A 280,437-nucleotide genomic window follows, 5' to 3' on the forward strand; every position below is an offset into this window, starting at 1 on the left:
CATAGAGGCACTGGCACTCGCTTTTTTGCAGCACCTTCTTCAGACCGCCACATCATAACTTCATCATCATCCATATTGTGAATAAATCTCAGATGCTTAACAAGGTTTGTGGTGTTGCCACAATTGCTCACAGTCCTCCCACACATCATATACAGCCCTGCTGCTGCACTGTTCACTGGCTTATGCATTTGTAGAGTATTAGTTTGCATATGACTATGACAGGCAAATGAGGAATTTGTTCCAATCAACCAAGTATCATTTAGATTAAATCCTGCTGTATAGTGTTGTACAAACAACACTATACTGCAACATTTTGGGTTGGTAGTATAGATATTTCAGTATTGATCTGCACGCTGCCACCTTGAATCTGGAGTTTACAATGGGAAGCAAACAAGAATGCCATTGTCAGGGGCCGAGCAGGTATGCTAAGCAGACACAGGTAGTTAGTTTTTTTGGAAAAGGGTTTTTTTCTTTATTTAGAAAAAAGCCAAAAATAATCTAACCAATAATTCTGGTCCCAGAATTAGTGCACCTAATTCTTAGTTAGTTAGTTAGTTAGTTAGTTAGTTAGTGCACCTAACAGAAAAACTAGCTGTTAGGCTAGCAGTCTCAACAAGAATTGGGACACCCTACCCGCGAATACACAAAATGTGTATTATAAGTATTTTTACGTTTTGTGTATATTCGTGGCTGGTTGTCCCAATTCTTGTTGGGATGGAGGGGTAGGGGCAAGTGTAGGGCTATACAGTGAAAAGTTCCCAGAATGCCTTGCGAATCACCGGCAAGATAGCTGCAAAAGCGACTCGACAGACCAACAAATGTAGAATTTTCTCCATTAATTAGGATTTAAAAATTACGATAATAATTGTAATATCCTAGTTTAATATCGTTTCAATGTATGATGACAAATTTTTCACAACAACCTTAAAAAAAATCGCTACTGTTACACCTACCAATGTCTCTGTAGCTAGCATGCTAACGTTACATTGGTAATGCTGAATTATGCACGATAATCCCGTTTTTTCACATAATTAGATAACAAGATACATGATGCACTTAATTTAAATAGCGTATAGCAGCGAGGTGTCTGAACTTAACTGCTCGTGTAATAACAATGCATCCTGGCAGGGTTGCATTCAGACCACTGCTCGTAGCCTCGAGCTGTGTGCTTTTGATTTATACGTGAAATAATACCGCACATCCAAGCTTTTCAATTTCTATTGGATGAATGCCAAATGTCATTGTGCTATACCATTATTGCCATAGTATGGAGGGAAAGCAGGAAAACATGTCCTGAGCATTTACCTGGTAATTTGATTCACCTGTATTAGCATAGATGTTATTAGGACATTATAGGTTTGTCACTTTAGTAACAAACAATAGCATTGGTTTATTTAAGATCTCAACTAAGTTATTACAATGACATCCCCAGCAAAACTTTTTGTTGCGTCTATTTACAGCGACGACTACTGATCACGTAACAGTTTCTCGCAACAACTCTTGATGACGTAACTGCTTCTTGAAGGGCTGTCCCAATTCGTAGGGGAAGATTTCAATCACTACGGCTTTTAAGTCCATTTCAAGGCGCAAGATAACCCTAAAAAACAAGGGGTAAGGGTAGGGAGAAGGGGTGACGTGGGATTGAGTCTTAGGGGAAACCTATATTGTTGCTGATCAGGTCATTTAAACACAAACAGGGATAGAATCAGCCGAACAAATGTTTAAACAAACTACAATAACCACAAAACTTGCCAGAATAATGCTGCCTAATATTAATTAAGTAAACAATTAAAAAAGATTATTATAATAAAAATTATAATTTACAAAGTTATTAAAAATGTAACAACCAAAAGGCAAGTAATAAAACAATGTCCTTCCCCATGAATATGAGGAACATGGTGCAATCCAATCATCAATCAATACTATTTCAGACTGTCTGCTGCTGCTGGAACCCCTTTTGTTGGCCAGCCAGACAAACTCAGAAACTGGTAACTCAAAGAAAACTTAATTGATGTCATGAAAAATGTATAGCTTAATGAAACAAATACAGCAAAATTGACCAAAAAATGTAATATGTGCACTCTAAATATACCTATTGTCAAAATTTGCTAATAAAGCTTGAGTATGTTGTATGAAACCAAAATCTATGTGTCTAGTTAATTATCTATTTATCCGTGTATGTTGATTTTGAGTTTGTGCTAAAAGAAAACAGACGACAAAAATGTTAACACCATGTTCCTGAGGTTCAGTGTGTGGCTACTGGTGCGGCCATCACAGCCATTTTTGGCAGAAAATCTGTGTAATGCCTTGGTTTTTGATGGCAATTCCAAAGCTCAAAGAATCTAATGTTGCAGCAGGTGAATTAACCTGCTGAGTCAATTGAAAATCCTGTGCATCAATGTACATAATTGGTACCTTGTGTGTATCAGTAAGCAGGTTTGACACAGTGTCAGCATCCAAGGTCAGCTCTTCTGGAAAGATGTGCACAGTCACCAAGGCCAAGCTTGTTTCTGCATGTGTTAAAAACAAAACATGCAACATACAGGTGTGGAGAATTTAAAGTTATTCAAATGCACTTTTGATGGAGCTGTTGTGTAACAAAGGTAAAGAGTAATTTATCACACATTGCTTTGCTTTAGACTAATGAATAAAGCAATGTTATTACTTTTTCTACAGAATGTATAAAGGGAAAAACAGGTCAGTATCATGAGTGAGGTCGGTGAGGATTGATATACATAAATAACAATATAAGCTATGACGTGAAATGTTTTTCGTCAAGTTATGTCATGACGTGAAATATTTGAGATGTTACCAATGTAATTAATAACATTATAATGTAAAATGTTTTATAAAACTGTTTGCATTGTGTGAAATGTTTCTTGTTATAACAAAAAAGTAATGCAATATTGTTATAACAAGACAAGTTGATGATGGTTTGTATGAAGCAAAAATGTTTAAAAGATCATATGTGAAAAGCCTTTAATATAAAAGTTTAATTTTGTAATGTGATACTAATATACTTTGCATAGTAGTGTGATGTACTATGAGTAATTGATTATTTTAAAATGTAAACACTGGTAATATGCTGTTGGTCCACCTAGACCTGCTCTGGAAAAGTTGCTAAAATGGAGTTTGCCCTCATGTTGAACAATATGGAGGTGCTATGTGTGTGTGTGTGTGTGTGTGTGTCTGTGTCTGTGTCTGTGTGTGTGTGTGTGTGTGTGTGTGTGTGTGTTCGTTCTCAGGACCGGTTCTGCATTCATCAATCTCGTCAACGCAGAGCAGTTAGCAGGTGTGTGGTGGGCTGGTCATGTTTGTTCACATGGGTTCACAATGATAAATGAAAAAAGTCACTGTGAAAAGAAAGTAAGACTATGCGAGTATTCATTTTCCCATTGCTCGCCACAGCACCATGTTCTGCATGTTTAAGATAAGCTTATTTGCACAGAGAACAAAGGCATTTGACTGATATTTAATGATCATAAAAAATAAATGTTTGGTCAGTCACAGCTCCTAGAAACCCTCCTCTGTGATGTTCCATCTCTTTAAAACAATTGTGTTTGCCAAAGGTGAAGTCCCTCACTGCCTTTGACATTAATACAAGAGCCAGTCTCACCCTTAAGTCACATTCGACACAGTAATGCTTGTGACACCTTACTTTGTTGACGTATGGATTAACCGATACTATAGCATGTAACGAGATTAAACCAGCTCAAAACAGAGGTTGACATTGGAAAGTGATAAATGCCCCGATCAGGACTGAGCATACTCCATTGAATAGTTTAATCTGCAGGATAAACTACATCCATTCCCTCATTCACACGTTACATGAAAAAATTATACATACAGTGCCTTGCATAAGTATTCACCCCCCTTGGACTTTTTCCCATTATGTACTGTTACTAACTGGAATTCAAATAGACTTAAATAAACTTTTTCCCGTTTGATCAACAAAACATGCATAGTACTTTGGAGGTGCAAAATAAATTGTATTGTGACACAAACAATAATGACAACAAAAAAGTTGACATCTGTTGGGTGCATAAGTATTCACCCCCCTGTGTCAATACTTGGTAGAACCCCCTTTCGCTGCAATTACAGCTGCAAGTCTTTTGGGGTATGTCTCTACCAGCTTTGCACATCTAGAGATGGAAAGGTTTGTCCATTCTTCTTGGCAAAAAAGATGAAGCTCAGTCAGATTGGATGGAGACCGTCTGTGAACCGCAATCTTCAAGTCTTGCCATAGATTCTCTATTGGATTGAGGTCTGGGCTTTGACTGGGCCATTTTAAGACATTAACATTCTTTAATCCAAACCATTCCTTTGTAGCTCTGGCTGTATGTTTAGGGTCATTGTCCTGCTGGAAGATGAACCTCCGCCCCAGTCTCAAGTCTTTTGCAGACTGCATCAGATTTTCTTCAAGGATTTCCCTGTATTTGGCTCCATCCATCTTTCCCTCTATTCTGACCAGTTTCCCTGTACCTGCTGAAGAGAAGCATCCCCACAGCATGATGCTACCACCACCATATTTCACTGTTGGGATGGTGTGCTCAGGGTGATGGGCAGTGTTGGGTTTTCGCCACACATAGCGTTTTGCATTGAGGCCAAAAAGTTCAATTTTGGTCTCATCTGACCAGAGCACCTTCTTCCACATGTTTGCTGTGTCTCCCACATGGCTTCTGGCAAACTCCAAACGGGATTTTTTATGGATCCCTTTCAACAATGGCTTTCTTCTTGCCACTCTTCCATAAAGGCCAGATTTGTGGAGTAGACGACTAATAGTTGTCCTGTGGACAGATTCTCCCACCTCAGCTGTGGATCTCTGCAACTCCTCCAGAGTAACCATGGGCCTCCTGGTTGCTTCTCTGATTAATTTTCTCCTTGTCCGACTCTTCAGTTTGGGTGGACGGCCTCCTCTTGGTAGGTTTGCGGTTGTGCCATATTCTTTCCATTTTCTTATGATGGATTTTATGGTGCTCAGAGAGATGTTCAAAGCTCTGGATATTTTTTTATAACCTAACCCTGCTTCATATTTCTCCACAACTTTATCCCTGACCTGTTTGGTGAGCTCCTTGGTCTTCATGATGCTGTTTGTTCAGTAATGATCTCCAACAAACTCTGAGTCCGTCACAGAACAGGTGTATTTATACTGAGATTAAATTGCAGACAGGTGGACCCTATTTACTAATTATGTGACTTGCAAATGTGACTTGTGAATGCAATTGGTCGCACCAGATCTTTGTTAGGGGTTTCACAGTAAAGGGGGTGAATACATATGCACTCAACACTTTTCAGATTTTTATTTGTAAATAATTGTGAAATCCATGTAATATTTCCCCCCACTTCCAAATGATGCACTATTTTGTGTTGGTCCATTACATAAACTCACGATGAAATAAATTTTAATCTGTGGTTATACCATGACAAAATGTAGAAAAGTCCAAAGGGGGTGAATACTTATGCAAGGCACTGTATATTATCAATCTGGCTGCATTTTCCTGATGTTGAGATTTAAAGTCTAATGCTAATATTTCTGCTGCTAACTTCTTAATATATTGTGTTGAATTGAAAAGCCTGAGCAGTATCGTTGAAGGAACATTCCACTTATTTTACACATCAGAGTTCCATGCTTGTCATAGGGACTAATACTCCCTGTAAGCCTGTAAGTAAACTCTTCTATGTCCTTGGATACACCTTCGTTTTCATTTCAGCAGGTCGGTCTAAGCTACCTTACAAACAAGGGTGGGGAATTTACATTTAAAGTATGACATTTACCAAGTAGGTAGAATTAAACAAAAGGTGTTTTTATGGGAACTGAAGGATCCAGTCTTTTTGGCATTTGACTCATATTATGGACATGTGTCTTTAAATTTGTCACTTGTGGCGGGAAATAGCTCAAGTAGCCATTGGTGAAATATTATTGAAGTGAAACAGAAACAGAATGTCTTTCAAGACCTAAAAATCATTATATGATATATGATATTTTGTCTTGCTAGTTGAACATCTTTGTGTACTTGCCAACCTTTTTCTGCCACTAGTGGCACTTTTGTCCAAGTTGGTCATACACAGGCTGCACTAGTGAGACTGATAGGCACTAGTAGCAGAGAAATCCCAAATGTCTTTCAGACAAGTGGAACACTGGACCTAATTGTGATGCTCAGATTCTTACTAGCAAACTAACATTACTAGTAAGGACTGTGTGCAAACTAGTTTAACAGAAGTGTCTCTAATTGCAGAAAAGGGTTGATGAGTAAGCATAGTTGTTCAACTTGTGGTACAAAATGCTGAACTAGTGCAACTCTCACTAGTGCTGACAGAAAACTGAAATAGTAAAGGAAAATGCCATCTGATATCAAGTATATGTATGATAGTGATAGTGCTGAATCCTGTAACAAATGATCTTATTACAGAAATTTAAGCTCTGTAAAGCTCTTAATTGTAACAGACACTAATTTGAATGTGTGTGTGTGTGTGTGTGTGTGTGTGTGTGTGTGTGTGTGTTGTGGTAAAAAACAACTTGGCCTGCCCTGCCAGGACTTTCCAGCTTGCAATAACAGCGTACATTCACTTCTCAAGCCTCACTTTGTGTTACAGTGGATGAAACCTAACACTAGGTGCACTATGGTCATTTCCACATTCCCACCTCTTACATTGCACCACATACAAATAAACTGGGTTGCACACCAGGCCACACACACTGCATATCCTAGTCCTGCAATATCTGCTTTCAACATTTGCGATACTGTTGCATGAACTCGACAGAATACATGAGGTCTAGCCTGCTACTTTGAGCCATATATGTTTATGAACACACTGCATATTTGCTTTTATCTATAGTATATGCTCACAAACAGTGTATGAACAAGGTTACAGAGATATGCCGGGCCCTCCCTCTGCTCACACCTGTTCATCTCATTGTGACCGCTCCCCAACCTGCCCCTACTCAAAACCAGTCTTTGTGCAGACTCACAGAAGCTCCATCTGTGACCTCTAAAGGTCTTCACATTGTAACTGCGCAACTTTTTACAGCAGCTCAGGTAGATCCAAAGTTACGTTCATCTGGGATAGGAAATGGGGTGTCAAGGATGATATCGGTGTGGACAGTTTTCCTACCATACATGTGCTGTGTTTGTGTCTGTGTCCACTGTGCATTAGTGTCGCTACCCTATAAAAGGCATGAACATGTGTCACTGTCCATTCTTTAGTCCACACAAAAGCTTTATATTTATCAATGTATCACTACACAGTTAACTGTGCCAAACGTTGGGTGAGCATTCTCATAGAAGCACAGCACTCATGTTAAGTGATGTTATTACCTATCGCTAGGTCCTGCAGAAGCCATCAGGCCATGATGTGATAAATCTGCTGGGCCCCACACCATTCTCCTATAGTATCATTTTTGTGCCTGAGCGCTCGCTCGAGTTGCACTTGGCACAGCGTACTTATAACTGTACCACAAAACCAGCCAATCAAAGACTGGGAGGAAGCAATTCTGATTGGCTGTTTTACATCCAATCAGGCTGCTTCTACAAGAAGCAAGCAAGTTATTTTGAAAATAAATAAAGAAGGATTTTCAAAGAACATGAGAGAAAACGATAACAGAAACAGATTTAGTAGCTGAAGAGCATTCAACCGTCTCTACTACATATATTTGGTTTAGTATATTATAGGGCTGTTCTATAAAAAAATTAAAAAAACACCCCGCTGCCAGAGACCACTCAAAGGAAACTTTAACAGAGGTCAGGCTAGTCAAAGGTGCAGCTACTCTACTGTAGTCCCTGATAAAGCAGCTGTAAAAATTGGTGAAGCCAAAAAAAACTCTAACTGTTGGCTAAGGCCTAAACTTTTGCAGGGTCTGGGCTAAGCTGTCCCTCTCCCACTATGTACCCCAAAAAACTGACTGACGACAGGTGAAACTCACACTCTTCTGCTTTTACTTACAATCTATTCTCCAATATTCTTTGCAACACCAGTCTTACATGCTGTACATGTTCTTCAAGTGAACGAGAAAAGTTTTGAATGGGGGGGGATGATCGATGTCAGCCTAACCCTACTTGCTACATAAGAAAATCCTTCTTTATTGATCAGTGGTTTTCAAAATCCATCGCTTGCTTCTTGTGGAAGCAGCCTGGCAGAGTTGAGAGCGCACATAAGATGAGAGCAGAGAGATGAGGTGAGCGTGCACCTGGGTGTCTGCCAGCATACCGAGAAGAGATTGAGCGAGCATGTAGGCAGAGTTAAGCGCGCTCAGGACAAATTTTTGTTTGCTCAGATTCATATTTACTGTTCAAAATATATAATATTTGCTTGCGAGAGTCCCAATGCGCACAAGCTAATGTGGCACAAAAATAACGTCAAATTCTCCAGGATCATTCTACAGTGACAGCTTAGATAGATAGATAGATAGATAGATAGATAGATAGATAGATAGATAGATAGATAGATAGATAGAAAACATAGGTAGGTATAGCTAGGTAAAACATGGTAACAAAAAACTTAATAATACAGACTAAACATAAGTAGGTATTTTTTTTAATTTGATAAAAACTTAGATTTTAGGAGTTGGTGGGGTGTATATTGAGGCGAGCAAACAATGCACCATAGCAGGCATTCCACACCAATGGACACCAAAGAAACTGAAGAAATGAATATTAATTTATTTCTCCCACACTGGAACAAAATGTTGACTTTTAAATATATAGTAACCTTCCTGTGAAAAATAGGTTACCATGAACAGGCACGGAAGCTGCCTTTACACTGACTCTGTCCAAACATCTAACCTCTGCCATTTTATTTAAATAACTGAAAACAGAGTGTGAATATTTCACACTGTATAATGTCCTCAAAAATTCAGTGTCTATACTTCTAAAAGTCTGCCACCACTAAAAATAAATATATTTCCAAAACAGACTCTGTATGATAAAACAAGACACAAACAGAGAGATCACAGCAGGAGAATAAAGAGAAATAAAATGATTCCAAAGAAAGCAGGTTTTGTTGGAAACTATGCAATGATCTCACCTTTCTTACTTGATAAAATAAGACTCAGTAAGAAGACTTAAATGATGGAGAAAATGACTCAATAATGTCAAGGACCAACCAGTTGTCTGGTAATATTGGGGTCATAAATCCCCCTCATTGCCTCCCTGCTGATTCAGAGATATGAATTTTTTGTAGTTACAAAATAATGTGTCTCACTGGTTTGTGGAGTGGCAGTTGGATTCACTTACCAGTCATGAACCAATAAGGAGAAACCCAATCCCTTATTATCCATATTAGGTATTATTCTAACAGCGCTTGAGCATAAGAAGCCTCACTTAATCCTATGGCGTTACAAATGGCATTATTGGAGTGTGCATAGTTACATTAGGCTTCATCTCTCAGAGGAATATAGGTTTCAACGGTGCATAATCAAATGTAACAATAGCTTTGGCCAAAATATGCAAATACCCTCTGTTTGTAGTTTGTTATCTAAAGTATGCATAATACACCAAACTTTGTCCTACAATATGTCCTATGGGTATGATATTGGAGGAGGTGTTAGGTGAGGGTGTTGATGAGGATTATGACTACAGAAAAATAAACCGCGCTTGGACACAGGTATAAAACCAGGGTCATCTCTCTGTCCTGAGAAGAGTTATCGTACAAGCCCTGTCTACAGGCCTTGGCTTTACTTTGGTTGGGGAGCTGATTTTAAGGTCAGGATTGAACAAATATTGAATATTTTGATGTTCCATTCAGCTTGAGGGGCAGCATAACATGGCACATCTGGTTTTCAGACAGTTTAAGTAAAAAATACAAACGCAGAAAAATCAATATCCTATTTCCATTGAGAACTTGGCCACAAAGAAGAAAAGTTCACGACTAAGGGATATCACAGTTAGGGCAATTTCAGTTTGCTACAGTAAAATTTTATCAAACAAATAAAGCGCACTATAAACCAATGGGATGTTTATTTATATTGAGATGGAAAGCCATTTCCCATTCCGATCCCATCAATATTGTAGTCAGTGTGTTTTCTTTTCAGGCCAGGCCCGCAAGTGCAGGGACAAGTTCAAGAGAGGACAGTTACGTTTTTTTTCTCACCAGTGTGATTGTGTGAAAATTTGGATGCAACAAATTAAATTGAAACAAATCAATTTTGGGGAGAATTTAGTAAAATAGCTCCTTTTTATGGCAAAAAGGTAAGCTCTTGTAAAGGATGCTATTACACAGGAGCAGAGCTAAAACAGAAACACCAGGCCTTGAGCTAGCGGAATAGTCAACGTTCAATTTTTACACACAGATCCATTTTCTCATTTACACCAGCTCTTCCTGAATATTGTGAAAAGATTGCATTCAAGAGTAGAAAAAAAGAGCGGTGTGCCTAACAGGCCCACTGGACCCAGCGATTACCAGGTTCTGAACAGCAACCAGGGTGCCCAAAGTCCCTCATCTGATCTGAGCGTTGTACACACGAGACCAGCCGCTTGCTAATAGAGACATTTACACCTTAGTAAAAGTTGGCAGGTGTTACCCCGCCGTTGTCGAGAGCAGACGCATGCCGGGCATCATTAGGCTCCGTGCCAAGCCTGTTTTGGCTGCCAGCCTCACTCACTCATTCTGGTAGAGGCTGTGTGTGTATGTGTGTATCTGCGGAGCACTGAAGAAAAGTGTCCTCTGTTGTAGTGGCATGCTAAGAAGGGTCGCTGTGGTTTCACTGCTTTCCATGCAACATGTATCTGGGTGTAGGACAGACCCACGTGCAGATTGCTCAACAGCTTGTACGGAGTGTCGATCTGTTCATTCCATAAGAGCAGTGGGTAAGAGGCAATGGCATCCACAGGATTACATTTTCAACAAATGATGAGTAAAACATTCAATGACATATAATTCTGTATTTCACATTTAATAAACACAACTGCTCATCTGCATCTGTTCTTATTGTATACAACTAATTTGGATGAGCAAGTACTTTTATTGTGAGACATACTTGTATCCAATTGTGGTAGTGGGGTGTGACCAGCGTCATCTGCAGGAGTAAGAGTTCGGGGAACGTTGCCAGGGAGGGAGTCTGATTGTGCACAGGTGTTCTGTGTCGGGCTAATCACTCTCTCTCCTTTATCAGCAGTGGCGTGCTGGGGCCTGGGCCGATCACTGAGACACTGTCCTGAAGACGGCCGGAGGACGGCAGAGAAAGGAACAGTGTGTGTGCGTCTGTCTGTCTGTAAAGACAAAATAAACAGCAGAATTGTAACTCAAGAGTCCTGTGGTTGACTGACGTGAAGACCCACGGTTAACAGGTGAAACTGTCACACCAATGAATTTAGATATGTTCAAACCAAACATGACTGTACTATATATCATTTGTTTTTAGTCTCGCAGCTAGACCATGATTGATGATTTTAATGTGTATGTAGCTCAAATCTCTCTGGGAAGTAATGGGAAAGATTGAGTGTTAAACTTCTCTATATCATGATTTATGTTTTTATAGTTATGTTAAAGAAACAAAAAAATCTCTCCTTCAAGTAAAGGGAAAGATTGAGCTTGTGAGTCAGTGCATTTCTCTCACGCATGATCATGACCTAACTTTATTCACTGGGAAAGATGCCTTGGTCTCCAGTGTCAACTTAATACCAGAATCCAACTCTACCTCCTCATTATGACATTTGTGCAGCAAATTAAAATTAACTTAAAGCAAATGAATAGTAAATAGAAACTACTGCAGCAGATGCATTCAGTTAAGAACCATGAGAAATAATATTTGCATTTACATTATAATTTTGTACAAACCAATGTAGAAAACTGATTGTTAACCGTGACTCCTGTCTTTATCCTCAACAGGCCCCAGTACAGTGCAACGATGATCAGCTGATCAGCAGTAAGACCAACAATTAATTATTAAGTTCTGCAGCCAGGCATCTCTTGCCGTTAACTGCATTTCAACACACGCACATACGCGTATACCCTGCACGTACTCTGAGTAATGAAGTGCTGCAGTCCCTCTCCTCCATTTACATATAGAATACATTACTGACATGTTTATATTATGGATCCCATAGTTCAGTGAGACTCAATAAATCCTCCGTCCACATAGCCAAGGCCTCTCAGATGGGAAGGGGGACAAGAAAGGGAACTAAAACATGAAGGCAGGAAGAGAAATGACAGAGAAGGAGAAACAGACATGTCTCCTCCACTCAAAGAGTGGGATGTAAATTGTCTGAAAATGGAAAAGCAATCAATAATGATATTCACAGTAATAATTTAGAAGCAGGGGTTACACAGATTTAGCTAGGCAATCAGAAATCCATCTGCAGAGGTGTTAATATTGAAGAAATGCTGATGGTACAGAAAGAAACACACACCAACATCTGAATAAATAATGAAAACCAGAAGGCCATAACACAACCTTATTCTATGTAGAATATTACTTATTAAAACCCTCAGTACTTTTAACTTTATAGATGGCTGCTGTCAGCTGTTTCCTGATCTGTCTTCCTGTAGATTACCGTCTGAGATGAAGGTAACATATTTACTCCTTTAAGATCATTGCAGCCCCCACACCTCTTCACAAATGGCCTGATATAAATCAACTGTCACAGTAGATTGTGATAAATTATGCAGACTGGTGAGGAATGAAGCAAAAGGCGGTAGCTCATTTAAAAATTTGATCTCTGACCTTGAGATTCTATGAAACCTTTTAAAAGATTTATATTTTAGAGTGTGAGCAAACACTGCATTGGGATTTTGCTATGTTATTAGCAGTGTGTGAAGCATTGTTTTATAGGTGATGTGTTTGCACGCACAGATTCAGCGCTGTGGTTGATGCATCTGTGGTTTGTCTCTGTCAACAGTTTGGTGCAAAGTCATTGGAATTCACAGGAGAGCAGTGGCTGCAACAAATTATTATTTATCTCCTTGGTGAATACCTGATTGTTGCTTACATCACAAAGGACACTGTAAACAGGTTAGGCATTCAGAGATGAAGTGTAACAATATATCATCGTTACTTGCTGTAAAATTAGATGATGAATTCAAGGAAACTGAGAAAGTGGAGGAAATTTAACCGGGTATTAATCTTGTTTGATCTAGGGAATACCGCACAGTAGCTTGCAGAGAGATGACTTCTGCAGGGCTATGAAATTGACAGTGCTCCTCAGCAGATGCAGACTCAGGCTATCTGAAGAGCAGGAGCTTAAACATATAAAGAGCATCTGATAGATTCAGTGGGCCCCCATCAGCAGAGAACAACTGCTGGTAGAACTGCCGCCCCATCGAGGCTCGGCCTTACCCGTAGCGTCCCGGGTTTGATTCCGACCCGCTGCCCTGTGTTGCATGTCTTCCCCCACTCTCTGTCTGCCCCCCTTCACAGCTTGATCTCTGTCCTCTCGAAATAAAAATAATAAAAAGCCCCAAAAATGTAAAAATAAATAAATAAATAGCCAACATCCCAAATTGAGAAGAGGATCATTCAGAACACTTATGCATGTCTTTGACATTGATTTGATTTAAATGTTTATGTTTAAATTTCTCAAACACATCTGTAGGAGAAACATGAAACTATGAACAATTTGAAGAGAAGGAATTAAAAAGTATCGGTCTAATCAAAGATGAACCCAAATCTACTCAAGATTTTAATATAAGACAAAAGCAATTTCAATGTGTAACTTTGCAGCTCCATTGATGAAAAAAGCCTGAGATCCCTGTAGAAATCAGACATAGGGACCAAAACCAAAGCCAAACCATTCCACTATTATTTTGCAGACAGCAGCACTGAAAAAACTGAAATGTGAAATTTTTATCACTGTATATTAAGATGACTTTTCAAGCATCAGAACAGAGCAGCCTCAATGTCACCAATAGGGCCTCGGTTTCAAAACTCTGCATGTTTCTGTGTTTTGATCAGGCTATAATATCATATGCAGCAGGGATGACTGCTCCTGTTTCTGCTCAGCTCTCCTCTCCTCCTCTCCTCCTTTCCTGTCTCTGTCTCTGTCTCTGTCCTATCGAAATAAAGGAACACAGAGGAAGAGGTTTTAATGAGAGCAACACAGAGCGCCGGTTACATTGATAAGTAAATACTACAGCTTTAAATGCTTCTCGCACTCAATTGGCTCCCTGCTATTGTTGCCGGGCGTATGCCTCAATGATCACTAAATTTTCACTGTCACACTTCAATAACCCTAATTGTCCAAAATAAATGAGCTAATTTCTGAAGTTCCATTTTCATATGCAGGAGATAAGGCAACTTTGCTGATTGATTGGATTTCTTTGTGTGCATGTGGGTACGAGCGTGTGTGTGTGCGTGTCCACGTGCACGCGTGTGTGAAACTGCAGCTCTCATAATTCGACTGAAGGCCTCTGTTTATTATGCCTCTGTTATTCACTGCAAGCTTTTCTCTGACCCCTGCTGATATTCATCCGGCTTCCTCTCCCCATAGAAAGAAAGAGAGGGGGAAAGGGAAAGTTATACAGGGAGAGAAAAAGCGAAAGTGCATGAGACAGAGTTTGTTTATGTGGTTGTGTTCCTGTGTGGTTGTGTGAGAGTGTGTATGTGTGTCTGTGCTGTCCCTATGGACTTGCTACTTGGATCTAGATTGAACATTTGCATTTTTTCATTTGAGCTGTTATTTGCAGCATTGCGTGCAGCACAAACCCCTAAGGGCCCGCCAAGTAATTCAGTAAAAAGGCAGGTAAGACATAAATTAATCATAAGACGTGTGAGAATTATTGCATCCAACTCTCAAGCACACACACACAACACACACATGCATGGTATAGATACACACATATGAATACATAAATGTTTACATTTTTGCATACATAAGAACAGACACAAAACTGCACAAACAAACACACACACACGCACACACACACACACACACACACACACACACACACACACACACATCATTGAGACTCAAATTGAATCTGAAAGGAGACCAAGGTCGAGAGAGGAAGTTTTCAACTCCATCAAGCCAAATTACTGAGCTGGATGGAGAGGAGTAACTTTTAATGGACCAATGTTTTAATACAAAAACTTTTTCAGACTGAAACATGACTTACATGTTAATTTACTCATTCGCTTTCCAATAATGTTTATTAGAAAGTGACAATGAAAACAGTAACTCTGTTTTTTCTTTAACTGCAAGTCAAATGAGAGGTGGTAGAGAAAGTGTTTGACCACCTTTGTTAAAAAAACAAAACAATCAAATAATCCATAAAGTATTAAAAGGAAACAAAAACTTCAGCAGCATATAGAAAAATGTATTGGATCAACCCTTCCATCTTGTTAAGTTTGAACGAATCATTCACAAATAACATTCTAAGGTGCTTTGTCACATAGGTGAATAATAAAATTATACGATTTTAAGATTCTCACAAGTAATAATAATAATAATAATAATAATAATAAACAAATTAGACCATTGTCATTACTATACTCTTCAACCAGCATCTATGCTGAATTTGACACCAACGGCTACAAGACAGCATTAGCAACATGATGGATACAACATGCCAACATGCACATAAAGTACAGCTGATGCTGATGGGAATGTCTTAAGTGTTGCAGTTACAGTATTTGGCCATAAACTAATGAACCAAATCAAAAATGGGTTTGTACACTCTGGTGCAGTTTCTCACACAACTTACTTATTCCTAATATTTTACTTGTCAGAGCATGCCAAAAGCGTAGGATTGTTTGGCCATGGCAGAGGCATGCACTCTAATGAGTGCAACCAGTTTCTAGGTAAAAGCGCCTTGGTATTTATATTATATATTTACAAAAAAAAGTAGGAAAACACACTTAGGGCCCCATCCTACACCCAAAGTAAAGCTCCACCAAACTGACATAGTTGTCATTTTCTTGTCCAGTGCCCATGCTGCACATGCATTGTGCCCTCCATGACCATGGGTATAATGGTCTTAAAATGAGATGTGGTCAGACACACTGAATTGACAAACACCTGGTCCGAAGTCAGTGGTGCAGAATTTTACTGTTATTCTAAAGGTATTGTAGCGATCAGTGTGCCGGATTTGGACCATTTGCAGATGTCCTAAATTCCCTTGCGACAATAAGCTTACCAATTTTAAACAGAGCACTAAATGTTAACCTCATGCTGACACTACAAGAGACAAACATAGGACCACAATAATTCATCAGGATTTATAGTCTGTGAACTGTAGAATGTGAGCACATGGAGAAAGACAAATGTGTGCCATGTAATTTTCATAGAGATTTAAAGTAGGAATACAATACTTGTCAATTCACTTCCAGTGTGCATCACTTAGTATTTACAGTAAGCAGACAACATTGCCACACATTTCGTCTTAGTTGTTGTGTACCCTCAGTGTTCTGCAGCAGAGCATGCTGAGATCTCATTTCACCTCTAACATCTGTTTTATTTGATGACACACCATTCTGACCCAAAAGCAATGGCTTTGAATCATCTTCTCTGTCTCTCTATTCTGTAGCCGTTGCTGCCTTGTCCCTTATAATTCAGCCCAAAGGTGAGCTTTATTATTTCACATCTTTTACCATTTACAGCACAAATGCAGAGTAAAAAAATCCCCTGTAGTCCCTGCACCCTCTTCTCCTGCCATAGTTATCAGTGGCTTTGTTCCAGAATTCTGCAGTCTAAGGCAGATTGCCCCATCAATACACTATCAAAGAAGGTAGGCAAGATAAGAATTCTACTGCTATCTGTGTGCTGTGAATAAGCTGTCTAGAGGTCTCCACAGTCAACACACATACACAAATACATATTTTTTGTATCTGCACACACACCAAATAAGCTGTCTCGAGACTCTGTAGTGTAATCCAGTACATGTACAGACACACAGCGTTATCAGTAAGAGAGGAGGGATTCACTACAGCAAGGAAGATATTACTACATCTAGTGTATCTCACCTTCGGGATAGTGTTACTCCTATGATTAAACTCTGGCCAAAAGAAAAGTTGGCTTCAAGTAAGACAGGACAAACCAAGGCCCCTCCCAGTAAGAAAACTTTAAACTACACTGCACAAAACCACGTTCTAACTCATCAGCAGTCCAACAAAATCCACTGATTAACTTTATTATGTTAAAGTCATCCACATAGTCCATCATCCATAACTTGAAGGGACAGGTCGGCAGCCTATCACAGGCAAACATTCACACCTATGGTCAATTTAAAGTCTCCAATGACCCTAACCCCAATCTGTATGTCTTTGGACTGTGGGAGGAAGCCAGAGAACCTGGAAAAATCCTTGGAGGACCTTTAAACTCCCCACAGAAAGACCTTTGTGCTGTGGAGCATTACTGCAACAACACGTTCCTGTAGATTCATGCTGTACTACATCAGGAGAATACGTCCCCTTCTCCCTCAGAAGGCGGTCATCTCACACCTAGACTATTGTAACTCCCTCCTGGCAGGTCTACCTGCTAGTGCCATCCGACCTCTGCAGCTCATCCAGAATGCAGCAGCTCGACTGGTTTTTAACCTAAATTCACTCACACTACTCCGCTCCTCCGCTCCCTTCACTGGTTACCGGTGGCTGCCCGCATCCGTTTCAAAACATTAGTACTTGCGTACCGTGCTGCGAACGGACGGGTCCAGTCTACATCCAGGACATGGTCAAACGTTACACCCCAGCCCGTTCACTCCGCTCTGCTTCTGCCAATCGGCTTGTTGCTCCCTCACTGCGAGCTAAACACTCATCTAAATCACGACTGTTTGCTGTCCTGGCTCCTAAATGGTGGAATGAGCTCCCCATGGACATCCGGACAGCAGAAAGTTTACACATCTTCCGCCGCAAACTAAAAACACACCTCTTCCGACTATACCTTGAATAAAAATTTAAACTAACAATTTAGTAGCACTTAAATGGCACTTACTTATAGCACTTTGTAGTTTTGCTTTTTTGAAGAAATTGTACTTTCTTGATTCTTGTTGTTCTGGGTTTGTACCCTCATGGTTGAATGCACTTATTGTAAGTTGCTTTGGATAAAAGCGTCAGCTAAATGAAATATAATGTAATGTAATGGAGCAAAATGATTATTGTCAACTGAATTGAAATGACAACCTGACTAAATCGAACTGATCATTTAACTTATCAAATTAACAATATATGCGCGTCTCAAATGAGTTACATTGTCTCCACCTCCCACGATGAATATGCACTCATCCTAGTATGAGACAAATATTTGTTTACGTTTTTCCCTTTTCTAAGTTTTTTTCTGTGTATGTAAAAGGTGCAAAGTTTCAAAGCCCAAAGTCTGTGATTAAGAGAGCTTCTCTCTCATACAAAAAGCACTGCTCCTGAAGCTACTGACACACTTTGTCAGTAGTTCAGCAGATACTTCCATATAATGCATGCCTTGTAGCTAGTCTGACATGTCCCCTAACTATAAGGCAGGTAAAATAAGAGTGAAGGCCATAATTTCGTACACGGGCTGGAAGTTGTTGACCAAGGCAGGTTGCTTGTTCTTCAGCTAATGCTGATCAATCCTGTGAATTAAAGGTAGAGGATTGTTCACTTCCAACTTCAGTGTGGATTCCACTTCCCTCACCCAAATAACCTTCATGGGTTCAAGACAAACTCACCATTTTTAGGTCATTTTCTTTAATTATTCTGGACCAGTGCCCAGATGTTGGGAACATCTTTTATTGTAGCTTTGTCATCAGTGTGTCGTGTTTCTTAGCATCATAGGACTGTGAAGGTTACAAGAGGGTGAGCACAATGGGCACTTTCCCATTAGAGCCACAGATCAGAAAGAGAGCGAAAGCGCAGTCGGACGGATGCAGTTAAAGATTGATTTAAGTCAGCTGGGTGGAGTGTCAAATGTGTGAGAGAGAGACTGAAAAAGAAACAGGGACGAAGAGAGAGGGAGAGAGAAATAAAGAGGCTTATCTTTGGCTGCGACCTGAAACAGCTGTTTCTCTGCAGTGCGTTGAAGATGGATCCTCGCTCATTTCCTCTCCATCCTGCCACTCTATTTATGTTGCCAGTTTACTCTCTTCAGAGGGACAGAGACCTACCTCTTTTCCTGGAGAGAGAAAGAAAATCAATTTGACTTTCTGATCAATCACTGTGGTGAAGAATACTGTTCTGTACAAGAATGCAGTCACGGTTTGCTTTTATTTTGCAAAGGCCCTAACAGAAATAGGAGGTGCTTTGGGTGTGTTTTCAGATGATATAGCTTAACCTTGATGAAACTTTAGCAGCTCAGACCCTGTTAAAAAACTGAAGATTTGACATTGAGCTAAAGTTCTTTCCTGAGTCCCATTTTATCTTTGGAGGTTCTGGCCTGTCTTCAGCAGCTGAAAACTCCCCCCTGCTCACCACAGCTGTCTCCCTGAAACGCATTGGAGGAGAGGAGAGGTTGGTTTTCATGGTCCCTTTATTGAGATATTAACAAAAAGAAAAAAATACCTTCCATTATTTAATTTTCAACCCTCAAACACAAAACAAAAACTAACTAAAACAGAAAAACGTTAAAAATCTAAAACAAAAAGTCTCTCATTAGAAATTAATAATTAGTTCTCCATCTTTGCCCAGAGAACAAAGCATGCTCCCAACAGCCCATATGTCACTGAAAGTCTGTATCTTGTCCATCATTTTATAGTAGGCATACTTGACTCTCAGGCGGGCATTCAGCAGTCCCACCATCACTGGCACAGGCTCCACACAGCCAGTGTTTTTAAGCTGGTTCCTGCGTGTCAGCCATATGGCCAACTTGGCGGAACCGGAGACAAAGTTAAGCAAATTAAGTCTTTTTTTTTTTTCGCTGAATATTTTGGGACCAAACATAAACAAAACAAAGGAAAATCCTCACCAAGTCTGGACCAAAGAACTCAGTCCACCTCGACTCTTTCATCCCTGCCAAAGAGCAGCATCTTAGTGCAGATGTGATAGTTTGCTCTTTTCTTCACAACCTGGAGTTTGTCCAGCTGAGTTGCAAAAGAAATCAGCTGCCCTCCTCATTCCTGCTACTCCGCCGCCGCTGGGGTGATAGACAGGGAAGGGAAACTGTATTCAGAGCCCTCACTCCATTGGTCATGCTGGTTTTCTGCAAAAGCTCTTAAGGTTGGTGGCAGGGTGGCACAGACTTCCTCTACAACTCTGTTGATGAGCCTGATAGAGTTGACGTTGCTCCTCTTTCCCAGGTCCTCCATAGGTGTTGCTGTGAACTATATCAGGTGACCAAGTTTGGTAAAGTCAGCCTCTCTGAGCTCACTGGGGGTCAGACTGCAGGTTTCTTGATTTTCTTGATGAAGTTGTTAAAAAAGAAAGGCTCTTCAAACAACCACAAGCCAGGAGTCTTTTCTGTATTACATGCAGCTTTGAATATCTGCCATGCCTAAGTACCAAGCTGTTAAATGGTGTCAGCCCAGTGAGATCCAGAAAATCTGGCTGCACTAGGAACAGTTGTTTGTCATACTCCAATCGGCTGGCTCTCCTCAGCAGCATACGAGCTGTGGTGAACCAGCTTGGACCACAGTGGTATATCAGTTTTTGTGCAGTTCACAGTTTAAAAGACGCCATTTTAGCCAGATTGTCAATTATTCCCTGGCCTTCTTTAGCCACAGGTAGGTAGAGGACTGCGGCCCGAACCCTGTTCTTTCCAGACCAGAAAAAGTCCATGATTGCCGTCTGAATATCTTCCATCAGTCCTCTTGGTGGTGTCAGAGCAGTTAGTCTGTGCCACAGACTCAAGGTGACCAAATTATTGGCAACCAAAACTCTTCCCCTATATGACAACTGGAGTAGCAACCATTTCCATCCAGACAACTCATCGCACACTTGTTCCTTCACTCCCTCCCAGCTTTTTGTTTGATACTTCAGTGCCTAAACTCAACCCCTCCTTCCCCCACTCAAGACCTCCAAGCAGACTGGCTACTGCCTGATCTCTCTGCTGACCCACCAACAATGCCTCACTTTTACCCCAGTTCACCTGTGCAGAAGAAGCCTTTTAATCAAGAGAAAGTGTACTGGGAATCGGACAGCCTTGTCTTATCCCTCGCTGTACAGGGATTGGTTGACTCAGCCCCGCCCCATCTTCACCATACACTGTGCACCCCATACAGTAAGCTAGCCCAATCTGTGAAACCATCATCAAAACCAAAAGCTCTAAGTGTAGCAAACAAATAGGAATGATCCACCATGTCAAGTGCCTTCTCTTGGTCTAAAGATAGAATACCAAAGTTGTAAGAGTAAAAGTACTCCGTTACAGTACTTAAGTAGTTTTTGGGAGGATCTATCCTTTCCTTGAGTATTTATATTCATCAGGACTTCCACTTTTACTCCACTACATTTGAAACAAAAAATATATACACCTCGTCACTCGTTACAGATTAAAATCTGAATTTAAATCCAATACTATTTAACCCTCAGCATCTAGGGTTCAAAATTTGTAAAATTATACAGTATATATATATTTTTGTTATATTTTTTCAGTGAAACTGAAATAAAGCCTGGAGAGAACAATTTTTTATAGTTTTGTTTGTGTGTAGACCTACTATGATAAGCACTTTGCATTTTTAATTGTAGTACTTTTACTTTTACTTTTGATACTTAAGTACATTTCAACACCAGATACTTTTGATACTTAAGTACATTTAATATGAGCTACTTTAAGACTTTGACTCAAGTGATTTTCTTACGGGTGACTTTAACTTTTACCGGAGTCACCGGAGTCAGTAAGATATCTGTACTTTTACTCAAGTATGGCTTTCAAGTACTTTATACACCATTGCAAAGTTGATATTATAACATTTGGACATATCAATGACATCTTGGATTAGAAATATTGTGGGCAGCGCGTGTGAGAATAACGAGGCTTGCACAGAGAACGTTCTTTCAACACTTAACTTGTGTCCCATACACCGCACAACAGCAAGCTGGCTTATTTATTAAACACTACATGAACGCTTCTCATATGAAAAGTGACTGGACCCCGTCACAGAAATTACATCCCACAGTCACAGTAGCTACACAAGTGAACTTAAATAAACAGAAAATTACAACCCAACGAACACAAATACACTAAACCCATATGAATGTTGTGCAATAATGCATTAAACGTGATACCATAAAATGGTGTGCCTTTCGGCATTCAATAAATTTGGTTATCAAAATAAAATATTAAATATTAATATTTTATTATTAATATTAAATAATAACTTTAATTGATTAAAGTTACCTCGGGGCACCACCCTTCAAAGGAAGGGAAAAGATAGCCAATTTATTGATTAAGTCTCATAAATGTACTAACTAAAAATTAGGAACTCTGATTAACAATTAAATTAATAACTATAACCAAAATCAGATAGTTAGCTAAGTTGAAGGATATGGAGTTCTTGACAGTGTAGAGGTTGGCAAAATTCACTTATGCAACATTAATAAAAAAACATTTATTATGAATATAATAAAGTATAAAAACACAAATTACTAACGGTGTACTTATTAAACAAAGATAGGTATGTGAGTATGCATGTGTGTGTGTCTGTGTGAGTCAGCGTGCTTTCAAAATGGCGGCTGGCCAAAGAGATAACACCCTCCCCCCCCCTATTGGAATGTTTACGACATGTAGAGATAATTAGGTGAAGATTTATGCGTGTGTCTGTGTGTGTGTTTGTGCCAAGTTAGAGAAATAGTGTAGAGTGAAATGCACAGAAAGACTGTGAAGGGCATAACAAACTAACATTACTTTCGAATAACTTATAACCAAAATATCACAACACAAATCAAACTTATAAACATCACACAGAATCGAATAAACAGTCTTGCTTAGCCTAGTATAATTATTAAGCCCAGTTGTGTTACCCGTCCGTGGAAAGGGGAAAAAGGAAGTTGCTGTGCAGTTCGAAGTTCTGTGAAGTCTTCTGGCTGGTTGTGTGGCTCCTGCCTTAGTGATTCTGTTGAGCTGTGTAGCTCAGTTGCTGGTTGAAGTTCTCCTGCAGGACATCGCGTTGCTGCTAGGAGGTTGGTAGAGCTTGCGAGGAGGTTTCCTTGGTGAGATGAGCTGGAAGCTGCACCTTTGAGCTCCTCTCGAAGAGTTGGATGGAAAGAGGCTGGAAAGCCTTCTCCCCTCGGAAGGATAGAAGAAAGGGGGAACAGGCCTTATATTGGCCTGGTGACCTCACAGGTCATGGGGCCCAAAGTGACCAATAGAAGTTGAAACCTGTGTCCCTGGGGCGTTTTCACACCTCTGTGTGACATTCTGGAGGGTCTTGTTTTCTCCAGACAAAGGGACATGCGGCTTCAGGCTTTTGACTGCACATGGAGGCCGAACTGTGGTTTCACAAAAACCCTGTCCCAACATGAACAAAGTCTGAACATCAAACAAGTATCTGTCAAAATGGCTAAACATCGGCAAAACACATAACAGTCCCATGAGCCTTTGCAACCTGCTGTCCAATCAGAGCGACCAGCTCACAGATTGCTACATAGCTCCCACCTGAGGCATCAGACGTCCCCGGCGACCCCATCACTCAACACAAAGTCCCTCAAATGTCCCGGCTGCCAGAGCAGGCCGCCTGGGGCTCACAGGGGGTACACTCTGTGGGGAGTCACACTGAATGGTGCAAGGGATGCTGCTGTCACCGCCCTCCTCAACAGCAGACGGGGCGAGGGGGCGGTATGGTGAGAGTCTGTCCTGGTGCAGCACTGTGGCGGGGTCTCTCTTAAAACTCCTCAAAAAGTTGTGAAAACACATGTGTAGTCGGAAAAAAGTGTGGTGTTTTCAATTTATTTACAGCCGGCTCCCAAGGTGCTTGTGGACATATTTACAATAATATAAAACAAAATAGTTTTAAATCAAAAATGACAGGAAAAGTTCTTCCCTAACTCTCCCTTGAGCTGTGATGTTACCTCCTCTGTAACCAGACTCAGACTCAGAGAGCTTGCAAGGGCTTGAAGCTGCCCTTTTATACCTTCAGCCCCACCCACAGGGCTTAATTACCAATTCAAACAATATAATGGGCAAAACCAGTGCATGGAAACAAAAATAACAGGTTACAATGACTTCTTTATGTCACAAAATATCTCCTCTTTAAACAAATCAAATGACTCAATAGGTATCAACTATAAAGAGTACAACTCGAACTAATTATCATTGAAAAAAAAACACAACAGGAAACTATTTAAACCATGTGATGGAAATTCATCTTGAGATTTGAAATAATGAAATTCTCAGACTGGAGTTGCCTTTGAGTCTTTATAATAGTAAGCTCTGCAGAGGTTACACAACAAGCACGGGTGCTCAAAATGGAACTGGCCGCAAGTTCACAAAAGCCAGAACTTATACAAAGAGGCGTTTCAGAAAACATAATATGAAAAAAGACATGAAAGACATGAGATCATCTGTGTCTGTCCGTCCGCTGTAGCAGTTGGAAGAAAAACATCATCAAATAAGGGCATGCACCCTGTTGATCAAGGTCATAGCAGTGAGACACCACCAAATAAGGGTTCCATCCTGTCAGGTAGACAGTATCACAGCAGTGAGACACCTGGTCAGGGGGATTTCCAATACCTTAGACACTGGTCAGTGCAATTTTCCACGACACTTTGATCATCAATAAAAATATGATCACTAACGAAAAATAATCAAGAAACATCATAATCAACATCATAATCATTGAAGAATATCGATGAGTCTTCAACCCTGGTACTTTGCGTACGTACAGGGTCACATCCACCATGGAGAGGTTCTAGAACATCGATGCATGGCAGGGAGGTGCAATAGGTAGCCGCTGCTGTTTTTGTGGAAAGAAAAAAGTTCTTTTCCTGTAATTGAGCAAGCATTTAAAATGAAAATGGAAGGAAATCAGGTCAAACAACATCATCATCTCATTAACCATTATCAAAATTTAACATACTGTATTGATTGGCATAAGTAACTCATATTAAAATGTAATAAAACGTTAAATGTCAACATACAGTATATCTAAGGTTGAAAAGATCCAGTAAAAACTTTTTAAATTCTTGCTTGGAAGTAAAATTGATTCAGTATGTACAAACTTGATAAAGTAACTCACATCAACCTTAAAAATTCACAGAGATTCAAATTAAAGCATCATAAAATATGAAGTTGAAAGGATAATTGCAGTAGCTGTTTTTGTCTAGTGAAATCACTAAGAAACACATAAGCAAGCTGGGGGGAGAAAATAACATAAAAAACCTAAAATTGAGTATCGTCATCAGAACCATCTGTGCTGTCAGTGTCCAGGTAGGGAGGGATGGGGAATAAGTTACGGATCAAGGGGACCTGAATCACTTCTCTTGTGTCTAGTCAAATTTGCATGTGCTGGATGGTTCTGAGAGGACACTGTAGGAAAAGACAGTTCGTTAGATCATCAGAGACTTTTACAGGAGTGCATCTAGAAAGAATAATGTGCAAAACAATAATAGAAGAGATCACGAGTAACACGTATAGCAAGCCTCTCAGGCCACACAACCCTGGATGTCGAAATGGATGCCATGGCCTGTCCATGGTCTCAGTTGTCAGGCAGATTTCTTCTGTGTTGTGGCAGAACGTTCGTGTGGTTAATCATACAACACTCTCGGTGCTTCTCAACCTGTGGAAGTATCAGTGTGTGTGCTTTGAGTTGAAGGCGTCAGCTGGTCAGATGGAGCTGGTACTCATTTGCAGTGGTTGGCGTGGATCCAGGTGGCTCTTTCAGCAACTTTCACTGCTGTGTGGGTTGTGAGCAGTACCTGGTAGGGCCCTTGCCACCTGTTTCCTGATGTCTGAAAGAGAAGAAGTCAGGTTAGAGCAATAGGACAACATATCATGATCACACAAGTCTGTTGATGGAAGCGGAGAAGACGGAGGATCCACACCAATGTGGGGTTCGTTTTCTCATCCTCATGTACATCAGCACCAAAGGCAGGACTTTTGTCGATGCAAGACCTGTGCCTTCACAGCACTTTGCAAGTTTAGTTTTGAGTGTGCCGTTCTCTCGTTCCACAGTTCCACCACTGGCTGGATGATATGCACAGTGTGTTTGCACGTCCATAGTTAGATGAGAACCGAGTTGTTTGACAGCTTCGTTTACGAAGTGTCTGCCATTGTCACTGGAAATTCTGCTAGGAATTCCCCATCGTGGAATAATGTCTCTTAACAATGCAAAATGGCAGACAGAAGATCTGTGATGAGACCGTGGTGTGCTATCTTTTTACCAGAAGATGTGAGGAAGTTTCTGTGTTGCCAAAGGGCGCCAAAATCATGAATTACACCGAACGCATATCTGGAGTCAGTGTAGACTGTGAGTGTTTTACCAGTAGCCAATTTGCATGGTTCCGTGAGTGCGATGAACTCTGCTGCCTGTGCTGAGAGGTGATGAGGAAGAGAACTCGAGAGGAGAACTTCGTTATCTGAACAAACAGAAAAACCAACACAGTTAGTACCAGAGACAGGGTCACGTGAGGCGGACCCATCGACATACAGAATCAAGTCAGAGTTAGAAAGAGGTTCGTCAGAGAGGTCAGGTCGTGGGGAACACTGGACATGAAGTTCAGCCACACAGTTGTGTTCTTCCCCGTCATCCGGAAGCGGAAGAAGTGTGGCTGGGTTCAAAGTTGAACAGCGTTTCACTGTGATGTTGGGCATGTCAAGAAGAACAGTGTGATACCTCAACCAGCGAGCAGCAGAGAGATGTGAGGTCTTCTGTTCTGTAAGAATGAGAGACACAGCATGAAACAAGGAGTGTCAAGTCAGAGTAACCTACTATGTCTCGTGAGGCAAGGACAGCTTTTTTTCACAGGCGGCCACTGCACGCAAACAATGTGGAAGGCCAGCTGCCACCGGATCAAGTTTGGCGGAGAAGTAGGCGACAGGGCGATATTTGTCACCATGAGACTGAAGGAGGACAGAAGTCATGCAGCGGTCTCTCTCATCCACAGCCTGAACAAAAGGTTTGTCAGGGTTAGGGAGAGCAAGAGTGGGAGATTGCTGCAGCGTCTTCTTCAGTGTGACAAATGCCTTGTCTGCCTCTGGAGTCCAAACCATACGTTCGTGAGGAGTGAGTGATTTGCAATGGTACAGAGCACCTAAAGGGGCTTCAAGAAGAGCAAAGTCAGGAATGAACGTTCTACGATGAATGACATGAGTTGTTTCTTCGTCAAGGGTTTAGGCATGTTAACAATAGCTTCTACTCTCTTATCAGACAGGGATTTGCCATCTTTGGTGACGACATGACCCAGAAATGTGACAGTTTGTTGAACAAACTAGTTTGCTGAGGCTGACATTATGGCCCTCACGAACCAGATGTCTCAGCAAAGCGATCGTATCTGTTTCACATTGCTCCTGTGTGGGACTGGCAACTAGTAGATCATCAACATACTGCAAGAGAACTGAACCCAGAGTGAGGATGAGGGGTTCAAGACTGTTCCTGAGAGCCTGATTGTATAATGATGGAGATTCACAGTAGCCTTGACATAGGCGTGTGAACGTGTAGGCCTTGTTTTCAAAATTAAAAGCTAACCAGTACTGGCTGTCCCTGTGGACAGGAACACTAACAAAAAAGCATTGGATAAGTCTACAACCGAAAACCACGCTGCATTAGACGGAATTTGGGAAAGCAGCGTGTATGGGTTGGGAACAATATGCGATCGAACAATTACAGCATCATTCACAGCCTTCAGATCCTGCACAAACCGCCACTCAGTAGGTTGACCTTTGTCTCTGATCTTCTTAACTGGGAACAGTGGAGTGCGGACCGATGAATCAGGGCAGGGGACAATTACACCAGCCTGCAAAAAGGATTAAAAAACAGGACGTATCCCCTCCACTGCTTTCTGTCTGAGTGGATATTGTTCTTTACATGGCCTATAATCAGATTTTGGAGTGATTTTGACTGGATCACAGTTTCTGATGAGGCCCACATGATATTTGTCCTTTGCCCACAGTGTTTCAGGCAGATCTGAAAGTAAAGGAGAAAACATCAGAGGGGCTGGACAACATTGCATAAGAATGAAGGTGATTTTCAGTCACAACAAATGAGCGTGTGGCTGGAGAACAGAAGGTTGGAGACATTTTTAGATCAAATGCACTCAGACTGGGTGAATACATTACATCAGGCGTGGTTGTGGGTTGCCAATCAATGGCAGCCTGGCATGATCTGACAAATGGGCCTAAGTCTTGCCACTGGTCATCATGGGACTTGGAGAGCGAGATGTGAGGGCTGGAATTCGAGACGCGAAACAGTGCCATCTGCTGGTCAGTGAGTGAGACAGCAGCTGAACTTCTGGAACCAGACCAAAAAATATTGGACACTTTCAGAGAATCATCAGGAAAAGGCAAAAACAGAGATTCATAAACGTGATCTGCTGTGTCTGTCACATGTGAAGTGCAGTGCAATGAATCAATGTGCATAAAATCTGAAAAAGGAGTGATAAGAGAGTGTGACTTGGAGAGCAGATCAGTGGAGGCATTTATAGGAAGTTGCCACTGATATACAAGCAGCTCCTCATGTGTGGTCTGTGACATTGTGAAGAAGAATTGTGCGTAACTGTAACTCCATCAGGGGAGGATACTAAATTGAGGCCTAACACCATCATCAAATCTCTTTCTAATAGATTAATTGGGCAACAGGGAGACAGCAGAAAATCATGTTCAAACCTTATGGGATGTTTGTCAAACTGAGTGGCGCATTTGAGAGGTTTTGTGAAATTTTCTTTTACATTGGCACCGCTGGCACCTTGAGAGAATATAAAGCGACCACTCATCTCAGGAGATGTGGGCAAATCTGACATCCTAACCACAGAATAACCTGCACCAGAGTCGACCATGAAATTAAGTTTGTGACCGTTAACACACAGTTCGAGTTGAGGCATTTTCTTAAAAGCATCACTATTGTACTTAACATAAGAACCACAAAGTTGTGTTTGCTCTGGTGTGTGTGTGTGTGTGTGTGTTTGTGCGGTTAGTTTAGCAAGTGATTTCTTCATTGCTTTAGCTTCTGTGTGTGTGTGGTTAGAATTGCAAGCATTTTCTTCATTGCAGTGGCATGTATGTATCTGTGTTTCACTTCCCTTTCTCTGATCCTCGGCGGGTAGATTGGTCGTCTCCCCCCGTCTGCCCCCTCCTCACTTTCTGCATTTCAGTCGGCAGTGAAAGTTCTTGTCTCCCCGTCCTCTCGCTGCTGGGGGCAGTCCCTTGCCCAGTGTACAGAGAAGCCTCGCCCACGGCCACGTCCGCGCCCCTCTCTTCCTGGTACAGTGAAGTTGGCTCTGCTATCAGCGTTATCTTGTCTGCATGGCCTTGACAGGGCAGACACAGCCTGCATCATGGTTAGCTGTGCTTTCTGGAGTTGTTGTTTCTTTTTCTGCTGAGTTTTGTCTTTGGTTTCTTTGTGTTGACGTTCAGCATGTTCAGAATGACATCTGACCTCTGTCAAGCGAGCATCCTCAAGCCCAATGCAGGTGTGGCCTGCGTCTGCCCGTAGTGGGGGGAGCAGATCATTCAGGAAGGCCTGTTTCAAATGTGTTTCATAAGCCCCTGGCTCATTGCCAAGGGTGTCAGGTATGGGGATGCCTCTGTGTTGATTAAACAGGACGGTCAGACGTGTGAGGAAATCTCCTACGGTTTCGCCTGGTTGTTGTTTGCACCCCGTTATTTTGGACATGTCAATTTTATTGGGGAAGGCGGTCCTCAGGGCATTGAGGAGTGTGTTGAGAGCGTTGACGTATGCTGCATTAACCGCATCATCCCAGTCAGGTGAAGTCAGACGGAGGTCTCCCCCACCGTGCGGACATATCTTTGCAAAGTCAGTGGGGCCTAAAGATGAGGAAGAGGTGGCGTCATCATTCAGTCCTCCCGCTGCCCCGTCTCCATAGACTGGGAGAGTGGTGGGTGGAGTCTGAGATGGGCCTGATCGTTGATTGGTGGAGTCTGGTCTCTGCACATCATATGGAGGAGGGTTTTTTCGTAGGTGAGGAGGAAGGCAGGCATCGAGGAGAGGACTGCCACACCCTGTATTGGAGAATACAGAGATCTATATGATTTCTTTTCAACTTTCTCAGTTTCCTTCTTATCAACCTTAGCCATCTGTTTAAATGTTTGTTTTCTGTCCCTACACTCTGCCTCTTTTTCCCACATTTCAAGACACTTTCTTATTATCTTCTGTCTTTCCACATTGCGACCTTGATTTATTTATTTATTTTTTCTCTTTTTTTTTTTGTTGCTTTTTAATTCTTCCTCTTTCTCGAGGAGTTTCTCTCTTAAAAGTTTAATTTTTTCGACAATGAATGACCCGTTATGAGGAAAAGCAAAGTCTCTGGACCATATCGGAAGAAAATGTCACACTTTCCTGTCCTCACTCTTGCAACCATAAAGCCCACCATTTGGACTTTCTGGGTTCTGAAGTCCCTGACTTCCCTTGTTACCCATCCTTATCAATTAAGTGTATGAAATCGTGCACACCTACAATTTCCCTTGAACACTCAATTTAAGACGTGGACGTCTCCACGAATCCTTGTTTCTTTCTCTGGCAAAACAGGAAAAATGCCTTCCACGAATCCTTGTTTCTTTCTCCGGCAAAACAGGAAAAATGCCTTCAACTAGGATGATTGCCACAAGGACGAGTCAGATTAACATAATTAATCCACAATAATCCAGAGAGAATGACTAATACACCCGTTCCAAATAAAACCCTTTAAATGTATTATTTCTTATGTTTGATTTTGTATTTGAGAAATCATCTAAACAGTCATGAAAATCAGAATTTCAACATCTCACCAGATATAAGCTGACCAAAGAGAGGTCTTTGGATCCCTGTGAAGAAGGTCCGGAACCCCAGTTATTTCGGCCCTCTCTTCTCTTAACTGTTGGAGGTAGAGGCAAAAGATTTTCTCTCCTGGTTGATCAGTCACCGAAGACTTCTCGGGTCCAGACGATCTTTCAAGGGATCCTGTTCGTGACGCCAAGTTTGTGATGGAAATTCATCTTGAGATTTGAAATAATGAAATTCTCAGACTTCCGAGCCTTCTCCCCTCGGAAGGATTGTAGAAAGAGATAGAAGAAAGGGGGAACAGGCCTTATATTGGCCTGGTGACCTCACAGGTCATGGGGCCCAAAGTGACCAATAGAAGTTGAAACCTGTGTCCCTGGGGCGTTTTCACACCTCTGTGTGACATTCTGGAGGGTCTTGTTTTCTCCAGACAAAGGGACATGCGGCTTCAGGCTTTTGACTGCACATGGAGGCCGAACTGTGGTTTCACAAAAACCCTGTCCCAACATGAACAAAGTCTGAACATCAAACAAGTATCTGTCAAAATGGCTAAACATCGGCAAAACACATAACAGTCCCATGAGCCTTTGCAACCTGCTGTCCAATCAGAGCGACCAGCTCACAGATTGCTACATAGCTCCCACCTGAGGCATCAGACGTCCCCGGCGACCCCATCACTCAACACAAAGTCCCTCAAATGTCCCGGCTGCCAGAGCAGGCCGCCTGGGGCTCACAGGGGGTACACTCTGTGGGGAGTCACACTGAATGGTGCAAGGGATGCTGCTGTCACCGCCCTCCTCAACAGCAGACGGGGCGAGGGGGCGGTATGGTGAGAGTCTGTCCTGGTGCAGCACTGTGGCGGGGTCTCTCTTAAAACTCCTCAAAAAGTTGTGAAAACACATGTGTAGTCGGAAAAAAGTGTGGTGTTTTCAATTTATTTACAGCCGGCTCCCAAGGTGCTTGTGGACATATTTACAATAATATAAAACAAAATAGTTTTAAATCAAAAATGACAGGAAAAGTTCTTCCCTAACTCTCCCTTGAGCTGTGATGTTACCTCCTCTGTAACCAGACTCAGACTCAGAGAGCTTGCAAGGGCTTGAAGCTGCCCTTTTATACCTTCAGCCCCACCCACAGGGCTTAATTACCAATTCAAACAATATAATGGGCAAAACCAGTGCATGGAAACAAAAATAACAGGTTACAATGACTTCTTTATGTCACAAAATATCTCCTCTTTAAACAAATCAAATGACTCAATAGGTATCAACTATAAAGAGTACAACTCGAACTAATTATCATTGAAAAAAAAACACAACAGGAAACTATTTAAACCATGTGATGGAAATTCATCTTGAGATTTGAAATAATGAAATTCTCAGACTGGAGTTGCCTTTGAGTCTTTATAATAGTAAGCTCTGCAGAGGTTACACAACAAGCACGGGTGCTCAAAATGGAACTGGCCGCAAGTTCACAAAAGCCAGAACTTATACAAAGAGGCGTTTCAGAAAACATAATATGAAAAAAGACATGAAAGACATGAGATCATCTGTGTCTGTCCGTCCGCTGTAGCAGTTGGAAGAAAAACATCACCAAATAAGGGCATGCACCCTTTTTATCAAGGTCATAGCAGTGACACACCGCCAAATAAGGGTTCCATCCTGTCAGGTAGACAGTATCACAGCAGTGAGACACCTGGTCAGGGGGATTTCCAATACCTTAGACACTGGTCAGTGCAATTTTCCACTACAACCGACAGGAAGTTATGCCCCTGTTTAATCCCTCGAACTTCCTACACTGACAGCGAGACGAACGAGCAGCGTCCCCAAACCGCTGGTAAGTCAGTGTGTGTGTGTGCATGTGTGTGTGTACGTGTGGGTGTGTGTGTGTGGACCGCTGATGGTGAGTGACGGAGCAGCTCCGTAACAAGCACCATCATGCAACCCCAACCTAGCATACTCACCCAGTTAACCACCTCAGAAAGTCGGTCATCAACCTCTCCGGGCCCTTGCCAGTGGCTGCGAAGCTTAGGGGAGATCCCATTTTTGTGGACATTTTTCTGCTCAACCCAATCGGTCGAGGCAGATGGCCGCCCACACTGATTCTGGTTCTGCCAGAGGTTTCTCCCATTAAAGAGGGAGTTTTTTTCTCTCCACAGTCGCCAAAGTGCTTGCTCAATGTGGTAACTGTTGTTTTTTTTCCTACAAACTTAAGGTCTCGACCTTATTATGTTATGATTTGGCACTTAAATTAGACTTGACAGAATATCTTATTAAAATCGATTCTTCATTTTTGCCATGGACTTTTGTGTGAAGCACTTTTTAACCTCGTTTAGATAAGTGCTATCCAAATAAAGTTATTATTATTAATACACCCACACTCTGCATCGTCTGTCATAGGTCCTCTTCTGCCACACTCCGTTATGGGCCTGGGCTTGGCGAGTGTTGTGGCGGACCACCTGCAAACGTTCTCTCAGTCTTCGAAAGTAGTCCATCTCTTTGCCGCCGGCGATCTGAGGATGTTGTTCCCTCGTCCGGGGGCTTGCCACCTCCGGTTCATCACCCCATCATGGAGCTCAAAGTTCCCCCATTGAGAGTGGAAGGCTTTCACATCGGGCCCCAGCGCCGACACCTCTGGATACCTGGGACACTGCCCTGCCTCCAGCCAGCCTCTCACTAGTGCGAAGGTCTGTCTCCTGCTGCTGCCTCAGTTGTTCGATGGTCAAGGGGAGCCACCCCTCCTCTTTGCTGGTGGTCTGGACAGCCGCCACCTGGCGGGCCACTTGGCCTCCACGGTTCAGGGCAGGTACAGCTAGAATTTGGTGTAGGGCCAGGACCACAGCCAGCAACTCATGACAGGTGACACAGTAGTTCCTCTCTGTGTCACCCGACTGAAGTAGGCTACGGCAAGCTCCCTGTCGCCTCCCTCCTAGGAAAGGACAGCCCCGATCCCCACTTTACTAGCATCCGTGTCCACAATGAACGGCTTTTGGGCATCAGGGTAGGCCAAGACTTAGGCTTCAGTGAGGGTTGCCTTGACTCGTCCGAAGGGTGCAGCACAGGCAACATCCCAGTCGAATGGCTGTCCCTTTTCCGTCAGGCGGTGAAGTGGGCTGGCGATGGTGGCAAAGTCTTGGTACACAACACAAACATTGCTGGTGCATTGCAGATGCCAAATGGCATGACGCAGAACTGCCACAGCCCCTGTCCGATGGTGAAAGCAGTCTTTGGTCTTGAGTCGGGAGCCAACTCCACGTGCCAGTAGCCACTTCGCAGGTCAAGGGAACTGAACCAGCTGGATCCCGAGATGGAATCAAGGGCATCGTCAATGCGAGGAAGTGGATAAGAGTCCTCCTTTGTGACAGCATTCAATCGGCGGTAATCCACACAGAAACGCCAGCTGCCGTCCTTCTTCCTCAAGGAAGCTTAAGGCAAGCCATCTGCTTTCTTTGTGCCACAGATCTCTCCAGATTGAAGAAGCATGAGCTTGACCCATCCATATCCTTCAGCTGAAGGAAGCGAGACCTCACCAGAGCTCCCTTCAATCTCTCCTGCAGAAAGGAGCTCAGATCCACTACAGAAGTTGACCTGCACAGGGATCTGGGTTTCTATGTATCCCCTCTTCATGCTCTTAATGATATATACTTGTTTTAACCTCTGCCTTTATCCTAGCACTTGAATGTGAGGTAAACTGCTGGCCAAAAACACAAATTTGTGCCTGACCATTTGGTCCCACCTGGTCTTCAAAGAACAAAATTCAGATTTTTTATGGTTAAAAAACCAGTGGGACCTGATCCTCTCACCTGGCGAAATTATCAATTTTATTGTGACAAAATGATGATCTGTGAAACCAACTGGGCTAATTTTGCTGTGCAATAGTCTGTAACTGCTATTTATTTACAAAGCAGAGCACAGAAGTCAACCCTTCACAACATCAGTTGAGGATAAGATGGTTGCATTTGCAGTTTCCTTGAATACGATGGCTACCCCTGCACTGAAATTGGTGCAGTGGCTAAGGGAACATGAACCCTTCCACTATAAGCTCTAGTCAGAGACTAGAGCTCTTTTGTGGTGACTGTGGCTGAGGGGTAGAGCGGTGGTCCTCCAACCAGAAGGATGCCACTTCGATCCCCAGTCTTCCCGTTCTGAAGTGTCCTTGGGCAAGATGCTGAATCCCGAATTGCCTCTCATAGAACAAAAAAGTCCTGCTAATAAATGCACTGTATGAATGTGTGTGTGAAGGGGTGAATGGCAAACTGTACTGTAAAGCACTTTGAGAAGACTAGAAAAGTACAATATAAATAGAAACCATTTACCATTTTACCATTTTGTGACTGTCTCTTCCATCATTAATATTTAGTGAATCTATTGTGAGGTTCCGCATAGAGAGGTCAGAAAAGAGATACAGACAAATGGAAACCAGCACAGAACAGTAAAAGGAAAGGAAAGTCAAAACCAACCAGTCTTTCAGTATGCCAACGGATTTGATGAATTTGATTAATCTCTAAAAAATAGAGGTCTGAGTTCTTGATGGTAACTTCACCAATAGATGCTGTATCTGACTCAGAGTCAAACTTCATGTCCTCTCCATCACATGACACCTGACTACTGACACACCATGTTTTTCAGTAGTGGCTGACTGTGTGTGAACTCAACTGCAGGCTGAAAGGAGCTCAGTGTCAGTGCAGCCACTGAAGCCTGCTGCTGATTGTCCTTGTTATGATTGATGGTGAACTAGCAGGCGAGGCACCAGCGGAGGACGTAGACGCGGCATCAGTGAAGGACGCTGACATTAGCGGAGGACACAGACGCGGCACCAGCAGCGGACACAGATGCAGCATCAGTCGAGAACACAGACACGGCACTAGCGGAGGACGCAGACGCGGGATCAGTGAAGGACGCAGACATTAGCGGAGGACACAGACACGGCACAAGCAGGAGACACAGATGAGCAGATGACCTAGCAAGACAGGAGATGCTCTCGCCGCCAGCCTGTGTGGACACACGAAGTATGTGTCCCACATCTCCACAGTCAAAACATATAATTTGTCCTAAACTCGCATACACCATATATGAGCCGTCACCGTGCTTCACTCTGAAGGACGGTGACGAGTCCAGGAACAAAAACACCTGACGCCTGAGAGAATCGACGTGTTTCAGTTTGGGATCTTTGCAGCATTGAATCCGCTCGCGTATTTTCCAAACCTCTAGAGCTTGTTCTCTATGACTGCGGAACCCCAGACACAGTGATCCATGTGGAGGGCACTGACAGCTGTGACACCTGCACTAACAAGCGCCTGATAAACACTCCACTCTCTATCAGCTGATGAACATGAGGCTCATCTGTCAGGAACACAGCCACCGCCTTGTTCATTCGTGACACATAAAATAGATTATCATGTTATACCTGTTCACCGACAGACAACAGAATCTCCTTCACTGTGACGGAACTATCCGGCAGGACTATCCTCACCCCCTGCCGGAGAGACGGAGGTGGCGTCTCAGAGGACGCCATTCCTCCTGAAAAAACCCCGGACAAAACCACTACACCAACACTCGTTTGAAAAAAACTAAAAAAGTCTTACCTTATCAGATGAGAAAACAAATATCAGAATATAGAGACAGAAAACCAGTACAAACTCCAAGCCACTCACGTCCACCACCACCACTCACAATCAGAGAGCACCTCCACCTGTACCAGAGGATTAATTAGCACAGCTGAGGGCTGTTAGCTGATTGATCCTCTGGTTTAAAAGGCAGAAGCAGAGCTGTCAGAAGAGAGACACATGGGAAAGACAAAGACACATGGGAGAAACCAGGAGGGAGAAACATAGACAGAGCTGAGCAGAGATGGGAAACCTGAAAAGGTTATGTGTTGGACAATTTAAGTTAGAGTTTTGACTTTATGTTTTTATGCAAACATAAACTTAAATGCTAACATAAATCCAACACATTCTGCTGGCATATAGCTTAACAGCTCAGCACGGCTCTGTCCCTCATGAGTTCCGAGTGTCTCTTGTGTGTCCGTGTTCTTTCTGCGTGTCTCTCCGAGGCAACTATATTGTTGATATCAGGCCCACTGAGGTTGTGTCATCTGCAAAGTTGATTCGATTTTTAGAGCGTGAGAGCAATGGTCCGGTAATCATTTAGGCATGTGACAGCTAAGGTCTTGGGCAGAGGGATGATGGTAGCAGTTTTCAGACAGATGGGAACTTTGGCTAGCTATAGTGACTGGTTAAAGATGCCAGTGAAAACTGCAGCAAGCTGGTTAGCACATGCCTTCAATACTCTGCATGTGCACTTGGCCTATGAGGCACTGCAGGCCTGTTTTGAGGTGACTGACTGGGATACACTCTGCGAGCCGCATGGACAGGATATTGATGGGTTTACAGAGAGCATCACAGATTATATAAACTTCTGTGTGGACTGCACTGTCCGAACAAGGAGTGTCTGCTGTTACCCAAATAACAAGCCATGGGTAACAAAAGACATCAAAGCCATCCTTAATGAGAAGAAGAGGACTTTCAGAGGTGACAACAGGGAGGAGTTGAGGACTATGCAGAAGGACCTGAAAATCAAGATCAAGGAGGCAAAGGACAGCTACAGGAGGAAGCTGGAGGGGAAACTCCAGCAGACCAACATGAGGGAGGTCTGGTGTGGAATGAAGACCATCACTTTCTTCAGACCAGCTAGCGGCAGGGGAGCTGAGGGCAGCTTGAACATGGCCAATGAATTTAATCTATTATTTAACAGATTTGATACAGCGGCCCCTAACCCCCCTAACTCTTCTGTGGTCTGTTTCAAAACACCACTCCTCCCCCCTCCCCCTGACTGTCCCTCAAACTGCTGTGAGGGTCCCCCTCCTCCTTACACCTCCTCTGGCTCACCAGCTGACTTCTTTCTGACGACTCCAACCCTCCTCCTCCCCAGCCTGCATCCTCTAAAGTGTTCTTCACACCTCACCATGTTAGAAGACAGCTGAGGAAGCTCCACTCAGGCAAGGCCCCTATGGTGTCAGTCCCAAGGTGCTCAAAGCCTGTGCCCCGTCAGCTCTGTGGAGTGCTTCCCCGTGTCTTCAACATGAGCCTGAGTCTTCAGAGGGTCCCTGTGCTGTGATAAGACGTCCTGCCTCATTCCTGTGCCGAAGACGTCGCGTTACAGTGGTTGAAAGGACTACAGACCGGTGGTGCTGACGTCCCACATCATGAAGACCCTGGAGAGACTCTTCCTGGAGCAGCTCATGCCTATGGTCAGCCCACACTTGGATTCCCTCCAGTTCGCCTACCAACACCGGCTAGGAGTTGAGGACACCTTCATCTACCTGCTGAATCGAGTCTACTCCAACCTGGACAAGTCGGCTAGCACTCTGATGGTCACGTTTTTGGACTTCTCCGGTGCTTTCAACACCATCAGGCCAGCTCTACTGGGTGAGAAACTCACAGCAATGCAGGTGGATGCCCCTGTGATGTCATAGATTGTGAACTACCTGATTGGCAGACCACAGTATGTGCGCTTGCAGCTGTGTGTCTGACAGAGTGGTCAGCAACACCGGGGCCCCACAGGGGACGGTCCTCTCTCCCTTCCTCTTCACCCTCTACACCATGGACTTCAGCTACCAGACAGAGTCCTGCCATCTCCAGAAGTTTTCTGATGACTCTGCAATAGTTGGATGTATCAGCAAGGGTGAGGATACTGAATACAGGGCTGTGGTGGGTAACTTTGTCACATGGTGCGAGCAGAACCACCTGTAGCTCAACGCGGCAAAGACAAAGGAGCTGTTTCTGGATCTGAAGAGGGTCAGGACACTGATGACCCCTGTTTCCATCCAGGGGGTTAGCATGGACATTGTGGAGGAGTATAAATACCTGGGAGTGTTTATAGACCGTAAGCTGGACTGGGCTAAGAACACTGATGCCCTCTACAAGAAGGGCTGAGGTCCTTTAACATCTGCCGGACTATGCTGAGGATGTTTTATGAGACTGTGGTGGCCAGTGCTCTCCTGTTTGCTGTTGTGTGCTGGGGCAGCAGACTGAGGGTTGCAGACGCCAATAGACTCAACATACTGTTCAGTGCAAGACTAAGACGACCAAAATGCACCACAGAGTGCCACAGGAAGTCATTCCTGCCTGTGGCCATCCAACTATACAACTCCTACCTTTGAGTGTCAGACACTCTGAGTTAACAGACTGGACTCATTACAATGTCAGCAATATCTGATATATCCATACTTGCACTAAATACTCAATGAACAGAACACACATATTGAATAAATTTCATATTTTATTTTTTTAATTTTTAATTTTTAAAATCTTTATAAGCTTATATTTCTACTCTTGCATGGAGCTATTGTAACAAACACAATTTCCCCCTGGGATCAATAAATTATTTCTGGAGCTGTCCTCAAAACGGGCGAAGAATAGGTTGAGCTGGTCTGGGAAGGAGGTGTCCATTAAGGGGGGGTTGCTGTGGCTCTGCTGGTAGTCAGTGATTGTTCTAATCGCTTGCCACATATTGCAATGGCTGTTGTCCTTAAAGTTATTACTGTCTTCATAAAGCACCCCCCCACTGGCTAACTTGAGATGACAACAAGAAAAACTCAGCTACATATTACCCCACAAAACCCTCAAGTTTGTTGTTTTTGTTTACACTGATTGTTGTACAAGTAAAAAAAACAATAGTTTATATTGTTGTGTACTTCCCAAAATTTCAAACAATTTTTTCATAACCTACAATATACAAAGGAGAGAGGTGAAAGAAAGGAGGAAAAGAAAATTACTTGAAGAGAGGTAAATACAAAGGCTGAGAAATGAGAGAAAGTGTAGGAAAAATTCAGCCTGCAGGAATATTAAAAAACAGAGGAGGTTTGGAGGAGAACATAGAAGAGGAGAGTTAAAAGGACATGATGATGGAGGAGAGACAGGGCAGAGCGTCATTTGACTGGTCGTCTATGGAGGTTGATGACCAGCCCCTGTCAGTCAAGCTCACACAGAGAGAGCAGGGCCCTGCCATCTGCTCCAAAGTTAATGGGAAGGAGACAAGGTGGGGAGGTGAGATGTGTTGACACAGGCCAGAAAGGGTGGATAGAGAGGAGACGGTGAGGATGGAGGTCTGTGTGAGAAAATTAGGAGAATGGAGGTGAATGGAGGAAAGCAGGTTGGAGAGCAAGGACAGAGGGGATCATTTAATGAGATGGAGGGGTAAGAAGATGGCTGATGGAGGTGGGGAAGAGTTGATGATAGACTAAATGAAGGTTAAATCAAATGTATACCATCTGTTGTGTAGCATTTACACAACCCTGTCTTCTACAAAACACATTTATAAATCTTTACTTTACTTTGCTAAATGTTTTAACATCTAGATGTTCAGCAATTTGGATGTTATTGGGGTGCTTACACAGAACCCGAGTTCCCCGCGCTTGTAGTCATCCACTGATGATATAATGTTTGAATGATGAGGACGTTCATTTGGTGTAATCGAACTGGTGTTGAGAGTACTGCACCTGAACTTGGTGATGCTGCTAGTAATACCATAATGATATTACTGTGGCAACGAAATAAATGAACTGAACCATTTCTCCCATTTTTCACTCATTAAAGGTTTGGTCTATAAATAATCAAATAAGCGCAGGTTACAGGATATGAAATTACATTGAAATTACAGCAAATTAAGTGTTTCCAGGCTGAGCTTCACACTACCTACCTGCTAATAAAGAACTAGGTCAGAGTTTAGCCAAAGTCACAACCAGGCAAAGGCCCCAGGTTAGAATTCAGGTCTTGGTGCTTTCCTCCCAGCCATCACACACACTCCACCCCCTGTTGTTGGACATGAGCAATACTGGGAGCCACCCCCCCTCAAGTTCACCTCCTGACTGGACAACAGATGGACTGTAGTGGAGCCCAGAAAAAAACACCTCCTGCTCATGTGTGTGTTTGTGTGTGTACTCCTAGCTGGTTGGCTGGTTGTGTGTGTTAGGTCATCATGGCTGCAGATGCAGGTGTAATCCCTCGTGTCTCTTATAGACACAGTTATCAGTCATTTTGCAAACATGGTGGGTCCAATTTGCCTTTGTTGGTGAACATCCTGTTCAGGGTCAGTTTAGCAGTTAAGTCAATCAAACTGATCTCCACACCTGAAACTCTTTTATAAAGGCAATGTTTTGATTATACAAGCAGCTTTATTAGCACAGGCTTTTTGAATAGATACATTTTACCTAATTTCTGTATCAATTTTAGTACAAGTATAATAGAGTAGGGATAAAATTTGTAAAACAAACAAAAAACATGGTGGTTCACATCAATGTGCCCAAATAAAGACCTATAGTAGTGAAGTGATGTTTGCAAATGATCCAATTCTTTTGAACGGCTCTTTGGTAAGAACAAAAGGAACCAAGTCATAGGCCACATGAGCCGTTCCTTTCATATTTTCTGTCACTGATCCAAATCCTACCCTATCATATTATTGTCTTTCAAACATAAACCTGGTAACCCACGCCCCCCAGAAAAAGAATAAGAATAATGAGATGGTGCTAGGAAAGTAACTGAGCCATTAGATTTGGATTCCTTAAAAGAGCTGAAATTCCTGGCTGGCTAGAAGTACTGCGAAGTGAGATTAAGTATGAAATACTTAATTGTTACCACTTCCAAAACCACAGCTACATTGTGAATAAGATACATTGTGTTAATTACTGCGCGTTAAAATGGTTGTTAGGTGTTTACAGTCTTTACATGAAGCTGGGCTAATTACCTCATGGCTCCTGCTCCATGCTTAACACATAAACACAAGATTGATATTTTCTTCCAACTAAATCTGCATGTGACCAAAATAAGATACGTCATTAAAAACGTAGAGCATATTTAAGGTTAAATACAGATGACAGCCATTGACAGTGTCAGACAGATATGTCACTACTTCTCAGTGAAGACATGTGCCTCTTGGAGTCAGAGCAGCCCGCTATCAATCAATCACTGTCAGTAAGTTCATACAATCCTGCTGTGTTGCTGCTAAAAAAGAGAATAGTTGAGGTTTGAAGCCCTTGTAATGACAGCACACAGCCTTCCACAGTTTAATATTCACAGTCATGACTCAGAAGCTGAAGACATATGTTGTGGCAACAATTCAGACATTCAAACGAACTGCAAACATTTAGCATCTTGTCAAAAAGAGAAGCACTGTATTCTATATGGTGCTACTGTTCCCAAGCTGCTCTGAGGCCCTGCTTTATATAAAGTGTATGTATATGCACAAACATACACACATTTAAGCAGTAGCACTTGTGCATTTGCTCACACAGATAAATACAAACACTCCCACACACACTGGTTTCCAACGATCGTGCGTCTATCAACACTGAGTGACATCTGGCAAGGGTGCCACCTTGTGAAGACTGTTCACTGTGTGTGTGTGTGTGTGTGTGTGTGTGTGTGTGTGTGTGTGTTTCTGTGTGGGCACGTGTGTGTGTGTGTGTGTGAGGGATGGTAAGTGGGTGGGTGTGTGCTGGGTTAAGTTTGCCAACATCTGGAGTCTAGACTGAATAACTATGAGTTAGTTGGCATTAGCCCATCTCCCAGTCACCCACTCTGTTGACTTAGGTGTTGCTGTACATTGCAGCACCTAAACAGGAAAATAACCTCAGCCTTTGGAGTGCATGTGTGCACGCTTTTGTGTGTGTGTGCTATCTTAATTTAAGCCACAAATCATTGACATCAGAACTAATATTGTACCAACTTCCACTGTAATTCCAAATATTGCCGATCGTCCTGCCTGTCCCCTTCTCCTTAGTCATTTACAGCTGTGTCTCACATGTGTTCTTCTTCCAGCCCTCTTGATATCCTACCCACCTTACTCCTAAAAGAAGTAATTAGTGCTATTGGCTCTAGCTTACTCGAAGGTATGCTCTCTTTATTCTGGCTGTGTCAGTGTGTGTGTGGCAGATCAAGGGTTTGTGTCTGTCCTCGTCCTGTTAGATCCTAATGCAGCATTCGACACTATCGATCATCAAACTTTATTACAGAGACTAGAACAGTTAATTGGCATTAAAGGAACCGCCCCCTAACCCCAGTTGGAATCCTATTTATCAGATCGATTTCAATTTGTACAAATTAATGATGAGTCATCTGTGCGCACCGAAGTTAACCAGGGTGTTCCTCAGGGTTTTGTGCTCGGCCCATTTTTAATCACATTATATATGCTTCCACTTGGAAACATTATCAGGACACACTCTGTAAATTTCCAGTGCTATTCAGATAAAACAGAGGTTATAATACTTGGCCCTAAACACCATAGAGATACATTATCTCATGATATAGCTGCGCTAGATGACATTGCCCTTGCTTCCAGTGAAACAGTCAGGAATTTAGGAGTTAACTTTGTTCCCGATTTGTCTTTTAATTCTGACTTAAAACAAATTTTTAGGACCGCCTTCTTCCACTTACTCAAAAATCAGACATGTCAATCAATCAATCAATCAAATTTTATTTGTATAGCCCATATTCACAAATCACAATTTGTCTCATAGGGCTTTAACAGGGTGCGACATCCTCTGCCCTTAACCCTCAACAAGAGTAAGGAAAAACTACTAAAAACCCTTTTAACAGGGTAAAAAGAACGTAGAAACCTCAGAGAGAGCCACATGTGAGGGATCCCTCTCCCAGGACGGACAGAAGTGCAATAGATGTCAAGTGTAAAGGAGAACATCATCAAGATAAAGGTTTTAGCAGCATTGATAAGGGTAAACATTTTGAAGCATAACTGAAGGTCAATGAATGGATGGAGTATTGTCAGTAATGGTCGAGTATCTGAGGAGAAATATTATATATCAAGCAGCCTTGTTGTAATCATAGTCCACGTTCAGCTGCCACCTCGATCGTGGTCCACCACCATTATCAGATACCAACACGATACAGGATCCACCATTACGATCACGATCTCTGATACGCGATACACCATCATAATCCACGATGTGGCCGCAGCCGCGGCCCTGTGATAGCGATTGAGAAGAGGAAGGAGAAGCTGGAAAGAGAAGCTCCGAGTGTCATGTGTCCCCCGACCTTCTAGACCTATAGCAGCATAACTAAGAGCAGGTCCAAGACAAGCCTGGACCGGCTCTAACTATAAGCTTTGTCGTAAAGGAAGGTTTTAAGCCTACTCTTAAACGTACAGATGGTGTCTGCCTCCCGACCTGAAAGTGGGAGATGATTCCACAGGAGAGAGGAGCTTGATAGCTGAAAGCTCTGGCTCCTACTCTACTTTTAGAGACTTTAGGGACGACAAGTAAGCCTGAATTCTGGGAGCGCAGCACTCTAGTGGGTTGATAAGGTACTATCAGCTCTTTGATGTATAATGGTGCCATATTATTAAGGGCCTTGAAGGTGAGGAGGAGAATTTTAAATTCTATTCTAGATTTAACCGGAAGCCAGTGTAGTGAAGCTAATACTGGAGAAATGTGGTCTCTTTTCCTGGTTCTTGTCAGGACACGTACTGCAGCATTTTGGACAAGCTACAGAGTCTGTAAGGGCTTACTGCGGGAGCCTGATAATAAGGAATTACAATAATCAAGTCTGGATGTAACAAAGGCGTGGACTAGTTTTTCTGCATCTTTTTGAGAAAGGACATGTCTGATTTATGAGATATTATGCAAGTGGAAGAAGGCGGTCCTAGAAATTTGTTTTAAGTGAGAATTAAAGGACAAATCAGGATCGAAGATCACTCCCAAGTTCCTGACTGTTTCATTGGAAGCAAGGGCAATGTCGTCTGGCGCAGGTGTTTAGGGCCAAGTATTAGAACCTCTGTTTTATCTGAGTTTAATAAGAGAAAATTGCGGGTCATCCAGGTTTTTATGTCCTTGAGACATGCTTGGAAGTTAGTTAATTGATTACATTGTTCAGGTTTTATTGACAAGTATAACTGTGGGTATCATCCGCATAGCAATGGAAATTGTGTGTTCTGATAATGTTTCCTAGTGGAAGCATATATAATGAGAATAAAATTGGGCCGAGCACAGAGCCCTGTGGAACACCGTGGTTAACTTTGGTGCGCGCAGATGACTCATCATTAATTTGCACGAATTGAAATCAATCTAAAAATATGATTTAAACCAGTTTAGGGCGGTTCCTTTAATGCTAATTAACTGTTCTAGTCTCTGTAATAAAATTTGATCGTCAATAGTGTCAAATGCTGCACTAAGATCTAACAGCACGAGGACAGACACAAATCCCTGATCTGAAGCTATTAGAAGGTTATTAGTGACTTTTGCCAAGGCTGTCTCCGTGCTGTGATTGGCTCTAAACCCTGACTGAAAGTCTTCATATACATTACTTTCCTGGAGAAACTCACACAGCTGATTGGCTACAACTTTTTCAAGGATTTTAGACAGGAAGGGGAGGTTAGATATCGGTCTGTAATTGGCTAAAACCTCCAGGTCAAGGGTGTTTTTTTTGAGAAGGGGTTTGATTACAGCTAGTTTAAAGGACTGTGGTACATATCCTGATGATAATGAGAGATTTATTGTGTTCAGTAACGTACTATCAATTAGGGGCAGCATTTCTGTAAGTAATTTTGTAGGAATGGGATCTAAGATACAAGTTGTTGGTTTAGAACATGAGATTATTTTGGTCAGCTGATCAAGGGTGATCAGAGAGAAGCTGTTTAAATAATTGGTAAGATTCTCAGCAGTTTCTGAGATTTCTGTTCTTGATAGGGTATTAATGCCAATTGAGGGCAGGAGATGGTTGATTTTATTTCTAATAGTTAGAATTTTATCATTAAAGAAATTCATAAAGATATTGCTATTTAGGGATAAATAGCAATATGCAGCCTGGCTGCAGTGCTGAAGAGAAACCTGGGGTTGTTTTTATTTTCTTCTATTAAGCCCTATGAGACAAATTGTGATTTGTGAATATGGGCTATACAAATAAAATTTGATTGATTGGTTGATTTATTATTGGCTCTAGCCTTCTTGAAATGATTAATTGCTCTCCTTCTCTTGGCTGTGTCCCTGATTATTTTAAGAAAGCTAGGATTCAACCTTTACTTAAACAGCCAAATCATGATCAATCACTCCCACAGATAGGCCCACTTCAAAAGCCCTGTTCATATCCAACATCCTTGAAAAATGTGGTACTAACCCAAGTTCGATGACAACTCCAAGGACAAAGTAACGAAACCGCTGTCCTTAAGATTACAAATTATTCATTGATGTGTGCTGATGCTTTTGATTGCTACATCTTAACAGAATGCCTTACTGCCATTAAAGGGATAGTTCACCCACAAATTTAAATTCACTCATTATCTACTCACCACTATGCCAATGGAGGGGTGATTGAAGTGTTTGAGTCCACAAAACACTTTTGGAGTTTCAGCAGCCAAATCCAATACAACTGAAGTTCAGTCAGGAACACTTTGTCATGATTTACCCATTTATTGCACAATAGGAATACAGTTATGCTTGGTGCGGATGGCTCCATTCTTTGGATGTTCCCTGGATTAGCCAAGCAGCATGCTAAGATAAAACAGGGAACATGTGCAGAACCCCCCAATGGGCGTAGCAGGCAAGGTACATTTGTTCAAGATGAATATCGTTTACCACGACCATGTATGAACTCAGTGCTAAAAGGTGGAGGCTGGGGTGGTAGAGGCAAGTTGCCGGCAGCAGGGCATTAGTGGCAGTGTAGCTGAGCAGGGATCAGTGAGGATGAGGTCGTATTTAAACTTATCAGTAGCTGACAGCTTCAAAAATCACAATTTGTCTCAAAGGGCTTAACAAGGTGCAACATCCTCTGTCCTTAACCCTCAACAATCAGGAGAGACGATTCAACGTTTTAACAACATTGACATTCACTATACTCTCATGTATTTCAGGTTGGTAATCTGTCAAAAAAACAAAGGAACTTGATGCTGTGTGTCGGACATTAGCATGGTGCTCACTGAGAGTAGCCGAAATGGCCGTGTGCCCTTGTGCCCTCGTGCAAACATGCTAGAGCTAGAAAGTTATCTTGAGCCACTTATACCCATTATTTTTCATATTTATATGAAAACTGCTGCTTTGTGATATTTTTAACTGCACGGGAGGATTCTGTGATGTCACGTCGTCTGACTCGGACAGGGAGTTTAAGTTGGAGAGGGACACACCTCAGCTGAGCTGAGGGGAATCTATCAGGAGGAAATCATCCAACAGATGAACAACAGCTGGAACTCTCAGGAACAGAGCATCTCTGACAGTTGGTTAAAATGCTCGGGCTGCTCCTACGCCCAAAGTCAGGCGACCCACAAAATAAACTTTGATTCCCACCTGATGCCGAACAGAATGCACTGCGAAAGATGTATGAGATGATTATGAAAGCATCGGTTATGTCTGCTTTAGAAAGCCAAGCTCCTTGACCTGCTTTATTGATTTAATGCTTTATTCATGTATTTGCATTATCGGCCGAGGCGTAATTAGAGAGAGTGACTCTGGTGGAATGAGACTATTTGCGCTTGCGAAGGGACCAGAGAGGTGGTTTGAGAGCCTCCAGCGATCATCGCAAGTAATTCGGTGTCTAATTCGGACCAATTCAGGTGTGTATTGAATTGCACTATACTGTGCAGCTTTGCTGGAAAAGTCTTTGTGATACTGATACTGTATCTCAGATTTAGATCGCCGATTAATGCCAGATAGCGTCAAGTTCTTTCGGAATAGACGGAGCAGATTGTGTCACGGTAAATGCTGAAGCCATAAGGAACTGGCCGATCGACAAGTCTCTGTTTAGATGCGGATGCTTTATCACACTCGGGGGACACAGAATGAGGCTGATTGGTTAATGGCTTTGCCTTGTAATATTTCCAATCTGAGCCGTGTGGAAATATGAGAAGACTGTAGAGTGTGTGGCCCACATACAGCCGGAGATAGGCCGGCTGAGTGAACCTCTGACTGGCTGGTTGCACCGAGGAGGCAACACTGATGTTCGCTGGGCACGAAGCAGAGGCAGCAGCATTTTCGAGGGTTTTTAGACAAGTGTCAATGTTCTGCATGGTGAGAATCAGGGACAACAGGGTGGTTGTCAGGAAATTATCTGCCATGTCCAAGTCATGGTTCTGTGCTGCAAAATGGTGGATTGCTTCCATTGATTTGGAGGCGAGATTTTGCCCCAAGTGAGGGAGTCTTGTTTACAAGTGACAGGAAATTGGAGCGTGAGATTGACAGCTAGATTGGTGTGGCGTCAGCAGGCGTGGGACTGGAATGGATTGGTAAAGAGTGAGCTGAGCCAGAGAATTAAGCCTATATTTAACAGTCAATCTATGTTCTAACCCTGTGACTGAAAGAATGAGGTTGTGAACAGGTTTGTTGTGTAAAGTGGCTGGACTCACAGAAAGGTGATCAGACACGTAGGGAGCTAGGAGTAGAGCCACTTCTCCCTCGTGTTGAAAGGAGGCAGTTGAGGGGTTCTATGTATGTGATCAGGATGCCTCATGGATGCCTTTTCCAGGCAACTTCAACTGGCAAGAGACCACGGGGTAGACCCAAACACGCTAGACAAACTTTATATCTCAAGTGACCTGGGAATGCCTCTGGGACCCCCCAGGAGGGGCTGGTGGGGAGGAAGAAGTCTGGACAACCTGGTCTGACCTGCTGCCACTGTGACCTAAATTCAAATAAGTGGCAGATATTGGATGGAGGATAATGTTAAAAAATGGCACTACCTGACAACCTGACCTGTTACCTTTACTGTTTAAAACTGTCTGTTTTATAAAACCAATGTGCTACTCTCTATTTCCATTGGCACAATTTGCACTTGACAGAGAGCAAAGGCACTGCGGTGGAGGAGGGCAGTGAGGGAGGTGATGTGCCAGCAGGCAGCAGGTGATGTGTTTGCCTCCTGAATGCCTCCACATGCTCTGTGTCCATGGATTTATGGCTGTGCCCTGTTGGCCCAGATCCCCCACCAGCTTGGGGTCAGAGGGCACTGTGGTGCCCTGTACAGCCAGCCAGCTGGTCCTGCTCAGCCCTGCCACCAACCAGCTACACACACACAGGCATGTACTCAGACACGTACAGTCTCAAGTACACACTCCTAGCCAGAAGACCAGTACAGAAGCAGGACAACCATATCAGCCATTCATGCATCTTTTAGCCCGTTTGAAAATGCAGAACATTGGGCAAGAACAACCTGTTTTCATCCTCCAGACATAATGCTATGAAGACCGGGCCTCACAGTCACTGCATTATTAAAAGGTTATATTTCATTTCACATTAAGCACTGAAGTGCTACTTCCCCTTGCCTATTACAGTGAAGTGTGTCAAAGGGGATGTGTAAAGGTTTTTATTATCAATCAATCAATCAATCAAATTTTATTTGTATAGCCCATATTCACAAATCACAATTTTCTCATAGGGCTTTAACAAGGTGTGATATCCTCTGCCCTTAACCCTCAACAAGGGTAAGGAAAACTACAAAAAATTATAATGTAAAGAGTAAAATTTCAGATGTACAGGGTTATGTAAATAAAAGTTATTATTATTTTCTGCATAGACAGGTGCCTGACAGGGCCAAAACACCAAGAGTGCGGCCACACTCTCCTGTGCAGATGCCAACAACACTGACACACCCTTATATGCTGATTTACCTCCAGGCTGACACAACACAAGTTCAACTAAAATTAACTCTTTCCTCAAATACACTGAATGGTGTTCAACTTTGGTGGAAGGTGAAAGCTATTATTTTACTGTAGAGAACAAAAGGCAAAATATGTGGGTTTATTTTGTGTGTGATTTGAATCAGTCTACTCTCTGTTCTTATCAGAAAAAAATCTAACAAGGGCAGAAAATATAGAAATTAACCTAAAATGTTTATTGTGATTGATGCCCTATTTTGGTCACTTTTGTCTTCCTGTGCAAGTTGTTTGCTCCTGATATTCAGACTGAGACCACCTCTTTAGTGGACTGTCACACTGTCACATTTACATTTAAATAAATTGTTTTTTTCTTTGTAAAACTTAAATACTGACTGTTAGATTTCAACCTCCAAATGTGATTAACAATTGACAGGACAAGGAACCCATACATTATAGATAAAACAGTAAGCATTAATGGGGAATAGAATAGGAAAAGAAGTAACAGTCCAGCTGATCCATTGGATGCTCCTGTTGAAATGTGTGCATTCTATCAGCCTATTGTGTGTTTTGCCTTTTTGGTCTCACAATACCTTTGCAATATTAACAAGAAATTCTCAGAGGTAAAAACATCAAAAATACGTGAATACTCCAAGGGGGCTTCAAAACTATTCAGTATGAAGGCCTAGTTTCTCAGTAAATGCATTTGTCTTAAACATAACATTGCATCAGCAAAAGAAAGAAGTGGTGAGCCTCATTTTCTAACTGACTGACAGTACTAGAGTTACACTACCGTTCAAAGGTTTGGGGTCACCCAGACAATTTCGATTTTTCCATGAAAACTCACACTTTTATTTATCAAATGAGTTGCAAAATGAATAGAAAATATAGTCAAGACATTGACAAGGTTAGAAATAATGATTTTTATTTGAAATATTAATTTTGTTCTTCAAACTTTGCTTTCGTCAAAGAATGCTCCATTTGCAGCAATTACAGCATTGCAGACCTTTGGCATTCTAGCTGTTAATTTGTTGAGGTAATCTGTAGAAATGTCACCCCACGCTTCCTGAAGCCCCTCCCACAAGTTGGATTGGCTTGATGGGCACTTCTTGCGTACCATACAGTCAAGCTGCTCCCACAACAGCTCAATGGGGTTGAGATCTGGTGACTGCGCTGGCCACTCCATTACAGACAGCATACCAGCTGCCTGCTTCTTCCCTAAATAGTTCTTGCATAATTTGGAGGTGTGCTTTGGGTTATTGTCCTGTTGTAGGAGGAAATTGGCTCCAATCAAGCTCTGTCCACAGGGTATGGCATGGCGTTGCAAAATGGAGTGATAGCCTTCCTTATTTAAAATCCCTTTTACCTTGTACAAATCTCCCACTTTACCAGCACCAAAGCAGCCCCAGACCATCACATTACCTCCACCATGCTTGACAGATGGTGTCAGGCACTCTTCCAGCATCTTTTCACCTGTTCTGCGTCTCACAAATGTTCTTCTGTGTGATCCAAACACCTCAAACTTTGATTCGTCTGTCCATAACACTTTTTTCCAATCTTCCTCTGTCCAATGTCTGTGTTCTTTTGCCCATATCAATCTTTTCTTTTTATTGGCCAGTCTCAGATATGGCTTTTTCTTTGCCACTCTGCCTAGAAGGCCAGCATCCCGGAGTCGCCTCTTCACTGTAGACGTTGACACTGGCGTTTTGCGGGTACCATTTAAAGAAGCTGCCAGTTGAGGACCTGTGAGGCGTCTATTTCTCAAACTAGAGACTCTAATATACTTGTCTTCTTGCTGAGTTGTGCACCGGGGCCTCCCACTTCTCTTTCTACTCTGGTTAGAGCCCGTTTGTGCTGTTCTCTGAACGGAGTAGTACACACCGTTGTAGGAAATTTTCAGTTTCTTCGCAATTTCTCGCATGGAATAGCCTTCATTTCTCAGAACAAGAATAGACTGGCGAGTTTCACATGAAAGTTCTCTTTTTCTGGCCATTTTGAGAGTATAATCGAACCCACAAATGTGATGCTCCAGATACTCAACTAGCTCAAAGGAAGGCCAGTTTTATAGCTTCTCTCACCAGCAAAACAGTTTTCAGCTGTGCTAACATAATTGCACAAGGGTTTTCAAGGGTTTTCTAATCATCCATTAGTCTTCTAAGGCGATTAGCAAACACAATGTACCATTAGAACACTGGAGTGATAGTTGCTGGAAATGGGCCTCTATACACCTATGTAGATATTTCATTAAAAACCAGACGTTTCCACCTAGAATAGTCATTTACCACATTAACAATGTATAGAGTGTATTTCTGATTAATTTAATGTTATCTTCATTGAAAAAAACAGTGCTTTTCTTTGAAAAATAAGGAAATTTATAAGTGACCCCAAACTTTTGAACGGTAGTGTACATTTCTACTTGTTTTTGTATGAGACAAGCAAATGCTTCATGTTCACTTATTTAAAACACGACTGGCAAATTCAGTAAGTTCTGTTTTAAGGTGTAGCAGAAAAGCTCAGTTTTCTCTGAAGTCACACATATTAAGACATGAACAATCAATACTAGTACTTTGAATAAAGTGGTACGCAGAGAAAATAGACGAGACCTCGACTTTCATGGAAGAGCAGCATGGCTCACGCAGGCAGTGTGGCTCCTCTCACCTGATAACAGCCGAAATGTCAAACTTTTTTATGTCTGACAATGTGTGACGACCCCCTCCACCCTCACCTGGACACTAGGTGTCCCTGTTCTTCTTTTCCCCTGAGTTAATCAGAGCACACCTGGGCCAGGTGTGCTCTGCCCTTTAAAAAGCCTGGCCCTATTCGTGTCTGGCTCTTGCGCTCTATGTGGGACGAGGTTGGCTCTCCCTGACTCCCGACTGCAGCATCCTTTTCTGTTTTGTTCATGGACACACGTTGTGTTGTTGATTATAATGTATTTTGTTCAATAAATATCTGTAAACGCAACAGTCCACTCTGTCATCTCCCTCCTTGTCACAATCTTTGAGCCGGGTTTTGACAAATCGGTGCTCGTCCGTTGCACGCATTGTCTTCCGCGTTTATGAATGGCTTGATTGGCGGAGACAGCGATTTTTGTGAAAGAGACTGGTGATCAGGTAATGTGTGACGTCACATGCCAAGTCAGCTGTGCGCCTCGTGTTTTTGTGAATGAGTGGCGTAGTTCGGTTGTGTGGGAGATGTTCCGTTAAGTGAAATGACGCTGTTATGAGTTGACTTGTTTCTGTAAAGCGTGTGTGCCGTAGTTTATTGAGGGTGAGTCTCTGTGTTGCTGTGCTGGGTGTTTCCTGGTGGCATTTAGCCTGAGTGAGCCTGTATACGGTCGTAAGTTGCTGCTGTTCTGTCCCGGTTAGGCTGAAGGGCGGACTCCCTTTGGATTTGTGTAATTTAATCGTTCTGGAGCAATTAAAAAATACTGTACCCTCTCAGATAGCTATGTATTTAAATGAGCGGAAAGTAAAGACCGCGACTGAGACCACTGCTCTGGCCGATGAGTACGTGCTGACGCACCGCGGGTACAGTGAGTACAGGGCTCCATATGATGCTGGCTTCCGGGGGGACAAGCGCAACTTCCGCACGGCGGGTAAACGCTGGCAGGAGGGAGGCAGCCCGCGTCCTTATAAACCAGAGGTCCCTGTGCTCTCAGCTGCAGTTTGATCCGAATAAAGTGTGTAATTATTGTAAAGGAAGGGGACATTGAAAAGCCGAATGTCCTATTAAATCAGGGGTTAAAGGTGGATCTGGTCGGGGACATGTGAGGCCCGTTGCACTGACTGCTCCTGTCAGAACACTAAGTCCTGGGTTTTTACAATGTGTTAACTCTCACTGTGCTATTCCTTGCTGTGTTGATGCTCCATGTGAACAGGTGAAGCCTGCACTAGAGCATACCCGAGAGAAATCATATTTTTCTACTTTTGTATCTGATGGTCAAGTGTCTTTAGTGGGCAGTAGTGTAAAGGTGCCAGTGAAAATCCTGAGAGATACTGGGGCTTTTGATTCATATATTCTGAGCTCTGTGCTGCCTTTTTATCAGCACACTGACACATTGCGACGTGGCAAAGCAGCAGGGCCAGATGACATCCCATCAGAGGCTCTACAAGCGGATCTCGACACCTCAACCACCATGCTCCACCAGCTAATAAAGACCATATGGATTGAAGAAGGAAACATACCAACAGACTGGAAGGACGGGCTCATTTCTGTCATACCAAAGAAAGGAAACCTCAGGGATTGCAACAGCTACCGAGGGATCATGTTGCTATCAACACCAGGCAAAGTGTTCAGCCGCATCATCTTGGAGAGACTGCGTAAGGGGGTTGATGATGAACTGAGAGAAAACCAAGCTGGTTTCAGGAATGAAAGATCATGCAGCGACCAAATTGCTAGCCTCAGGATCATTATTGAGCAGTCCATAGAATGGCAAACACCTGTTTATGTCAATTTCATAGACTTTGAAAAGGCATTTGACGGTGTAGACCGTGAAATGCTATGGAAACTCATGGCACACTATGGAATCCCCCCAAAGTATATCAACATCATTAAGAACATGTACTGGGACATGCAATGCAACGTACTCTTCCAGGGATGCGCACAAGAAAAATTCAAAGTGCTCACCGGCGTGAAACAGAGCTGCCTGCTTTCCCCTTTCCTCTTCCTTCTGTGCATTGACTGGATCATGGTACAATCAACCCTCAATAAAAGGACGGGCATCCAGTGGAGTCTGACAGAACATCTGGAGGACCTCGACTTTGCGGATGACATTGCACTACTCTCCCATAGCCACCAACAGATGCAGGATAAATCCAAACTGCTAGGAAAAACTGCAGCTGGACTTGGATTCAAAATAAATGGACCAAAAACCAAAGTAATGCGGATAAACACCAAGAACATGGACCCAATAACCATCAGGGACCAGACGCTGGAAGATCTTGACAAATTCACCTACCTGGGAAGTGTGATAGCTGTTGATGGTGGGACAGAGGAGGACGTGAAGACAAGAATTGGGAAAGCAAGAACAACATTCAACATCTTAAACAAAATTTGGAAAAGTAAAAAAATCTCCCTCAAGACGAAGCTTCAAATCTTCAACTCCAACGTTAAAACCGTGCTGCTCAATGCTCCGAAACCTGGAGAACCACCACTAACATCACGAACAAACTGCAAACCTTCATAAACCACTGCCTAAGACGCATCCTTGGAGTCTTCTGGCCAAACACAATTAGCAACATCAACCTGTGGGAATGCACAAAACAAGAAACAGTAGATATACATCTATTAAGGAGAAAATGGAGCTGGATTGGACACACACTACGAAGAAACACAACAGCAATAACATGGAACCCACAAGGCAAACGGGGTAGAGGACGACCCAAAAACACCTGGAGAAGGAGCACAGAGCAGGAATTCAAGAAGAAGGGGCTGACGTGGAAACAGCTGGAGAGGATGGCTCAAGACAGACGAGGGTGGAAACAATTCATCAATGGCCTATGTTCCAAAAGGCCATTGACTGACACTGGAGATTAAATTCTGATGCAGGGAATGGGTTTGACTGTGTTGCCTGTTCCAGTGCATAAGTTAGAACTGGACTATGGCTTGGTACAGATGTCATCGCCTAATTTGCATAATTGTAATGGACGCTGTAGGAGAGAGGAATAACGTTGTGGGAGAAACAAAAAGTGAGTAAAAAACACCCTAAATATGTTTAGAACTACAAATGAGCTTTCTTCTGTTGATTCAATTTATTTTTTATTTTTTTGCCATTGAAATAGGCCATCACTTCTCAAAATAACTTCATGAGTTTAATGTTTTGTCTAGACCCACATTACATAAATACATTTTTTGTCCTGTATTGTTAAATGTTAAAAGTTTAATCAAAAGACTGTTATGTGGGGTGGAATTGCTAGCTCTACGTCCAACCTTCCTCCTTTATCTGGGCTTTGGACCGGCAAAGTGACCCAAAAGAGACACTCTGGCAGAGTTACTTAGGTTTTTTTTTGTTTGGTTTTCTTAAGTTTGGTTTAGTTTCTAACCTTATGCTCCACTTAGGAGCCTACAACAAGTCATAGTAAGACATGACATTTTTTTGCCGTAACATTTTTTTGTATAGACGGTTTTAACTTGACAACATTAACAATCTAAATGGACCAAAAAGAGACAATAGAAAAAACTGTCAATGGCAATGTGAGAAAATGATGGTAACTAGTCTGGCCCTAATTCAGGTTCGTTGTTGAGTTTTTTTCAGACCCCCCTCCACACACACATGCTGTGCTGGTACACAGAAAGAATACTGAGGGAGCTGACTTAAATGAGTAAGCAGCTGATGTGCCAAAAAGCTGCAAAACATTATCAGGCAGCTTGTGCTCATAGCAAGCCTCACTAGACAGCTTCAGACCATATCGGACATACAGGATGGAGTTAAGGGTCTGCAAGGACATCCGATTTCTAAGTTTGCTTTTTACCACACTCATCTGGCTGAATAATCTCTCGACTTCAGCATTCGAGTGTGACAAGGACAATACAGACACAGCAGCCATGTACTGCAATGCTTCGATGTTGTCCGGCAAGCAAAATTATTCAACCCCCATTGCACATTAGGTTTATTGGCAAAATATACAATTTCTCAGCTGTTTGCAATAAACAAATTACACAAGAACTGTTTAAGTAGTTCAATGAAACTAATATTACAAGGGGTTTTATCCAAATTCAACACAAAATGCTACTTTTAATGACTACTGCAGTCTCAAAATTATTCAACCCCTTCATGACAAGCATCTTCAGTACTTAGTAGAGCACCCTTTTGCTGTTATGACCTGCTGCAAACGTGATGCATAGCCAGACACCAGCTTCTGACAGCGTTCCTGATGAATCTTAGCCCATTCCTCATGGGCAATGGCCTCCAGTTCAGTAATATTCTTGGGTGTGCGTTTGGCAACCGCCTTCTTCAATGTTTTGTTTCATTGCTCCACAGAACAGAATTCCAAAACTTTGGTGGCTTATTTATATAGTTTCCAGCATATTGGAGCCGACCTTTCTTGTGCTTTTGGGTCAGTAGTGGTGTACGTCTTGGAGTCCAGGCATGGAACCCTTCAGTGTTTAGTATGCGCCTTACTGTGCAAACTGAAACCTCAGTGCCTGCTGCCACCAAGTCTTGCTGCAGGTGTTTTGCAGTCACTCCAGGGTTTTTGACCACTTGCCTCCTCAGGAATCTGGTGGCAGCCACTGATAGCTTCCTCTTTCTGCCACGTCCAGGTAGTGTAGCCACTGTTCCTTCAACTTTGAACTTGCGAACTATGCTTCCAACTGTATCTCTAGGGACATTCAGTGCTTTTGCTATCTTTGTCATGGTTTGGTATTTTCCAGTGTTTAGTTTCCACCGTTTCCAAAGTGTTTTCAGTTTATTTAGTATCTCCTCGTGTTTCATGTTTTCACACTCCGTGTTCTGTTTCCTGTTTTATTTTGTAGTCTCTGTTGCTTGTGTGTTTTCTTTCTTCACTTCCTGTCTGTGATTGTCTGCACCAGTCCACCTGTGTCCAATTGCCTCTGCCTTCCCTGTGTGTGTATATAAGTCTCTGTGCTCCCCTTTGTCATCATTATGTCCTGTCCTGATCTCCTGTGTTTCTGTATCCCGTGTTTCCTGAGCTCCCGTCCTCCTCTCCTGTGTTTTCTCCCGTGTGCTTTTGTTTCTTCAGTTTTACCTTTTGAGATTCCTGCGTTTGTTATTTTTCTGTTAAAGACTTTTCATTAAAAAGACTCTTTAGTTTAAACTCTTCGTCTGGGTCCAACTGCCTCACCATCCCTGACAGAACGATCTGACCAAAGATATGGACCCAGCAGAGATTAGTTTTTTTTACGAACAAGTTTATTATTTGGATTGTCTGGTTGACAAGCTGGGTTCACCGGGCACCCAGCACCAAGCAGAGAGCCTGGAGGAGATCTCTGGTGTTGAGGCATGGCTGAGAGACCGCTCTTGGGTGAGCCATTTCGTCCCGTACCTCGTGGAGGTAAGGGACAGACTAAAATAATTCCTCAACCCTCCAGCCCCATCCACAAACCCGTATGTGGGAAGCCGCCTGGCGTTTGGAGGACCCCGCAGCTTTATGGAGAAAGTTTCTGCTGGGGGTGGCAGACGTCGGAGAGGGGGCGCTCACAGCAGGAACCCCTCACCTCTTACAGCCTGCTCACAGGCACCAGCCTCCAGCCCCATCCACTAACCTGTACCCGGGAAGCCGCATGGCTTTTGGTGGACCCCGCAGCTTTATGGAGAAAGTTTCTGCTTGGGGTGGCAGACGTTGGAGAGGGGGCGCTCACAGCAGGAACCCCTCACCTCCACTCTTGGCTGGGCCGCAGCCTCCTCCCGTCCTGGCTGGGCCGCAGCCACCTCCAGTCCTGGCTGGGCCGCAGCCTCCTCCCGTCCTGGCTGGGTCGCAGCCTCCTCCAGTCCTGGCTGGGCCGCAGCCACCTCCAGTCCTGGCTGGGTTGCAGTCTCCTCCTGTCCAGCGCCGGAGGGTTCCGGCGTCGGGGGTCCCGGCACTGATTCCTCCCATTCCTGTGCCGCGCCGGAGGGTCCCGGCTGACGTCACTCCTGTTCCGGCATCGGGGGTCCTCGCAGTGCCTACTCCAGTCCCTGTTGCGCGCCGGAGGGTCCCGGCTGACGTCACTCCTGTTCCGGCATCGGGGGTCCTCGCAGTGCCTACTCCAGTCCCTGTTGCGCGCCGGAGGGTCCCGGCTGACGTCACTCCAGTTCCGGCATCGGGGGTCCTCGCAGCGTCTACTCCAGTCCCTGTTCCGCGCCGGAGGGTCCCGGCTGACGTCACTCCAGTTCCGGCGTCGGGGGTCCTCGCCGCGTCTACTCCAGTCCCTGTTCCGCGCCGGAGGATCCCGGCTGACGTCACTCCAGTTCCGGCGTCGGGGGTCCTCGCAGCGCCTACTCCAGTTCCTGTTCCGCGCCGGAGGGTCCCGGCAGACGCCACTCCAGTTCCGGCGTCGGGGGTCCCGGCACGGATTACTCCAGTTCCTGTTCCACGCCGGCAGATGCCACTCGTGTTTCAGCGGATGTCACACCGGTTCCGGCATCAGGGGTCCCGGCAGACGTCACACCTGTTACGGCACATGTGTCAAACTCAAGGCTCGCGGGCCACATCCGGCCCGTGAATGAATTATCTTTGGCCAGCATGATAAAATCTATTTACTATTTGAGCTGGCCCGCCGGTATATCGCACGCACCACGATAATACTACAAATCCCACAATGCACTGCCCGTGTGTCGGCACGTCAATCGCGGGCCCGCGAACGCGCGCCTCACAGTCTGTATTACATACCACTTGTGTCAACTTTCAACTAACCCTCTCCCCAAAAAATGGCTAAACGAAAGGTGGAATTTGAAAACAGGAGTTTTCAAGACAGGTGGGAGGCACAGTATATGTTCGCGGATGTAAAGGGCAAAGCTGTGTGTCTTCTGTGCGGAGACCCCCGATGCCGTAACAGTTACGGCATCGGGGGTCCCGGCAGATGCCACTCCAGTTCCGGCGTCTGGGGTCCCGGCAGACATCACACCTGTTCCGGCGTCTGGGGTCCCGTCAGCGGCTACTCCGGTTCCTGCCCCACGTCCGGGGCTGAGGTCTACGCCCCTTCTTGTTTTTGGACAGCTGCAGAGGCAGCTATCACCGCCTGAGTCCCAGTGCCTCGTCCGTGACCGGCCTCCGCGCCGCCCGCCCGAGACTCGGTTCTCTGCCCCTGACCGGCCTCCGCGCCGGCTTGATGGGCGGAGACGGTGATTTTTGTGAAAGAGACCGGTGATCAGGTAATGTGTGACTTCACACGCCAAGTCAGCTGTACGCCTCGTGTTTTTGTCCACTCATGTCATCTCCCTCCCTGTCACAATCTTTGAGCCGGGTTGTGACACAATGGCTTATGTGTTTGTTAGCATAATATTAGCATCTTAAGCCTGGCCTACTAATCAGTGGCTGTATATATCCGCTTCACAATATGACATGTTCTGTTCAAAGTGCTGTTATCATTAAGCCAGTTACTACCTCCCATATTGTTATTGCTGATAGACATTTTAAATTATTTCCAGGCACTCTGCCTCAAGCTTTTGAAAAATCCTGTAGATAGATTAACAAAATGCAGGATTCTGAACCAAAGGCCCAGTTGTTCTAATGAGACAAGGGCCTAAATACACGTAAAAAAATGGTTTTAGAGATTTATGAGGCTGAAGTGGCTATTCAGAGGATAAATGTAACTTTTCAAAGCCAGAAAGAGGAGAAATTGCGCTTTGGCTTGATACGTGGGGGAACAGGATACATTTGAGTGTACTGGATAACAACCAGTCAAAGCAATAAAAACACAGTGAGAAAGAGTTTGAAGTCTCTTTTTTTTATATAGAGCAGGTTGTGTTGTTGCATCACTGGTCTTTGTCAGCGCTCATTAAGTACTATTCTTTCAACTCTCAGAGCAAGCCTTAACATCCTCTCCAGATGAATTGAGCTGCACTTAAGAAGAGAGAGGATGGAAATTAAGCTCCTACACAATGCGTGGGCAGCACTGCCAAGCACATTACAAAGTGGAAAGTGTTGTATTTCAAACCATATAATGTTTCTCTCTTCTGTGATACAATGCGGTCCAAAGCAAGAGGAGAAAGCGGAGAAAGAAAGGAAAGGGAGATAGAGAAAATAAAAGCAGAGCGCAGGCTGTATAGCTGGCCAGATAATTGACCCTCAGAAAGCAAGCCATCACTTTTCCTCTTCCTCTCATCGGCTGAGTGCCGTGTTGTTGCTGATGTTATTGTGCCCATTGTAAGACACAAAGCAGTGAGGAATGTTTGGCTGGCTCTCTGGGAAACGCCACTTCAGGCCCCACAGCTGTCACAGCCCGGGGACTTGAATTCTGCCACAGAGAGTTCAATGGTGAGGAGCTGGCAGAGGGAGATATGCTTTTTACTTAAGGATGGCAAGCTGTGTGAGAACTTGATGTGAAACCAAAACTTGCTGCTCTGATATTCACTTGCTCTCACAATCTTGCAGCTTCTCTTGCTTTTCTCCATCGCTATCATTCCTTCCCATCGCTCTTTAAAACTAAATCTCCTAAAACTTTTTTCTCTTTTATTCTCTGTCTTTCTTATAGTTCTCCTTTTCCTTCTTCTCTGCGTCTCTCTCCATTGGGTCTAAGCTTGAATAAACAATTGTCTCTCTGTGGTGAGTGCTTTCCATTCCGCTTCCTAAAGGAATGCTGCTTCCCATCCTCCTTCTCACCATGGTTACTGGGAATCTACTGGGAGTCACATGTTACAATGAGGTCAGTGTGGGCGTTCTCTTCAGACAAATAAACCTTGATCAGTGTGTGTTTCAATTCTGTTTTTGATGTAATCTATTTATCAATTTTTCTATGCAAGCAAATTATGAAAAGAAAAAAATACATCTGCAGAGTTAATTTGTTATTTTATTGGCAGAAGTGCCTAGAGACAAGTCAATTAAATTAAATCTTTATTTATTATATTAAATATATATATATTTGATATATATTTATATATTTATTATATTATATATATATAGAGAAAATATACATGCTATCTACTCTCTATCTCACAGCTATCTACTGACTATTCATTTAAAGAAGAATTTATGGATAAGAGACTCCGAAAAGTCTGACTTTCATTCTGTGCAGGTAATTTAGGTTTAAAAAAATTGCAAATAGAATATTTTTTTGGTTGAGATTTTGGAGAACCTCAGGTTTCTCTTTACTCCACATGACTATTCAAATATCAGTTTTTGTCCAATGTCTGATGCCACAGTGCCAGCTGCAACCCAGCCTGCTGTGTTGTTCAAGTAAAATTGTTCTTTTCTTTAAGCCTTGAAATCAAATAACTTAAAAATGTTGACTCGTTCATTGTGTTGAAATAATTCACATTTTCAACCTTGACTCCAGGCCACATGTGTTTTGGTCGCAGTTTGTTTTGCAAAGCTTTTTGACCTGTCAACTTGTTAAGGTATTGACCAAACCCTCACATTCCTCCGCACTGGTCTCATTTCATAACACAATAATGCATCAAGCAGACAATGTACTGGCACCCAGAAGGCCTTGGAGGACTATGACGTCCGATGTCAGGCATTGTACCTCATACTGTTCGTGTCAAGGAGTAATAGAATTATAATAAGGCTCAGGGAACTCACATCGTTGTGAGCAGTAGCGCAGTAATATTATCGAAGGCAGTGATAGAAGAAGTATTTATTAAGGATTGTCATCAAAATGCAATTATTATTATTATGTAAAATCTGTATTTTTCAACTGTACTTGGTTGCCCAGGACATGTGGCATTAAATGCAAACAACAAATATAATACAATAACACTGGCACCTGGTAGGAACTGATTTATTAATTTTATTAATTTCATGAAGATTAATACTAACTGAGCATCAGCTACTCTTCTTTGGGTCCACACAAAACATAAAAAATAACAATACTGCTTCAGAAAGAAAACATTCTTCAAGACAACATTTAACTTAAATATTTCTACCCTAAAATGTCGGTATATAGTGTTTCCTTAAAAGCTTTATCTTGTAACATCACAAGTGAAGTAGGAACAATTTTGCATCAAGCTGCTTATTTCTATATTCATCTATTATTGTTTTTATTTCCATGAGGGAAAGGGAGTAGCTGATATGTAATGTTAAGAAGCTTTTTAAGAAGCTAATTAAATGTCTGCATTAAAAAATCGTATACAAACTGTTGATGAAAGTATTTGTTATGGAAGGAGATATATGAGTAATGGATGCCGTGAAACAAGATGATGCAGTGCAGTTTCTACTAAACAAACATTTTAATCTATTTTACTGCATCATATGTTTAAAATTGATTACATGATTTGTGTGTAAAATACGTACAATATCTAAAATGTAATGGTGTAGCAGCAGAAAGTACCATTAAACTGGAATACATAAGTAAAGTAAATGGTCTGTATTTATATAGTGCTTTTCTAGTCCTGATGATCACGCAAAGCGCTTTAAAGGACAAGTAGCAGCTGGAGTAAAGGTACTTTTTAAATGTTACATCCCGAAAGGGAAACTGATTTCATTACCATATATGTTTTAAAAAATATATTTATGGTACTGAGGCAAAGAGAAATAAACAAATAAAATCACTGAGGTAGACGCAGAGGAGCGACACACACACACAAAATAAAACACCCCCCCTCACACAAACATTCCCATTTTTCTCGAACAAAAAGGCAAATCTAATTTTGTGCACTTCCATCTATGCTTTCTCTCTCCTCCCCTCCCACCCCAGCTCAGGCTTTGCCATTATAGCTATTTGCATCTGACTGAGAGGCCATTAGAATAACAATTAGCCTGACCCACCTGAGAGGGAAGGCCTTTGTCAGCTGTACACAAGCCACCAGCCTGAAGGTGCGCGCACGCACGCACGCACACACACACACACACACACACACATACACACTCGGGCAAAGAGAGAGTAATACATACATGTAATTCCATTAGCCAAATATTTCTCCACAATATCTCCACAATTATAAATCACAAAAAGGGTTTCTTGGTTTAAAATTTTTTCCCCAAATGGCCTTGATTGTTTGTGTGTAAATTGTTGTTGTTTTTTTCATCTTGTGTGTATTGCATAAAAAGCTCCAAGCGTGACACCTTTTGTAAGTGCTGCAGTTATGGAAAGGACTCAACAGAATGTGCGAAAATGTAGCATGACTTTACTTTGTATGCATTTTCCTTTCTTTTTTTTTTTTAAGGAAATTACTGAACTAACAGAACTTCATACTGGCAGTATGCACTTCTGGCAAATGGGATGAAAAATGGGTATCAAATGCTTTTAGCAGATACATGCTAATGTGCCCAATTTCCAGGCTCATTATGGTGTTAATGTACAAATCTCTGGCCTGGGTGGTGATTATTCACACTAAAGGCAAAAATAATCACTAATAATTAGATGTGTTTAGCTATCACAGAGACAGGAGCCCACAGTGGGCTAAAACCCTTCATCACAGTGAATCATCAAGTCAAATCCAAAAAAGCATTTATTGCAGCATTTGTTTACCAGGTGCTGTCACATATCTGCTGCCAAAATAATTGAAGTGTGTTATTATTGAAATCAAATATCAATCCACCAGCAGGTGAATCTCATGTGTTTTCTGATTAAGTGTGTATTAAATACAGCGAGAGGAGCATGAACACCTTATTGCTATATATGTTATTATCATTAATAACACTCTTATTGTTTTCATTATAAATAGTCAGAGCTGAAACCTGATGGTGTTCCCCCCAGCGTTCCTGGTCTCTCTCTCCCCCTCTCCTCCCCCCATCTATCTCTCTCTCTTCTCTCCACTCTTTTCCACCCATCTCTCCTCTCATCCCCATTTTTCTCTGCTCACCCCAACCGGTCGAGGCAGATGTCCGCCCACAGTGAGTTTGTTTCTGCTCGAGGTTTCTTCCAGTTAATGAGGGAGTTTTTCTCTCCACAGTCGCCAGAGTGCTGCTCATTGTGGGAACTGTTGGGTTTTTCTATAAACATTTTTAAGGTTTTGACCTTTTATGTAAAGTGCCTTGAGATAATGTATATTATGATTTGGCGCTATACAAATACAATTTTAATACATTGAATTGAATATGTCATAAGTAATTGAAAAAAAAATAATTGTGAGCTTCTTCTCACTTCTTCTTCTCACCTTCTTTTTCTATTTTTTCTAAGCAAGACTCAGACTCCAGTTTATGTGGACTATTCAGAAACATACTTCTGTAGCATAGCAAATGACACACAATACAATCAAACCCAACATATGTCCTGATGGACCTTCTGTAAAGGGACCAAACTGTCCATACAGTGGGCCTAGCTGCTTTCAGACATGCACTGAACTCCAGAGATCCTCCACATTTTCTACGGAGGAGGTGTATGTGTGAATGCATTCTTTCTCTGACTGGCCCTCTAATATAAAGTCTACAGAAAGTCTGCAGAATCCGATGTGAGAACACAGCATGGGATCCACCGCTGGAAAAAAAATCCACATATTAAAGACACCAACAAAAACGTCAAGAGAGTTTGTGGTGATAAGAGCCGATGCTGGAGTCGATGTGCTGTAAAAAAAAATCACACTGTGATTTCCGCTGCGGAATTAATACGTTACTTCCTGCCTCTGCCTACTGTAACACCCCTCACCTGAATCATGTGGAGAATTTGTTGCTATTGTGAAAGCATCTGAACAGAGAACCCCCTGGTGTGTTGTGCATATGTGAACACGAGAAAGTCCGGACCCAATTCTGCAGAGATCCACCGCATGACTTGTCTGAAAATGGCTTTTGTGCCAATGTGACGTTAGCTAAGAAACAAGTTAAATGATCTGTTTGCCTTTGCTTTGTGTTTTGGTTTCAGAAGCTTTGCCTGAAAATATTGGGTATGCTACAGTTGGCCTAACAAGCAGAACTTTTTTCCCTTTTAAGAAACAAACAATAGACAAATGCCAGGCTCATAAATTAATGTCCAAAAAGTACTCATGTTCATTGTTTTTAGTGTTGGGGACTGCTCAGTGAAGTATTGCAACACAATTGATGCGATAAATGTTTATTTTTGAATCATTTGTTCAGACAGTTGGTACAAGGTGGTCTCCAGGTTGTTTCTTTGCTGGGTGACATCCAGTAATCAAACTTAAATCTCTGTGACGTGTGCAGCTCCTGGCAGCAGCAAATATAACTCAGAGTTAACTATGCCCAATGAAAGCCTGGTCTTGCTTAAAATGAACAGAATCATTTATTGAAATAAACAGTTTTGTAGTTGGGAATTGTTAAATGATAGAGGCTTGTCTGTGTCTGTAAGATGTCACCCTGGTACACAAAAGCAGGACACACTCCATCCAGCACAGTGTTTAATTCTCACACACGTCATGACTTACGTGGCTTCAGGAGAGGACTGCAAACCAGAACACTTCCACTGTCTGGAAGCACCAATCCCTGCATAAGAAGACTGTGTGTGCGTGTGTGTGTGTGTGTGTGTGTGTGTGTGTGTGTGTGTGTATGCCTCTCAGTATCTATCCATCCATGAATCTTCATATGTTTTTGTGTGTTCAGATTCTTGTCCCTATGCTGGCTTGCTGGCATGTGAGTGTGTGTCTGCATGCATACAACCATGAATTATTTTGTGCACCATATTGTGTGTGCATGTGTGTGGATTTAGTGTGTGCATGTACAAACATTTGTATCCTTTATAGTGTATACATGCATGCATGTGTGTAGAACAACGGTGTGGGTGAATGTGTGTGCGTGTGTGTGTGGGTGTGTGTGTGTGTTGCTGGAGGCAGGTTGAATATTGTCTCCCCCCTGAGGGCCTCTCTCTCCCTGCAGCATGTGGGAACCATGGTGTGTTGCCAGGATACAAGCCCTTCGTCTGTACTGACAAGAAGACATGAAGAGCAAAGATTAATTATTTACAAGCAGACCCCTGTACACCACGTCTGGCTTGGCACTTCTCCTGCATTAAATGTCACTATCTATGAAGCCATCCATTTTATTGTGTATTCTATTCAAGCACCGTGGAATATCATTTGTCTCAGCATATGTACTTTTTCATATGGCATTCCTAAATCTTGGGCCAGCAATATAAAATGTTGTATATAATATCAGCATCTTTACAAAGACGCATCTGTACAAAAGCCTATTTTACAAAACAGTCGTTAAAGAGATATGAATGATCCCTCACACTATTTTCAGTGTGTTTCCAAGCTGCTATCACCAGTGTCCTCTAGGCAGCCCCCCACCCCCAACCCCGCTTCATATAATATTTATGCCGTCTATACAGCGGCTGTACAGATCCGCTTTCTGAGCGCAGCAGATATTTACAAAACATATTAAAATGATTAATTTACCATCAAATTCATCTTAAGCCCTGACTCTGCCTGCCCTCAGACTCTGTCTCACTAAATGATGCGACATCCAGATTCACTGGGGGGTGATTGAGTGAGTTGTGAGTTTATCGCTCTGATGGTTTTTTATTGATGCGGATGAATGTAAAAAACATGCAGACTAACACACACCATACTGTATTAAAAACACCAGCAATGTCTGGCACACATGACCAGACACACAGGGTTATCACAGTAATATTAAGTAATTTACTGTAGTGCAAATCCAGTTATTTGCTCCCTCGTTCTGACTGTGACAAAGCTGGAAGTGAAGGCATCCATGCTGCTTCAACCAAGGCTGGTCCTTTGTTCTACTACCACCTCTTTGTTGTGCTGCTGACTGTCTGTCTGCCTCTGTCTGTCTGTCTGTCACTGGCAAGGGTTTATTTGCATTCCCCCAACACATCCATATTCATGATGGAAGCAGGTCACCCTAGATGTGTGTGTGTGTGTGTGTGTGTGTGTGTGCGCGCGCGTGCAGGATTTAATTGGGCTGTGGTCAGAGGGGATCCCCCACACTGAGTCCCAGGTGGAGAGGGAGGGGGGATCCCACTGTTCTGCGCATTATACATTTTCTATTGTTTCTTTCCCCATCCTCCTGTACACATTAGTGCTCCTGCGGCGATGGTACAAGACGTCTTTTCATCAGGGTAGATTTGGTCTGATCCAGCGCTGATTCTGCTCATATCTAACGAATTGATTTAAAGGATTTAACAGGCTGGGAAATATATATCTGGCTGTGCTTTTCAAAAGGAAGGGAAAAAAACAGTACATCACAAATTTCAAATGCGTACAATTTCTGTTGGATGTTGCTCTTAAGACATCAGATAATGTGATTACTTTGTTCAGGATTCATGCAATTCAATGGAATTGTTTCCCTTGTTTGAGAAACTGAAATAATGAATGGAAATAGTATCCTTATATTGACAGATTTTATATTTACTGCATAGAAATATTTATAATATTGTCACCTTTTAAATTACATTAATTTGGGAGTGAAAGATGTGGGATGATATTAACAAAGCTACCTCTCCCCACAGTAAGTATTTTGCTTGCTGCAAGGGCTTTTATGATCATCAGAAATGTATTGCATTGTTGCTGTTGAAGGACAGAGGACTGGGGGGGGGGGGGAAGAATAATGCCCATAGATATAAAGAACATACCACATGCTGAGCCCACCTCTACCCTTTATGTTTTCCCTGTCATATTCTGTGACTTCTTTACATGATGGAGCTATTGTATCCCTTTAACCCTATGTATGTCACATGTCAGGAAATACAATAACCACTGCTGCCTCTTTCACCCTAAAGTGGAAATGAGCATTAACACCAGGCTGGGACTGTATTGCAGAACAATGTTTATTGCTGAGGTCAGTGGCTCAGGATAAGGCTGCTTCAATGTGCATTATCAATGAACTATGTGTTGTAGGACATGCCAGTTTCAAATGAAGGAAGGTGTGTGCTGTATTTATATTTATTTTCTTTCAGGATGAGGAATTTAAGAATCATTTATCAAATATCAAATAAAAGTAATTCTGTATTGACTATGGATGGGATCTGTGTGAAAATGATCAGGAGGTCAGGAGAACAAATGTGGTGGATTATGTACTTGCTGAGGAAACAGAAAAAACAAAAGCCAAAATTTATTAGGCTGTTCAGGAGGGTCTATTGTCCCCCTCTCCCTTCTCTTAGTCAAAATACATATGTAATCATATTAAATACACACATACAGTCACTTTCAACTCCATGTGTGTGTGTGTAATAGAGAATGCTTGGCAAGCAAAATCACGCAGCATTTTTACTTCCAGCTTTAATTTGTTTTATTAAATATAAATTATTTTTCTGAGTCAAGGGAGGGCCCTTGATAAAACTGGAGAAGACCTTACTTAGACCTTACTTTAAAAAATTGATTAAAAAAAGTAAACCATAAGTTTCACTGCCCTCACTGCCCAAATAATTCCCCTACACTGCCATAGTATGAGTTAACATTTCCCAAGAGGGAGTGCTTGCCTCATCATAAACTTCTGCGACCTCAGATATTCTCTGATTAAACAGTCAAACTAAAAGACAAAATGGAAAATTACACCAAAATGTATCTCCCCTCACTCCTGCCAAATGCCCAAGCTGTGCATATTATTAGACAGACTCGAGGTAATTTCACATGAAATGCTCACAGTCGGTCTTAAATCAATTAGCATCTTTGTTTGATGGCAGACAGAAGAGAAGCGTCTATGAGAACTGATTATTGAAATGGAATTTTATATTGCTTTTTAAAAACCAATTAACTCCTGAGAGCTTAGTGGCTTTTCAACAAATGGCACCTTGTTAAAATATTGTTGAGAAACATTGTTGGGCGTGATAATTGGCATCAATTTAGAGCAGCCCTGGCAGACTCTTAGGAGAGAATCTCAAACAATCACACACTCAGTGACAGAAACCTAAGTTGGCATTTCTCTGGCCTTTTCCCTTCATCGCACATTTTCACTCGCCACCATTTCTCAATCCCTATATCTGCTCCAGCACTGCAAACGCTTACATTTAACAGGAATCTAAAAGAATACTTTAAGTCTATTCATTTGAGATACAGGGCAGGGGACATTAGTATTGTCCGGTCCGTTTTGACATTGAATTTAAATTAGCAATTTGAATCAGCCTGCTATTTCATGCATTTCTTAACAAGTTGGGAAGATAATCACATTGTCTGTATAGAGTACTGCAAATGTCAGCATTCTTTTCCTTTTGATCAGATATCTTGATATTATCTATTGTCCTGAGTCAGAATTTGTCACCTCAGCAGTGATCTATTGAAACTGCCTGTTTGAAAAAAGATTGAATCCAATATTGTGAATGTAATACTTAAGCAGATTTAGCTGTTTTGGTGTGGTCAGTGTGTTTTGTGACAAAAAATCAAAAAATCAATATGTTCTTTTGCTTTTATACCACCGACCTTCTGATGAGAGGACAACTACGCTCTACACCAGGGCCGTGCAGAGACCTTTAGAGGGGCAGGTGCTCAAATTTCAAAAGGGGCAAATGGAAAAAGGCTCATATGCCGACCTAACTTGTGCTGTTGGAAATATTACTGTTGCTACTGTTGAAATAATATTTTGTCATATTACAAATCTAATCCTGTTCTGAATTCATAATTTATTCTATTTTTGATGATAATTAAATAAATAAAAAACAAGTATTGATAATTGGGAGGATGAGAATATCACAGTTCAAATCCATTCACCATAAGACTTATAATTTGTTATGAAACACACACACACACACACACACACACACACACACACACACACACACACACAGTGCAGCACCTAAGCCCTCCACAAACCTGGGAAAATCCCTGTAACGTTCTTTAAACCGGTGGACAGAAGTACAAAACACAGGCAGCAGCAGCAGTGGTTGGCAGATGTCGCCTAACGTTACTTGTACAGGCTGCGCAGTGAATACAGCGATAAAAACCACAACCATGCATGTTCATTGTTCACTGCGTTCATGTAGAAATACACCAAATAATGTAATGTGCACTCTGCTGCAAACCCCGCATTTACCCGCAGGACAAAGTTTTTCGTCCCGCTGTCTCAGACTGTGTCTGTGCGTGGTCGCAGCTGCGGAAGACAGGAAGAGGGCACTTCAGGATGAGCTCAGGTGAAAACTCATCATGTGACTGACGGCAGCCAGGTCATTTTAGTTATAGCTAATTTATTATTAATTGTTAAATGTTCTACATCAAGGGCCATGGGCATGATTTAAAAAAAAGGAAAATATGCTTCTGACAAAAGGGTACATTTGGGCATCAAGGGCAAAGGGGCAGGTGCACAGAATCCCCCCCCCCGCACGTGCATTCTCTACACATGCTGAGCCACACTTGACCATGTTCATGTAGGAAATTTTTTCTCACCTGTCCATTTGTTAGTTAGTTGGTTTATTGTTTATGAGGAAGATCAATGAAAAACCACAGTACGGATTACCATGAACCTTAGTGAAAGGATGTGGTATGGGTCAGAAAGGAAATCATTCCATTTTCATGTGGATCCAGATCAGGGGGGGGGATCTCGGAATTTATTTGCACTTTTTCAAACTTTGCGTTCCCATTTCTTAAACTGTAACAGTAAACCATTTTATGGGTCAAAAAATGAAAACTGTTTAACCACCAAGTGCTTCTGCACTGCGGTTGGCCTCTCTACATGTTACACAATATAACCATACGTTAGCTAAAATAATGGTTAATTTTGTTCATACTGGTCTTGAATAGTCCTTCTCTTTCCTCCAGGGTTCTGCAGGGTCTTAAGTCTAAACTTTAATCATCGGAATTTTGGGATATATAATAAGTCTTAAATATGTTAAAATAGTACGTTCTAGGTCTTAAATATGTTTAGATCGGTCTCTCAATTATTTAAATGTTCATCTAAAATGTAAAAACTGTATTGTAGTTCTTTCTCAAAGATACAGGTATCCACACCTTGTAATAAAACTACAATCATGAGAAATAGGAAACTGAACTCCCGGTCTCAGTACACTCTTCTTGTCTGGCGCGAAGACTATGGATATCTGCTGTATATGCCTGTGGTTTAACAGATAATGTTGTGTTGTGAGGATTATTCTTTACTAAGCTATACTTCCTCTTATTTTCAATTATGGGTTAGTGTAAATATTTTGATATTCCTTCATATCTTTCGTACTACAGAAAACCTGTCACTTGATTTGAAAGTAAGGCTAAGTCCACACAAATATATTTTCATTATATAACAAAGCTATCTTCATCTAGACAAGCTATTAGCTAGTACTGTAAAATAAATAATCTGTGCCTACCAATATGCCTGAGAATGCATGTTACATGAACATTAACATAAACTGAGCATGTGCTTGCCCACTTGCATTGTTGCAGGTCGCTTGAATAATAGCTCACCTTCTGTGCATATAGAAAGTTGTAGCATTATAAACGAGGAATTTAACTGTGCAGCAGCTGCTAGCAAAGACAACAAGGTCAGCAACTCTTGTAATTTGTTATCTGTGTTGCATTCACTTTTAGGTTGATGCCATTTTTTTTTCTTACAGGAAAATGTCACATGATTTTGAATATAGGACAAGATTTTGAATATCCCTTGTAAGTTTGAAGGTCTTCTGCACAATTTAGGTTACCAACTACCAGTAGATGTTAGCAGGTGTTAGCGGCCACCAGCGGATGTTAGGGACATAGCGTCAGGTGTGTACCTTAGAGTCATCAAGTGTTTTGGCCTTGTAATCAACGATACGGGCAGAACTTGAGGGTACACTGAGGCTAAAGGTAAATCTGAATGGCTACTGGCTTGTATAGCAGTACTATAAAAGCCATGTGGCCCGCTCAGTAGATCAGACACCATTACCTCTATCATTGCATGAAAAGAAGATTTTTTGTCAGTTAATGCCCCTCTAAATTTCTGTGGAAGTTCAGGTTAACGACTGTTCACAGGAATCTGCAGGCAGCACAGAAACCTGCCAGGAACTGCCGGGAATTGACGTGGGGTTCCAGTTTCTGGCAGTTTTACAAGCCTGAGAATGTTGGTAGGTGACCCCCCTGCTCCTAAGCCTAGGGGAGGCTTTCACATGTAAATGACAATGCTGTGAGCTTTACAAATGCAAATCAGGATAGTTTCACTATATCTCCAACTTGCAGATTTCTCCTGGGTGTATCCCAACGCTATCTGAGAGCAATGTTGGCTAGGTATTACTTTCGCCATCGACTCTAAAACTGTTCCGCCAGTGGTGTTGAACATGACGCCAGCTCTTCTTGCCATACACGTCTTCTCTGACAAACTCCGCAGGAGGAGGCAAGGCCTTGTCAGGAGATGATTAGGGGTGAGAGGCTCAAGGCTGTGGGGATCACTGAGGTTATTAATGGTTAGTGGTCGACTGTTGACTATTGCCATAGCTTCATAGAGGAAGGCCCGCAGCGTAGCATCATTTAGCCTACCAGAGGAAAGAGCAAGCGTGGACCTTAGGATGCCTCTCACTGTCCTAATCTGTCTCTCCCAAACCCCGCCGACATGGCTCGAATAGGGTGCATTAATGCTAAAGTCGCATTGCATCTCTGTAAGATATGCAGCCAGCCAATCTGCATTGACTTCCTTTAGAGCTTCTTTAAGTTCGTTTTTTGGCTCGAACAAATTGCTTCCTTGGTTTGATATGATCTGACGAACAGTGCCATGAACAGCAATGAAGCATCGAAGGCCATTGATGAGGGCGTCGGTGGACATGTCGTCAAGCATCTCAATATGAATGGCATGGGAGCTAAGACAAGTAAAGAGTAAGCCATACCTCTTGCTTTCCTTTCTTCCTTGCTTTGTGAGGAAAGGGCCAAAGCAGTCCATTCCACAGAAGGTAAAGGGGGGGGGGGGGGGGGGGGGGTGGTTCTACATGTTCAGGGGGTAGATCAACCATCCTTTGCTCTTCTGTTGGTTTCTGAAGCCGTCTACAGGTGACACATTGACTAATGTATGAAGCTACTGCTCGGTTGATGCCTGGAATCCAGTAGCCGTTGGACCTGATTTCATTAATATTGAGACCTTTGCATTGATGTTTCATCCGTCCGTGGTGATAAGCTATAATCATCTTTGTGATGTGATGATCTTTGGGGATGATTGCAGGGTGCCAAGAAAGGTATCAAGTGAGTGTAATGGATTGTGAGATGGTAAGGGGATTCCTTTGCTTAGCAGTTTCAACTCCTCTTGATACACATCTTTCTGCAGTTCCTTGATTATGCATTGTTCTGCATGTTCACGTTCTGCTGCATTGGTGAGACTGTTTGATCCGTTTTTGCTGATGCATCTTAGTATGCGTGCAAAAGCTTGAGTAACCAGTGACCAGGATGAAAACTTAGACAGGCGATCAACAAGGCTTACTCGGTCTCTAGTTCTTGTGTTTAGTGCATAAACACTTCTGAACTCTGGATCTCCAATCATTAACACTGGAATTTCATCTGCTGACAGCTTCATTTCCATGTTCCATAAGAACTTGGGTCCAGTTAGCCACGTGGATGACAGAAGTTCACTGGGAGTCAAGTACCTGGAAGTGTGGTCAGCAGGATTCTCATTTGTTGGAACGCATCTCCATTGCTGAGGGGATGAGCTGACATGAATCTTCTGAATGCGATTAGCCACAAAGGTGTGGAATCGTCTTGCTTCGTTGTTGATATATCTTAAAACCACCTTTGAGTCGGTCCAGAAGAATTCCTCAGTGTCAGTAGATCCAAATTCTTCCTTGAGCATGTTGCTTATCTTCACAGAAACAACTGCAGCTGTCAGTTCCAATCTTGGAACAGTTGTGACCTTTGATGGTGAGACGCGTGATTTCCCTACAACTAAGGAACAATGAACATCTCCATCTTTGTTTTGAAGCCTCAAGTATTAGCACTGACCATAACCCTTCAAGCTAGCATCGGAGAAATGATGCAACTCTGTCTTTGTGACCTTTACAAATCCAGCAGGTAAGTAGGTGTGGGATATGGTGACATCATCTAGTTGAGCTAGATCACTTCTCCACTGTTCCCATTTCGGACGAAGCTCATCTGGAAGAGGATCGTCCCAACCCAAAGTCTTTCAGGAAGCAAAACATAAGAGTTCTACAAAGGCAAAACATATGCTCCATAAAGTTGCTCCTCACTTGTATCCTACCAACTGTAGTTGCCAAATCAAAGTTCCCCAGACGCCGAGCTAAGTTTGTGCCACGTACGATGCCGCTTGGTGTGTGTGTCCCCTCCTTTGTTCTCTCTCTCTCTCCCACACCTGAGCTCCAGCTTTAATCAGAGGGCTGAGGCATTTGCACCTGTCTGAGTAGTGCATTCTGGGAGATGTAGTTTTCCCGGCAGCCATCTTGTGACGTGGTAGCCACTCCCGGAGAGGAACATACTGCCCCTCTACCACACGTCCTCTCGTGATGCCACACATCCCTCCCCCCGGGCCTGACGTCCTCGGTAGGGTGAATGAGGACCAAAAGGCATCACGGCGGGATAGTGCGTCAGCGTTTCCATGACTACGACCGGGCCTGTGAATGACAGAGAAGTTAAAAGGTTGGAGCCCTAAAACCACCTGGTTACCCTACTGTTTTTGGCCATCCACTGTAATGGAGCATGATCCGTTACTAGAGTGAACCTCCTCCCCAACAGATAGTATCTGAGTGTTTCTAGGGCCCACTTTATCGCTAAACCTTCTTTCTCAACCGTGGCATAGTTCCTCTCTCTTGGCAGCAACTCAAATAAAGAACTGGATGTTCCTCACCCTCATGGATCTGGGACAGAGGACAGCACCCAGCCCCACCTCAGAGGCATCTGCCTGGACCACAAACTCCTTACTGAAGTTGGGGGCCATGAGGACTGGAACATAAGGCCCTCTTGAGATTGCCAAATGCTTCTTCTGCTTCCGGGTTCCACTTCACCATCCTCGAGTGCTTCTTTGTGGTCAGTTCTGTGAGTGGAGCAGCTATCCCAGCAAACTCAGGAATGAATCGTCTGTAATAATTTGCAAGGCCTAAAAATGATCTCACCTGCTTCTTTGTCAACGGTTTTGGCCACTTCTGGATGGCAGCAGGTTTCGCCTCCTGCGGCTTGACAAGGCCTCGGCCAATGGTATACCCCAGGTAGTTTGTCTCACTGTAGGCCAGCTTGCATTTTTTTGGGGTTCGCCGTCAAGCCTGCTTCTCTTATGGACTCCAGGACCTTCTCCACCCGAGGTAAGTGACTATCCCAACCAGGACTCTGGATCACCACATCATCTAAATACGCAGAAGCATATTCTTTATGAGGTTTCAGTACCTGATCCATTAAGCGTTGGAAGCTCGCAGGTGCTCCGGCCAAACCGAAAGGCAACATCCGGTACTGCCAGAGACCTCCCGGAGTGGCGAAGGCTGTCTTTTCCTTTGACTTGGCTGCCAACGGAACCTGCCAATAGCCTTTTGTAAGATCAAGAGTAGTTATGAACCGGGCATTACCCAGGCTTTCAATGAGCTCGTCAACACAAGGCATGGGGTAGGCATCAAATTCAGACACAGCATTCAGCTTTCTAAAGTCATTACAGAAACGTACTGTGTTATCAGGCTTGGCCACAAGGACGATAGGGCTTGACCACGCACTCTTTGACTCTTCAATCACATTCAATTCCAACATCTTGCTTACCTCTTCCTCAATCACTTTTCTGCGGTCCTCTGGTACCCAATACGGCCTTTGGTTTACTGTTTTTCCTGCCTGGGTGCGTACTTCATGCTCCACCAGCATGTGTGTGCAGCCCGGGATGTCTAGCAGTCCCCTGGGTTTGTGGGAATACAGAAGGTCAAAGGGCGAAAACCCAGTGGAGGACTGTGGGACTTCCCTAACCGCAAACAGGAGGTAGGGGATGAGCTGATCCCAGTTTCTTCCATCTTGGCCGACTGCCTTCCTTAGCATGGCTTTAAGAGTTTTGTTGAACCTCTCCACTAATCCATCAGTCTGTGGATGGTATACAGAGGTTCGGACCTGTTTCACTCGCAGCAGGGCACACCACTGCCTCATGACCCGGGAAATAAAGGGACTCCCTTGGTCAGTCAGTATTTTTTTGGTAAACCTACCCTAGTGCTCAAGAGGAATAGCTCATTTGTTATTTGTCTAGCATTAGCCTTTCTAAGGGGAATGGCTTCTGGGTACCTGGTTGTGTAGTCCACCAGGACAAGGATGTACTGATGGCCTCGAGCACTCTTGGGTAGTGGACCCACAATATCCAGCCCCACCTTTTCAAAAGGAGTTTCTATAATGGGTAAGGGAATGAGAGGACTCTTGTACCTTGGTTTTGGAGCGGTGACCTGGAACTCTGGGCAACTGCGACAGAAATTTTCTACCTCCCTGTGAATACCTGGCCAAAAGAACCTCTGTAATATTCTCTCTTTGGTTTTCTCCACCCCCAAGTGAGCCCCTAGTATGTGCGTATGAGCTAACTGCATAACCGTGGGACGGTGAGGTTTTGGCACAAGAAGTTGCTCCACTACTTTATCTTGATACTTAATGACCTGATACAAGAGACCATGCTTGACTGCAAAGTGAGGGAATGAAAGAGTTAGCCTAGGTCCCACCAGGGTTCCCTCTACAACCTGGACATTTTTTAGAGCATTATTTAGGGTAGGGTCCTGTATTTGGGCCGTTCCAAACTGACCTTTCAGTGGTGGTTTCGCTTCAACGTCCACGGCCTCATCGTCACTTGGCCCGGGGTGCAGTTCTGAGTCGGCCGTTTCTTCCGGTTCTGAATCCCCACCACTGGAGTCTGCTGCAAAAACTTGAGCTACAACAGAGGGGGAATCGCATGGCTTGGAAGTGTTGACCCATGACTTATTAACTTTTGTGACTGGAGACTTACATTTTCGTGGTTCTCGCTTACGCCTCTTTTCTGCCTCTTTCCAAGTGAACACGACCGGGACGTGTTCACTTTGAGCAAGAGGTGATGCTTCCAGCACGGACTCCTGGACTAGTGTTCGGGCACTTCCCGAATCGAGCAGGGCTTCTACATCACATTGATTTACTGTTACGGGGCAGGTCGGTCTGCAGTCCACACTTTCCCCAAGGAGAGCAGCGAAGTTGGCTTGCAGACTGCTGGGGGACGCAGCTGTGGGCATTGGCTCGTCCGGCTTGTCACACTGCCACGAGATATGGCCTATTTGGCCACAGCGGAAGCACTGACGAGGTTCTGGGTTTGAGGATCCCTGTTGCTGTTGAAAAGGGTTAAGCACTCTTCTCTGTGAGCTAGCAGGGGGGGCTACTCTGTTGAGCAACTCCAGGGCGAATTCCACTACGCCGAATAGGAGCCAGAGCTGTTGGTTCTTTCCGGGTGAGACGAAGCATATCCATGGATGCCTGATACTGTTCTACGGCTTCTACTAACTGCATGGTTGTTGTTAGCTTCTGCTGGCTGATAACCTTTTTAGCCTCAAACGGCAGGGCTCTTAGATATCGGTCCATGAGAAGGATCTCTACAATGGCTGCTGGGCTGTTTTTTCCAGGGTCCAGCCATCTGTTTGTTACTCGCGTCAACTCATGCATTTGTGAACGTGGGGTTGCCCCTGTTTGAAATGTCCACTCTTGGAACCGTTGAGCCAAACTAAACTACACTCGATTCAACATCCCGAAAGGCTTTAAGAGCCTCACCTGAAAGAAAAGGAGCCACCAGCCCTACCCATTGTGTCTTCGCCCAACCCTCTCGAGCGGCTGTGGCCTCGAAGGCATGGAGGTAAGCTTCTACATCATCCGTCACTCCCAAGTTAGAAATGAAATGGCTTGCCCGGGGTGAGGAGCTGGTTTGTCGAAGCTCCTGCTCTTTGAGTTGATTCGTCCTTACTTGTTGTTGCAGCAAAGCCGTATTCATTTCCTGTTGAGCTCTCTGGCCCTCCACTAGCATCTGCAACAATTGCTCCATTTTGCTTTGGGGATCAGCTGCGTGAAGTCCTGAAAAAAGTTCCACCAAGTCGTCGATCCCTTCACTTCTGCTCATTCGCACCTACGCCCAGTGCCCACATTCTCCACCATATGTGGTATCATGAGAGGTTTTACCAATAAGCAGGGTGTAGGGCAGTGCGTCACAACAGGACAGAGCAGGCAAAAGTGCTTTCAAAACGAAGAATCCGGTTTATTCACCAACACAAAGTCTTTCAGGAAGCAAAACATAAGAGTTCTTCAAAGGCAAAACATATGCTCCATAAAGTTGCTCCTCACTTGTATCCTACCAGCTGTAGTTGCCAAATCAAAGTTCCCCAGACGCCGAGCTAAGTTTGTGCCACGTATGATGCCGCCTGCTTGGTGTGTGTGTCCCCTCCTTTGTTCTCTCTCTCTCCCACACCTGAGCTCCAGCTTTAATCAGAGGGCTGAGGCATTTGCACCTGTCTGAGTAGTGCATTCTGGGAGATGTAGTTTTCCCAGCAGCCATCTTGTGGCGTGGTAGACACTCCCGGAGAGGAACATAACGCCCCTCTACCACACGTCCTCTCGTGATGCCACAGTAGAGGTCTGCATTCTCCTTAGCAAGATGCTTCAATCCATAGTTTGCACATCCAGGGGACGAGGCCGCACCAAACAGATGCACCTTCATCCGGAACTCGATAGGTGGTCAGTTTAATTCTCCTAGCTTCCACCAGAGAAAGCACCGATAGTTGCATACAGCCTCATCCACATGAAATTGATGGAACATTTTCTCAATGTCACACATCAGTGCAACAGGGTGCCGTCGAAAGCGGATGAGAACTTCACTCAAAAGACTGTAAATACTCAGGTAAGTATTGTGATAGGCACAATTCTCAAAGAAATTAGAATATAGCATAAAAAAGAAGAAGAATTAAATGTCCGTAATTATTATGAGTCCATGTGAATATTAGTTATTTTCCTTTGCTTTAGATGAGCAGGTAAGTATGAAATGTTCACTGGTTCAGTCTAAAAGGCTGACGATGTGGAGCTCACCTTATTTCCAGCACTGCAGACTGTGTGTAATTGGGGGGGGGGGGTTACAGTACTGCTTCAATGTCAGTGAATGTGCACCGAATCCATGAGACCAGTACCAGGATTGTCGAAGTGGATCACATGCTGACATGCGGGGACTTGTGTTGCTGTGGATAGCACGTGGCGATGTAGCAGCAGGCAGGCAGCAATGAAGACCCTCCGTCATGGCCCATCATAGAGGCAGCAAGTCGTCAGATCGGTGAGGGCTAAGCTCTTACTGTAGAAAACCCCAGCCGGACAATGGTGAAGCTTACTGATTTTTCCAAAGGGTTTTATTGATGTTCAACTGTTAGCCTTATTTTTGAACATAAATTCTCCTTCACTGGAACAGATAAAACACAAATAAGCTCTTACGAGTATAAACATAAATAAATGACATTTAACTTTACATTCTTACATTAATGAAAAGCATTTTCTTTATATATATCCGTCAAAAGGCAAATGAAAGGCTGAAAACTAGCATTAGTATGACACAACAGCATAGCAAGCTAGCCATTTTCTTTAAGACATCATGACAACTTAAAGCATAACAAGCACACAATACCTTGTTCCTGTTCCAGCTAGGTGCTTAAATGTTCTTAAAGTGATCCTTATTATTGCAGAGGAATATGTCATAAACACCCTTTCCTTCAGTACACAACGTGTTCTCCGACATCTTTACATGTGAAATCAAGTTACCTTCAGACGAGACGGTTTCCCAGGGAATGCTTCAAAATAAGAGACCCAAACAATGAAAAGCACTTACAAAATAAAAGTTTACAAGAAGTGGTTATTTTAGGGAACTAGCAAAATAAAAGTTTGAAGGAAATAGTCATCTTAATAAGACAACTTTATAAGAGTTATTTACACGTATGGATTTGTCTCGGGACTCTGAGAGGGTCATCTCCAGCCTTGTTTTGGTGCATTTAAACTCCTCAACAAGACTTGTGAAAGGCAGCTCGAGGATGCCGTGTCCATACAGGCCGATGTTGATCAGACATCTTGGGACTCCTAACCAATTTCTCACATAGGAGTTGATCATTCTCTCCATGTTCTCAACTTTTGTGAGGGGAACGTCGATGACTGTAAGTGGCCACATCAGTTGGGGTAACAGGGCGAACTGTAAGCACCGGAGCTTTAGTTTGCCAGGAAGCCTGGACTGGTCAATGTTGCTGCTGAGGTCCTACCTCAGTTGCTGGACCTGCTCGCAGTCTTTGAGGATTGTATCATAGCACCATCCACGGCATTGTATAGGTTTCTCAGACATCATTGGAATGGATTCTCTATGAATGTAGAACCTATGATCTGATTTTGATGGATTAATCCTCATTCAGGCCCATGTGAGGTTTTCTTGAAGTTTCCCTAGCAACCGGTAAAATCTGGTGTTGTGAAGCAGAAATGCAGATCTTCGAATAGGCTTAATCAAATTTCTGATGGGCTCTGGTACTTTGAACGAGTCGAAAGCAGCCCAAAGAACACAATGTGGTACTGGCCCAAATGCATTAGAGAGTTCAAGGAAGATGACACGTAGATCTCTCTTGTCACTCTTGGCTGATTGGATTGGGTGCCAGATCATCATCTTAACATCGAGAGAACCCTTGAATTTCAGCTTTTTGGACCGATGTACACAGCAGCTTGTTCTTTACCAGATAGCTTGTCAGCCTCTGAGCTATGATGCTAAAGAAGATCTTGCCTTTTACATTGAGGAGACTGATGGGTCGAAATTGGCTGATGTTTGAGGATTCCTCCTCTTTTGGTATCAGTTGGTACCAGCTCTGCGCCAAGCTTTGGTTATTGTTTGCTTCACCCATGCCACTCTCATTAATTTCCACAAGAAGTGTAGAACATCAGGAGCATTTTCTATGTACCCTATACGGGACACCGTTCGGGCCTGGGGCTGATGATGCTCTTTCCCACCTCACTGTGTTTTCCACTTCTTTCCATTTTGAAAGGCTCACATACATTTGGTGTTCTGACTGCTCAATGGGTGGGATATCAGATGTACTGTAGTTCTCCACATTGTGACATGTAGTGTAGTTTGGATAGGGTCTAGACAAGTTGATGGTTTGGATGAGGAGGTGAGTGAAGTCAGCTCAGAAAGATCTATTGAAAAAAAAGTCTAAATATAGATCTGGCTGGTTCTAAGGCTACTGAACTGGACAGTGTCTCTCTCGCTTTTCGTGGGAAGGAAGTGGTGAATTTTGTTCCTGATGGTTACAATTTCATTTGTAAAGAACCTAGGGTTGTTCTTATTTTCTTCTATTAATGATGAATAATAGGATGTTCTGGCATTTTGGGGGGATTTCTTGTAAGTTATTTTCTTTCCAGGCTAGGGGGAAATCATCTCAATTAATTGAATGCCAGTTCCTTTCCAATTTCTGTGATGTCTGTTTTAAAGCATGTTGTACAGCAGTGGCCAAAAGTTTTGAGAATGACACAAATATACATTTTCACAAAGTCTGCTGCCTCAGTTTTTATGATGGCAATTTGCACATACTCCAGAATGTTATGAAGAGTGATCAGATGAATTGCAATTAATTGCAAAGTCCCTTTTTGCCATGAAAATGAACTTAATCCCCAAAAAAACATTTCCACTGCATTTCAGCCCTGCCACAAAAGGACCAGCTGACATGTCAGTGATTATTTTGTTAACACAGGTGAGAGTGTTGACGAGGACAAGGCTGGAGATCACTCTGTCATGCTGATTGAGTCAGAATAGCAGACTGGAAGCTTTAAAAGGAGGGTGGTGCTTGAAATCATTGTTCTTCCTCTGTTAACCATGGTTACCTGCAAGGAAACACGTGCAGTCATCATTGCTTTGCACAAAAAGGGCTTCACAGGCAAGGATATTGCTGCTAGTAAGATTGCACCTAAATCTACCATTTACCGGATCATTACGAACTTCAAGGAGAGAGGTTCAATTGTTGTGAAGAACGCTTCAGGGCGCCCAAGAAAGTCCAGCAAGCGCCAGGACGTCTCCTAAAGTTGATTCAGCTGCGGGATCGGGGCACCGCCAGTGCAGAGCTTTCTCAGGAATGGCAGCAGGCAGGTGTGAGTGCATCTGCACGCACAGTGAAGGCGAAGACTTTTGGAGGATGGCCTGGTGTCAAGAAGGGCAGCAAAGAAGCCACTTCTCTCCAGGAAAAACATCAGGGACAGACTGATATTCTGCAAAAGGTACAGGGATTGGACTGCTGAGGACTGGGGTAAAGTCATTTTCTCTGATGAATCCCCTTTCCGATTGTTTGGGGCATCCGGAAAAAAGCTTGTCTGGAGAAGAAACAAAACATTGAAATTTTGGGTCCATGGCCAGGAAACTCCCCAGACCTTAATCCCATTGAGAATTTGTGGTCAATCCTCAAGAGGCGGGTGGACAAACAAAAACCCACAAATTCTGACAAACTCCAAGCATTGATTATGCAAGAATGGGCTGCCATCAGTCAGGATGTGGCCCAGAAGTTAATTGACAGCATGCCAGGGCGAATTGCAGAGGTCTTGAAAAAGAAGGGTCAACACTGCAAATATTGACTCTTTGCATAAACTTAATGTAATTGTCAATAAAAGCCTTTGACACTTATGAAATGCTTGTAATTATACTTCAGTATACCATAGTAACATCTGACAAAAAGATCTAAAAACACTGAAGCAGCAAACTTTGTGAAAACCAATACTTGTGTCATTCTCAAAACTTTTGGCCACAGCTGTAGTGTTCTTGTGCAGTGTGTCGTAACTCTGACTAAACACCAAGGTAAACCAGAGCTAATGAAGAGTTGTAGTAAGCTTGACCATTTACTTGTAGACTTCTTTATTAACATGCTGCTGAAAAATGTAAATAAACAATACAAAATATTCAGCGTCTGTTACATATTACATTGTACATAATTGTAAATATACATTGCTGCTTTGCAACTAGCTTGCTTAGCTGGTACACATTGGAAAATAAACAGTTTTTAAGTAACTTATCAAACACAATTTTAACAAAATATTTACATATATATTATCTTTAGCATGTCTAACAAAAAAATTATAAACTTACAGTATTTCCTCTATGATGCTTCGGATTGGATGCAAGTGGATTATTTCTCATAGCACGTACCACATGTATGTCTGTTTTTTACTGCAGAACCAGGAAGCCCTAAACAGGAAGTTGCTAAAAAACGGAAATGGACAAATAATATTACTTTTTACAAACAAGTCTTCTAAACTGTAAACTAATTATCCTGTATCACTTGCATCCAAAAATAGGCACCAACAAATTATTTAAAGAAAAATGAATGCCTTAAGGGCAACACACTCCCCGCCTGACCTATGTGAGGTCACTTATAACTTGCTGGAGTCCAGAACGTTAGTCTTTAGATCAGTCTTTAAGTAGAAGTAGAACAATTTCTACAATTGGTCTAAGAAATGTTTTCACATTGCCTTGATCAGTTTTCTTCACCTCGACCTTTCATACATGTCCATCCTTTCAAGAATTAAACCATGGAGCTAACCTCCTCTGATACTACCTTCTGTTTCAGAGGGGCAGGACTTTCAAGGGTTGTTTGCAGTTAGGCCCCTGTACTAATTACTTTAATGTGCATGAACTTGCATGTGAATTCACACATGCATAAAACACATACAACTAAATTAGTACTGTACATCGAATGCATCTGACACTGCATGAAAAGAAGTATTTGTGTCAGATACTGTCGCTGCAAATTTCGGTGGAATTTCAGGTTAACGGCTGTTCACAGGAATCTGCAGGCAGCACAGAAAATTGCCAGTAACTGCCGGGAATTGACGCGGGGTTCCAGTTTCTGGCAGTTTTACAAGCCTGAGAATGTTGGGAGTTGACCCCCCTGCTCCTAAGCCTAGGGGAGGCTTTCACATGTAAATGACAATGCTGTGAGCTTTACAAATGCAAATCAGGATAGTTTCACTCAGTGGTGCAGAGGTAACACCTTTTTCTAAAAGGTACTAACTAAGGTACCAACTAAAATATCTGGCGTAACTACACCAGGCTTAAAATAAATATAAAATCTGAAATTGTAGCTTATATAGATTTCCCTTATGAATTACATTGTATACCATGAGCAAAGGTTAATGCTATAAAAAAAATTAGAAACAGTGCAATTTATTTCAACATTTGCCTGTCAAGCTCATCCAAGATAATATGTTGGAATGGAGAGACTGGCACCTCTTTCTGCTGAAAAGTCTTTCTGCTGACACCAAAACACTGTGCTTCACATAAATCAGTTGTGTCATCGCGTGTCAAAGTTCCAACCATTTGTCCTCCCAAAATACTGGCAAACTCAGCACCATATTCACATGTCCATGGCATACTAAGCAGTTGACTCTGCTGAAATTGCCTCATAATTTGAACTTCAATTATCCTATTGTTGTTATTAAACTTTCCCAGTATTCCATTAAAACACAACACTTTTATCCAAAGTGACTTACAATAAGTGCATTCAACTATGAGGGTACAAACACAGAACAGCAAGAATCATGTAAGTACATTAACTTAACACCAGAAAAAATAAGCTGGTCCTCAGTCACATACTCATCCCATATAAATGTAAAGTACAATTTAAAAACTGTTATAACCGCTGCTTCAAAAGTGAAAAGGTAATTTGTGAAGTTTTACTCTGAAAACGTCACACTCAGCTACATGCCACAAATCAGTCGTTAACGTCAACGCGGTAGAGGGCTGGTCCAATCCAGCCTCCTGAATGAAGTGTCTGCAGACAAGAAACTAGCGGCTCGTGTTTTGCGTGGTTCGATGAGTGACTCTGTTTTCGGTGTAAAAAACTTGCTGAAGTCGACACGACACTGTTTCCCTGGAGGAGAGGATGAGTGCGTTGGAAAGTAAAGCCGCGGGCCCAGTGTGGACGAGTCGAGGCGGAGAAGACGGGCGCACAATCCCAAAATTACGGTAAGAGCTACAGAGAGAAGCCATTGCTCACTGATAAGCTAACTCTTAGCTCTGAATAGCGTGTTAACAACTGTGGGATTAGCGAGAAAGTTGCTAAAAGAAGAAGAGAGCATCGAGTGCTTGAGCAGAACGAGTGCATGTTTAAATGTGTACGAACTGCTTCAACTCAAGAGTTTGTTCTCGTTAAGTTTTTTATATAAACGTGACTTTTTGTCCGGTTGTATTTAATAGGAAACAGCCCGTCTCTTCACACCTCTGAGGCAAATGGCCGGCGCCACGAACCGGAGCGAGGGAAAGATGAGAGAAGAGACGCGCTGTGCTGTATAAAATACATTGTATACGTTTACTTTATCTGATCCATTTCATCATTGTGTTTTCACAGCCTGAGCCCCCCCACACACACAACGAGGCAGTCACTGCACATTTGGCCGAGACTCTCGCTGCAAGTCCGGATTTGCAGTGTGGAAAATGACGCCATTGTATCTAAGTAACTGTTTAGTAATTGTGTTTTTTTACTGTGGATCTTCCAACGGTGATGTAGCGAGGATATTTCCGTTTATTAATAATATACTCATGTTACTCATGTTGTTTTCCAGCTGCCTGTACTATGATTTACTAAGACGTACTATGAGCCAGTATGAAGGAACTTCCCATACATCCAACCGGACCTTGCAGCTCTTGCAGCAGCATTGAGAAGTTCAGGAGTCGACAGAGAAGAAAGAGGGTAAGATTAGATTCATTAGATCATTTTTCAGTTACATGTATAGGTGTATGTTGTCATTGAACTGTGCTAATTGTCATTGAACTGTGCTAATTGTACTGATTGTGTTTACAGCTGATTGAAGCGGGACAGATGACATGGATCCATCCTTCCACAGCCAGGAGCTCACCGACCTGTGTGCCACACTTTAAAGAAGACCAGAAGCTACACTGAATCTCACAGCTACACACCACAGACGTCTACACACTGGAGCAGATTCAGACAGAGTCCCACAAAGAAGTTATGACCCAGAGGCGGAAAAGAGACATTTCAAGCTTCACCTGATTAGTTTTTCACTGGCTAGGCCAGTTGTGTTTTTACATTATTTGTGCTGTATGTAAATAAAGCTTTGACTCAACATATACCTGGTTAATGTTTTTTTCCCTCTACAATATGTTCAACATATAACATCAAGCATCACATGAATGAATGTATAGTCTTCAGTAACTGCAGTGCTTTTGGTAAAGGCTTACTATTAATTAATAATAAATATATAATATATATTAATATATAAATTATTAGTAATAATAACTATATATTCATTATTAATATTATGTGGGAGGGGTTTACCCACGTGTGTATTATAATGACCCAGGGTGACCAATAGCAACAGATCTACCAGCCAATCACAAGTGACTTTTCGTTTCAAAGGTCTGTGGTTTCATCCAATGGTGAAATGAGATAAGTTCTAACAAGCGATTTCGCTGCGATTCATATGCTAATTAGATCACACCTTCGCTCCGCGACTCCACGGCAGCACGCCCCCTTCCCCAGCCCCCACCACTGCGAAAGCGGGGGTATGTTTCTGCCACTTTGTGTCAGTTTGTGTCACGGACGAACGTGGAATTAGCATCCTGTAAACGGGCACTAACTGCCAGGAATTAGGCGAGTCTGCAGGCGTTTGCAGTGACGAAAATTCGTCTTTTCGTCTAGTGTGCAGTATCTGCATATGCTGAATTATACCCACAGAACAGTATGTGTACATATATTTTCTAAGATACTAAGATACTATATATCCTGAAAGTCTTTTTTCTGGTATTAAATTCCCACTCTTTCAAATCTGTTATATATTTTCTTTCTTTGCTATAATATTTGCTCAGCTCTCCCTTCTCTCATTGCTTCTTTGTCTCTTGTCTCAACAGCCCAGCTCTGCTCTGTTGACATATTTTGGTGATATTTCATTTGACTGCGCTCAAACATTCAACTTTATTAGTCCACTCTCAGTTTTCACTTCCTCTAACACCTCTGGCTGAAGTACTTGCTGAAGAAGACTCTGTAAATAATTAGAGGGAATGGTGACATTAAGACACAATCATGGATGTATTTGAGGTGTTATTTAGTCTGGTTTTAACATTAATCAGCTACTATGCCCCGAAATGGATTAAGCTTTTGTCAGTTTTTACAATATAAGATGTTTTCTATTTAAATTCACACTTAGATGTAAGGTAAGTTTGGATGGAAGAGGATTGTATTGTCTCATGAATCACTGATGACTCTTTGTCTCTCATCTTTCAGAGTAAAAAAAACAATATTCCTTTGTGCTATAAGCACTGTGTAAAGAACCCAAATGTTTTTTAGTTTTTAGTTTTTTTCTGGTGGCTGAACCTACAGAGACAAAAGAGATGAATAAAAGATGAAAAAGCAGTAGCGCAAAGAAGATACAAACTTTGAACAGACAAAAAGTTTGCATTTAAGAGTCTTGCATTAAACAAACAGGAAAAAATCCTGTTATTTATTCTAAGAAATGGGCGTCTCTTTTCATCACAGCTTTGATCAGAGTGACACAAACAGATCCAGAGAGAGAAAAGCAGGAAAAAACAGAACTGGTCTCATTCCTGATTGACAGCTTTAATTAACAAAAAAGAGAGAGCTCTGTGCACTTCCTCTCACAGCCTCTGGGGGCTGAGCTGTGATAACTCCGAGATGCCAGGAAACAATACCAGATTTCTGAAATGAATTATCTATTCTCCTCACAGTTGCATTGGAGTATGTTTGTTTTGTATTTTTTAATGAGAATATTCAATTTGCCGAGATTCACACAGAACTGGAATTCTGTGTGCGGTGCTACATAAGTTCTTCCCTTATTCCCTATTCCCTAATTAGTGAGATACCATATGTTTCAATTGGTAAGAGGTTCACATTTATACCGCGTTGTTTGAATATGAAATTTTCACCTTTATCCTAATTATAATTTCTTTTTTCTATTTTTTATTTTATTTGTGGGATAAAAGAGGGAATTAATTGTCAATTTGTTTTTAACATACCAAATGTGTATTGGAAACATTTTCTCTCTGATTTCTTCTATTTGGTTTTACATTAGGCCGATTTAAAGATGCGCTTTATACTGATGTCTACTCACCAATAACAATATATATAATCATAATATTTTTCTATTTTTCATGTTCATACCTACATTAGGATACGACACATAGGAGCATGCCAAACCTTCACTGTCATGGTAACACAGTTAGGCAAAGTGTTGGAATGGTCACAGTTTGCTTTGGTTAATGCATAAAAACTGGATTGAGAAAAAGACTGTGGTCTGTGTTGAGTTAAGTACTTTCTTAAGGTTAGAAGACCTTTGTCGTCATGGTTACAAAAATGAACATGTGGTTAAGGTTGACGAAAAAACAGCTGTCTCCTGTGTGAAAGTCCTGGGTTTTGTCAAACCATCTGTCTATCCCAAGCTCATTTTAACATGGATTTTATCCCTCTATACTGTCAGTCACCTGAATTCCCCTTATGCTCATGGTAATAATTTGGGCACTAAGTAATTTAATGACAATTGACTCCATATTAGTGTTCGTACTTATAATGCAGAGTCCCTCAATCTAAATCATTATGTTCATGGCAGGATGGTAGGTAGGAGTCAATGATTATGGTGAATTCGAGCAGAAATTAGCATTAGCAAGACACTGACATCAGCATTGTCTCAAGCAGTTGGTTGAAGTGGGCTTCAATTAGCTATTTTCCATTCAGTGAATTTACCAATGGCCCCAAAATAAGACTGAAACTGGGGATGCACACACACAGCATAAAAACATGCATTCACAACCAGAAAAGTGCTCACATGCCGTTACATTTAAAATATATTTCAGTCCAGATTGCAGAATACATGTCCTAGTAGTTTTTATGGTATTCCATTACAGCGCTCAGTGTGAGAAACATATTTTGAATTGTTTGGATTACTTCAACATTGTCTGATATTATTATTGCATATAAAACTGTGAATGAATGTGTTATTCACACAATACTATAACCTAGAGCAGACATCCTGATAGTGATGTTTAGTCTGCCAGGAATGTTGAAGGTCCAATCCCCCCTTACCTTTTATGTTCAACAGCATTCTGTAACAGTGAAAACCAGTAATCGGCATGACAATAAAACCATGTGAATTGACACCAGTTTCATTGAACATTTTGTTTTTGATTCTAAGAATATAAGTTTACTCTGATTATCACCAATTTAAAATGTAAGTGTAATAGTGAGCCCCATGACAGTAAGAAAATAGTTACTCATATTTAGTTTTGTCATTATTTAAATTTTTTTTCATATTCCAAATACATGTATTATCCACTACTCTGTATTCAAGCTTACCTGATGCAGCCCCACCATCATTTAAAACCACACTTTGCCATTAGATAGAGGGCAGCAAGCAGAGCCATATCATAGTAGAATGTATCTCAGGTAAAATACAAGTGCCTCAATAGTGTGCTTAAGTATAGTGCTTGGATAATTGTTTGTCACTCCTTTGCACCATTGTTTGATTTGATTTTCAGTCTTTGATTTTCTATATAAAACAGTATAAAGTATTAAAATAGATGATCATTGCAACTGTTTTGCAATAATGCATTAAACGTGATACCATTAAATGGTGTGCCTTTTGGCATTCAATAAATTTGGTTATCAAAATAAAATATTGAATATTAATATAAAACATATTAATATTAAATAATAACTTTAATTGATTAAAGTTACCTCGGGGCACCACCCTTCAAAGGAAGGGAAAAGATAGCCAATTTATTGATTAAGTCTCATAAAAGTACTAACTACAAATTTGGAACAATTACATTAATAACTATAACCAAAATTACCATATAGATAGTTAGCTAAGTTGAAGGATATAGAGTTCTTGACAGTGGTTGGTAAAATTCACACTTAACATTAATGAAAAAACATTTGTGAAAGAAAAACATTTATTATGAAGATAATAAAGTATAAAAACACAAATTACTAAAGGTGTACTTACTATATAAAGATGTATATGTGAGTATGTGTGTGTGTCTGTGTGTCTGTGTGAGTGAGTGTGGTTTCAAAATGGCGGCTGGCCACTCCAAAGATAACGACCCCCCCCCCACCCCCCTTTGGAATGTTTACGACATGTAGCGGGGGTGTATGTGTGTGTGTGTGTGTGTGTGTGTGTGTGTGTGTGTGTGTGTGTGTGTGTGTGTGCGTGTGTGTGTGTGTTGGTGCCAAATTAGAGAAAGTTACTAGATGCATGCAAAGAAAGACTATGAAGAGCATAACATAACTATCATTAACTTTCAAATAACTTATAACCAAAATATCACAGCAACACAAATCAAACTTATAAACATCACACGGAATCGAATAAACAGTCTTTGCTTAGCCTAGTATAATTATTAAGCCCAGTTGTGTTACCCGTCCATGGAAAGGGAAAAAAAGGTTGCTGTGCTGTTAGAAGTCCAGTGAAGTCGTCTTGCTGGTTTGTGGCTCCCGTTTTTGTGGTTCTGCTGTGCGATGCAGCTCTTATGCTGAGGTCCATAGGCTTTAACAGTCTGCTCCAGTCAGGCCTGCTTGAAGGTTGGTAGAGCTTGGGTTTGGAGGAGGTTTCCCTCGCTCGGTGAGTGGAAAGCTGCACCTCTCCTCCATTGAAGTTGAGCAGACAGAGGTGGGCTCCTCTCGGAGAGTTGAGTTGAGTTGAAAGAGTCGAGAAAGTGAGCTGGACAGCCGCACTTCTCCTCTCGGAGGGTTGCGTGGAAAGAGGAAGAAGGGGGGAGAACTGGGCCCAGAGTGACCAATAGTGGTTGAAACTTGCGTCCCCGGTCGGTTTTCACACCTCTGTGTGACGTTGACGCGCCCTGGGAGACTAAGTTCTGGAGGCTCTGGTTTGTCTCCAGAACAAAGAACATGTGCTCTAGGCTTCTGACTACACATGTAGGCCGAACTGTAGTTCACAAATACCAGGTCCCAACACAACTAATTATATTCGACTGTTATACATATCGATTGCATCAAATAAAACTTTTTATACATTTCCAACAACAATCTTGATGCATTTTGTTTGATTTTATTCATAATTTGCCTGATATCCCTAAATATGGAAATGTCTAAATATGAGCTCCACAACCTCTGACACTACCGATTGTAGCAACAAGAAAAAAGAGGAAAAACTAATAATATTCATAATTATTTCTATTACATTAACACTGTCACAGGTGTGACTGTAACAGTGGTTCGATGTAATGCAGTGAAAGTTCAAAGAAAAAGTTTTGCCACAGGCAGCAGAAAGTCCTGTCAAACAATGTTGAGGAGACGTATTGCTTTGAACAAAATTAAACTGAACAAACATCCGAAGCCTTTCCAAAATAAATTACATTTGATTAAAAAAAAAAAAGTGGTCCATTCCAAATGGTATGTAGGAGACACATCTGTTCCTGAAAGTCAGTTGAGGTGAATAGAGAATAAAGACTGAACTTCCAAAGGAAACATGGAGCTGTCGACATTCTTGTTTCACAACTTCCCCCGGGCCTTGCTGTGTTCTAGGGACTTGCTTTTGCACTTATTGCACTGAAGTTAAACTAATAACAGTACAATAAGACTTTATAACAAGACATGCACACTCAGATGATCAATGACGGCTGATGGATACCAGATATTATTTTGTGAAGAAGAGTGAATCAAAGGCAATGTCCGGAAAACATGGCTGCACTCTCAGCTATAGCTGAGCTCAGATTCAGCCTTCGGGTCATGTCTTCTGTACAGCCCAGAGAAAGTCACCCTCATGGCTGTGAGCACCTTCCACATCAAGGAGGAGGGTGAAAAGGCAAAGTGCTTCTAGGTAGAATAAAGAAGAAGAGAGAAGGCTAGAAAAAGGTATTTGCTCAACTATTGTGTTTACTTTTGTACTTATCACATATTATGTGGTTTTGTCTGAAGCAATATATTCAGGATAAGGTTTTAAGGAGTTGGGGTGGATAGGCTGGGGGCTGAAGCTGCAAAAAACTAATAGTTACAATCGCTGATGTAAATGTTTATTACTGACCTTGAAAAACAGTAGTTTGACAAAAATGATGTGAAACTATCACATGTTAAAGGGATAACACTTCACCTACCCCTCCATTGAGTGGTGAGAAGATAATGAGGGGATTTTTATTTTGGATTGAACTATCCCTTTTACTAAGGGTTTGCTTACCAGCTTTTTTTTTAACCTCATGTCACACTCTTCCTGAGTGGATAACATTTACTCAGTTGCCATTTTCTTTTCTATATTTAGTATAACCTCACAGCTCATCAATATAATTTATTTTCCACATTTGCACAAAATGAAATTTTTCATGCAGATTTATTTTACAGGTATACAAAGGTTACAACAAACTTTGCAATTATTTGTCTGCTCTAATCTACTTATTTTAAAAGTTGGAAATGAAATCTTTTTGAATCAAACAGTAACTTGCTGCAGAAGTTCAACCTCTCCCACAAGAATAGATGCCATGTAAACATCCCCCCATCTTTCCCAAGTTGTAACAGCCCTGAAAAGGTTGTGCGGGAAGTCATGGTGAATTCTGATTGACTGTGACATCTATGTGATTTAAATGGAAGACCTGTGTACCTCTGAAGTTTACCAACATCAAATATAAAGCAAAACAAAACCTCATTGTTCCAGCGAGACCGCTTCACTTTAAATATTTCAAAAACCTTCCCCCTTTTTCCTCTTGCCGACAATCAGGAAACAATCTTTCCTTGTCTCTCCCCGGCATCTTCAGGGACTCTGGGTACACAGTGTGTGGGAAGACGTCTGAATTCAAGATGACTGCTCCACATCCGATGGCGGATGGGTGTAGCTGGTGGAGGGCATATTAATTGGTGATGTGGCTGGCTTCTCCTGCGGAGGGAGAATAGGAATATGAGTGGCTCCCACTGGCTCAGCGCGTCACATAACCAGTGACCTAGAAAAGGAACACTTATCACTCCCTGGAGCGGACAGCAGAGGAGCCTCACTGCTAACGAGTGCACGGAGCTGACGTCTGTTGCTGAGAAGAGACAACAGGGGCATTGTGGGTATGCAGGACAAGCAGAACTGAGTCTAACAAACTAAGGAGGAAGATATGCAGTGAGTGACTGTGGACTGCTATTTATAGCATTTGATGAATGGTTCATAATAAACCAGAATGTGAGTTAATATAAGAATGTTTGATTGTTTAATTGTTTAAATTCTATTCTATTTATAATTATTTTATATAATTTCTTCATTCATTCAGTCTGGTTTGTCATCAGTTCTGCTCATAACTCTGTTGTCATTTCCGATCCAGCCACTCCCCCACCTACTTCTGGTTAAATCACCTCACTTCTCCATTTAAGTGGACTAGTATAGCTCCACTATACTAGTCCACTTCCTTTGTTCTCTGCCAAATTATCTTTGTGCCATGTGCCTTTAGCTTCCCAGCGCTGTATTCTTAAGTCCTGTTATATTGATCCTGTTTTTTAGACCCAGTCTGTTAAACCTACCTTTCGTTGAAGTTTGCCATCCTGGATTTCTGTATCCTTTTGTCAAGTTAAGACTTTTGAACTTTCAGCTGCATCCTGAGTTGTGCATTTAGGTTCTGTTGTGCCTATCTTGATCTGTGACATCCTGCATATCCTCTATCAATTGGTGCTGCAGCCAAACCATAGTGTTGCTGAGCTGGAGCCACCCAGCAAACCAGACAGTCAAACAGCTTAGATAGTAGATGATTTTGATTAAGCATGTCTGTCATGTTAGAAATCAAGTAACACTGCATTTACAGACAGTAATAAAGTCATAAAGTACTCAGTTGGTCAAGATGCTGCAAACTGCTAAACACATCCTGTGGTGTAAGAGTGCTTTCCAACCTAAGTCACAGGATAAATTTGGTGTTTCATGAAATAGTCATGGAAGAACAAAAAAGATGAATGTTACACAAAATCAGAATTAATAGTTATTACTTTTATACCTCAGCAAAGGAACATTTTACATTTTCAAGCACATAAATAGGTCACTTCTAGACTTTGCTTTCAAAAAGCCAAAAAGGTTGAGAACCACTGGATTCTATTTCTTTAGGATGAAAATAATATATTATATTTTATAATATTCAAAACAACATGGCTTATTGCATATGAAAAAGAAATGCATAATGCCTATTATTATACGTTATTATCTAAGTGATAATGACATATTTGGGTTTAAATGTATTTCATAGGATAAAATGTTACTATATTGTGTCCTCTTTTTCTTTTAAAAGAAACCCTCTCCCCATCCTTTCATTTGTCTCCCCCACTGACGTGCATCACAGCCTTCACATTAATCACCCGTCTGTCGCTCCATTCTCTCCTCCTCCTGCTCTCAATTTATTCACATTCCTGTCTTTCCTCTTCCTTTAACGTGAATCAAGCCTAATTAGGCGCTCTCAAGATCTGATTTTCATAAAAGGCTCGGGGGAAGTGAGGGGTTTGGTTATGACAATTATTTTTCATATATGGAACAGGGACAATGTATAAATGGTTATGAGTATTCAGCGCCTTAAAGGAAATCCCCGAAAGATGCTGCTTTGATTGTGATATTACAAAGAAACGCTGCCATTTGTAAATATGTCGGTCAATGTTGAGGCTCGGCAGATAACAGAAATAACCATGTTATTTCAGTGTATCACTTGGAAAACTGATCATTAGATTTGATAAGAAAATAAGTGAAATACTGTGTTCTGCAAAATATAAAAAAAATTATATAAAAAACTATCCAAACATGCAAAATATCTGTATTACACCACAGCAGAGGTATAGGGACGTTTTTCCATGATGAACTGATTGACTGAGTCCACATTTAGCTCTCTTCAGTATTGGTCTTCTACGGTAGCCTTCCTTTGCTCCAATTAATGGAAACCATGGTTTCAAATACAGCACTAACAAAGACCGTAGAAATAGACAGCAAATGTACAATTTTAAGATATTCGTTTGAAACTGTGCCCAACATAAAATCAACCAAACTGTGTTATCATCAGCACATATTTAACTTATATTCTCCGAAAAACATATGAAACATATGTTCTGGACACCCACACAAGCACACACATTTTCCAGCTTTCTAGTATTGAATAAATTCATTTTTTACATTATTTAGAGTGTATGTGCCGATCATCCAATTACAGCCTCAGGGTGGATGTAGGGGGGTGAGAAAACATTGGTTTAGGTGGAGAATATCCGATGATGTCCCCTGTTATATTAACCACACACACACACATAAATTCATGTACAATGATAATCTGCTATACTGCATGCGCTCTATTGTTTACAGCCCCCTGGACGGGGTCTCCAGATGGTGGGGTGCCTATTACTGAGGCCCCTACTGTGAGGGCCCCGGTGTGTGTGTGTGTGTGTGTGTGTGTGTGTGTGTGTGTGTGTGTGTGTGTGTGTGTGTGTGTGTGTGTGTGGTTGCATGTGTTTATCTGTGAATTGTGTAGATGCACAAACACAAATTTTTGTATGAATTTCTCTATATTTGGGGGGGGGGGGTAAAGGTGAGCCAGAGGCAAAGGTGAGCCAGAGGCAACATACAGGGAGACACCAGTGTGGCATTCCTTCAAAGACCTGATCAGAGCCACTTCTCTGACAAAGGGGAGAGCAGTGTGTGTTTCTCCGGGGGATTAGCTCGGCCTCGTCCATTAGGCCTCAGCCAAACTCCCCTAAGGAGACGATGGTTGGCTCTATAGCATGAAACGCATACAGCACTCACACTGCTGTATGCTGGGCCCAGCTCATGAATATCATTACATAGTAACCTGGGGATAAAGCTCAACATCACACAACATGTTTTACAGTGCAGTCAGGACGAGCTCCAGAGTGTTTGGAAGCTCACTAAAAGTCTTTATTTTTAAAGACTTATGTCGTTTTGGGTTGAGAGAAATGTTTAAAGTCTCTGCTGTAACATTGTGATGAGGATTTATTTCTGACAACAGCTTTCTTTCAGCAGGGAACTTTTCACTGTTTGGTGTTTGTTAAAATTAAAGGAAAAATGAAGAGAAGAGAAGAGAAGCTTTTTAAATCAAGACGCATTTATGTTTTTCATCTCTATCTGTTCTAAGCGACAGCTTCCAACCACTTCTGACCTTTGTCCCCTGGAGCCCACTGCTCAACATTACAACACATTGATAAGCAGAGGAAGAACCAAGCATCAATACTGCGTTTACTGAGGTTACGAGCAATCAAATTGCATCTAACAGCATTATGGCAACTTGGATTAAAAAGATAATAATAATTATATTAAAGGAATGGTGTGGAATTAATGCAAATAATAAATTAAATGATATAATAATAAAATGGCTTTTGTCGCCATTTAAGGGGTAATTAGCACAGGTTGATACTGACTCCATTATAAAGGTTGCAAATTGAAATGACTGTACACTTTTTGAGTATTTCAAAAGTAAATGGTTATGCATTGTTTGGGGATGAAACAATCTGTTGATTTGTGGGATAGACTGTTACTTTATAGATAGATAGTTAATGCCAAATGATTTTATTCTCAAATTAATACCTTTTGGATTTTAAATTATTGGTTGGACAAGACAAGCAATTTGAATATGTCATCTTGTATTCTAAGAGATTGTGATGAGCATTTTGGACTTTTTTGGGACATTTGACGGACAAAACTAATATTTTAATTGTATTTAATTACAGTATGATGGATTATATTTTATAAAATAATTTTTTTTTTAAATTTAAATCTTTATTACTGTATTTTTTCTGATATTTTTCTAAAACTAACTTACTTAATTTGTCTCTTCTTCATTTTGTGGTGCAGTAATCGCCCAGGAAAGAAAAAAAAGATATTCATGTATGAAGAACATACGTGATAGAACACCTTGAGACATCTCATCGTCCCTGTTATGAATTGTCAGTTCTTGTACTTATATTTTGTGTGTAATCTTTGCACCTCCGATTAAATAAATTGCCTCATTTGGTTAATAAAGTTACATTTACAAACTTCCACATTGTTGATCGTTGACACACCCTGACAAAAATGAATTCCAATTTTTATAAATAAGTTAGTTTTAACTTAAAAAATCTGGCATATATTTGAAAACTATCACAGTGCTCTTTGGATTTAATAGAACACTGTGTGCAAATTACACAGTCACAGAGAACAGATAGAGACAGAGATAGACACTATCTGTGGAAAATTCATGGCATTTCCTGCCATCATGGTGACAATCTGAACTGTAGATACAATTCATTACCTGCAGGATAGCTGACAGTACGTGCTGTATGCCACAGAGGCACGCTGACATTTCAATATAATGGTGCCAATAATGCATTCATCTGTTCACCATTTATGGACCAGCAGTCAGTACTGATGTGATAGTCAGGAGTGACATGATATGCACCTCAAGCTGCTGCTGCATCTTTGATGGGAAAGGTTTGACTTTTAGCATTTGGATAAACAGAGGATTGACAAAAGTAAAGAGAGACAAAATCGGTTTAATATTCTTCAGAATTTTACTTTAATGGCAGAAAATCTGTTTTAAAATATTGTAATATTCATACAGCCTTAAAATTCTCTAAGGACAATTCAGACATTTATATTATATTATATTGTGTATTGTATTGTATATAATTGTCATCATCAATCCATTATCATCAAAATTCTTTGCACAGCATTCCCTCGTGTGCCCCTTTTCAGCCAGTGATGAATTATTTAATCATAGTATGGATGTACAAGCTCTAAGTGCTTTGCGGTTGCAGAGCCACATTGCCTAGGGGCGGAGAAAGGGACTTGGTGAGACGGGTGGCCAGGTATTTAACAAAAGAGCAAGCAAGCAAGGCAAAAAAAGGCAGTACTTGCCAAAGGTCATAGCCACCCACCAGGTCTTCAGTGATATTTCAAATTTGTAGGTGAAAAACACCTGCTTTACTGCACTCAGCTCTCTGTGTACGCACACCACCTTGAGGCCTGCCGCGGTAATCCCAACGGCATTAGTATGTGGTGAGAATGATGAACGGGAAAGGATGTGGTAGAACGTGTAAGAGAAATCATAAAGAAAAAAGAGAGAAATTAGAGGAGAAACAAATGAAAAGGACAGAAAGCAAAAAAGTAAAAAACAAGAAAAAGACAAAACTGTAGATATAAAATACAAATCAGAAAAAAGGACAGAGAGAAATGGAAAGACAAAATAAGACAGGAAAGGACAGCAGATGGAGGTAGGGAGATAAAGGAAAGTGGAGAGATGGGGTAGAAAGAGGAGAAATAAGACTTCATTACAGCAATGTGTCTCCTGCTAAAGCTAGAAATCAGATAGGCTCTGATTGTTTTTTTTCTTAGATACACTGTAATCTCAATGATCTCTAAATACTGCTGTAATTGGATTCTTCTGGGATGATCAGCAAAAAAACCTTTGCTCCTTACAAGAGAAGGAAAGATAACTGAAAGATAGATAAAGCTTTTTATTTTTTTTAAAAAGTATAATCAAAAATTACATTATCTTGTAATAATTAGGCTTTTAAATATTACACAGAAATATAACCTCACATATTTTGATGCTAAATTGTAGAATATGAAAATGTTCATTCTATCATTAGAGTTGGTCTTGTTGTATCTTCCCTCACAGATAAGTTTGACATTTTGGCAAATGTGCTTACATGCTTTCTTGCCAAGAGCAAGATAAGAAGACGGATACCTCTCTCATACACAGTAGTAAGAGATAGTCTGTGAACTCTTTGGAATGACCTGGTTTTCTCCATTAATTGAAGATTTAATATGATCTGATCTTCTTCACTGTCACAGACAAACAGAATGTGTTTAAGCTAATAACACACAAACAATTATTATTTTTCATGTATTTATTTAACACAGCCATTGGACATTCACAGTGCCGGTGGAAAAAGTCAGAGAACCCTTGCATTTAATAATTGGTCAAACCTCCCTTGGCAGCAAAAAACCTTAAAACCAGTAGCTGCAGATCAGGAGGATTTTGAACTGTTCTTACTTTAGTTCTGTTTGAGCTCAGCCACATGATTTGGACATCTGGCCTGAACATCTCTCTTGAGCTCATTCCACAGCATCTCTATTAGGGCCAATCCAAAAGGCAGATTTTCTGACTGGTCAGACTGCACCCACTAACATTCAGCTCTTGACAAAATGTCTTCTTTGTCTTCTTTGACCAATTACAATTGTCTTGATTGGAGCTGAGACCAGGATGCACTAGTAATGACTAGGAGGAGACGTGGTTGAGTCGAGCATTGTCATTAAATAGATTTTTTATAAACAGTAAAAGACGCAAAGGTGGGCCTGGTTCGGGCACTCAGCTGTGGGATATAGAATGTGCAGAGCTGGCTCAGCAGGAGCAGGAACAGCTGCATTGAGTTTTCTCGTGCTCTACTTTAAATGCAGTCCCGGTTGGGACACACACACACACAAATGCACGTATGTCAACCATGTGATTGTATGATAGTGTGTACGTTTTTGCCTTTTTTTCACAGAAAAATAACGAAAGGGGAGGACAATCCCGTCTGAAATAGGGGTTTATACCAGTCTGTGGTTTATACCCACAATGCACACATTGAGTCAGACTAAGACTGTCCAAATTTTGGACAATGGTCTTTTTTGGACTCTTTTCCCATCTAATATTTGCAGTAAAATGTATCTGGATCTATATTTTAATCAATTTCTGTGTTTGTAGAAGGACTTCAACAATTTTCTCATGATCTTTTCCTGTGTCTGTCCAGGATATCAGTTCTATACAATAAGCCTTTTAACAAGGCCAAATCTTTGATATAACTGATTAAGAGTACCAAGACACACAACATTTGATTAAAAAAATGTTGTATTTCAGAGGCATGAAGCTGGTGAAGTGAATACAATGTCCTGTCAAGAGAAATATTTTTATATGAGGTGAGGTCCAGGAAATGAAACTGTTTAAAATCCTGGAATTGAGAACAAAGGCATCATCGACAAAATAATTTTTAGGACTCCTTTGTTTCAAGGGATGTAATTATAAAGTAGTCTGTTCAAATTCAATCATAATTATATACAGGAACTGGCCCAATTAGTGATCCCATTTATTCCATCTGTTTGAATGCCACCTTTGTTATTGAAAGAGAATATTACTCTTGTGTGTGTTGGCTTCATAGAATATTTGTTGTAATTTCATAATAAATTATAAATGACGGTATGTCATTTATTTGAAGAGATGCTGCTTAAAGAAAGGAATAGATTTTTCTCTGCGTTGGTGATAAGTAATCAGAGGTCAGTCTGTTTGATATGAAATGTGCCGTACACAAATAGACATACAGAACAAACATCTGCCATAACTTTTTTTCTTGATGACAAGATATTGTGGTTTGAACATTTGACATGTAACCCTGAAGCAATTACTGTCATAGAAGGTGTGCCAAATTGGTGTAAAAATGTTTAAGCTGTCTGTAAATTAATTTTTCCTTTGAAATGGCATTAAAACTCCCCTGAAAAATGAATTGCTAATTGCCATATAAACTCTTAAAGGGATGGTGAACAGACTATAAACCGTGCTGAGCAAAACAATATGGCTGTTACAGGTTCATTTGAATTTTTTTTCAAAATGTCTCTCTGTCTGTCTTTCTATCCCAGCAAACAGGGTCATTAGGGTGTTTTTTCTGCTAATTTGACCTTTAGTTGAAACTGGCACATCACTGGCCTCTAGCAAGCAGAGTAACCTGTTAGCAGTGTAGTGCCACCACTTTCCATTTAGATACAATACATCATTACTTCTTTTTCTAGAAACTCAGCTAAATTTGTGTTGCAATAAGTGTAGTATGTCAGATCCCTATTTTCTTGCCACAGAAACTAAGATAAGACTGTTCTCCCATAAAAACACAATTATACAGTATATGTTGTTTGTGCAAGCAGCTTGTTACAAGATCTGGCAGCCGTGTGAAACAGTGTGTCAATTTGGAGCAAATGTTCCAAGTGACAAAATGGGTGGATAGATGGCTTGGAAAAACACTGTACTTCAAAAAGAGAGATCACAGTCAACTTTTCTGCATTCAACCAACAGTCAAATTGTTTATTTTAATGATCACAGCAATTACTCTATAACCTTAACCTCAAATGATTGATCGTGTAATGGTGGGACCTTGCTACAACAGCTCCATCCTCCCATTGCAACTACCTGGCTCTAAATGCGCAATATGGGAGCATTCATATTCAGGATATTTTAGCTTCTTTTCTGGATAGTAGGAGGAAGTGTAGACATGTCATCCATCATCCATCTTTATATACAGTATATTGTTTGTCTCTGGTTTTACTTAACAAACCAATGCAATGCAATGCAAAGGTCATTTTATGTGATAAAATGCTATAGCAGCTAGAGTAACTGTCTTAGAATAATGCAAGTCTGAATATCAGGAGAAAAAAATATATAATATATTATTTCCACTTTGCACAATAACGTCTGGTTGCCAACATATTGATTTGACAGTTTTTGTCACCCAATCCTACTTTTCCTCCAAATATTTCTTATAAACTACTATATTGCTTTCTTGCTTTTGTCCTAAATTTTTTCTTTTATTTCTGTTTCTTTCTCCCCTCTCTGTCCTTTCATTTTCTTCCTCCTTGGCTCCATTTATTCCTCTTTCACCGTTGCTTTGGCTCCCCTCTGCTGCTTCACAGCCCTCTTTCCCCTCTGATCTCTCTTCCTTTCTTTTGATTGATCACCATTTCAATAACAGTGGCCAAGGTTATTTGGCAGCCACCACAGAGCACATTTGTTTGTCCCCCTCTGCAACTGAAGAAGATACTCCGCTATTCTAATGGACTCCAGAAGAGAGAGTCCTTAAACTGGTTTAAAAAGAAGGCCAGCAGATCCCTCTTCCTCTCTTCCCTCTCTCCTTCTCAGCCTTTGTGGGCGCTGACAAAGGACTCCCTCTGTGTTTGCCATGGGACCAGATGTACCCAGGCAGTTCACAAGATACTAGTGCATGGAAGCCCTTTTCTTCCTCATGCTATAGGACATTAAAGCTGGACTTAGCATATTGGCAGCTCTAAATTAAATTGAGAGGTGACTGGAAACTTCTTATCCTCAGTAAGCATAAATCATGTAAGGTGTCACTAAACTTCACTTCACTAGCTTCTGTTTTCCAACAATAAAACTGAAAGGAGGGCCGATGCTAATGCTTGAGTCCAAATTAAAAGGCAAAATAGCACGACTCAAATTTGTCCCATTATGAATCACTTTCTTTTTACACAGATTTTAATACAACTCAGTATTAGAGGCTTGACTTCTGCTACCAGCTCACATTGCAGCCCTGTACCCTCTGCTTCATGCACACAATAGGAGACAATCCAGAGATGGACTGAAGTCAAGCAGGGGTCAGCGGTGTCCTTGTGAATGTCATCCCTGATGCGTTGGCTCTCTGGCCAATAGGGAAGCAGAAAATGTTGGTGGGTCTTTGTGCAGCACTGAGACGCTGCTGTGGAATGAAATTTCTAATTTCTTAACGGCACTGAATCAATCTACAGTTGTTATGCTAATTTTGTTTGTGTTTTTAATGTTCCTTTGGCATGCAGACTATATCATTTGAGTAGATCAAATGACAGTACAAATTCAACATCTATGAGGGGCCATTTTGGGTTCAGCATCTTGCCTAAGGACACTTTGGCATTGGCCGGGACTCAAACCACCAAACTTCTGCTAGTTTTGTTGATAAATACATATGCTCTATCTGATATCTCTAAAAAAAATTATTCTCTGATTCTTTTTTAATGTGATCTCTTATCATTTTGACCAGCTGAGTTTGGTGCTCTCTTAAGCATACCAGGTGCTGGCAATCTGAAGTGTACCAAGTGGAATCACGAGAAGAAGGGAGGGAAGAAACAGCATATTATTAAGTTGTTTATTGTTGTCCTTCCGTCCTTGATAAGATTAACTGTAGCCTGAATATGGTGCAGGAATAACATTGTTGACAGCTTTTATTCCTTGTTTTCTCACCCTTTACTTACTATCAGATTAGATGGGTGGTTTTGACCTATGTGGACTCTTTATCTTTTTGAATGCTTTTTATATCAGACATTAATAAATCTTGGTTGATCTAATCGTCAAGAAAAAATCTGATTGAAAAGTAAGATATCAACATATTGAAATAAAATGAAAAACTAGGGGTCAGATCTCATCTTTAGATAGAATCAAACTTATAAGAGTGTTTTCACACCTAATCCATTTTGTTTGGTTTAAACAAACTCTGAATTTGCCCAGTTTGTGCGGGTTGATTTGGGTTAGTGAGAAAACTAGTGAGTAATCTAATCTCGACCAACCAGACTGAGGCAGCTCAAAAAGAAGATCTCTTTTGTGAAAGCAAATGTATGAAAAAGGGTATTGTTGTGAGAGCTGATATTGGATGTGACTACCAATAAATCCATCTACTGCTCATGAACTGTTCAGAAAGTAATCTTATAATCAATCTGAATAAGCAATTTCTATGTTCATCTTTTGGTAACCATGGTAACATGTGTGTACGCACATGAGTGGAGGACTATACCCTTAAACCACCATTAAAACTGTGGTCTGTGTAATATACTTTGTTATCCCTCAGTCTATTGAGTAGTGATCCCACTGTAATAACCCCAGAATATTGGTGTAAAGGTTGTCCCTGATTCTGAGTTTGTAGGTTAAAAACCTAAGTCAGTGGAACAACAGTGCAACAGTGTTATCCATTCATGTGATGAGATTACATACAAAGTCAATGCAAAGACTGATTTGAACTCAATTCATGTGACGCATTTTCGCAAAAGCCAATCAGCGCTGAGAATTAAAGATTAAGATTTTATACTCACTGGACTCAGGTCCTGGCACCGACCATGCTAACACAAACAAATAAACAATGTTTTTGTTCGAAGACTCTTTTTTTGGTACCAAACTGATCGTGTGGGTACTTAAACAACTTTAACTGTTTTGGACATGTGTCCTTATCCCCTAAATCAAAAAAGTAATATTGAGCCCTCTCTGCTTCAGCTTGGTGGCTGGCTCCCTTTCTTTCTTTTCATTTGTCTCTCTAGTCTTCCCTCTCACTCTCTAATCTTTCAGAGTATCTATATGTTCTTCTCTTTCTCCCCTAAATTTTAAAAATAAACAAATAGCATATGTTATTAACAAGGAACGTGTTTGAATAAAGATGTGATGTTTAAAATGAAGTCCACTGACATAATGTATGTGCTGCCACACTAACAATTTTTGCATTAACTATCTGTCAACTTTTTCATCTGGTTCTTCCTGCTCAATCTCTCTCCCCTATCCATCTTCCTCTTTCCCTCTTTGCACTGACAATAACACATAAATATAATGTACGGAAATACAAAACAACATATTATGTGATAATAAATGAAGCCAACACACAGAGCATTTATAACATAAATATATGTAAGAAGTGATTGGGAAGAATCCACATTAGCTGACAGTTTATCATTACACTGCTTAGTATTGTAAAAATGATTGTGATGTCCACTGCAAAGAATGTAGGGACAGCAGTAGCTAACATGTCTTTATAACAATGTGGTCTTGACTACCGGTCCACTTTCTTACCTGGTTCATGCTCTCTTTCTCTCTGTCCATCCTGCTCTCTCTTTCCATTCTCCTCTCTACCTCTTTTCTCTGACAATAACACATAAACATATTGCATGGAAATAGAAAAAAATATATACCGGTAGTTGGGGAGAAGCCAAAGTGTTTAGTAACATAAAATCATTGATAAGTCCATTGTAATGACTGTAGGTAAAACAATGGCTAACAGGGATTTATAACTGTGTGGTCTTGACTATATGTTCACTTTGTCACCTGGCTATGCTCTCTTTCTCTGTCCATTCTGCTCTTTCTCCATCTCTGTCTCTCTATCATCCTCTGTCCCTCTTTGTACTGTCAACCAGATGGGAAACATAACAACCAAAGAATTTACAGTATGATACGAGGTATGAAGATGTGAATCTATGTGAATCTTCTGCATTCTAATTAAGTATTGGGTTGCTGTGCTCAATGCAGCAGGTAACATCATTTTGACCTTACTCTTTCACCTGAACCTGGCTGTATTCTTGAAATAAATATTCGGATATCCATCTATGGAAAAACAGACATTTCTTTAGGGTCGTATAAATAAGTTTGTTTTTTCCCAAAGGCTTTTTACCACAGCTAACCTCTTTTATGCCGCAGCAAGTCCATTGCGTTTGGTGTAAACGCAGCATTAGAGGCAGATTAAAGGGATAGTCCACCCAAAAATGAAATTTCACTCATTATCTACTCACCACTATGCCGATGGAGGGGTGGCTACAGTGTTTGAGTCAACAAAACACTTTTGGAGTTTCAGGGGTAAACTTTGTAGCAGCTGAGTCCGATACAATTGAAGTAACTGGCGACTGAAGCGACCAAGACTTCAGATGTAATAAAACTGAAAAACATAACATGCCTCCATACTGCTCGTGTGGTGTCTTCCAAGTATCCACAAGCCCAGACATTCATATTTAAATTGAAACGGCATTATTTAGACCATGTTGTAAGCCTATATGTCCATTGATATCTTCTTACGAGGGGCATTCATGGACGTGGAAACGTCCGCTAGCTTAGCCACTTCCGGAAGTGACTTTTAGACTTAAAACAGGGTGTAAATTACCTCATTTCCAGTCGAATATGAATGTCGGGGCTTGCGAACACTTTGATTACACCACACCACGAGCAGTATGGAGGCATGTTATGTTTTTTCGGACTCGGCTGTTACAAAGTGTACCTCTGAGACTCCATAAATGTTTTGTGAACTCAAACACTTCACCCACCTCTCCATCAGCATCGTGGGGAGTAGATAGTGAGTTTCATTTTTGTGTGAACTATCCCTTTAAGTGTAGTTCTTATTTTGACCAAATTATGGAGCTGCCTCTCAATATTTTATTTTATCAATTGATAGAGAATTACAGTATTATGACATTGTTAGAGTTTGGAATATGGGAGGTGGCAAATACTGTTCTCATATCTGAAAATTATACAACATTACAGCACTGTAGTTTCACAAGGTATGCATTCATGAAGGGGACCTCATTGCTAGATACTGAAACCCAAATTGCCCCTCACATAGAAGCACTGAATGTGTGAATGGCAATAACCTGTACTGTAAAATGCGTGGTCATCAAGACTAGAGAAGTGCAATATAAATACAGACCATTTACCATTGCTCCAAGGACTATCTGCTGGATCTCCTGTCTTTTCGCCATCCTTTCTTCTTATGCATCCAACAACAACAACAACATCATTAAACTGCAAGCAAACTGACATCTCACCCCAACTCTTCCCCCTCACTCCTGTTTTACATCATTAAGTGGCAGCGTCAGGCTCAAAGGTAGTCGGGCAAAGTCTTTGAGAGAAAGGGCGCGCCTAGCAAGCGGGCATTTTGATGAGCTTGACACTCCCTCAACCAAAACATGCATCATTAGTAGTTCAGTCGAAACACCTATCTGCACAAACTTCATGTCTTTCTCCTTCCTATCTCTCTCACGCACGCACGCACGCGCACACGCACACACACACACACAGTTTCTTTCTTTCTCTGTCTCTCCCTCCATCTCCCATTTCCTTCTCAAGACCCCCTCCTGTTTTTTAGCACTAATTAGCTGGGTTCTCCCTCCTCTGTGCTTCCCCAGTCACATCTCAAAGGGAGATGGATATGATTTTTCTTTAACCTAAAGGCCAAGTTAATCAGCTGAATTAATGACTTTATTACCCGATAGGCTCCAGGCCATGCAAAACATTTCTCTCTAATGCCCAACGCTCCTCTCTGTATCTCTCCCACTCCTTCTTTTTACCCCCTGCAAGAATTTTAAATTTAAAAAAATGCAATGAGACAAGAGAATGAGAGGGGCAGAGTCCAGGCGTTGGGTGGCAGGAAGATACAATGGGAAATATAATAATTGCATAGATATGGAGTTACAGGTGCGACTACTTTAACAACTAGCCTCAAGTAATTTATTTATTAACAATATTTGCAGGGGTGTTTCCTGAAATTGACAAAAGTGTAATTTATCAAATAGTCGTTATTTGAATAATGGTGTAGTCTCTGTATCTGGATGTAAAAGAGGACATGTGGTTCCTATACAGTTTCAATCACAAACAACCTTTGTCACACACACACACACACACACACACACACACACACACACACACACACACACACACACACACACACACACACACACACACACACACACACACAGCAAACACAAAACAGCTTTTTTGTCTGGCTAAAACACAATAATTAGATGATACATTGGTGTCAGTCAGTAGATTTATTACCACAGTTGAAAAACACCACTGATAAGGAGATGCGCCATTAGTCTTCTTATTTACTTGACAAACTCTAACTTAGCCCAAGGCCTGTACATCGGATTAGGTTCATCTGCTGACAACAAAATAATGAGTTGGCTCTACAAGAAGGAGACCAGCCTTGGGAACTCGCTTCTTATTTCTGTGACCAGACAAGCTCAGCTACACCTGCCTTCTGTGTGTAGAGATGAGCTTTTGGTTTGGATTAATATCTGGGGAGAAGAATGTAAGCAGCCTAATACTTAAAGAAAAGAAAGAAATGCATGCAAATACAAACAAACTGTTTCTGTATGGTTTGGCCAATGTATTACATCCCCTTATGATCCCACTTGTATCTCTGATTATTTCTCAGTTCAACGTCAAGGCAGAAAAAAAAGAATTCATCTTAAGCAGGGCAGTAGCTACAACCAAGGAAACCGGGGTCGGGATGTATTTACATTACAGGGTTACAGATTTCTAAATTATTATAGTGTAATAAGGCTTGGATTCTGTAGCCATTCTAGCCAGCCATTCGCTAATTATCACTAAACACAATTTAAACTGAAGCTGATGAGAATGTGATTCATGTTGCAGGTGTTTGGTCATAAAACCTAAGATTCATCATCTGGACACATTGATTGTCTGCACAAAATTTATTGACATTGCATACAGTAGTTGTTTCAGTCTGGACCAAGGTTGTTATTTCAGTGATCAACATAACCACTAGTCATCCACTAACCAGAGGGTTGGTGTTTTTTTTATCCCAGGCACCTCCTGTCTGTATTCAGAAGTGTCCTTGGGCAAGATACTGAACCCCCAATTGCCGCTGATGGCTATCAGTGTAGGATAGAAAAAAGCGCTATAGGAGTGTATGTGTGAATGAGTGAATGTGACTTGTAATGTAAAGTGCTTTGTGTGGTCATTAAGACTGAAAAGTTCTATACAAATATAGCCCAGCTACTATTTACCATTGAAACACATCACCAGAGTGGCACAGTTTTCTTTAATTCATGATCTTCAGCTACTGTTGATTAGAATTCAGTTCCCATCATTGTGGAGTCTTTTAATAATAATTAAAGGAAGCTTTAAGTTGTCAATTAAACAAGCAACACCTTATTTAAGTGTCTGTGAATTTCTAATAATTTCCTAGAAACATCCTGGAAAGAACCGTAATATGTAATAATATGTAATAGTAGTCAGGGGTGACAGGGCAGGCAATTAAGTTGTGTTAGGTTTATTAGCACTTATTGTTTTTGGGACAAAGGTCTTGTGATTGAAAACCCCTGAACATAGTGCAGATAAAAAAGTATTTTCATTTACAGTGATGCTTTAAATCCTGCTGGTGGCGAGTGCAGGTTATATATACACTGCATATGCTTTTGAAAACTAATGGAAAACACGTATAAAATAATTGTATGTCTCATATACAAAACTGGGCCCATAAAACTTGCATTTTGCATGCTATTGTTTGCAATTTTCCTTACAGGGCTTAACAAGGTGTCCTTAACCCTCAAATAGAGTGAGGAAAAACTACCAATTTCTATATATTTTTTTACTTATTCCTAAATGCAAAAGCTGAAGTTTAGTTGTTGCTAGTTGTGAAAACAGTGTGAATACCAAACCAGCATTCTAAAGGACCATTCTAAAGTGTGGAGCAAGGACATCAGTCAATTAAGAAGATTACAAGAATCATCTTGAACCCTCCCTCTCCAGCAAACACTTGGTAATTTTGCAAAACGTCACTGTTCCCTCAGATATTTAATATTTTTCCAATGAATAAAGATATTTTTTCATAACATCCATTTTTTGGCAATGAATTCTCACAAATAAAATTTGACTGTTAGGCACAATCAAAAAACGTGCCAAAGTAATGTGCTAAAGATGGCTCTGAGCTACAATATACTCCTCCCAATCAACACCATTACAACTGATGATACAGTTATTGACAATACTTGTGAAGTGTGGGTGCCTTGCCTATGGATGAAGAAGACTCATTAGCAGCATATACCACCTTGGAAGAGGAAGATGATTATATGTGTGAAAAAAAGTGTATGCACAATAATTAAAACGGAATTGGTATGTTACTATCTATATCCAGTTTATTACTATTACTAATTAACAAAGTACAGGCTACAAAGCCATTTACAGCATACTGTGTAACCTTTACTTATACATAATCAATTCATTGCTTTGTTTAAATTAAAGGGGACATAGCATGCCCATTTTACCACAAGTTGATATGGTTCCTTGGGGTCTTAATGAAATGTCTGTAACATACTTTGGTCAAAATACCACAAGGATCATATAAAACAGCACCCTTTTTACCCTGTATAAAACAGCCCTCCACAGAGTGACCTGTTTTGAGTGCCTGTGCCTTTAAATGCTAATGAGCCAGCTCCCCCCTCCCCCCTCCCCCCCTCTCCCCCCATGATTTTAAACTATATAAATTACATATTTTATATGATATAAATTATCAAATATGCATCCCATACTTTGTATTCCCCTTCTGTTGTCCTGGAGTTTTTATTTTCCCAATCACATAATTAAATGTCCCCCTCTGCCCATCCACTACAAGCACACAAGCAGACAGACAGAGAGAGAAAGAGAGGGGTGGGGGGGCTATGAAGACCATCATTTACCCCCGAACCCCGACATTCAACGGGTACAACAACAAGCGGAGAAAGCAGAATCGCGGGCTGACCTTATATATACAGTCTATGGGGCTGACCAGCGGAGAAATGCTCGTCCCGTGTGAACAGCCAGGCGGCTGCGCGCTTGGGAACGGCGCTGCGCTGCCTCGCAGCGGCGCTTCCGCGTCCGGTGTAAACCCGGCGTAACTACTGTAACCCGGCGTACAGTAGTGCTGAACACTGCGGAAGTCTTCCACACTGCTGGCTGTGTGGAAGACTTGGGGTGGGCCAAGACCATGTAGGGAGACTTCCAGTGCCTTGTTACGACACAAAACCCAGGAAGCTCAATCGAGTCACTCAAGCATGATGTTTCTGACTTAGAGGAACCATAACAAAACGCGCGAGTGTTTTTTTCCCAGAGTTTTGGGGTTGGTAGACATGCCAGATACCCACATTAACGTGTAGAAGCACTAACAAAGTGGAATTTGCATGCTATGTCCCCTTTAAGAATGTAATTTTAGTCTATACTTAACACCTGCCTTAATACCAAGGGTGATATACACACAGCACCATAAGAACAAGAAACAAGAAAGTCTCACCTGAATGCAAACACTGCATGTCAGCTGCATGGGTGGAGACGCAAGGTGTGAGTGGTGCTTTTACACTCAGTTTTACCATAAACCAGCATCCTCTCTTCTCTCTTCCTGTTTTATATAGTAAATCCCTTCCCACAGGGCCTATTAATCAATTACACCTGAGCACTGCTGTTTAATAAGGGCTGAAAACATACCTGAGTTCCCAGCATCAAACACTTCCTTTGCTCTACATTTTTCCTGTGGTATACAGTTATGAGTGGAGCGAAGGTGTGCATGTGTCTGCGTGTGTGACATTCAGAAAAAAGAGAGGAATTATTCATTAGCTCTCTATTTCGCTCTTTCAGCCTCCCTCCTGATCCTCACGTTCAACAACTCTGGGGCAAATGCAGAATTGCAAATTACCTCCCGGAAAAATCTAATTAATTGGCCATCCTCACAGGCAGCTAAGTTTGGGCTGATATGTCAACCATTCCCCCAGAACTCCAGCACTTCAATCAGAGCAAAACTTTTTGAACTGACTTCTTCTAACACAATAACTCACTCAGCTAGGCAACTGTCACTTCGCCTTCTCTGCAATTTCAAAATCAGTCAGTGTCAAATCAGCACCTATCAACACTGGCCTGTGGGATTTCAGAATAGTAGGCTCACTGTGGTTTCTACTCACTTTCAAAAGTGAAAAAATATCCATGGGATTCTGCAGAATAAGTACAATATCCTAGTTCTCCCTACAGTGGTGGGTTTCTTCACGTTTATTCCTTATTTACACTGTACATCACGATTGATTAAATACACACCTAGTGATTTGATCACGCTTCATCAAACATTGAGAGCTGGAGTGGACCAATGAAGTGACCAAAGACACGTTGTCCAGTCTGTATGTAGAAAAGCTTGAGAGCTGTAAGCGTATGGGAATACTGTGTTGTAACAAGTCAGTTAGGACAGAACAGAGAGCAGTTGCTGGTATCCAGTGCCAACATTAGTCTTAGATCGCCATCTAGTGTATAATTAATGTATTGCAGATGTATATGTCAGTATAGGAAGACAAACAAACCCAAAAAATAAAAGCATCTCCTTTCCTTTCAATTAGAGTTACAGTTAAAAGGTTGGTTTCATGTCCACCATTTCAGTATTAACTGTAGCTTAATTTAAACAATATGGTTTGACTGCTCCTCAGATTACATACCTCATATTAGGTGCCTGTATTTTCAACTATAAATTATTGAAAAAATCTAAGGTTGGATGTCTTAAGTCAAAATAAAAATACAAAATAGAGGCATTTTATACAGTGAAGAAAAGACAACATCATTATGTATTTTTTTAAGTCAGACTCTATACTTAACGACACACAGAGTATTGCAACATATTCAATAACTTTTATATATGAAGTATAAATATAAATACAGTTTTTGTTTCACTTTTAAGCTTTTTCCAACTGTATAATCCTAATGATTGCTGCAGACTATTCTGATGAGTATCTTTGAGCATCATTAATATAATCATGACCACTTAATTATGGTGATGACAATGATAATTGATAAAAACTGTGATGTAATAAACCTTTTGCTTCATCTTCTACCTTACTTTGTACATGGCATTTAGATTACTGTGCAAGACTTTAAGGTATGCTATTGATTTCATGGCAGTGTTTTGAGTTTTGCTTTTTGAAAGGTAAAAATTGAGACAAAATAATTCATATATAATAATCACTGGATTTTCTAGAATTATTTCGATCAAGTTCTAAAATTGAAAGACTCTTGAAAGAAATCCTGTAAATATTCATGATAGCAAAAAAGAATAGATGTCACCAACTCGAAAATGTCTTTTAAGTACACAGTAATATATATATATATATATATTTTTTTAAATTGCATTTATTTTCAAAAATAGATATATGAATACATACAATTCAGTGCATAAAAGTCAGCAAAATAAAGGCCAAAGCACCAGAGTAGAGATAACAGTCACAAACATCTCTGTAAATGTCTTTATCACTGAGTACAACTTCATTTAATTTAGTCTTTTCATGGATGCAGATGTTTTAATGCAATGTGCATAAACAGGTTTGTCTCTATGAAACAGAAACCTGTTGTGTTGTCATGAAGTTAGAAAGTTTTGTCTGGGGCCAATGTACTACACAAACTGGTAGTTTTTTTAAAACCATCTTTCAGTAGTTTAGAGTACAGAACGATATTTACATGCAAACATGAGCCACACTGCACAAACATTCTCTGGATACACAAACACCCGAACTCGTACTGCCAGCCGCACATGGTCGCCACGGCAACTAACTATTTCCTGACAGAACGGAGACCTGCACAGAAAGTGACAAGAGACAAGAAATATGAGGTAGTACAAAGATTGTTTTATTAAATAATAACAAATAAATAGATAGCATTAAATATAAGTACAGGCGATTCTTTTGCCTAGATCACCAGCTTAAAGGCTGTGTTCATGGACCCTTCCAGGTTGATTCACAGACAATATACTTACACATGATAAAGACGATGGTGTCACTTTTGAGACAGATTTCAGTCTATGATGTTACTCGTGTGTAATTTGTCAGCAGCCAAGACACGAGTGAGCATTGAATTCTGGTTGAATTTGCAAAAGAAAGTGGACATGTGTGCATGCATTTATGTACTGTTGCTTTATGTCTCTATTAACACAAACTCTCTTAAAGGGCATTCTAATTTAATAGATTTGGTCAATACATTAGTAAATATAATTATTGTTGTCTATTAAAGGCTTTTTACAGTTTTAACATATTATGCATTCAGTTAAAAGGGTGTGTGTTTACATTTTCTAGGGCAGCCGGGCCTTCATTTGTGCGTACGCATGGTCTGAGGAAGTTCTAAATTTGATTGTCCTATGCGAACAAATTTAGGTAAAAATATATTGATGAATACCAGATTTGTGCGTCAAACGTTTAAGCACAGATGTGTGTGTACGCAGTGCTTGTGAATGAGGCCCATTATTCCTCTCTCGTGCCATCTACAGCAGATTCAAAGGCTGGTTTCAGACAAAGTCACTGCACTTTGACAGTCATACTATTAAAACTGTTCAGTGCATGTTTTGAGGAACTTTAGAGTTGTGTCTGCTCTTGCAATCATCCGACTAGAATACCACAAAATGCACAAACTTGAAGTTGCAATGAATATATTTTGGGATTTTATTTACAGAACACTGCCGAGGTACTTAAAGTACACTCAAACAGACCACATGGCTGCCAACATGAAGTTTAATCCCTTTAACTGGTCAAAGCATTTTCCATGCACATACACACTGCTATCTATAGTATATTCAGAAATGTATCTTACCTGAGACAAGTAGCAAAGGCTCTACGAGCACTGCGGTGCAGGAAGTGTATGGGGAAGCCTTTGAAGGTGTGTCCATCTGGCACTGCCCTCCTCACTGCATCCTGGAACTCCTCATTGCCACAAGACACACCAGTGCAGCGCTCCAGCTCATAGGCTGATAAAGCAGAGGAGAGCAGGTAGGACAGGTGATCATCCCACACTGTTGCCAGCTCCAGGTCCTAAGGGAGGGAGCACCACAGAGCGCATCGTCAGCTTATTGCATTGCATGTCAGGATAAATCTCCTAACATGTAACTAAACAGTGGATCTTTAACATACAATATACAACTTAAGCCTCTCTTGGTCTATCAAATCAATAACAAAAGACCCGGGGCCTGTAGCCTGTACTACGAAGCAAGTTCAACATACCCAGGATATCTTTCCGATATCCGGGTGAACTTAATCTAACAATGGCAGTCAGGCTAAGCGGTCACACAAAGCTGGTTATTAACTCGTTAAGTAAACCCATGTTTGCGTCATCAAGATCTTACCGCGTGCACATGAAAGGGGCAGGGTTTACAGCGTATGAACAATCACAGACATGGACAAGGAGTACAAACACATTATCCAGATTAAAAGAAACACAGTAACAGCTGCTAAATGCAGGAAGGACAGCTGGTAAAACATCTTAATGTGAAAGAATGTGTAGGTTACGGAGCCATTTGAGAAAAAAATATATTATGCGATCACGACATAATAACGAGATATGAATCTGTTCTTTACTAACAAGACCTGTGGAACTGAATTTAAGAAGCCTCTTGGATAAGAGATGAAATGTTTAACTTAATCACATGATGTAGCCTCTATAACAAGCTTTTGTTTGACACACACTGTCTGCACTGTCTCTGAAGACACACTGTGGTGGAAACATTTAAAATTACTAGTCAATAAAACATATGGAACTACTTTAAGGAGAGTGTGCACCGCACAACAGTGTAGTGTCATTTTGGTGAGGGCTGACTGTTCAAGTCTCCAAGAGAGGGGAGGGAGGGATGGGGGCTGTCACAAGGTAAATCTGTAAACTATCTATCCCCCATTCCAAGTAAATATTTATTTCATAGGATAAACCTACTTAAAAGAAGGATAAAAGTATACAACTATTGTGATGGCCCTGCCTGACTGTTGGTGTGGTGGACAGTTTCTGTGTTTTCGTATGTGTCCTTGAAGGTAACAGAGGAGCGCAGTGGTGACAGCCAGCCTATTCAGAACACCTTGGCAGAGCGCTCCAATAGGATAAAAGCCCAGCCGGCTTTGCGCTCGCTCTGTCTCAATTGGACTTATCCTGGCCAGCGTTTGCACGCTTTGCTTTTGTTTGACTTCTGTTATGCTTTAGCTCCACTGCACCTTACACTTCACTATGCTCCCACACTCACATCCACATTACTGATGTACATACTCCACATTTATCGTTACTTATTGGTTGTTTAATTTATAATAAATACTTTAAACTACCGTCATCCATTGTGTCCATCTCCGTATTTGTCATGACCTGGGAGCTGGGGCATGACACTATGTTTGGTTATCCTGCCACTAACACACCCACTACATAAATATAAGTAACTTCAACAAGTAGAGAAACGTAGATCAATGCAGACAGTCTGTGGTACTGTGAGCACATTTCTCCTACGTGTCAGGTTGGTTATGTTCAGCTCCAGCAGCTGACAAAGGTTTATCATTCCCTCCGATGAGAATCTATATCTTTCATAAAGATACTCATTGTCTTTGAAGACCCTTGTCCTCCTCAGAGACCCTCTAACAAGCCGCGCACGAGGCTCCATGGGATCCTTTTTTTTATTGCTCCACGGGATCCTACGGTGATGTCATGTTTCAAATGAATTGATTGGTTAGGGGGCAGAGATTTTATACTGGTTAATCTCTTACCTCCAACTTAACCAGCTCCAGAGCAGGTTAGCAGTTCAGCATAAGTTACCATGGTGATTTACCCCTATAAGAAGTTAACAAGCTTCGTAGGACTGAAAACCCTAAACTAAACCTGAAGTTACCCGAATAAATAAATCCTGCTTTATAGTACAGGCCCAAGGTGAGTTAGAAATCATCTTATAGTGTTGCCATCCAGCAGCATGTTTTACCTTCCTGTGCTCCGAAACCAGGTAGCGCATCTCAAACTCCAACTGGTTGCTAGATGAAGCAGGATCCAGAGATGAGGCACAGAGCGAAGGCTGAAGGGGCAGAGAGGTGACTGAGCCTGGGTCACAGACAGACTTCAGAGCATCTTCACTCATCGCCTTCCAACAAGATTGATTCTAAAGGGAAAAAAGGAGGGAAAAGGAAGCGATGGATTAGATCTATGGAGAGTTTGATGCTGCATGAATTAAGATTTTCATTACAAATTAATTTCAACAAACACTACACAATACCAACAAACAAATCAAAAGTGCAGTATTGTGGTGTAAAAGACCATGATATACATGTAAAAATTATGTAATCTGAGAGATGGATCACAGTAAATGTAAGGGACACCACGCTCCTACCTGGAAGTCAAAGACACAAAGCTCTACAGCATCAGATGGCTGGCAGTTGGCCAGGAAGTTCTGGTGGTTGAAGACACAACCCACAGTGCGGTAGGGGGATGAGGGTTTGGGCTGGGGGGCCAGAGGTGGAGCTTCTGGGTCAATGGCCTGATGGAGGTATCTGACCACACATACTTAGTCCAATTACAAACCCACAAAATTATTGGAAAAAATAAAATAGCACACTATGCACAATTTCAAATGTATTTCTTCAGAGTTATGCTGTATAAATATAAATATAAAATAAAATAAAACTGTACTGTAAAGCGCTTTGAGTGGTCACCAAGAATAAAAAAGCGCTATATAAATACACACCATTTACCATTTAAATAGTTAAATAAAAATAGAACTATGAAGAAAACATACTACTATAACTTGCCATACTCATCTGACAGACCGATTTGAAATCAGGTCTTAAATTCCAGGGTTAAAGCTAAAACACAACATCTGATTAACAAAATCCCAGAAGTGGATAAGAACTAAAAGTTTTTCTTTGACCCAAAGCCTGGCCAACAATTTCAGAGATATCCTGCTGACAAAGACACAAACTGTGTAAAGAGGCAAACTGAAGCAAAAACAAAAACAAGTTATTTTTTAGGCCACATCTGATTTAGCACAGGAAAGTAGTATATCTCGCAAAATCTATTTATGAAATATGGCTTTTCTCCTCCTTCAATTTTATAAGTATCCATCACACAAAATCTATAATACACTGCATTTCAGCTTGCGTCCAACATGCTTTTAGAGCGCCACATTCCACGTGACTTAAGTTATTTACAATAATAATAACAACAACAACAACAACAACAACAACAACAACAACAACAAGAGACCTGTGTGCTGTCAGGCTCTCCCAGAATGTAATGCTCCCATCAGTACCGCGGGTCAGGACCCAGGTGTGTGGCACTCCCTTTGCTTTGGTGCCTACACACACATACGCATCCAAACCAAAGCCCAGCAGGAGGCTGCACAGCAGGGTGGCGTGGTCTTCACAATCCCCCTGAGGAGCACAAACAGCAATGGGTTCAGCTCCTCTCCAGAGATGGAAATGTGGAAACCAAATTGCAGATAATTGTATGATTACCATATTAACTTTAACAAGAGAGTGAAACTGTCCTTGACCTTCATTTATTACATTTTAGCCTTGAGAGTTGCACTTTGAGAGTAACACCATTTTGTTGTCTTTCATTTTCGATTCTGCAGCTCTGAAGCTGCAAAGTTGCAACAGATTCTTTTAATCCTGCTGAAACCTCTTAAAGCTATTGGCCTGCTCCATTCACTCTGGAACAATGAGTTCCTGTTGAAAGTTCTGAAGGCTTGTACAAGTTTAGATTATTTTGTTATGCATCTCACCTTATTATCAAAATATTACAAGTTTTTATCTTATCTTTATCTATTTGGTTTTATCTTGAAAAGATAAAGATTTTTATTCTGAGTTATTATGATTATTATCTTGAAGTATTTTTGACAACTTTTCTTCTAAAACAATACAACATTTTCTCAAACTTTACAACTTTTCTGAGAAATATTATGACTTGCAACTTATTACAACTTTACCTATCACAACATGTTTTTCTAAAATAGTAAAAAGTTATTCTACAATGTAATTATTCTTTATATTATCACCTTGTTCTAAAGATATTACAGCTTTGTTCTGAAAATACTTTACTAATATTGAACTTTAGGTGTAGTCTCAGTTCCAGGCCAAATTCCTTATTTACACTGTGACAAGTTGACAACACAAAGTTGAATTACTGCATATTCTAACATTTAACAAATTTTAACAGATTCAATGGTTCCTTCACTGTTGCTTGTCTAATTCATCATGTCACTACAACAATCCGTCTAAACAGAATTACTATATCCTGTTCTCACTGCTCTATTTGCCTTTCACAGAAGTGTTGAACACACAAGAAAAGTCTGCAGGAGAGGAAATAAGCTCTGTAGATATCAAATTGTCTATAACATTAAGCAATTGCATTTGACTTTTCTGGTATAGAGGCCTGGGTTGAGCAAGGGGTTGCTGCTGCTGCTGCTGCTGCTATGTGCTGGCTCAAGCTACGGGCAAGTCAGAATGATAAATGCTCCCCAGAAGTGCTAATATGGATGGCAGAATCAGAACAGGTTGGGGAGTGATGAGGCTAAATTAATTTCCCCTGGAATGAAACTCATAAATCAGAGCTGACAAGGGCCACTTTGTGAGACTTGTGTTTTGTCTGTCTTGCCAGCCGCTAACAGAAAAGACGCAGGAAACGTTTATCCCATGGTGGTCTGGGAAATTCCGCGCTATCAAGTCAAGAGATGAAAATGCATCAGTCAAAGAAATAAGTTCAGCTATAGCACATCTTAAATCAAATAAGGCCCCAGGACCAGACGGGTTCCCTTCGGAATGGTACAAAGTAATGGGGGGTTCGTTGGTCCCTGTGTGGCAGTCTACCTTTAACTGGGTCCTTAAGGAGTACACTATACCCCCCTCCTGGAGGGAGGCGGTAATCTAAAGTAGGTAAAGGATAAATCTGAATGCAGTAACTTTAGACCGGTTAGCGTGTTGAACCAAGATTATAAGATCTTTACCCATATACTAGCCCAAAGAATTGAGGGATTGTTGCCACAAATTATTAGCCTTGATCAGACAGGTTTTCTTCAAGAACGACAAACCCAAGAAAATATCAGAAACTTTTGGAACAATATGGATCCTTCTCTGGATATAAGCTGAATGTTTTAAAAACACAAATCCTCAGTTTTAAGTACAATCCCTCAATAAATGTGAAGGAAAAGTATAATTTGAAGTGGGATGCTGAATCCATGGGATATTTGGGGGTAAATATTCCAGTATACTTGACAAAACTGTTCTCGCTTAACTACCTCCCCATGAACAAAAAGATTGGGGAAGACATAAGGAGGTGGGACCTAATACCATTTCTTAATTTCGGATCTCATATTGAATCGGTCAAAATGGTTATTTTGCCAAGATTGTTGTATCTCTTCCAGTGACTTCCTCTAGATCTATCTGACCAAAAATTTCAGGAGTGGGATAAACGTATCTCGAGGTACATTTGGCAGGGACATAAACCAAGAATCAAATACCAGAGTTTACAATTGGCTGGGTGGGGTTGCACTCCCGTGCTTAACAGATTACTATATTGCTGCATCATTGAATCCTTTCTGGCAGGAGATTCATGGGGTTTTGCAAAAAGTTTTTCAGAATGACAGAAAAAAGGAAAGTTTATACTCAAACTTACATTAAGACTATTAAAAAGAGGCCAAATGGAGGGTTTGGATGACTGCCTGGCACTCACTCAAAGACACCACATCACAGACAAGATAGTTAATTACAATAAGCAATAATAATACAGCCGACACTTTCTGAAACATCGCAACTGAATGGTCAAAAACGTCTAAGACAAGTTTAAGACACCAGCTGGTGCAACTTGGACACATCATCAGTGATGAACCCAGGGTCATAGGGTGTTTCGGGTCTTTGATCATCATACACCCTCACCTGGGCGACCCAGCCGGGGGTGATCAATCGCCGGCTGCGCCATGGTTAGCCCCTCTTGATCCACAGCCAATTTGAAGCTTTTTCTGCAGCTTCCGTGATGTTCTTGGTGGCTCTTCTGTCCTGCAACCCTCGGATTCCCAGGAGACTAAGTGTCCAGACACTGGCCCGCGAAGCCCCTGCAGCCCACCTCGATGGGCTCACAGCGGGCCTTCTACCCTTGGCTTCTGCACTCCTCAGACAGTTCGAGATATTTCCAATATATCAAAAGCTCCGTCCAGGTGATCTTATGGACAGCTGTATGTTCCCGGTTCATCCAAACTCCCTGTTTGCGCATTGCCACGGTCCTGCTGCAGTGCTCCTCCTCTGCACGGATCTCCCCCTGGATCAGCCGATGTTTCTCTCTCCCCTTGGCTTTGTCTTACCAAGGTCTACTAAGGCAGCCAAGCCTGGCTCGTCCTGCTGCCACCTTGCCCACCACGATGTGGTGTCTCAGCCTTGCTTCAGCCTGTTAGACTGCCTCCTGCGCCCTCCACTTTCTCCCAGTTCTGACTGAGATACCTGCCGAGGAGACTCTGTTGTCAGCTGAGTCTCTCTAGAGGAGTATCTCTCTGACTTTGTAGACCTTGGATTCCTCAGTTATGCTGGTGAAAGGATGCTGCAACTTTTTGGTGTGCCAGTAAAGGGCAATGCTGTTTCGGCTCTTTGGCAGGCCAAGCCACCTACCCAGGCACTTGCTGATGATAAGTTCCAATCCCTCAACAATAGTCACTGGGGCTTTGTATATCAGCAGCGGCCGGAGTCTCTGCAAGATACCATGCTGATAGATCCATAGAGCCAGGTTTTCAGTTCTATACAGGCTGACTGGACTGCAACTGTGTCTCTCAGGGAGGAGTCAAAGATCTTGCAGAGGCTCTTCACAGGCTTCTCAGAAGCTGATGGAATCTGGACACCTCCTAAAGAGAAGCGCTACTTATTACATACTCTTCCCTTTCTCAGAACCAAGGTTCTGGATTTGGCTGGCTTGAAGCTCATCCTAGCCCAAGTAATGACCTTCTCCAGTCCTTGGAGGAACCATCGGCATCCTGGCACTGATGTTGTTGTGAACGTCAAGTCATCCATGATAGCTCTAATTGGGGGTTGAAGGATGTCCAACCTAGACAGCGGTCCTTTACATCCACTTCTGATGACTTCATCAGCATGTTCATTGCCAAGGCAAACAGGGATACTGATATGGTACAACCAGTGATTATGCCTTTCTCAAGACCAGTGGTCACCAACCTTTTTGAGCCCAAGATCACTTTTTAATTCTAAACATAAGCTGAGATCTACCACTCTGATATCTTCCAAAAAACCCACACATATTTATTATTTTTGCAATTTCTGTTAAAGGCTCAATGTACGAGCATAAATATACCCAAAGAGAGGCAGTAATATAGTAATATCAATTCAGATATACAAAATGTATTCAATGCACAATATTCACATTAATATAAATTCATATTTACAACTTCTGTTCAATGCTAAATATTTAGCTTCTCAGTTCAACAATATGTTCGGCAGAGGAGCTGCTACTGCAGTACAATGTTTTTACATAGGCTTTGCCTTGAATATGGCCATAAATATGACTATTTCCTTGTATAAAATTAGTCCTGTGTACTCAAATAAACAATTATAACAGCTGAACGCAGCCAGTGAGTCCAGAGCGGGGATCAACATCCTATGGACACTGTTGAGATCGATATGTCGATCGCAATCGACGGGTTGGCGACCACTCCTCTCGACGATGCCATTACGATGTGGTTGTCCCAGAGGTAACTGTTAATAATAGTCCAGTATGAGATTTGTGATCCTCTCTGGGACATGATGTTTGGTCAGGGCTGTTGCCACCGGCTTATGTGGAATGGATCCTTAGGCAATGGCGAGATCTGACCAAACAACGGCTAGGTCTCCTCTGTTCTCTCTTGCCACGCAGATCAGCTGAGTGACCACTCCTGTGTGTTCTATACAGCCTGGCATGCCTGGGACTCCTCCCTTCTGCACTGCAGTGTCACTATAGGAGATCCCCAGAAGGTACTCTGTCAGGCGGTTTGCAAGTATCTTGAAAAATACCTTGCCTTCCACACTGAGCAGGGAGATGGTGTGGAATTGAGTGACGTTGCTTGCGTTCTCCTCCTTTGGTATTAAGACTCCTTCTACATGTCTCCAATGCTTGGCTATTTTTCCCTTACGCCATACTGTCCTGATGAGTCACCACAGTCTCTCCAGGAATCTTGGACAGTGTTTATATACCTTAAATGGTACTCCACTTGTCCCTGGAGTTGAGCTGATCCGCGCTGATCTGATTGTATTCCTGACTTCTGCCAGAGTGGGCTACTTGGTGTTGTACGGGATACAGGGTTCAGGTGGTGGTGGGGGGGGGGGAGGGGGTAAAGTGTTTGAGTACACAAAACACTTTTGAAGTTAAAACAGAAAAGCCATAACATGCCTCCATACTGCTCGTGTGGGGTCATCCAAGTGTCCTGAAGCCCCGACATTCATATTCGACTCGAAACCAGGTAATTTACACAAGTTTTAAGTCTAAAGTCCACCAGAAGTGGCTAAGCTAGTGGATGTTGGCATTTCCGACGGTCCCTGAATGCACCTCGTCAGAAGATATCAGCAGACATTTACACTAAAAACATGGTAAATGACGCCGTTTCGAGTCGAATATGAATATCAGGGCTTCTGGACAAGAGCAGTATGGAGGCATGTTATTTTTTTTCTGTTGTTTTATTACGTCTCAAGAAGGACTAACCATTGACTTCAATTGTATTGGATTCTGCTCTAACAAAGTTTACCCCCTGAGTTTTGTGGACTCTCTCCCTAATGCAAATGCACAACATTTCTGTTACCTTCCAATTACTTTCATATATGAGATTCATGTTTATTGTGTAAATAAACTAGTAAAATGAACTTGACTGTGGATTTATTACATTCAGGGACTTAGCCAGTTGAGTGATATTCTATATATTATTTATATACTGTATATACACTACCGTTCAAAAGTTTGGGGTCACTTAGAAATTTCCTTATTTTTCAAAGAAAAGCACTGTTTTTTTCAATGAAGATAACATTAAATTAATCAGAAATACACTCTATACATTGTTAATGTGGTAAATGACTATTCTAGGTGGAAACGTCTGGTTTTTAATGAAATATCTACATAGGTGTATAGAGGCCCATTTCCAGCAACTATCACTCCAGTGTTCTAATGGTACATTGTGTTTGCTAATCGCCTTAGAAGACTAATGGATGATTAGAAAACCCTTGAAAACCCTTGTGCAATTATGTTAGCACAGCTGAAAACTGTTTTGCTGGTGAGAGAAGCTATAAAACTGGCCTTCCTTTGAGCTAGTTGAGTATCTGGAGCATCACATTTGTGGCTTCGATTATACTCTCAAAATGGCCAGAAAAAGAGAACTTTCATGTGACACTCGCCAGTCTAATCTTGTTCTTAGAAATGAAGGCTATTCCATGCAAGGAATTGCGAAGAAACTGAAAATTTCCTACAACGGTGTGTACTACTCCCTTCAGAGAACAGCACAAACGGGCTCTAACCAGAGTAGAAAGAGAAGTGGGAGGCCCCGGTGCACAACTCAGCAAGAAGACAAGTATATTAGAGTCTCTAGTTTGAGAAAGAGACGCCTCACAGGTCCTCAACTGGCAGCTTCTTTAAATGGTACCCGCAAAACGCCAGTGTCAACGTCTACAGTGAAGAGGCGACTCCGGGATGCTGGCCTTCTAGGCAGAGTGGCAAAGAAAAAGCCATATCTGAGACTGGCCAATAAAAAGAAAAGATTGATATGGGCAAAAGAACACAGACATTGGACAGAGGAAGATTGGAAAAAAAGTGTTATGGACAGACGAATCAAAGTTTGAGGTGTTTGGATCACACAGAAGAACATTTGTGAGACGCAGAACAGGTGAAAAGATGCTGGAAGAGTGCCTGACGCCATCTGTCAAGCATGGTGGAGGTAATGTGATGGTCTGGGGCTGCTTTGGTGCTGGTAAAGTGGGAGATTTGTACAAGGTAAAAGGGATTTTAAATAAGGAAGGCTATCACTCCATTTTGCAACGCCATGCCATACCCTGTGGACAGCGCTTGATTGGAGCCAATTTCCTCCTACAACAGGACAATGACCCAAAGCACACATCCAAATTATGCAAGAACTATTTAGGGAAGAAGCAGGCAGCTGGTATGCTGTCTGTAATGGAGTGGCCAGCGCAGTCACCAGATCTCAACCCCATTGAGCTGTTGTGGGAGCAGCTTGACCGTATGGTATGCAAGAAGTGCCCATCAAGCCAATCCAACTTGTGGGAGGTGCTTCAGGAAGCGTGGGGTGAAATTTCTACAGATTACCTCAACAAATTAACAGCTAGAATGCCAAAGGTCTGCAATGCTGTAATTGCTGCAAATGGAGCATTCTTTGACGAAAGCAAAGTTTGAAGAACAAAATTAATATTTCAAATAAAAATCATTATTTCTAACCTTGTCAATGTCTTGACTATATTTTCTATTCATTTTGCAACTCATTTGATAAATAAAAGTGTGAGTTTTCATGGAAAACACGAACTTGTCTGGGTGACCCCAAACTTTTGAACGGTAGTGTATATTCTTAAGATTTATTTCTAGAACTAATGGAACATGTTCCTCCTTACCTTCCCTCTGCATAGGAAAGCCATTAATGTGCACCATTGCTCCTGCCCGCCCCCTCCCACCACAGGAGCCTTCTCGTGGGCCAGCAGGCTGACGAAACGGGCTGCCTGTCGAGGACTCTCCAGCAGCCGGCCCACCCGGAGGACACGCACATAGGAACACACTGGCTGGTTGACGCCATTTTCATCCTGCATAATTCACAGACACAAAACCAGAGGTCATGGGACAGCATGGAGCCAAATATAAATGTGAGGGGTTCCAGATTTAATAATCCCTAAACTGGTTAGTTTTGCCCCAAACCTGTAGCATACACCTGTGTATCAGTTGAAAACTGCAACTAAAATTTTGTTGTGTTTTAGAAACTCCCTCATAAGTGTGGACATACATAACATGTACATGTCCTAAAACTTTAGCAATTATGTAATATGCAGAAGAATTTTAAATTATTAATTTGAGCCGAACATGTGACTGAGACGAACCTGCGCAAATATCTTGACCATTTTGGATTGGTGCGACGGTCGTATCTCAAGGAACTCCCTCCACCACTGTTTGGCATAAACCAGGAAGAGTCTCTCCTTCTCTGCTGTCCTCTTTCTTTCCAGGGATTGCTGAAGGAGAAAAACACAGTGACATGATGCATTAAATATAGAGCTTTGATGTTTCTTTTACTATTCAGTCTTTATATCCAATCTCAGCAATATTGATCACAAAAGGCATTCAGTTGTATTCATTCGCTTTGAGTGGCTGATGAGTTTTTCCTGTAACTGCTAAAACCTGATGAATAAACAGTCACAGATATAGAGAGACTCCAGTGTGCTGACCTGTGTGCTGATGATATCAGTGCTCAGAGTCTCTGTGAGAGGAGGGTAGAGCTCCAGACTGACTGTCAGAACACCAGCTGGGACTTTAGATTCACTGCCTGGTGAGAGAGAGACACGCAGACACGCACACGCGCACACGCACACACGCACACGCACACACGCACACAAAAATCGTATATAGCAAGCATATCAACTTATTATCTAGCAGCTAATACAAAGTATTTACAGCAGTGGTTCCCAGCCTGGGGGATAGCACCCCTCCATGGGGTCACAAGAAGTGAAAGATAAAGTCTTTCCTCCTCTAATTTTAAATGATTGAATAATTGATTTTTTCTGATTCTAGCTGCTTATAAAATACTGCAGAATATTGCATCTTCTGGCCTCTAACATTATTCAATGAAGGAGTTTAGAGGGCAAAACAGCAGCTTTTGTTTGAACTACTGACAGACATAGAGTATGCAGCATGTGAGGAGTGGTTGAAAGCAGACACTGCTGTATTTGAAGGGGGCATCAGCCAGATAGGTTGGAGACAAATGTTTTACAACTCAACAAGTTAAAACCGACAGAATCAGGTACATATAGGCACATATAAGTCTTTGTAGGCACAGCATATAAACAATAGATCATAAAATATGAAATGTATACTGTATTTCAGGATGGTTTCTCAATGGACACAAGAGATGTGTGAAAAAGATTTGTAAAAAGAATTATCGAAATAAATATTTGAGCTGGCTTAACTATTCTCTAAGCCATCAACTTCTCTATTAGACTCTATCCCAACTAGACGTTTTAAGGAAGTTTTTAATCTCTTATCAACAGTTCTATATTAAATCAGACTAATATATCTATATCAACCGGCTATGTACCGCAGGCTTTTAAGGTAGCAGTACTTAAAACCTCTTCATAAAATGCCTGAGATTCTGTTACAGAGACTAGATCAACATGTAGGAATTAAAGGAACCGCATTAGGCTGTTTTAAGTCGTAGTTATCGGATAGATTCCTTAGACTCCTCAGTGTACACAAACGTTGAGTGATGATTTGAAATAACCTGCATCAGATGATGCAAGCTGTTCCCTTGGAAGATGACTTTAGAATCTTTTCATTTTTTAAACCAATATTGCAAAACAGTACATCAACAGCCGGTTGCTTTTTATTACAGTGATTTTATAGGTGCATGATACCAGTGTGTAAAGAGCTACATTCAGATACACAATCATTAGCAGTAAAATATGTGAAATTAAATGGTCTCCCTGAAGAGGAAAGGGTTTTCTTTGTTATCACTTCACATTTAGGTTAAGTCCATTTAGGTTTTTGGTTTATTGTATAAGAAATGAAGTGCTACACCAAGAACAGGACCCATTTTGAGGGAGGAGACAGACTTTTTTTTGTTTCAAATAAAATGTTAAATGTAGGAGTTTTAATTTCGATTAAATGTTATTTTACTATTGCTATTGTATTTTTTATGTCTTATTTGTCCATGTGTGCTGGACACTTCATTATTCTTAGCTCTTAGCTATAGATATGATGCCCTAGAAAAATGAATAAATTTTTGCATATATGTTCACTGCAGAAGAAGAATTTTTCCTCACCAACTCCCATCAGCTCTACAGCAAAGCAGGTCTTTCGACTGGGTGCGCCGAGGACTATCCTCCAGTCCAGGAAGTAGGATGAGACCAGCGTTGTCTCACTGGAGGTGTCTGTTTTGATCAGCACCAAGTGAACCGGATCACTCACTGACAGCAAGGCAGTTGCATCTGCCATTTTATTGCTTTCTCCTGCAGCATCAAAAGCAATGATATGCATAAGTGGGTTTAAAGCAGTAGTCTGTGACATTTTCAAAATATTTCATGTCAAATAAATGTGGGAAAAGTTAAAAACACAGTCCAGATAATATTTGAAGCAACATGATGCAACAGTGGGCAAACATGAACCTGAATGACGAGTACCTATTCCATCTCTATGAATCTCGAAGAGTAAGCCCTCCTCGAGGTTGGGTTCACAGGCACAGGGCACTGGCTTTGAGTGAAACCTCTGGTTGCGGAAGTGCACGTAGAGTGTGAATGTCGAACACACTTGACCTGGTAAAGGCTCAGGCTCCTGGAGGTGCTCCAGAAAGGCCTTACCACCAAGTACTTGCAGATACAGGTAACGCCTTGATGGATCGATATTGGCTTAGAGAAAGAAAAGAATGTCATCCCTCAGTGTCCACGTTAACAATGATATTTTGTAACTAACACACTCAAAACTGTAGGGAGCAGTGCTCAGCTGTACAAGATGTCTTAATAATCGTACATACAGGGAACAAGAATTACTTTGAAAGCGGCAGGAACATTATGTTAAATGTTACAACACAGCTGATTAATTTCTATGCAGTAAAAGCTATAATCAAAGATAGATTTCCAACGGAGAAACCATTGGATCAAAGAAAAAGTTAAACTTATTGTAATAAGTTAAACAGCAAAACCCAACATTTAAAAAAAAAAGGTCAATAGATAAATACTGCATATCATATGAGATAGATACAGTTGACACTACTTAGTCATAATTTACTTTAGTATCCCGGTTTTTCTCTCTGTTTAAACATTTATAAAATCTGTGTTAGCCATGGCCTTTTTGATGTTTGGCTAATTATTCCTCTCATTTATATTTTGCATGATGATTTTTTTGTCACAAAATCCCTGATTGGATATTCTGAATTTCTACCGTCATAATGTACAGTATTGTTAGTAGGGTTGCAAAATTCCAGGAATATTCAAAGTTGGAAACTTTCCATGGGAATTAACGGAAATATACGGGAATTAACAGGAATAAACTGTATATATTGGGGTAATTTATACTAACTGTATTTACCTTGTCATATACAGACATACATATAAACATTTTGTTTTGTCATAAGCAGACATGCATGCAAACATTTCTAATACAAATTTTTTTAATTAAATTTTTTCCTTAATCCATTTGTGAGTAGAACTTTAATGGATTCTTTCATTGAACAACAAAAAACATGAATGTTGAATAAAATAAATGTATTCCCTATGACCCCCCCCCCAAAAAAGTCCCATTCTAAATGTAAAATGAAAGCATTTAGTCAAGCGTTTTGCTGCGATGTGCTGTGATGGAGGAATGCACAGTGCAGGGTTGAAATTCAACTGAATTTGCATTAAATCGGGTTGTTTTAACCAAGATCATGCTGCAAGATCTAGAATTGCTGATGTTAGCCACTTGCCAGCTAGACAATTTTGTTCCTGTGGACTATAAATACAGTCACCTGTCTGCGTTGTCAATCAATAATGGATACAGCATGCTTTCTCGAACAAGAGGACTTCGGACTTTCATTTGACGCATTTGATCATGTCGGGTTGAGAGAAAAATAAAACACAAATCCTGTCAATTTGGTTTACAATAGCTAGCTACATCCTTTGCAAAGAAACACAGCGTGTGCTGCATTCCATACATCTTTAAAATAGAGTTTTGAATGATGTTTTTATTGCTCAGCCTTTAATTTGCAGTAATTACTTGTATTTTCGATAAGTCGCCCAACTCGCGCTTTTTTGATGGACCCCAACAGCCGCGAGTAATCGAGGTGATGGTGTACCTTTGTGTGGACATACATACATCCTACTCTCACTGCTGTAAAAAGTTAGCCTACTGTATACAAATAAACTTGGTATTAAAATGAAAATGGCTTCAGTGTAACAAGTAATCAATATGCTAGGTAATGACAAAGACGTTAAAAAAAAAACAAAGTCATAGGTTTACCTTTCTGGGAGTCAATGTTCCCAACTAGCTGCATCCAGGGTCCAGCTGAGCTAGGCTTGCCTAGTCTTGTTTTCAACTACATTTAAGTTCCCTGTTATAGGCTAACTTTAGCAAAAAAAGTGTCAAGATTTCCCAAATTCCCGAGCTTAACTTCCCATGGAAAGTTTCCGGAAATTTTACGGAAATTTTCCACCCCTTTGCAACCATAATTGTTGTTGTATTGATGTGCACCAATATTGGAACTTTTAATTTAGCTTTAAAATAGGATGTCATTTGTTCTGTTCTTTAAGCTCTGAAAAGGGCATGTAAGTACATTAGGAAACAAATCATTCCTCCTTACTCCATTTTTAATGCCAAGAGGGACATTCATAACTATTTTTGCAAATTTGAACCTGTGTCACAAATCATAACCCACATGAAACCAACTACATGTAGCCTTGATATCATTCCCACCAAAGAGGTTATCAACACAGTTGGTTCCAGTATTTTAATGATTCTTAATAGATCCCTAACAGAGGGAATCTTCCCTTCCAGTTGTAAACATGCTGTGGTCCAACCTCTAAGAAACCTAACCTTGTTCCCTCTGTTCTTAACAATTTTAGGCCGATCTCTAAACTTCCATTTTTATCAAAAGTTTTAGAAAAAGTGGTTACAACCCAACTTCGATGTTTTATGTGTCATAATAACATCTTTGAGAAATTTAGATCAGGATTTAGAGGATTACACAGTACAGAAACTGTCCTCCTCCAAGTAACCAATGACCTTCTTTTAGCAGCTGACAGAGGAGAGAGCACAATTCTAATCCTCCTAGACCTAAGTGCAGCCTTTGACACTGTAGATCAGGCCATTTTCATTGACCATCTTAAAACCTGGCTTAGCATCAAGGATACTGCACTTAGTTGGTTTGATTCTTACCTTTTAGAAAGAACCTGCCCGGTTCCCATAGGTAATTACACATCCTCTATAATGAATGTTACCTGTGGTGTACAACAAGGTTCAATTTGAGGCCCAATTTTATTTTCTATTTATATGCTTCCTCTTGGCCAAATCATCCAATGCCACAAGTCTCCTTCCACTGCTATGCAGATGACACACAGATTTACCTTCCGCTGAGACCTGATGACCCTGAAAGCCCAGCTGCTTTTTTAGACTGTCTTAATGATATCAACAGTTGGATGGCACTAAACTATTCGCAACTCAACAACTCAAAGTCAGAAATAATATTATTCAATCGCCCTAACCCCATCACTCAGATTGAATGCAGCCTTGGTACCTGGTCAATCAATATAAAGCCCGTTGGCAGAAACCTAGGAGTTCTGTTTGACTAATCATTCACTTTCGATCCACAAATTAAAAAAGTAGTCAGAACGCAGCAGCCCAGCTTCTCACTGGTCTTAAAAGGCAACATCACATCAGCCCGACCCTTGCTTCTCTTCATTGGAATCTGTCCATTTTAGAATTGATTTAAAGATTTTACTGATCACTTTTGAAGCATGCCAGGGTCTGGCCCCAAGCTACATCACAGAATTACTGACCCCTTATGTGCCTGCACGCAGCCTTAGATCCTCAGGTGGAGCCCTGTTCGCTGTTCCAAAGTCGAGGTTGAAAACCAAAGGTGACCGTGCTTTTGCCATCAGGGCCCCTCGGCTTTGGAACGGCCTACCTGAGGAGATAAGGCTTGCAGAGTCAGTGACTTCTTTTAAATCACTTCTTAAAACCCACTTTTATAGACTTGCTTTCATGTGATACTGTGATATTATAATTTTCTTTTCACCTTTTATTTTACTTGTTCACTTATTTTAATCTATATTACGTGTTCAAGTCTTAATTTACTCTTCTTGCTTTGTTGTCAAAGCACTTTGTTAACTGTTTTTAAAAAAGTGCTATATAAAAAACGTTTATTATTATTATAAGTGCCAAAAGCTCAGCTCCAAGAATAAAGTCTTCGCTGCATAACCATCTAACTCTTTACAAGTATTTTTGCTTGTTTGCTGTTGGTTTACTTGCGTTTGGTAAATTATGTTTTTTACATTTCTTCAGCTGAGTGATTTCTTTGTCAACAAAGTCAGGAGCACGCTTGGGAGGAGATCCTTTTTTTGCATCCATGAGTGCCTCCTATTAAAAAGCAGACAGAACAACAGTTAGTGCAGAACAGTAAGCATGTGATCAAAGTAAAAATTCAAAAATATAAGCAAATATTAGTTTTTGACATACATCTGGAAAATAATTATATTTCTCTCACTAATCATCAAGTATTCAAAGCTGCTGGCAAACGGTCATTCTACCTGGTTAAAGTGTAGGTCCTTCATTACATCATCTATGATACCCCTGTTCTGCAGAGCACTTAAAAAATCGGCCTCAGACAGAGATTGATGTGATCGCCCTTGATCATCCCTCACATTTTCAGCCAGCACCTCTCGGATCTTCCCCCGTATACCACTCTGATAACCCAAAAAAACAAACAAAATACACAGAATTAACACCTCTTTCTCATTAACGCTGCCTAAACAAAGGTCACAAGGAGACATTTCATTGTACCTATACAGGCTTTATAATCATCACCTGCTATAATGACATCTGATTAAGATGGACTTCTGACCCTCACCATTCAAAGTTAATCATGTAGCTTTGGCTTTCCACATCTTTGCCCCCCACTTGTGTGTTTTGTTCCTAATGCTCATCCATCTTCACTGTGTTGGAGAGAGTGATTGGGAAAAATGTAGCATTGCTCTTATATCTCGAAAATCTGCATGAGTTGCCCATCAACAATATTTTGAAACACAATTTTAGATAACTGCATAAATAGGTCTGTATCAATGAGTTCAAACCATCAGGTAAATACTTAAACCTGAAGTTGTGTGATAATATCATCCTATCAATGGTATCATCATCATTTCAATCTACCTACTAATTCTACAAATGTATTTCTGTCTGTCTGTATGTGGAGCACATATCTTGCAAAATGTGCAACTTATCAGCTTCACACTTGTTATGTGTATTGTAACTGGTCCAGAGAAGTGCAGTGCCAAGTTTGGTGCGATTTGGACACATGATATGCGCTTTCCAAACAGGCAGGTTTAGAACAGGCAATGCACTAGTTTTTGTACAAATTCATTAAAAGACAATTTTGTTAAAACAAACACAAATAGCTGCTCAATAATGAGCCAATTACTGGGGGAAATCTAACTGGATAAGTTGAATATTGCTTTGTAATTCACATACAGGACAATAATAGGGCACTCTATTGCATCTTATTTAACATAGGTGATAGTCTGATCTCTGACACTATGTCAGAGGACAGTCTGTGTAGGCCAAACACACCGATCATTTAAAAGTCATCAGTAGGACACAGAAAGTATAGTTAAGCATAAACTGGTGGTACTTTGCTGCTGTGGTGAAAACAACAAAGGTTATACTAACATATATCCATGATGAATATACCCCGGCTTGTTTTAGTAGTTCTACCTCACTGTGTGCACATTGGACAATGAGTAAACAGACATTTATGTTTAATATAACTAACATGAGTGGAAATAACAGCTAACGTTGCTCACCTTGAGCAGATGGTTGTGAATGATTTGCTTCAGCTCGGAAACTTTCTCTGGAGGCAGAGACATCACTGCTAACGGCGAACTCTGGCAAGCTTTACAGTCCAATGGCTACCGACGTTAGCAGAAGGGAGCTATCAGGAACAACAAACAAACGTGTTTGTCCTTTTTGATCTCGATCTGATATTTGTATACACATTTGTTGTCTGTATCTAGGCCAAGCCCTCGTCTGACCGTCAGTTTAAACTGTGGCGGAAAAGCTAATGTGAATATGGCGGTCCCGATGCCTGACTACAGTCTGCGATTAAGTTAAATTCATGAACAAACCTGGCCTAGAACACAATAATATACACTATAAGGAATATCACAATAGTGATATGAGTGTTCATTTTTGCTTTATATATTTTATAAGAATGATTTGCCCTTTTTATTCAGGGGTTGTCTTAGCCACCTACGTGTCGTCTGCGACAACCAATACAGGACCCTATTGTAGTACAATTTGTAGTTTGTATCAATAGGCCTATAAGATCAATGTACCTGTTTCAGTATTTATCTGAAATCAACCTAATACTATTAATTATTTTCTACTCTTTCTTAAATTAAAACATACGGTTTATATGGTTATAATTTCTGTAGTATTCAAGAAAAATAAATCTTGTTTCTTTTAGTGGACTACACAACTACAACAGGTACTTCCTCCTCCAAAAACACCACTGCAGACAAAAGAAAATAAAATTACTGAAGTGGTCAATATGAGCAAGGCCTCTTCTTGAAATATTGAATCAATTCCTGGAATCCACAGTGAGAGACCTTCAGTCTGACTGCATTGATTTAGCTCATGGCCAGAATGCAATTATGGAGGGATGGGGACTGGGGTGAGCTGTGGGTGGACACTGGAGCTGCTTTACTGACACAGAATTCAAGGAAAAATACACACAGACAAGCAGACTTTGGTTTAAAAAAAAGATTAATGTTTTATTTTAATCTGCATTTCATGTTTTCTTTTCTCAACACAACATCTGTCATGTTCTAATTGCAGCTCAGCAATGTACAAATCTCCCCTGAAATTGTTAAAGGAAAACAAGAATGAATGGAATGTTATGGTCAAACTGATCTTTTCTGGGCTAAATGAACACTGAGTCAAAGTCATGTCCAAACAGTGCCAATGTCCAAACCAGCCAATCACCAACAAATTGCTACATCTCAGGAGTCAGCACATGCTAATGTCACATTTGGTGTGCAATCAACTCCAATACAATTTATTATATCACACCTCTGGCTACTGCAAAACAGTTAATGTAATGTTGAAACAACAGCTCACATAATCCATTTTCTGTACTGATCATGCTAAAGAAACCTTGGAGCACACACTTCGCCAACTTCAAGGCACATTAAAAGCTATCTCAAACAAGCAAACAAATAGGTGAAGACATGTTTGCCATCACTCTCACCTAACTTAGAATTCAATCCAAGATGCTCTGCTCCAACTCCTAAATAACACTATTATAGCTTTACATTGGTCCCAGTCAATTGAAAACTTGGCTAGATCATGGGTTCAAATTAAAAAGTCACATGCAATGCAAAGGTGCTGTGACCAATATCATTTTGCAATGCAGGTGTCAGTTATGTCAAAGATCCAATAGAAAACACATTACACGTAAAGGGAGTACAAATAAACAGCTTGCTTGGCTGGTATTTTAATAAAACTGGACAGCTTTGCTTTGGTTTCCGAAAGTGAGATAACCTGAACAAACATGAACCCATCCAGTGGGTGAATACACACATTAAGCTGTGAGGGACTAGATAGTCACAATGACCCATGTGACAACCAAAACTGAAGGGGAAACATGTGCTTGTTTACAGAAAATGAAAGGTGAACATTCTAGCAGAGTCTGAAACATATTGCGATTCGCTGCTAAATGTAAATGGAAGAACAAGTGGTTGTCTGGTGAACCTTTAAAATGCATGCATGAAATGTGATTCTCTTAAGAAAAAAAAACTCCCATGGCTAATGTCAAAGGGAAAGGATCATCCAACATATCTAATGGTAGGATAAGACAGTCAACAGAACTCAGTTTGAAATGCAAAATGTTAAAACATGTCCACCATGATCAAGCACACATCTGACTATAGCAAATAAAAATGCAAAAATAATCTGTCAGAATATTTTTTTTGTCTTTACTGCACCTCAAGTAGGTTTCTTCAAAGCAATTTGCTATGATACAGTACATTCATCAACAGTGACAAAGAGGAAAGGAAAATAAATCATCGTGCTGGCAACGAGATCCTGAGATGTTACTACTTTTGTTTAGATGTTACATGAAAAATATACACAAGCTCATTTGATCCAGCGCTCCCGCATTTTGACCTTAAAGAAATAAATACCCTCAGATATGCACATCTTATCATCTAAATCTGCTTAGAGAAGTACCTAACCCCAGGTACTGGTGCAAAATAAGTCAGTTTTAAGTGACCCCGAGTGTTTCACTGGGAGTAGAATCCAGCAAACCAGTAGGCTGACAGCCAAAGCTGCGCCCAGCACCCGACGTTAAGCAGCACGGGCCTCCAGTACAGCCACTTCTCATCGTTTTCTCTTCCGAGTCGGTCAGTCTCTGTTTCATCTGCAGGACCTTCTGCGCAGTGCTGGCAATCCTTTCCTCACGGTGTCGCTTTCTGAGACTAAAATAAACGGCAATTAAGAGGAAGAGGTCAGAACACAACAGGGTTAAAAGCAAATCCCCACAAAGCACTACATGCCGGATGATTCAAATATTTTTACATAAGAATGACAAATGAACCCGTCAGAAGGACAGGAGGGTTAGAATCTGATTTTCTTGGGACAAAAAGTTGTCTCAAGGTGCAATGATTAGAATGAAGCTTTTAAACTGTGCTTGGATGGTAACACTGTGCACAATGAGGAGTCCAAACCAACAACAGACAACTGTGTCTTTTCTCCACAAATGACTTGACAAAATTCACTTCAAAAAGTACAGAGCTGTATTACTTACTGCCCAGAGAGGTCTTCCACATTGTGGTCATGGCTGTCTGGCTCTGTTGGCAGCAGGTGGTCTCCTGAGGGGGCCTGCAGCTCCACATAAGATGTTGGCTGGCCATTGGGCCTGCTGTCATTGAGGTGAGGTCTAGGTGCGAGGTGGCGGAGGGGGCGAGAGGGGCAGATCTGACTCCAAGTAGGGGGCAGATTTAGATAGTAGTCTCTGCTTGTTTTGCTACAGGGGACGAGACACAAACACACAAGTTTTCTCCCAACTACCAACTTCTGACAGCGAGAAAGACGACACTTCATCTGTTCACTGTGACAAGCCATGAATATACTTTTGAATGCCCAAGATTTTAACTTCCTCTACACTTGTTAACAGAATCATTTGATGACCACATTCATCTCTGTTTTTTACATATTTTCAATTTATGGAAAGACTTAAATTAAGGAAACCTAAACTTACAGAAATGCAAATACACATGAATAAAAGATACAAAATACATAGATTGTTATTTTATTAATATTTAATTTAAATCTTCTCTGGCAAAATCTTAAGCTGCACTGTAACAACACAGCTTTTTTGTAACAGTTGAGAACTAAAAAATATATAATTTTATATTCTATTTATTGAGCTACCTGTGCAGCTGAGTTATCCGTCAGGATGATTTTGGCTCCCTCTATGACCGCCATGTAGGAAAAGCGAAGCTGGTCAGGGGTCTGGATCAGACCCATTACGGTATTCCCTCATGTCCAGCAGCACCTTCTGTATGTCCACTGAAGACCGACTCTTACATCTGTCCATCTGCAAACCAGATCAACATGTTGAGAAGAAGACAAGTGGAAAGATGTTTTTGTTTTTTACTTAATACCAAAAGACTATCAGACAGAATAAAGGGATAGTTCACCAAAAAAAGAAAATTCACTCATTATCTACTCACCACTATGCCTATGGGGTGGGTGAAGTGTTTCAGTCCACAAAACACTTTGGGAGTCTCAGGGGTAAACAGTGATTCAGCCGAGGGGATATCTTCTTCAGACGTAATAAAACAGAAAAAAACACAACATGCCTCCATACTGCTCGTGTGGTGTCATTCAAGTGTCATGCAAGCCCCGACATTCATATTCGACAGGGCGTCATTTACACCATGTTTTAAGCCAAATAGTCCCTACCGGAAGTGGTGAAGCCAGTGCACGAAGCCACACTAACGCGTACCCCGCTTACCCTTGGCCGAGAGTGAGGTGTTCCGTGTGCCCGAGGGTACGTGAACACGCCTCCGAGGACGCTATCAGAGGACATTTAGTCTAAAAATATGTTGTAAATGACGCTGTTTCCAGTCGAATATGAATGAAGGGGCTTGCGGCCACTTAGATGACATTCACACAAGCAGTATGGAGGCATTTTATGTTTTTTCTCTTGTTTTTAATTACGTCTGAAGAAGGGGTTCCATTTACCTCAATTCTATTAGATCCGGCTGCAACGCTGTTTACACCTGAGACTCCAGAAGTGTTTTGTGGACTCAAACACTTTACCCACCCCTCCATTGGCATAGTGCTGAGTAGATAGAGTGAATTTAAATTTTTCGGTGAACTATCCCTTTGACAGAGACACATACCATTTGTTTGGATCAATTTAAAATTGTTAATAAGCGACTTTTCTTTTGATGCATCAGAAAAAAACTAAAACAAATACTATGTACAAATTCTAGAAATCTGTCAGTTTTTTTGTATGTGGCACACATATCTCAAGAACCGTTTGTCTTATTGCCTTCACACTTGGCATGTGTATTGTTAAAGGCCCAAAGATATGCTGACGCATTTGGTGTGATTTGGACTCAAAATAAATGTTAATAAACTTTTAATAAACAGGCGACCAGCGCTCTGTAGCAGCAGCGGCTGCAGCGTCAGCTGGAGCTCAATGTTATTGACATTGTCGATCTAGACAACAGTGCGTTCAGGACTATAAATGATAGTATAAATAATATGATATGGTTTCGGCCACAGGGGACATTTTTCTGTGAACTTTTACTTTGGTACTTTTACTTGAACAATGTTGGTTTAGTAGGAGTTTGAGTGCAGGACTTGTATTGAAGTATGTTTACATTGCTGTATTGCTACTTTTACTCAAGTGAAGAATCTGTTACTCTTCCACCGCAGTCTCGTTCCCTTTCTGCTGTCACTTTCAAGGTCTGTTTACAATACAAGTTCTATACTTCATCCAAATCTCTTAATTTGATGATTTTGACAACTATCCGATGCTGTTATATCAGGACTTAACGTATTTATGGTCATCTTGCTTTATCAGCTGCCACGTATCATATTGTGGATATGCAAATGTGACGACAGAAAATGTGTACTTTAGGCCAATACAAGAACAATCAGTATTTCCAAGATTTTCTACTTTTCGAATTATTCTGCCAATAATTGAAAATTTTGAGTAGCGTTTTAACTCTTAACTTTGATATCAGGTAATGTTTCCTTTTAAGGTTGGCTGCATTTGGTGACGTTGACCATCCCAGTTCTCACCAGGACCAGGCACGTGTCCACCAAGGCAAAGGTACCAGAGCGTCCAATGCCAGCGCTGCAGTGCACCACTGAGGGCCCATGCTCCGGACTCAGCGAGCCAGATTCCCGAACCTTGAGGAGGAAGTTGAGGAAAGAGGCAGGAGATTCTGGGACACCAAAGTCAGGCCATGTGGTGTAATGAAAGTGGTAGACCTCCCTCGACTCCCCTGTCTGTGGCAGAAAACATATGGTGTTGGGCATGACGGAGTTCTGACTGACTGGGGTGATTTGTCACGAAAAAACATCACACACATAAACATGAAATCACAGTATTTATTATCTCCACACATTTAGACTTAGATGCTGGAACAGGTCACACGTGCTGTGAAGTGCGACAAAAAGATTTCCTTGGTCGCACCGGTGCACAAAATGTTGAGCTGGTCTGTTTCTGTATATGATCAATGTATATGACTCACACCCGGGCCAGCCCCGCCCCCCACCCACTCACTCAGACAAATGGATAGTGATGTAGAGATATGAGAGGATAGTTCAGCAACATGAACGTGTATTTTTGGAGTGGAGAAAAAAATGTTTAATACAGGCTTTCCATGACGGACCACTAATGACAAAAGATTAGCGCCACTGCTTCAGGATCAGAGCAGAACAATGGTACTAGTTTGTACCGTGTCAGAGTCTCCCGTCTCTGTGTCCTCCCTCCATACCTGCGCTCACTTAACACTTTAACAATAACCACCAACACTAATCACAAGTTATTAGAATCTGAACAGTACTGAAGGTCTACTTTTGTATTTGTTTGATTTACTCACTACTTGAGTATGTGTTATTTAAACACATTGAAAAAAAGTCGCACAGCCAGGACATCAGTGTATAAGTGACCGGAATGATCCGGATTCATTATCTGACATCTATTGTAATAAATGTGATGGTCAGTTTGTGTGTGAAGACTGACATAGAAGGGCACACACACACACACACACACACACACACACACACACACACACACACACACACACACACACACACACACACACACACACACACACACACACACACACACACACACACACACACACACACACACACACACACACCTAGAGGAAACGCTGTAATACTAACCTAATACAATACAAAGTTAAAATCTCATCTAAATCATATATATATAGACCCGTCTATACACTCACCGTGCCAGACGGGCTGGTCTGAGTATTTCAAAAACTGCTGATCTACTGGGATTTTCACGCATAACCATCTCTAGGGTTTACAGAGAATGGTCCGAAAAAGAGAAAATATCCAGTGAGCGACAGTTGTGTGGACGAAAATGCCTTGTTGATGTCAGAGGTCAGAGGAGAATGGGCAGAGTGGTTCCAGATGATAGAAAGGCAACAGTAACTCAAATAACCACTCGTTACAACCAAGGTATGCAGAATACTATCTCTGAACGCACAAACTGTCGAACCTTGAAGCAGATGGGCTACAGCAGCAGAAGACCACACCGGGTGCCACTCCTGTCAGCTAAGAACAGGAAACTGAGGCTACGATTCGCACAGGCTCACCAAAATTGGACAATAGAAGATTGGAAAAACGTTGCCTGGTCTGATGAGTCTCGATTTCAGCTGCGACATTCAGATGGTGGAGTCAGAATTTGGCGTAAACATGAAAGCATGGATCCATCCTGCCTTGTATCAACGGTTCAGGCTGGTGGTGGTGGTGTAATGGTGTGGGGCAAGGTGTACCTAATAAAGTGAGCCGGTGAGTGTGTGTGTGTATATATATATATATATATATATATATATATATATATATTCAAGAGCAATTTTTGTTAACAGAGCCAAAGAATCCCTTCTATTTATAATTTTGGTTGTGTGTGGTTTATTTTATGTACGTTTTATATATTTAGGATATTTTAACATTTTTAAAAGGGTGTACTTGCATGATTATGCTATATTATTATTTTAATATGGTTGAAAATGGTTTAAAAGTGATGACAATATCATTTATCACAATAATGTCTGGAACAAAATATCATCCAACAAAATCTGTTGTCATGACAGTCCTACCTTAATATTTCTTAATAATGCACCAAGTTAGAGGTTTCCATATTTCGAGCTTTAGTTCTCTGAGAATCTATTTTATATCCAAGCAGAATTGGTATTGTACAATGAAATATCCTTAACTGAATCGATATCGAATCGAATCTAGACCCTGTGAATCAGAATTAAATAGTTTTGGGAAATCAGTAGCGATACCCAGCCACAGTTAAAAAATCCCCATTGTATATGTCAACTGTCAAGAAAAGGTATAATAAGTGTAATTTTGCGATGCCAGTAGGCATAGTGATAAATTGTAGGTGCACCGGATTTATGTGCTGGTTCACCAAAATGAAAAAGTTAGGTGCAACAGTGCGACCAATGTAAAATGTTGGTCTGGAGCGTGTGCAGAACAGGTTAAGTAATGGTCTGAACGTTTAGCTCCAACTGAGCTTAATTATCTTAGTGCTGGACTAGAATTTTCATTAACTAGACACACAGCACTTTTCACCAGACAAAATCCTTGACCAATACAGATTCTAAAACATTTACATTATCGAACTGTTTCCCTCCCATGCTCACCTTTGTGTTTTGCAGTTCCAGCAATCGGATTGTGAAATAGGATTGGTCCTCCTCTGAAATTAGCCTGACAACAAACCCTGTGTCTGTAAAAGACATCTGTAGCTCCTCTGAGGTGGGCCAGTACTGTGCACACTTTTCCTGCAAAGACAGAATCAGTTAAATCAGTTTTGGATATTAAGACACATGGAAGGTGTGATGACTGAAGCATTGCCGGTTAGCTGCATTGAATTTAGCGCATCACTCTTATTTAATACCAAAATACCGTTGACAGATTTAAGGAATGTGCTGTGCATAGCAACAACACATGTGATTATGTTACTTGTCCTCTAAATTATTACTGTATTACTATGCTACATAGTCATTGGTAGCTTGTTTCCACCAGTCACAGTCCTAAACAGTGCCTAGAAAGCAATAGGGCTGAGAGGTAACAAGGTAAAAACAGTCATCTGAAATATTTGAAAGAAGCAATGGTGTTCAAGCGTTATATTTGTGTTTAATTGCTAATGTTAATGTTGATGAGTTTGCTATTCCATTTCTGATGTTGGTAATAATAAAACTGGAATATGTATTACATTTTTGTTGCCGACAATAATAATAAACTTTATTTGTATAGCACCTTTCATACAAGAAATACACCTTAAAATACTTAACAAATTACATGCAACATAAAAAAATGTGTGTAACATAAGATGGAAAATCCGAGTTAGGCACTTAAGTGCAGTTGAAGCACTGCAGCCACCTATGGTGGGAAATGGTATAGCAGTAATTGACAGCTCTCTAAAATGAGATTTTTTGATAATACCATGTATAATGGCAAAATATGTTTTTCAAAAATTGGATACTGCCCAGCCCTAAAAAACCTTCAAATATTAAGCTAAAGCTAAACTTTGGGGTAAATTTAAAAAGGACCAGTGTAAAGCATATAGGGGAGCTAAGGAATGCAGAAATAGAAAATAATATTTATAATGATGTTTTTTGTTACCTTAGAATGAACCTTTTATATCTACATCAGGAACAGGTCCTCTTCCACAGAGAAAATTCAACATTTTTGCAAACACATTAATTTGTTTTCTTGCTGTCACCATAGCTGGAAGAAGTACTCTTGCCCTAGTCCTCAATTTGTCAGATTTATTCTTAAAATAATAAATACAACATGTTTTTGAATGTGACCTTTAGACATAGTCAGGCAAGCTTTTGATCCCAGTTAGCAGTCTTTATACTGAACTAATTCAAGCAAACTCTGGCTGCTGGCTCTAGTTTCAAATACTGTATAATGGACCAACATGAAACTTATGTTTATCTTCTCATTTAACTCTCAGTGAGAAAGCAAAAAAGCATACTTTCCTTCTGGGGCTGGGCGATATGGCCTAGAACAAATATCGCAATATTTTTCATATATATTTCGATATTTTGAAATCTCCTCTAAAATCACAGTACAAATGTTAAATTCATAAAAGTCCACAGGAAGTGGCTAAGCTAGCGGCCATTAGCATTTCCGACGGTCCCTGAATGCACTTTATTGGAAGATATCAGCGGACATTTAAGCTTAAAACATGGTGTAAATTACCTCGTTTCGAGTCGAATATAAATGTCGGTGCATGCCTTCAGATCACCGTTTGTTTCTACTGTTCTTCAACAAAGTCACTGACCGGATGCTTCACGTGAACGTGCCTCTCAGCTCACAGTGAGTGAGTGTATTGGGCGGAGCCCCGGTGTGTGTGTGTGTGTGTGTGTGTGTGTGTGTGTGTGTGTGTGTGTGTGTGTGTGTGTGTGTGTGTGTGTGTGTGTGTGTGTGTGTGTGTGTGTGTGTGTGTGTGTGTGTGAACTTCAACTCTTGCGTGATGAGTGAATGCCGCTCATGTTCATCATTTGTAAACTGATTTGTTCGGTTCAGCGTTCACCAAGAATATGAACAAACTATCAATAACCGTCTCTGAACTCTCGTATACTTCATTTTATAACTCTCGTCATTTTATACATCGCACGTGGTACAAGCCGCGATACATCGAGTATATTCGATATATCGCCCACCCCTACTTCCTACAGAGAAACTAACATTGAATAAGTATGCTATGTTGTAGAAACTTCTAGAGCTAATGTTGGTCTCAATTTGACACCTTGAAACATGTCATCCAGAACTTTTAAATAAAACAGAAAGGGGAATGTGGTAAATGAATGATTAGCAGGTAGCAATGTGTACTCACAGATCCCTTTTCAATGACTCTGTTGAGCATTATAACAGCTTTGCAACACTGCTCCCAAACCATCAGCCAGAAATGACCACAAGTATTCCTCAAAGGCCCCTGAAGACGCTCAAGAAAGAAAAGTAAATTAACAAAAAGATCACTGAACATTAAAGTGACATCTTGCTCACTCTTCTTCAAGTGATCCACAGGCTTCTTTAATCTACTGTATATTAATGCAGATGGTGTAATTTATATTGTCTATCTGGCACCATACCTGAGACAGAATGTAAGCTCTTTGGGCTTCTTCCATCATAACTAAACTTGCATTGATGTAGTCATTCTCAGAGTTTTCAAGTTTTACTCGACTGTGATCGTCTGAAAGCAGATGAGAGATGACAGAAAAAATAGACATCATTCGCAATAATGCAAACTTTCACTAACAACCTTATTTATCATAAGACTCACATGGGCTGACATCTCTGTAACGGTTCAAATTCCGATTCACTGGGAGTTTTGCCACTTTGTAAGGATATTCGCTGGCTTGGTTACGGATCTCCTGTTGGCGACAAGAAAACAAACTGACAGTTAGTAGTTTCTTTTTATGTCAGCAACGTAAATGAGAGACATATCATTAACACACCAATGCATACAGATGATATATGCCTCCTGCCTGACAAGTTACAGAGACAACATTCATTTAATTATCAAGCTGAGAAATAAAGGTATCTTATACAGTATGTAATTTGTGTCATCTGTGCTGACATGTACTGTTCTGCTTGGCTTTCATTTGTCAAACTACTATATTATATTGTTGTATGATATTGTTTTTACAATAATTGTTTTCCATTGTGTGTACAGGATGCGGGTAAAGATGATCTCCCAGCCTCTGCTGGACAGCAACTTTGTTATCTCTTTCTTTCTAAATGACAGATCAACAGAAACTGTTCCACTGAGCAAAAAAAAACTTATCACGCATCAGAATTGTTTCAACATTTAGACATGAGTGAAAAAATCCACTTCTCAGCATATACAAACTTAACCATTTGAAATGTGTTTCGATTTAACTTTCGACTTCTCCATTGAGTTATCTGGCTAAATTAACAGGTTTAATAATAAATATTAATGTATAAATGTATTATTTATGCTGTAGCATAACTGTGCTTCTGTTACTTCTGAACAGATTAACTGGTGGCCACGAAATATCTTCAGTTCCATGTTATCTTCCAGTTACTAGCGGGGTCAGAGCCCGAGTTAAACGGGAACAGAAACGTTAAAAATTGGGTCCCTTTGAACAGCTGGTGGTAGAGCACATGCGCCTTCTCTGGAAGTCCTCATGAATTCCCAGAAACTGCAGCTGACGTCTGCTAGCGTCAGCGAGCATTAGCTAACTGAGCTCAACTATGAAGACTGTGCTACTGCACGTTCTGTAACGACAAGCTTTGTAGCTACGGAAGTAAGCCGCTGGGAACGCGGACTGCCAGTTTCTCCATTCGTTTTTGCTATGTGCTCATCCCCACATACAACATTAGCACCATGTTTTGTAGTCTTTAAGTTGACACACTGTAATGTGTAACCCATGAAGCTAAAAGTTACAATATACCGATTAAAAAGGTGTCTAACCGACTAGCTACCAACTTAGCTAGCTAAGTAAGTTAGCAACTGATCGTCATAGAAACACGAGAGGCCCTGTGTCCGGACTTACATTGTAAAGGTTTTGCCATCTCCCTGACGAATCAATGTCTTCAAATTCTTGTTCCATAATGTCACAGTTTGTGCCCCGAGACACTTTGTGGATGACCACGGAGTGTTTGCAGCACCGTTCGTTAAGTTACTCCTTTCTGTGAGCCATCTAAACAGCAGTGTGTTTAATCCCGGGATCCCTGCGGGAAGTCTGCTGCTGCTGCTGCTGCTGCACAGTGCTGCATGCACTCTGACTGACTGGGGTTGCCAGTTATGCGTCTGACCACATGAAAAATCTCTTTCCTCTGCTGTGTGGATGGTTTCTTATATGAATTGGTACATATCAATATTTTACTACTGTTACCATACAGTGTTTTGGATTTATCTGGCATTTTATTCCAGGTAATATATCACGTTTTCTTATGTAGTGTATTCTATTTTTTTTTTGTGTGTACCATACACCAGTGAAATATACATTTCCATTAAATTGGACAGTAAACTTTTGGATCTTGAATCTGGAATATTGATATTTGCATTAAACTTAATTTGAATTATATTATAACTAGTTAGTTAAAGCTATGTAAAACAATAAATAATTCAAAAAATGTGATTTACTTAACAACAAAGAACATTAAAACAACAAATAAATCATAAATGCTTTACAAATATTTCTGTTTGCAGATATCTTGTCTGTGAGTGATTAGCGTAAATGTCAGTGTACATTAAGTGTAAATATTCTACTTAACCTGGCAACCCAATGTAACTTAACGAAGCTACTTGCTATCTAATTTGTATTATGATAGCTGTGCGTGTTTATTCTTTTAAAGGCCCTGGTCTCTTAATTATATCTGTTTGTTTATCTGTGACAAGTAACTCAAAATATGCATTTTCAGTTGATGCGCCCCTCTTAATCCACGGAAAGATACAAAATGCAATCAGGATGGTATAGAAATGTTCATATTCATGGGGATTTAGGTTTTTTAGTGGAAAAAACTAAAGTAATGATCTTTTAATAGAAAAAAGATAAGAGAGGCTGGTTTAAAAATGGGGAACAATTAGATCAGGTAAGCACATATTCGGATATCTGTTTTTTTTATTTGACCCAAAGCTGACCTGGAATGTACTTATAAATATGATGGAGAAAAAATGCTAAATAGTTTTGTAGATGTAATGAGCTCTCTCAAGGGGTCTGAATGGGGAGCCAGTAGAAGAGCTTTGAAGAATATATATATATAGCTCTAATTAAGATAAGATAAGATAAGATAAGAAGTCCTTTATTAGTCCCGCAATGGGGAAATTTGCAATGTTACAGCAGCAGAAGACATCACATAAGTCGCATGCATTACTTGGGTGAGGGAATATAAAGAAATAGAAATATACAACAATATATATAAAAAATATAAATGTGATTAAACTGGTATATACAGTGTAAAGACATATATTATGTGTCAGAATACGTACAGTAAATGGGTTGCACATAATTAGATCAGTAATTGACTTTGGAAGTGTGGTATACAGGCCAGCAGCAAAAACCTTGCTAAATAAGCTAGAAAGAATACAAAATCAGGCAATATGCTTTGGGGCTATTAAGACCTCCCCAAATATAGCTGTCCAAGTGGAGATGGGAGAACCTCAGATACAAACAGCTAATGCTAAACTACTGGTCAAATCTTCAAGGACACAAAGAAGAAGAAGAACCCAACTGTGAGGGCCCTTAGACCATGCTGGGAAAGTGAGAAAGCTAAGACAGAGTGCTATGTATGGACAGCAAGTAAAATGGCAAAAGAGATGAGGTTACATGATAAAATAGTGCAACAGCTCCTTATCCTGTGACACCAACATAGTTATTTCCACCTGTATCATTAGACTTTTATATCCAAGAAAAATTGAAGACAGAAAAATGAAAAGGAAATAGGGTAGACATAGTAGAGGGAAGGTTAAGGACTACACACAATACCCTGTTCCCAATACATACAGATGGGTCAAAGGAGCCAAAAACTGGAAAAACTGGATTTGCTTTTGCTATCCCAGACCTAAACGTAAATATAAAGGAAAGAACACCGGATCACCTGACAGTATATACAGTTGAGATGTTGCCAATAACAATGGCATTACAATGGACATAGCAAAATAAGATAAAAAAGGTTATAGTATGTTCAGACTCACTATCAGCATTGGTATCTGTAAATAACCAAATTTATGTTATTGTTAATATTGTTGAAGTGTCTTTCTTTTATTTTATTGTGAAATATTTGCTCGCTTTAAGGTCAGACAATCTCATTTCCGTTTTTGTATTAAATGCTTTTATTTTGAAAGTGAAGTTCCGGTAGGGACACGGACTTCCTGTTATGAATCTGTAATTTCACAAAGGGAAAGTTTTATGTTTTAGCGATCCTCTGAAGAAGCACAAGCTCTTACGGTGTTGTTTAGGGAAGCTTCAAATAAACCTGAAAACATCAGTTGAAAGTCTCCACCATCTTTCAGGGGGATATGCTACAAGTCTCGACCATAGTCCATGTAGTGATACAACTGCAGTGCAGATATTCTGTATGAAATATATGAAACACTTTATAGACTACAAACTGAATTCAGATTCATGTGGATCCCAGCTCACAGGGGCATTGAGGGTAATGAAATGGCAGATTCACTTGCTAAACAAACATTAAAACAGGAAAGAATTTTGGTGGTAGCTTTCAGTTAGGCCGAAGCCAAATCAATAATTAGGAGTAACATCATGAATGACTGGCAAAAACAATGGGATGAGGGAGGAGAAGGATGCCATCTATATCAACTAAAGCAAAAAGTGGGAGGAATGAAAACAATAGAGTTAAACACTAGAGAACAGACAGTTATATCAAGGTTAAGAATAGGACAAACAGGGTTAAAAAAAACAATGCACTTATAGGGAAACATCCATCAGGACAGTGTGAATGTGGTTTAGGAGAAGAAACTGTGGAACATGTCATCTGTCACTGCCAGAAATATAACACAGAGAGACAAACTACAGAAGGAGCTGAGAAAATGTGGGGTGGAAGAGTTAAACCTGAAGAATTTGTTGAATATTGGATAATGGAGATGTAAAGTATTGTTTGAGTTTTTAAAAGAAACTGGATTCATGAAGAGCATTAAAGTTTAAGTTTTGTTTTTCTTTATTTTATTTTATTATGTATTTATTTCCGCAGACCAAACACTCTGACCCACACTCCAGCATTGTAGGTGGCGGTAATGCACCTTTAACGTTAGGTGCAACCCGCCATTAAACAACAAAAAGAAAAAGAAGAAGATGCGCCCCTCTGTGGTCAACATGGGAGCACACACTCACTGCTAACACACACACATACACACACTACGGGGACCCGCCAAACACACTCAAATAGACACATGACAGGCCTGCTAGCTGAATTGTTTCTCCAGTCTTGTTAGCACTGGGTTGTTGTAATCATGTTTGTAGCGCGTAGTATCGCTGCGGATCATAGAGATCTGATCCACGATGTGTCGTATGATTTCCACGGCCGGAGAATGGCAACGTGCTCCAGTGACCAAAGTGTTAAGGTAAGTTGCTTTGAGCATCAGTTTGCTAACGTTAGCTTTCACCGCTAGCTAGTTAACATGACCCTCATCACAAGCGCCCTGAGCTCATCACTTAATTTTCGGACTTAAACAACATTAAGTATGTTAAATGCAGTTTTACCTTGTTTTATTTAGCTTAGGTGAGACATTTTGTTTGTAGCACATAAACTAGTGACGCTGTGGGGAAGTTGTATTGTAGTTGTATGTAATCTTTTCAGAGTTAGCATGGAGGAACAACATGAAACTCCCCAGTATGTATAGTACACTTGTGATTAAGAAGTTGTAATCTGATCGGTTCAGGACCACAAAGTGAAGACCTTATTAGTTTCCAGTTATGCCAGTGCGTGTTATTAGTTACTTGACATGAACACACGTACTTCAATGAAACTCTTGTTTACATGGTGATCTTATTTCTCTCAGGTTTGGGACAAAAGTGAAAATGGAGCGTGGCACTGCACAGCAAGCTGGAAGGTAAACCACCTGCTGCTTGATCACTTTTAACCTGTAAAAGCTTACGGCTTAAATGATATTATACCATCCAGTTAAAGCTAATACATTTGCATAATTTTATTTTTGATTTATCTTTTATTCCTTGAGGATTTACGGATACAGCTTGAACTAGTGAGTTTATTGTCCTGTATTTGGGAAATTCAGTTTCACAATAATGCACATCATTCACATTCTCACCTTCAAACCAAGACCCATGAAACAAACAACAAAGCAAACAGTACACATCATTCAATAATATTATTTTTGGAGTTCAGTGATTTGACAGAATCTCTATTCTCTTTTCCTCAGACACACAGCGGTTCAGTGTGGAGAGTGACCTGGGCTCATCCAGAATTTGGGCAGGTTCTGGCTTCCTGCTCCTTTGACAGGACAGCTGCTGTGTGGGAAGAGATTGTAGGCGAGTCCAATGACAAACAGAGAGGATTGAGCCACTGGGTGAGTACAACTGTACCACCAGATTCTGCTCTTTATGTTGCAGTTATAACAGGGATGATCATCCACTTACTTTGCCAAAGTTCTTTGTTTTTCATGGAAGCTCTGACCCAAGTATTTCACATTGTTCTGCTTTAGATAAAGAGAACCACACTGGTGGACAGTAGAACTTCAGTGACTGATGTGAAATTTGCCCCCAAACACATGGGCCTGATGTTGACCACCTGCTCTGCGGATGGAGTGGTGAGGATTTACGAGGCTCCTGATGTGATGAACCTGAGTCAATGGTCCCTGCAGCACGAGATCTCCTGCAAGCTCAGCTGCAGCTGCATCTCTTGGAATCCCTCCAGGTTAGAACACAACTTCACTTTGCATCAAAAAAATACTGTGACAATGCAGTGTCTGCAATGTATATGATATATATATATATATATATATATATATATATATATATATATATATATATATATATATATATATACAGGTGCATCTCAATAAATTAGAATATCATGGAAAAGTTCGTTTATTTCGATAATTAAATTCAAATAAAAAAATTAAATGTATTATCTTTATGGTAGTGAAAACATTAGCTACACTATTTTTTTCACAATAGTATAATCTACAAATTGCTGTTACAGAACACAATTTGCTGTGTGATCATTTTAAATCAAGACAAATATTGAGTTATTGTGTTTTTCTCCCAACAGAGAAAAATGAAAAGAATAGAATAGATAGAGGCTACATAAGAGAGAGTTGATGTTAAGTACGCTGTAATGTCACTGAAGCCAGTCAGGTACATTCTATAGAATTATTATTGGAAGGGTATACAGGGCCTAGTGATTAATTCAATGACGTGATGACTGATGGAGGCATAGGCAAAGCTCTATGAGACAAATTATGATTTGTGAATATGGGCTTTAAAAATTGGTTGATTGGATTTTAAAATAATTTATTAAGCCTCACCTTTTAGTCTAGTCTACGGTTCTTGGTGCTCCTCCTGCCAGCACATACTGCTTTTCCCCACTCCTGTGAATCTAGTGCACCTCTCGTTGGTAGTGTCCTTCAAGCCAGCGTGTGTGTGTGTGTGTGTGTGTGTGTGTGTGTGTGTGTGTGTGTGTGTGTGTGTGTGTGTGTGTGTGTGTGTGTGTGTGTGTGTGTGTGTGTGTGTGTGTCTGTGTCTGTGTGTGTCTGTGTCTGTGTCTGTGTCGGTCGGTCGGTCGGTCGGTCGATCGATCGGTCGATCGACAGGCTGCGCTATAAATATCCAACAGCATTTCTCCTCAAATAATTGGTAGGAAAAGTACAGATGTGTACAGAAAATAATAAAATAAATGTTGGCTGAATTCCATTTAGTGGCCCCAACTTCAGGGTCCTGGTGTTATGCATGCAGGCTCGCTTTCACATTGTCATGGCTAGCTGTGTTGCTTTAATAGAACAGCTCATTATTAATGTTATTGATACCTGTGCTTTTCCAACTATGATGAGTCCAATTGTCAGCTGTGAAAAAAGACCACTGCTGTTGGTCTAAAATGTAATACTTATCTTCTTGAAATTCCCCCACTCACTAAATTGTCACTGCTCCCCAGTAACCTGGCCTTACTTCATAGTTGAAATGGGTAAATACAACTGGATGTTTACATAACAACTTATAAGCTTTTGTTTCTAAACAACATAGAACTGCACCAAATACAGGTGGACTGTTGAACGCATATTTAAACTATGGCTGCAACTATTTTGATTATCGATAAATCTGTTAATTATTTAACATTATATTTAATTATTTGTCTGATTTAATTGATTATTAATCGGATAAAAAGACAAAAGCCACATAAATCCTTGCAAGCAGTTTATTTGAAAAGCAACTTCATCCTTAATGCTCTTTTTATATGTATTACACATATCTGCAACTTAATTATGACTATTCCAGTTTCAGATACCTACAATTAATCCTGACTAGTCATAATTCTAGTTCAAGATATCTAATTCGCCTCAATTTTATACCTTGTCAGAATGGTGTTGTCAGCATTCAACTGTAGATATTTATATCATCTTTATGAAAGATGGTAATAATTCAACAGAATTGTGGATATTTATGAAGAGAAGACCCATGCAAATGAATGACAAAAGTAGTTTGAATCTTACTACTCCCTGCTATTACAGATGTTAAAGATTTGAGTTTTGAGTGGTCAAACAAAATTAAAGATTATTTTAACTAGTCAGAAACTCAGAATGATGTTATTGATATCTTGCCTAAACATTCTTACTCTTCCAAATGTATGACTAATGGAAATTATGTTGTTGATATGTGTAAAGTTAATTCTGGATAACCAAACTTGGTCAATGTTAGATTAGAGATGTTAAATTCAACATTCTCTAACCAAACCTTTATTTTAATGCAAGGTTTCTGCTGTGCTAAAATAGTGAAAAATGTGCATTACCTGATCTACAAATGAAATTAATATTTACAAAATTGTGTGTAATTTTTAGTTCTGCATATTCCAATCTATATTTTATTTACAGATTTTTGGCTTCAACTTCACAGATCTGATAATTTTCTCTCTTGAAAAGCTTCTTGTGTACACAAATGTGAAACAATATGAGCTCCACTCAGGCCCGTAGGTCCGTACACACATTGTACCTCATTTACTAACGTGCGCAGAAATGTTCTTACTCTCCGCAGGAAATAAGTCTGTGCGCAAAATCGCCGCTGGTTTCATGACACGTGCGCACCAGCCGATTTTGTTCTCACCACCATGCGTATATTTGTGAATCAGAATCATTCTAAATCGACAGGTGCCTGTCTGCTCTCTGCATTTAGCATACTGCCACGCCTCTATTTCTCCATATAAGGACATCCGTTTGTCATGATGAGAGCGGTGTGCTGAACAGTTGAAGTTATAAGAGACGACCTGAAAAGGTGAAAAACAGGACAATTTCACAAAGCATAAATTGATGATGAGGATGAAAGGGCGTCAATATCGTAGCAATTTAATACATTTGGTCAATGCATTAGTAAATTAAATTATTGCTGTCTATCTACTATTTTATTTTTTTAAATAAATGGAGTTTTAATATACTACTTAGTCAAAAGTGTGTGTGTTTACATTTTCCAGGACAGCCGGGCCTTGACTATTTGTGCGTACGCATGGTCTGAGGAAATTCTAAATTTGTTCGTAGAGTACGAACAAATTTAGGTACGAACATATTGATGAATCCCAGATTCGTGCGTCAAACGTGCATACACACGGTTAAAGCACAGATTTGTGCGTACGCACTGTTAGTAAATGAGGCCCATTGATACAACTACTAAGCTACTTCAAGATTGTTTTTTTGATAGACTGCTAAACTTGAATTTAGACAGTGTTTTGATATTTCTCCAGAAAGTAACTTGAATTTCCTTTAGTTTTCATTTATTTTGTTGTTGGAAAGCTTAATGTAGATTGATATATTACTTTTACTCTACAAGCTCTTCCACTAATTTTATTTTGGAGAGATATGGGACTGTAAAAGCAGTTCTGACTGGGCTATTTTTGGGGGAAAAATGCCTTGCAGCCCATACTTTGTTTTCGTCAGATTTGTTTGTATTTAAGATAAGTCTTTTAATAAAGATCATGTACTAAAAAATCATCTGTAGATTAATCTAAAAAATAATCATTAGATTAATGTAAAAATGATGGATTAATGAGTTGGATTAATTGATAAAAAAAATAATCAATAGGTGCAGCCCTAGTGTACTGGGCCTCAGATCCACTGTAGCAGGAAGGAATAGAAAGGACTTGCTGTTTTCCCAGCAGAAAAAAGTCCTATTTTTAAGATGTTCCATTTATTGGTTGCTGTATAGAGTCTTCAGCTGGTAAATGGGTTTAGGTTTTTAAGTGTGGATTAGAACTCATTACATTTGTGAACATTTAGGGCTCAATTTTAATGAGGTACAAGTGCATTTAAGGCATGTTTCTAAACAGTTGACCTCTTTTAATCTTCTTGAATGTGTTTTGGGCGAAACCTGTCATAAAATCCACAAGTGTACCATCTCCAATTCCCTCTTAAAAGACATCAGCATTGAATTTTGATTTTGAGCATTTTAGCTTGAGCACTGAATTTTTTTTCTCCCTACCAACCAGCTCTCGTGCACATCCGCCAATGTTTGCAGTGGGGAGTGACGACAGCAACGTGTCATACGGTGGGAAAGTTCAGATCTATGAGTACAATGAAAATACAAGGTATGTGTCCTTTAGGGTTACTTTAACCATTTTTGAAGTTAACCAATATAAACAAAAAAAATTTGTACATTTTTGTTAAATGTAATGTTTTTTTTTTTAAATTATTTATCAATGTTTAAAAGGAAATATGCTAAAGCAGAGACGCTGATGACCGTCACTGATGCAGTCCCATGACATTGCATTTGCTCCAAGACCTGGGAAGATCCTTCCATGTCCTTGCCATAGCAACCAAAGATGTCCGAATCTTTTAAGCTCGTTCCTATGAGGTGATCGATTCCGTTTTTTCCTATGTTAATTGTCAAAGTTGTCATATGAAGGACTCAAACATAGAGGTTGTAGTGTCATTGCTTTAAACCTGCCTTCTACGTGTCAGTGAATCTTCAAAAATGACATAAATATATAATTTTTTTTATATCTTTGATCCATCTGACAGGAAGGATAGCACCTCTACAGGACCCACAAAGTTTGAAGTGCAGATTATGGCTCAGTTTGACAACCACAACTCCCAGGTGTGGCGTGTGAGCTGGAACATCACAAGCACCCTGCTGGCCTCCTCTGGGGATGATGGCTGTGTGCGGCTCTGGAAAGGTTGGGAGGATTTTTTTGGTGTTGCCTGCTGTTAATGACTGCTCATTTCTCTTCATTTCATTTTGAAAAAGCCAGTTTTCTTTTTAATAAAAGATTTAGAATACCGGTTTTATGAGTAAGCATAGACTCTCACCTAGGGACCTTTACGATAACCGCGGTTTCATAACATCACGGTTTCGTAACTGTAAGAATTGTAAAAACTACAATACCTAACTATGGTTTCCTGCATCTCGTGAGTCACGTAGTCTGTATGTTCGCCGTGCAGGGAAATCTCCTCTCGTGATTCACGTTTTGTGTGAGGTGCGCTTGTTTGTGTGTGCGAGCCACTTAACTGAAACGTTAGTTGAGAAGAGGGAACTGACATACCAGCCTTATTTCCACCAAGAAAAATGCCTTAAATGTGCAGTGTGGGAGCATTTTGGATATCTAAAAATGCAGGGCAATGAAGACGGATATTAAATCTGCAAAACGTGCTGGCAAAAAGTGACTGCCAAAGTTTCCAATACGTCAAACATGTTGCAACATCTTCAAGATCATCAACCATCCCTGTATGAACAAATCAAGGTAAAAATTAAACTAGCTAGTGTATGCTGGCCCAAAAAACTGTTCAGTGAGAGGAGAGATCCTTGTTTACTTTCTGACATGCTGACAGAGCCAACGAGTTCAGACATTGATTTGTCCACATTTGGAGCAATTGTCTGCAAATACGTACGCATGTTGATATCGTGATGACGAAACATTTTATATATATCGTGCAGCTCTAGTCGGTGGTTTAATCCCAGTCTTCCCAATTCCGAATGCCCAAGTGGCGAGATGACGGCAGTGCCATGCTCATAGATGCACTGTATGTGTGAATGGATGAATTGCAAAATCTGTACTGTAAAGCGCTTTAAATAGTCAACACTAGAAAAACACTATGTAAATACAAACCGTTTGCAGGGGTGGACTAAAAAAACACAGACTTCGGACAGTCTTGAAGTCAGTGAGCCGACAAACTATTGCCAATCTTGTGTCTCGCATTTGGCTTTTTTTTTTGTTTCAGATAAAACAGATGCTTTGGAAATCCACAAAAGAATACACCAACAAAGAAAGAAAACGTTCTTATAGCTGAAAATTTAAACTATAGTGTAAAGTGAAAGTACATACACCAAGTTTTCATCCTCTATAGAGAGGAAATAAACATAAACTTTTAGAAATACAAAATAAGGTACAATAACATAACAGCAACAAAGAGGAAAAAAACAGATTTTCACTGCCAGTGGTTATGCATCTTCACACAATCAGATGTACATATCTATCACAAGAAAACCAAACATCTCCCGGTGGGAAAAAGTGGTGACACAAGCGTAGAAGACACAGACGAAGATGATGACGGTGTCGGTGTGCTGTAAAAATGATCACGTCATCTCTGCAGCGGAATTAATATGATACGTTCTGCCTCTGTCTGCTTTACCACCTATCGCCTAAATAATGCGGAGGATTTGTTGCTGTTGTTAATGCGTCTGTGCAGAGAACCTCGCACTGCAATGTGCGTGTGTGAAAGGTAAAGTCTGGAGAATTGGGTCTAGACTTAAGGTCAAGTCTGCAAACGGCTCAAGGCTGATATTCACCACATCTTAAATCATTGGAAGTGAGGTAAACTATTAATAATGTACTTTATCGACAGCTGTTGATCAGCTGTCAAATCACCCTGACTCAAATTGTCCCATCATCTCATTCCCTTTGTTTACGTCCGTAAGAAATTACATATTACAAGTAGTGAAGCCCTGACTTTGCCTCCTGTGTCTTTCTGCAGCAAACTACATGGACAACTGGAAGTGTGCACCGGGCATCCTGAAGGGAGACGGCAGCCCGCTCACCATGCTCAATCTGGTCAGCCCACAGCATGAGCACCATTGTGGGCTCCTCTGTTCAGACACCTCAGAATTGCACTGAACGGTGATTGTCTGCAGGAAGGTAGGTGGTGTGGTGCATCAGACGCCACTCACCCAGCCCAACCCGAGCCAGTCAGAAATGACAACTCACTCTGCCTCACACTGACTGGGACTGCAGCTTCTAACTGACAAACTCCTGGGCCCACACTGACCCAATGCTGCACTTATGCAAAGAGCTTGGCTTCCAGCATACGAGTTGAGGGCATCAAGCCTGTGGAGCCCAATGTGTTGTGTTTCCCCCCCCCCCCCCTCTTGATATGTATGGCTGCATGTTGTAAGAATGATTTAGGGCTTAACACTTTCTTGGTATAAAAAGTAAAATAAAGCTGTTCATATGCATTGGATATGGGACTATTATTTTGAGTGCTTTTCATATTGCGATATACGGCAGAACCATTGTGTAGGTAGGAAGCAGCATTTTGTATATGTCATAAAACTTGATGACAACATTTTAACATCCAGTAGCTCCATGACTGTTGCATTTAAAATGAAGCTCATTCATTTCCTAAACTATTTTTTTTTTCAATACATTTGAATGCATCTGAGCAAATGTTGCCAAACTCTTTGCTGAGCAGAAGGATGGCTTGATTCAATCGTGTTAACTACCTGTAATAACATTAGAAAATAGTTTATACACGTGGGCATGAATACAGCCACTACTGACATTGACGACTATGTAACTTTTGAGAAACAAGCTAATACATTATTTTACAGGTAACATGGTTGCAATAAAATTTTAAATTTCATAATTCAATACTCTGTTTTTTGTTGATATAGCCTTATAATATAGATATTGGTGGCTAATGATAGCAAAACTTTGTGAGTGTCATTGCAGATCTTCAGTTCTCTCCAGTTGTTACATCACATTTAAGCATTTATCATTATCTATTAATAGTCACTTGTAGCAAAAGTTACAAATGTCTACTTTAAGATTTGGACTATATAATAGAAAATATAACGGTTATATTTACTGATGGTAAAAGGGGCAGTAAACAAATTGAGCTAATGCTTGTTTTGTCAGTATGTATGTGGCTGAATTCATGTCTAATTTGATAACCTGACTTTACAATTTTTTTACTTTTAACTCTAACCTGAGTAACATTGGATCTGTGCACAGTATGATGATCTATGTTACAGAATAATCCACTCTGCGACCAAGTAAAATTTTGTAATGCAGTTTTCTCTCTGGTTGACAAAACTGTGACATTTAATATCATATTGTACTGCTTGTTGCATGCAGGATTGGCAAGAGAGCTCCCTTTGCCCCTCCCCTGCAGCAGCTGACCTCTCCAAAGATATACATGGATCCTGCATATTAATAATGTCTCCTCTGCATCAGCTACCATTTGCCCTCTTTGGTAATGCATCACAAATGTGTCTGTTATGTCCTAGCTCAATACATGGGAGTTACTTCTGTTGTTCATGGCTTCAACTTTGCTGTGATTACAAAATTATGTCTAGTGGGTTCACCTCTTTGAATAGACCCCTTTGAAATCAATAATCTTGTAGAGCACAAAATCCATCCTTACTCCTTTGATTTCTCATCTTTACTTCCTTTTACGTGTTCTCCCCCTGTATTCCATTGTTTTTTCCTGGTCCACGTTATTTGTCGTCTTCGTCCTCCTCTCCTCCCTTTTATTTTTGTTGCTTCAGGTATTTCTTTCCACCTTTGGATTCTCCCAGAGCAGGGACCAGGTATGGTCACTGCTGCTCCCTCCTCCCTCATAGAGCACTGTGATGCGAGCCCATTCAGCCTCAACACAGGCTCTGCCCCACAGACACTCCTCTAGATCACTGCTGACCTTACCAGACGGCTGAAGGCAGTGATATTGGGAGTGTTTTTAGCTAAAATAAAGCAGGGAGCCACAGAACTGTCGCTCATTTCTAATAAAGACCTTCATTGTTCTGTGTTTTTGATGGATTGTTTCTTTGCAGAATTTTTTTAATGTCAAATGATTGTGGGAATTTTACATTTATTATGGCCAGGACAGCCATTTTTAACAACTGCTGTAATAGTCTCACATATATGCTAGTAAGGTGACTAATAAACATAATTTTTCCAATATTTAGCTTTGTATTTAAAGGTTCAGTGTGTAAGATTTAGGTGAAAGGGATCTATTGGCATAACTTTAATATAAAGTAATCACACTGATGATTTCACTAGTGTGTTTCATCTAAATTGTACGAATAGTTGTTTTCTTTACCTTAGAATGGGCCCTTTATATTTACATCTGGAGCGGGTCCTCTCTACGGAGGCCGCCATGTTTTTTACAGTAGTCTAAACTGGACAAACTAAACACATTTTGAGTTTTTATGACAACTGAAGGCTACCACAGGTTCTCTTTCATCTTTGGAAGAGGAGGGTTAGGTGAGGGGTGTTCAGCTGCAACATACAACTTAACCACTAGATGTCACTAAATTCTAAACAACCTTTAAGTGATTTAAGTGCATTGAATGCAAAACAAAAAAACCCACATGTATTGATTTATATGTTTTGGGGGTCATGCAACATTGGCAGAGTCATTGACAGATACATTGACAAACTTTTAGTAACTACTGATATTTCACTCAATACTTATGGATACTTGAAAGTTAATAAGCTGTATAATTGGATATATGTAGCACCTTTTAAAACACAAATCAATGAAAAAGGACAGAAATACAAGAACAGTCCAGATTAAATTTAAAAAAGGCTTTCTGGTAGAGGTATTTTTTTGGTACTTATCAGTACTGTATAGATATATTGAATAATTAAACATATAAACACATTTAAATAACACTTTTCCCTGGATCCCACGCCCACTGCCCTGGTTAAGGCATGTCTACCCATCCTTTGCTCCACCATGGTCAACATAATCAATTCCTCCTTGGAATCTGGCATGGTCCCCTCCAGCTTCAAAACGGCATCTGTCACACCTATCCTGAAAAAGCCAGGTTTGGACCTCCAACCTTCCTTTCCTCAGCAAAATCCTGGAAAGAGCAGTCACTGCCCAACTCCACCAGCACATGTCCAACCATGAGCTCTACCATCCTCCTCAACGCCTATCCAAACACATCAGCCTTACTGGCACAGCTCTCCTGGTTCCAATCTTACCTCTCCAACAGGAAAGAGTTCATCAAGCTTCACACCAGCCCCAGTCAACCAAGGCTCAGTGCTGGCCCCCTTTTTTTCACCATCTACATGTTCCCGTTTGGTCGTATCATCCGTCAACATGGCCTTAATTTCCACTCTTACGCCGACGACACCCAAATCTATCTAAGCACCATCCGATCAACCGCAAAAAGAAATTCTTAAAAAAAACAGTTATTTTTGACACTATATTCTAGCTATTATGAGCTGATGTGTTTATCTATCAACTGGTCTGTTTTAGGAAACTTAAAAGTCCTTGTTTTCCAGATATGAACATCTGCCCTGCTTTAGTGTCATTAAACAAGTAACTGATCAATTTGTGTTGTGGTTACACTTCCCTTATTGTGGCTGAAATTTGTTAGGAGAGACGGCGTTCATCCCACTTGGGATGGAGCAGCTCTCTTATCTAGGAATATTACCCAGTCTATTAAATGACAACCCAGAGTTGGGACCAGGACGCAGAGCTGCAGTGCTAAACACGTCTCTGCGCTCCTCTGGATCAGTCACACAACCACAAACCCATAGAGTATTGTGTCTGTCCACCGTCCATTACATTATTTAAATCAAACCAATAACAGAGGTGAGAATTCCACACAAAAATCTAATACAAATTAACACAACCTCTGCAACAACTCGGAAATAAAGACTTTTAAATGTGGTCTGTTTAACATAAGATCATTGTTCATCAAAGGCTATTTTAGGTATGAACTAGTCTCAGATCATAAAATAGATTTATTGTCCCTCACTGAGACGTGGCTGCATCCTGATGAATATGTCAGGTCTAAATGAATCTATTCACCCCAGTCATGTAAATACACACGTTCCCAGAGAATTTGGTCGAGGAGGTGGAGTTGCTGCTATTTTTAGACTCCAGTCTATTAATTAATCCTAAACCTAAACTAAGCTACAACTCATTTGAATGTCTTGTTCTTAGTCTTCCACGCCAATCCAAGAAACACCAACAGCCAATCATATTTGCTGTAGTTTACCGTGCCCCTGGGGCTTATACTGAATTTTTAACAGAATTCCCTGAGTTTTTATCAAACCTAGTCCTAAAGACCGATAAAATTATTATTGTTGGTGACTTTAATATTCATGTTGACAATAATAAAGATAGCCTTAGCGTAGCATTTATTTCACAATTAGACTCAATTGGTTTCAGTCAGTGTGTACACCAACCTACTCATTGTTGTAACCACACACTTGACCTTATATTATCATACGGTGTCAAAATTGAACATCTAACGGTACTTCCGCGCAATCCAATTCTATCAGACCATAATTTAATAACCTTCGATTTTTCACTATCAGAATATATGCCACTAATAATGAACTCATTTTCAAGATGTTTACCTGATAGTGCTGTAGCTAAATTTAAGGAAATAATTCCGATTACATTTAAACCCGTACTATCCGTCGATATAAACAACAAATTCATTAAAAAACCCTAGCTCCACTGAGATTGACCATCTCGTCGATAGCTCTGTAAAGTCATTACGATTAACATTAGACTCAATAGCGCCTCTAAAAAAGAAACATATAAAACATAGTAAATTAAGCTCCGTGGTATAATTCCAAGACACATGAGTTAAAACAAGTATCAAGAAACTAGAAAGGAAGTGGCGCTCCAGCAACCGTGTTGAAAATCTCCTAGACTGGAAGAATAGTGTTAAAGCATATAAGAAGGCCCTCCACAAAGCAAGAGCCGCCTACTATTCAAAACTAATAGAAGAGAATAAAAACAACCCCAGGTTTCTCTTCAGCACTGTAGCCAGGCTGACTGAGAGTCACACCTCCACCGAACCCAGTATTCCTCGATCCCTAAATAGCAATATCTTTATGAATTTCTTTAATGATAAAATTCTAACTATTAGAAATCAAATCAACCATCTCCTGCCCTCAATTGGCACTAATACCCTATCAAGAATAGAAAACTCAGAAACGGCCAAGAATCTTACCAATTATTTAGACAGCTTCTCTCTGATCAGCCTCGATCAGCTGACCAAAATAATCTCATCTTCTAAACCAACAACTTTGTATCTCAGACCCCATTCCTACAAAATTACTTATAGAAATTCTGCCCCTAATTGACAGTTCATTACTGAACACAATACATCTGTCATTATCATCAGGATATGTACCACAGTCTTTTAAAATAGCTGTAATCAAACCCCTCCTCAAAAAACCCACCCTGGACACGGAGGTTTTAGCCAATTATCGTCCGATATCTAATCTCCCCTTCCTGTCTAAAATCCTAGAAAAAGTTGTAGCCAATCAGCTGTGTGAGTTTCTCCAGGAAAATAATATATATGAAGACTTTCAGTCAGGGTTTAGAGCCAATCACAGCACAGAGACAGCCTTGGCAAAAGTCACTAATGATCTTCTAATAGCTTCAGATCAGGGGTTTGTGTCTGTCCTCGTTCTGTTAGATCTTAGTGCAGCATTTGACACAATTGACCATAATATTTTATTACAGAGACTAGAACAGTTAATTAGCATTAAAGGAACCGCCCTAAAATGGTTTAAATCCTATTTTTCAGACCGCTCCCAATTCGTGCAAATTAATGATGAGTCATCTGTGCGCACCAAAGTTAACCATGGTGTTCCACAAGGCTCTGTGCTCGGCCCAATTTTATTCTCATTATATATGCTTCCACTTGGAAACATTATCAGGACACACTCGGTAAATTTCCACTGCTATGTGGATGACACCCAGTTATACTTGTCAATAAAACCTGAACAAAGTAATCAAATAACTAAACTCCAAGCATGTCTCAAGGACATAAAAACCTGGATGACCCGCAATTTTCTCTTATTAAACTCAGATAAAACAGAGGTTCTAATACTTGGCCCTAAACACCTTAGAGATACATTATCTAACGATATAGCTGCGCTAGACGACATTGCCCTTGCTTCCAATGAAACAGTCAGGAACTTGGGAGTGATCTTCAATCCTGATTTATCCTTTAATTCTCACTTAAAACAAATTTCTAGGACAGCCTTTTTTCACTTGCGTAATATCTCCAAAATCAGACATGTCCTTTCTCAAAAGGATGCAGAAAAACTAATCCACGCCTTTATTACATCCAGACTTGATTATTGTAATTCCTTATTATCAGGCTCCAGCAGTAAGTCGTTAAAGACTCTGCAGCTTGTCCAAAATGCCGCAGCACGTGTCCTGACAAGAACCAAGAAAAGAGAGCACATTTCTCCAGTATTAGCTTCGCTACACTGGCTTCCGGTTAAATCTAGAATAGAATTTAAAATTCTCCTCCTCACCTTCAAGGCCCTTAATAATATGGCACCATTATATCTTAAAGAGCTGTTAGTACCTTATCAACCCACTAGAGCACTGCGCTCCCAGAATTCAGGCTTACTTGTCGTCCCTAAAGTCTCTAAAAGTAGAGTAGGAGCCAGAGCTTTCAGCTATCAAGCTCCTCTCCTGTGGAATCATCTCCCACTTTCAGTTCGGGAGGCAGACACCATCTGTACGTTTAAGAGTAGGCTTAAAACCTTCCTTTTTGATAAAGCTTATAGTTAGAGCTGGTCCAGGCTTGTCCTAGACCTGCTCTTAGTTAGGCTGCTATAGGTCTAGAAGGTCGGGGGACACATGACACACGGAGCTTCTCTTTCCAGCTTCTCCTTCCTCTTCTCAATCGTTATCACATCAAAGGAATTCATATCCCATCAATACATGTTACTGACTTGACTTCTTCCCCGGAGTCCCTTTGCCTTATCGTCCGCAGATCCAGGGCCGCGGCTGTGGCCACATCATGGATTAGGATCTGTGGATCACGTATCAGAGGTCGTAATGGTGGATCCAGTATGGCGGATTCTGCATCGTGATAATAAAGGCAGATCCTTTATCGTGTTGGCATCAGATACTGGTAGTGGACCACGACCGAGGTGGCAGCTGATGATGGATCCTAATGGCGGCAGTGGACAATGACTGTGGACTATAGTGGCATCCGATCTTGATGGTGGATCATGATCTTGCTGGCTGCTGACCATGGACTATGATTGCAGCAGGACTGCTCGATACATAGTATTTCTCCTCAGACACTTGACCATTAATGACATTAATCCACCAATTCACTGACCTTCAGTTATACTTCAAAATGTTACCCTAATCAATGCTGCTAAAACCTTTATCTTGATGTTCTCCTTTACACTTGACATCCATTGCACTTCTGTCCGTCCTGGGAGAGGGATCCTCACATGTGGCTCTCTCTGAGGTTTCTACGTTCTTTTTTCCCTGTTAAAAGGGTTTTTTAGTAGTTTTTCCTTACTCTTGTTGAGGGTTAAGGGCAGAGGATGTCACACCCTGTTAAAGCCCTATGAGACAAATTGTGATTTGTGAATATGGGCTATACAAATAAAATTTGATTGATTGATTGATTGAAATGAGGGATTTTCCCTATGGGGTTCAGTTGGTGGGGATTAATGTTTGTAAATATAAGGCAATTCTTCCCCTGACTTTAATTAAAAATTATGGACATAAATAGTGTTTCATTTCTTTTGACAGGGGAATGCATGTGTAGGCAGTTCTCTCAGTGGGCAGCAGTCTGCTAACCAAGGCTTGGCAGAACACGTGATACAATAAAATCCCCTCTTGGACCAGGGACTATCATTGCTCTAGCATCTCTGGCCTCATTTGCTGTGTGGTAAACAAAATGTTTTGCTTATTGTGGGAGCTCTTCGAAATATAATTTTATTCTGCGAATTCACTTGTTTACACTGATACATCTGATTTCTACAGTAATTCAAACTGTCTTTATCCGATTGAAAATAAGCATCCAGTTTCTTTCTTTTTTCTTGTGAGGAGAGACACCAGGCTGATTCATTATTAGGCTGTTTGTCAGTGTGTCAAACAAACCCACAGAAATGATTGACGTGTGCGCAATCGAATCATGGTCGACTATTGCATCCCTCACGTTTCTATTGTCCAATAAGAGTGGTTTATAGGGATTAAGACTTGCCCCTCTCGACATTACGCTCTCGCGGGCTTCCTGTGGTTTCCGGGCGCTGGTTGGTCCTGAGAACTGTTGCACGGTGTGTTTCTCAAACGTACCAGACTTTCATTGTTTAACACACGACTTTGGGAAGTAACTTTTGGAACTTAACTGCGTATTGCAGCCTCTCGCTGCTAGTTTATAAAGGAAAGACTTCGAGTTGGAGGGGAAAAAGCGGTGTCTCGGAGTTTTCAATGTAAGTTGAAGTCCAGCTAACGCTCACGTTATCTTTTGATTTTTTTCGTCTAGGTGAAATGGACCACTTCTGAGAGAATTGGTTTATATTAGCAAACAGGATTATTTAAATAACTAATATAACTATGCTCTCGGTTACTTGTCTTCTTGCAATGTCCGTCTAACTTTTGAACGAAGACAGAGGAGCAACTCAAATGTAGAGCGTACTGGCGAGTTTGACAAACCCATTTGTTTTTAGCAAGTAGGTTAGCTAGCATTAAAAGTTAGCTTACATAGCCGTGTGTGTGTGTGTGTGTGTGTGTGTGTGTGTGTGTGTGTGTGTGTGTGTGTGTGTGTGTGTGTGTGTGTGTGTGTGTGTGTGTGTGTGTGTGTGTGTGTGTGTGTGTGTGTGTGTGTGTGTGTGTGTGTGTGTGTGTGTGTGTGTGACAATTCTCAAACCAAACCTGACGTCCACAGTTCATGATACACAAAGACAGAACCGCAACACTTCTCCCTACCCAACCCCACATGCTGCCACATTTATTAAAGAGTGTGTAGGATTCATGCTAAGAGTGTACGTGTGCACAAAAGCCAAAAATGGTGTACGCAAAAATAATTCAGATTTATAAAGCCGTGAGCATTTACACCTGAAGGCTCTGTTAACTTTATAAATCACACTCTCCAAGTGGAAACCTGCACATGACTCTGCCTCATATTCTGCCCTCCTCACCCACATTCAACCATTAATGGTCAATGCAAAGCAGCTATTGAATATTCAATATTATCCTGCTGACCAATGGGTTTCTACGTGAATTGTGGCGTCAAGCGATGAAAAGAAGATGCACAACTTTTTGACAACCACATCAAGTTGTTAGTAAGTGAGGTGGAGGTGAAAAAAAGACAGATTGTTTGGTGGCCACAGCAGGGATATTATTGATGAAGTAAATGCACTGCTGCTGCAGGACAGTAGTTTAAATTTTTTGCAAGTGTTCCCAAATAACGCTGTTGGTTTTAATGCTAATGATGATGTGGTCTAGATTATTGATCCACTTCAAGTGGCGTATGCCTGACTGATCATCAACAGTATCGTGAGTGCCTTGAACATATTGTATATAGGAACACTGTTATTGAAGCGACATGGACACTTCTCTTTCTGTTTACTTTCCTGAGTTGTTGGTTTAAGAAGATCCGCAGGTAAACCCAGAAGGGATTGGTTTTGTTGCATCTGTTTTCCGTTGTTTGAACTGTATTAGACTGGACTGTGTTGGGCTTGTGTGGTAGACTGAAACGGACTTTGTGTATATATACAGATTGAACTCTGGATGTTGAGACTGTAAGCAACACACACACCCTCACCTCTTTCCTATTCTTTGGTTATTTTTTTTCACGTAGTTTTATTTGAAGTCAAGTCCAGCATGTTCTTTAGAGTTGTTCTCTTTGCTTTTCCTAATGTTGGTGTTTTAATGAAACCCAGAAATGTATGACAGCTTCACCCTCCCCTTCCAAACATGATAGAGATCCTGTGGCAGCCTTCAGTTGTCATAAAAACTCAAAAGGTGTTTAGTTTGTCCAGTTTGGACTTCTGTAAAAAACAGTGATCTACGTAGAGAGGACCTGCTCCCGATGTAAATATAAAGGGCCCATTCTAGGGTTAAGAAAACAAATATTTGTACAATTTAGTGAAAATGTAATTCTTTTATATTCAATTTCTGCCAATTGATCCATTTGACCTAAATCTTACACACTGAACCTATACGTTTTTGTCAAAGAACTGTTAATTTCTAAATAACACTATTTGGATTGTTCTCTCCATGTTAGCATAATTTGATGTTTTGGTTTTTTTTTTGTTTTCAACTAACAATACCCTGCCTTGTTGTCTAATTATCTTTCCTAGACATTACAGATGAGCTTCGCTTGAATTCAAGACAAGCCACACTTGGCTGTCCACCTGCTCATTTCAAACACCATGGCAGGTTATTACAAGCTGGAAGATGAAGTCCTTCCCAGTTTCCTCTGTGAGTCTATGGACAGCTCCAGTGGCCGTGCCACACTAGGGAATGTGACACTGGGCTCAGGCCCGGGACTGCCAGTGGCTGCCTCCACAGTGGCCAAAATCAGACCCAGTTCTGACAACAGGTGGGAGCTGGCTGCTGCTTTGGACAGATGTGACTTGTTTGTTGTATCACACCGGCCATTCAGTTTGAGAGTGGATACTGAAATCATTCCAGTTTTGTTTGGGGATTTTTGCCTTTGTTCCATCAATGCTGAGGGTGTTCACACTGTCAGCATTCAGCTGTCTGAGCACTGAAAATAAAGTAGAGCTGTTAGTATGTTAAAAAGCATCTGTTTTGTGAAATCGGTGCCCTATGCTTTTGCTTTACAGAGAAGATCATTGGAAGTCATATCTGGATGACAATGAGTTGAAGCAGGCCAGCTCACAGCCATCACTTGGAGAACAGCCCAAGTTTGCCCTCAGCTTTAAGGATGAATTGTGAGTATATACATGCTTGAAGATCACATAGCAGATTTTCCTTTGCAGTGTTGTCTGAAGTCTTGTATGAGCTGAATCTCATCTTCAGGTTCCTAGAATTGTTTTATTATTGCTTATTTTTCTGTAGACCTTTAGTTGGGGTTTGGATTGACTTCTTTTTGCTGTATTTAAACTGGTGCAGATGTTTGTCACCAAAAGGGAAAAGCTTGTTTTACAATACTGTAATAATTATGTAACTGTGTTTATTTATCTTTTTTAAAATCAAACCTTGTAGTTAGATTATTTCACTGAGTACTTTTACAGTTAAGTGCAGAGGTGAATTCCATTGAAGTCAGTCATTCTGAAAGTAGTTGACAACCTCATTTTAATTCATAAATAATGTAATATATTGTAAGAGGGAATTCCTTTTTAATGCCTCCGCGCAGGTGACAGCCAGGCGCCATTATGTTTTCGGGTTGTCTGTATACTCCATTCTTTTGAACACAATATGTCCAGAACACCCGAAGGGAATTTGGTACAAACATTCACTTGAGCTCAATAATAAACTGATAACATATTGGTATTTTAACCTGACAGAATTTCTTTAGATTGAGCACACACGATGAACTGATTCGTTTTTGGTGTCTGGAGGGCAAAGGTCAAAGTCATGGTGACCTCACACTCCTGTGAATGTGAGATCTCCGGAACACCTCAAGGGAATTCTTGCAAATTTAGCAGACATGTTCACTTGATGAAATGGTCACATGATCAAAGGGCAAGGTCATTGTGGCCTTGCTAAACATGATTTTGGCCTCTTGAATGTGATATCTCAAGACCGCCTTTAGGGAATTTCCTCAAAATTTGATCAGTTGTCACTTGGGCTCAAAAGATAAACTTTTCAGTGTTCAAAAGTAAAGTTCACGGTGACCTTATATCTATATAACAAAAATTATGTAGATGGACTGCACTGGTTGGTGGAGGCATACAACCGCAGTGCTATATTTTTATATGTCATTTGTATGTGGTCTTAATTATTTGCTACGCATCACCTTCACAGGGACAAAGCGGATGACTTCATTGCAGCCCACCGTCTTTCAGACATGCTGGTGAAGATTAATCTAGATGACAGCGCATCTCAAAAGGGCTCCATTATTCAGCTGCTTCCTACACAGATTGGTTCAGTCCATGGCTGGCCCACAGAACTTGGAACAGGTAAAAGCGCCTGCTCCTTTCTAACTTTAGATTATCCATACTACCCAGCATGAGACTCCGTTAGCCCGTTCTTAACTAGAGCACTTGAGATTTACACCAGTAAGTGACTATTGTTAGATCACGCCCACCTATCAGAGAATTTATTTATGTTTACCACAGTCACAACCACCATCATTCAATAATCCAATCACAACTGAATATCTTTTAAGAAGCCAGGAATGATTGAAGAAAAATCTAAAGACAGCGCCGCACCGGACTCAAACCATAAAAAAAGTTGTTATATTTTGTAGTTTCAGTAGTGAACATAAAATACCACAATGGAATGGATTTACACGTTCGGTGAAAGCTGTATCGGGATAAAGTTGCATAATTGAAGTACATTTTTTTTTATTGATCTCAGATTTGAAGTGAAAATAAATATTGTCAAAAACAGAAGAGAAACGGGGGGAAAAGGAAGGTGCACAGAATTATCTGAGCTGGGGCTGCACATCATTGTAAACTCAGCACTGCAGGTGAACCCTCAGCTGAGCATCTGTGGATACTCGACCTGAGCCTGACGGGATAAATAAATTGAACACATATTTTTCAATGATACTAATGGAATCTTTTTTTTTACTCTTAACAGATCTGTCAACAGGGCTTCTGGCCCTTCCCCAGTATGGACATAAAGACAATACAGATGCAAAGGTACCCATCTTAGTCGCTCTATAATACAGGATTACCTATTATATGTGATGGCTCATTTGCAATAATGTATAACCAGTTCTGTTCATAGGTCATATTTTTGTTGATGTTCTCTCAACCTGCATCAAAATCAAAGGGGGTCATATACACTCAATCAGCCATGTATTTGGTATCTTGCATCTTCCAAAGGCTATTTGGGCAGCTGTGGCTGAGGATGTAGAGCGGTCGTTCTCTAATCAGAATGTAAACATACCCTGTCCTAGGGCTGGGTTTTAAAAAACAATTCTCTGATTAAAATGTATCTTCATTTAAATGGCCCATATTGTGTAAAATACATTTTCTGGGCTTTTACTATCCGTAATTACTTGAAGGGGGTCAGTAGGGACCCTCAAAGTATGAAAACAGTGACTCCACGGACTTTTTCACTCAGTCCATTCTAAGAAATATGTTATTGAAACGTCTCGTTGCGTACTTCCTCTCCGTATGATGTCATCTTGGAATCACACTATTCTCTCAGCCCCACCCGGCCGGTACCAGTGCAGCCTCCGAACACACCACCCCCGCTCCCCACCACCACCCCTCCACACCGAACGCGACACCAAGCAGACATGTTGCTGAGCTAGCAGCTTGTTAGCTACCACAGGCTAACCACAACAAACGACACTGAAGAAACACTGCAGAGTGGAGGGATGCAAGGAAGAGAATGAGTCCATGCACATTCCTCTTAAAGGGGACATAGCATGCCCATTTTACCACAAGTTGATATGGTTCCTTGGGGTCTTAATGAAATGTCTGTAACATACTTTGGTCAAAATACCACAAGGATCATTTAAAACAGCACCCTTTTTACCCTGTCTAAAACAGCCCTCCACAGAGTGACCTGTTTTGAGTGCCTGTTCCTTTAAATGCTAATGAGCCAGCTCCCCCCTCCCCCTCTCCCCCCATGATTTTAAATGATATAAATTACATATTTTATATGATATAAATTATCAAATATGCATCCCATACTTTGTATTCCCCTTCTGTTGTCCTGGAGTTTTAATTTTCCCAATCACATAATTAAATGTCCCCCTCTGCCCATCCACTACAAGCACACAAGCAGACAGACAGAGAGAGAAAGAGAGGGGTGGGGGGGGGCTATGAAGACCATCATTTACCCCCGAACCCCGACATTCAACGGGTACAACAACAAGCGGAGAAAGCAGAATCGCGGGCTGACCTTATATATACAGTCTATGGGGCTGACCAGCATGTCAGCCCCATAGACACCAACATGTCTTTCAGCTGTGTTTACCAGAGAGATCGCAAATGCGCCAGAATGAGACCGGTGATAGGCTCACTCAAAGTGCTGTCAGCCAATCAGAGGAGGGGCTCATAAATAATTAATGAGGCAGGCGAAAACAGCCTGTTCTGTCTAGAGCACCAGAGAGAGGCAGAAGAGGACATGGAAATACACATTGCAGCAGTTTTTTTTTACTTTAAACCACTGATATATCATCTTAGGGCAGGAGTAGGCAAACTTTACTATCAAAAGAGCCATTTTGCCCCCTCTTCCCCCAAATAAAATATGTCTGTCAAACATATTTGATAACGCAGCTTATAAAGTTTTATATATCAAATATGTTTTGTGGCTCCAGACAAATTTTATTTGGCCCAAATGTGAGAGAGAGAGAGAGAGAGAGAGAGAGAGAGAGAGAGAGAGAGAGAGAGAGAGAGAGAGAGAGAGAGAGAGAGAGAGAGAGAGAGAGAGAGAGAGAGAGAGAGAGAGAGAGAGAGAGAGAGAGAGAGAGAGAGAGAGAGACCAACTGCAGCTTCTGCTCTGATCAAGAAGCTGCAGCTGTGACCAGAGAAACTCCTGTTTCCACTGTAAAGAAGCAGCCGTAAGTCACTTACCGGCTGCTTCACGTGAACGAGCTCTGTTCTCACTGTGTGTGTCTCTGTGAGCGGGGGCACTATCTGGGAGCGCACACACACACACTCGCCCGCTTGAAGTTCACTCACGTTCATCGTGACGTTCACGTTCATCATATGAAAACGGTTTTCGTTAAGTTCACTGTTCGCGAAAAATATGCGCGACATGCACAATACTGTACAGGGAGCCACTGCAGAGGGGCTGAAGAGCCGCATGCGGCTCCAGAGCCGAGGGTTGCCGACTCCTGTCTTAGGGGTACCAATACCTCAAATTAAATCCCAGAAAGGTGTAAAATATGGGCCCTTTAAATGATCCGATATGGATTCATAAAATGGCAAGATCTATCTTTTAATTTATGCCTTTGCCTCTGAGTTTTCTTACATGAGAATGTCGCCAACATTTAGCAAGTTGTGTCACTTCTCATCTCCTGTGTCAGGAGTGTGAAGAGCAAAACACACACTAAGAGGAAATACTGGAATACTGACCTAATACAATACAGACTTAAAAGCTAATCTCAAGCATAACCATCCTATAACCAGTTTACCAAGCTGGTAAGATATACCTTGTGCCAAATTATATTTTTATTTTATTTTATTCAATCCATTTTATTTATTGTTTTGTTTGTTTTTATTCAGGATATTTGAATGTTTTTAATTCTAATTGAAATGTAAGATTGAATATTCATAAAGTTCATTGCTCTTTGAAAGAGTTAACTTGCATTATTATGCTATAATATCATTATGTCGGTGGTTATTAAATTGTCTCAAGAAGATGACAATTATATAATTTATCGCAATAATTTCTGGGACAATATATCATCCAACAAAATTTGTTATCGTGACTGGCCAACTTCAATATTTTGAATAATGCACCAAGTAAGAAGTTTCCTTTCACAGTTTACAGCTTTTGTTCTCTGAGAATCACTTTCATATCCAAGCAAAATTGGTACATACACACACACAAAAGCACACACACGCACACACACAAGCTCGCCTCGCTGTGAATCCAGCAAGGGGATTCCCTGCTGTGTTCTCAAATCGAATTCTCCCGAATTTCTATGGACTTAATACAAGAAGGACAAGCACAGAAATTCTGCAGAAAACTGCAGAGCCTCTCACTCTGACATTTGCGTTCACACATGCACCTCCTCCGGAGAAAATACGGAGTATCTGCGGAGTTAAGTGCATGTCCAAAAGCAGCTTAAAGGAAATCGATTTTGAATCAAATCGAGACCTTTTGAATCGGAATCTTATCAATTTGACGAATCAGTGTCAATACCCAGCCCTACCCTCTCCTATCTTATAAAAAACATGATAAAGTACCTTCCTTTTTTCCACACACACTCAGGCCTCACCAGCCATAGTGGGGGAGGACAATGTGCAGAGTGAAGGAGTGGACAGTGACCATTTCAGTGGCAGCAATTCAAGCTTCCTGGCAAACGAGAAGCTCATGTCTGTGGACAGTATGAACAGTGATATCACGGGTATGACTTGTCTTTATCTGCTAGAATCTTTTCACAGTATCAATTTCTTATTTTACCTAATAGACTTTATACTTCCTTGTTATTTTAATTGCAGAAATAACTGTAAAATTGTTCACATGTTGTCAAAGCTTGAGTCCGAATCTTCTGTGTTTGATTCTCAGATGATGACACTGACTTCAACAATTTGCCTGATGACGAACTGGAGCTGTACTTCAATAAGCTGGTTCCTCCTGCCATGCAGAGAGGCAGAGTGGAGGGCCAGGAGCTTGTCTCAACAGTAAGGCCCAATCTCATTTCACCCCTTTTCCAACCCCTACCCCTTGTTTTTTAGGGTCATCTTGCCCCTTGGAGTAGTGGTTGAAATTTTCTCCTGCGAATTGGGACAGCACTTTTTTGCCATTCATTCAATGGAAATTGAAAAGCTTGGATGTGCTGCATTATTTCACGTATGAATCAAAAGCACACTGCTTCAGGCTGCTAGTAACATAGCTGCTATACGCTGGTTAAATCAAGTGCATCGTGTATCTTCAAAGAGGGGACATGCAACATGACGTTATGTCAGAAGGTTTAGGGTTATTGTGAAAACAATGACCATAATACATTCAAACGATATTAAACTAAGATATTACAATTATTATCATAATTTGTAAATCCTTATTAATGGAGAAAATAATAAATTTGTGGGTCTCTCTCCCATCTTGCTGGTGATTCACAAGGCATTCTGGGAAATTCTCATAGCAGTCAGTTTAAAGTGTGGGTCTGAAAAATCTCTGTACAGCCCTTACACTTGGCCCTCCCTCTTCATCCCAACAGGTATTTGGACAGCCTACCCCTACACGCGAACGCGCAAAAGGGAGGGGAAGGGCTAAGGTGTGGGGAGAAGGGGTGAAATGGGATTAGACTGTTCTCTTGTTTCGTAGACTGTACAGTTTATTTCCACATAAGAGCACTACCTGCTGTCAGGAGGTTGCATCTGCTGTCCGCTATCACCTAAGAACAAGAAGAAACTGGCTTAACCATCTTTAGAAAGTTGTGAGAGAGCATTTTAATTTAACGTAACTTTTCAATCAGCTCTCATTCACTTAATGTCTCATTCATAGTCTGGTGTTACTGATGACCTATTAAACATACCTTCTGTAGAGTCAGTACAGTATACGCACCAATTCTTTGATAACAATGATCAGGTGAGCCCACTCACTCCCTTTGTGCCAAGTGCTGCGTTTATGGAGAACAGCTGCTTGAAAATATAGTTTAGTTCCAACATTTAAAATTCAGTCGTAACTCATTATTACAATATCCTAAGCCTTTCTTCTTTTTCCATCAAATTTAGCTTCTTTCTCCTTGTGGAGATTTTTTGTAATGTTTTACTATATCTTCTGCACTTTTATTTCAGGAGGACTTCATGATGCCTGACGTGCGTCTGGCTGCTACAGGTATGGACTCCTGTCCTGCCAGTGATGAGGACACTGAGGATGAGCTGGAATCTGCCAGAAGGAACAATGATGCATCCAGAACACGGCTGATGTCAAGCACCTCCAGACAACTGGTCAGAAATAGAAAAAAAAAATCTCAAACTGTAATAGTTTGTATTAGTAACAAAATATAATGAGCAATATTGGCCTTAAAAATGCACTGTCCAGTATCTTCATCTTTCTTACTAAAATGTACTGTAGAACAACTTTTGCTTCATTCAATTTATGCTTTTACGTTTGTGTAAATCAACTTTTTGGAACAGGTTGGAGAGAGTAATCGTCCCAGTTTCAGGCCGGGTTTAGAGGGAGGCAGTTCTGATGATGAGTATTTAAGTGGCCGTAGTGGTCCATCTGTGTCAGGGATCGAACACAGACGATCTGCTGAGGGACAGGTCATCAACCCTCCTGTTACAGGTGTGGTATGAACTTTGCTTCCTCATCTATTTCTTTTTTGGCTCTCTGCCTTGTTTTTCTGCCACAGTTCATATGCCAGACCTTCAAAAGATCTCCTGTTTGTTTTGTGTCCTTGTGTAACTATAGGGGATGGAGGAGGTGGGGATGGGAGCAGTGGGAGTGAGGAAAGTGGAAATTATGGGGGTGTGTCAACCATCCCTCCTCCAACAACTAATGTTCAGACCACCTATGATGCCCTGCGTGGGCTAGGGATTGTGGGCAGCAGTGCTGTTGGTGAAGATGAAGACAAGGATCTCAATAATCTAGTTGGACATGGAAGGAACAGTCTTTCCAGACATACTGAGGTGAGAACGAGTCACACTGTGGGCACCTAATTGGTTCAATGGATAGTATCAACAATGGTTTTATTCCATGTAACAGCAAGGTGGCTCAGTAGACCACCCAAAATAAAAGTATCTAAGGCTGGATATCAGCACTGATTTCCACATTAATTTCGGTGGAGCAAAACATTACATTACATTCAACAAGTAACAATGCAACCCGCAGCGAGGTTGGTTATCCACCCTTTAGTTCACTTTATAGTATAAATTGCTAATCCATTTCTTGGTAACACATAACTACTTGGTGTACACATAACGTTTTACACATATATACATGTGCACTGAAAAAAAGCTTCAAATGCTAATCTAATTATTGGGATTTTAATAGCACTTTCTCATATACTATAGTTTTTCACTTTGAGACCTGCAGAGTTTTTTTGTCCTTGTACAGATTGGTCACCGGGTGGGTCCTGTAGGAATAGGGGAGGCCAGCTCCTCTCTGGGAATGTCACTGGGAACTCAAAGGCTCTCTCCTGTGAACTGGAGCATGGTGCTGGATCGACAGGAGGCACTGGTCAGTACAGATGCATGACTGTAATTCAACTACAGCTGGTCAACTGGTGGCCATTTTAATAACCTTATGCAGTGTAGGGGCAGCTGTGTCTCGGGCTGTTTGATCTCAGTCTCCCCCGATTGCGCATGCCAAAGTGAACTTTGGCAAAATACTGAAAGCCAAATTGCCCCTGACAGCTGTGGCAAAAGTGTGTGAGTTCTGTATGATCGAGAATGTGCTGCACATGGATGCGCTGTACGAATGTGTGTGAATGTCAAAAAAAACCCCGTAATGTGCTTTAGGTGGTCACTAAGACTACAAAAGCGTTATACAAATACAGATAATTTACATATTTTCTTTTATATTGATTTGATATTGCTTTCTCTTTTATCACGAAGTTATTTTACATTCTAGTAGCATATTTCAATTTAAACTGTTTAGTATGAAATCCTCAGTAGCTCTAAACATTTTTGTACTTGGTTTTTATTTTTATTGGAGAGAATGTAGCAAAACTAACCAATCAATTAACCATTAAATGTGGTTGTTATTCAGAGGTTAGAATTGGGATTAGGGTTGCAAAATTCCAGCAATATTCAAAGTTGGAAACTTTCCATGGGAATTAACGGGAATATACGGGAATTAATGGGAATAAACTGGAAACTTTGGGGTAATTTATACTAACTGTATTTACCTTGTCATATACAGACATAAATATAAACATTTTGTTTTGTCATAAGCAGACATGCATGCAAACATTTCTAATACAAATTTTAAAAATGACATTTTTGACTTAATCCATTTGTGAGTAGAACTCTACCATCTCTATGTGGATCTCAGGATAGAACCCGGTCAGTGAAAACTTATCAAAACCTGCAGGAACGATGGACTTAAATATGAAAATCTGACCTCAGCAGTTTCCTCTATGTGACAGTATGTTGGAGATGAGTATTGGTGGTTTCTGAATATATTTTTACTTTAGAGGAAATGGATGTAAAGTGCAAAGGGGAAGTAGTTTTACACATAAACGTCAGTTAATGGGAAGTAGTTCACAGGTGTTAAATGTCTCTTGTGGCTCAGCGGAGGAGAAAGCGATGCTGATGACGTCATCGACCATGATCAACCATGATCTTGGTTGTTTTAACCAAGATCATGCTGCAAGATCTAGAATTGCTAACGTTAGCCACTTGCCAGCAAGACAATTTTGTTCCTGTGGACTATAAATACAGTCACCTGTTTGCGTTGTCAATCAATAATGGATACAGCATGCTTTCTCGGACAAGAGGACTTCGGACTTTCATTTGACGCATTTGATCATGTCGGGTTGAGAGAAAAATAAAACAATCCATTAATTCTGTCAATTTGGTTTACAATAGCTAGCTACATCCTTTTCAAAGAAACACAGCGTGTGCTGCATTCCATACATCTTTAAAATAGAGTTTTGAATGATGTTTTTATTGCTCAGCCTTTAATTTGCGGTAATTACTTTTATTTTTGATAAGTAGCCCAACTCGCGCTTTTTTGATGGACCCCAACAGCCGCGAGTAATCGAGGTGATGGTGTACCTTTGTGTGGACATACATACATCCTACTCTCACTGCTGTAAAAAGTTAGCCTACTGTATATAAATAAACTTGGTATTAAAATGAACATGGCTTCAGTGTAACAAGTAATCAATATGCTAGGTAATGACAAAGACGTTCAAAAACAACAGAAAGTCATAGGTTTACGTTTCTGGCAGACAATGTTCCCAACTAGCTGCATCCAGGGTCCAGCTGAGCTAGGCTTGCCTAGTCTTGTTTTCAACTACATTTAAGTTCCCTGTTATAGGCTAACTTTAGCAAAAAAAGTGTCAAAATTTCCAAAATTCACGAGCTTAACTTCCCATGGAAAGTTTCCGGACAGTTTCCGGAAATTTACCGGAAGTTTTCCGCCCCTTTGCAACCCTAATTGGGATGGAGCGTCAGTTAAAAATGTATTCCATTGATATTATTGTGACTGATGTGGACATCATTGTGGTTCTAACGGGATCGCAGGATGCAATGGAAAGCACGGAAACTGGGCCCACTGTTGACCGACTGTTGGATTCAGTCTACCTGAGAACTAGAGCTGGACTCCGAAGACCCCAAGATGTCGCAAACATGACTGTCTCCCATCTTCAAGGCACCCAGGGGAGTTTCCACCTCTCCCAGGTACTACATTACATACAGGACCAGGTGAAAATAAGTGATTTGCAAAGATCTAATGCAAATATCTGTTACACATATCTACAGTTTGCTAAAGATTTGCTTTCTATTTCCACTCTGAAGTCCTTGCTGAATTAGTTGAACATACATCTAACACATTTCAAAATGAATTTGAGAAGTAAGACAAGGGTATTGGCACAATGTATAATGGTTATTCAGCTCTTCCTTTCTTCTTGTCCACCTTCTTTCAGGTATTACTCCCAGAATTTGGTGACAAGGATGGGGACGACAACGATGATTATGATCACAGTGGAGTAGATGAACCTGATGGTGCCAGACCCTCCTTAGGATTGAGGGGAGGGCCCTGTGGGGATGTTACTACTGCAGAGGCATCAGGTGGTACCAGTGACGATGACACAAATCCTCTCTCCACCTCCCTGGAACCCAAGTATTTCTCCCAGAGCTTCCACCAGGAACAAGAAGATTCAGATGAGTGGAACCACTGTCCAGACAACCTGGAGCTGGAGTTTCAACAAGGCAGGCTGTCTTTTTCTTTTCGATGTTCAGATCAGAAGCTGTTTACTTACAATTTACTTAAGCTGCTTTCAGACATGCACTGAACTCCAGAGATCCACCGCAGCTTCTCTGGAGGAGGTGTATGTGTGGAAGCAAATGTCAGAGTGAGAGGCTCCAGACTTTTTGTGGACTTTCACCGCCTGACCCCCTAGTATAAAATCTACAAGAAGTCTGCAGAAGTCGATGTGAGAACACAGCAGGAGATCCCCGCTATCACTGTGAGCGAGTGGGGGGGGGGGGGGTTGATGATGCTTCTCACATGTGAGACACGCAAAAATGAAAAAAAATCTAAAGGAAACAAATATATCCAGGTTAAAAAGCATTGTCACGGATGTTGAAGATAAACAAAGATGTCAAGAGAGTTTGTGTTAAGAGCCGACGACGGAGTCGATGTGCTGTAAACAAAATCATGTGATCTCTGCATCAGAATTAATACATTACATCCTGCCTCTGCCTGCTGCACCACTCCTCCCCTGAATCCTGTGGAGGATTTTTTGCTGTTGTGAACACGTCTAAGCAGAGAACCCTGTGTTGTGCATTTGTGAAAAGGCAAACTGCGGTGAAAGTTTGGACCCATTTCCCTGGAGATCCTCTGGAGGACATGTCTGAACTACTAACTAAAGCCATTTAGTTAATACTAGTTACTCAAAGCTAGGCCTTTCCACAAGGATATGGAGTTGCTAGCTAGTGGGGAAAAAGTTATAGTTATAGGGGAGATTCCCTTTCAGAGAACATTGGGTTGTAAAGTTCCAAATTTGTTGCTTCTAGTACATTCTAGTGCCATTATGCCATCATATACACTGATCTTAATTATTGTATATTATGAGTTTGCCTACCGAATTATAAAAAAAATTATACAATATTGTAAAGGAGACATAGGAATTGGAAATCTAAGAATGAACTTTCACTCTTTTTCACACAAAGCAGAATCAAATAACTAAACTTCAGAGTAAACAAAACATTTAAATGTAATGCATAAAATGAATGACGTGCAAAACATAGATATGATTATATACAGTATATTACTGCAGGAAGTTTCATGTGATAATGACCCTCTAAAATCATGTATGCATTTGTCTTGAAGTGGAGGGCAGTGGTTGTGAAACGTGCACTGCGATTCACAACTTGTTAATCAATTAACTCAAATGTATATAATAAATTAGAAGCTGGACTTTAATTAGTAGATAGCTGTTCAGCTAATGCCTATGGAAAGCTTAGCAAGCTTATTGATGCACAGTGTATCATTAACAACATTGTTTGTGTCTTTAGGTGCCAGCACCACTCATAATGTTGTGTACCAGAATGAAGAAGGGCAGTGGGTGACAGACCTGGCTTATTACTCCTCCTTTGAGAAAGAGGTTGATGGGAAGACCTCAGAGAATGCTGGCCAGTTTCATACTGAGGACTTTGTTGATCCCAGTAAGTTAACAGCACTACTATAATACAAGAGGATTGTTTACTGTAGTTTTTTGTTTTGTGCAAGATGTGTGAATTGTGTGTTCTGGCCCCTTTTTTCCTCCTTTACAGGTAGTGCTTTGGAAAAGTTAGCTAAAGATCAAGAGGAGTTTGAAAAAGAGCACCAGTTCATTCAGGTAAACATACACATAGGGCTGGGCAATTGACCGAAAATGTATTGAAACCAACATTAATAACCTCTAACCGACTTAATCTTGCTCATTCACTCCGTTGGGTTTCCACTACCCTCATTTTGTCATGGCACCCCGGGTACCTTGTACCATGGCGTATTACCCTGCCGCATGTCCTCCCTCCTCACTCCACCGCTGATCTGTGCTCATTTTACACTTCAACAATAAACATCTAGACTAATCAGAAGTTAGGACACATACAGGGCTTGAAGTTTACATTGTGTTTGTTTGATTTGCTCTAGATTTAATGAGACATGCATTTAAACACATTGACAAAAACGTCCAACATTTTGTGCGCATGAAGCTTACTTGCTATACATAACACGAGACGTGACATGAACAATCCAGATTCATGATCTGACACCATAGATTTATAACTAAATAAATATGTCAGGAGCGACAGAAACGTGCAGACACACACACTCACACACTCCTGCAGACAGGAGAGAAGTGTTTATGACGAAACAGTGTTTTAACTATATTGTTGCAGAGGAAGCGATGCCCTATTTATCCATGAACATAAATAGGAATTCAGCAGGTTTTTATAAAGAGCAGTTCTACTGTTCTCACTATGGAAAATCTATTTGAACAAATTTTATTTATTATTCAATTAAACATAAATGAATGAATGGATGAGAAATCATTTATTGTAGTTTGTTTGACAAATTGTAAGGTTTCTCACTACCAAACTTCTACAACTCTTGACTTGCATTAAATGTGAAACACAGATTTGGTTTGTTAATGTTCTTCAAATAGGAAGAGAAGATTGAACTGGTCAACAGCAACAACACCTTTCAGAGTGACTCATTGTGGAAGGTCCCCAGCAACAGCCTGATGAGGGCTTCCCAGGTCACTTCTGAATATAAGCAGGGAGACCAGAGCTACCTGCGACTCTCTTTAGGAGAGTTTTTTGGACAACGCTCTGAAGCCCTGGGCTGTTTGGGCAGCATGAGTGATGTGGATGGAGTTAAACGGGTAAGTGATCTGCTTGCTTAAACTGCTTATTGAAATTGAAAATAAAATGTTACTTCCTTGGCTAATAATTTAAGTTATTCAAACATAAATCTATAGTTGAGGTTTGCATCAACATTGTAAAGTGCATTAAAAGTTTGTTTTCTGTTCTCTAGCCATCCTTTGGCTACATTATTACCTCTCCAGAGAAGAGGGAACCATTTCCCCTCATTAACCCCCACAGAGTCGTAACATCGCCTCACATTGACACCATGGAGCTCAGTGAAGCAGACAAAACACTCAACCCAGGTGTGTCCACAGTGTTGCTGTGGCTGAATGATTATTTAAGGTTCATACAACAGTACCTAGTGTTGTATTTCTGTTTAATTTAAAATGACACACTGTGCTTTTTTAAATTTTACATGCAGAGGACCTAGAGAAAACTCTTGAGGCTCCAGGTGAAAGGATGTCACCAAAAGGTGATATTGATCCAGAATCCAGTGAACAGGAGGTATGAGTATGTTATTGATATTTTTATTACATATATTTTATATTTAAATATTTAAATATTTCTCTAGGGTTACACTAACATAGTGAAAAAATACAGGGCCTATAATTTGGGTCTGCCCCACTTTTGTAGCGGCAGGCCACTGCTGCAAAATGAATGTAGTGGAAACCCTGCATTCTGACATGAGATCATTTCACCTCTTTAGGACCATTCTGTTAGTGCTGCATTACCTGACCACAGTGAGGCCTCTCCAGAGTCAAGCTTGGGTAGTCAAACATGTGCCACCCTGGACAACAACAGCAGTCACTTGATGCTGAGTATCAGCACCATTGCTTCAGCCATTGCAGATGCATCCATCAGCACTGACCCATCACAGCTGGCTGCCATGATCATGGCGCTCTCCAAGAAGAGTAAGACAAGGAATCAACCCATGGCTGCAGTACCTGTTAACAGCACAGAGGATCCACAATCAGCTGAAAATGTAAAGCTTTGGATATATATATTTTTTTATCATTATACATATTTTTGAAATAACATTTGTTAGTGTGTCTATGTTGCTCATTTCCATGCACAGCAAAAGTGTTCTCAGTCCTTTCTGGTGTTATGACATAAACACTTACCAAATTGTTTATTCAAAAAATTGAATCCCAGCATTCCATCCTTTGAACTATTTTGTTTCTTTTAATAGCTTTAATTATTCTGTTACTGTACTGTTTCAATATAACAAACCCCAAAACATGTTCTGGTTTACTTGTAAACACCCTTCTGTCGAACTTGACAAAGAAAATGTACTCCTTGTGGTGACTGACGTAAAATACTTATATTCTGTTATTATGAAGCATAATTTCCTCAGTTCTCGTTTAAATGTTCCTCTTAAAATGAATGTTAAATGTAAAGAACATTACTTTGCCTCTACATAGATTCTCTCTGAACCAGATGAGAGGGCCATGTTGGACACACTGCAGACAAGAACCCATGTTGGAGAGCCAAGTGCCTTTGACCTGGAGAAGTACCTGAAAACGACTGATGTCTCTTGCACCGGTGATGCCTCTTTCGCACACACTACCTTTGACCTGACCAGCTGGGCTCACAACCTCAGTAGGAACCCTCAGACAGGATACCCAGAGGACCAGAACAACTCATTTCAGCGAGTGGACAGTGAGACTCAAAAGAAGGCATCTGCAGTTTCACTTTCAAATTCATTATCGCCAGGTAATAATGGTGTATCAAAAAGAAGCCCTCTTCCTTGTCCCCACACATCTTTCACCTCTGCCAGGAGGTCTGTGGGATCAGGACAATCTTCCATGCTGAAGATTCCTGCAAACAAAACGGCAGCTTGTGATAAAACCATTTCTTCTGCAACCAAGACTTGTGGATCCACAGGCAGCACTTCCACAGAAAATGGAGTAAAGCCAGGAGAACAAAAGCCACCAGCAACTAACAATACTGGGTATTCTTTAGATGCAACACAAAAGAGTGATACAATCTCTTCTTCCTCAACTGGCTTGCCTAGAACCTCCCCAGGATGGAGGAAAGGGCAGTCAGGTCTGCCCTACCTTAAAGGTTACTCTCCCCCGTCTCAGAGGATGAGGACTGCAGGCCAGCAGCATCAGGACAGTCTGAGTAATTCTCCGCAGAAGAAACCACTATCCAGGAATATTGTGGAACCTCCACTACCTTGTAGCTCTGAGGAGAAACACGTTGGCTCCCCTTCCCAAAACATCTGGCCCTCAGTAGAACCTGCATCAGGTAAATCAGCAGCTATATTGTACATTGTTGGCAGGTATTGCCTGTCTTGATCATCATAATGAACTAATTTGTTGATTGATTGGATTGACTTTGTTTCTCAGAACTCCCGAAGGGTTTTTCAGAGCCCTGTGTGGAGGAGACGCAGTGCAACTTCAGACCATCCACCTCTCCACTCACCCACTCCTCTCCAAGTCAGACCTCCATTCCCAGTGCTAATGGGTATTGTATCACATGGTTTCTGCAGATTGTATTAAATGTCAGTTATATTATGAAATGGTAATCTTCAAATAAATGTAACCCAAATTAATTGGTTACAGTATTAGACAAGAAAGGAGATGCCATATATTTCTTAAATATTTACTCGGTTGTCTCTGGTTTGATTCTGTTGTTAAGCTAATGCTTTTAACTAACAGATGCAGGATGTTAGCATTTTGAGCCATTAATCACTCTGCCTTTACGTTGTCTCGTCTTACAGTATGGTGTCACCTTCTTCCTCCAGTGAAGGTCTGACGGACAAACGTCCAGGTCTTGACCTCTCTCCTCAGTCTACCTGCTCGAGCCCTAGTCTCAGCAGGCTCACATACATCTCCATGAATGATGGCACTGTCATACCAACTCCTGAGAGACAAAAGGTAATATACAATATAGTGTATTTTAATCTGTGTTGAAAAATGGTCCTTTCTGCAGTAGTAATCATTTTAAGACATGAGACAAGATGTAAAATATCAATTGTATCTGTTACAAGTAAGGCCAATGTCTTCTTTGTTTTACTCTCCACAGAACAATTGCACCATGGCACTGAGCACCACCATCATCAGATTCAGTCCAACTCCACCTGTGGGACCCGATGAACAGTCTAACCTTGATATTCCTTGCTCATCTAAAAGCATAGATCAGCTACAACCACAGCATTCTAAAAGTCTGGACCCTCTACCAGCACCGCAATGTAAAACCCAAGAGCCCTCACGTAGTGGTTCTGCCCTGAGCTGTACTCGCAGTCAGAGTGAATGTAACTACCACTGTGCCAGGGACAGGACCAGTGATCTTTCAGCAGGTTGTAGGACCCACAGGCACCTCTCTGAATCCAATGTAAGGCAGCTCACCAAAGTGGACTCAGGTTATTGTAGCAATCTGAACATTCAGCAAACTAGAGGCATCCCAGCTCCTCAGAGCTCCCAGCAATGGGGAGCTGCTAGCTCAGCGTTGTCATCTGTCTACGCTGGTGGCCTTGCCGTTCCTCTGTCCTACTCATCAGAGGGATTTCACTATGTGCCCATCCCCAGCTTTAAGCCCCAGTGCACTGGTTTTATTGACCTTCCCCACCAAGGAGATGTGCAGTCCCTCCTTACTGGATGCTCTCTCTATAACTCCCAGCTGGCTCAGCATTATTTGGGATCTGAAGCTCCATTACATCCTGGTGCTTATCCTGTGGGACCAACAGGAAGTGGTGTCTACAGTGTGTCCTCTACAGGCATGTCTCTTTCTATCCACTTTTTATTTGTTTATTTATTTTATTTAATCTTTATTTAATCAGGCAGTCACATTGAGATCAAGATCTCTTTTGCAAGAGCGGCCTGAGAACAAGTAACATTCACAATCAGCATAAAAAATTTAACACGAGTAACAGCAAATAACACAATAAAAATAAATTCATCAAAAACAGTAACCAGATTTTCCACAGTCAAGGTAGACTGGACAATAGTTTTTCGGATTGATGGAGACATACCATTTTTTCAATCCTGTAAAGGAAACTGAGTTTGATTTAAAATGTCTGGGTTAGTTGTTGAATATGTGTTTTGAATGAGAGTGACCTATCTAGCCAAATCCCTAGATTTTTGTAAGGGTCCGTTTGAGTGATATGGGTACCATTTAATGTTTAAGAGTGGGATGAATACAACCAGTATTGTAGGTAGAAAACACATTAAATTGTCTTACTGTATCTGCATTTAGAACCAGTTTATGATTATACAACTTTATAAATAGTCATTATGCTATGTCTGAAAAATGTTACATTACCAGGAAATATAACTGTCATACAAATAATTTTGCAACACATGATTAAACTAACATACTGGTTAAACTAATGGAATATTCTAATTTTATTGATTCTGCGTCCTATTTGATTTTTTTTCAGGCACATCCAATAATGATCCAACAGTGAGACACACCCATCCAACATCAGGGCCTCTGGGAATTTCTGCTGCTGCTGGCTCTCTTCGCCTCCCCAGACCCCATCAGAATCAACAGGACATAGGTATAATAGCGAAACCTTACAGTCACCATGATGCGGAGCCACTTGGGACAGGTGGACTTGAAGAACCGAGAGGTAGCAATGGTTTTGGCATTTATAAAAATACCCTCTTGTACATATTTCGATGTATTTTGCAGATATATTAGAGAATCTGAGGAGACGTTTAAGAAATGTGAATTTAGGCTGTTATTGTTTTATATATATTCTTGATACTTCTGTGGGCAACAGTCTTTGCATCTCATTATTTTCACTCTTTTAATAAGTACATTACCTTCCTCTGCATTGAGGAGCAGCATTTCCCTGCATCAGTCATCCTCACTCTGCTGGTATCCTCAGGCCAAGTGGTGGTACCAGGGGAAGTGCGGTTTCCTAATGCCTGCTGTGTAGGCATTGCCTCACAGACCTCCCTCAGCCTCTTCAACCCCTCGGAGAGATGGCAGCAAGTGTCAATCACTGTCACCAGCCTTGCTATTGATGGAGAGAAGGTGAGCAGAGAACACAGGGGTGTAAGTGGTGACGAGTTCTATGCAATATCAAAGCACCTAGATAATACTTTAATTACACACTTCACATTTTAAATTGTCAGGGTTTTGGACACAATTTTGATGGCATTTTGTCACTTAAAAATGGTGAGAAAGTGCAGCATTAAAGACAAGTTCCTATTATCTGTAACCGAGCAATATCTACTTAAAGGGCCCATATTGTGTAAAATACATTTTCTGGGCTTTTACTATCCGTAATTACTTGAAGGGGGTCAGTAGGTACCCTCAAAGTATGAAAACAGTCACTCCGCGGACTTTTTCACTCAGTCCATTCCATGAAATATGTTATTGATACGTCTCGTTTCGTACTTCCTCCCCGTATGATGTCATACGGGTTCGCACTCGTCTCTCAGCCCCACCCAGCCGGTACCAGTTCAGCCTCCGAACCCACCACCTCCAATCCCCGTCACCACCACCACCCCTCCACATCAAACGCAACACCAAGCAGACATGTTGCTGAGCTAGCAGCTTGTTAGCTACCACAGGCTAACCACAACAAACAACACTGAAGAAACACTGCAAACGTTACTCCGTATTGAAACTCCGTACTGTAACTCGGGATGATACTCCTACATTGGCCGACTGTCCTTCTAAAAATTGAACAAACATGAGGACAGTGTTACTTACCGTTCAGAAACATCCTGTTGTAACCCACTGTAAATATGTGGTTGGTCTTCTATAGCGATATCCAAACATAATGTGACTTTCAGCTGTGTTTACCAGAGCAATCGTCTAATGCGCCAGAACTAGACCGGTGATAGGCCTGGTCGCGTGTCACTCAATGTGCAGTCACCCAATCAGAGGAGGGGCTCAATAGGCAGGCGAAAACAGCCTGTTCTGTCTGCAGCTCCAGAGAGAGGCAGAAGAGAGGACAAGGAAATACACATTGCAGCAGTTTTTTCGACTTTAAACCACTGATATATCATCTTAGGGGAACCAATACCTCAAATTAAATCCCTGAAAGGTGTAAAGTATGGGGCCTTTAAACTAGCTGACAAGACTTGGATGAGTATGTGAAAATGCAGTTCAATTAAATTCTATCTTCAATGTTAACTCCTACAGGTGGACAGCTTGCCTTATCAGTGGCTCATAGTCAAGAACAAGACTATCATTGGGCCAAAGAGTACAGAGGAGCAGAAAGTGTTGTTCATAGCTCCACAGGCTGGTGTTTACGAGTGTGTCCTCAATGTTTGCTCCTGGCCTGCGTCTGCTGAGATAGAGGTGGCTGCCAGGGCTAATATCTTTGCTAAAAGGGTGGTGTTGATTGCCATAGCGGAGAATCCTGCACTAGAGGTAAGGATCACATTCTTAACCAAAAATAACCATCATAAAATGAAGTACATTACTCAAAGGTTAATATTCACATACAGAGATGGTGATATATTTGCAGACATGACATAACCTGTTTTCGCTTGAATGAGCCATGGATTAAAGTAAATATGTTGCATTGGGTGTCTCAAAGAAGGATTCTTTAATTCGTTTTGATTCTCAGGTTGAAGAAAGTAAATTTTGCTATTTGGATTTTGGAGACCTTCCGGGAGGCAGTGCCAAATCTCTTCCTCTCAAACTTGTCAACAAGACTCATGCCACAGTGCCCATCCGTCTTGTAATCAGTGCAGTGAGTCCACAGCATATTTTTCCACATTCTTAGACCATATACTAATACACAGACACTGATCCACAACAGAAATGCAGTGACCTCCAGTGGCAGTTCCATGGATTTTACTGTGTGAAGGCTATAACAAATGTATAATTTAAAGCAGCGTCTGCTGAGTTAAACGACATCTAGGCTAATGACAGAGCAAAAGCTAAATCTGAGTGCATCACTGTTTTGATATTATGGAGATTAGAGAAGAACAAAGAAGATATTTTGCTGTGGTATCTTCTCATAATGGACATTTTAAGTAGTTATTTAAAAGTTACTGGTGCAATAAGTTCCATATCTAGTATAAATGTGGTCTTAATGCATCTGCTCTAACTAAAACTTTGTGTGGTAGGAAGGATATTAATGTACTTTGTATAAACTCATTCTGGCTTTGCTTTGCTATGCAATGCAGCTAAATAACAGCAATATAAAAAAATTTAATCAGAGTGTTTCACATTCTACATCTCTCTCCTAGAACGCTACAGCAAGCCGATGCTTTACCTTTTCCAAGCAGCCAGGTATCATGACACCTGAAGAAACACAACAGGCTGGACACATCACCCCAGTGTCCTCTCCCTCTGTGATTAATCATGTGATGCCTGCCAACTACGGAGAGGTTCGATAACTCAATCATTGAAACATAATCTCAGTCATTTACACTTTCTTGCTACACCTATTAATTCTTTTTTTTTACGGTAGTTTTATTTGAAATGGTAATTATGGGAAACTGTGTTTCCCATAATGTTTGTGTCCCACCTGCTGAGTGGGATAAACTGGTGAAAACACTCATGATAACTATTACTTGTCCTTCTGTACCCCCAGAATACAGTAGGCTTCATGGTCTGGGTACATTTCAAAGCCCCTCAGAAGTACACATTTTCAGGTAATTAACCATGACTGATTACCTCAGTGGCATTTAATAGACGTATCAAATATTCAGTAGGTCACTGAACCTATAATAATCTTTGAATTATTTGATCTTGTATTTCCCAGATGAAATAAAATAAGTTATTTTCTGCTAACTTAATCTCTCTGTGCTTGCCAGGAGAGCTTGGTCCGCCTGTTGAGTACCTTGCTCGGGTGGACATTGAATTGGACTCTCCTGGTCCAAGTCATGTTATCAGGAGTATTCCCCTCAGTGCCAGGTCTGGAACTGCAAGAGTCCATGCTCCTAAAGACCTACAGGTAGTCAAGCTGCTAAATTACTTTTTATTTTAGACTGATAGTGTTTCTCTGTACATTACATTAAAGGGATAGTTCACTGAAAATTTAAAATTCACTCGTTATTTACTCACCACTATTCCGATGGAGAGGTGGGTGAAGTGTTTGAGTCCACAGAACACTTCAGGAGTAAACTTTGTTGCAGCAGAATACAATTTGAAGTCAATGGTGACTTACACTTTAGATCTAATAAAACAACTGAAAAAAACAAAACATGCCCCCATACTGCTCCTGTGGTGTCATCCAAGTGTCCGCAAGCCCCGACATTCATATTCGAATCGAAACAAGGTAATTTACACAATGTTTTCAGCCCAAACCCTACAATCTTCACTAGTGGAGTTATTAATTACTATTATTAATAAAAAAAACTCTAAACTATGCTAAATCATAGTTTTCCAACGTGAGAGTTTAAACCATCTAACTACAAACTTTAATTATAATTTTTTTGCCCATGTCCCCTTAGGGTCTCCGTAGAATGTGGTCTTTTGAACCCCACTGTTTGTATAATACTCTACTGATACTATTATTAAGGATTATAAATATATATTTGTTTCTTGTTCTGCTGTTTTCTATCTTCTATAACTTCTTGACTGTTAACATCAGAGTTGTCAGTGAGCTGTGCTTTTTTTTGTCTAGAATCTCCGCCTGTCTGCTCCGCTGGGTATATCTAGTAAACAGATGCTGCCACTAAAGAATGCTGGAAATATTGATGTGCAGCTGAAACTCAAGGTAAGTCTGACCTTTACTTTTCTTATTAGACTAGGGTTTTGGGTAAGTCTCCTGCATTTTGTGCTCAGACTATGGCACATGCAATGGGAATTCATTGATATTTTTGCTCCTTTTTTTCTTGTGCTATCAATGTTTTTGGTCTTCTTTCACTCTTTCACTCACTCATCCTCCCCTTTTCTCTCATCTATTCTCACCTACTATTTCTCCATTTCTTTTCTCTTTTCATCTATTTACTCTGCCTTTTACTCCTAAGCTGCTTTCAGACATGCCGTTGCTTGTTCTGCCGTCTTCTTCTCAATTCTATTTACTAAATTTTATTTCTCTTTCATTCTTCTGTGTACAGAGTAGTGATGCTGAGTGCAGTTTCTCTGTGACACCTGATGAACTCTTCCTGAGAGTAGGAGATGAGCAGGAGGTCACAGTTTCCTTCAAAGCACAGAAAAACAGGAAAACCAGAGAAAGGTTGGCATACATTTATTACATTTTCAAGCTCTTAAGTTAATTTAGTTTATATTCTGGGGTAATAATTCATTCCTGTGAAAAAAAGAAACGACAATTTCATCCATATATTATATGTGTTAAAGAATCCAAGAAACCAGGATAAGACAACTTTATTTAGTCAGGAGGAACCTGAGAGTTTAATCGTCTATATGTTGTATGGCTGTGACAGCAGTGCTGAGGGATCAAAGGAAACATGTATTATTTGTAATCTTGTGTCTTTATATAATACAACATTAATCCAAATTCTAACACTGAAAGCAGTGGCAAAATTAAGAATGAAGGCTTGACAAGTTAACATCACAATGGTTTAACAGTAGACTTCATAATGGATCTAGACATATTTCATTCATATTGTACACTCTATGCCCTGTCACTGCAACACCAGTATAAACCAAAATAAAATTAATAATAATAATCTCAAACCACTAATTAAATTAAAAAAGAATGCTTGCCCTTGTTCAAATATGTAGCTGGCAATGGGGTTAGAAAATTGAGCAGCATGTCAATGTGGGGTTTACACCATAACCAGGTGGTTGCAGTACATGCCTGAACAAAATTATTAGTTATATTGTGTCATATATGCCAAAATATCATGCTCAGTGGACATGCAATTCACTCATTGCAATAATCTTTTTTGTTATGTTACAGCCTCCTCACCATATTGGTGTTGCCATCAGGCCCTCAGTATGAGGTAACCCTGAAAGGAGAAGTTGTACCAGAGGACTCTGGGAAACCTGCTGTTCCCTCTTCTGCTGCCTTTGGCTCTGGTCTGACCAAAGACATTCCACCAATTCTCTCTAATAAACAGTTCATAGCTTGGGGAGGCGTCACTCTGGGACGAGCTGTGTAAGCAACTTTTCAGTTTTCATCAATTTATATATTACTTGGTTACAAAAGAACACTCTAGTCATTCTAGATATCAGTCATTCATTTGAAAATAATCTAAAAACTGGAGGCCCTATGGTCTATCTTATTCTATTAAGGCTTGTATAATGTTATTCATGGGAAGGGACAGAAGCTGTCTACAGAAGATGTTATTCATCAGGAGTAACTTCAATATAATGCACAGTTTATCTATTGTCATTAAAGGAATGTAAAGTACAGGCAGCAATCACCTTGAATCATTAGTCGCTATATTCTTCAAAGGTTTCACGAGATCCATGTTTGAAGTCGATATTCTACACAAATTGTTATGCCTCTGCTCTGGAAACAGCCAGTGGTAACCTGTTTTCAGGTTATCCGTCTTTCCGTCCCTATCTCGTGAACACAATATCTCAAGAATGCCTTGAAGGAATTTCTTCAAATTTGTTTCAAATATTCACTTGGACTCAAGGATTAACTGATTTGATGTTGGAAGACACAGGTGGTCAAGATCACAGTGGCCTTGCTTTGTAAATGCGATATATCAGGAATGCCCAAAGGGAATTTCATTATATGTGGCACAAACATTCACTTGGACTCATGGATGACCGAAATAGAATTTGGTGATCCAAGGTCAAGGTCACTGTGGCTTTGTGATTGCAATATCTCCAGAACGCCTTGAGGGAATCCTTTCACATTTGGCACAAACATTCACTTGAACGTGGATTTAATTTAGGTAGCCAAAGGTCAGGGTGTCGCCACGAAATATGTTTTTTCTTTTTTTTAACATAATATTTTCAGATAAGCTGGAGGGAATGTCTTCAAATTTGGTACAAACATTCACCTGGACTCAAATATGATCTCATAAGATTTTGTTGCCTGGAGGTCAAGGTCACAGTGACCTCACGTTCCTGTGATATATTGAGACTCACTTTGACTCATGGAAGACCTGGTTAGAATTTGGTGGTCAAAGGTCACTGTGACCTCTGATAAACTGATTCACTTCAGTGGTCAGGGTCACAGTGGCCTCAAAAAACATGTTTTAGGCCTTTTGAATGTGATATCTCTCCACCAACTTTTGATCAGCTGTCATTTGGACTCAAAGATGAAGTGATCACATTTCAGTGGTTAAAGATAAAAGTCACAGTGACCTTATATGAATCAATAATTTTTTTGTTGTTGAAATATGTACAAGGAAACTGCACTGGTTGGTGCAGGCATACAATGGCATTAAGGTAAGTCTAGTTACATAAGGATGGTCTCTTAAATCTCAAAACGGCATGTATGCAAAGTTTGTCAGAGATACTTGTGTCATATTTACAACTGAACTCTTACTCTTTGTTATCACATAACCAATAGCAGCCATTGTGTTTCAGCCAACAGAAGCTGGTTCTAAGGAACAACTCTACCAACGTCACACAGCAGCTACGGTTGCTCATTCGTGGTCAAGATCAGGACTGTTTTCAGGTAGACTCTAATATTTGAGTAGTTGAAGACTGAATGCCGCATCTGTGTTTTGCATTGTTCAGAGTATTCTCACATTCCACTTGTTTTCACATCCTAGCTGAATTTTCTCATCAAGTAAAACTAAAAACCGGACCCTTACGCTATCCTGTCTGAACCTGGACCCAAAACTGAGAAATCATTCGGGATTCTTCAATTTATATTTTGACATTTTCTCGCCTTTACAGCACTGGTTTAGCTGCCCACCAAATTTGCAGACCAACAGGATGCATTGTAAATCTTCTCAAGTGATGCCATTCAGGCAATCAAATCTGTTGATTCTGATGAGCAGTGAGTGAGAAAACACACCAGGTAGAGATGATAGGAGGAAGAATAGATGTGAAAAGTAAACAAGCAACTTCACATGGTGTGCTCTCAAAAGGGAAAGGTACACAGTGTGAGTTTTTAATCAAGACTGGACAGACGCGTACACATTATAAGACTGGTGATTGTTAAAAAACAGCATTATGAAGCAACACTATACCATTCCAGCTCATATTTAAAATCCTGGCATGACAAGCTAGATATCACTTGTCTCACTGAACAAGGATAGTGGGGTTGGGATATAAGGGGGATTAAGGAAGAGGATAGCAAGTATTACAGATGATCAGTTAAAGGGATAGTTCACCCAAAAATGAAAATTCCCTCATTATCAACTTACCACTATGCCGATGGAGGGGTGGGTGAAGTGTATGAGTCCACAAAACTGTGGCTCTCCGAATTTTAAATGAATACCCTTGCCAGTGACAGTTCTAATGTAAAGTATACAAACCTATTTTTCACACAGCTCCAGAGTATGTTCAGTCCAGAAGAGCGTCTAACCCGACATGGGGAGCTGTCCATCCGTCCCAGAGAGGACGTGGCTGTCCACCTGCTCTTTGCTCCCACCAGGGTGGCCTCAATGTTGTCCAAGCTAGAGATCAAACAGTCTGGAGTCCGGCCTTCACAGCCAGGGGTCAAATTTACGGTGAGGATGTGACCATTCGTTTTTCGCTGCTCTTTTCTTTCGCAGTATTATTTTTGTTGTTACATTGTCACTCTTTCTTGCTTCAGTTCCTTCACTGTCTTGTGGCATAGTTGTCATTTTTTGTTTGTCATCTTAAGATTCCACTGTCGGGCTATGGCGGGACCAACAACATCATCCTGGAGGACCAGAGGAAACAGGCCGACAGCTATGTGGCGACACTAACAAACATTGCAGTTGGTCGCGTCAGCAAAGTGTGTTTGTGCGTGAGGAACACAGGCTCCAGAGCAGCCTTCATCAAAGCAGTGTCCTTTACAGATATGCAGACGCGATCAGTTTTGGAGCCCTCTGTCATCAGCCTTGCCCCATCACAGTTTGTGCTTAAGGAAAGGACACAAGAGGTAGAAGAGTGTATACAGCTAATATAATTTACTCTTGTACATTAACCCTTAAAGAAAATAAATCGTGAGAATTTCTTTATGTACTGTACAAGACACTATTATGCAGTAAGACGTAGGGAAGAATTAAGTAATAGTAACTGTGCTATTGCTCTGCTATGGTTTGTACTTAACTAACACTTTTTCACCATTTGTGTGTGTTTTCAGGTGATAACTGTGCTCATGAAGTCAACCCAAAGAGAACAGAGCCTGTGTCAGTCAGTCACTGCCCTGCTGGCTACTGTCTGTTTGTTCTGTGGAGATGAGGTCTCCAGGCAGCAATACAGGAGGTGCGACTATTATAATTCAAACTTAATAAAGTTCATCAATTTCTTTTCTTTTGTAGTTCATAAGAAGAAATTTCTTCTTTAAACCCACTGGCGCAGTTTGTACGAAGATTCTGACATTTACCAATGTTTTTCGATCTTATGCAAGAACAGAATCTACGTACACCGAAGAGCACTCTTACGCTCACTTGACAACTGAAAGGCTTGTGTAAAATAATCAGTTATCGTGTTTTTTACTTTTAATTCTACAGTTGTATAATATGATTCAAATTACCATTCTATTTTATAATTTTTATCTTAAAAAAAGACAGACAAGTTTCAGCGCACAAATAAAACAAATTTTAGTGCATGGAAATGTTGAAGAGGAGAACACACACACATAGACACTTTTCAAACGAGGATCAAAGTCTGAACAGCCAATGCAATGTGACAAGGAGGCCAGACAACCAGGTTAAGGTGGTCAGAAACGAGGTAGTGTTCAAATTAAATTAATAAACATAGAGTTATGTCACATGAAAGCTTGAACACATAAAAGCAATAATATGACAATAAAAATAAATTGGCAAGTAAAATAAAAGGTGAAAAGAATATGCTCCACTCGGAAAACGCTTCGATGTTAATATCAGGTCCGTACGGGGTGATTGTGATCATTTGCAGTTTCTTCATCATGTCAATTTCTCAACCAAAACTTCTTAATTTCCCTGAGCGCATTGTCACGGCTTCAGCATGAAAGTTCTGTCCTGTGCAGCAATGGCGAATTAAGAGAAAGCGGAACTCACTCTGCTTAGTTCTTTTATATAAAGTCTCTTGAAATCATTTAGTGCTACTAGTCAGGATCTTAAAGGGATAGTTCACCTGCCGATGGAAGGGTGGTTGAAGTGTTTAAGTCCACAAAACACTTGTCTCAGGGGTTAACACTGTTGTAGCCAAATCAAATACAATTGAAGTAACTGGTGATACATTTTTCAAACGTAATAAAACAACAGAAAAAATACATAAAATGCCTCCATACTGCTCGGGTGGTGTCATCCATCTGTCCGGAAGCCCCGAAATTCAAATTCGACTCAAAATGGCGTAATTTACATTCACCCTCCGAGGAAGATATCAGAGGACATTTAGGCTAAAAACACGGTGTAAATTACGCCGTTTCAAGTCGAATTTGAATGTCAGGGCTTCTAGACATTTGGATGACAGCACACAAGCAGTATGGAGGCATAAAGTTTTGTTTCTCCTAAAGTGTTTTGTGGACTCCAACACTTCACACACACCCCTCCATCGGCATAGTGGTGAGGAGGTAATGTGTGAACTATCCCTTTAAGTCTTTTGAATATACACATAGTATACATTCTTTCTTTAAATCGTTTGTATAACTCTTCCTTTCAATAATAGGAAATCCACATAGCAACCTTGTTGATGTGTTGTGCTACATGCGGCATCTATTGCACTTCTGTCTTCACTCACATATGCCTCTCTCTGAGGTTTCTTTTCCCCCCCCCGGGTCAGCTGTGGCTGAGGGGGTAGAGCAGTCGTCTCTAACCAGGAGGTAGGCCGTTCAATCCCAGTCTTCCCCATTCCGCATGCCTTGGGCAAGATACTGAAACCCAAAATGGCCCCTTCTCGTAGAGAAAGTGCTGCACATAGATGCACTGTGTGAATTGGTGAATGGCCAAACTTTAGTACTTTGTTCTTTCAGATTACTTCAGAGCAAACCAGAGGCTGCACAGAAAGCTCTGTCTGAGAACAGCCTGCTGAAAAACATCAACTTCAATGAAAAGTTCCTGGGGGAAGAAAATGTCACAGAGAGTAAGATGGAATTATCATACTGCTCATCAAGATCTGTTTAAACAGCTGTGAAAATGTAGTTGAAATAAACTGTTAAAAATATAATATTGAAATAGTATGCAATACTTTGCTAATACATTAGATATGGTGATTTACACCCTGTTATCTACTCGTCTGTCTAATGTGAACATGTAAGAAGGCCTTTGCTGTAAATCTCACTTAAGGTGTAAGAAGTATTGCATTTGTTGTGTGCTCCAGTAATGTAATGGTTGAGGTTCGTGCATACCTTGTACCAACAACATATATTTTCAGCTAAGGATCTTTGTACTTGTCACTCCCAAATCTCTTTTAAAAAAAAAAATAATAATCTTAAACTGTGTTTTGTTAAAGAATGCTGGATATGTTATATTTTATAGATTATTTGAAAAGCCAATTTTGTCATGTTGGAATTTATGCCTTAACGTTTAAAGTCTGACTAATGATTTCACTTTTCCTGTAGCCTGTGACCTGCCCCAGCGGCCAAATGAGGCCCACATCTTCTATGGCAACATGAGTAAGGTGGTGGTGTCGTTGCTGGGAAGTAGAAAGAACACTGCGTGTGAGGACAGAGACCATACTGAGCTGCAGCTGCCCCCTGCTAGGCGAGATTCAGAGAAAGACTGGTACTGTCCAAAGTATTACCCACGTACATATGCAAGGACCTGGTTCATCTTAATACCAACCTTCAAATTTCACTTCTCAACACAAAGACAGGAATACAAATATAGATTGTTTTTTTCTGTCCAAGTGCCAAAAAAAACCCCAGGTCAACTGGATTTAGCTGAGTCTAGTTGTTTTTGTTGTAATCATCATTTTACCATCTTTCGATTTGGCATTCATCATTTTGATATTTGAGAGCTACTTGAAGTGTATGGTTTCAGTAAAAAGCCTAGTTATTCGACCTGTCTAAAGCCCGGCCAATACTGGGTTCGAGAAGAATTCCATTATCAACCGATAATGTATCTATTTATACAAAACCCAGTTACACTGAAAAGAGAAGACAATTAGGCTAGAAAGCAACTTATTCTGACTCCACACCATTGTCTGCTCATGATATATAACACATTGCATCATTTGCTTTTATATGTTTTTCAGTGGTTTGGTAAATGGTGGTGTGTCTTTAGATGTGCTGCCAGTCAAAGGTCCCCAGGGTCCAGCACTGAGAGTGACAGAAACCTCCTTAAAGGTACAGATATCCTCTTCAATTAAATTAAATAATGTTTATTTGAGTGCCTATTATATTAGTGCTTTTTCAACAGGATGAGATAAAGACTGTAGAAGATGTTTTCTATCTCCCTCAGGCTTCCAATCTATTACGCAGGAAGTCTGAGTCCTGGACCATCCATCCAGAACAGCTTGTCCTAACAACTCCTGCCATCAGTGAGTAGAATCGAAATTTCATCAAAATTGTGTGAACTTATCATCATCTTGATGTCTACATTACATTTCTGCAACACACCACATTTAAGTGGCGCTGCAATGGAATCTAACATTGTTGATATTCATTTTCAGATGGAGCGGCCACCACCAGTCAGATTCAGATCCGTAACAACACTTCCAGAGAGCTAAGCTTTGATTTGTCCTGGCCCGCTCACTGCCTCACCATCACACCTCAGCATGGAGTGATCGAGCCTCAGTAAGAAAAAAGTACACTCTGTGGTTCAGTAAAAGCATGCGTAATCTTAAATAAATGCTTGAATCATGAAACATGCTAAAAAACATTTGGTAGCCTTATTGGCCTAAATGAATTGTAATATATACTTATACCAAACTTATTGAAATGTCAATTCTGAAATGCACACTACTAAAACTAATACTACTACTGTGTTTAGATGATGTGTCATGTTGGTTTTTATTCCACTTGACATTTTGGTCAACGTTTTTAACAACACAGCCACATTAGTGACCTTTTTGACATGATGTCCATTTGATTAGAGATGACTGAGTAAATGTTCAACAGAAGTAAAATAATTTAGACATTACGTGTGCATTACTGGGTAATTACAAAGTTGTGAAAACAGGATAGTCTATCCTTCCCAGCACTGAAAATAATGGATTAATCTTGGAAGGGCAGTGATGTAGTGCTTTTCTCCTTATGAATGCAACATTAGCAATCAGCCAGACGAGAGCATATTGACCAACTTGTTAAACAGGAGACCACAGCACACACTAAATATCTTAAGCGGTTAAATCTGATGTGCTTGTATGTGGCAGCTCAGCTATTAATATTATGTCTTCATATCTTTCTAGGATGAACACTTACAGGAAGAGGGTCAAATAATAATCTATGTGACTATGTGTGACTTTTTCCATTTTACTTGTTAACCAAGGTGCCATCTGCAGATTTGGATCAGCCCTAACCCCTCTCTAGCAACAAAATCTGCCCTGCTACCATGGAGTGGACAGGTTTATGTCCAGTGTGATGGTCAACAGAAGGTATAAAATATTATGGATGCACTCCCAACTTTGTGAGCAAATGCTAGCTTCAATTGTGGGAACTTAACATGAGCTAAATGTGAACAATGTTACCTCTGTTTTAGTTTATTAAGGTCCAGATTCGTCAGGACCTGGCTCTGGATGTGTCCGCAGCCCCATCAGATAGGACACTGTCAGCGCTGCCCCCTCATGCTGCCACCCCTATTCTTCCTGTGGCCAGACTCACCACTGAGCCCTCACTGGCCCTGGAGACCCCACAAGCTCAGGTGGAGATCAGCAACAAGAGTATCATCTTTGCCACCACTCCCACTGGGGAAACATCAGGTAGGAGGTGACTATCTAGAAGAAAGAAGTTTCTCGTTTGAGTAACTTTACAATGATAATCTACAAGTTTTTTGGTGTAAAAAAAAAACTCTAAGGGTTTGTAGATGGTGGTAGGGCTGCATGATATATTGAAAATTGACCGTCATTGCAATATCAAAATGCGCGATATATGTATCGCAAAAGACTGCTTGAACTTTCTTCAAAGCAGTGTGTGCATTCATCGGTCCATCCTGCTCGCTCTCTTCCACACACACATCGATGCACACACCGACACACAAAAACAGTGTCATCAGACACGTGTAGAAACAACATAATTTGTCAACAATGTATGGAGAGCCAGAGGAGATGGCAGGGCACGCTCAGCTTGGCTCGATTCGGTTTGCAGTGTTGCGCAAATGATAGAGACACAGAGTGGAGCAGTAAATTACTGTCAGATCCGGTAAAAACTGTAAAACATAACTTTTCACTGTCCAAACATGTATGAATAGACCCCAACTGATCACTGTAAGCGGACTTAGTTGAGCTGTGCCCTGGGTGTCTGCCCCTGATTTGGTGGCGCTGCGGCTCAGCTGTGCGCCCTCTCACTGCGTCCATAGCCAGGTGAAATTTTCTCAATAAAACCATGTTGTTGAAATGGAAATAATGCATTTCATTTTTTCAGTTTCTGAATAGGCTACTCACTGTATGGAGTCTATGTTAGCAGCGGAAACCAAAACAGAAATACTATAACACCATATACTTACGCATTTGTTTATTTATAATAAAGTCATATCGTCATCGCAATATTCAATAATGTTATCGCATATCACATGTTTTGCTAATATCATGCAGCCTTTGTCTGTAGTCAATAAACAGTGTGCTTGTTCAAACTCTTGCGTTGCTGCTGTACTTCAGAGGCCCAGCTGGAGGTGCAGAATGGGCAAGTAGAAGTGAGGTGGTACCTGTCATCATTTGCCCCACCATATGTCAAGGTGCTCTTTTCTTTATTATCCCTTTCGTCTACCAACTCTTTTTGTTATTACTGCTTATGTTTCCTCCCTTTAGTCTCCCTCCCTTTTACTATTTCCAGTTTCATTTATTGAGGGTTTTTTTGTCAATTCTTTTGTCTCATGAATGACTTTGGTAATGATTTTTTCCTCTGTAGGTTTACACTCCTGATGTTGTTTAATTGATCTTGTAGTTGTGTCTTATTACTGACCATTGGGTGATAACAGTGACTTATGTCAACCCGTTTCTTTCCCCAGGGTGTTGACAACACTGGTGATGTCTACCGAGCTACCTACACTGCTTTCACATGCTCCAGGGTCTCAGGAATTCTGGGAGCCAATGAGAAAATGCAGGTAGGCATTCACACATTTTTAGAGCAAGTCAGTGTAAAAGAACAGGGCAAGATTTACTAGAGCTGCTTTCAGACCTTCACTTAACTCCAGATAATCTCCTGAAATTTCCCAGAGTTCTCCATAGTTTCACCTGCCAGCCCCCAATTTAAAAGTCAAGATAATGTGAGCCCATGTGAGAAAACAGCAGGAGATTATCAGGAGGATTCTCCATGAGCGAGTAGGCATGTGAATGATGTTTCTAACATGTGGAAAAACTGAAAAAAACTAAAGAAAAAATAAATATCTCAGGATGATAAAGAGGTGCCGTTGTTGACGAGGGCCGATGCTGGTGTCGACGTCCTTTAAACAAAAACATGCAATCTGCGCAGCAGAGATAATATGTTATGTCCTGCCTCCTGCATGCTGTGCCACGCCTTGTGCAGAGGCGAACGCCACAAATGATTCAGCAGAGACAAGTTGTTAAAAGTGTGAGAACAAGTCTTCCAAGAAGACCATTAGCTGCACACTGTGTAAAACTGATTTCACAATGAAGAGCACCACAACATCACATTGGAATGAACCTGAGGAGATAACGTGTTGGAGGCTTCTGCTTCTTCCTCATCTTCAAAACAAATCGACTAATTCGATTAATTCATTATCAAATAATCGTTAGTTACAGCCATATTGTGAACGTCCGAGGGGATGGTCAATTTTACCTTTGCAAAGGTGGGTTGTAAAGTCAGCGTGTTGTCGCTGCTCTGGAGCAGACACCTCGTCTAGGAAGTCAGTCAGGAGGAAATCAGGTGTCGGAGTCAGGTGGATTGTTTATTCCTTATGGAGTTTCCCGTTACAGTAAGCCGTCGTATGCCCAACTGACTGACCGACTTTACCATCGACCCTACCAGTAGTGCCCTGTACATATTGTATATGGGAACACTGTTGTCATTGAAGCGACAAGGATGCTTCTCTTCTTGTTTACTTTCCTGAGTTGTTGGTTGATCAAGATCTGTGGTAAAACTGATTTGCTGCATCTGTTTTCGTTGATTGAACTGAACTTTGTTGAGCTTGTGGGGGAGACTGAAACAGACTTTGTAAATATATACAGATTGAACTCTGGACGTTGAGGTTGTGGGAGATACACACACACACACACACACACACACCTCTTTCCTATTCTTATTATTTTTGTTAAAGTAGTTTTATGTGAATTCAAGTCCAACATATTCTTTAGTGTCCTTCTCTTTTTGGTTCCAAATGTTGGTGTTTTAATAAAACCCATTCAAACAAACCCAAAGTAAACATTGGTACTGTACATGCCCTAATAACTTCTGATCAGTGATGGTGTTTATTGTTAAAGTGTAAAGTGAGCGCAGGTCAGCAGGGGAGTGAGGAGGAAACCAACTCCAACAGAGACTGACACATACAGGACTACCGGACCTTTAATGTGCATCTGTCCTGGCCCTGAAGAAGCGGTGGTTATAATTATGCAGTGGCAGGACATTGCTAAAACAATGAACGTAGCGGAAAACATTAATCAATTATGTTCTGTCACTACATCGGTGCAGAGTCATCTAACTTCAGTACTGTTCAGGTCTTGATAACTTCTAATTAGTGTTGGTGTTTATTTATAAAGTATAAAGTGATCGCAGGTCAGCAGGAGTGTAGAGGGACCACACCCAGACAGGAGACTCTGACAAGTACAAACCAACCGGTGGTTCTGTAACTAAGGAACATTTTTAGTCGTACAAGATGTCGTAAGAATCTAAAAAAAAAAGTGTTCTGTATGTACTTGAGGTGAAAATATTATCCTATTCCTACAATCTTTGTCTGAACTATTTTTTTTTAATTATGAAACCATTATGATAAAGTTTTGGTCGAAGAACACGTGAGTGCATAAGAAAAAGTTACAATACAAATACTTTTCCTCCAATGTTTTTCTTATCCTCTCAGGTGCCTATGACTTTCCTGCCCAGGGACCGAGGAGATTATGCACAGTTCTGGGACTTGGAGTGCCACCCAGTGTCTGAGCCCCAGCAGAAAACCAGAACCCGCTTCCAGCTCTGTGGCACTGTGAGAACCCAGCCTTTAGTTTTATGGTGGTTGTCTTGGTCTTTCTCACAACATACTAAAGCTAATTTTCAGCACAAGCCGGACACTTGTATTGAAAAAGTTCGTAGTGTAGTTTAAAATGGTCATTATAACTTCTCCTTAATGTATGCTTTTTCTAAACCATAATGAAATACATTTGTTTTACTTTTGCAGTGTTCAAACTGTTGCAAGCAACAAATCAGGGGATTGATCATCTTCATGATTCTCTGAATATATATATATATATATATATATATATATATATATATATATATATATATATATATATATATATATACTACCGTTCAAAAGTTTGGGGTCACCCAGACAATTTCGTGTTTTCTATGAAAACTCACACTTTTATTTATCAAATGAGTTGCAAAATGAATAGAAAATATAGTCAAGACATTGACAAGGTTAGAAATAATGATTTTTATTTGAAATATTAATTTTGTTCTTCAAACTTTGCTTTCGTCAAAGAATGCTCCATTTGCAGCAATTACAGCATTGCAGACCTTTGGCATTCTAGCTGTTAATTTGTTGAGGTAATCTGTAGAAATTTCACCCCACGCTTCCTGAAGCACCTCCCACAAGTTGGATTGGCTTGATGGGCACTTCTTGCGTACCATACGGTCAAGCTGCTCCCACAACAGCTCAATGGGGTTGAGATCTGGTGACTGCGCTGGCCACTCCATTACAGACAGCATACCAGCTGCCTGCTTCTTCCCTAAATAGTTCTTGCATAATTTGGAGGTGTGCTTTGGGTCATTGTCCTGTTGTAGGAGGAAATTGGCTCCAATCAAGCGCTGTCCACAGGGTATGGCATGGCGTTGCAAAATGGAGTGATAGCCTTCCTTATTAAAATCCCTTTTACCTTGTACAAATCTCCCACTTTACCAGCACCAAAGCAGCCCCAGACCATCACATTACCTCCACCATGCTTGACAGATGGCGTCAGGCACTCTTCCAGCATCTTTTCACCTGTTCTGCGTCTCACAAATGTTCTTCTGTGTGATCCAAACACCTCAAACTTTGATTCGTCTGTCCATAACACTTTTTTCCAATCTTCCTCTGTCCAATGTCTGTGTTCTTTTGCCCATATCAATCTTTTCTTTTTATTGGCCAGTCTCAGATATGGCTTTTTCTTTGCCACTCTGCCTAGAAGGCCAGCATCCCGGAGTCGCCTCTTCACTGTAGACGTTGACACTGGCGTTTTGCGGGTACCATTTAAAGAAGCTGCCAGTTGAGGACCTGTGAGGCGTCTATTTCTCAAACTAGAGACTCTAATATACTTGTCTTCTTGCTGAGTTGTGCACCGGGGCCTCCCACTTCTCTTTCTACTCTGGTTAGAGCCCGTTTGTGCTGTACTCTGAAGGGAGTAGTACACACCGTTGTAGGAAATTTTCAGTTTCTTCGCAATTTCTCGCATGGAATAGCCTTCATTTCTAAGAACAAGAATAGACTGGCGAGTTTCACATGAAAGTTCTCTTTTTCTGGCCATTTTGAGAGTATAATCGAACCCACAAATGTGATGCTCCAGATACTCAACTAGCTCAAAGGAAGGCCAGTTTTATAGCTTCTCTCACCAGCAAAACAGTTTTCAGCTGTGCTAACATAATTGCACAAGGGTTTTCAAGGGTTTTCTAATCATCCATTAGTCTTCTAAGGCGATTAGCAAACACAATGTACCATTAGAACACTGGAGTGATAGTTGCTGGAAATGGGCCTCTATACACCTATGTAGATATTTCATTAAAAACCAGACGTTTCCACCTAGAATAGTCATTTACCACATTAACAATGTATAGAGTGTATGTCTGATTAATTTAATGTTATCTTCATTGAAAAAAACAGTGCTTTTCTTTGAAAAATAAGGAAATTTCTAAGTGACCCCAAACTTTTGAACAGTAGTGTGTATATATATATATATCGTGCTGTGCCAGCATGTTTGAATAGAAGTTATGATTAAGAAAGTGTTCCTAATAAGTCTATTGGCCTATATATGTCCAATAGTAGGGAAGCAACACCCATAAAGTGAAATACAGCCTCGCATCCTTTGTTTTTAGGTAACTGTTGTAAAGCTGCTACTTAAGTCAGACACCATTGAGATCGCGTGTGTGTGTGTGTGTGTGTGTGTGTGTGTGTGTGTGTGTGTGTGCGTGTGCGCGTGTATGTTTAACTTTTGTTGGTCAAGGTCATGGTGACCTCACAAAGCACATTTTTGTCTTGTGAAGGTGATATCTCTGGAATGCCGTCAAGTTTCACATTCTGCACAAACATTTACTTGGACTTGAGGAATAAATCACTTGACTTTGGTAGCCAAAGGTCAAGGTCATGTTGGCCTCACAAAGTATGTTCATGTTTTTCTTGAAATGGATATCTGAAGATCAGCTTCAGGGAATGTGTTCACTTAAACTCAAAGATGAACTGATTAGATTTTGATGAGTGGAGGTCAAAGGTCAAGGTCACAGTGGGTTGTGTAACATTGGTGGCAGAATTAACAAATGAGAAAAGTGTCTTGTGGGATGAGAAGAAGAGACCTTGCTGAGATTGGGTTTTTTTAGATGTTAAAGGTGGGGTGCAAAATCCCTCAATTGCAAATCTTTGACTCCAATTTGAAAAACATATATGCTAGGGACATGCCGGAAGCGGCCACGAAATGCTGCCCGCTTACATTCCGCGCCCATGTTAATCAATTGGGCTGTTCACACCGGCAGCAAAGCGCCGCTGCCGGCTAGCGATCTGCAGTTATGGTTTCGGTGTCTGTTCTATTCTTTTCATTTTAAACAATATAAATGATATATTGTATATGATATAAATTATCAAATGTGAATCCCATACTTTAAATTTTCCTGCTGTTCTTGAGATTCAATTTACCCGAATTATTTTTTTTTTCCCCCCACATGATGAAATTTCCCCACCTGCCCATTCACTGTAATTGTTTTTATTTTTTATTATGTACTTATTTCACACTTTTGTCAGTTGTGTCTACAGACAGACACACACAAGCAGACAGACAGAGAGAGAGAGAGAGAGAGAGGTGGGGTGGCTATAGGCTTGTGTAGGTCAGTCACTTGTGAAGACCATCATCATTTACCCCCGAATCCCTACATTGAACAGAGCATACAACAACCAGCGGAGAAAGCAGAATCGTGGGCTGACCGGCGGGGAGAAATGGGCTTCTGGTGTAAACAGCCAGGTGGCCGCTTCCGCCTCCGGTGTGTCCCTAGCATTATCTGGTGCTGAACTGAATGTGTGATCAGTTTCATACTGTTTCAAAATATGCATTTGAGTTTTTTTTTTATTTTTCAAATAGATATGTTTCTCAGTACTACTAATAATAATGAGGTTAATTCTTATCAATTGTACTTAAGCCTAGTTTGGCGAGTTTTACAAGTCCTCAACAAAAGCCCACGACTGGGGCTCGATCTGCAGTTGCCAATGCCATGGGTGAACTCTTCAAAGACAAGATTAGAGGCTCACTGACACGTCAAAAACTCAAATCCGGTCGGAGTCACCACGTTATCTTGATCAAACATAGCTAAGTTTAAGGTTGCCCCCCCCCCCACCATCGCTAGTCAGTCTTGTAGTATGAACTCACAATGACTGAAAGACTCTGGGTCACAAGACAGCAAATTGTGTCGTGTGCCGCAGTAATCCGACGACTTTGAATTTCATGAAGTCTGAACTTGACTTTAATTAGCCCAACGTTTTGAGTTTTATTTTCTCACATTCTGAGATGACTAGCCAAGATCTTAAAATGTTGTCTGTTTGTCTAAAGGGTGTAAAAGCTGGATCTGTGGAAGGACCACAGGAAAGAGACAACACTGTGGTGAAAAAAGAGCCCACGGTCAAGACCAGAAAGGGAGATGATGCCTCAGCAGGCAAAAACAGGTTCGAAATATTTTGCTAAAACTAAATATGCATATGATCCTCAGCAGGTTCCCTGTAGAACTTACAGCCAGTATGGAAGATATCAGATCATCCACCTGTTGGAGAAGTAGTCTGTTTACCTTGTGTATAAGGAAGCTATATTTGGATGCCCTGATAGCGTAGGAATTTATCTCACATTCCCTGAATGTAATTGTGTTAGGCTTCCTGTTTAAACTATCACAATTTGTAATCCCCCAGCCAGGAGGAGACTGTGTGGAGGGGTGTGTATTCTCCACAGGATCTGTACACCTTCCCTGCCACACGGGTGGGTGAGTCCAACACTTTGAAGGTCAGCATCCGCAACAACTCATCCAGCACGCATGAGGTGAGACACAACTTATTCCCATCAAGACTTTTGAAGGGATTTATTATTCTCTATTACTGCAGCAGAAGCTGAAATACAGTGTATACAAACATATTCAGCGTCAGCTATACCACAAATTGTTTTTTAACAAGTTGTTTCCATTACTTTCATTCGCTTTTGTAGATGGGATTTTTAACAAGCTCACACACTGTTGCAGGGCTCCAGACTAACTTTTTTCACTGGTAGCACTGATGCTCCGTACTGAAAATTTTAGGAGCACCAGCACAAAATCTAGGCGCACCACTTACGACGTCATGCAACACAACACATTCATATTTTTTCTCATCTTAACTGTTTTACAGATATTATTACATTACATTTCATTTAGCTGACGCTTTTATCCAAAGCGACTTACAATAAGTGCATTTGACTATGAGGGTACAAACCCAGAACAACAAGAATCAAGTAAGTACAATTTTCCGTTTAGAGCACATCCCCTTGAGGACCACTCAGAGGCGGATCCAGAGTATTTTCTTGTGGGGGGCACCCAAAAGTTTAAAAATGAAGGTCACCTCTCTTTAATATTTAGACTACTAAGTGGAAACAATTACATTTCTTAGATTGTACAGTTAGTGTATTTATGTCTTTATCTTGTTTTTGTTGGCAACATTAACTCTTTCACCACTTCTTGAAGGTGCATATGACCTTTTAATTTTCCACTGTCAACAATAAAATGCTGATGTCCCCTTGTTTACAATATTCTCATTAACATCTGGCTCTTACGTGCAATTAGTAAGCTCACCAACAGTAGTCTAAGGCAATTTAAGTGAGTACAATGTATTGTGCAACACTATATACAGCACTGTTAATAGTCAAATATTGCAATATTTATAGTAATTATCACATTTGTATCCATTGCCTGGGTTAAATGTGTATTATTCTCAACATCCCTCTTATACTCCATGTCACCATGGCATTAAGATGGTGCTCTGCCTTGGCATGCTTCTGGCATCCTCCATCTTTGTTCATGGCCTTTTTCCAGCCAGAAAAGCCACTGCCTATGGTAAATGTTGTCTCAGGAGCAGAGGGGAGTGAAAAATGTCTGCATACAAAATAGTTTGCACTATCCTGGCACAGAGAATACTCAAGCCAAGTGTAGACTTTGTACCAGGAGGCATTAAAGGCTCTCGTCCTACCCTGTCCATGCTGAGTGGAAGGGAAGGTTGCTCTGTTGTGCAGGGCCCACAGCTCTGGTTTGAGAAATGTTTGGAAATATATAACATTTCAAATTTCTGTGGAAAGTAATCTTTGTGATCAATGCTGAAATTAAAAATTTGTATTTTCTTTCTTGTTTCCAAAGCTGAATGATTGAGCTTCACTGTGCAGAATGATGTGTGTACAGATGTTGAGACTTGAAAATTGTTTTTACAATAATTGACATAAATTAGAATGTTTGTCTGTGCTCACTGAAAATCGAATTGTAAGTGTGGGCCCACGAGCATGATTTGTCACATCACAAGTAGTTTAGAGCCAATATTCAACTTATACAACTTATACTACGATGTGGATACTTGAAGCCAACAGTTCACATACATTGAGTATAGACTTTACCGTTTACATCTTGTATTAAGTAGGAAAACCTTTGAAATTAAAAATATTTGAAATACATTTTTCTGGATTTTAAACAGGAGAGAATGAGTAGATGTAATTTCAAAGATTTTAACAATTATTACTTTTTCCAAGTAGACTATATTATATAATTTTGAAACTTGATCAGGGGAGATCTTCAAGCAATGACAACTCAGAAGTAATGTATTGAGTTGGTCAAGCATTACCTGTTTTCACCTAAATGTACTCAGACAACTGCATTCCAGCAGGCAAGTGATACAAAAGAGGAATTCACATATTACATGGTGGGCAATATTATGGTGGATTAATAACATTTTTGTTGATTAATATTCTACCATGGCGACCTTTAGGTGCAGCAAAAGTAGGATGAACTTGGAGGTTGCGGTCGCTGCTGCAATCCCATTTAGCACGGTTATCATTAGGTTCATTCTCCTCCCTTTGTGGATCTAAAACGATTGATTGACATAGTCAACACTAAATTAATTGTATTCTAAATTAAACTACAATTTTACTTTTTACAGTGTAGCATAAAGTGCAGATATTTAACAATGACACATAAGAAAACTGCACAGTACACAATGCCAGCTTCATTCAGTAATTAAAAGTAGGTATTCAAGTTACTTCATTCAGTGGGAAACTGTAGAACTCTCCCAGTTTGTTTCTTATTCATGAAGAAATCTTTGAGGTGTCCTTAAAATATAGAATTCTTACCTCAACTCAGGGGATGAGGAAAGTCCGTAGTGAAGTGACAGCTTTTAATCAGTGGAGCCACGGAACCACTTCCTGTATTGCTTCAAGATGAAAGCCCTCTAGAGTTTTATACAAAGCCCAGCCTCTAGGTCTCCGCATTGCTTCCGTTTCGTTGTACAACCACGGGTGGCAATCAGCTTTAGACAATGATTGACATCACCACACCACGGGATGGCCAATCAGATTGCAAGGGGGGTGAGATTCTGATTCACAAGGTTTCGATTCGATATGATTCCGTTCAATATCGATTCAGTTTGGGATATTTCATTGTACAATACCAATTTTGCTTGAATATGAAAGACATTCTCAGAGAACTAAAGCAGTAAAGTGTGAAAGGAAACCTCTTACTCGGTGCATGATGTAAAATATTGAGGTAGGCCTGTCATGATAACAAATTGTGTTGGATGATATATTGTCCCAGAAATTATTGTGACAAATATTATTGCCATACCTTTGAAACAATTTCATACCACTGAAATAATAATATTAGAACATAATCCTGCAAGTACATCCTTTCAAAGAGCAATTCCCTTTTTATTCTTAAGAATATTCAGTCTTACAATTGAATTAGAATTAAAAATATTATAATATCCTTGATAAATAAAACATTTATAAAATGGACTCTCTGTAAACTCAACCTCGTTCCCAGTCTGAGAAGTCTGGGAGCGCACACACACAGTTTCTTGCTCGCTCCTGGTATTTCATGTGATGGCCTATATTATAATGATTTTTTTTTTTTTTTAACCCCAAAAAATGGGGGGCATATTTGCAAGTTCCACTGGTTATAAAATTGTCACACTTTCTCTTAAAATAGTTGCAAAATGCAACTAAATAGTGGCAGTCTGGAGCCCTGTGTTGCAAGTAGAAATTTGCATGATTTACTTAATTTATCCCATATGAGAAATGTAATAACATCAAACTAACAGTTGTCGCTGTGCATGGGTTTGATATTTAATGTCTTGCTTCTCTAATTGTCTTGCAGCTGAAATTTGTAAACACTAAGGAGCCATTCCACATCAAGCATTCCAAATATTCTCTGAGGTGAGTCCAGTAGTTATTATCCCTGACAGAAGCTCCATTTCATGATAGCAGCCAACTGAAAATCTGGTTTCAGGAACTTTAACTCGTCTTTGTAATTATTGCCGAGCTCTGTTTTGTGTTATCTTATTACTGCTATACACTTTTCCGTTTGTTGTCAGAGATGGCTCCACACTGATTTCTCTCATAAAACTCAGTATCTATGGTCCAATCCGGAGGGGTAGGGCCAAGTGTTAGGGCACTATAGCCCTCGAAACGTAGATTTCTCCGACCCTCACTTCAAACGCAGGGGTACCCAGAATGCCTTGTGAATCACCAGCAAGCTGGGAGAGAGGGCCTCAAATGTAGTATTTTCTCAACTAATAAGGATTTAAAAATTACGATATTGATTGTAATATCTTAGTTTAATATCATTTCAATGTATTATGGTCATTTTTTTCACAACAACTTTTTTTTAAACGAGCGCTAGTTATCTTTTTTTTTTTTGCATCATAAAAAGAAGGGCACGAAGCATTTGATAGAACTCGCGAAAAGCAGCGATGTTACTGAACTTAACTTCTCTAATAACAAAGCATCCTGGCAGGGTTTTATACAGACCACTGCTAGCAGCCTGTGACCTTTTGATTCATACGTGAAATAACGCAGAGCATCCAAGCTTTTCAATTTCAAATGTCATTGATTCACCTGCATTAGCATAGATGTTATTAGGATATTATAGGTTTGTCACTTTAGTAACTGCAAACAATAGCATTGGTTTATTTAAGATCTCAACAATGTTATTACAATGACATCCCCGGCAAAACTTTTGTCTCGTCTGTTTAAATCGACGACTACTGATGACGTCTCAGGTTTTTAGCGACGACTACTGATGATGTAACGGCTTCTTGAAGGGCTGTCCCAATTCGAAGGGCAAGATTTCAACCACTACCCCTTGTAACTCCGTTTCAAGGGGCAAGATAACCCCCTTGAAAGGAGGGGGTGAAATGGGATTGGGCCTATGTATTAATATTGAGTCAGAACATGCTCTAACGTTTTCCCATTTCTAATGCTCACTGTGGGAGATGTTACAACAGTTTATTCAGTGCACACGTTTTGTTGAACTGAGTCCTCTTGGCAGTCAGTCACAGGTACTTGCTGTGCTATGCTCTGTTGATGAGCAACTGTGTTCAGTGGGCAGAACATATTTTTAGTACTGGAGATTTTCATCATAACCTGAACCCTGCCTGTTGTGTGTTTGAGAGTTTGTTCTAGCCGTGTGGTGACCCCAGCATGTTAAACTTCGTATCACGCACTCTCATGTCCACCCGACTGAACACAATGCTGCCCCTGTTATTGTTTATTTGTTATGGATGAGTTTGTATTTACAGTACATTGTAATTAAGATTATTATTATTACAATCTTGAGTATTTGATTTGATTTGAATGTGTAAATACATGTTTGTGTGTTGTGTATTCATGCTTTTACTGTGTTGTGTGTGTTAATGTTTACTGTGTTTTCACAGTTGTTTTTCTCCTCTACCCATTAGATCACAGCACTATTTGAAGCTACCCATCCAGTTCAGGCCGAGCACTGCAGGCAGACACGCCAGTTTGTTGCTCATCAAGTCAGAAACAAGTGAAAGTCTTGTTATTCAGCTAATCGGTGAGGCAATGCCTTGAACACACCATCTACCATCCTACGCCACCCCCACATGCTGACTGGTCAGTTTTGGGTGGATGCTCATCTCTGTACTCTTCATCATGGCACAGAGGGGAGAAACGGGTGAAGAGAAAACTGCACAAAATCCCCAAAAAAGGAAGCCTGAACTTAAACCTTTCCCTGTCTTCATATTTAAAGATGTGGACTGTTTACCTGGAAATGACTTAGAATCTGCTACCAACATCTGCCTCCGGATAAGACTCGGGTGTCATCAGATGGCCCATGGAAAATGATTGTTCCTGAAGCAGAACATTTGGTCTAACTGGCTTATAATAAGTCTGCGACACTCAGAATTTTAATGATTCCTGTCACTTGATTCACAAACTGATATTTGCCTAACCCCTTACTTGCGTCACATGGGAGCATTGTTGCCACCACGGCCTGTCAAACAGAACCAGTACCAGCTGGGATATATAGGGGATTTTTTGGAGTTGGTCACTCAGGAATGTCTTTGTCTCTTGTTTGGTAACAAGACTACAGATATATATTTTTTAGAGAAGTCATTTAATGTTGCTATTCATTTACATAGATATAAATAAAAAGTAGCATATAGGATTAACCTAATTTATTGTATTAACTCCAACATGCCCCAGGGGATTTAAGGAGTCTGTTTTTTTTTAATCGCATAGATTGTTGGGTCTGTTCACATTTCATAAGATCTTCTTTTTCCTCTGTGCTTGTGTGGTTTCTGTGTATGAGGCTCCTTGTCACACAGAGCCCACCTGGATAGTGACATTTGTCAGAACCATGTGTCGACTTCCAAAAAAACGAAGACAAAAAGTTCAAATATACTTGATTTAGTCATTATCATTGATTGTTATTTTCTGCAAAGCAGCTTGCCATGCCTGCTTAGTGTGGTTACCATGGTAAAACAGTGTTAATTGCACTTCAAGTCACAGGAAATTAGCTCCCAGTTAACTCTTTTGGCGCTGGGGCAAATCGCCAAAATTGCATTTGAGTATTGGATTCACATCCATAATTGTTTTTTGTAGCTGGATGGGGAAATATTGGTGAACTTCAACCAAGATGTGGCATTTTTCTGTCAGAAGAAGACAACATTTAGGCAATGTAAAACAATTTTTTTTATACTTGTGCAGGAAATGTTTATATGAAGACAGTATATTGTCTCAGGTTGCGCTCAACATGCTCTGACTCCGCTATCCTATCATACTTTAATTTACAATTTGCACATGCTATAAATAGTATATCATGTAATATATTGCTATGTGTACACATTTTAAATAAAACCTGTGATAAATAGCTTTGCTTATTCCAGTTCTTCCAAAAAGGGAAAGCAATTGGAAAAATAATTTTATAAAAGAAATGCATTAAATGCAAAAAGTAGAGAATTCAAAGATCTTTAAATATCCTTGTGTGTTTTGTCCATTCATTCAACCTTTATTTATACAAGATGATCAGATCAGTGAAAACAACTGGCATGTCTTTCAGCAGAGCAGCACATACTTAACAATATTGGTAAAACATAACAAAATAAACTACAAACAAAATAAAATCACTGCAATATCCTCCTCAGAGACCCTCTAACAATCCACACCAAGCTCCACGGGATCTTTTTTTTTTATTTAAATTTTTTTGCTCCACTGGATCCTCTAAGAACAGTGATGTCATGTTTCAAAGGAATTGACTGGTCAGTGGGCTGTGCTTTTATACTTGTTCATCTATTATCTCTGACTTAACCTGCACAAGTTACCATGGTCATTTACCCCAATAGGACCACAAACCCTGAACTAATTATACCTGAAGTTACCCCGATAACTGCAAATCCTGCTTCGTAGTACAGGCCTCTGCTCTGGAGCAGGTAACATCAGATCAGATCAAAACCTGCCAACAGCCCTACTGACAAAAAAGCAATCAGCCTCCAGTGCCTCAACACTAATGGTAAAGTAACTAATATTAAATGAGAACAGATATTTGTGTCATGAATCAAACAACTAAGTCAAATTTGTGGTTTTAAAACGACCTCCTACAAACAATGGTTGGTCGACCACAATAAATAACTACATAATAAAATCTTTTGCTGCATTTTAATCGTGCAAAGATTGTGCTTTATTTTTTGACACCCAGACCTATTCTGTTGCTGCAGCTCAGAATAATATGAGGACAATTTGTGGAATTAAAACTGGACAAGAAAATGAAATTCCCCCTGATGTATTTTATAAGAGATATTATTCTCACACAGCTCAGTATTCTCCCAAAACAGGTGTGCTTTATCTGGTAATCTGGCTTTACGAGTGTCTTGTGTACACAGGATGATAAAAGCAAAGAGCAGTAAATCAAACATTTGAAAAAAAACACATTAATTATTAAACATTTAAAAAAGTTAATAATAAAGACAGGCATCAAACCACCATTATGTTTCTCATGGCGTGCATAACACCATGCAGCATAAACTGTGTTGGTGATATTAAAGATGAAGTGAGAGAGAGACTGTCTCATGAAGACCATCTAATGTGAAAGCATGAAAGCGAGATAAATTAATTTAAATTCAATTCAAACAACTTCACGGGGGAATTCATTTAGAGCTGCAAATCCTGTTTCGTAGTACAGGCCCCTGATCGGGTTTACACTTGTGCATAATGATAAAGATGTATGTACATGTTCAACATGGAGACAGCTAAATATTGGCAACATGTCAGGGGGTTGTTTTATTTAGGACATGGAAGAATTACAATACCAATGGATAATACTGATGTTTGCACTCAGTGTCGACCTTTATCTTAACACTACTTGTGGTGGCATTTGTACAGGAAGTACAGTCTGCTTGCTGCAATACATTTTTTTACAGTGTAAACCATGTCAGATACAATGTATTTATTTCTAACCTGATTATGACATTATTCAAGTACATTCATGTCCTACAAACATGCACCTTCACAATCCCTATCAGGACTAAATTATTCTTTATTCTTGTTTGGATGAGTGAAGTCTAGTGGGCATGATATACATATAATGTAACACTGAGCGGTGTAGTGTTGGCTATACGCAGGTATACGGTAATCAGCATAGCGTACGCCCAATTCTAAATTGCATTTGGTGCACATCATTCAGTTGTGTGCTGCGAGCCATTTTATCCCAAGGACAGTGAAAGCGTCACCTGCCTTCACCTCCGATTGGTTAATTAGGATAAGGATATCAGAGTACCCCAATCAGAGACAGAATAGGGTGGGTTATTTTTATGTTTGTCTTCCTTGTAAAAATATCTGCTGGCCTTTACCTTACCTCCTGGTTAACTGAACTCATAAAAACAAAAATGCAACTAAATTGGGCCTGTACTGAAATTCAAACATGAAGCAAACTATCCATACAAAAATTTCATCAGAAATGACCTCATGCAGGACCGACCTCGGTGCTGCCAGCTGTCAGCTCGGGTTGTAACTGTAGTTCAATGCCTGCACCGGTGCGCGCACCACTCCCAACATACTCCACCTCTGTCAGAGAGGAGGCTGATGGTGACTGAGATGCTGCCAATTTTAGGCCCAATCCCATTTCACCCCTTCTCCCTTCTCCCTTCCCCTTGTTTTTGTGGGTTATCTTTCCCCTTGAAACAGAGTCACAAGGGGTAGTGGTAGTGGTAGTGTTGCTGTGATATTTTGGTTAGAAGTTATTTGAAATTTTATGTTAGTGATGTTATGCTCTTCACAGTCTTTCTTTGCATGCAACTAGCTACTTTCTCTAACCTGGCACCAACACACACACACACACACACACACACACACACACACACACACATATCTCCCCACACATCTCTCTGACCCCCGCCACATGTTGTAAACATCACCAGGGGTCCTGTCTTCAAAGTGGCCAGCCGCCATTTTGAAAGCACACTCACACACACATACTCACATACACATATTTATATAGTAAGTACACCTTTAGTAATTTGTGTTTTTATACTTTATTATCTTAATAATAAATGTTTTTCTTTCACAAATGTTTTCATTAATGTTGCATAAGTGTGAATTATCCAACCTCTACACTGTCAAGAACTCTATATCCTTCAACTTAGCTAACTATCTATATGGTAATTTTGGTTATAGTTATTCATTTAATTGTTAATCAGAGTTCCAAATTTGTAGTTAGTACTTTCATGAGACTTAAAGGGGACATATCATGAAAATTCCACTTTTTTAGTGCTGTCGTGTTCTTTTATCCTTAGGTATGAGAAGGGTCGGTCTTAGTTCAAAAAGTATTTATTTAGAAGCAATGAAAAAGGTACAGCATAGCTATGGGCACTCAATGCACAGCCTCGGCTTTTAGTCCGTAGCTCGGGGTAGTCAAGAGTCGCCCCGAACGGATGACAGGTGCAATATTTATAATAGTAGGTTGAAGGCGTGGTCCCAGCATCTTGGAACTGGAATCCACCAATGATGAGGAGCCGCTCCCAGGTTCGTCACTCCTTTGATAGTAGCTGGACAAATCTTCACATTCTGACAGTGTTAAGTTTTGTGTATTAAGAAAAAGCCTTTATCCGGCTGAAGCTTTGTGAGTCTTCAGTAGTTTTGCAGACACAGTGTATTTGTTCATTGGAGTGTGAAACATTGTGTTTCTGTTTTATCGTCTGTATGTTCTGTGTGTGTAAGCATGCGTATTTATCAGACAAGACAACGCCTTTCCTATCTGGCCTTCAGAAGCTGGGGCAGCTTCTTGATTTCTTTCTAAGGCATAGGTCACAGTGTCTTAATGAGCACAGTGCATTTATGTATGTGTGATGTTGAATAAAGCTAAAGGAATACTGTAATATATATAAAGGTTTATGTATGAGAACAAGTTTAAGTACAGTGTATTGTATGCCACGGATTACAGTCCAAACACATAACAAAACATTAATTCTTTCTGTTAAGGTACAAACATGGTGCGTGTAAAATCGATCCTTTTCAGGGCTATAGTGTCTAATTATATTATTAAAATCCTAACAGTGCTTCTACACGTTAATTTGGGTATCTGGCATGTCTACCAACCCAAAAACCTTTTTGTTTTGTTATGGTTCCTCTAAGTCAGAAACGTCATGCTTGAGTGACTCGAATGAGCTTCCTATGTACTGTGTCATCACAATACACTGGAAGTCTCCCTACATGGCCTTGGCCCACCCCCCACCTCATCCCCCCCGCCCCCCCACACTCGTTACGCCGGGTTTTCACCGGACGCAGCAAGGCAGCGCAGCGCCGTTCCCAAGCGCGCAGCCGCCTGGCTGTTCACACGGGACGAGCATTTCTCCGCTGGTCAGCCCCATAGACTGTATATATAAGGTCAGCCCCCGATTCTGCTTTCTCTGCTTGTTGTTGTACCCGTTGAATGTCGGGGTTTGGGGGTAAATGATGGTCTTCATAGCCCCCCCCCCCCCCCCCCCCACCCCCCACCCCTCTCTTTCTCTCTCTGTCTGTCTGCTTGTGTGCTTGTAGTGGATGGGCAGAGGGGGACATTTAATTATGTGATTGGGAAAATTAAAATTCCAGGACAACAGAAGGGGAATACAAAGTATGGGATGCATATTTGATAATTTATATCATATAAAATATCTAATTTATATCGTTTAAAATCATGGGGGGAGAGGGGGGAGGGGGGAGCTGGCTCATTAGCATTTAAAGGAACAGGCACTCAAAACAGGTCACTCTGTGGAGGGCTGTTTTATACAGGGTAAAAAGGGTGCTGTTTGAAATGATCCTTGTGGTATTTTGACCAAAGTATGTTACAGACATTTCATTAAGACCCCAAGGAACCATATCAACTTGTGGTAAAATGGGCATACAATGTCCCCTTTAATGTTAAGTGCTTTGACTGGTTGATTTAGCGAGAAAAGCGCTGCATAAATGCAGTCCATTTACCCTAGTTACACACTTATTACACATGTAGGGCTTTTTTAAGGATGGCTCTGATTTACTATTCTTTATAGTCCTGGTTATGCCCCTACTCTTTTATAGACTGAAGTCACTTCTCTGTCACACATGACAGCTCTGTTATTAAGGGTCATATTATGATGAATTATGTTTTATCATTTTCAGTGATACATATACTGGCCCATGGGGGGGGGGCACATGGTTTGGTTCATGTTCAGTATCTCAGATACCAATAATTGGATTCTGACAAAGCTGGATAAATAAGGACTTCTCACATTGCTCTGGCCTTTCAGATACATTGACTCATACAGATGAAACAGGGGCAGGTCAGAAACTGCATATCTTGAGGTCATGTGCCATGGGACAGGACACTGTCACGTGTACGATGGTTATTCCCCTCTCATAATTTATCTTTTCTTTTGGTTTCTTTGGGAACCAGCTAGCCAGATTTCACAAGTTCCAGAGACGAGGAACTCCCCAGCATTGTGGGTTACCTCTTTACTGTTCCCACACTCATCAGCAGTGGTTCAGAAATTAGAGTATAAAGTTGTTAATCGAATAGTTAAGAAACCCCTGAACCAGCCAAAAAGTGCTGGAAACAGCCATTTGGTATTAATGTACTCTCTAAGCAGGTTTCACCGAAGACACTTTTGTCAAACAGTACATTGGCTTAGTGCTGGAGTGCTTTTAGTACACTTCGTTTAACCACAAAGCCTAGTAGTGATTTAATAATTCAGTAAAAGTCTCTGCATGGGGAAAAAGGACTGTAGAATCACACACACACACACACACACACAAATACACCCACATACACACAGATGTTGTTACCTTTACTACGTTTTACTCAAATGAAAGATCAAGCAAGTCTGAAGTAGTTTTTGTCCTTCTCCAGCAGAGGGCGATAACCATCAGCTTGAACTAATACATGCCCTCTTCTACTCCATGCCCTCCTGTTCATAAGTGTGGGCCTTGGCTTTGCTACATTTAGAAAATGATCCCAAATCAGCTGGGCATTGTCTTGATTGCTGCCATTGTGCTGTCATGTGAACCTCAAGAAACTCTTTAGTCACCATTAAACTACAGCTAATTGGTGAATTTGGCTGTGAACTTCTAATTCAGCATGGTCCTGCCATGCTCTACTGTAATGGTCTTTGTATAGCGCTTTGCTAGTCATGATGACCAGATAAAGCTTTACAGTACAGTTTATTGCCATTGACCCATTCACACACACATTCACACCATAGTCCATTTATGGACAGCACTTTTTTTTTCTATGACAGTTGTGGATCTAGGCAAACATGATCTTAACTGATTTTAAGATTATTCTCTAGAGCTTAATATTTAGTGAGTATAAATTACAATAGAAATGTTAGAATTGAGAAATCACAACATTAAAGTAATACTTCATATAAACCTTACAGCACTTGATGCAGTCGTCGGTGCCCCATAAAAATAAAGTCTAAAGCCTGGGTTGAGGAACAGAAGCTGGTCTTATAATTACAATCTTTAACAGAGTTTGTAATGATAGTGATAGAGGAAAGGTGCAAACAGTCCAGGAGTCATTTTTCATCACAAGTGTAGTAGGGCTGCAACTAACGACTATTCTGATAGTCGATTAATCTATCGATTATTGAAACGATTAATCAACTAATCGGATTAGGAATCACACAAATTCTCAATTGCTCTTATTTAGCCATCAGCTTTTAAATTTAGCTTGAGGTTGTTCGCGGCATGTGATGACTGAAAATAAAGACAATAAAGATCGATACTTCATTCAAAAATGTCTTTTAATAAACTTTACTGCATATTAGGCAAAGTTTTTGTCCATTTAAAACCAAGGACAGGCAAAGTGCTAATATAAAAAAATTAATTTAAATTCAAGTTTCCCTTTTTCCTGTGAACCAAGAACAGGCCAAGTGCCGATACTAAAAATAAATTAAAAATCAAGTATCTATTTTTTCTGTAAACAAAAGGACAGGGAAAGTAGCAGCAATAAAACATCAACAAACAAAACTACAGTCTTCATTGGACTGCATAATTGTGATTTAAAAAGACGTTTGTCAGGCAATAGGATAACATTACGCATTTAAACTCGTTAAAAAAAGTTTTAAAAAATCTATATTCAAACCATATTTTTGTAATGGATTCTAGAATCCTGCACACAGGTATTGAGGGTGTTGCCAAGACAACTCCGTTTATATAGCAAGCTAGATAACAGGCTATCTTACAGAGGCGAGTCTGCATCGCCTATGTTATGATGTCAAACGTGCTTCCTCTTCAAATGCTCGTGTCCTGCTTCCATGAAAAGCAAGGTCCGCCTTGCAAATATTGCAGGTAGTTTTTTTTCGGGCTATGTTAAAGGGGACATAGCATGCCCATTTTACCACAAGTTGATATGGTTCCTTGGGGTCTTAATGAAATGTCTGTAACATACTTTGGTCAAAATATCACAAGGATCATTTAAAACAGCACCCTTTTTACCCTGTATAAAACAGCCCTCCACAGATTGACCTGTTTTGAGTGCCTGTTCCTTTAAATGCTAATGAGCCAGCCCCCCCCTCCCCCCTCTCCCCCCATGATTTTAAACGATATAAATTACATATTTTATATGATATAAATTATCAAATATGCATCCCATACTTTGTATTCCCCTTCTGTTGTCCTGGAGTTTTAATTTTCCCAATCACATAATTAAATGTCCCCCTCTGCCCATCCACTACAAGCACACAAGCAGACAGACAGAGAGAGAAAGAGAGGGGTGGGGGGGGGGGGGGGCTATGAAGACCATCATTTACCCCCGAACCCCGACATTCAACGGGTACAACAACAAGCGGAGAAAGCAGAATCGGGGGCTGACCTTATATATACAGTCTATAGGGCTGACCAGCGGAGAAATGCTCGTCCCGTGTGAACAGCCAGGCGGCTGCACGCTTGAGAACGGCGCTGCGCTGCCTCGCAGCGGCGCTTCCGCGTCCGGTGTAACCCGGCGTAACGAGTGGGGGGGCTCTGTGTGTGTGCCGGTGTTACAGTAGAGCTGAACACTGCGGAAGTCTTCCACACTGCTGGCTGTGTGGCGCTGATACAAATTCCAGCTCACGCATGGGAGAGCGAGCGGTCGCTCCCGAGCAGCTGCTGCAGCCTCCCAGTCCCAACGATCCAGACAAATGCCACATGTGAGTGAATCGCGGGCTGACCAGCGGAGAAATGCTCGTCCCGTGTGAACAGCCAGGCGGCTGCGCGCTTGGGAACGGCGCTGCGCTGCCTCTCAGCCTCGCTGCCTCCGGTGTAAACCCGGCGTAACGAGTGTGGGGGGACGGGGGGAGGTGGGGGGGATGGGGGGAAGTGGGGGGGACGGGGGGGGGGGGGGGGGGTGAGGTGAGGGGTGGGCCAAGACCATGTAGGGAGACTTCCAGTGCCTTGTTACGACACAAAACCCAGGAAGCTCAATCGAGTCACTCAAGCATGACGTTTCTGACTTAGAGGAACCATAACAAAATGCGCGAGTGTTTTTCCCCCAGAGTTTTTGGGTTGGTAGACATGCCAGATACCCACATTAACCTGTAGAAGCACTAACAAAGTGGAATTTGCATGCTATGTCCCCTTTAAGGGTGAAATTCTCCCATACTTTTGACTTTCTGGTACGCGATGGTGTTGCAACGGACGCCGCCATTGGTCTATGTTTTGTCGCTATTGCACATGCGCGACTTTCAGAGATAGGAAGGGAGCGAGATGGCTCACTCCTCAGCTACTTCCATCAGCACCTCTGGTAAAACAACGTTTAGTTCAGCTGCACGGCACGAAAAACGCGAGCTATGACGTAACCAATGAATCATCGACTATTAAATTCGTTGGCGACTATTTTTGTCATCGATTTTTGTCGACTACGTCGATTAATCGTTGCACCCCTAAAGTGTATTGAGACAGCTCATGTAGAAGTTCTAAAGTCTTACACATAGCTTTAAAAAATATTTTACACAACACTAATTAACGCTAGCTTACACGCTAACTTCAGCTCCAATTCATTACTCTTCTTAAATATAATGTGGACATGTTTACAACTGGCTTTTAACATTACTTTACATTGTACATATATATATGATAAATGGTCAGTATTTATAAAGATGACAGATGCTTCACAGTACAGTTTATTGCCATTCACACACACATTCATACAGTACATCTATGGGCAGCAATTTAGGGTTCAGCGTCTTGCCCAAGGACAGGAGGCATGCAAATGTGGAAGACTGGGATCGAACCGCCGACCTAGTTTCCACAGCTGCCCCATAAAACTTGAATCAATGCTTTCATATTTAGAACAAAATCTTCTACAGTACTGCTGTCTCAAATATGATGGTTTGTGTTCACACCCTGGTCAGTGACATTGAGAAAATGCTGTTTTAAACACCAACAACCTCCATTTAACCTGTGTGTGTGTGTGTGTGTGTGTGTGTGTGTGTGTGTGTGTGTGTGGCTTTAATCCAGAGATTGCACTGCAGCAATATTTTACTGCCACATGTGAATTGCTGATAAACTCTTCCAGTTGCTGATTGGAAACTCTTGGGGCCTGATCTACTAAAGGTTTGCGTGTGTAAAAACGTGCGCAAACTTGATTTCAGCTGCAAAAAAACATGCAAGCTGATCTACTAATGGTGCGCACTGAGGATTGCGTGCAGAATAACACACGCTGTCCATTTAGTACGTTTGCCTTAATGAATATGAATGATAGGGCGTTTCTACCCGAGTGCGCAAAATATTGGGAGGAGTAGATGCAAATAGTTTCATTTAGCACACGCATTGTGATTTACAAAGCCTGAAAATAATTGCGGTGATTGTGACTGTGTTTATATATAATATCTGATTTTGAGTCAGTCTTGTGGATGTTTGTCAGCCTTATGTCATGACCCGATCCGAACTAGAAGGATGTTGTTGTTTGATGTTTGTTTGAGTACCATGCATCGCAGAGAGTGTTGAGAGGATCCATTTCAGTGGTATTTTCGGGTTGACGGTGAAAAACACTTTTTCACCGCCACCAGCAAACAAAGGAGAATACCCATGGCGCTGTTTACCTGTCGTACCTGGAGCATGGAGGCGACGAAGGAAACGAGGGTCGCGGGCCGGCGTCCTAGTCCGGCTGAGGAAACGTGAGAACCGGCCTCCACTACCAAGTATTCTTCTGGCTAATGTTCAGTCTCTGGATAACAAGCTGGACGAACTTCAGAGCAGGATGGCTTTTCAACGGGACATTAAGTTTTGTAACGTGATGGTTTTCACGGAGACTTGGCTCGATCCCGGACTCCGCCATTGTTCCCGAGGGGGTCTCCATTCACCGCCAGGACCGGACAACAAACTCGGGGAAGAGCAAGGGAGGAGGTATCTGCTGCATGGTGAACAATCTGTGGTGCTCAGATGTGGAGATTATTTCTTCGGACTGTTCTCCGGACCTGGAGCACCTCATGATCAGATGCCGACCTTATTACATCCCGAGGGAGTTTACATCGGTCGTTATTACAGCGGTGTACATTCCGCCACATGCCGACACTAATCAGGCACTGGACGAGCTGCATGCGGTTATCGACAGGACAGAGACATCACGGTCCGAGGCTGCGTTTATTGTGGCCGGTGATTTTAACAATGCCAAGATGAGGAAAGTCCTGCCGCGATACCATCTACACATCAGCTGTCCTACGCGTGGTGCGAACACACTCGACCATGTTTACACTCCCTTCCGGGATGCGTATAAGGCCCTCCCTCGCCCCCCATTCGGCAAATCGGATCACGTCTCAGTTCTGCTGCTGCCTTCCTATAGGCAGAAACTCAAACGTGACAGACCGGTGACTCGGACCATTCAGCGGTGGACCGACCAATCAAACTCGGCTCTACGGGACTGCTTCAGCACGACGGAGTGGTGTGTGTTCCAGGATGACAACATCAACACGTACACGGTCATCTGCTACATCAGCAAATGCATCGATGACGTCGTACCGAGGATTACTGTACGAACATTCCCGAACCAGAAGCCCTGGATTAATGGTGATGTCCATGCAAAACTCAAAGCACGGACTGATGCCTACATCTCAGGTGATCTGGAGGAGTACAGGAAGTCCAGGTACGCGCTCCGGAGTGCTATTAGCAGTGCCAAGAGACTTTACAGGGACAAGGTGGAGTCTCACTACAAGGGCTCCAACACAAGGAACATGTGGGCTCGACTCAAAACCATCTCTGACTACAAAGCAAAGACCAGCAGTGCGGATGTAGCGTCTGCATCTCTCCCAGAGGATCTGAACAGCTTTTATGCACGCTTTGAGAGCAACTCCCCGGCTGTGGAGATCCAAGAGGCCCAGGAGGACCGCTGCCCCTCTGTAATATCCAGTGTTGGGCCATGGTTCTTTGTGAAACCACACTTCGGCCTACATGTTCAGTCAAGGCCTGAAGCCGCATGTTCCTCCAAGACTCAGTCTCCCAGGGGCCATCAAAAACCAGAGCAAGGAACTCGGTCTCCCAGGGGGCATCAGAGGTGTAAAAAAAACCCCAGGGACACAGGTTTCAACTCCCATTGGTCACTCTGGACCCCATGACCTGTGAGGTCACCGGGCCAATATAAAGTCAGGTTCTCCCCCTCTTCTGTCCTCTTTCTACACTCCCTCCAAGGAGAGAAGGCGGTCGAGCCTCTTCATCCTCTTCCTACGATCCTTCCACAGGAGGGAAGGCTGTCGAGCCTCTTCTCCAGCTCACATCTTCTCTTCCCATCCAACTCTTTGAGAGGAGCACCAAGGTGCAGCTTCCAGCTCATCTCACCAAGGAAACCTCTTCGCACTCCAAGCTCTGCCAACCCTTCAAGCAGCGACTCGATGTCCTGCTGTAAGAACTTCAAACAGCAACTGAACTCAACAGAACCACTAAGGCGGGAGCCACAACCAGCCAGAAGACTTCACAGGACTTCGAACTGCACAGCAACTTCCTTTTTCCCCTTTCCACGGACGGGTAACACAACTGGGCTTAATAATTATACTAGGCTAAGCAAGACTGTTTATTCGATTCTGTGTGAGGTTTATAAGTTTGATTTGTGGTGTTGTGATATTTTGGGTACAAGTTATTGAGAAAGTAATGTTAGTCTGTTATGCTCTTCACAGTCTTTCGTTGCATCCAATCAAGTAACTTTCTCTAACTTGGCACACACACAGACACACGCATAACTCTTCACCTCATTATCTCTACAGGTCGTAAACATTCCAATAGGTGGTTGAAGGGTGTTATCTCTTTGGCCAGCGACCATCTTGAAAGCACGCTGACTCACACACATGTATACACACATACCTATCTTTGTTTAGCAATTAGACCGTTAGTAATTTGTGTTTTTATACTTTATTATATTCATAATAAATGTTTTTCTTTCACAAATGTTTTTTCATTAATGTTGCATAAGTGAATTTCGCCAACCTCGACACTGTCAAGAACCCCATATCCTTCAACTTAGCTAACTATCTATATGGTAATTTTGGTTATAGTTATTAATTTAATTGTTAATCAGAGTTCCAAATTTGTAGTTAGAACCTTTATGAGACTTAATCAATAAATTGGCTATCTTTTCCCTTCCTTTGAAGGGTGGTGCCCCGAGGTAACTTTAATCAATTAAAGTTATTATTTAATATTAATAATAAAATATTAATATTTAATATTTTTATCTTGATAACCAAATTTATTGAATGCCGAAAGGCACACCATTTTATGGTATCACGTTTGATGCATTATGGCACAACACCAGGGCAGACGTGTGGAGATCTTTTAACCGGATCAACACACGCAAGGCACCTGGACCTGATGGCATTCCTGGCCGAGGTCTCAAGGTGTGTGCAGATCAGCTGGCAGATGTGTTCACAGACATTTTCAACCTGTCACTGCTCCAGTCTGCAGTCCCCGCATGTTTCAAGGAGACCATCATTGTCCCTGTTCCCAAAAAAACCAAAACCCTCTGCCTGAACGACTACCGCCCAGTAGCACTCACCTCCACCATCATGAAGTGTTTTGAGCGGCTAGTCAAACCCTTCATCACCTCCTCCCTCCCTGACTCTCTGGACCCTCTTCAGTTTGCCTACAGGCCAAATAGGTCGACTGCAGATGCCATCTCCCTCACCCTTCACACTGCCCTCTCCCACCTGGACCAGAGGGACACATATGTGAGAATGCTGTTCATTGACTACAGTTCAGCATTCAACACCATCGTTCCCCTGAAGCTCGTCACCAACCTTGGGCTCAACATCGCCCTCCGTGATTGGATTCTGAACTTCCTGACGGGCAGACCACAGGCGGTGCGGATAGGCAGCACCATCCTCCACCCTGACTCTAAACACCGGTGCCCCCCAGGGCTGCGTGCTCAGTCCTCTCCTGTACTCCCTGTTCACGCATGACTGCGTGGCCACCCACAGCTCCAACACCATCGTTAAGTTTGCTGATGACACGACTGTCATAGGCCTGATCACCGGCGACGATGAGATGACCTACAGAGAGGAGGTCAGAGCCCTGACATCTTGGTGCCAGGACAACAACCTCCATCTCAACGTCGGCAAAACGAAGGAGCTGATCGTGGACTACAAGAAGAGACAAGGAGTAGAACACGCCCCCCTCTCCATCAACGGGACTACGGTGGAGCGAGTCAGCAGCTTCAGGTTCCTCGGGGTTCACATCAGCGATGACGTGACCTGGACACATCACACAGACTCCATCAGGAAGACGGCCAGACAGCGGCTCTTCTTCCTCCGCAGGCTGCGGAGGCTCAACATGGATGCCAGGATTCTCTGCAATTTCTACAGGTGCACCATAGAGAGTATCCTGACTGGCTGCATCACCGCCTGGTATGGCAGCTGCCCCACCCTGAACCGTAAGGCTTTACAGAGGGTGGTGAAGTCTGCCCAGCACATCACCAGGACGGAGCTACCATCCATGGAGGACCTCTACACCCAGTGGTGTAGGAAGAAGACCAACCGGATCATCAAAGACCCCTATCACCCCAGCCATAAACTGTTTTGCCTACTGCCGTCTGGCCGACGGTACCGCAGCATCCGGGCCCGCACCACCAGGCTCAGTTTCATCCCCCAGGCCATAAGACTTTTAAACTCCTCCAAACCAGCACCTTAGCATATTTGCACTATTGCACATAATTGCACCATTGTTTTTCTTTAGGTGTGTATATATATATTTAGATGTATATTTTTTATTTTCTATTTTAAACTTTTGATATTCTATTTTATATTATTTTATTCAATAATTTTTGCTTGTAAATATTCGGAGCATTGCAATAAGAGAGCCTGTGACCCAAGCATTTCATTGCCAGCGACTGCTTAATGTAATTGTTGTGCATTTGACATTAAACTCTTGAATCTTGAAACATCAGAAAGATAAGGGTATTTGCAGCATTGATTAGAATAAACACTTTGTAGCATAATGGAAGGTAAATTAATTGATGGATTATTGTCAGTTGTGCAATAATGCATTAAACGTGATACCATTAAATGGTGTGCCTTTCGGCATTCAATAAATTTGGTTATCAAAATAAAATATTGAATATTAATATTAAAAATATGAATATTAAATAATAACTTTAATTGATTAAAGTTACCTCGGGGCACCACCCTTCAAAGGAAGGGAAAAGATAGCCAATTTATTGATTAAGTCTCATAAAAGTACTAACTACAAATTTGGAACTCTGATTAACAATTAAATTAATAACTATAACCAAAATTACCATATAGATAGTTCGCTAAGTTGAAGGATATAGAGTTCTTGACAGTGTAGAGGTTGATGGAAAGGGAAAAAAAAGTTGCTGTGCTGTTCGAAGTCCAGTGAAGTCGTCTTGCTGGTTGTGGTTCTGCTGTGCGATGGCTCTTGTGCTGAGTTGTTAGGCAGGACCTTGCGTCGCTGCCTTTTGGAAAGTGTTAGCAGTCTGCTCCAGTCAGGCCTGCTTGAAGGTTGGTAGAGCTTGGATTTGGAGGAGGTTTCCCTCGCTCGGTGAGTGGAAAGCTGCACCTCTCCTCCATTGAAGTTGAGTAGACAGAGAGGTGGGCTCCTCTTGGAGAGTTGAGTTGAGTAGAGATGAGTCGAGACAGTGAGCTGGACAGCCACCCTTCTCCTCTCGGAGGGTTGTGTAGAAAGAGGAAGAAGGGGGGATAACTGGGCTTATATTGGCCTGGTGACCTCATGGGTCATGGGGCCCAGAGTGACCAATAGTGGTTGAAACTTGCGTCCCCGGTCGGTTTTCACACCTCTGTGTGACGTTGACGTGCCCTGGGAGACTAAGTTCTGGAGGCTCTGGTTTGTCTCCAGAACAAAGAACATGTGCTCTAGGCTTCTGACTACACATGTAGGCCGAACTGTAGTTCACAAATACCCGGTCCCAACACAGTAATGGTCGAGTATCTGAGGAGAAATATTGTACATCAAGCAGTATTGTCTTGGTCAGCAGCCACCACGATCATGATCCACCATCACGATCGGATGCCTCCATAGTCCACAATCATGATCCACTGCCGCCATCAGGATCCACAATCAGCTGCCACCTCGATCGTGGTCCACCACCACTATCAGATGCCAACACGATACAGGATCCGCCATTATTATCACGATCAGCCAGCACGATACAGGATCCGCCACTTTGGTGCGCACAGATGACTCATCATTAATTTGCACAAACTGGAATCGATCTGAAACATAGGATTTAAACCAGTTTAGGGCGGTTCCTTTAATGCTAATTAACTGTTCTAGTCTCTGTAATAACATGTGATGGTCAATAGTGTCAAATGCTGCACTAAGATCTAACAGAACGAGGACAGACACAAATCCCTGACCTGAAGCTATTAGAAGGTTATTAGTGACTTTTGCCAAGGCTGTCTCCGTGCTGTGATTATCAAGGATTTTAGACAGGAAGGGGAGGTTAGATATCGGTCTGTAATTGGCTAAAACCTCCGGGTCTAAGGTGGGTTTTTTGAGGAGGGGTTTGATTACAGCTAGTTTAAAGGACTGTGGTACATATCCTGATGATAATGACAGATTGATTGTGTTCAGTAACGTACTATCAATTAGGGGCAGAATTTCTTTAAGTAATTTTGTAGGAATGGGATCTAAGATACAAGTTGTTGGTTTAGAACATGATATTATTTTGGTCGGCTGATCAAGGGTGATCAGAGAGAAGCTGTCTAAATAATTGGTAAGATTCTCAGCCGTTTCTGAGATTTCTATTCTTGATAGGGTATTAGTGCCAATTGAGGGCAAGAGATGGTTGGTTTTATTCCTAATAGTTAGAATTTTATCATTAAAGAAATTCATAAAGATATTGCTATTCAGGGATCGAGGAATATTGGGTTCGGTGGAGGTGTGTCTCTCTGTCAGCCTGGCTACAGTGAGAAACCTTATTTTTTATTTTTTTTATTCTATTAGTGTGGAGTAGTAGGCAGCTCTTGCTTTGTGGAGGGCCTTCTTATATGCTTTAACACTATTTTTCCAGGCTAGGAAATTTTCAACACGGTTGCTGGAGCGCCACTTCCTTTCTAGTTTTCTTGATGCTTGTTTTAATTCATGTGTGTTGAATTATACCACGGAGCTAATTTACTGTGTTTTACATGTTTCCTTTTTAGAGGCGCTATTGAGTCTAATGTTAATTGTAATGACATTACAGAGCTATCAAGACAAGATGGGCAATCTCAGTGGAGCTAGGATTTTTAATGAATTCGTTGATTATATCGACGGATAATACGGGTTTAAATGTTGTTGGAATTATTTCCTTAAATTTAGCTACAGCACTATCAGGTAGACATCTAGAAAAGGAGTTTTTTATTACTGGCATATATTCTGATGAGAAATCGAAGGTTATTAAATTATGGTCTGATAGAATCGGATTACGTGGAAGTACTATTAGATGTTCAATTTTGACACCGTATGATAATACAAGGTAAAGTGTGTGGTTACAACAATGAGTAGGTTGGTGTACACACTGACTGAAACCAATTGAGTCTAGTACTGAAATAAATGCTACGCTAAGGCTATCATTATTATTGTCAACATGAATATTAAAGTCACCAACAATAATAACTTTATCTGTTTTTAGGACTAGGTTTGATAAAAAACTCTGGGAATTCCGGAGCACTGTAAACTACAGCAAATATGATTGGCTGTTGGTATTTCTTGGATGGGTGTGAAAGACTAAGAACAAGACTTTCAAATGAGTTGTAGCTTAGTTTAGGTTTAGGATTAATTGATAGACTGGAGTTAAAAATAGCAGCAACTCCACCTCCTCAGCCAAAGTCTTGGGGAACGTGTGTATTTACATGACTGGGGGGAGTAGATTCATTTAGGCTGACATATTCATCGGGATGCAGCCAGGTCTCAGTGAGGGACAATAAATACATTTTTTGATCTGAGACTAGTTCATTAACTAAAATAGCCTTTGATGATAATGATCTTATGTTTAAAAGTCCACATTTAAAAGTCTTTGTTTGTTAAGTTGTTGCAGAGGTTGTGTTAATTTGTATTAGTTTTTTGTGTGGAATTCTCCCTCTGTTAATGTTTGATTTAAATAATTTAATGGGACAGTGGACAGACACAGTCTCTATGGGTTTGTGGTTGTGTGACTGATCCAGAGGGAGCGCAGAGAAGTGTGTAGCACTGCAGCTCTGCTTCCTGGTCCCAACTCTGGGTTGTCATTTTATAGACTGAGTAATATTCCTAGATAAGAGAGCTGCTCCATCCCAAGTGGGATGAACGCCGTCTCTCCTACAAGACCAGGTTTCCTCCAAAAAGTTTGCCAATTATCTACACACCATTTACAGGACACCACCTCGACAGCCAGCAGTTAAAAGACAACATGCGGCTAAACATGTCATCACCTGTCGTGTTAGGAAGAGGTCCAGAGAAAATTGGACATCGTTTTTGCAAAAGCACACACCGAGTCAACATTACCTTTAGTGACCTCCGACATACAAAGCCGGGAGTCGTTGCTGCCGATGTGAATTACGATCTTGCTGTATTTACGTTTAGCTTTAGCCAGCAGCTTCAGTTTGGATTCGATGTCGCCTGCTCTGGCCCCTGGCATGCAATTGACTATGGTTGCTGGTGTTGCTAACCTCATGTTTCTCGGGACCGAGTCGCCAATGGCGAGAGTTTGTTTCTAAAAGGGTGCTTTGTTGAGTGGAGAGAATCTGTTTGAAACGTGAGCTGGTGGGTCTTTAATCGTGGGCTTTTTTAAGATAGCACTATGCCCCCTCCGGACAGTCACCCAGCCGCCCTGGGCTCCCGGCTGCATGGGACAAGTCGAGGGACTGCTAGCGGAGGCTAAGCTAGGTGGCTCAGCTGCGGCTAGCGGGGGCTGGCTAACTACAGCTAACGGAGGTTCTAAGCTGCGGAGCCGAGCTTCTAAGTCGTTAAGCCAAGCCTCCATCGACTCAAGGCACTTTACATAGAAAGTCAAGACCTTCAAATTTATAGAGAAACTCATTTTATTATGTAACCATCAGATTTCAGCTCTGATACACTAGTTGCTATAATGAAAACAATTAGAGTGATAGTTATGGTTGTAAATATGTTATTAATGATAGCAGCAACAATTTATATAATTATTATTATTATTATTAAAAAATAAATAAATGTGGGGACAGAGGGACAGAAAGAAGGGGATGAAGGGAGTTCCCCCAGCAGTCTAGACCTATAGCAGCATAACTAAGGGATGGTTCAGGACTCACCTGATCCATCCCTAACTGGGGCTTAGATGAGCCTTGATGTAATAGTAATAGAATATAACCTCACTCTGAATGTTGACCATTAGACAGAATTGTATTGGCTTCTTGTGATGCCTGTCTCCACTGGCAGACTCCAGAGAAGAGTGGAAGTTGGGATAGGTAGTGAAGGATAATATGAATATGGGGTGGTGAAAGGCAGGTGGAGTGTAGAAAAGGGTATGTTTAGGAGCAGAACAGCACAGACGGACAGAGAGAGAGAGCGAGAGAGAGACAGAGGGAGAGAGTTTGTGTGGCACTGCACCACTCTGCCGCAGCAACATTGGCTGACAGCCGTAGCCTGACTGACTGTCTGCCTGTACTGGCAGGCTGATTGACTCGCTGACTGGTTGGCTAGCTAAATAGATGCAGCCCTGTCCCCACAGCTCTGCCCTTCTCCCCCACCTCCTCTTCATCTGTGTCTGTCTCCCTCCCCCTTTTTCTCAGCAATGCAGCACGAAGTTAGAGAGAATACTTGTGATTTGACTTTTATTAATAGCTGTTAGTGATGCTGTTTTCAGGCCATGTTGTAGTAAACAACATCTCTTTGAAGATAGCAGTGCAGAGCAAGAATAAAAAACAACAAAGAGACATCTCAGCATCGTCCTATTTTTTAGTGTTCCCTCTTAAATATTATAGAACCTTGTGGTAATATAAAATCCTCCCCTTTATGTCCTATTCAATCGTCTAACCTTGAGACTGTCCTTTCTCCCTCCTCCAGCACTCGGTAAACTTTGTCAATTAAAGCTAACACGTGAAGTTATCATTATCCCCACAGACACTCCAATCGTCCCCTGATGAGATTAAACACATTTCATCGCCGTTGGAAGCAACGCTGTGCTCAGAGAGACAGATAGCCCTTACAGCACATAAACACACATCTCTCCATGCATTACTATCCCCCACAGTGAAGGGGAAGATAAATGGCAGTGAGATACGATGGCAGGCTTGCAGACTGATAAAGATGCCATAGTGACCAAGTGTCCTTCCTCCACTGGTCTCACATTATTATCTTCAGAGGGAAGGGAACTTTAGATAATTCTCAGAATCCTCACATTACACAGGTGCTGGGCGTCAAAAAGTATTAACATTTGTTGATTCTACTACTGCAATGCAGCAGTCTGTCACCCTCTCTGCTCCTCTGCTCCCTCACTTTCTCTTTTCTTATCTCCCTCCCTCACTCTGTGTCTCATCCTTATCTCCCTTCTATAACACACTATTTTTCTTATTCAAGAGGACCCAGATGCAGAAATGAGTCGAACATTAACCGGAACCAGAACCCCTACTGTTGTTACATGAAAATAGCAGTGTGTGTGTGTGCTCCTGTACTTATATCTTTGTGAGGACCATTATAAGCATAGACCCATAGACTGTATATAAAAGATGGACATAGCTTCCGGCTCCAGAAGAAGAAGCCTATGCGGAAATGCTTAAAAGTGTAATACCGTGGAGGTCCAGCAGGGGCTGGCTCCATAGACTGCCATTTCCCCCATGAAATACTCCGTCAAAATAAATTTCCTGGGCTGTGGATGTTGGATTTGTTGGTGCCAGGGTCTTTATTTCTACTTAAATCTGATTATTTAATTCTGATGTGATAATGTCTCATTGTTACCAACTAATTCTTTAATAATTTTCTATTTCTCTCTGCTGACGTGCTTTTGTATGTTTTTTTAATCATCTATGAATCTACCAGAAGCCAAAGGACTGAAGCTTCAGTTGATGATGATGATGACGTGAAACAACTGCACCTCATCCAACGATCAGATGGTGTCAACAGAAAGAAGACCTCATGTATGGAGCAGAATATTTGGTGCCTTTCTTCAGGATGTAGAGGAGAGAGACTGGATAACAACATCATTATATCTTTAATGAGATGTGATGATGTCAATAAACCACTTTCACTTTTCTCTGAGATGACAGATCAACAAAACTTTGTGTTTGATTCTCTATATTATCGGATTCAGTTTCTTACCTTTTACTTACTTTCTGCTGTTTTTAGAGGTGGTAGTACATTTTTTTAAACATTACTTGCAAATTATTTACCTAGAATTAGTAAATGGATCAACTTCAGCAGTCACAACCTTCACAGGTAAGTGTTTACCAATGTGACATGAAGAGTCTTCAACCTGAAGTTCACCTGGATAATTGTGACTTCTATAGCCAATGGTTATGGCTGTTAACACTTTAAAAGTTTTTATTAGATATACATGATTAAGTGTTTACCTAACCTCTGATATTTATGATTAAACTGTACTGAGTACATTTTCCATTGACTACAGATGACTTGCCTGGTTTTTGCACATTTACCCCTTTCCGTATAATACGTCAAACAGGACACTCTGGTGAATTAATCTTTTCATTGTCATAAAATGTTGCCATAGGACACATAAGGAAAGTATTAAAGGGGACATAGCATGCCCATTTTACCACAAGTTGATATGGTTCCTTGGGGTCTTAATGAAATGTCTGTAACATACTTTGGTCAAAATACCACAAGGATCATATAAAACAGCACCCTTTTTACCCTGTCTAAAACAGCCCTCCACAGAGTGACCTGTTTTGAGTGCCTGTTCCTTTAAATGCTAATGAGCCAGCTCCCCCCTCCCCCCTCTCCCCCCATGATTTTAAACGATATAAATTACATATTTTATATGATATAAATTATCAAATATGCATCCCATACTTTGTATTTCCCTTCTGTTGTCCTGGAGTTTTAATTTTCCCAATCACATAATTAAATGTCCCCCTCTGCCCATCCACTACAAGCACACAAGCAGACAGACAGAGAGAGAAAGAGAGGGGTGGGGGGGGCTATGAAGACCATCATTTACCCCCGAACCCTGACATTCAACGGGTACAACAACAAGCGGAGAAAGCAGAATCGCGGGCTGACCTTATATATACAGTCTATGGGGCTGACCAGCGCGGAGAAATGCGCGTCCCGTGTGAACATCCAGGCGGCTGCGCGCTTGAGAACGGCGCTGCGCTGCCTCGCAGCCTCGCTGCGTCCGGTGTAAACCCGGCATAACGAGTGGGGGGGCTCTGTTTGTGCCAGTGTTACAGTAGTGCTGAACACTGCGGAAGTCTTCCACACAGCTGGCTGTGTGGCGTTGACACAAATTCCAGCTCACGCATGGGAGAGCGAGCGGTCGCGCCCGAGCAACTGCTGCAGCCTCCCAGTCCCAACGATCCAGACAAATGCCACATGTGAGTGAATCGCGGGCTGACCAGCGGAGAAATGCTCGTCCCGTGTGAACAGCCAGGCGGCTGCATGCTTGGGAACGGCGCTGCGCTGCCTCGCAGCCTCGCTGCGTCCGGTGTAAACCCGGCGTAACGAGTGTGGGAGGGTGGGGGGGATGAGGTGGGGGGTGGGCCAAGGTCATGTAGGGAGACTTCCAGTGTATTGTGACGACACAAAACCCAGGAAGCTCATTCGAGTCACTCAAGCATGATGTTTCTGACTTAAAGGAACCATAACAAAACGCGCGAGTGTTTTTTCCCCAGAGTTTTTGGGTTGGTAGACATGCCAGATACCCACATTAACGTGTAGAAGCACTAACAAAGTGGAATTTGCATGCTATGTCCCCTTTAACTCATCTTAACTATCAAGGATTGATTTGATTAAAACCAAAATGTAAAAGGCCTGTGATTAATTCCAACAACATGTTCATCAAAGTGTTCTTGTATGATTATAATAGTGTATGTTGCTGCTGTTGCTTTATACCAGATGTGCTCCTTAGAATCATGAGTAGTAAAACAGTTTCATAGATAACTTTATTGCACATTAAACTACATTAATTAATTTATAATCAAACAAAAAATGTAATTACAGTCATGGATCAAGGTAAACATGATCTTTACTGTAAGAAGATTCATCTCTAGTGCTTAATATTTAGTGAGTATAATTTACAGTAGAAATGTTAGAAATGAGAAAGCACAGCAGTAAAGTAGTATTTCATATGAATCTTACAGCACTTGATGCAGTCTACTGTTTACTATAAGAGTAAAGTCCAAAGACTGGAGGAACACCAGCTGCTCTTACATTTAACATGTTTAACAGTGTGTAATTTGACTGCAATGATGGTGATGGAGGTAAATAAGTCCAAGAGCCATTATTTGTCACAGTTCATGTAGCAGCTCACATCTGGTCTGAAGTCTCTTCATTTTTGCAGATTAAAACAGTGTTAGAAAATATTTTACACACTATTTAATGCTAACTTCAGCTAAAACTCTGAAATGTGTGGACATGTGCAAGACTGGCTTTTGAGATTATTAAACATGAACTGTACCTCAGATGATGGAAGCTAACTGGGTTAGCAGCTATTTCTCAGCACAGTTGGCCAGTTGGTCAGTAGCCGGTGTAGGTGGGCGTATTTACATTCCTCAAGTTGGAGGTCAGAGGTCAGATCCAGCGCCTCCTTTTTGTCCAAATATGGTAACGTCCGGCTCAGCCTGGCTCCAAACAACTCCAAATTGTCAAAATAGCACTGATAAAATTCGAAACTCTTGACATCTAAATGGGTGTTCACAAACCAATGGGTGACGTCACGCTTGGTTGCCACTTGCATAGACCTTACAGAGTGAGGAGACTTTTGGAAATTTAGGTCATTTTGACCGATCCTCACTCTTTAATGGGCTGTGTGAGTGTTAAGTCTTGGATTTAGGGTTAGGGTTAGAATTACGTTAGGTAAGGGTTAGGCATTTAGTATAGATGGTTACGGTTAGGGTAAGGGGCTAGGGAATGCATTATGTCAATGAGTATCCTCACTAAGATAGAAGTACAAACATGTGTGTGTTTGTGTGTGTGTAAGGGGGGATATGGGCGAGACGGAAATCATACAGAGATCTCTGGGCATCTTCTCCGGGCAGTCTGTCATGTTAAATCGATGGTTATCTATCTCCTGCGCAATCTTTCCTTTTTGTTGGACTTTATTGAACACAATATAGCTAATCACGGATCTGTCATAGACAGTGGCTACAATAATTTTCAAACTGAGAGGAGGATGTGGGTATTGCGCAGTGCAGGAAACTACATACAGCATCTCAATTTGATCATTTTGATGCCATGGTTACAACAAAAGTTCTTTTCTAAAGGTTTTGCTGTCAGATCATCATCCACAAAATGTCAAATATTTCTCTGACTGAGTATCTCTCAGTGTGCCTGTTCGTCTGTCAGTCAGGAGCAGTGGTGAGGACAGAGGTCACTGAAGCCATAGTTCCAATAGTGAAAAGTCAGATTAAATTAAATTCGAATCTTTCAGGAAAGAATAAAATAAGTTTATTAATGGCTTAAACAGCTTTATTGACAGAAGCATCCAACCTTTTGATGAGATCATGATTTTTTTTCCACAGTAATTTTAGCAAGCAAACTACAACCAAAAACTCTGTTCTCTTTGATAACCTAACAAATCCACAGCTAATAAAGCATACTCACAGGTTGTGATCAATAATCTCCTGTATGTCCAGTATGTCCAGATTGGCCCAAGCTGGAACTGCACCATCTTTCAGGACAACATTTTTGGAAAAGCCAGTTGTGAACTAGGAGCTATTCAGGAAACAGTCCTAGGTGAAGTGAAGCAAACCCAATAACAGGTTGAGGTAGCATTCGTTGAGGGAGAGTATTTTAACCACTGATACTTCAACTCATCATTGCTTAAAAGTAAATACAGAGAAATATTCCCTTCACAATAAAGAATACAATGTCTCCTAGACATGGGAATACTGCTAACCGAACTCCTCTCAGCTCGGCTTCCGATAACTAAGTTCGGGGAGTGCTAAACTAGCCGCTGGGCATGCATTATGCTGATGATACGCAGGCAGTGTTGCCAGATACAGCTATTGATTTCCAGCCTAAAAAATTCCTGAGGGAGTGACGGAATGAGGACCCTAACCCTTCCTGTTAAAAAATTATCAAAAATCACTGATTGCATACAAAACCACCCATAATATTTAATCAGAATTTAGATCCGCTGCTATGCTGCTATGACTGTTTAATGTCCAATACTTAAAAGCAATGCACACAGCTGAAGCATACACACAAAGTTCCTACAGCAACACCGGCAGCCTTCCACTGTCATGATTCTGCCATTGTGGAAATTAACTTTGGAGTAAGACATTGAAAGACTTTTTTGGTCCTTATTTTTCTGTTTATGGACACATTAGGACCTTGGTTTCTTTGTGTTTAGATTTGTGTTCTGTTTGGTTGATTGGAGTTCTGTTTCCTCTTTAATTATGAAATCTTGCTCCTTGTGTGTCTGTGACTTCCTGTCTTTGTTCTGTTTCCCGCCCCTGTGATTGTCTGCACCTGTACCTAATATGTTTCACCTGTGATCAATTCTCCTGGCCTCCCTTGTGTATATAAGTCTCTGTGCTTACCTTTGTCTTTGTCAGTTTGTTCATGTTACCTTGTCATCACGTCACCTTGTCCCCAATTGTCGTGTTCCTTGTGTTTATGTCAGTTTGGCCATTTGCAGTCTTTTCTCGTTCCCAGTGTTTTCTGTTGGTGTTGCCTTAATAAAGGACACTTTTTTGTTATTTGACTGCATTTGGGTCCTCCTGCTTTCCCACACAAGATAACTACACAGCAGTGTTTCGCATAGATAGTGGCAGCTAAACTGTGGCACTCAGCCTTAGATGCAGAATAGGCTTTTGGTTTCAACTTGAACAAGCTGCTGAAAAACACATCTGAGCATCTGAACAGAACTTTGTAGAACTATGTACAGTCTGGTAGAGCTGTTTATTGCACGGATGAGTCAAACCTACCTAACAGCTGTTGGGGAGGACGGAATGTAGCCGATGTCCATCCATTTCGTGTCAGACCAAAGCACACATCCATCAAAATTAAGATTAAGATTATATTTAAGAAGTCCTTTATTGGTCCCACAATGGGAAAATTTGCAGTGTTACAGCAGCGAGAGTCAAAAAGACCAAGTAATAAGTAACATGCAATACTTAAGTGTAAGGAATATACAAAATATATAGAAATATAGAAACATATGAATGTAATTAAACTAGCATATACAGTGTAAAGACAGGAATAAATATATGCAGTGTGAGGATATTTACAGTGAACGGATTGCACATGAGTGTTTATATTGCACAGACGGATGAATATTGCACAGGTCAGACTTAAAAATGTTAAAAGTGCAGTCCAATGGTGGTGAACGTGTTTTTTACTGGAGGCAGAGCTGGCTGTATTGTCTTACTGCTGCAGGAAGGAACGATATGCAATACCTCTCCTTCAGACACTTAGGGTGTATCAGTCTGTCGCTGAAGGAGCTGCCCAGTGCTGTGATGGTGTCCTGCAGGGGGTGGGACTGGTTGTCCATCAGAGAAGACCGCTTCACCATCACCCCCCTCTGTACCACCACCTCCACTGAGTCAAGCGGGTATCCCAGGACCAAGCTGGCCCTCCTAATCAGTCTGTCCAGTCTCTTCCTGTTAGCAGTGGAAATGCTGCTGACCCAGCAAACTACTCCAAGAAGATGGCAGATGCCACCACAGAGTCATAACAGGTCTTAAGGAGCGCCCCCTGCACTCCAAAAGACCTCAGTCTCCTGAGCAGATACAGTCTACTCTGGTCCTTCCTAAAGAGTGCACTGGCATGATCAGTCCAATCCAGTTTATTGATCAGGTGAACCCCCAGGTACTTGTAAGAAGTCACTAACTCTATGTCCATTCCCTGGATGTTCACTGGTGTCGGGGGGAGTGTCTGCGCCTGCGGAAATCCACCACCAGTTGTTTAACTTGAAAGGTGTGGCAACCGCAATCGATTTCTGTTGTCATCTTTAAGAAGTGTGACTTGATATGGGGAGAGTCAGCAATCTAATTGAAAGGAGTCCTTTTAATAAATCTGTGCAGTGGGTTACGACAGCTTGCTTTTTCTCAGGTAACAGAGTGCTTGCCTCTAACTTCTGACTAAATGTGACTCCCAAGTCAGCATCTACAGGTAAGCGATTATACTGAAGGATTTTAGGTCTCATTCAATGTTTGAGTCCATAAAATACTTTTGGAGGTTCAGGGGTAAACAGTGTTGCAGCCAAATCCAAAACAATTGAGGTAACTGGGAGACCACTTCTTCAAATGTAAAAAAAATAAATATATATATATATTTTTTTGCCTACATACTGCTCCTGTTTTGTCCTCCATGTGTCTGTAAGCCCTGACATTCAAATTCGACTCGAAACGGCGTTATTTACACAACGTTTTAGCCTTAATGTCTATTGGAACTAGCGATGCTACCGCCCACCCTGCATGAACCCTTGTGTGCAGTGTGTGTGCATGCGAACATGAACACGGCTCCAGTGGAGGATATCAGAGGACATTTAGGCTAAAAACATGGTGTAAATGATGCCGTTTTGCTGCTATATCTACCTGTGCACTTACTTTAATAAAGTGGCAGACACACAGCGACTGGCAGTGGGCGTTGCTGTCTAGTAATGATGAGTGATTAGATGAAAGTAATGCACTCCTCGGTTTTGTTTCAATTAAGCCTATAAAATGGATGTTTGATCCCAAACCAGCCCAAATTTTGTTCATCCAGCCAAGACAAATTTAATCTGTACAATCAAAATCAAAACCACATGGTGACGTCAGGCAGATGGGAATATATCAGAAGAATCAATGACAAGGCCTTTTCACAGCTTCTGGAAGTTTACTGTGGGAGAGAGGAGCCCCCTCTGCTGCAGACCTTGGTATTTTGAACCATGCACATACAGAAAAAACATATACAATCCACTAGTTGACAGGGAAAGACTGAAAAAGCATATGTCTCCTTTAAGTGAAATGTTTGAGTACTTCCTTCACAACTGGAAAAGGGTAAACCAAAATTCAGGCTCCCAAACACCCTTTCAGAGAGCTAAAACTGAAATCAGTGTTTCTATACACATCATTGGACATATGTTCTAAAAGGCGTTTTTTCCCCCAATTTATATGAATTTATATATTATTTGTTAATATATCTTCACTGAAGTTTTCAACCAATGGACAATGATTGTTATTAAAGTTCACATTATTCAACCGTGAGCTCCATATCTATGCATAAAGATTCCGATCATCTGCAAAGACTACCTGCAATACACATCCTTTCACTCAGGTACTTTTTCAAATTTCTGCAAGGTGAGGTAAATGGAAGTGAATAACTTTTAACAAGGGTAAGTAGGAGACGTTTGGTGATAAACTACATCAACGTTTAGCATCTTCACTAAGTGTCGGTCTATATGGAAATGGGAGATAGGATAGGATCCCCCCGAGTGTAGACTCTGGTGTTGGTGGAGTAGAACCGGAATGGACAGTGGGAAAGTGGGAGTGATAGAGAGAATTACATGAGCAGTTTATATCCAGTGTTAACCCACAGAGGAGAGGGGCAGAACAGGAAGGAGGAGATGTCAGAAAGACAGAAAGAAAAAAATTGCAACGTTCTAATTGTACCAGTGCAGACCTAGACAAATGGAAAGACAACAGAGCACATGTACTTATCTTCCATATGTTATAAGTGAAATTACTTCTTTTTTTTTTTTTATCTTTTTTTCTCATCTTATCTTGACCTGACTGCTTTTCATCAAAGTCAAGGAAAAGTGGTCTGGAAAGGAGATTGTTGTTTTTACTTTTTGGACACAGCCATGGTGTTTTGAGCAGAAGAGAGAATCAAGATAACATTTCCTGCTGTTATTTTATTGCTTTTATATCTCACATAAGCCATTATCAAATTTGTCTTATTTTTTTCCAGATTTTTGTGCTTCCCAACTGGCTTGCTCCTCTCATGATTTTGGTGCATCCTAAAAGAATTTGGCTTGTGGAGTTATGTTATTTCAGGTCAAATAGCCAACATTTGCACTGACAAATAACTACATTCAAGTCAAAGGTGTTTTTGAGAATAAATTAAACATTTTTATTCTTCACTCCAATCTTTGTAATTCGAATGCACGACTCAGCACACACCACACACATCTGTTCACTTATCTTTCTCAGTCATAGCCGTAGGTCATTAAGGCTGTCACTTCACACACACTCTCCCTCATATCCTTGCATATAAATCTTGCTATCTTACATGTGATTGCATTTTTACAAGCCTTCACAAGCCATTGTTCGTGCCTCTTCTGCCTGACTTTTGTGGCAAGCAAGCAGAAGAGACTGCACATTTGTTTTTTTGGTTGGACTGGGTGCCAGTTCTGCATCACCTCTCTTAATGATTTCTTCCATGAATTTTTTGTAGTGGTCATGATATTTTTTATTAGCCTTTAACTTCTTCTTCAAACACTGAAGGCGAACGGTAGCTAATCTCTTGTTGTTTGGTAGCAAAGGTGGACTGACACTCTTGAAGGGGAGAGGCATTTCAAAGTGTCTGTCCTCCTTCTGCTTGATGTGTTTACTGAGGAACTGTATGAACTGAACATCCTCCTGAGATACATACTTGTCCTCATAGACCCTTTCATTGAAGTCTAACTCCAGGGCTTTCAAAACGTCATTGACTGATGGGGCAGGAATTTCTTTTACAGCAACCCTGTGAACGAAGCTCTGACCTCCCTGCCTGTCCAGATGAGGATTGGATGAACCTATAATGCTCCAGCCAAGCTCAGTTCTCTGTGCAAAGGGTTCATTGTCTTTGCCTATGACAGCTTCAAGTGGGGCTAGTGCTGATGGAGAATCATACCCAATTAGCAGTCCTACTTCGCAGTCTTGAAGTGGTGGCAACATGTCTGCTAGATGTCTGAGGTGAGGCCACATTTGTGCCGTTTCTCTTGTTGGGATATAAGACTTATCCACCGGAATAAAGCTACGGGTGTAGGCTTGCTTTACATGGATGTGCTTATCAGAATTAAGACCTCGAACTCGTAGACCGCAGATACTCGTACTTGCCAAGATGGTGTCGACAGCTGTCATTGTGCTGAGTTTCAGCTTCACTGGTTGAGAGTCCACATCCAGGTCCTGAAGCAAGTCTTCTAGAATGAATGTTGAATCGCTCTGTGTATCAAGTAATGCATAGGTGAGAACTTCTCTTTGCGGCTCTTTTACCGACGACACCAGGACTGGGATTATGCTTGAGGTAGCGGGGGCACATTGAGTTGAGTTGATGCATAGGATGTGACCTTGAGAGCCTCTTCACTCGGGCCATCGTCTGCTAGGGCAGAGCCATTTTTCATCACTTCCCCTGGTCCTTTCATCCACTCCTCATGCAAGCAAGTGGGATGCCTATGACCACAGGTATTACATGAATGGCGCCCTTTACAATCTTTGGTGATATGTCCCTTCCTTAAGCAACCAAAACAGAGGCGATTTTCATGGATGAATGCCTTTTTGTTTTCCATGGGTTTTGCAGCAAAGGAAGGGCACCTGGCAATGCCATGCATTTCATCCTTGCACACCACACATGGGGGTCTTCCCCTATAATTGTACATTTCAGGTGCATCTCGGGTGGCGTTCTTTAATTGGGCAGTTGTATTGAGGGATCTGGCTCCCTTTTCGACTGTGGGTTTAAAGTTCATCCAATGTGGGGAGGTGATAGGGTTACAAGATATCCGGGCCTCTTTGTTCAGGAACGTTGTGAAACTTTTGAAATCGGGGTAATCCCCAGACTTATACAGGTTATCGTCGACAATTCGGCCCCACTTTCGTACAATCCATTCCGGTAGTTTTTGAAGTAACTTGTGGTTTTCTTCGCAATCATTCAAAATGGTCAAACCTTTAACATGTGGGATTGCCTCTGCGCAGCCTTGGAGAAAGTCTGTAAAATCTCTCAGTGCTAAAGGATCGGTCGCACTGATTTTAGGCCATCTGGCGAGCTTGTCTCGGAAGGCCTTTTGAACAAGGAATGGGTTCCCATATCTCTCATGTAGGACTTTCCAGGCGCCTGTATATGCGTCCTCCGAGTTCCTGTAGAAGAACCCTTCCACCGCTTTGCGGGCTTCTCCGACGAGGTAAGTTTTTAGGTAAAACATATTCTCGCTTGGTGAGAGAGGTTTCTGATCAATAAGGGTTGTGAAAGACATCTTCCAATCAAGGAATTTCATGGGATCGCCATTAAACATTGCTGGCTCAGGTACAGGCAGGCGATTTATGCTGAGTGAGCTTGCTATCGCTTGGGCCAGAGAGACGGTATCTTCAGATGTAGTTGCTCTCAGAGGTGCTCGTTGAGGTTGAAATGATGGATTTAGCCGAGCTTCGTATTCGGTCTCCTGGTGAGCAGCATCCGATTCGTGGTTCATCCCATTTTGGCAGTCATCTTCGAAACTGTTATATGCTCTTACTCTAGCAGCTGCTACCTGGACTTCCTTCTCTGCCTTCAGCTGCTGCAGGTTCGTTCTTTCCTCTTCTAGCTTTGATTGTCTCTCTGTCCTTTTACGCTCCACTTCAGTCAACATGGCCGCCTCTTCAAGTTTCCATTCGCTTTCCAGTGTTCTGAGCTTGGATTGCTGAGTTAGAATGTCTTTTGTCGCCTTTACCTCCTCTTGCTTGGCTGCGAGTTCTGCTTCTGCATCTTGTCGTTTACTAGAGCTAGTGGAAGTTGCAATTGATTGATCTGAGTTCCGTGATGCTTCTGAAAGTGCGGTTTCAGTATTTGTAAGTCCAAAGATGGAGCCATGCTCCTCCTTACTCAGCACTATTCTCACTCTCTCCTTCTCGACTCGTTCATTATAGTTCCCATCGATGATGTCTCTACGATTACTCACAAGAGCAAGGATCTCTTCAGTCAGAGCGGAGCAGGTGTCCATTTTACCAACAATATCTGGAGTGGAGGTTTGGTTGCGTAAAAGTGGCTCATAATGATGGTGCACCGCATCATGTTTTGTGATAATTTTGTGTTGGATTTTATCGAGGTCATCTGGGGAGCAGTAGTTCTTCAATTCAGTCTGAACTTCTCTTGCTGACAATTTCCAGGACTCATAGGCCTTATAGAGAGTCTTTTTGTGCTTTAGGGCAGTCTCTTTGTGCAGTTCTTGGACCTTCTCTGGTATTATTCTTTGCCGCGAGCCTGGTCTGTCTTGATGTGTGGGAACTGATTTACTTGTTGCTGCTGCTTCGAGTGACATTTTGTTTTACTTGCGTTGCTGATTTGACTATCGAACTTTTAATCGTTGGGTGTAATATGCAGTATGCCTGAATAGAACCTCTGCAAGTAGTGGCTTTAATTTGGTAACTGCTATTTCTTTAGCCAGACATTTACAAAACAGTTGAATACTCAGCGTTTTAGAACAAAAACAGATGCAACATAAATATCATAAGTAGAAAGAAAAAGGCTTGACAGGCACAATCGAAAGAGAATGCGCTATAAGTGTGCTTAGCAAACTATACTAGGCAATTAAACAGTGTTTAGGCTCCTCAAAGACAACAATAAATAATGTTAGTTGCAACATGACACATATTTACCATTGGTCGTTATAATCATCAATCAACTTCTCCAAAGATTCCCATTTTGTGATCAGTTTTGACTTTAGGACAGCAGGAAAGTCCCCAGCATTTTTAGTATTTACATGTGAAAACACTTCATTAGATTTGCATATTCATAGTACAGTCTATTTACTGTCTTTTATTCAAGTCTCTCAGTGCATCTATCGTGCGTGCACCTTTGATGCGTTATCCAGTCTTGCCTGCCGGTCGATTGTAGGTTGTTTCTTCTACGACGCGGCTCAGGAAGACGTTCCAAATTTAGCATTGAGTTTTACTGTTACAGCCCCTGGCTGGCAAAGCATGACGCAGAGAGTTTCAGACTGATGCGTCATGGCTCTTTATTCAGACAATACATCGTGGCGCCGTAGAAACACCGTAAAACTAGAATGACAGTGTAGCGAGGTGGGAAAGCGGGGGATAGTGAGAGGTTGCCACAACGCCACCTGGGGAATTTCACCTCCAGGAAATAACTCAAATATTGTAGGTGCAACAGCACAGGTTCGTTTAAATCACGGGGCAAGAGACGTGTTTAACTAATAAAAAAAAGAACTTTAATATAACTCAAATAAATGCATAAATCAACAAGCAAAATGAAAACAAACAGAACACCAATTAACATGCAATAAAATGCTTGACAGGAGCAACACAGGGACAGGGCTGGGACTTACCACGGCGACGACAACCAAAGAAAAAGGGGACGGATTAATAAACTCGCCACCCGTGACACAGCAAACCAACAAAACGGGTTGTGAAGAAAACCCCGCCACCAGGAATTGGGTCGCCGCCTCAGGCCCACAGCACCTGACCAACAATAAAATAATAATTAAAACATGTCCGCGTGGAAACAACAAAACAAAACAGAACAACAAAACAACGAAATACCAACCAATATAAACGGGATTTAAAGGTTGCTAAAAAACTAGGCGTCCCTTTGTGGTGATCACTCCACGCGCCGTGAAGGTGTAGCGTGGAGAGCCACAGTGCACGAGACAACACTTTAAGAACACACAGAATTGGTCCTGAGCCCGGGCAGTCTTCAACTGTGGAGCCGTGCTCTTATCAGCTGCAACAGTTCATTAAAAGTGTGATTTAGGATAGTGCAATTTCCGGTAAAGCCAAAACAGCAGGTCCGTCTGAGACGTGGTGGCCAATGACGGCCGACGAAGGAGCAGGGCCTCTAGGAGGGCGAAATAAACAAATTTAATAATTAATATGACAACATAACTGAATTGGGTGAATAATGGGGCCATACGCACCACCCTGCAAGCCAAGGCACCGTCACAGCAACCCGGAGGGTGGGAGTCTCCCCCAGCCGTAGATGAGTCCACCTGTTGCATGACATAAACAGTCAGCTTGGGTAAGAGAAGCAAGAAACGGCAGACAACGTTACTTACAAAGCAGACCCGCAACTGCACCCCGAAGGTCCCCCGGCGGAGCGATCCCACGCCAGCAGTCAGTCACGCTGCGTACGAGGGGGGAAAATTAGAGGAGGCGCTGGCTGTTGCACAACCACGCCGCGGCTACAGAGGTAGCTCTTCCGCGCTATCCACGACCCACCGGAGAGGAGCGGAAACGGAAGGAGTGCGAGCCAAACACGGCCGCCTCCTTAAATACGGGACGCCTGACGTCGCCTAATGACTGGTGCGCCATTAGAACAGGTAGAGCGCCCCGCAGCGGCAGGGAGGGAGCGCGCATCTGGCTACAACAGCAAGTACAACATAATCATTTAATAAAAGACAAATACAACCGTTAAAATACCTAAACATCAGCTAAACAAACAAATAACCACGTGAGACAAGTTTGACGGGTTAATGTGACATAGCGACTCCCGTTCCGCGCTACCTGTAGCAAAGTGAATAAAACCTGCTTCCTACCTCATTCCGCTCGGCGAGGGGTGTTAAACGAGGATTAAAATATGTCCGTAAGGTAAGGAATCGCCGTGCAGCTGGCGTCCTGTCGTTTCCGCTGCTACCATCCTTAAGACGCAGCTGTACGGCAGGTGTTTTATGTCGGCTCGGACCGGAAGCGAGGGATTTGGTGTGCATATTACATCTGTCCGTGCCGTGAAAGCTACAGGCATTTACGCGAGGTGAGTCGCTACGTTTAAAAAGGACAACAAATTACTAACTTAAATAACACGATACATACTTGAACATAAAGTACAAAATAAACCCAACCCAAATAATAAATGAAACAATCTGCATAACCTACCAGGTTTAGCAGTCAGTTACATACAGTAAGGCCTGTCAGTGATAATGATTATCCACAACATTACTTTGTGTTGTAGCTGCTTGGTGTAGTACTAGGCAACTACACTATCAAAACAGATATGTTAAAGTAACACAACATGTGTACATTTTTCAACACATTTGCGTGTCTAGTTAAGGACAACACATTTTGTGTTACATTCAAGAGGAAGCAAATAAAAAGCTGGAAAACAACCCCCTGAGTCGTTCGTTCCTATGCCCAATCCACATCTGTTACACTGGTGCCGTGACCTTTTGGATCTTCAGATCAGCTTGATGCTCATCGCCGCGGATGCTGTGCTGCCGTCCTGATCTACGTCTCAAGATTATAGTGCGGTCAGAGCTATAAAGGACTATTGATTGGGGCATAGTGATTTAAATTTTAAATTTTTTTTCCTCCAGTGAGTTGACAACTGTTTTCGTTGTTAAATATTTGTGTACTTTTTATTTGCCTACTTTTATGCTGTATTTTGGTTCTGGTTGAATATACACAACGCAAGTACATTTCATGGTCGAAAGTAGTTGCTTAAATAACAATGGATGTTTTTTCTAGTCCTATTCTGCCAAAAGGTAGAGGTGCATGGATCAGTGCTATCATTAACAGTAGGGAAGTGGGATGCTCAAAAGCAATGCCGGATAGTTATGCAGATACAGGCTTAGGTCAGAGCCCGAGTTATACTCCCACTAGTGTACCTATGGGGGGGGGGGGGTCCACATACTTCCACCCCTGGCAGTGATGTTGATGCCATTCACCATCTCACAGACATGGTAGGGCAGTTAGGAGCTCAGATTGGTGAATCTATTGTAGCAAAGCTGATGTCGGCTGGTGTTGTAAACTTAAATAGTGATAATCGTACTGCTTCTATGACTGAGAATGCACCTAGTGACACTACCGGACATGATGTTCCATGTGTGACTGTACGTGTTAAGCCTGACAGAGAACTACAGGCATTCAGAGGTGACAACACTGACAAAAACTCAGTCCAGGACTGGATCGACATGACTAAGACTTACCTCAGAAAGCAAGATGTTCCTATGCATGAACAGGCAGAGGAAATTATAGCGCTTGATGTACGGCAGAAACCAGAACTGGTGTATGACATTCTTCTCCAGTATTTCAGTGATGCTTCCTCATGTCTTCCCCTGGCAGACTTTTACGCCACTCTGCCAAAGCATAAAGAGAATCCAGTCGATTACTGGATAAGACTGAATAAGGTGGCAGACCAAGCCAATGAGGGCCTGCGCAGGCAAGGGAAGCAGACGGAGGACATGGCTGATGAAGTGACCCTGATGTTCGTCAAACATTGTCCAGACCCAGAGCTCACCTGTATCCTAAAGTGTAAACCAGTCCACGAGTGGAACTCACGTGATGTACAGCTGAGGATTGATGACTATCAGAGGGAGTTGAGAGCTAGTGGCAGAACCGCCAGTGCTAGTCAGCTAAAAAGCCACACTGCCTCTGTAGCTCCTGAGCAATCCAGTACACCAGCAGCGTCTGAGCAGCATCACACCCTTTGCCCCTCTCCAGCGTCTGTAACAATTCAAGGTGAATCCCGTCTGGCTCAGAATTATGCCCCTGTGCCAGCTGTGGCACAAAACCTCCAACAGTCAGAAGAGAGGCTCCTCACTCGCGTAGTGGACATGTTTCAGGAGATGATGGAGAGAATGCAGCAGCGTAGTATTAACCGCGCGACTCGAGGTGGGAGGTTTCAAAATAACTCTCACGACAGACGTTCCAGAGAGGCGGTTTGCAGAGTGTGTAATGACTCTAGCCACACCACCACTTCGCACTGCATGGCCGAGAGACTGTGTTTTGGCTGTTACGCCCCTGGCCACACCCGGCCAAATTGTCCTGCCAAAAGCTCCTCCCCTTCCCAGGCTGAGGGAAACTAACTGACCTGTATTTGGAGGGAGGCAGTACAGGTTTCACCAGAAACTCCCAAACTGATGATATGTCTGACGCGGAGACGCTGATCTGTGAAAGACTCATGCTGATCTGTGAAAGACTCATGTAATAACTCTACAGTTGTTTATCAAAATATTCACAGAATTGGCAATAGTGACAGTCTGTTCTACACACCTGCAGTGGTGAATGGACTAGTGATAGGTGGTATGTTGGACAGTGGTTCTATGGCCTGCAGTATTAATGAAAAGGCTGAGATGAAACTGAGAGATGCTGGGTCAATTACAGATCAGAAATGTGTTGATGTGAATGTAGTCCTGGTTGGCTGCGGCGGGCTTCATGTTAAACCCAAATGTGCTTTTGATGTGGAGATGAAAGTGTATGGATGTTGGTTTCCACACTAGTTGTTCCAGGACAGCATGACGAGTTGATCATAGGGACTAATGTCATAAAACACATAATGCATCAGTCTAAGCAACGTGAATTATATTGGAAGACAGTGTCTGGTCCCTGTCCAACCATTGACTCAGAAACGGTAAATTTCCTGTCTATGCTGTCTGGTGTGAACCCTTGGAAAGGAGAGGCAGTTCCTGACAAAGTTGGAACGGTGAGGTGTAACTCAGCTACCTGTCTCTAGCCTGGTCGGGAATATCTCATCTGGGGAAAACTGCAGAAAAACACTGTTGTTTCACCTGGCAGCGCTGTCATGTCAGAGCCCACGTCATCACGCTCGATTCCTAGAGGCTTTATGGTTGCGAGACTTGTAACTACACTCTGGGTAGACAGATGAGTCCCACTATAGTCAACACAACAAGCAAGTCTATAGTGCTGAGGCGCAATGCAAAACTGGCTGACATCTTCTCCTGTGTAGCACTTGAGGATATGGATGTTGCTGATCACTCTGAGGTTGCCCTTTCCAGTTACACTCAGTCAACTGTGCCACTTGCTGTTGGCATGGACGTAAGCTTCTACATCATCCATCACTCCCAACTTAGAAATGAAATGGCTGGCCCGGGGTGAGGAGCTGGTTTGTCGAAGCTCCTGCTCTTTGAGTTGATTCGCCCTTACTTGTTGCAGCAAAGCCGTATTAATTTCCTGTTGAGTTATCTGGCCCTCCACCAGCATCTGCAGCAATTGTTCCATTTTGCTTTGGGGATCAGCTGCGTGAAGTCCTGAAAAAAGTTCCACCAAGTCGTCGATCCCTTCACTTCTGCTCATTCGCACCTACGCCGGTGCCCACATTCTCCACCACATGTGGTATCATGAGAGGTTTTACTCATTAAGCAAGGTGTAGGGCAGTGCGTCAAAACAGGACAGAGCAGGCAGAAGTGCTTTCAAAATAAAAAATCTGGTTTATTCACCAATACAAAGTCTTTTCGGGAAGTAAAACATAAGCGTTCTTCAAAGTCAAATCATATCCTCCATAACGTTGCTCCTTACTGGTATCCTCCTAACGGCAGTTTGCCAAATCAAAGTTCTTCTGACGCCGCGCTCAGTCTGTGCCACGTACGAGGCCGCCTGCTTGGTGTGTGTGTCCACTCCTTTGTGCTCTCCCTCTCCCACACCTGAGCTCCAGCTTCAATCAGAGGGCTGAGGCATCTGCACCTCTCCGAGTAGTGCATTCTGGGAGATGTAGTTTGCCCGGCAGCCATCTTGTGGCGTGGTAGCCCCTCCCGGAGAGGACATACCGCCCCTCTACCACAAGTCCTCTCGTGATGCCACACCGCATACACCTGTCAGACAACAGACCATTCAGACTCCCATACAGGAGAGTGCCCCCAGAAACTTCCCCATTGGCTCGTCCGGCTTGTCACACTGCCACGAGATATGGCCTATTTGGCCACAGTGGAAGCACTGGCGAGGTTCTGGGTTTGAGAATCCCCGTTGCTGTTGAAATGGGTTGAGCACTCTTCTCAAGTGTTGAGCGAGATGTAGGAGAAAGAAATCATCAGAAAATCATCCAGTGAATATGCATCGCCTTTGGTGCTTGTGTGGAAGAAAAACCGAGACCTCCACATCTGTACAGACTTTCGGTGGTTGAATAGGAGAACTCTGAAGGACGCTCACCCTCTTCCCCATCAAGGGGACTGTTTGGCAGCACTTGGAGGCAACTGCCTGTTCACCACAATGGATTTGACCTCCGGCTTTTACAACATGCCCCTCCACGAGGATGATAGGAAGTACTCTGCCTTCACCACGCCCATGGGCCTGTTCAAATACAATCGTTTGTCACAAGGTCTCTGTAACAGCCCAGGGAGCTTCATGCGCATGATGACCAGCATCTTCGGTGACCAAAATTATCTGAGTCTGCTGTGCTACTTGGATGATTTGCTGGTGTTTGCACCTGTTGAGAGGACTGCCTTGCAACGCCTGGAGATGGTGTTCAGTAGATTGCGTGGTCATAACCTGAAGTTGGCCCCCAAGAAATGCTTCTTCCTCAGGAGATCCGTAAAGTTTCTTGGTCACATAATAGATGGGAATGGTGTTTCAACAGACCCGTCTAAGGTTGACAGCATCACAAGCATGACGAGCAATGACCTGATGGAGCCGGATGTCAAGACACCGTCTCAGAAGAGAATTAGGTCCTTTTTAGGGATGGTGAATTACTACCAACACTTCGTGCCCAGGTTCTCTGCCATCGCCAAGCCGCTTTTCGATCTGCTGAAAGGTGGAAAAAGGAAAGGCAAACAGCTCAAAAGCAAATTGTCAGGCAGAAAGCTGTGTGAAGCTGCCTGGACTAGAGAGCAGGACCAAGCTTTCAAAAACCTGAAGGACTTGCTAGTCGGCAGTGTCGCCTTGGCTCACCCTGACTTCACCCGTCCCTTCTTGCTGTCGACTGATGCATCCTTGGATGGCGTGGGAGCTGTGTTGTCTCAAATCCAGGAAGGTGATACACGTGCCAGACCCATTGCTTTTGCCAGCAAGTCATTGTCTCAGTCCCAAAAGAACTATCCAGCCCACCGGTTAGAGTTTCTCGCTTTGAAATGGTCAGTCTGCGACAAATTCAGTCAATTGGCTGAAAGGCCACCAACTCACAGTTTGGACAGACAACAACCCGCTGACTCACATCCTGACGAAGCCGAAACTAGGCTGTTGTGAGCAACGCTGGGTAGCCAAGCTGGCAAGTTATGACTTTGACATTAAGTACGTCCCGGGTCGGCAGAACGTTGTAGCTGATGCTCTGAGCCGTGTGCCATTTGTCAGAGAGAGTGTTGGTCACAGACTGCTCGCTGAGCCTTACAAAGGTCTTCTTAACGAGGTCTCAAATGTGTCTAGTGCTTCTGTTCAGAGAGCCTTCAAATCTTCCAGTGGTCACAAAACATCCCATCTGGATAGTAACGACATTCAGTCCACGTGCACTCCAGTTCATATGCAACTTCAGTCTATTGTAATGGAGGACGTGTCTGCCGTGCTGCAGTCACACATTGAGTGGGACACAGGTTCAAGGGTCCACGCAGCTGAAGTGTTGCAGCACCTACCTCAGTTGATTCCACCTGGGCTGGATGCCTTACCTGCCTACACCGAGAAAGAACTTCGTGATAAACAGTTGGAGGACGAAGCCCTCTCCCGTGTTTTGTTCTATGTTCAGGAAAGTGAAAGGTTCCAACATTAACATCGGTGACAGAGTGCTCATGGCCAACAAGAAAGACAGGGGTAAAAAGAAGATTGCTGATAGATGGGACTCAACCATTTATACTGTGGTGGACATGAAAGAAGGGACACACACGTACAGGATCCGTGACACAATCAGTGCTCAAGAGAAGGTTATCCATAGGAACCTACTGATGCCGGTCACTTTCCTCCCTGTTGGGGACACAAGTGTAGCATCTGAACCCGCCTCGTCTGAGCCTGTTATGGCTTCGTCAGTCCCAGGAACTGTTAATGTGGAAGGAGCCGGAGAGACCCAGTTTGAGAGTGATGGTGTGTCTATTATGGCCAGTGACAGTCTTGATGCTGACAATGACAAAGACTCACCTGCGTCTGATGGAGTTAGTCAGGGTCTCATGACTGAACTAGAACCTGTAGATTCTGAGAGGAGGACCATAGATTGGATCACTGAGCTGTCGACACCATGCCCATCAGTAGTGGATGTTTCTGACCACCAGAGCATGACCTCTGTTCCCCAAGAATCCTCAGTTTTACAAGAGGACAATCTACCAGCTGACTCAGTTATTTGTAATTTTAGCCCTGTGACTACTGTGGACATTTCAGCACATGTGAGGCAGTCGGACTTTGATACTGTGACAAAGACTTATTATACGGACGTGGTACATACCGTTGATCAGACTTCACAAACACCCTGTGACCTCTCTACTGCACAAACTCAGGTTAGATCTAGATTTGGTCGGCTGGTTAAACCTGTTAACAGGCTCCTACAAACCATGTCCAGGCAGGATGTTGTTCAGGACAAGTTTGATGTTAAGGCTATATTCAAATCTATGTTCCAGGCTTTTGCTGACTAGAGTTTTAATCAGCTAGCCTAAGCCTTAATAGGTCTGAATGTTTTGTTTTGGTTTAATGTTCAATTGTTTTAACTTTCATCTATGCCACAAGCTTGCACTAGACAATGTGTTAGGGTCTTGTGGGGTGTACAAGGCACCCTGTTTCCAGTTGATGGATTGAGGGATAAGCGCTGCCCTCATACCACTTCATCCTTATGGGATACATTCAATGTTGGTTTTCTTGAAGATGACCCTCTGTCATTTGCCAAATTGTAGTGTTTTGTTGGATACGTACTGTGTAGTTGGTGCTTCACTTCGATAAAATTCAGTGGGTGTAACAGAGTTAGAAATGTACTTTATTTATTCTTATTCATAATTTGTATTTGTGCATTTTATTAGTTATTTTACTTTATTAACGTTACCTGCGGAAATGACCTTGCTGTGCATCATCTTTTGTGTTCCTCCGGAAGTTCATACTTCCTGTCGACCCTTCCCCCCCTCAGTGTTGTTTTGCATTGCTGAGGGTAGGTCACCTGCGGAAATGCTCCGTGCTATTTTATAATTTTCTTTGAAAAATGAACGGTTTAAGTTGCATATTGTAAATACAAGTACACTGCGCTGCTGTTTTGAGTGTTAATATGTCTTGTAAAAGTTTATCATTTAACTTTCACGGCGATACATTTGGTGGTGGAGCGCCATTTTGTTTAGTAGCATCAGCCCTTTGAAATTAAATTATTTTATTTTGTATGTTTAAGAACTGAGTTGCAGCAAGAGGAGAAAATAATCACAGCAAAATAATGTGTGTTGTTTTCTACAGGTATGTGGTTTTCCTTTTTGAAACTAAATTTTTTATGTAGCTGTTTAATAACCCAACTCAAGGAACCTTTCTATTTCACCCAACAATGTGTCACTGTTGTCCTGTTGTATATAATTCTTTTGTAGTTTTGAGGATATTTGTTGTAATTTAAGTCAAATGTTTTTCGGACAATTGTAATTGCTCCCTGCAAAAGTCTGTGTGGTAGACTGTGTCTACTACATACTGTTGTGAAAAGTATGAATGACAGTGTTGTTTTGCATTGCTGAGGAACGGAGGTGCAGCAAGAGGAGAAAATAATCACAGCAAAACAATGTGTGTTGTTTTCTACAGAGGAAAAGCTGGAAAACAACCCCCTGAGTCGTTCGTTCCTATGCCCAATCCACATCTGTTACACTAGCACCATACTTTCTAAAAAAGTTGGTCGCAGATGTGGGTGACCAGCGTTTCAGCCTCCTCCTCGATGAGTCCACAGATGTAAGTGTTTCTAAGTACCTGGGGGTTGTGATAAGGTACTTTAGTGACACCAAACACACAACTGTCTCAACATTTCTGGGGCTTGTTGAGTTGGAGGGAGGAGATGCCAGATCTATAGCCTGAGCTGTTGTGGCTTTCCTGGAGAAGTGTTGTCTTAAAAAAGAGAAACTCCTGGGGATAGGGACTGACAATGCCTCCGTTATGACAGGGATTAACAATGGGGTCCATAAAGTGCTGAAGGAGGAGTATGGCCTCAAAGATCTGGTTCTTATTTGCTGTGTGTGTCACTCTCTGCAGCTTGCTGTAAGTCATGCTTCCAATGACACCATCCCCCGTAGTGTGGAATACTTGGTACGGGAGACTTATAACTGGTTTTCAGTGTCTCCAAAGCGCAGGGAGGCCTACAAGGCCATATAGGAGACCTTCAACTGTGGGGAGAAACACTTACAAATAACCAAGGTGTGTGCCACATGTTGGCTCTCCATTGAACCAGCGGTTTCAAGCATTTTGGACCAGTGGGAGGCGCTTAAACTGCATTTCGCAGTCACCAAGTCCAGTGAACTCTGCTACATGGCTGAGGTTTTATACTCCATCTACAGTGATCCTCAAAACATCTTGTATCTGACCTTTTTGAAGTCAGTGCTGGGTGAGGTACAGTTGGCCATCAAGGCTTTTGAGGGAGAGCAGGTAGATCCTCTTAAACTTCTTGACAACTTGAGTAGCAGGGTGCTGAATCCACTGGCAAATATTGATGTACTCAAAGAGCCAATTGATGGATACATCAGTCCCAAACCGTACCTGGGTTACCTTTTTGAATCAAAGGCAGCTGAGCTCCACCTTGCGCCTGAGGAGAAGAACTATGTCCGAAAGCGGTGTGTAGCCTTCACCATCTCCCTCACTAACGAGTTGAGGGTGAGACTGCCGGACAACATCGAAGCATTGCAGTACATGTCAGTTTTCAATGTAGAGGAAACTCTAAAGCACAATAAAGCACAAGCTCCTTGGCTACTCTCCTGCAGAGATAGACAAGATTGTCCAGCAATGGCGTGCCATCCATCTTAGTAAGTGGAATGAAACAAAAAACACAGTGGGCTTCTGGAGTGAGATTTGGAAGTTCAGGGATGCAGCTGATATCAACCCATTTCAGGAACTTGCCATGGCTGCTGTGTCTGTATTGTCCTTGCCACACTCAAATGCTGAAGTCGAGAGATTATTCAGCCAGATGAGTGTGGTAAAAAGCAAACTTAGAAATCGGATGTCCTTGCAGACCCTTAACTCCATCCTGTATGTCCGATATGGTCTGAAGCTGTCTAGTGAGGCTTGCTATGAGCACAAGCTGCCTGATAATGTTTTTCAGCTTTTTGGCACATCAGCTGCTTACTCATTTAAGTCAGCTCCCTCAGTTGCTGAACCTGCCATAGAAAGCCTTGACCAAAATGAAGATGACGTACTCTGAAAAAAAGAACAAACAATGAACCTGAATTAGGGCCAGACTAGTTACCATCATTTTATCAAATTGCCATCTACAGTTTTTTCTATTGTCTCTTTTTGGTCCATTTAGATTTTTAATGTTGTCAAGTTAAAACCGTCTATACAAAAAAATGTTAAAAATATTATAGTTATGGCAAAAAAAATGTCATGTTTTGTAGTGACTTGTTGTAGGCTCCTAAGTGGAGCATAAGGTTAGAAACTAAACCAAACTTAAGAAAACCCCCAAAAAACCTAAGTAACCAGTGGTGGGAACAGTAACGAAGTACAAATACTTTGTTACTGTACTCAAGTACATTTTTCACATATCTGTACTTTACTTGAGTATTTATTTTCCTGACGACTTTTTACTTTTACTCGATACATTTGAACACAAATTTCTGTACTTTCTACTTCTTATATTATGAAAACTGGCTCGTTACTTGAGCAGCGGAGGTTGGCGCAACGCGCGCCTGTACGCACGGCGCACCCCCTGCCTCGGGAGATGCGCAAGACCCTAGAGATGCGTGTTTGCCGTCGGGGGGGGCAGCGCAAGACCCTAAGCGTCCGGAGGTTGGTCGGGCTGCCTTGGTCGACCGAGGTCGAGCAGGCTGTACCGGTAATGATCCCTCCGCAGGTTCACCTTCAGAAACTTTGTTATGAGTTTAACTTCCTCTAGATCAGAGGTCACTAAAAGGCGGACCGCGGTCCGGGTCCGGACCCAGAAGCCGTCCCGTACGGACCCGGACCTACAGCCAAAACAGAAGGTTATGATTTAAAACCTGACGGGGCACTTCTATTTGTAACAGCTTTTGTAGTCTTTACGGTAGTGGTTTAGCGGATGAGGAAACGCACAGACCAATTGCATGCAAGATAAGCCATCCCACGTGATACTACTCAGCCAATCAAGTCTGTGCATTCCAGGCGGTAAACATTGCGACTCTACAGTGCAGACAGATGAGAGTTAGAGGCAAGTTACACATGAGAAGATGGTATAAAGAAAAAGAAAGATAGCGATACAGGTAGAGAAAACAAAGGGAGAGATACAGAGGAGTGAGACGGAGAAAGGGAGAGAAACAGACGAAAAAGTGGGGGAGTGGGATATAAGAGGGGAAGAAAGTGATTCTAAAACTGTTCAATTGTTAAGATGTGTTGAGATTTATTATCTGTAAAATTGGTTGAGACTTTTGAGTCAAGATGTGAAACAGAAAAAGGGAAATTCAAGCTTTTGCTCCCTTTATTTAATTTTTCTCAAGTTAAGCCCTTTATTTGAACATGCACAATTTTCACATTTTATTTATTTTCTCTTATTTTGAAATGCAGCCCTACTTTTATTTAGTTAATGAGAGAACATTATACATATCTGCAATCATACATATATGTTCAGTTCTATGTTACGTGACAATAAATATTGTCAAAGTTTTTGAATCGTACTGAATTCATTTGATTTGACAGTCAGGTATTTAGTACATGCAGATGTTGATACAACTACTAGGCTACTTAAATATATATCACACTAAATAGTTAGACATTATGATCTTCCGGACCTTTGCTTCAAGAAATTTTCTCCAACTGGACCTCTTTAAATTTTAGTTGAATACCCCTGCTCTAGATAGTCAAGTTTGATCGTCTTCTCGTCTTCTTTTGGGTTGTTTTGTGTCTGTATATGCCTACTATAAAAAGCATTTTGCATCTTTAATTTTTGTACTTGTACTTTTACTTTTGATACTTAAGTACATTTCAACACCAGATACTTTTGATACTTAAGTACATTTAATATGAGCTACTTTAAGACTTTGACTCAAGTCATTTTCTTACGGGTGACTTTTACTTTTACCGGAGTAACTTTCAGGTAAGATATCTGTACTTTTACTCAAGTATGGCTTTCAAGTACTTTATACACCACTGTAAGTAACTCTGCCAGAGTGTCTCTTTTGGGTCACTTTGCCAGTCCCAAGCCTGGATAAAGGAGGAGGGTTGGACACAGAGCTAGCAATTCCACCCCACATAACAGTCTTTTGATTAAATTTGATATTCTAACATTTTAACATTGCAGGACAAAATTGATTTATGTAATGTGGGTCTAGACAAACCATTAAACTCCTGAAGTTATTTTGAGAAGTGATGGCCTATTTCAATGGCAAAAAAAGAAAAAATATCAACAGAAGAAAGCTCATTTGTAGTTCTAAATATATTTAGGGTGTTTTTTACTCACTTTTTGTCTCTCCCACGACGTTATTCCTCTCTCCTACAGCGTCCATTACAATTATGCAAATTAGGCGATGACGTCATTTAGCGACTTCTAGCGACTTTTAGGACAGCCAATAGCTACTTTCCTTACTGAGGAGTTGGCAACACTGGACAGACACAAATCCCTGATCTGAAGCTATTAGAAGGTCATTTGTGACTTTTGCCAAGGCTGTCTCTGTGCTGTGATTAGCTCTAAACGCTGACTGAAAGTCTTCATATACATTAATTTCCTGGAGAAACTGACACAGCTGATTGGCTACAACCTTTTCAAGGATTTTAGACAGGAAGGGGAGGTTGGATATCGGTCTGTAGTTGGCTAAAACCTCCGTGTCCAGGGTGGGTTTTTTGAGAAGGGGTTTGATTACAGCTAGTTTAAAGGACTGTGGTACATATCCTGATGATAATGAGAGATTTATTGTGTTCAGTAACGTACTATCAACTAGGGGCAGAATTTCTTTAAGTAATTTTGTGGGAATGGGATCTAAGATACAAGTTGTTGGTTTAGAACATGAGATTATTTTGGTCAGCTGATCAAGGGTGATCAGAGAGAAGCTGTCTAAATAATTGGTAATATTCTCAGCAGTTCTGTTCTTGATAGGGTATTAGTGCCAATTGAGGGCAGGAGATGGTTGGTTTTATTTCTAATAGTTAGAATTTTATCATTAAAGAAGGTCATAAAGATATTGTTATTTAGGGATCGAGGAATACTGGGTTCGATGGAGGTGTGACTCTCTGTCAGCCTGGCTACAGTGCTGAAGAGAAACCTGGGGTTGTTTTTATTTTCTTCTATCAGTGTGGAGTAGTAGGCAGCTCTTGTTTTGTGGAGGGCCTTCTTATATGCTATAACAGTATTTTTCCAGGCTAGGAGATTTTCAACACGGTTGCTGGAGCGCCACTTCCTTTCTAGTTTTCTTGACGCTTGTTTTAATTCATGTGTCTTGGAATTATATCACGGAGCTAATTTACTATGTTTTACACGTTTCTTTTTTAGAGGCGCTATTGAGTCTAATGTTAATCGTAATTACTTTACAGAGCTATCGACGAGATGGTCAATCTCAGTGGAGCTAGGGATTTTAATGAATTTGTTGGTTATATCGATGGATAATACGGGTTTAAATGTAATTGGAATTATTTCCTTAAATTTAGCTACAGCACTATCAGGTAGACATCTAGAAAAGGAGTTTTTTATTAGTGGCATATATTCTGATAATGAAAAATCGAAGGTTATTAAATTATGGTCTGATAGAATTGGATTACGTGGAAGTACTATTAGATGTTCAATTTTGACACCGTATGATAGTACAAGGTCAAGTGTGTGGTTACAACAATGAGTAGGTTGGTGTACACACTGACTGAAACCAATTGAGTCTAGTACTGAAATAAATGCTACGCTAAGGCTATCATTATTATTTTCAACATGAATATTAAAGTCACCGACAATAATCATTTTATTGTTTTTTAGGACTAGGTTTGATAAAAACTCAGTTCAAAATTCAGAATAAGCCCCAGGTGCACAGTAAACTACAGCAAATATGATTGGCTGTTGGTATTTCTTGGATGGGTGTGGAAGACTAAGAACAAGACTTTCAAATGAGTTGTAGCTTAGTTTAGGTTTAGGATTAATTGATAGACTGGAGTTAAAAATAGCAGCAACTCCACCTCCTCAGCCAAAGTCTCGGGGAACGTGTGTATTTACATGACTGGGGGGAGTAGATTCATTTAGGCTGACATATTTATCGGGATGCAGCCAGGTCTCAGTGAGGGACAATAAATCTATTTTTTTATCTGATACTAGTTCATTTACTAAAATAGCCTTTGATGATAGTGATCTTATGTTTAAAAGTCCACATTTAAAAGTCTTTGTTTGTTGAGTTGTTGCAGAGGTTGTGTTAATTTGTATTAGTTATTTGTGTAGAATTCTTCCTCGGTTAATGTTTGATTTAAATAATTTAATGGGACAGTGGACAGACACAGTCTCTATGGGTTTGTGGTTGTGTGAATGATCCAGATGGAGCACAGAGAAGTGTGTAGCACTGCAGCTCTGCTTCCTGGTCCCAACTCTGGGTTGTCATTTTATAGACTGAGTAATATTCCTAGATAAGAGAGCTGCTCCATCCCAAGTGGGATGAACGCCGTCTCTCCTACAAGACCAGGTTTCCTCCAAAAAGTTTGCCAATTATCTACACACCATTTACAGGACACCACCTCGACAGCCAGCAGTTAAAAGACAACATGCGGCTAAACATGTCATCACCTGTCGTGTTAGGAAGAGGTCCAGAGAAAACTACAGTGTCCGACATCGTTTTTTGCAAAAGCACACACCGACTCAACATTAACTTTAGTGACCTCAGACATACGAAGCCGGGAGTCGTTGCTGCCGATGTGAATTACGATCTTACTGTATTTACGTTTAGCTTTAGCCAGCAGCTTCAGTTTGGATTCGATGTCGCCTGCTCTGGCCCCTGGCATGCAATTGACTATGGTTGCTGGTGCCGCTAACCTCTCGTTTCTCAGGACCGAGTCGCCAATGACCAGAGTTTGCTTCTCAATGGGTGCTTCGTTGAGTGGAGAGAATCTGTTTGAAACGTGAGCTGGTGGGTCTTTAATCGTGGGCTTTTTTAAGATAGCACTATGCCCCCTCCGGACAGTCACCCAGCCGCCCTGGGCTCCCGGCTGCACGGGACAAGTCGAGGGACTGCTAGTGGAGGCTAAGCTAAGTGGCTCTGCGGGGGCTGGCTAACTACAGCTAACGGAGGTTCTAAGCTGCGGAGCCGAGCTTCTAAGTCGCTAAGCCTGGCTTCCATCGCTACCAACACACTACATTTGTTACATGTACCACTACTGTTAAAGAAGGCAGAGGAGTAAGTGAACATTAGACACTCAGAGGAGAGAGCAGTGGAGGAAGAGGGAGGGAGAGAAGCCATCGCTAATATATTAGCCTGTTAGCCTACGAGGGTGACCTCAAACAGAAAAATCCAGTGACACGCAGATGGAAAAACACAGAGTCGCTAAAGCACCAAAAAGTAGGGGTTGGTATGTGTGGATGTTTAACTATAGACCGGCGATTTAGCCGTAGTATATAGAGAAATATCGGTGTTAGCAGAGGAGCTAGTTCAGAGACAGTGGCCACAACCGGCGGCAGGAAAATAGGAAGTGATGCAATTCGCTTACCGTAGTACATCAGTGCGTAGTGCGTGTCAGGACAAATTAGTTGCAGTTAGCTCTCCACACTGACAAACCTGGATGTATCTTTCGATATATTTAATGGATGAATGGATATACATGTCTTTTATTTGAGTATATCCAGAAAATATATATAATATTGACATATTGCCACACTAAAGATTAAAGACCCATGGCTTAGTTGTAACACCATGTTACAACTTACTAACCCTGCTGTGTGGAGCTTTTTACAAGCCTTGTTAACACTGGCTATGAGTTGGTTGCATGTATCTTAATAGTGCTACATATTAAAGGTTCAGTGTGTAGAATTTAGTGACATCTAGTGGTGAAGTTGCATGTTGCAGCTGAATACCCCTCACTTCACCATCCCCTTCCAAACATTAAAGAGAACCTTTGGAAACCTTCAGTTGTCATAAAAACTCAAAAGGTGTTTGACCAGTTATGACTACTGTAAAAAAACATGGCAGCCTCCGTAGAGAGGACCCGCTCCTGAGATAAATATAAAGTATTTAAATATAAAAGGCCCATTCTAGCGTAAAGAAAACAACAATTTGTACAATTTAAATGAAACACATGGTGGAAACATCACTAGGATTATTTTATATTAAATTTCAGCAAATAGATTCCTAACACCTAAATCTTACACACAGAAACTTTAAGAAATAAGATGGTAATTAAGATAATATGTTTGGATTCGGTGACTTACACACAGAGCTCAGTAATCAAAAAATAGGAATGATAAATAATGTACTTTTATGCCACCGAAAACCATCTCTGCCAGTATCCCCATGAATACAGGTCCAAACTTCCTGAAAATGTGTTGTAAAGGTACCATAAGCAAACCCTACCCAACCCTGTGTAACTACGTGTGAAAGGTCTGTGTTACAACTGACCCCATGTTAGCTTGTGTCCCGCACACCCTCCACATATAGAATGTGCAACATGAATTGTGCTGCTACCAATATTAAACCCAAGTGCTTTAAAATATTTTTTCAATGACCAGATCACTTTTTTCCTAAGTTCCAAACATGACTAGAAAAGTGTTTGGAGCTGACAGTTTTTTGTATGAGGGTCATTTAATTTCCAGTTAAACATACTTTGAACTTGATTCATAAAGGCCAAAGTCTTAGAATGAAGTTACTCACAACATGAGCATCCCTTTTTAGAGGACCATGCTTACTCTCAATTCTCATAAACCATAACTTCAAAAGTGGGCCAACCTTTATCATCATGTGCCAATTGTGTGTCTGGATTAAGATTCTTGAACACATTGTTGGGATCTATGACCAACTGCTCTAAACAGACAGCAAGTACTAACAACTGGGGGAAATACTGTTTGTAGTGATGCTTTGAGGTGAAAAGTCTTTAGATTAAATGTTTTAACTAGGGCTGTCAAAATTAACGCGTTAACGCAGGATGATTAATTTGTGGAATTAACGCTTACATTTTTTTAACGCATGCGCAGAATGACCCGCTCCATGTACCCACATCGCCCCCACTGTGAAATACAAAGTTTCTCTGGTCACAGCTGCTCAGTGATCAGCGGCGCTGTGTCATGATCAGAACAGAAGCTACAGTTGGTTTGTACCGAGCTGGAGTCTCTGTGTCATCCTCCACTCTGCTCTCACTGTAACTAATAAACACTCATCACTAGTTATCAGGACCTGATCAGTACATCAAGTAACTTAGTGTTTGTTTGATTCGCTCCAGAGTTTATGAGACTGCATTTAAACATCATGAAAATGACAGGATACGTGACGCTCTCAGTCAGGACTCAGTGTTAAAATGAGCGGAGCGACATGCAGACATGATCCGACACCATGGATTCCTAACCAAACACATGACCGGACGTTTGTCACCTAAATCATCCCAATAAATAATGAACTATGAACGCGAACTAGTTCAGTAATGCACAATGTCTACGCAAATGTTTCGGTCAGAAATGGAGTGAGTTTAAGCAGGAATCATCTTTTATACCAGTTACAGTTGGATTGGTGATCATCATCAAACACATGCTTAATACTTCCAATGACATGTCAGTCCATGTCATTGTTAAGTCTTAAGTGTTCCTCTATTTTTTACTAATACGTCCTTTAAAATTGTATTATTCATACTCAATAATTTGTGAGTATAAGGATATCTCCCTCCTGGACCTTCTAGCTGGGATATAAACTGCTCAGATCATCTGGCTTTGTCTCCTCATCTCTCCTCGGTGTCCAGGACCATTTGCACCTCTCTATACGTGCCGCACACTTCCAGCATGTCACACCACTCGGATCAGCCCTAACACTAATGTCCCTAAATCTAAACCCAGCATTATTTATAAGAGGAATCTTAAACATTTTAACGAACAGGGGTTTTATCATGATTTGTTTTCTTTTAATTGGAGTAGAATTGAGCTGATCCCTGATGTAGAGATAGCATGGTCATTCTTTAATGATGGATTTATGCAAATTATCAATATACATGCCCATTCAAAAGACAGAGTAAAGGGGCGTTATAATCCTTGGTTTACATCTGAACTAACAGATATTATTCATGACTGTTATTTGTCTTGGACTAAGGCAAGGTCAAAAGGTTTTACCACTGATTGGCTTGTTTTTAGACAACTCAGAAATAAATGCTTGCTCCTATCAAGAAAGCCAAATCAGAATATTATTTAAGAAAAATCTAAATGATCCTAAGAGGTTTTGGAAAATCATAAAATCCTTTTCTGTGAGCAAAAACTCTCAAGCTGTACCTACCTTTGTTATGAAGGACTCAGTTACTGTTTATGACCAAATGGAGATTTTGAATTGTTTTAATGAACATTTTATATCTTCTGGCTCGCTGTTTGACTCGCACACTTGTTCTGCTTCTTTGATTGACGCTCCAACTTACACTGGTCAGTCTTTGAACTGTCACAACTTCAGGCAGCTCATAGTATTTTCATTGTCTGCTATCCTGTTTTCTGCTTTGCCATATATTAACTCTCATGTCGTTTCAGAACTCAGCCACTCACCCCTGCTCTGCATCACCTCTTCCCACGGATTCCAATTACCTGGCCTGCCCCACCCCCAGACTCACCTGCTTTCCATCAGTCAATCAGTCACTCAATATATATATCGGCCCATTTCCTGTGTTCTGTGCCAGATTGTCTAGTGTGTATTCCTAGCTTTCCAGCGTTGTTTCTCTGCTCTGCCTGATTCCTGTTCTGAACTGCCTTCTTGGACCCTGGATTCCCTTTTTGCCTGCTCCCTATTGGATTTCTTTGCCCTCGTTGACTGTCTGCCTGGTTTTGACCCCTGCTCGTTCATTAAACCTGAACTCTTGCTACATCTAAACTGCTCAAGAGTCGTGCTATTGGGTTCTCGTTTGCCATTTTGTGTACCCTGACAATAACTGTGCAAAAAGTTCATCGAGCCCTAAAAAATGTAGATCAAAGAAAAACCCCTGGACCTGATCCTATTGATCCTTATTTTTTTTTAATTAGCAGCTGATTTCATAGCTGAGCCTCTTGCATATCTTTTTAACCTGACACTGATAAATAAGGAAATTCCTAGGATATGGAAATCTGCCTTTGTTCTCCCATAATTAAAAGGGGGTGATCCAGCTCTTTTAAACAATTACAGTGTCATGGTTACACACACACACACACACACACACACACACACACACACACACACACACACACACAGAGCATTTCCTGTTTCATGTAATATGCCACTTCCTGTTTTACTTTGACACTCACGCTTGCCTCTATTCCTTTAGGTTACTTCACTCCTGCCCTCGTGTGTCTCACTGATTACCTTCCCCTCCCTAATATGTTACATCTGTGTCTAGTTGACTTAACTTCAGTTAGTATATATAGTCTGCGTCTCCCCCTGTCCAGTGCGAGTTTGTCTCGTCTTGTACGTAGAGTTTTGACCACGTTTTTGTATTTATCGACCTAGCCTTAGCCTCACGTTTTTTGGGTACCTCTGCCTTGTCTTTTTGCCTTCTGTGTACCGAACCCTGACTGGAAATAAATGACCACCGTTTTTGGAAACCGGACACTGTTTCAGAGTTATGGTTTTGAATCCTCAGTTTACGTACTCAGTTATTACAACAGACCTATATCTAGGTCATTTGTGAGTGATCAACTAAAGAAGGTTTTTTAAACCTTCTTAAAGCTCAATAAATGAATCTCACTAAGCGCCTTTAAACCCAGAATAAAAGAACTGTAGGCAGATTATATAAAATGTTGCCGTTTTTAATTTACCTGGTTGTGTACCTAGAATCCTTTTTGGTTCTTTTTATCTCATTTTTGGTTGTGGTCTTTTGTGTTGTTGTTCGTAACAATGTGTTTGTACCTGTGCTGTATGTTCATACCTATGCTGTATGTTTTAACCTATGCTGCTGCCTATCTTGGCCAGGTCTACCTTGAAAAAGATCTCAATGGGACTTTATTGTTAAATAAAGGTTAAATAAAAATAAATAAAAATGCTGGGTTTGTCAGTTTGACAATAATGGCAACATTTGTTGGCTGAAAAGCTTTCTAAAAACCCTCCAAGTGAATGGCAATCAAAATGATCAGCAGTCAGGAAGCAGATAAGAGCATGGAGCAGAGAACTCTGACCCTCAATTTCAACCTCTATCTATTCTGTTAAAAGAGATCGACTATTATCCAACAAAGGCTTTAATATTTTACCCAAGCCATGTGCCTCTCTGTCTATAGAATTGAAGAGTAGACTAAGGTGAAAGTTTGTAAGAGAGAAGAGAGTTGAATTCCACAGGCAACTTTCTCAAGCAGTCTCAAATCATAAAGTCATGAAATCTCAATTCAATTGATCGCAGTTCTGTACGTTAAAAGACAACACAATGCAACAGATACAAAAACATTAGACGTATTGACTAATATGTACTAACTTATAGACCATTGTGTACTAGGAAGGGAACATTTACATGGATGATAAAACAGGGAATATTCAAAATGGAGTAAAAGAAAACTGGATGTATAGCAATGTCTTGGGTGATGGTGGTGGCAGATGATGTGTTGAGTATGATTGAACAGAAGAAATGTTAACACAAACTAATATGAGGGACTGCGTAAATGAATGATTCTGTAAAGGTACATTTAGAGATTATAAATTCGTCAACACAGTCATTCATTGCAGAAACGAATGGTTGGACCAAGTCTACTTGAATGTGCCGCTGTGCTGTGGACCTTCTTGGTTGGGATATAATAAATATGTTTTGGTGGCTGGTAACCTCATGTCGGGTCCAGGTGGTTTCTCCTTAAAACGCTTCAGTTGTTCAGCAAGGACTTCTGCCAGTGGTCTCAGCTGCTCAGGAGGTCTCTCCTCAGGCCCTGGGACTCTGGATGAGACTGTTGGTGCAGGCGTGCAGTTGGTGTATTTCTGATGGATTGATGTTGAAACCGGCGCTGATAAATTATATAAGTTCTAAGCTCGACTTAAAACACATGACACAATGTCTCCAAAAATACTTAAGCAAAGTCATAATTAAGTTATTTAAAATTATTTAAAAAAAGAGCATTTGATGTTATACCTTGAATAACATTTTTAAAACGAACAATTTAGTAGCACTTAAAATGGCACTTACTTATAGCAGTTTGTAGTTTAGCTTTTTTGAAGAAATTGTACTTTCTCTATTCTTGTTGTTCTGGGTTTGTACCCTCATGGTTGAATGCACTTATTGTAAGTCGCTTTGGATAAAAGCGTCAGCTAAATGAAATGTAATGTAATGTAATGTTGTATTCCTCTTTTAAGCTGGCTGTTGATTTGGCTTAAAGAAAATAAGATATTATGAGGGTAAGTTACTTAAATCTGCAAAAGACAAAATAATTCAATAGATATATACTAGAGAAAAGATTATATTTTTTATTATATAACTTGGATGCGGTAACACTGAAGACTCTTAACTTTTGGAGAAGTAATGACTTTTTAAATTTTTTTATTGAAACCTAATGTCTAAAGCAGGGGTCTTCAACTTTTTCAGGCCAAGGACCCCCAAACTGATGGAGAGATGGAGAAGGGACCCCCTACTATATATATATTGTATAAAATTGTTTTTTATATTAAACTTGGCCTAGTGCCATGTATAAACATAGCTACCCTGTTATTGTGCATTCAATACTAAGCTATTCAAATAATACACAGGTTCATATATCAGCGACATATATGTTGCTGAATGTGTGCATTGCTGACTGAAAGATAACGTCTTCTGCCTCCATTTATCCGTTCGCTACAATATGTTGGATTCATGTTAATGTGTATTTAAAGACATTTAAATTTGTGGGAAAAAAATTGGTTGGAAAATTTTTTTTTAATTAAAAGAATATTAAAAAAAATTGTCTAATCAACCAAAAACTTCGCGACCCCCCTGCAGTACCTCCGCGGACCCCCTAGGGGTCGCGGACCCCCTGTTGAAGACCTCTGTCTTAGATGTATCATCAGATGTACTCTGAAAATGGTATCACTGATTACACTCATTATAGCATACTAACTTATATAAGGCAAATCTATTCAAGCTACAATTTATGCTTCTATAATTATAATAAGCCTGATGTATTTATAGGAGAGATTTTCTTAAAAGGGAGTTAGTACCTTTTAGAAAAAGGTGTAACCTCTGCACCACTGAGTGAAACTATCCTGATTTGCATTTGTAAAGATCACAGTTTTGTCATTTACATGTGAAAACCCCCCCATAGTCCTAGGAGCAGGGGGGTCAACTGCCAAGCTTCTCAGGCTTGTAAAACTCCCCGAAACTGGTACACATCAATTCCCGGCAGTTCCTGGCAGTATTACGCCGGGTTTACACCAGACGCGGAAGCGCCGTGCCAAGAAAAGCCAGGCGCCTCCTTTCTGCGATGCGCCGCGCAGCGCCGAGGGCGTCAAGTCTATTTTTTCTGCTCGCCGCGAGCGTATTGCGCCAGGATACACACTGAAAAATGATTTTAAACGATATGAATGACATATTTTATATGATATAAATGATTAAATATGCATTCCCCTTCTGTTGTCCTGGAGTTTCAATTTCCCAGATTTTTCCCCTCACATTATTAAATTTCCCCATCTGCCCATCCACTACAAGCACACAAGCAGACAGACAGAGAGAGAAAGAGAGGGGTGGGGGGGCGGCTAAGTCAAGGTCGGAAACCTGCATTTTGAGACACTGAGACACTTGTGAGGAGTTATCTGTCCCTGCCAGTGTTTGTTTTCTATCCCTTTGATGCAATTCTTCTAACCACATTCCGCATACCTTCCTATCTGCCTGAAATGTTAGTTTTACTTTTCTGGCCTGACTTACTTTTTCTTTCTCCTCTAGCTTCAGTCTCAGCTGTTTTAGCTGCTTTTTACTAAAACTTCCCCCAGCTGGAAACCCACATTCTTACATTCACACTTGTATCAGACTTAGTGCTGTGTCACCATAGTTCCTCCACATGAAGTTCATGTTAGGACTACTCATATCAGTTCCATTATCCAAATCTTTACATTTTTCTTTTACCTATTTAAATTTTTTTTATGTTTAGTATTAGTTACCTTAAGTCTTCAACCAATCTCCAAAATGCTTTCGTAAGGAGCAAAAGGAAACTTAGTAATATAAACATCCTCAAAATAATGTAATACCCCTAATAGTAATTTCAATAGTAATTTCCTCTTGTAATTACTTGGTCACCGGTAATTTCTAAATTTTTCTCTCTTTTTTTTTCTTTTTTTCTTTCTTTTTTTCTTTCTTTTTTGCTTAATACACTTTCAAATATCCTGCCTGACCAACATAAATCCTAATGCCTTAGAGAAATTGTCTACGTAGCGCGCGTTTGGAGTCTTGCTTCACACAATCCCAATACTACCCAGTAATATATCATTCCGTGGTTGTGGTCTTAGCAAACTCTAACGTACCTCGTCAGTCTACCTTCCAGGTTTCTTCTACATCTTGGTTAAAAATTTACGAGGCTTTCACACGTCTGGGATCCAATCCCCTTGGACCAACTTCTCCTAAATACTCTGTATGCCGGTATAAAATACACTTGAACTTTGAGATTCTCATCAGATAGATCGCAGCGCTGAGACAATCCGGGCTCGGGTCTCGGTCCCTACGTCCTTTTGGAGAGGTAAAGATTGGAAACTACTTCCCCAAGAAGGCCACTCAACCATAGACACCGAGTCCAGATGCGCCCAGTCGTGCAATCCCACTTCTGACACCATGATGGAAATCTGAAAATACAAGATGCTGGAACACCAAATTTGTCTTTGTGTATTTTAATAGGGTCTTTCTGCAGAAAGGATCAACACAGATAGTCACAGGGATCTCAGAGTGTTGATGGAGAACAGTCAAATACAAGGATCTTATATAGGAGAACTAAGGCTGTTTGTCTGAGCCAGTTCAGACTGGTTCTGTAGGCGCAGTTTGAGACAGGAATTAAGACACAGGAAACTGATTTGCATACGTTTCCTCTGAAGATAAAGCAGACGGAAATTAAGTTTTTGGACAGTCAATAAGTAATAGAAAGGTGATAAACGTATTCAGAAAGGTCACATAGGTTTCAGGTCACAAATAGTTCAGGTCATAAGTCTCAGACAGGTATAAAAGTTACTTTTCAACTACAAAATAGTTTCCCACCACACTTAGCTTTTTCCACTACACATGCTAGGGACATCAGGTTACTCCTTGTCTATAAATACAGGCCATTTACCATTTGTGAACCAGATCTCAAGGTCACAAGGGAATATCTTCAAATTTGTTACAAACATTAACTTGGACTGAAGAATGAAGGGATTTGATTTTGGTTGTCAAGGTCAAGGTCACTTTGACCTCACAAAGTAATTTTTTGCCTTGTGAACATGATATCTCCAGACTGCATTGTTGGAATGCTTTCACATTTAGCACAAACATTCACGTTGTCTCAAAGAATAACTGATTTAATTTAGGTAGCCAAAGGTCAAGGTGGCTTCACAAAGTATATTTATGATTTTCTTTAACGTTATATCTTAAGATCAGCTTGAGGGAATATCTTCAAATTTGGTACACACATTTACTTGGACTCAACAGTTCAAGGTCACGTAACCTGACATTGTTGCAAATGCAATATATCGGGATGCCCAAAGGTAATTTCATTACATCTAGCACAAACATTCACTTGGACTCAAGGATGACTTGATTACAATTTTGTAGTCAAAGGTCAAGGTCACTGTGACGTCTCAAAGCATGTGTTTTGCCTTGTGAAGGTGATATCTTAAGAACACCCCATGGGAATTCCTTTAAATGTGGCCCACATTATCATTTGGACACACAGATTAACTGATTTGATTTTGGTGGGCAAAGGTCAAAGGGCAAGGTCATGGTGGTCACAAAACATGTTTTTTGCCTCTTGAATGTGATATATCAAGTCTGCCTTGAAGGAATATTTTCATCTATTGATCTGGTCTCTCGGACTCAAATAATAACTGATTAGATTTCAGTGGTCTAAGGTAGAGGCCCCGGTGACAATCATATGAATCTGGAAAAAAATATTTCTAGGCTCTACTGGTTGGTGGAAGCTTACAACCTCAGTGCAGTATTTATAGTGATTGACAATGTGACCTCACCCAGAGTCAGTGCTTACATAATGTGGACATGTACAGTTTGTGTGATTTGTCGGCATGACAATACTTTATTTTGTATATTTTAAGCCCTATGAGACAAATTGTGATTTGTGAATATAGGCATGTAGGTGGCTCAGAGAGCACCTCCACCTGTACCAGTTTAAAAGGCAGCAGCTGAGCTGCCATAGGGATGATGCATGAGAGGAACATGGAGAGAAACACGGAGACACTGACAGACACATGAGAAGAAAGAGACTGAACTGAGCCAAGCTGAGACGCCAGCAGAAATTGTTGGCAATTTTAACTTTGAATAAATTCATTTTGGTTATTTAGCCATGGTTTACACAACACATAGTTATCACTGTCTGAGCAGCAGAACTGGTAATAAGAGAGCAATTTATGGCTGTTGTGACATGCCTTGCATAGCTGTCCATACATGCATGCTTAAATATGCTGGTGTATATATACATCATTCTATTTTACGTTTAAGCAACAGCTGCGTTGAGATGTATCTACCCTTGGTGTGTGTGTGTGTGTGTGTGTGTGTGTGTGTGTGTGTGTGTGTACGTGTACATATGCAGGTAACAGTAGGAGGCTGTACCCTGCACCAGCCACACTGTAATCACTGCTGTTTATGACTGCATAAAACCAACGCACACTCCTCCTATCTCTCCTTTCCTCAATTTTAAAGACATACACACTACACACAAACAAATGCACACACACAATTATACCCGCTGTTCATCTAAGGGGATATGTGATTATTGCTGCCTAGGTTGGGGCTTTTATCAGTGTTGTGAAGGAAGTGGCTGATGGGGACTCACACATCAACACACACAAACACACCTTTGTTGTTCCCGGCTCTCTTTGCACCTCTTCTCTTAATTTTTTTCTCTCATCTTCCTTTTCTTCTCTCAGCAGTGCTCTGTCCTTCTTCTGGTACAGCAGCAGTGCTGTTGCCCTGCGTCTGTGCTCACCCGGCCGAGCGTTGTGCCAGTTCAGGAGATTGGCATTAAAGCCAGACATGAGCTCATCGGCCCAGCTGGACCGACAGCTACAATGCTCTGCATTGCCCATACAGCAGGGGTGAAAAGAGCTGAATGGCTTCTGATTATCTACTATTTATCTCTGTCTTTCACCATCACTGTCTCTTCATCTTCTTAATCTTCTCTTATTCTTGTTCTATCTTCTCTCCTCTCTCCTGATTTCAAATTTTCTTCTATTCTCTCTTATTTTCTCTTCTTGTTATATTGAACGATAAACTGGACCGAATTGCAGCCACAGGCTGAAGACAAAAATAAGTTTAAGCAGTTTATTTGAATTCCAAAGTTGAATGCGCAAGGTGAGGATGGATTTCCAGATTGAGCTGAGCAGAGGCTGGTGTGCTGACTGAAGCTGGATTGTTGAGCTGGGCTGAGAGTCTGAGTTCAAACTAGCTGACAAGAGCAAATATAACCCACAAGGTAGAGCCAAGTTGATACCACTAGTAATGATAGAACGAGCTGGCACTGAGTGGAGAGAAGAGCTGGGTTTAAATGCATCTGAGGTTGATGCGGAGAATGAGCCACAGATGTGTAGGCAATCAGCAGAGCTCAGAGGACAAGCCCAGACACACACACACACAAACAGAAAGACAGACAAACAGACAGATAGACAGACAGGTGACTCACAAACACAGAAGAGATGGGAAACATCAGAGAAGAAACAAGGTGAAAAAAGGGAGAGAGGAAAGGGATCCTGACTCTTCTCCTCTATTTTGTCTCCTTACTTACTTTTATTTTGCATTCAAACTGAAATACACATAGTCTTTCTTTCTTTCTTTTCTGTTTCTAACACAGACACAACTTCTCAATCAGTGCTGTGGTGTCATTGCGGTGGTGCCTGCAGTGGTTTGGTGTGTTTGTTTGTGTGTGCGTGTGTGTGTGTGTGTAAAAATGACAGGGTTGGGAAACCAACCCTGTCCACAGAGGTGCACCTCGGCACTGCAGTCAGGCAAGGACAGGAAGCAGCAAATATGATGTGGCATGCTAGATGCTGTTTGGCATGCTAGATGCAGTTTTTATTGAACATAACTCTCTCAGACAACTGTCTGGAGTGGCCTTTCTGTTATTTAGCTCCTCTTTGAAGACGCAAGCTACAGTTGATGAAAGCCCACCCTTTGTCTCTCTCTCTTCTCTGTAAATGATAAATGGTCTGTATTTATATAGTGCTTTTCCTGATGACCACTCAAAGCGCTTTACAGTACAGTTTATTTTGCCATTCACCCATTCACACAAACATTCATACAGTGCATCTTTGGGCAGCACTTTTTTTCTATGAGGGGCAATTTAGTGTTCAGTATCTTGACCAAGGAAACTTTGTGGCCTCCCAAAACTGGGATCGAACCACCGATCTTATGGTTGGCGGACTACCGCTCACAGCCCCCCCCCCCCCCCTGTTGTCAGCTGGTGAGATGAATTGCGTTTAATTTATGAATATCATTCAGCCTTGGTTTTAAGACTGAGTCATATCAATCTTTTGCTCTTGCATTTGGAATGGCATTCAGTAATGGTGACTACACACAGAAGGCGCAGGGTGTTTCCAGTTATTGGTGCAACTGTAATGTGTTATGTTAGAGTCAAAATGGATCATCATTTTAGAGCATGGCAATACTCCACAAAGTCTGGTTCCAGTGGTGGGTAGAGTAAACAAAAACAGTACTCAAGTATCGTTACTTTATAATTATAATGACTCAAGTAAAATAAAAGTACTAATAAACATAAGTACTTGACTAAGAGTAAAAAAGTAGATCATAAAAAACTACTCAAGTGGTGAATAACTTCATTAGAATGTATTGCTTTCGAACAGGATATTTTGAGGTAATAACAATGTAAAGTGCACATTGATTGTAATTAATAAAATGACATTCAAAACTAGTCAAATGCCAAAATACATACTGTTAAGCCCTGTTTGCTTTCAAACATAAAGACACAAATTTCACTGAATCCTCATAGGAACTGCTTGGATGCAGCCTGCATTGTGTGTGCGCATGCATGTAGTTTCCAAGACAAACTGAAATTTAACTTAAAAAATGTAACCTAATATTGCAGAAGACATTCAAAAATGAAAGTAATTCCATGCCATTTGATATACATCTTCCATACTAGGTCATAAAATAAATAGGTGAAGTGCACATATATAGGCACATGGTGTTGTTTCAGTGTCATTTACAGAAAAGATAAAAGACAATATACGCGCCACCCCCTCCAACATCCTGAGACAAAAAAGCCAATATAAAAAATGTAAACATAATACAAAATTATAGTTTTTGTTTAGTGTAGAGGTAGAGGTAATATAGAGGTAATAATGTCTGATCTAATGAGCGGGCACATGGCTTTCATAGTACTGCCATACAAGCCAGTAGCCATTCAGATTTACCTTTAGCCTTAGCGTACCCTCAAGTTCCGCCTGTATCATTGATTACAAGCTCAAAACACTTGATCATCAATCAATCACATTTTATTTGTACAGCCCATATTCACAAATCACAATTTGTCTCACAGGGCTTTAACAAGGTGTGACATCCTCTGCCCTTAACCCCTCAACAAGAGTAAGGAAAAACTACAACAAAAAAAGACCTTTTAACAGGGTAAAAAGGATCCCTCTCCTGGGACGAACAGAAGTGCAATAGATGCCACGTGTAATGGAGAACATCAGAAAGCTACGGGTATTTACAGCATTGATTCGAATAAACAGATAATTGATGGATTATTGTCAGTAATGGTAGAGTATCTGAGTAGACATATTGTATATCAAACAGTCTTGTTGTATGGCACTAAGGTGTACAGTTATTTACCTAACATCCGCTGGTGGCCACTAACACCTGCTAACATCTACTGGTAGTTGGTAACCTAAATTATGCAGGGATCTCGCATTGATCAATACTTTCTAAGAAGTCAATCAAGTCAGTCGAGTGAAGTCCAGCGACCGGACTCAACCCAAATTTCGCAGGACATCAGTCCCCCTGTATCTGAGGAAGTTATTACAAGCACAGAGGCAGTATCAGAAGAGCCCATAGAGCCCACTCGGCCAGGAAAGCCAACAAGGGAGAAGAAACCTTTACAAAACAAACCAATGGTAAACTGGCCTGGAGCATCAGAAAAAGCCAAATGGGAGGCAATCAATGCAGAGTTAAGCACTATCCTGGAAAAGATAAAGTGAACAGTAGAGACAAAACTTGAAAGGATGGGTAATGTCATCAATGACTACGGAGCGGAACACTTTGGTGTGACACAGAAAGAGCAGATAACATCAGCAATGGAAACCAAGTCCAGAAGGCAGCTGGAAATAGACTGCCTGGTACAAGAGAGACGGCAGCTTAAAAAACAGTGGAAGAAAGCATCAGAGGAGCAGAAGGAGGGAATTAACATACTGCAGGAGAACATCAAGAGCCGACTGACAACCTTAAGGTGAGCAGAGCGCCTAAGAACAGCTTGGAAAATAAAATAAAAAGCAAGAACCCGTTCCTTTAAAGACCCCTTCAAGTTCGTGAAATCTCCCTTCACCACAAAGAAGGAAGGAACCCTGAGGACCTCAAAGCAGGATGTAGAGGAGCACCTGGAAAGAACACACTATGACCCACATGATCCGATAGCTATTCCATCTGATATCCCACCCATTGAGCAGCCAAAACACCAAATGTGTGGTAGGCAAGAGCATCATCAGCCCCAGGCCCGAACGGTGTCCCGTAAAGGGTATACAGAAATGCTCCTGATATTCTTCGCTTCTAGTGGAAATTAATGAGAGTGGCATGGGTGAAGCAAACAATACCCAAAGCTCGGCGCAGAGCTGGAGGAGTATTGATACCAAAAGAGGAGGAATCCTCAAACATCAGCCAATTCCGACCCATCAGTTTCCTCAATGTAGAAGGCAGGATCTTCTTTAGCATCATAGCCCAAAGGCTGACAAGTTATCTGGTGAAAAACAAGCTGGTGGATACAATGGTCCAAAAAGCTGGAATTCCAGGGTTCTCTCGATGTTTAGAACACACTAGCATGATCTGGCACCAAATCCAATCAGCCAAGAGTGAGAAGAGAGATCTACATGTCATCTTCCTTGATCTCGCTAATGCATTTGGGTCAGTACCACATAGTGTCTTCTCGGCTGCTTTAGACTTCTTCAAAGTACCAGAGCCCATCACAAATTTGATTAAAGCCTACTTCGAAGATCTGCAATTCTGCTTCACAACACCAGATTTTACCACCATATGGCAGCGTCTCGAAGTGGGCATCATGGCTGGCTGCACTATCTCCCAACTAGCGTTCACTATGGCGATGGAGGTGATTATAAGAGCTTCAAAAGTGGTAGTAGGTGGCGAGTGACAAAGGGTCCGGTTAACACCAATCAGGGCCTACATGGACGACATGACAACCCTGACCACAACAGCACCATGCACCAGACGGTTGCTATGGAAACTTGAAGACAACATCACATGGGCCAGAATGAGGATCAATCCATCAAAATCAAGAAGCATCTCAATAATCAAAGGTAAGAGATCAGACCATAGGTTCTACATTAATGGAGAACCCATTCCAACAGTGTCTGAGAAACCAATAAAAAGCCTTGGACAATGCTATGATGCAAGCCTCAAAGACTCCAGCAACTGAAGCAGGATGTCAACAGAGGTCTTAGGAACATCGACCAGTCCATGCTTCCTGGCAAACTAAAGCTTTGGCCTTTTACCCCGACTGATGTGGCCACTTACAGTAGTTGATGTTCCTATCACAAAAGTTGAGAACATGGAGAGAACGATCAACTCCTATGTGAGAAAGTGGTTAGGAGTCCCAAGATGTCTGAGCAACATCGGCCTGTATGGACAAGACATTCTCGAGCTGCCCATCTCAAGTCTGTAGAGACTTTAGAGTTGAAATGCACCAAAACAAGGCTGGAGATGACCCTCCCAGGGAAAAGATTGTCTTGTGATTAAAAGGCTGAAACACCCGATGACACTAAGGTACACAACTGAAGATATGTCACTAACATCCGATTACATCAACTGGCGGTAGGCATTAATTAGTGCGGCCGAACGTGCATTACGTATTTTCCATCTTGTCCTATGTTCAAAAAAGGGAAAGTGTTTAGTTTAAAAAGACATAGAGGTACTGATGTCTGATCTACTGAGCGGGCCACATGGCTTTCATAGTACTGCCATACAAGCCAGTAGCCAGTCAGATTTACCTTTAGCCTCAGCGTACCCTCAAGTTCGGCCTGTATCATTGATTACAAGCCCAAAACACTTGATGGCGCTAAGGTGCACAGTTATGTCCCTAACATCCACTGGTGGCCACTAACACCTGCTAACATCTACTGGTAGTTGGTAACCTAAATTGTGCAGAAGACCTTCAAACGTACAAGGGATATTCAACATCTCGTCCTATATTCTCAATTCTCAATACTTGTACAATGCTCCTGGTTAACCATAAGAAACTGTGAGCATTCAATATAAGTTGTTTTCAAACTGTATTTGGTTAATTTCTGTCCAAATACATATACTTCTGGGTGCGGGCACTGGCCAAATGGATGTGAATGTCCTTAAACTTTTGGCAACCACACAACCTGAGGCTGCTCTTTAATTGGTTGTTGCAGATTTTCCATGGGACGCAGCTCTCTGCACTCCCGTCCCAGCGTCCCAATTTTACTAATAGGTTTTGATTTACGTTTCTTTTATTGAATGTGATTGGTCAACCCTCAACCACGTAGAGTGAGTGCAGGTCAAAGGGGAAGTGAGGAGTAAATAGACTCCGACAGAGAGACAGGATGACCGGACCATTAATGTGCGTCTGTCCTGATCCTGAAGCAGCGTCGTTATATAATTATTCAGCGGAGTCCATGTCCGATGGAGAAATGTCCACAGCTCTAGTGCTCAGCACTGTGCAGGACAAAGCATGCAACGGCTCAGTTATTGCAGCCCAGGTTGAATTTTTTAAACATCGTCACTCTGGAGAACACGCTACAGAGAAGGGTTCCTTTTGTGACTTCCACCTCCGACACAATTGTTTCAATTTCTGCTGTGAAATACTTTTTCTCTCTTATAACTAAAACTTCCGTCTTTTCAGCGCACTGCTCTCTTCATGACAAACGGATGTCCTTATATGGCGAAATAGTACCAAACAAAATAACCCATATTGTGTGTTGTGTTGTTTTTGTATTTTAAATCAAGAGAATGTTACCTTTAACCTAAAATGTTTTGTTACTACAACTACCACATCAGTTGAGCTTACTCAAAAAATCTTTTGCTCAGTTGCCTTACTTGTTACAGCCCTAAAAATGTAAGTACAAATAAAAAGACAGCAAAAATCTTCAAACATGGACAATGTATTAAAATTGGCCAGCATTTGCTGTAAACTACAAACATTTCTGATTTGTCTGCCAACATAGCCCCTACTAAAATAGTAGACAATGGTAGTTAATAAACATAATTACAATCTTTTCATCATTCCTCTCTCTCTCTCTCTCTCTCTATCTCTCTCTCTCTCTCTCTCTCTCTCTCTCTCTCTCTCTCTCTCTCTCTGTGTGTGTGTGTCAACATAAAGAGGCCAGCAGTTTCTGCTGGCCTCTTTATGTTGAGTTATAAGTTTATAATTGCACCTGGTCTCTGAATAAAACAAGTTGAAATGTTGAAACCCGAATGGTTTATCTCTGGCTGCTGTGGTGAGAGCCCCGTGGCATGGTCTACTGCCACATACAGATAGATAACAATAACAACAAATATTAGTTTGAGTTGTTTGAGTATGGAAATAATGTAAATTATTTTACTATGGCTTTTGCATTCACCATATTTGAACCCAAGTGAGCATGAATGTGAGATTTTGGACAAGATGTGTTAGAGAGGACTCTCCACCACCATCACCAAGACACCAAATGAGGGAATATCTTTTAGAAGAATGGTGTTCATCCCTCCAGAAAGATTTGGAGACTTCAATGCCTACTATTCTGGGGACTAGAGGGGCTCCAACACCATACAAAGAAGAATTGGTTCAGCACTCTCTCCAAAGGTTGCCTTTTACACATGCACAACGCAGTGGGAGATTCTCTGCTCAGATGCTTTCAGGCTGTTTTGTTAACAGCAGATTGACACCAGTGTCGGCTCTCATCAACACAAACTCTCTTCGTTAATGTCTTCTACATGCTAGAATGCTTTTTCTCTGGAGATTTCTTTTTTCATTTTTGTGTCTGTTGCGTGATAGAAACAGAGTTTCTGCAGACTTTATTCCAAGAGGCCAGGCGGCAGGAGACCAAGAAACTTCAGAGGTTCTCATTCCGACATTATACATAAAGAACAAATATGGCAAAATACAGCAAAACAGCACATCACTTTCATTATGTACTCTTAGAGATAGCTTCATTTCCCCCTAAGTTGTAGCAGCAAAGGTGACGGGTTTCTATTGAAGTAGTTTGTTTGCTCTTTAATCAGAGATTTATTGGCCCCTTGTATATTTTCTTTGGCCAGGCAGTCAACAAATGAATAGATGAAAAGGCATTCAAATAATTGGTCTTACCAGACATCTCTTCAGAGAGCCATTTGTCTTCTCCCTCACATATAAAGGTAGACACTGTAGAGCTGTGGCCTCTCTGTGTGTAAGATCATCAGTTGTCTAACATACAAAATAGAGATTAAAAAATATACTGTTATAACTAAAAGCAACAAATCATTATTATTCAAATAAATTTACCCAAATTTGAATGAACAAATGAACCCTGGTTTTTCAATTGTATATATTAGCATTACTTTATGTATGTATGTATGTATGTATGTATGTATGTATGTATGTATGTATGTATGTATGTATGTATATATACACAGTACATACACATAAATACACATATAATATATATATGTGTTTTTTATATATGAAATGATGGTGATGAAAATGACTCAAAGCTTGTGAGCTTGTGAGATAGCTTTGGTTTCAGAAGTAATGAAGCTACAGAGAGGAGGGGTTACAACAGTTCTTCCATCCTCCATCATTTTGGGACCTTTTCTTAGCCAAGCCACAAGATGGCGCTATGAAATAGTCTGTAATTCAGCACCGCACAGGTTCAGGAGAGGTTGCTCTCGATGTCATAGGTTTTTTTTCACAGAGAAAAAGGGGTAGAGATGTGTCATGAGACTCCCTGATGAACTTCTGAATGAGAATGAAACCCTGTGCAAAGTCTCTTCAGACACATGCAGAGTATAACAGGTATAAAAATGTTTATAGTTTATTAATTGATGAGTAAGGGCCCAGGTAAGAATCATATATGAAAATAGAAAATTATCTAAATCAGCAAAATTCATAAAGCAAATGATGATAATACAATACTAATACAATATTAATGCATTATTATTATTATTATTATTACAGACCGAACAGTTTGATGGTTGGACAACAATGGGGCAGTCACTATTTGATATGTGAACAGATGATTCCCAAAGAATCAGTTATCTCAGTGTAACTTTGCACTGACGGGTGATAGTCCACTAAACGATTACCTCGTACATCTCAACCAGAATTTTCACACATAACGGCTGATAACGTCAGACTGGCAATCATGCAAAGCCCTGTCTACATGTCTGTCGCTGTTGTGTTTAATTAACCTGGGGGGAGAGGGTTTGATTCAGAGATAATCATGGTGGGTATATTGTAAATGTAGTTCTGGTTCTGATTACCAGTTTTGCAGGTGCAGGTTTTACTCTGGAGCAGCATGTGTGTGCAGATTGCAGCTGGGGGTCGGGGTTTTGTAGACTAGGGTGCATTTGGTATTCAGCAGTGCCCAGTATTTATCTGTCTGTTGGCTGTCTAGTCTGGTCTGGCTTGTTAGTGGTGTCACCCTGCATGCTCCCCAGGGGACTAAATTGATGATCCAGACAGACTGTGCGTGTGTGTGTGTGTGTGTGTGTGTGTGTGTGTGTCTGAGTGTGTGTTTGGTGGTGGTGGTGGGGGGTATTTTAGGGTGCAGAGGTTGTTGCAACAGTGAGAATCAATGTGTGTCTGAGTCTGTCTGTGTATGAGAGCATTGTGTGTGTTTGTGTCTGTGTAAGGACATGAGTGACCTCACATTAAGAGAGTAACTGACAGTGTTGCATTAGCTGACAAGACATCATAGCTTGTGTTTATTGCTTCAGTAAAATGATGACAGCTGCCAGGTGTTTGCCAGGGTCATGTATCACTTTTTTTCATTTCCTTCCAGAGGTGTCAATACTCATATGGTAGAGTGTGAAAATTGGTTAAAGCCAAATTACTGTGAGTGGTGTTGTAATGGTAAATAAAACTGAAAACATAACATTTAATGTGCAGCAGTCGCCACAAAGGTCCCAAGACACAGAGTTTTGGGAACCTGCCAGTCTGGAGTCGCATTCAGAGACTATCTCAGATTTGTACAGCCTCATTTTATTTATAGGCCCCACTAATGTGTGTGTGTGTGTGTTGAGTGTGAGGGTTGATTGGGCAGGATGGGATGCTCTGTGGGTGGGGGGGAAGAGTTGTCTGTAGCATGTTACCTCAAGGTAAACCAATTCACCGAACTGTCAACATTGGCTGCAGCCCGACTTAAAGTGCTCTCCCCCACAACAGACCGATCACCCCCACCCCTTCCCCGCTCTCCCCTTTATTGTCAACCAGGCCCTCTGCTGACCTTCTTTAGTGAGGTCTACCCCCCCTCCAACCCATTCATCTGGGTCCACCGCCTAAAACACACACACACACACACACACACACACACACACACACACACTCCCTGTCCCATCCCCTCTACGTTGATG

General features: G+C 41.2%; 4 protein-coding genes and 4 long non-coding RNA genes across 11 annotated transcripts; 4 read left to right on the top strand and 4 right to left on the bottom strand.

Moving 5' to 3' along the window:
* The first annotated feature begins 272 nt into the window (after positions 1-272).
* LOC117777372 lies at positions 273-21,278 on the top strand. The gene is made up of 3 exons (XR_004616589.1): positions 273-283; positions 5,134-5,138; positions 21,177-21,278. It is a non-coding gene; the product is annotated as an uncharacterized LOC117777372 (long non-coding RNA).
* Positions 21,279-44,177: 22,899 nt separating this feature from the next.
* Positions 44,178-55,759, bottom strand: LOC117777359. Its single transcript, XR_004616588.1, has 3 exons — positions 55,580-55,759; positions 49,331-49,336; positions 44,178-44,190 (listed from the first exon to the last, which is right to left on the bottom strand). It is a non-coding gene; the product is annotated as an uncharacterized LOC117777359 (long non-coding RNA).
* A 56,201-nt stretch (positions 55,760-111,960) lies between these two features.
* Positions 111,961-132,586, bottom strand: cep76 (centrosomal protein 76). Of its 2 annotated transcripts, XM_034611408.1 has the most exons (13): positions 132,337-132,586; positions 131,068-131,223; positions 130,813-130,897; positions 126,970-127,194; positions 126,613-126,798; positions 125,023-125,120; positions 124,681-124,809; positions 124,204-124,389; positions 116,837-117,003; positions 115,965-116,124; positions 115,563-115,736; positions 113,435-113,652; positions 111,961-112,428 (listed from the first exon to the last, which is right to left on the bottom strand). In XM_034611408.1, the coding sequence occupies exons 1-13, from the start codon at positions 132,397-132,399 to the stop codon at positions 112,290-112,292; spliced, it is 1,986 nt and encodes a 661-aa protein (XP_034467299.1). In that variant the 5' UTR covers positions 132,400-132,586; the 3' UTR covers positions 111,961-112,289. The 2 variants fall into 2 exon arrangements, with proteins under 2 accessions (XP_034467299.1, XP_034467300.1); XM_034611409.1 differs by lacking the exon at positions 131,068-131,223 and having other exon boundaries at positions 111,962-112,428.
* Positions 132,587-133,279: 693 nt separating this feature from the next.
* Positions 133,280-144,594, bottom strand: ptpn2a (protein tyrosine phosphatase non-receptor type 2a). Its single transcript, XM_034611654.1, is given in 13 exon segments — positions 133,280-134,866; positions 134,869-134,916; positions 134,919-135,009; positions 135,339-135,475; positions 135,477-135,557; positions 135,965-136,060; positions 136,062-136,130; positions 137,852-138,061; positions 140,461-140,598; positions 142,665-142,763; positions 142,921-143,021; positions 143,112-143,202; positions 144,349-144,594. Coding segments are annotated over 13 exon segments (1,323 nt in total). The 5' UTR covers positions 144,406-144,594; the 3' UTR covers positions 133,280-134,761.
* A 2,959-nt stretch (positions 144,595-147,553) lies between these two features.
* On the top strand, positions 147,554-157,466 carry seh1l (SEH1-like (S. cerevisiae)). Its single transcript, XM_034611233.1, is given in 16 exon segments — positions 147,554-147,878; positions 148,317-148,367; positions 148,695-148,841; positions 148,977-149,188; positions 152,960-153,058; positions 153,181-153,226; positions 153,228-153,248; positions 153,250-153,303; positions 153,305-153,324; positions 153,492-153,646; positions 155,442-155,506; positions 155,509-155,527; positions 155,530-155,602; positions 157,234-157,284; positions 157,286-157,327; positions 157,329-157,466. Coding segments are annotated over 16 exon segments (1,236 nt in total). The 5' UTR covers positions 147,554-147,767; the 3' UTR covers positions 157,399-157,466.
* LOC117776883 lies at positions 152,670-170,436 on the bottom strand. Its single transcript, XR_004616505.1, has 3 exons — positions 170,260-170,436; positions 168,677-168,679; positions 152,670-152,682 (listed from the first exon to the last, which is right to left on the bottom strand). It is a non-coding gene; the product is annotated as an uncharacterized LOC117776883 (long non-coding RNA).
* cep192 (centrosomal protein 192) lies at positions 163,716-211,571 on the top strand. Of its 3 annotated transcripts, none has more exons than XM_034611229.1 (51): positions 163,716-163,918; positions 165,791-166,032; positions 166,280-166,387; positions 167,424-167,578; positions 168,204-168,265; positions 171,522-171,657; positions 171,819-171,934; positions 173,051-173,203; positions 173,393-173,543; positions 173,670-173,887; positions 174,315-174,437; positions 176,450-176,605; positions 176,851-177,136; positions 178,445-178,594; positions 178,703-178,767; positions 179,578-179,796; positions 179,949-180,081; positions 180,201-180,283; positions 180,486-180,761; positions 181,201-182,029; positions 182,131-182,248; positions 182,529-182,661; positions 182,810-183,500; positions 184,164-184,355; positions 184,617-184,765; positions 185,885-186,115; positions 186,315-186,440; positions 186,943-187,083; positions 187,290-187,350; positions 187,513-187,652; positions 188,325-188,417; positions 188,761-188,879; positions 189,567-189,764; positions 191,156-191,246; positions 192,070-192,249; positions 192,387-192,647; positions 192,852-192,973; positions 194,664-194,773; positions 195,252-195,414; positions 195,887-195,977; positions 196,093-196,171; positions 196,304-196,427; positions 197,122-197,227; positions 197,332-197,551; positions 198,446-198,522; positions 198,796-198,891; positions 200,821-200,940; positions 204,740-204,852; positions 205,090-205,216; positions 208,557-208,615; positions 210,139-211,571. In XM_034611229.1, the coding sequence occupies exons 2-51, from the start codon at positions 165,863-165,865 to the stop codon at positions 210,269-210,271; spliced, it is 8,253 nt and encodes a 2,750-aa protein (XP_034467120.1). In that variant the 5' UTR covers positions 163,716-163,918; positions 165,791-165,862; the 3' UTR covers positions 210,272-211,571. The 3 variants fall into 3 exon arrangements, with proteins under 3 accessions (XP_034467120.1, XP_034467123.1, XP_034467121.1); XM_034611232.1 differs by having other exon boundaries at positions 195,890-195,977; XM_034611230.1 differs by having other exon boundaries at positions 171,822-171,934.
* Positions 211,572-218,446: 6,875 nt separating this feature from the next.
* LOC117776888 lies at positions 218,447-219,956 on the top strand. Its single transcript, XR_004616510.1, has 2 exons — positions 218,447-218,478; positions 219,774-219,956. It is a non-coding gene; the product is annotated as an uncharacterized LOC117776888 (long non-coding RNA).
* Positions 219,957-280,437: the final 60,481 nt, after the last annotated feature.

Source organism: Hippoglossus hippoglossus, chromosome 16 (genome assembly GCF_009819705.1).
Source record: "Hippoglossus hippoglossus isolate fHipHip1 chromosome 16, fHipHip1.pri, whole genome shotgun sequence".
Taxonomy (NCBI): Eukaryota; Metazoa; Chordata; class Actinopteri; order Pleuronectiformes; family Pleuronectidae; genus Hippoglossus; species Hippoglossus hippoglossus.

What these genes read in the sequence shown, in the direction of transcription:
- cep76 (XM_034611408.1), bottom strand. Translation starts at nt 132,399, where the DNA reads ATGTCTCTGCCTCCAGAGAAAGTTTCCGAGCTGAAGCAAATCATTCAC. An exon ending in TTCACAACCATCTGCTCAAG is followed by an intron (nt 131,224 to 132,336) that starts GTGAGCAACGTT and finishes TTGGGTTATCAG; the next exon opens with AGTGGTATACGGGGGAAGAT. An exon ending in TGGTCAAGATATTTGCGCAG is followed by an intron (nt 124,390 to 124,680) that starts GTTCGTCTCAGT and finishes TGAATTATGCAG; the next exon opens with GATGAAAATGGCGTCAACCA.
- cep192 (XM_034611229.1), top strand. Translation starts at nt 165,863, where the DNA reads ATGGCAGGTTATTACAAGCTGGAAGATGAAGTCCTTCCCAGTTTCCTC. An exon ending in GGAGTTTCCACCTCTCCCAG is followed by an intron (nt 176,606 to 176,850) that starts GTACTACATTAC and finishes ACCTTCTTTCAG; the next exon opens with GTATTACTCCCAGAATTTGG. An exon ending in CTACAGTGTGTCCTCTACAG is followed by an intron (nt 183,501 to 184,163) that starts GCATGTCTCTTT and finishes ATTTTTTTTCAG; the next exon opens with GCACATCCAATAATGATCCA.